The sequence below is a fragment of the Euprymna scolopes genome, chromosome 9, assembly GCF_053919585.1.
Source record: "Euprymna scolopes isolate OS-2025 chromosome 9, ASM5391958v1, whole genome shotgun sequence".
NCBI lineage: Eukaryota > Metazoa > Mollusca > Cephalopoda > Sepiida > Sepiolidae > Euprymna > Euprymna scolopes.
This window is the reverse complement of record NC_136490.1, coordinates 86,238,978-86,449,258: the sequence shown is the minus strand read 5'-3', so window position 1 is coordinate 86,449,258 and position 210,281 is coordinate 86,238,978. Positions and strand designations below refer to the sequence as shown.

The window sequence follows — 210,281 nt, the reverse complement described above, 5'->3', positions numbered from 1 at the left end:
AAAATGATATAATAAAAATATGCAAAGGTATTTCATGTTTGTACATACGTTACCAGCTTTCAGTTTCTTAAATTTATTTTCCAAATCAAAAATAAAAATCCTATAAAATATTATTTATAGGAAATTTTTACTTTGTAGTCAACAATTAAACTTAAATATTAACTCATTTTATATCTATTAAATTTTAAGAATCTATATTTTATTGAAAGATTTGTTTTTTTTTTATTTTTAAATAATAAAAACAAAAACTGAAAATTTAAAGTGGAAGTATTCTTAAAAGTTTAAAAAAAAAAGCATAAATTACTTGCATGTTTGTCTTTAAAAAAAAGGTTCACTTTGTTTTCAGACTCTAATTCAAACAATAACAGAAAATCCCAAATCAACTTGTTAAATTGAATGGTAATAAGTAAAAGGCATTTAAGCTATTAAGAGAATTCAGTCTGAAAAGAAAAAGAGTAAAGTTTGATTGGCAGAAGAAGACTCCCAAAAGCAAGAGAGAATAACAGCTATGCAAGGGAATGATCCCACTGGGCAATACTGAAATCCAGATACTTTCTGTAAAACTAACTCTAAACCTCAGATATGATCCAATTATGGCTTACAACTATGACCTGGTGGTTCATTGCAGCTATTGTGAACAAAAAGAAGTTTGATGGAAAGATGATGTCATGCATGACTTAAAAGGGCAAAGTTGAATCAACACCATTATCCCCACCACAGCAATTAATAGACCTTAAGATATAAATCAGAAGTTTTTAGACAACATTCAACTCAATAATTTGATTCTAATGAAATTGTATCAAAGATAATGTCATTATAGTTACAAAAAGTAATATGTTGAATGGGAAAAACCTGCTATTTTATTATACAGAATACTTGATTCTTTTTAGAATGTTGCATAAAAATGTGGGACAAATCATCAAATTATTTTTCTAAATTTATACGCATAAGAGATAAATGTGAACCGTGACGCCATATTTCCAATTGGTGCTTTAATTTCAGGTTAAGGATTACAGTAGAAACTTTCTGAATGATGTTACTCTTTTCTCTAACACATCTAAAAAAAATTGATTTGTAAGGCTGGTTTTGAAATGAACAATAAATTGATCAAGAACTTAACAGAATTTTATTAAAAACTAGCAGGTAGACCCAACATTGGGGGGGAAAGAACAAATGGAATCAAATCTCAACTGTTATGTATTAATATTAAATATTAGATTTTTTAAATTAACTGTTTGCTCCACTTTCAAATATCTTTTATTCTATAAAAGACTGAAATCTTATCTGAAGTCTTAATTATGACCCCCCCCCACATCTTTTTTTAGCTAAGCAAAAGAATGAGTAAATTAAACCCACTCCCAATCATTTTCTATCATCACTATGTAAAATCCTAAGTCACTTTTCTCATTTTCAAATTTAGATTCATCAAGTTATAAGCCTTAATTGACATGGAATCAAAACTACATTTCAGTCGTTTATGTGTTTGTATCATGTCAGCAAGGTGCAAAATGTTTTTCAAGTGGCTGGCAACAATGTCTGAAACATCAAAGAAAGTTTACGACTACAGTTTGATAATTGTACCCAAAAGCAGGTGGAGTAAGGAATATGAAATTAAAAGAATTATGTGATCCATGTCAATTACATTCACTGAGAACTTTTTTTGTACCTTTTCTCCACATTAAAAAACGACCCTGGTGTCTAACTCTGTCCCGTGGGGAGGCATAATAAATAGGTACATTCACTGAGAACAGATATATTGTGGGAGCTGATCTTTTCCTATGAATCGACATACAGGTACAAATCAGTTTTTCATTTCACCATCAAAGAGTAAACACTGGTTATTTGTGTAACCCTCAAAATTGTTGGTAATGAGATATTGTAGTTGACCAGGGATTAAACTTACAAAATTATGTTTCTAAATTCTATTGGAAAATCTGATTTTTACTAGTGGGAAAGCATTTGTTCCTTTACTTCTGAAGACAATATGATTTTTGAATATAAACTTTATAAACTATTGTTCAATTGACTTCAAACTCTGCCAATGTAATCTCAAATCTCATAATCAAACATTCACCTTTTTGACTATCTTGACTATAGAAATATTGTTTTCTCGGTGACCAGCAACTTTCTTCCCCAAAAGATAAATCCTTTTTCACTCCAAAAGATGGGGTTTTTTTAATACTAAGCCAATTAGTTCTTTTATGTCTTGAATTTGTTTCATTCCTAAAAACTTTACTCCAAACCGGAACATTTTCCACTTTCCGTGCCAAATATCTTATTTATTTTGTCTTTTTCTTTTCGTGCCTATTTTATTAATATCCTTGTTAATAAAATATATCTTTACTGTAGAATATCACTTAAACATCTTTATCCACTTGGCTGTGTTAAATCGCTGGTGGAGGAACTTTAGAAAAAAATAACTGCTACAAGATATCTAAATGGTATGATTTAAAAATAATAAATATTTGTCCAAACTCCTTGGCAACTCCAAACATCAACTTTAATCTTGACCAACCTTTCTCTTTCTCTCTCTCTCTCTCTCTCTCTCTCTCTCTCTCTCTCTCTCTCTCTCTCTCAGCGGGCCCAAAATAAAGACTGCTCTGTGCTTTCCCCTTCCTTCTTTTTATTGTCCTCATGTGTAAGTTAATGCCATATGTATATTAAAAAACTTTCATCTATAAACTAAAGTTTTTCTTTTTGTTCCTTTCTTGATTCCGTCACCTGATAGGATAGCCAGAGGTGTCGTCACTTGTGTAAGTTACATTTTGCCAGGCTGACTTTGAAATTCTCTGATGATTGCTGTGAGAACAAGTTTGAGTACAATAGTCAAAGAATTGTAAAACCAAAAGAAATGAACAATTTTCTTTAATTTTTTTTTTTCTTTTTTTTTTTTTTTTCTTTTTTTGGATCAATTTTTTTTTTTTTTTCAATTTCAAGTGTGCAAATTAACTGATGAGTTTTTGTAGTTTTAGATTTGTATAATTCAATTCAGAACCAATTTTTATTCTGTCATCTACACTTTGAAACTAAAAAAAATATATTAGTTTTCGTTAGAAATAAAATCCAATGACATTCAATCTAAGCAAAATCGTCTCTTGTGTTTCAGGTTACAAATAAAATTTACACAACATATGAGATTGCTGTAGCCTCTCTTATTTGTACCAGCTCCAGATTTTCATGTCGATTACAATATTTCATGATTTCTGAAACTCGTTTCATTATCAAACATGTCTTCACTTAAAAGAATACAAAAATCTTAAAGATAAATTAGATTTTCTCCAAGTTAAATTTTTACACAAAAAAATTACAAGTGGATAACTATTTGCAATTTGTGTCTAAAACGTGATGATTCATTTTTTTTTTTTTTGTGTGGAGCTTGCAATCCTAGAAATGCCCTTTTCTAAACAATATAAAATCAAAAATAGCATATCTTTTTATTTTATCTTGAGTAAACATCAGTAATGAATAATTTTGTCAAAAAGTTATTTGCAGACAATTATCCTCATCTTCATAGTTATTTTGGCCAACTATTCCTGTGGCCTTCATCAGGTGATAAACGCGATGGGATAGGAATGGAGTCTCTTAACTGTATCCTAACTTAACTCACCTGGAACCGTAGAGATTCAACGCCTCTATCCACTGCATCATGGGCCCCGAAGGGTGATCATGGTTGGATCTTTTGGTCTTATAAATTCAATTTTTTTGTTTCTTATCTGGTCTTCCATCGTCAGAAATGTGAAACAACAACTACGACAAATAAATTAATATATAAATTACTCATCTCAAAAGGATTCCAGTAATCAAAATAAGTTTATATTAGTCTTTAGTTTTGATTGTTAATATTTTTATGTCCAGGCTGACTAGCCTGGGGAGTGGAGGAAATTGATAAAATTGTTCATTACTTTTCCTTTTGGTTTTAATAAAATTTTGCTGGTCAAATTTTTAGTTCTATTCTCACCCAAGTACACAAAATTCTTAATCATGTAAAAGAAATTTTTTCTGTGTTAAACAGGAAAAGATCTTTATTAAAAATTTTAACAATTTATGGCTTTCTAACTTTTTGTTTCATCTTACTTCAATCGAAGTTCTCAGAAATCAAGATGGCCCCCTTTCCTGGAGCTAACACTTAATGTCTATATAAGAGACATAGATATTCGAATATTCCTTTCCTTTATCTCTCAAATGTTGACTTAGTAAAGAAGTTCAGAACAATTCACCATTTAAATGTTATCTGCTTCCCAACACCCTGGAAAATCTCTTCAGTCCGCCCCGTATTTAAAAACTCAGGCGATCTGGCATCTCCCTTTCAGTACAAACCAATGAGTCTCCTGTGCATCATGAGTAAACTATTGGAATCTGTATTAAACAGAGAAGTGATCAACCACCTCAACAGAAACAACCTCCTCAGTGACATACAACATGGTTTTCGTTTGTTTAGATCTACTGCTGATGTGATAACAGTAATATCTCACAGGATTAATGAATCTCTCGATGCGGGCTTTGTTTCTAGGGCAATTGCTCTTGACGTTTTCGATGGGATGTGATAAGAAGGCCTGCTACACAAGATCTCCAGCTGAAAATGTCTTCTCAATTATTAAATCATTCCTCTCTGGTAAGTTTATAAGCGTAGTGGTTGATGGGCAGAAATCAGAAACTCATAGTATTAATGCCGCCATTCCTCAGGGTTTCATCCTGGGTCCAACTCTTTTCTTGATTTTTATCAATGATCTCCCAAATTACATTCTTAGATCATTCGGAGACATTTATGCAGACGACAATATCATCTATGGCAACACTTCTAAGACAAGAACCGGGCAAGATCTCTCTGATTCTCTCTCCTCTGATCTTGAGCATGTGGTGCAATGGGGAAAAAGTTGGCTTGTTAATTTGAATGCATCTAAAACAAAACTTCTATATTTCCATCATCAACACTCTGAGCCTATTGAAAATGAATGGCTCTCACCTTGAGGACGTCCAATGTTTAGACAAACTTTTTTGTCTGACTTTTACTCCTGATCTAAAATGGAGCACATACATCAAATCCATAGCCAAGGTTGCTGGTAAAATGGTTGGAGCATTATACCGCTCCAGTAAATATCTCACTGCTGAAGCAATTCTCTACCTGTATAAGAGCCAAGTATGCTCTAGGATTGAATATTGGTGCCACATCTGGGCAGGAGCTGCTTGAAGCAACCTATCCTGTCTTGACAGAGTTCAAAACAGACTTTGCAATCTAGTAGGCGATACCCTTTTCTCTTTTCTGCAGCCTTGTTCCCGCAGAAGAGATGTTGCAAGCCTGTCTCTGTTTTATTGCTATTTTCATGGCAAGTGTTCGACTGAGCTCCAATCTATGGTCCCCCCTTGCCAATCCTTCACAAAAAACACTTGTCTAGCCAAAATCACTATCAATAAATTTCTCCACTCTATCATTGCCTAAATCTAAACATAGATTCCATGAGCAAAGCTTCTTCCCAAGAACTGCCCGCTTGTGCAACTTGTTTCTGCTGGTTTACTTTCCAGCTGACTACAATATCATTATCTTCAAGTTTAACATAAACAAGTCCTTGTTCAGCCGTCCTCGTAAATGATCTAATTATACCAAATGACTATAATGCACACATTTTAGTGATTCATACATCATATTTTTCTGATTATACACGTCAGTCTGATTAGCTCAAATCAGCCACCTTGTATGAAAAAGGACTCAAAAAGTATTTACACAGTTTTAATCTAACGATTGGTCAGTTTCTATAAAAACGACAATACAGTTTGTATGAAATAAAACCACATTTCAGGCAACTTTTATTCAGATTCACTCTTCTATCAGACTCATTGCTCTGATAACTAAGGCTATGAGTTCAAGAGATCATTTTTTTTGTGACACGGATTCTAATTTCCAAGATAGAAAATCTGCTAATATAGGAACTGGACCCAAACTAGAATGGATTTTGAGTGGGATTGGAACTAAGTTAATCCCTTAGTCTTTTTACCAGTATCTCCATGTAAATTTCATTAAGTTTTCTCACAAATGGTGGACTCATGAAGGATCCTCCCATTCAATCTTATTAGTCAACTCTTTCGATCTTGGTTTCTTTTCATTGTGGAGTGGTCATGTACTAGGGTCTCTACTTCTTCACCATTAATCTATTTTTCATGCGATTCCTGTTCAATTTGATAATCTCTTTTTCTTTTCTTTTTTTTCGTGTGACCTTTGGTTGAGAGGAAAGTTCTTGCGGAAATTTTAATTTTGATTTCAAATGATGTGTTTTAAAATAAGTTTTCGTCATAATACCTTTACTTCATATATCATTTTAAAGAGCGTTTTTCACTCTCTTATCGTTTAAATTACAATCATTTAAAACAATTGCAATTCAAGCTAGTCCGAAAAGCTGCTAAAACAGTTTGTGATATCAACAAAATGTTTGGTTCAGGAACCACTACTGAACGCACACTACAATGGTGGTTTAAGAAATTTTGTAGCGGTGACGAGAATCTTGAAGATGATGGGCATAGTGGTTGGCCATCAGATGTTGACAACGATCAATTAAGAGCCTTAGTCGAAGCCAATCCATGCACAACTGTTCGAGAACTTGCTTCTGAATTAGATGTAACATATACAATGATTTTCAAAAGAACTTGATAAATGGCTGCTTCAAAAATTGAACGATAACTAAAAGAAACGCCATTATGAAGTGTTATCTTCCCTTCTTTTATGCAACAAGAACGACCCGTTTCTCAATCAGATTATGACTTGTGATGAAAAGTGGGTTCTTTACGACAACCAGCAATGTTCAACTCAGTGATTAGACGCCGACGAAGCTCCACTACACTTCCTGAAGCCAGAGTTGCACCAAAAGAAGTTGTTAAACCGACCCTGCAGAAGTTGAACGAATTGGGCTATGAAACTCTGCATCATCCATCATACTCTCCAGCCCTCTCACCTACCGACCACCATTTTTTAAAGTATCTCAACAACATGAGAAATGCTTCAAAAACCTAAGGAATATCAAAAACGCTTTCAGTGACTTTATCGCCACCAAAATGCAAGATTTTTATGTTACTGCATAAGTAAACTTGTTTTGCATTGGTGAAAGTGTGTTGATTCTTCGGTCAATAAATTTTTGTTTGGGCTGGGATGTGTTCATCTGAATTTAAAAGTTAAAAACCACATATAAAAAGATAAAACCTGATAAAAGAAACTAGGAAAACTCTTAATAGATTTCTCTATTCATTGTACAAGGACTTGCAATATAAGTATTAAAAAAACGATCAATTTAAAACTGATATATGGTCACCTGCTGATGATCCTGGAATGACCTTAGTATATAATTAGACTTAAAAAATACAATCCTATTTTGATATTATTGAAGACCTGCCCCTATGCACCTAACAAAAAAGACCTTCTACACTTTGTAGATGATTACATTTAAATAGCCTGAAAAGTTTGTCAGTAAATCTATATCTATATAAAGTTGAGTTTTTCATCACACTTACATATATATTAAAAGACTAGGTTTTCTATTTAAAAATTATTTAAACAAACTTTTTAATATACTCAGTCATGGATACGCGAACGACTAAATAATGGTTAACTAATTTACATATTCTTTGAAAAATGAACTTTCATTACTTAATTATTCATTTTTTATGATTTCTTGCTGGATAATTGGTTTCATTTAATTATTATGCTGAGTTCAATTTATGCATATTTTCTACATTGTACATAATTGCATAGAATTTAGGACGAAAACGTTCTAGCACATGAACATATATTTTTTATATCTATCTATCTAAGTGATCTTGTCTGTATGTGTATGAACGGTCTCTACGAAACTCCTCTCTAAATTTTTGGTCTGCAAACTTGAAACTTGATATATAGAAAATTTGGACCCGTGGAACAAATTTGGTTTGGTTTTTAGCCTGTAAAAATAGCTACTAATGGGTTGAAATAAAAAAAACATTGACCTTGGCAGGAGTAAGGCAACTAAACCTGTTACTTCTGCGCATGTGCAAATATACAGCAGTTACAGGTTATACAACGTTATTTTTTGCAGTTTTGTGCATGTATGGATTTAGATTATATGGTAATGAATAAAGCTACAAAACTATATGATTTGGTTTCGATTCTAGCTGATGGCACTCAAGTCATATTCTTTTTTACTTTTGAAATCACTACTACATCGTGAGTACAATATAATAATCAATAGAAATTTGCCTCTACAATAAATACGAAATAATACGAAAATATCGCATTTAAGCATATTTTATGACCAGTCAATGCCGGGTGGCATGCTAGTATTAAATAAAACAAATAAAAAAACACACATACAAAAAACATAACATTTTAGTGAGATCACTTAAACATATATCATTGGCAAAATATATTTGTGATATTTTGATTAAGCAAACACTTCATCAAAGACGAATATATATTTTGTTGAATATTTAAAAAAACTCAGGTTAGCTTTCCACAGATTTCAGTCTCTCGGAGCATTAAGCACCACAATTATTTTTTGCAATAATCACATAGACATTCCTAACTTTGGGGTCTTTAAGTAAAATGTTCATGCTTGTGCACTGTATGTGATAGCAGAAATAATAATTGTCACACTTAACACAGATAATGCCATTCTCTCTACCTTCAATGCTAACAATGGGTTTCTTGATCATGGTGGTAATGATGTCTTTTATCTTAGCGTTCTTTTACTCCTATATTATCTAAGGTGATCATAATTCCTACACAATTTTTTTTAAACTGCTGTAAAAACTATGGATGCAAACCATCAAGACACACTTTTCAGCTTTCAAAATTGAAAATCTGAATTAAAAAAGTGTAAAAATGTTTTGGTACTTACCTTTGATATATTTTAATTCTTCAGCAGCAAAACAACAGTTTGCATGCTCAGTAATTTAATAGAGAAACAAAGTTTTGTGCAGTTACCCTTCCGGAATAAAACGTTCTGAAGTCAGTTTTCAAATGGCTGCAGATCTAGAAGAAAAACAGCTTATCAGCCATGGCCAAAAGGACTATGTTTGATTGACTCGGTAAAAAAGCCTTTGATTATGCAGTGACAAGCTCAGTGCTTCTTGCCTCACCAGTGTTATAGTAATGCTATAGAGAAGCTTTATAAAGTATACCTAGTTGATGGTGCCTGATGTCCTGTGGTGCTTAATACGCTAGTTTATCCTAAACTTAACATACAATGATCACCATCACAGGAAGAAAATGAAGGATATATATATATATATATATATATATATATATATATATATATATATACTAGCCTTCCCGTGACCCATTGGGTCAGTATATTATATTAGCTATGGAATTAATGTATGAGCGTGACACTTGTGACATAAAGAAAATGTTTTTTTTTACATAACAGAAACATTTATATGAAAATATATTAAAATAAAAAAAAAATATAGATAGATTTCTATGAGTCGTTCTGTTTATAATTGTTTATTGAAAAAAAAAAACTTACAGCCATTGAATTATAAATGGTTTGCCATACTTATAGGTAAATGTGCACTGAACAGATACCATAATACTTAAAGTTAAATTCAAATTTTGATATATCTTTTAATTTAAATGCAAAAAATAAAAACAATTGGGGCGCTGAAAACGTACACAGTAAAACAATATGTTTTATTGTCGCGTTGATTATTTATTTGTAACGCAATTTTAAAAAAACATTTTCGGGGTTATTTATGTTGGTAGTGTAGAAGAAAATGTATGAATGTTTTTTAAGAAAAGTGTATTACAAAATGGAGAATAAATTTTAAAAAAAAGAGGAAGGTGGTGGGTAAATCGCCGTTGTAAAATGCTCTTATGGTTGTCAACAGCTTAAAGTAGATTTATTTGTAAGAAAATTGCATTAAAATAACTTAAACGTAATACAGAAATGAACGATGTAACAAAAAAAGTAGAAAGTATTAACAATTGTTTATTTGGATAATTTAAATGCGGAAAAAAAATTGGGATGCTGAAAACGTACACAGTAAAACAATACGTTTTATTGTCATGTTGATTATTTAGTATAATATATATCGTATATATGAAACAGGTCAGTGATTACGTAATCACATTTTGCATTTGTTTCCCATATCTTAAAGTTTTTTATTCAATAAATTTAAGATATTCGCTTTTTTAAGGACGTCCGTTTGTTCGAACGAAACTGGTCCAGCGATTTGTGTTTATTTGTTTGCGCTGTTATGGGTTTATGTTTATGTACGCATGCGCAACCAGAAGTCGCAAACCGGGTGTTGGGTTACAACACCCGTTACAAGGTCATTTGAGTTTTATAATTATATATATATTACAGATGCACATGCATAATAAAATGAAAATAAATGAAACATTGAAAGAATAAAAAGGTCAACAATCAGCAAGTGTTAACCAAAACATAAACAGAGTTCTATAATTAAAAAATTAAGGAGAGCGAAATTTTATAACAAAACATTTTTATACAAGAGATAAGAATACAAAAGTTATTTTCAATCAATAAATGTACATAAGTGCAAACTCATGTTTGGTAAAATGTTGAGTAAAAGTCCAAATATTCAAAGTGTGAATAATATGCATATGTAAGTAATGTATGTAGGTGAGTATGTAGTAGCGTGTATGTGTTAGTTTACCTTGTTCTTGCATGCATAGATGTGAATAGCAGTTTGTTTCTGTTTGCCTGATTGTTGCTAATGTGTAAAAATGTGTGCTGGTATGTGAGTCATTGTTTTTTTCATGTTGCCTCCCCAGCTAAAGGGGTATAGAGAGTAAGGTCTTGTTCAATGCAGCTAGTTGGTGAAATTTGGTTTTGAGTTGTTTATTTCCTTGTTTGTAAACGATTTTCTGAATTCAAGTCACTTTACTATTTTGAGATAGACTTGTTATTTTTCGAGGTTTGAGAAGACTTTCATTGGTTGAAAATATTTTGAATTAACAAATTGTTGTGAAAACATTTACTTGCTTTTGGAAGTGCTGAAGAGAGTGGATTGAAACAAAATGGAGAAAAAAGAGGGTAGCAGTTAGACCCATTTGCTTTTTAGTGTTCATCTTACTAAGTATACAACTGAATATTTTTTATTTTTAAAGGGATATAAATTTTGAATTTGCAGGTATATGGCCGCCCTAATCAAGAAATTATCTTATAAAAATAAAATGTTATGGTCTGTAAAAGTTTGCACAGAAGGGTGGGAGGTGATTTTTCTAATAAATAGATGAGTCAATGCATGCGAATTTGGGTTGTATGAGCAATAATTCTGGCACAGTGACGGCCATAGGGTGAGGATTAAGGATAGAGGGATGGCCAATATTCATTCATAATGTATATCAGTCAGACAAACGCAAAAGAAAGTTGTTCTTTTATTTTTATTCATAATATGTTTACCCCAGATCTACACACACTTAACCCCCTCTTACCAATGAACAACAACAACAACAACAACAACAATAATAATAATGATAATAATAATAATAATAATAACTAGCAATACTTGTGAAAATTCCACACAATGAGAAATATATTGAATCAACAAATATGTATTGTAAAAGCTGATATTTTTCTGGATAGTGAAAGAAATAGTTTTTTTGACAGAAAACACAATAACATGCAACAAATATGAGTTTATTAACATTTCTATGAATATAGTGTCCATTGTATAAAAAAAATAGAACTGCCCCAAATGAGATGAATTAATAACTATTAATAAATAATCACAAAGAAATATTGTTCTACATAGTTCAATACAAACAATAAAATTACATTGTAAGAGACAATTTAAAAAGTGCTCCTTTAGTCCAGCACTTCCTGGCAGACAATGTTCTGTTTTGCCTTGTTTATTTCTAATGTTCCCTTTTTTACGTAACATTTTGCTGATTTCTTTTGTTGGCAAGGTGCACGCTTAAATTATGAATTCCATCCTTGCACCATTAATATAATGATCATAATTACTTTTCTATTGATTCATTTTCAATCATATTTGGAATTTATACTAATTTCGACATAACATGTAAGTAGGTAATAACACCAGAGATGTCGCAAATTTTCTATTTCTATGTCTATCCTTGTAGCCATGTCACTAGTAAGGGTGCTGGAGTTAAACGTTTTATCTGGGCTGACGTTATCCGCCTGATAGTCAGGGACCCCAACCTTGGATTAACCACTAAAGAGGCTGTCCTATCAGCAGGTGCAAAGTACTGGGGTTGCTGTATTGCCATTTGGTGAATGGATTCTGGGCCATGCAGTAGCTTCTGGTGGAGCCTCTCGATGCCATATTAGTGGGTAATTGTTACGGCTTTACCTTTTCATGTGCTACAAAAAAAATATTTCTTTATTTCTATTTCTTTCTTACTTTCCCTCTCTATCCTGCTCCAAGCAAGTCTGTCGACCTTGTCCACAAATGCCAAAACTTCATTATGAAAAGTTTCAATAAAAAATACACGATTAAACCCGGATCTCCAACTTCTAACATAGACCTCTACTACCATGTCTCCTTCTCGAACATCAGGGGTCCCGTTCTAACCTTCCAGAGGTTGAAACCCAATTACAGGAGACTAAACCAGACATATTATTTCTAAGCAAAACTAGCATTGGACAGACTATTTCCCTAGATGAGTTCGTAACTAAAGGATACTCTAATTTAACTTCCAAATCTGACCCCCAAGATCGCCATGGCCATGGAATATATGCCTATATAAAAAATCGCTTTTCATGTTTTGTTTTTTTAATTTTTTTTTATTACATTTTCACCCCAAACAAGGCAAATTGCCACTTTGGTGTAAGGGGCTACTATCAGGGGCAACAACTACTGGAGTACTATGTAGGGATTTGGGCAGCAAGATGTCAGTTCACGTTACACTTGAACTTCTGCACGTCAGTACTGTTGGGGAAGCAGGGACATGGAATGGAATTGCAGAGTCTAGCGGTTCTGGGGAAGAAACTATTGGAGTAAAAAGATCTTTTACATCTAGGGATCTCTACAGTGTGGCGGTGGGATTTAGCAGCCTGTCGGGTTTGTCGAGGGTGCTAACGTCGTGGGGGCACAAGTGATTGCAGTTCGTCAGAGCATTCACCACTAAAATACTTGTAGAAAAGGCAGAGGGATGCAACATTTCGTCGATGGGACAGAGGCTGAAGCTTAGATGCCAGTTCAGGGCCTATCAGGTTTGCGACTCTCTTTTGAACCTTGTCAAGGAGCGAGAGACTAGTAGCAGATGCACCAGCCCAGATGTGACAGCAATACTCCATACATGGGCGAATGGTGGCCTTATAGAGGTACAGGATACTTTCGGGTGTTAGTAGTTGTCTAGCACAGTAGAGAGAGCCCACCTTTCTTGCAGCGGCCCTGGCAATGCCTTCAATGTAATTGTTCCAACTCATGTTTCCTGTGAACGTTAGGTCAAGGAGTTTGAAAGATGTACTCTCAGATAAAGAGTCGTTGGCCATTGCTATAGGTGGTAGAGAGGGTTTCTTGTAATTATTGAATGAAACTAGTTTAGTCTTGGCGGCATTGAACGCGACCAACCACTTTTGTCCCCATTCCGCCACAGATTGGAGGTCTTCTACTAGTGTTCTGCCATTTCTTTAGAAATGTGTTCATTCGTCTTCCTGTCGTGCCTGCCATAGAGTGTAGTGTCATCAGCATATATACCCATCTCAGAGGCAATTTTGTCGGGGAGGTCATTTATGAATATCAGAAACGATAGAAGTCCAAGGATAGACCCCTGAGGCACTCCCGCATTTATATCATATTGTTTAGATGTATGACCGTCGAGGACAACCTGGATTTTTCTCTTATCTAAGAAGGATTTAATTATGTTAAGTATTCTACCAGTGATACCGTATGATCTAATCTTCCTGAGGAGACCCTCATGCCATACCCTGTCAAAAGCCTTAGATATATCTAGAGCTACCGCTCTGCCCTCCCCCGCTTTGTCCAGTGAATGGTATATACGTTCAGAGATTACAGTTAGGATGTCTGCTGTGGAACGGGCTTGTCTAAATCCATATTGTTTGTCAGTCAGAAGTTTAGCATCTGTAAGGTGTCGGACTAGAGCATGGTTAATTAAGGTCTCAAATATTTTGGCAAAAAGTGGGAGGAGGCTAATGGGGCGATAATTTGATGGGTCAGTCCTTTCGCCAGAATTCTTGAATACTGGTACAACAGAAGCAGTTTTCTAGCAGGCACCTGAGCAGGGGTGATTTTCAGATCGTCTAGCGTGGCGTCTGTCCGCATAGGAAAGTCAGGTAGGGGGTGGTTGGAAGGGTTCAGTGTGGAGTTGGAGGCAAACCGACTGGCAAGCATGTTAGCCTTGTTGGTTGCTGAGGAGACAACCTCGTGATTGTTGGTTAGTGGGAGAATTGTTGATTGCCCATTATTTAGATTTTCCAGAAGTCTTGTGTTTTAGATTTTCCAGAAGTCTCGAGTTCCTAGTTTTTGTGCTTTTATGCGCTTTTTATTGGTTTCCGTAAATTCTCTCTTAGCTGTTGCTATTTCTTTCTTAACGTCATTTCTAGCTTCTATATACTTCAGTTTGTTTGAACTGGACTTATGTCAGTTAAACCTACGGTATGCGTGCTGCTTAGATTTTCCAGAAGTCTTGTGTTTTAGATTTTCCAGAAGTCTCGAGTTCCTAGTTTTTGTGCTTTTATGCGCTTTTTATTGGTTTCCGTAAATTCTCTCTTAGCTGTCGCTATTTCTTTCTTAACGTCATTTCTAGCTTCTATATACTTCAGTCTGTTTGAACTGGACTTATGTCAGTTAAACCTACGGTATGCGTGCTGCTTTTGAGCAATGGCAGTTGTGCAAGTCGATGTAAACCATTGGGGAGAGTGGGGCTTACTATAAAATTTCCGCATGGGAAGATGCGCTTCGATTGCAGTTTTGAACCAGTCAGTGGTCTCGTTTGCACACTGTTCAGCAGGGAGAGAAAAAATATTTCTCCATGGGGCATCTCTGATTAGTTCCCTGATGGCTTCCCAGTCAGCTTTTTTTATAATATCTCGTTGTTTTGAGCACTGGCTCTTCAGTTTTGGCTCTCGAGTTTAGGGCGATTTCAACCATTATCACTGCATGATCAGCGTTCCCGTGTGAGCCTTTGTTATGCAGTCATCGGGAACTGTGGTCAAAAACAGATCTAGAAGTGATGCGTGTTGTTCTTCCTGGTCAGGGAAACGGGTTGGAAACGTAACAATTTGTGATAGGGAGTGAGATATAGTGAAGCTATGAGTTGTGCTGCCCGCTGCATCTGTGAAGATCCTAACTTACCCTATATGTGCTTCCGGGTTGCACTTGCTCAAACTACTGCATTTATATTTGCTCCCTATCGCCTCTACAACAGCGGAGTTACTATCGTGAAAAGCAAATCTGAGAAAATTGATCACTTCCTATCTGCTTATCCTTCAGCTAATATTCATGTCTGTGGAGACTTCAATGTTCACAATGTGGAATGGTTAACTCACTCAAACAAGACCGATGATGAGATGAGGTTCTGTCATGATTTCTCCATTGCTTATAGCCTCACTTATATTGTTCACGAACCCACTCATGTGCCCGATACTGACGGCCAGTATGCAAGTCTCCTAGACCTTTTTCTCACAACTTGCCCTGAACTGTGTTCAGCTTCCGTTCTGTCCACTTGGATCTTCTGACCACTCTGTTGTATAAGTTAAGATAAAAATGAAATGTAATAAGTCCTCAGATGTACCTCTCCATCGTACAGTATATCGATACTCTATGACTGACTGGGATAGCTTCCATACATTTATATCAGATCTACCTCTGTGTTCCATGTTTAAAAAGGATGTGTCCTCTATAGTATCAGACCTGACGGAATGGTGAATTGTAGGTATAGACCATTTCATACCCTCGAAAAAAATTCCAGCAAAAATCTAACAGCCAGCCGTGGTTCTCTCCAGAGTGCGCTGCTGCCATTACACACAGAAATCACTTTTCCATTGCTTCCAACGTAATAGCTGTGCTGAGACTAAAGCCACTTTCAGAACTGCCAGCAACCATTGTAAAAAAGTAATAAAGAACGCAAAAGTTTTGTATGCTCAGTCCATCAAGTCCAAATTAGGTGAGCAGCGGCTCACCAGTTTTGGCAAATAGCAAACAGAATCCTGAACAGAAGCGTGTGTTCTATCCCAACTATCATAAATGGACCTGAGGTAATCTCGTCAGCATCAGACAAAGCCAAACTCTTTGCCAAGAACTTTGCAGCTAATTCTACCCTTTGCGACCAAGGCCGCCAACCTCCAATATTTCCTCTTGTATCAGAAAACATGCTATGTGATATACAAATATCTGTATGTGATGTTGCCAAGCTAATCAAAAACCTTGATTCCAGTAAAGCAACTGGCCCTGACGGTATTCCAGTTATAGTACTCAAAAAACTTCAACCAGAACTAGCGCCCATCCTTACAAAACTGTTTAAACATTGTCTTAAGGAGAATTGCTTCTCGTCACCCTGGAAAATCTCATCAGTATGTCCCATATTTAAGAATTCAGGTGATCGGTCATCTCCCTCTCAGTACAGGCCAATAAGTCTCCAGTGCATCATAAAATGTCTTCTCAATTATTAAATCATTTCTCTCTGATAGGTTCATATGAGTAGTGGTTGATGGGCAGAAATCAGAAGCTCACAGTATTAATGCTGGAGTCTCTCAGGGGGTTCATCCTGGGCCCAACTCTCTTCTTGATCTACATTTATGATCCCATCCTTACATCATTCAGAGATATTTATGCTGATGACACTACTATCTATGGTAGCAGATCTAAGACCGTAAACGACCAAGTTCTCTCCGATTCTCTCTCCTCTGATCTTGAGCAAGTGGTACAATGGGGAAGAGATGGCTTGCTACTTTTAATGTATCTAAAACCAAGCTTTTATCTTTACATCATCAACGCTCTGATCCCTAACTGGCATCAATTGAAATGAATGGCTCTCATCTTGGGGAGGCCTCATGTTTTGACAAGCTTCTGGGCTTGACCTTTACTCCTGATCTTAAATTGAACACATACATTAAATCTATTGCCAAGGCCGCTGGAAAAATGGTGGAATCCTTCTATCCATCCAGTAGATATCTCATTGCTGATGCAATTCTCTATCTATATAAGAGCCAGGTACGTCCAAGGATGGAGTACTGTTGCCACATCTGGGCAGGAGCTGCTAGAAAGGACTAATCCTGCCTTGATAGAGTTCAAAATAGACTTCGTAGCCTCATAGGGGATGTCCTTTTCTCTTTCCTGCAACCTCTATATCACAGAAGAGATGTAGCATATTTGTCTTTGCTTTATTGTTATTTTCATGGCAAGTGCTCGGTTGAGCTTCAATCTATGGTTCTCCTCGCCAAACTTTCACAAGAAACACCCGTCCAGCAGAAAACACTAATTTCTCCCACTTTTTATCTGTGCCTAAACCTAAACGTAGATTCCATGAGAAAAGCTTCTATCTTAGAACTGCATGCCCGTGGAATTGTCTTTCGTTTTCCTGCTTTCCAGCTGACTACAATATGGTTGTCTTCAAGTCTAACATAAACAAGTTTTTGATGAGCTGTTCCACATATAGTTAACAAATTTACCGTATTTCCATTACCAACGATTACTATATTGTGTAATTTCTACTGCACACTCTTTAACCCTTATCCTCGAGTGGCCTCTTGGCCTTGATAAGTGGTGATGCCTATGTAAAAAGAAAAAAAAGTTTTCAGCGTAAATGCGTTGTTTTAAAAGATCTTTAATCTACACAAGCACCTTATGGTTTTCTTGAAATTATTTTTCTATAGATTCATTTTCCATAATCTTTGGAATTTATACTGATTTCAACGAATGATCATTTTATGTTAGATTTATAGCGAAACTTATATTCCATTAAAAAAAATTCAGACGGTTTATATATAATCGCCTAAAAATAGAATTTTCATTTTTGTTAATTATTGCAGGGCATCAATAATAATATATTAAGTAAATTTATTTGGCTTAACTTTTTTTTTTAAATTGGCTTTTAAATTGTTTTCTTGTCTAAACTGCATTCGCAAGGGAGATCACTCTGATTTAACTGTAAAAATAGTGAATCACTCGAGATTCTTGTGTTTGCCTTTTACAGTTTTCTTGCAAAACCAACTGCATCAATGTAAGTTTATAATTTTTTAGCCATTTAAAACCACAGTAAGAAATCAAGTGATCTTTTCAAGAGATTCAAATGCTACAAATATTTTTATTTTGTAATTTCTTCTTGTTTTAAACAACTGACCAAGGAATGTTTTGTAGCAAATTAAATGTTATTGTTTTACCCATGTTTTTAAATTTATATAAATTACATGATTTTGAAGAAAAATGCTATTTTTTAAGCTTACTTTATTTATTTTAAAACGAATGTAAAGTTTACTGAATCGTGTTTTACAAGCTTCTGTCATTCAATGATCTTTGAAAAATAATTATGAATGAAGGTAATTCAGTAAAACTTGCGGAGAATGCCCTGTTTTAAAAATGGAACGGAAATAAAGTTTCGTTCCGTTTAAAAAAATTTTTAAATTGCGTATGCGCCCAAAAAATCGAAAGTAATTGATAAACTAATAAAAATTAAGTTACAAAAATGTAATCTCGTAAAGTCGATGTAAACCATTGGGGAGAGTGGGGCTTACTATAAATATTCCATTGTTAAAATGGATAGCACGAAAAGAGCGTTCTCCGCAAGTATTTCTTGTTTATAATTTGTGAAGACGTACAGAAAACGCAATATTACGGAAAGACTTCAACTAAACAGCACTTTAGTCTTCATTTATCGCGGTGTTTTTCTATCGAGTACACACAGTATATTTCAGATTTTTTCATATCGCCACTCTAGCAAAACTTTATTTTCTTAAGATTCCCCCTTTAAAAGAAGCGTAAAAAAGAAAAGAAAAAAGAACTCGTCCACCCATCGGGAGTGGGGTCACTATATAAATGGGCTATTCAGAAATATAGGCGATCCTAAGTGCAACCGGTGTCAGGTGAAAACCTAGCTTCGATGTGAAAAAGTTCCGATTGTCAAACCGGACTTCCTGTTTTAGTTTAAAATAAATCTGTAAATTTATTTATGTATAAAAAAATAAAAACGCATTAAAAAAATTTCCACATATTTTCTTGCGTGTCAATTTACTCATTTATTTTAAACTAAAATAGGAAGTCCGGTTTGGTATCGGAACATTTTTCACATACTAGGTTTTCCCCGGGCTACACAAAGGGTCGCCTGTGCATCTGAATTGTCTATAAATCTATTTGGGGATTTAGTTCTCTCCTACCGCAAGGACTGTGACACCAGGGTTGGAAAGTGGGATTGAAACAGTCAGTGTTCCAGAGGAGAAGCACTCTGACCCTGCAAAAGATGCCTGTGCAGTGCAGCACTGCAGCACTCAGCAGTCAGTGCAGTCGGCATTCACGGCAGGTGATTATTAGCAATTATCTAAATGCAAAACCTAGGAGGAGGGACCTTCTAGAACTGTACAGGACCAGAACCATTGCAATCAATAGGGGCCAAGTCATTATAGGAATGGTCTAGGGTACGAGGAAAAAAAACATGGGTCGAAGCGTGATTTATGTACCCCCCCTCCACCTCCTCAAGTGGTAAAAACAATATGGAACTTTAAATGACTTCTGTCTTTCAGTGGGTGACAATCACCATCGGTTGCTATGACGACGTGACGATCCTTCTTTGTTATTTTATTAAAATAACAAGGAAGAATAACCACGTAGGCGTAGTAACCGTCTGATGAATCATTTAAACTGATTCAGGAAATAAAGTTATTTAAATAAGTGTTGTTTTTGGTACTACTACAATTTATCGCCGAAAATAGAAACGTCATTGTTTTTCGGGCACCTGTCGTCAGAATCAGAAGGAGAAATCGGTATTTTAAACTATGACTGAAGTAAATAAATAATAAAAAAATATAAAACTACTTGATCTTTTATATTTTCATCTAAGTTTTTCATGTTAGGTTAATAAAGTCTGTTTTTGAAAAAATAAAACATGTTTTCGACATTCTTTTATGAAAAGAAGTCGTTACGTTAATAATTTATTATTTTGTATTAAAAAAAACATGTTTTCAACATTCTATTAAAAAAAAAAAAGGTTTTGTATTACTGTACACATAGATTCGAAAAAGTTGTCAAAAAACAAATATATAACAAATAAATGTTATCAAAGGCAAGATAAGTTACTTTTCTACCAAACTGGATATATTTTTTGTGTTTTTATTTAATGTAACATGTTTATTCAGCTCGAAAACCATACAGTGTTTACCGATGTATTGGAACATTCAAGATGGCGTCTTATTCTCTCTTTAACACGGTAAGTGTGGGAAAAGGTGTTATAAATAAAAAACCATACAAAATACTATTAAAAACCCGCCGAATATATGTCAACCTATGTCACGGTAACATATATTGAGCGAGTTTTTAACAGTATTTTATCCGGTTTTTTATTTATAACATCTTTTCCCACACTTACCGTGTTAAAGAGAGAATAAGACGCCATCTTGAATGTTCCAATACATCGGTAAACACTGTATGGTTTTCGAGCTGAATAAACATGTTACATTGAATAAAAACACAAAAAATATATCCAGTTTGGTAGAAAAGTAACTTATCTTGCCTTTGATAACATTTATTTGTTATATATTTGTTTTTTGACAACTTTTTCGAATCTATGTGTACAGTAATACAAACCCCCCAAAAAATGTTGATTTAGCGTTTCAACATTTGAACAATGCTCGGCTTAATCTGATGATTGCCAGCCAAGCCCGAGCCATAATTGCCGTATCCGGGTCAAATTCTGCAAGAGTACCAAAAAAGAAAAACTGTTTTAATAATTTCATATCTTTTATAGGGGTATCTCTTTTGCAGCTATAATTTAATGGCATATTCAATACTTGTATTATATATATATTATATCATATATTCAATAATATTTAATACGGCATATTCACTCATTGTAATCATTACTAAATGCCGGAAGTAGACGGCTAGAGCCAATTTTGCGTCTCCTGATGGAGAAAGTTCTGAGTTAGGGTTTGTTTTTTTTAAGTATTGACTTTAAATATAATAAATAAGAATATCCATATAGTTTATTTTTTATATATAAACTAGCAGGCTATCCGGCATTGCCTGGTCGTAAAAGTATACTTAAATATTATATTTTAATCATGTAGATTTGTATTATAGAGCAAATTCGCTATATACATGTAGATATTAATAAGTCCCTCTTACCTTTTTTTTTTCTTTTCTACACCACAAATATCTGTGCATGAGGTCGCCAAGCTAATCAAAAACCTTAATTCCAGTAAAGCAACTGGCCCTGACGGCATTCCAATTATATTGTTGAAAAAGCTTCAACCAGAACTTGCCCCCATACTTACAAAACTGTTTAAGTGTTGCCTTAAGGAGAAGTGCTTCCAAACACCCTGGAAAACCTCATCAGTATGCCCTGTATTTAAGAATTCAGGTGATAAGTCATCTTCCTCTCAGTACAGACCAATAAGTTTCCTATGTGTCATGAGTAAGTTGCTGGAATCCATATTAAATAAAGAAGTAGTCAACCACTTTAGCAGAAATAACCTTCTTAGTGACATGCAATATGGTTTCCGTTCTGCTAGATCTACAGCAGATGTGCTAACGGTTATATCTCATAGAATTAGTGAATCTCTCGGCAAAGGCTTCTTTTCTAGGGCAATTGTTCTGGACATATCAAAGGCCTTCGATAAGGTTTGGCATAAAGGCCTACTTCACAAGATTTCCAGCTACAGTCTAACTGAAAATGTTTTCTCAATTATTAAATCGTTTCTCTCTGATAGACTCATAAGAGTAGTGGTTGATGGGCAGAAATCAGAGGCCCACGATATTAATACTGGAGTCCCTCAGGGGTCCAACCTGGGCCTAACTCTCCTCCTGATCTATATCAATGATCTCCCAAAACACATACTTAAATCATTTGTTGACATCTATGCTGATGACACGACCATCTTTGGCAACACAGCAAAGGCCGTAAATGACAAAGTTCTCTCTGATTCTCTCTCCTCTGATCTTGAGCGCATGGTACAGTGGGGGAAGAGGTGGCTGGTTACTTTTAATGCATCTAAAACCAAGCTCCTATCTTTACATCATCAACGCTCTGATCCCCATCTAGCATCAATTGAAATGGATGGCTCTTGTCTTGGAGAGGCTCCATGTTTTGATAAGATTCTGGGATTGACCTTTACTCCTGATCTGAAATGGAACACGTACATCAAGTCTTTTGCCAAGGCCGCTGGAAAAATGGTAGGATCCTTCTACTGCTTGAGAAGATATCTCACTGCTGATGCAATTCTATATCTATATAAAAGCCAAGTACGTCCAAGGATGGAGTACTGTTGCCACATCTGGGCAGGAGCTGCTAAAAACAGTCTATCCTGCCTTGACAAAGTACAAAATAGACTTTGTGGCTTGAGGGATGCCCTTTTCTCTTCCCTGCAACCTCTCTCCCACAGAAGGGACGTTGCGAGCCTGTCTTTGTTTTATCGTTATTTCCATGGCAAGTGTCTGTCTGAGCTCCAATCTCTGGCCTCCCCTTGCTAATATTTCATGAAAAACACCCGTCTAGCTGAAACCTTGTCAGTAATTTTCCCCACTCCTTATCTGTGCCTAAATCAAAATGTAGATTCCATGAACAAAGCTTCTTTCTTAGAAGTGCACGCCTGTGGAACTCTGTTCCGTTTGCCTGTTTCCCACCTGACTACAACTTGGATGTTTTCAAGTCCAACATAAACAAATTCCTGATAAACCGCCTCCTTAAGTAAGACACTTTATCAAATCTCCATTACTAACGATTACTATGATATTATCCCATTGATTACTGTACACGCAATGACCCTTATCCCCAAGTGGCTTCCGGACCTTGATACCATGTAAAAAGAAAGCAAAAAAAACATGGTAATGATTTCAAAAGTTAAAAAAAAAAATGATTTTGGTGTTATCAGCTAAAATTGAAATCAAAACATTCAGCCTTCGTTCGTTACCATCTGAGTTATCATCAGAGAGATAAAAAAGGCCAAAAATTAAGCAACTTCAAGCTAAAAATGTATATGTAAAAATGTAAGCATGTTCAGAAGTTGATTTACTCCTGCCAAGATCAACTATTTTCTTTTTCAATTGTGACTCCTTAGTAGCTATTTTTACAGGCTGAAAAACCAAATCGAAAGTGTTCTTGAGGTTCAAATGCCTTATATATCAAGTTCCAAGTCTGTAGATTAAGTATTCAGAGAGGAGTTTAGTAAAGACGTTTTGCACACACAGAGATTTAATGTCACTTATATATGCATATATTTATTTACTTATTTAAATATATCTATCCATCCATCTATATATATATATATATATATATATATATCATATATAGAGAGATATATATATAAATATATATATATATATAGAGAGAGAGAGATCTAAAATAAATACACTGAACAAAAGCAAAAAAACCCAGTTGTGTTACATTAATCAGCTGAAGGAGTATCCCAGATTATTTTTTGATGGGCCAAGGAAGACACTCTTAACTGGAACTGAATGTACAAAAAATCTCCGAAACAGCACCAGTGAGGGGAGGAGGTAATGCTTTCATTCTTTTTCTTTCTTTTTTTGAAGAGTAGAGTGTAATGTTCCTCTCCTGGGTGACACTAAGTAACCTGAATGATCCAGTCGGAGACATCATGAAAATTAATGACGAGCCTTTCGTCATGTAAGTCTAAACTATTTTTAGAATTTCAGCATGGCAACAAGAAACCATCTAGTCAGAATAACCCTTTCATGTTCAAAAGAGAGTCGCCAACCTGATAGGTCCTGAACTGTCATCTAGGCTTCAGCCTCTGTCCCTTCGACGAGATGTTGCATCCCTCTGCCTGTTCTACAAATACTTTAATGGTGAATGCTCTGACGAAATGCAAACACTTGTACCTCCCCGATGTAACTACCCCTGACAAACCCGACAAGCTACTAAGTCTCATCCCTTTACAGTAGAGATCTCTAGGTGCAAGAAAGCCTTTTACTCCAATAGTTTCTTCCCCAGAACTGCGGGTCTTTGGAACTCCCTTCCGGGATTCTGCTTTCCCAACTGCAATGATATGCAGAAGTTCAAGTGTAATGTTAACAAACATCTTTCTACTCATCTCCCTTCATAATGACCCCGCTAATTAAGTCCCTGATAGTAGCCCCCTGCCTTGTTTGGGGTGAAAATTGAATAAAAAAAAAAATTTTTGTAAATGTTAAATGTGAGGGCAACATGCTTTGGCTGGGGTACATGCAAGAGATTGAAGAAATTAAAAATCAGTGAAGTCAAGCCTGAGGATGTGAACTTCAACCTGAGTCGACTGCTTGTAAAATCAAGATGGTAAGCGAACAAAGATTTCGCTTAAAAAAAGTAAGTTTGCGAACCTGTGAAAAACAGCACAAAGATGAGAATGTTTTGCTTTGTGGGAAGCAAAAACTTACAAAAATATAATTTGAACTTTTAATGACTTTAAAATTGGTGCATTTCGGCATACTTGGTGACTTCCACTTTAACAGCTATTGGGATTATTATTTTTCTTTTCATAGGTTTTTAATAGGGAGAGAGCTGGGTAGCGCATTTTTGCTAGTAGACTACTCACTTTTGTCATGGCCACCGAGACATAGAAGGCCTGTTAACTGAAACATGTCTGCAGGCAATGTAGGTAAGATTTGTCAAACTGTTTCTGTCGATACTATATGAGGGCATTTTTAAAACGAGCATTAAAACATGTTAAAAAAGAAAAGAAAGGAATCCAATTCGATTAATAATGAAACTGAACTTTATTCAATATAAAATATAAATATTATCTATGTAAAATTATGTAATTTTAATGCAATATAAATCTTTTTTTTAAAAAGCATCGACCTGATAAAACTGAATTATGAATTTAGGGAACAAACAATTAAACAAACATAAAACACAATAAATTCTTGGCCTTCGGGATAAGATCACAGTGTAATATCTGTTCTGATTCTACAATTCACCTTTTCTGTCGTCGGCCGGTGTAGGAGAAATCCTTCATGACAGAGACAATTTTTATTTTTGTTCCTATCCAGAGTGCCTCTTATTGGGGAGCTGGATTTTCCCCACAAGATTATATGTTGAACTATTTAAATAATTATTACTTTTAATACAGAATTTATATTTAAAGTTTTGGTTTTCTGTTCTATGTCTATTTGTTCCCATGGTTTCATCCAAATGTGTTGTGTATTTTCATCAGTTATATGGTTAGGAATCCTAAAAAATCCTAAAAACTAAGAAAATATAGTAAACCTCTATGATATTAAATCAGGGTGGTGGTGAATTTGGGAGGGGACATTATTATTATTATTTCACTCACTTGTGCAGATGATCGTACATTATCGCAACAGCCGTTTGTCATTGATTTCTCGTTGGCATTGGCCATTGGTGTTTCCTGGGGTTTGGGTGACAAAATGCCTCCCCAAGGTACCAGATTTGAACTGCACACTTCCAGTGGAGATCTGGTTAGTACTCTCCCACCTCGGATTTTTCATACTCTCTGACCCTTCAGAACTAGTTGGTGTGGCGCCAGTCGAGGTCATCTATAAAGTTTTTTGACACTTCACGGGGAATACGAACCCTGTGTAAACAGGTTTTAATTTAATGGCTTCTCCCTGAGGTTTTCTTTCACTTCGCATATATCTCATACACTTTTTTTGTAATCGAGCATGTATTTTATTTTTTGAATTTTTAAAATTTCTTTAATTAAATTTGATTCATGCTTTTATTTCGTGCTTGTTTTTATTTTATTTTCATTTCATTTTAATTTATTTTTATTATTATATATTTTCCACACTAATATTTTTATTTTTTGTTATATTTATTTTTTCATACATATTCAAATAATGCCTTTGGCCGTTTTTTCCCCTCAAATAGTACCTTCAAAAAAGTTTTTGTGATTAAATAAACCAATGAAAACCTTTTGCGTATGCACTTTTTAGGGAGAAACCATTAAATTAAAACCCGTTTACGCAGAGTCCATGTTCCCTGTGAAGCACCTTTTTTTATTATTGTTGTTGTTGTAATAATAATAATGGTATTTGTGCAGTATACGCACCATACTATATTTTAGATAGGATTTTCAAATTAAATTTTATGGTATCTTTTTTTTTTCATTAAATTGTTAAGTGAAAGTGTAGAATAGTTAGAAAGCCCCCCCCCCCCAGATAAAATGCTATAAAACAAACAAACAAACAAACAAATAAAAACTTTTAAGAAATAAATTACGCCCGGTGCTAAAATATTGAATTCATTGATCATTTTTAGTTAAAAAAAAAAAAAACTGTCATGAAAAATGCTTCTAACTTTAAAATATTTTGAAATACTCCATGAAAAGTTTTATCTATTATTAAAAGAACGACTGAAAAATATTCTCACATAAAAATTGTTTGTTTTGCAGTTTTAAAAAAAAAAAAAAATGAAATATTCGACTTTCTTCGATAGGTATAAAATTAAAAAAACAATCCACTTACTGTTATATTTTGTTAGATTAAAATTATCACAATGTGCGATTATCATAATTGCAATTATATGATTATCCAAATGGAGAATTGTTTTTTCTCTTTAGGAGAATAAAAAGCATGCACAATCTAAGGCAATGAAAAATATTTTTTATAGCTATGTGGTTGAACACCGGAAATTTTCTTTATCTACATATTGATCTGGTAATGACATCATGCTGTCATGTTCATTGGCCTACTCTCTCGGTAGCCGTGCTTTTGTTCAGGTTTCTGAGTGAAAAAGGAAGCCATAGCCACAGTATCAGACACAGACTTTCTGTATATACTATTTCTATATTTCTGCATTGTCTTAATTATTATTAGTCCCCCAAGGTCACACTATTTTAATGGAGATGTTGATGCAAGGTTAGGGTTGTCCTCATAATGATTAGTTTTGCAATTAAGAAAGTAGATAAAAGCAAAAATAAGGCTATGACAAAGAAAAGAGAACAAACTATAACAAAAAGGAAATAGTTGATCAGCAGAACAAACATAGGAAGCGAGGTTAGTAGAAAGATAATGGGGGAGTGGTTCACCAAGATACACAAAGGCTATCTGAAATAGATTGTTAATCAAGGTGTGGCAGTAACTGGGACAAAGGACCGAACATAGAGGTCAAGATATTTAGAGTATAAAAGTGTGAGTGAGTTTTGCAACAGTTGACAACAGTTTACAGATTATGGAGAATCTTGAGTGGATAACAATTTGCAGTTGGGGACAGTTAAGGAAATTGCAGCTCAAACCAGATCAGGAAAACTTTGACCAACCCAAGATAAGTTGACTTCAGCCGATTGACAGTATTGGCCTTGACAAACAACTAAGATGTGGATGTTAGTGTTTGAGGGGTCATTTTCTGCGATGGTGTCACACACACACACACACACACACACACACACACACACACACACAAAGTGCGACAAATATTTGTAGAATGCGTCGGAGTCATTTGTTTCTTTTGTGTTAATTTTTTAAACTGGTGAGCCATTGCATGCCCCCAATGTGAAAGATGATAACACAGCCAGAAGAGAAGATGAGGGTGAAGAAAACTATGCAAACAACGTAGGGGCAATGGTTGTTGATAAACGGGAGCACATTGTTTCACAAACAATCACTTAAAGTTATGAGAATACTTTGGATATATAGATTTTTTTTATACCAATGCAAGAGGACATTTCAGGCATAAGAGGTCGTAATCTTGTTCTACCCATGTGGCTAATTCAGAACATGATTTTTTATGAGCACAGCCTTTTGTTTAATAATTTCTGTGTGTGAACATGACTTAAAAAAACACAATTGGTGTTGTTAGTTAGACATTGTAGCAGCAGAAATAATAACTGCAAAATAACGATATCTAAAATCATCTCATAATTGCTGACTTAAATGCTTAGATAGTGTTTGCTGACTCCATAAAAACTGCCTGAGCAACCCTGTTAGTATTTAGATGAATAGTGCTAAATTAATCCTTCCTCAAAGAGAGAAGGTAAAGCCTGGGAGAATGCACCTAGTAGGATTGCACAGAAGTATACCTACGCTTGATAGCAGAGCAGCTGGTGCCATAACAGTTCACCTCCTTGGATTGATTATTAATATATCCTTGACTCGTATGCAGTTTAAAAAAATTGATAAACAATGTTATCTACTCAAAAGGAATATCACATGATTAAATTGATGGTTAGCATTTCTGTGGCATCATCATCATCACCTATGGTTTTCATTACAGATGGCAACAACTATTGTCCAATCAACATTCGATGATATTGTATGTGAGAACATCAAAGAATTTGAAATGAACGTTAGTGAAGCAATGGAAGATGCTTTTCAACAGCTTGAATCCCAGGTAAGAAGAAAAATAATGTGTGATATATTCTTGTGTCAGCTGTTATCTACAAATAAGTAATGATTAAGGTATGAGCTTAGTTTGCACATTAATTTGCAGTTTGTTTACTTATTGTAATATTTTAATATTTTTATTAAATTTATCTTTTAATATTCTTGATTGTTAAATCTCCTTTTCCTTTAAAGTGTTAACTTGTTGAATAGCAACATTTATGAATAAGAAAAATATTTACTTTTAATTTTCTTTTGGAGTTTTTGTACAATAACGAATGGAGAAAACGTGTCTGTAATGATTTGCTGATAATGAGTAGTTATATTTTCATCTAAAAACAAAAATATTTGGCATTAAATTCCTTATAAAATCTATAGATGATGTTGGACAAAAGCAACAAAAATAATGATGTTTAATTACACCAGAAATTAAAATTAAAATTTATTTTAAAACTTTATTTAGTGGAAGCTTAAAAAAAAATATTTATATAAGAAAAACAAAAAAAAAAAAAAATATATCAATGAACTAGCATTGTTCAATTTTAACATTATCTGTTGTGGTCAGTAGCTATCAATTTTGCATGAAAAATCTTTATTTGTTTAAATTTGTTTAAATTTATCAAAACTTATATAAAAAAGATAAATTAACCAAAATTTCTCATTCCAAAAACTGATAAAAATCCATTCAACTCCCTTTTACCATTCTAGTTGACAAGAGTTCAGAATATGAACAGTTACATATTTCTCAAAATGAATGAAATCATAAATTCAATATCAGTTTTTTATCAGTTTTACCAATGACTAACGGGTGGGGGAGGGGAGCTTGCCGGTTGTAAAATATGCTTAAATATATTTTAATTCATGAAGATTTTGTATTTATTATTACAGAGCTAATTCTCTATTGAATATTATATTGTACCTAATATGTAGTACTTATTTCAAAAGTAAAAAAAAATGACTTCGGTGCCATCAGCTAGAATCGAAACCAAAACATTTAGCACATTCCCTACCATTTGATCTGACCCAACAGACAGATAAGAAAGTTTTAAAATTAGACTACTTTTAGCTATGATTAGTTTTACATATGTGAAAACTAATACAAATATGTCAGCAAGTTGAAATGAATATTTTGCATTGTAACTTGATGATTTCTTGATGCATTATCGAAACAAATATTTTACTCATTATAAACCAAACTTTGGTGTATGATTACTATTTACTGTTAATTTCAGTGTTATGCGACCAGTAGTTTAAGAGTTTATTGGTTAAATATTTACACACAGACATACATGCATACATCTACTGTTTTATTGATATTGATGAATTTAGTAAAAACTGAAAAATAGTTTTAAATAATACTCTATAGTTATTTTTTATTTTATACACATTGAATTTTATTTTTTATATATTTTATATATTTTTTCAAAGATTCATAGAATGTATTTAATCTGTAAAATTCTTGTTCTGTTATTTTTTTTTCAGTTTGCGCCATATTTTATTAAAAGAAATCACATGATTTTATGACTGGCTGACAAAATAATGGAAAATTTTCAATACCATATTTATGAATTAATTTGAAACACTGCTTCAAAATTGAAATTAAGTCTTTTATTTGTGAACATTATCCCCTCACTCTATAATAAAGACCAGTGTGTATTTATTTAATCAATGTCCCAGTGATGCTTGGAAAAATAGATTAACTCAAGAAATTATGTAACCAATTTAAAAAAAATTTTTTATTACATTTTCACCCCAAACAACTCACGTTGCCACTTAGGGGGCTACTATCAAGGACATAAGCTACAGGGGTACTATGTAAGGAGTTGGGCAGCAAGATGTCGGTTCACGTTACACTTGAACTTCTGCATGTCAGTACAGTTGGGGAAGCAGGGACCCGGAAGGGAATTCCAAAGTCTAGCAGTTCTGGGGAAGAAACTACTGGAGTAGAAGGCTCTCTTATATCTAGAGATCTCTACTGTGAAGGGGTAGAATTTAGCTGCTTGTCAGGGGTACAAGTGCTTGCAGTTTGTCAGAGCATTCACTGTTAAAGTACTTGTAGAACAGGCAGAGAGATGCAACATTTCGTTGATGGGACAGAAGCTGAAGCTTAGATGACAGTTCAGGACCTATCAGGTTGGAAACTCTCTTTTGAACCTTGTCCAGGAGTGAGAGACTAGTAGCAGATGCACTAGCTCAAATATGACAACAGTACTCCATACATGGGCGAATGGTGGCCTTATAGAGATACAGGATACTTTCGGGCGTTAGTAGCTTTCTAGCATGATAGAGAGAACCTACCTTCTTCGCAGTGGTCCTGGCAGTACTCTCAATGTAATTGTTCCAACTCAAGTTTCCTGTGAATATTAGGCCAAGGAGTTTAAAAGATGTACTTTCAGATGAAGAGTCTTTGGCCATTGCTATTGGTGGTAGAGAAGGTTTCTTGTAATTATTGAAGGAAACAAGTTTAGTCTTGGCAGCATTGAATGTGACTATCCATTTTTGTGGTCATTAAAACTCTATGAACCTCTTTCATATTGTAAAAGCAATCTTGAACAAGGAAATAAAAGGTATCCATATTTTTTACTATTACACCCATTATAAGCTTATCCCCACCCCCTAAAAATCAGATTCTGCATTTTTTTTTAGTGATTACATGTAAACAGCCTGAAAAGAATACCTTAATGAAGAAATATGAAAAAAAGTAAAGATTTTAGAGTGAAGATCTATATAAAAAATGAAACTCACTTTTTGAACAGTAAATGATGACATGTAACCAAGGTATTTTAAAAAAGATTTATCTTTGGAAAATATTTTTTTAAACAAGTTTCTGAATTGTACCCAGTTTAATAAAAATAACAAAAACAAAATAATCTTCACTTTCGAGTACAGGTTAGTTTTAGTTTAGTATTAGGGTTAAGTCAGATATACCTACAGTATATCTATGATCTCCCCCCCCCCTAAAAAAAAAAAAAGAAATATGTGGGTTTTTTTTTCATCACTTAAGAGAAAGTTCACCTTCAGTTTGTATTTATTTGTATGTTTTAATTTATTTTTAAAGCATGCCTTCCCCTCAATATTTTCTTGTATGGAAAAACCTAAATCATTTACAGTACCTTATTTTATTGTTTTTTTTTTATATTGAAAATATGGTTTTAATAATGTATCCATAGCAGAATTTTACTATATAAATTCTTTTATTTCAGCTGAGAAGAAATCCTTGTAAACTGAAGCAGTATTTTGTGTTGATAAATGTTTTCTCATTTGTTTGAAAGTACATGTTAAATAGTTTATATTGAGAGTTTTGTTTCAATAATGCAGAAGATATTATTTTTATTTCACCTAAGAATAAATCTTTCAATATTTATTTTGTTTGGAGAGACAAATTTTCACACATAACAACCTGACGCTATGTTTATCAATGAAATACTATCTTTTAAGAGACTAAAGTATTTATATTTGCTTCATAGTACTATAGATACACCTGAAAACAATTTAAAACACCAGTGAAAAAATGCAACAGTTTTTACATGCCAAAATGTACTTAAGCAGATGTGATCATTTTTGAATCCTGGGGTGATTTGTTTGTTAAAACATAACTCGTTAACCTAAATGTTTACTGATGCTATAAGTGTTAAGCTTTCTGAATGGCCAAATGATTATTCCCTAAATATGGAATATTTACGTGATTTAATTAAAATTCCCTTCGATTAATAAAGGACCTTTTGGGTAGCAATTATAATAATTATTTAGAAATGAGTAAAAATCGAAGCTATTTTCTGTATAGAAGATTTTTGTGAGAGTCAAATAATCGAATTATTTGGATTCATCATATTACTGTCCTTATCTTGAGTGTGATTTTCACAATGTTTCAGTCGATGTAACTTCTAACCTTTTTCATGTGTATTTTGTCGAACTCAAGAATGTTTCTGTCAAACTCGGGAATTTGGACAGAATTTCAAACGGAACTTTATTTAGTTTATGGGGGTAGCATTCTCTCATTCCATCATATATAACTGGATAAAGCTCCTCAGTAATTTGCAATGGTATTTTTTGGTATCCCACAGTGAGAATTGAACCTTCAACCATCAGAAGAGTATCACTTTTTTACAATTGATTTTTCCAATTACTCTAAACACTGCACCACAGGTCTTTGCGATAAATTGGAAAAAATATAGAAAATATTGAAAGAACAAATGAATGCATAATTTCTGAAAGATGCATGAGATGTTTGACTGATTAGATTGCAGAAGAGCTTAGCATACAAAGGTTTTATTTTCCTATGTTGTTTCAGTGTGCATGGGAAAAACAACTACTTTATTATAGAGGTAAATAAATATAAACTCTCTATCACACAAAAGTTAGCAAGTAAAAAATGTGCCTGATAAGGAGAAACAAGAAAGCAAATAGCAAGTCAAAAAATCTCCACCAACTGAAATAAATTTGAAAAGAAATCTTGCACTTTAAATGCAGTTGGTGTTTTTTTTTTTTTAGGTCATTAGAGATTATAATATTGATTTATATATGAAAAATAAAATTAGTGGCATAATTCTATGATTTTATATGAATATCAGAGAGAACATTAGCAAAGTATAATTTATTTTCTTATCGTAGTTGATGGAGATTGTTCATTGGTATTAAAAAAAAAAAGAAACAAAGTGGGTTTGTTGCCTTCACAATCTTGTGTTGTATATGCAACAACTAAGTTGCTCTCATCATTACAGAGACTTTACGAGATTAAAAATTATGTTTTTGCCACTGACTGTTCTCCTTGTATGTGTGTTCCTTCATGATTCTCCCAGCATATGTTGTTGGAAAGAAATGTAGATTTTTTTGTTAGCTATTTTATTTTTTGAACTTTACTGAATGCTATTAGAAAAGAGTGAATCCAATAATTGTCTTCATTATAGAATCTGAAGATTTCTTGTGTTTCAGTCTCATTGAATTATTTTATTTTTAATCACTTGAATTTTTCAGGGTGTCGACTTGACGGACATCGTTCAAGATGAAAAAGCATATGCCAATGCAAACGATGGTCCAATCATACATACAGTTGTATCACTGATAGAACAACTAAAAGGGACACTGGATGATGCCACTTATAATAATGCAGAAGCACAAACTATTCTTGATAAATTTGTAGCTGAATGTCTTGAAGCAAATGCTAAGAATTATCTTGCAGGAAAGTATGGCGCTTATGATGTTTTACTTGATTATTTAATCAGGTGCAAAGATTCTGAAGAACTTGAACTTATGGAAAAAGTCTTAGATTCTCTCCGAGTTCTTTTAACTGGTCAATCAAAACTCCTAAAATCAAGTGATACTCCTTTTTTCTTGGAGCTGGCTGAAGTCTACCAGAACCAAATAAATATTTTCATCTTAATTCTCAAAGTTATTTCTGTCTCGTGTATTACAAATGAAGCGAACAGGCAAGCATATGTAAATCACAAAATCGTAAGCAAATTGATCGATTTAATGCTCGTGTATAAAGGCGAAACCAATGTGGTGAAGGAAATCTGTTCTGTTTGGTGTGTGTTAACTGTTGATGATGATGCCACTGTCCCATTTGGTCAAAGCCATGAAAATTCTAAGTTGATTGCAACAGAAAGAAATGGACTAAAGCTGATACTTGAACTCTGTAAAGGTGAGTAATAAACCGCGTTTTTTTTTCATCCAAAGGAAAAACATGAAATCGTTAGAATTTTGATAATGTACCATGTTTGGCATCATGATAAGAATGTTCACCATGAGATCAGTGTTCAATCCAGTGTTCAATCAATCATATCAAAGACTTAAAAGATAGTACTTGCTTCCTTGCTAAACACTCAGCTTTATAAGGATAGAATCAAGAGCAAGTGGAGTAATTCTGGGAATGAAGTGGCGCCCTCCTTTACACCTCAATGTAGCAGCTAATGAAAAGGGAACCTTTGAATCACCCTCAACTATAGTCAGCCACTTAGCTTATCACTTTGATATCTTATTGATTATACAATTTGTATCTTGGACCTTCTCACAATATTTAATTATATCAAATCTGAACAAGAAAACGTTTGGTCCTTGTCCAGAATTCCCCCGAAATTAAAAAACAAAAATAAAGAAAAGTGTGTATGATTGTGTTGAAACGAAAATATCATATTCCAAAAATTGCGTAAATCAATCAAGTAGTTTTATTTTTAAATAAAAAAATCAAATATTATGAGTAACCAAAGAGCAGCTGCTTTGTCAGCTATTTTGAAAACAAATTAAAAAAAAACAAAAAAAGGGGGAGATACTCAACAATAATTCAAACTTACAAGATTGATGTTATAATTAGCATTATAAGTTGATTTTTTCTTATTAGATAATTGTTATTTTATCAAATTGCATGAAAAGAGCTATGTAAAAGATGCTTAAAACCGTTTGAATTATGCAAATACCATCAGTAGTTCAAAAGTTATGAGAATTTTAAGTGCCAAAATTTAGGCTTTTCTGTGGACATTTTTCTTTAGAAAAAGTGGGCTAAATTACGGACCTCAACATTTCAAGGAATTCAGTAATTTCGCCACCATTTATTTATTTTTCAAGCTATTTTCATGAAACTTGGCACTATATGTAAAATTGTGTGCTCTTTCTGATTATGCAGTCAAATCTGATGCATCTCTTTACCATAAGCCATGAATTATAAATCATAAATTTAATTTATTTTAAACTGGCACATGGTATCATACAGTGTGTGTCTATTTATGAACAAAACTAAGTATTATAGTAGTATTTAAATATAGCTTTCTTGAGAATAGACATTTTCCTGCCTCCTCATCAAAGGAGAGCTTAATCTTGGGTGTAGCCATTGAATGCCTAAAGAGCATTCATGGCCGGTATTTACTACTTCCCTAAAAAAAAAAAATTGGGTAGATATGAATTAATCTCAGAAATAAATCGAAAAAATTTTTCATATAGATTTTGGATTTCTGTAAAAGATGGAAATTCCCATAGTCGACCAGAACTTATGCATTTTGGAACCAGTCCAATTTTCCATTTTATAAATCCTCTCTATCTGGCCCAAAATATACCCCTATTTTCTGAGATGCAACCATAAATCGTACTCTACATGAATCCTCGATGTAACTTTCACAGTACCAGGATACCAGGAATCCTGATAAGCAACAATTATATATTCACCAGGTGATGGTAATTTTTGTCATTTCTATTGTTGTTTTACTGAAAATTCAAGTATGTAAACAAAGAAATAAAACGGTAATTTTGTACCTTGTTTCCACCTTAACATTTAAAATGATTACTTCTATAGGTTTTAGGGTATGCTGAAAACGAATATCGCATTTAAATTTTCTGCAAATAAGTAGTTTTCCAGATATTAAGCAATGTCATTTCTTATGTTATTGCTGGTGGCCATCTTCGTACACGCAAGCGCAACCCCAAGAAACTACGCACAAACGCGCATACCAAGATGGCCACCAGCAATAATGTAAGAAATGACATTGCTTAATATCTGGAAAGCTACTTATTTACAGAAAATTTAAATGTGATATTCGTTTTCAGCATACTCAAAAACCTTTAAAGGTAGTCATTTTAAAGAAAAATGTTAAGGTGGAAACAAGGTAAAAATTTACAAAATGCATCACAATGAAATTCTTTATCGAACCGCTTAATTATTATTATTATTATTATTATTTAGATATCCTCAGTAAAAAAAAAAAACGGGTTTGTTTTACAGATTCCAAAAAATGGTCTTGACAATGAGTTAAAAATAAATTCAAATTTCACAATATTTTTTTTATTTAATTGTTAGGTGAAAGTACAGAATAATTAACAAAAAACACCCCCCCTTCCCCATGTTAAGAATGGCTTTCTAAATAATAACGTTATTATTTCAGCATGATAGCATAAGTGCACAAGTACCTTTTATTTGTTATGTATTTTTTTTTTTACCACTAAAAACACAATTCTACCTTAAGTACAAATAAGAAGTTAAACGCATGTACTTTGTACATTTTGTTGTTTTTTAATGTTTTTAGTGCATGTGTACTAAAAGCGTTAAAAATAACAAAATAGTATTGTTTGGAAATCAAATTTGAAAAACTCAAAAATAATTTTTTAAATTGACAAACTCAGAATAAAAAAATGACTCGTCTAGTAAGACGAAAGCAGAAACACAGTTTTCTATTTTTAAGAGAATGCTTTAGTCAGCTCAGCGCATTAGCACTTAGCGACTGTTTTTCTGTAAGCGGATTTGATTTCTATAAAAGATAACATTTTCAAGAAAATTCCGCGCAATTAATAATTATCAAATATTTATATATTCTACATGAAAATAATTCTGAAACTATTATCTATATGAAAATGGATGATATATGCCGATTTATCTTATCAATTTTGAAATATTCTTCGTCAACTTTGCTCGGTCGTAACTTTGCTTACTGTGGTCGTAAAAATAAAAATCAAACACCCGTAGAGATGGACTTCTTTGTTTATATAGCATGTAAAATTTCAGCCATATCCAATCAAATTTAACCCCGTGCATATGTCTTCAAACGTAATGTATAAAATGAAAACATAGAAAAGTGTTTCCTTTTTTGTTGTCTTGTCATTTTTTACCGTTTTTTCATTTTTAACTTGGAGCATAAAATCATTGAACGCATAAAAAAAAAATAAATTAACATCATTGGAAAGCTTATTATATTCTCTTTTCATCAATGTAATTTTTTTAAAAATTGACTTGTTGAAGCACATCAGGTATGTAATATTGCCGATGTTCACGAAAATACAGCATATTCTTGTAATGCTATTGTAATGCCTTTGAATCCCCATTAATTGCTTAAAAATTTTTCTTTTTTTAAAAAGTAAAACTACTTGACAATTTACAACAAACACCAAATGTTTTTTTTTTTCACCATTTTTCACTTTTTGTTGATTATATCACAATTTGCATTTTAATAAAATTCTTACTTTTTGCATAATTCTTCTGATTATTGCATGTTTCTTGAGATATCTTTCAAACATTTACAAATTCCTGATGAGTTACAATCATGATAGCAGCTTACTTAAGTGTAGTATCTGTGGTGATACAATTAACGTCCCCCTCCCCCCAAAGTGTTAGGAATTAAAAACAACAGAGAGGAAAAAAAAAATAACAAAAATAGGAAATAAGTTTAATAAAAGGTATAGGAAGTGAAGTTAGTAAAAAGATAATGCAGAGGAAGTTTATTGAGGCACAGAAAGGCAGCTAAAATCTAGAGTGCCTATTTTTTGAGAGAGCTAGATTTTCCTCACATTACACCTGATCTTGTGCCTAACTCTGCCTTTATGGGTAGGCAAGTAAATGTGAAGAAATACAATTGTTGAAACATTATTTACATAACAACCATAATCTAGATAACAGTACAAATTACACTTCATCACAAAAATGTTGTCATGTTCGAAATTGTTAATTTTTTTCTTGTAGATTACAATAAAGATGCATCGATACTGAAGGACCTGTTTGTTACACTCAGTCGGTTGTTAGTGCGGACAGAATTCTGCCAACAAATTTTGGATTTGGGTGGAATTCCATTTTTATTATCTGCCTTCAGAGAAAACTTAGACAATGCAGTAAGTATTTTGGTTATGAAATAATTTCCTTTTACACACAAAGTGTTTGTTTTTATTTCATTGAATTTAATCAAATATTTTTCTAAATTTTGAAAGCTAAGTTCTAAATATTCAAAGTCGATTTTAAGTCCATCATATTAAAAATTGCATTCCAAATATTTGTAATTTCATAAAATGTTTTCCTTTATTTTAATCTGTTTGTATTTCTTCAGTAGTTTTGATTTTAATATAATTTTCAACCAATCATAATCACGGAAAACAAATTTTGAGGAATTTTGTGTTTTTGTTTCATTAACATTTTCACGCTCATGTCTCATCATGTTCAGTTTAAATGGATACATTCAAGATTTGCAATATTTTAGCCCACAGGCAAGTATATTTTGGACGTTGATCTTTTCAATTTATATATTTCTTTTACAATTATTTCAGACAACATATTTTCTTATAGATTTCTCTTCAAATAAAACCAACATCTCAAATTTACTTACACAGTTATGCTCTCACACTAAAAGAAGTGCGATACCTTCATAGAACAAATATTTTCTTTGGAAATATTTTGTATTGTATCTTACGTTAATAAAAAAAAAACAATAATATAATCATTGCAATAAATAAGAAAACTAAATATCATGACTAAACATAAATGTTTATTTGCAATCAGAGAATAAAATATTACTAATTATTTGCTTTTCATTTATTATATTGTAGAAAATATCTTGGTCTACAAGTATTTCTTACGAGAATAAGTATAAAATATCTTCAAGATTATTTACAATTCTATTTTTCAAACGGTTGGCATCATATGTTTTATTTATATGCACATACTGGGACCTACAGAGAAACACTTTTTTCGATTCAGTTTTCTCTTATTTTGGGGGAAGTGATTATCAAGTTTTTTACTGTAATTTCTGATTAGCATTTTTTATTATGAGGAAACTCACACTCTCCAAAAATTTTAAAAAAATCACTAGATTGAAACAAAATTAAAATTGCCTCAGTCTTGAAGGATTTCTCATTCATGGATCCAGGATCAATCCTTGTTAGAGTTACGTCAAGGACTCAAAAATTGTATTCAGTACCTCCTTGCTAAACAGTTAAAATTATAAGGCAAGAGTCACTAGTAAGTGGAGCAAGCCAAAAGAGTGACACCCTCCTCTACATCTTGGTGGAAAAAAGCCATGGAGTTGTCTTTGACTAGAGATGGTACTTTATATAATTTTATGTTCTTGAATTTTTGAGATGAGGATTGATAATTCGCTGTATTTGTATTCTTCGGACTACTGTTCTCATCTTTCTTGTTTCAATCTATCTAGTCATGGCTGACGGAACAAGAGTATGCTACCCCCATGGATTAAATGAAGGGTTCCATTCAAAATTTTGTGCAGATTACCAATTCTGACAATATATACCTGAAGGTCGAAGGTTACATTGACCGGAATATTGTGAAAATAACACTAAAAATGAGAACAGTAGTTTGAAGAATCCAAATATGATTGTATACTTGTTTTCTACTTATTTAAATCTGATAAACCTTTGATTTTAAAAATAACAGATGAGTCTAACAAACAATTGTGTCAAGCATGGCACAAAAATTCTTGTAAATCATTTATCGTTTGGTTTTAAATTTTTAATCAAGTTCCATATTGAATTAATATCTACACAAAATTGACTCATGTTTGACCAACCTGGACATTCTAATGGATATTGTCTTTGATTCCTCACATTGTACACCAAGGGTCGTGTGTAAAAATGATCTCTCCAAGCTCATGGCTAAATCTGACCAATTTTCTTTATTTGTTTCAGGCTATTTGTCAACAGGTCATGGTTGTACTTAAACATTTGGCAGGCAACGATATTGTAAAAGAAGCAATTATTACTGATGGCGCAATGGATATTATTGTTGCTGCCATGACTAAATACGGCCGAAATGCATATTTATGTGCAGCTGGTTGTGCATTGCTAGCTGCACTCGCTCTACGTTGTCCACCTAATGCTGAAGTCATCATGGCTGCTAATGGAGCAGAACTTATCGTTCAGACAATGAAACTTCATCCCGATTCACCTAATGTTCAGGTAGCATTTTTTTCTTTTGCATTTAATTTTACCAATTTACTGGAGTGTCAAAGTTATTAGAACTTTACAAAACTTCACTCAAATATTTCATTTATTTTTTAATTGGAAAGACATTTTTATACAACAGTATTTCTTTTATTCAATCAGATGTATGCCAAGAAAATTGCATGCCAATAAAAAATTATTAGATAAAAAATATTTAATAACACATTACTATTCATTTTGAAATAAATTTTCAGGTTTTGCAATATGTCTATTAAGACAAGAATATGCTTTATTTTACTTACAAAATATCCTTTTATTAATCAAGCAGTCATTGATATGTTTCAACCCTTATTGTTAAAATAAGATTATTTTCATTTTTACTAAAGATAATGTCAGTTATGTTTCAACATAATGTAAGGATTTATTATGAATGCATAGTTTACAATCATAAAGATGTTTTGTTATTGTCAATTCAGTTAAAATTATAATCAATGTAGAGAAAGTGAAGTTTAGAAAATGGCTTTAAAAACACAAAAAAATCTGTAGCAGTTAACAAACTATTTACTATAAGCGAATCAATGCCCGGTGCCAAATGCCAATCGGTTGGCAGGACGCATTGATTTGAGCTGTCCCCTTAAAGACTATTTTTAGCCCTTTGGGATCTCAGTTGCGATCGCCAGAGACGCCAGCAAGCGACCTATATAGACCTCTCTCACTCACCCCTCCCACTGCTACTTGTTGACGAATGCAGTCTGATGGCAGACGACACCTTCAAACAGACATTTACACTTTCTTTCTTTCTCTCCAGTTAGAATACAATCTCGCCTTTTTTAAATAAACCCTTTATTATTGTTTTGTTAAAAGCAATGTCGTTTGGCCTTGTGTTAATTTAAGTAATTATTAGGAGAGAAATGCACAACATTTCCCTCCTATATATCCTCACTTTCAAAAATGCCAAACGCACAAATTTCGATAATTAAATCTATTTTCAGCTTATTGTAGAAACATAGTAGTACACACTGTCAGTGTTATCTTGTCTAAAACATTCTAAGTTCATTGTTGTCTGAGGCATCCCTATTGAGGAATGCCAATGGAGCTGACCACGCATAATGTAAAGGGCAGAGGGCACTTCCTCTAATGTGCTGACTTTTCAAATTCCTACTTGACAAGGAGGTAAATAAGATGCCACATGAATAAAAAGTGATTTTTAAAGACAGAAAAATGACCCCCCCCCTAAAAAACAAACGATTTCTAAAGATGAGAATACATTGTTACAAGTGATGTACAAATTTTATGCCATCTATGGTTATTGTATGGTTTCAAATCATTTCAACAAACATATAAGCCATGCTTAGTAATTGTTATGAAATTAAAGTGTTTCACATGGATTATGGACACTTGAAGATTGGAGTCAATTTCATTTTTAAAATTAATCTGCTTTGTAATCATTTGCAGTGCATAAAACATTGGAAAATTTCCTGATCTGATGAATTCTGAATTTACCAGAATATAGAGCTTTGATATTCATATATGAAAAACGTATTGAACATCAATTCGTTGTACACAGAAACCGGAAATATCAGAGTTCCATTTTCATGCTAAAAAAGTTGTGGAGAACTTTTGTATCCTTCACCTATTAAAATAAATAAATACAGCCTAAATATTGATGCAATAGGCAATTGATGGGAAATAATAGTTAAGAATCTTATAGAAAAGCCATTAAAGAATTGATGAAAAATCTGATTCTTTGAGAGAAAGCCATCCAAATATTGACATGTTTACTCATTAACAAAACGGAGTAAAAATAAACTTATTGTCTTTATATTATTCTGACTACTGTTCTGATCTTGAATGTTATTCTCATGTTGTGGCTGATGTAACCTAATTTTCTTCTAGTGCATCTTGTCAAACTCAGGAATCTTTATGTCAACAAATTGAATATGTACAAAATTTCAAACTAAACTCTTTATTTAATCCACGAGAATAGATTGTTTTGTTCTGTCAACCATGACTGAGTTTGACAAGGCTGAAGGTCAGTAGCTACATTGGCCGAGATGAGAACAGTAGTTCAAATTTAAATTATCAATCCTTAGCTAAAATATTTCTCGGTTATATTTTAGCTTTCATAGTAACATTATAAACCGGTCTTAAAATTTTGTCATTAGTCTTTAAGTCATACTTCATAAAAGTTTGTTTGAAATCTTTTTCACAAGAAATAAAACTGTTTTATGTCAGTATATTTGATGATGCTTTAAACATTAAACAATTGACTACTTTCTTTTTCATTTCAGAAACTGGCTTGTATGGCAGTTCGTAATTTAGTGGCGCGCTCCCCAAATAACTGTTTACCATTTCTTGAATTAGGTATTGAAGCTTTGGCTAATAAAGCTTTAAAAAAATATAGCAGTGATGAAGTGAAATCAGCTCTGCGAGATCTTGGCTGTAAAGTGGATCTGAAGGAAATCTGGAAAGGTGAGAAAGGGAGCATTCCACAGTAGGACACAAATAAGCAGTGGCTTTTAAATTTGTACAGGTTTACAGTGGACATTATTGGAAACATTTGGATCAATTTTCTGATCTATCCAGGGTTTAATTTTAACATTACAAACCTTCCATTCATTATGAGACAAAAACATCTATAACTGCAAAAAAAAAAACTACTCTGCTGAAAGAATGTAGTCATAAAAATGACAATTAAGCGTATCTAAATCTGAACAGCTTGTTTCAAACAATACTGAAACAGTTCCTATTGGACCAAACTCATAGCTTTTTTTGTGGCTAAAAGCTTTTAGGATACATTCACAATGTGCTTGACTTTAAAAAAAAAAAAAAAAAAAAAAGATACAAGATTTTATGAAAATCTTGTTGAGAAATGAATAAAAAAAATAAAAAAATGTTTGGGTAAATTTTGTTTATAAATAGCATGTTTACCATTTCTTGAATGTGAATATGAATAATTGTTTTAGGCTGCTCAAACCAACCATGGTTCCAATATTTCATAAAAAAATATCACTTGATCATAGGGAAAACATTAATTTAAAGTTAATTTTAAAACCAAAATCAAAAGTATATTTGCTGATTTTAAGTAGTTTACAAGAAGCCATGTATCTGTCATTGTATTTCCATAGAGGTATACAAGTAGAATAAATTGAAAGCTTTTTATTTTTAATTCTGACTCGGATTTTATAATTTAAAGGAATGCCCTTCTTATAATTTAAATTAAAATACGGAGCAGTTTTATCTTAATCTAATATATGAAATTATGTTATTTTATCAGATTTTAAAAGTTGGACCCAAATAGCATTTAAACTGACAAATTAAACTGATTCTAAATGGCCACTTAACATTTTTTATTGTTGTATAATGTTATTTTTGAGAAACTAACATACTTTGCTACAATTTATATAAAAAAAATACTTATTGGGTCAGGGAATTGGTAATGAGGTACATTTTAAAAACACCTAAAATTAAATAACGAAGGGGAATAACTCATTATTTTAGTTCTCATATGTTCTCATTATTTTCTTTATAAACAATTGCAAAAATTAATTTGTCATTTAAATACAGTTGAATTATTGAGCTATTGAATATTTTTTTTATTATTTTTTATGTCTCGTTTTTTTTTTATTAAATTAAAAACAGATTCACCTTTAGTTTAGATACTGAAACTCAAAAAACGCTTGGTTTTTAGACATATTCACAGGTTGGTAGTGATGAAGTATTAGAAGACTCGCAGTAAAGAATATTTCTTACTGGATCCACTCCCCTCCCCCAATAAAATAAAAAAATAACTATCAAAACCATATCATAATATTTAGAAAAAGAAACACTGTTGTAAATTTAATATGCAAACCTTATTAATTTTTTTCTTACATAGTAAGAGTTAAAAAAGTTTCTTTACAAATATTAACAAAAATCAAACTTTTTGAAATACAGAAAGTTCTACAATTTTTAAATGCTCACCCAATCTAATAACATATCAATAGTAACAAATTTTATATACATTGTTAAATCCTAGTCTTTTGCAATAATCTCTTTTCAGTTTTTATTTTTGCTCCTTCTGCTGGCTTCACTCATTTCTACACATGTAGCAATATTTAGATGCTAGTGTGTAAAAATAAAGTTCGAATTGAAAACTTCCATATAGGGGTAAAAATTAAAAGAGAGAAATTTTCTATTAGAAGTTGAATTGGCGCTACTTTTTAGGCGGTTACATCACATGCAGGAGACTGAGATGTGACTCGTAAGTAGATCAGATCTTTCTCACAGTTTCCTCTCGCATTGATCGAGAATATTATGTGTATGCATACTGTAAAGAAAAAAAAATGAAACTCAAATAATTTTGTACAATTGTTTATCTCTTCTTCTATCTTCTCTTCTAATAATAATATAATAAAAAGATAACGATTTCTCCCTTTCTGCAAGTTTTCCAGATATTACACTTCCTTGTATCATATCTTCCTATATAAATTCCAGCAACATTCACTCTGCCAGACGTCACACATATAGGTGGGGTGGGGTGGGGGATAACAATACTCACCCCCTCAAGACTTTTTCCTCTCACATTCCCATCATCCATCATTTCACATTACCAACGGCAGATTTTTTCAATTTTTTTGTTTAATGTTTTCTCTTTTTACCACACCTCATTTTCAACAAAAATAACAAACGTCCCCTTTTCAATCATCTGACTTTTCCAGTGATTTCATTGGTTGTTTTTCATTCCATTATTCTCCCGATGTTCTACTATTTGCAAATGATTAGATAGCATATAACTGAATTAAAATATGGCGTTTCTAAAAACGTTACACGCATTTTTTTTGTCTAATCGCTGAACGATTTGCCCACAAAGTTTTATACCAATGGTCACGCGTCAACAACAACAGTATACGTGTTCTTCCCATTACAGTGCCGTCACGCCTTTTTTTTTTTCCTAGCGTTACATTCATTCATCGGATTTCAATAGTCATCAATTAGCCAGTTCTTGCATTTTGTTCTAAAATAAACGTCATTATACTGTGCAATTTCAGCAATAAATATTTACATTTTGATATATGTAATTCACATCATCTAAACAATAAAGTCATTTAAACAAAACTAAACAATTATATACCAATGAGGTTTGCATTTGTTTTTTTATTCGGTCTTGTCCCACAACAAAAACAATGTTTTTTTCGATAAATTGTTTTACGAATAGTGTATAATGCAGTATACACACAAAACACAGGAATATTTTTGCTTCACTTATGTTCTGAATCATTTGGCTAGGACCAAAGTGTAATATCTATTCTTACACTCAGCTTGATTTTTCCTTTCCCTGGTCGTTACAAAAATCGCATCATACATTGCAAAATAAACATTTTATATATGTTTCTAGACTGAGGTAATTTACATATTGGTACCCATCCAGAGTGCATTTTTCTTGGGAGACCAAAATTTTTATTCTTATTTGTCAGAGGACCAAAAGCTCACCCTTAAAAGTTGATATTTAAGGATGTTTGAGTCTGGTATGAACGAATTTCACAGTTACATTTGTTGCTGACAAGTAGTTCCTATATTAAAACCTTCATTATCCAGTGTACTCTTTGTTTTCATTCTTAATCTGGGGAGGGGGGATTGTATTGCTTGGAGCTTTCGTCAGTTGTCTTATATAACAAGAAAAACAAACAAAAACAGAGGACACTTTAAAATATGGGGACATGAAGATCTTAATATCATAAAAATTACTTGCTGGCGACATATTTAACTGATATTCATTCTTACTAAAAATCAACTTTTTAAAGATAATTCTTTCTTTGATCCTCTACGTCACATTAATTTTTTTTCATACATGTACTCATTTATATATTACCACAGCTTAGATTACAAATTAAATAGTCAACTGTTTTTTTTAAATACCCTAAAGAAAAAACTATATTGAATAAGCGTAGAGAATGAATTCATTTTAAAACAAGATCTTAATAGACAATATCTCATCAGCAGTCATTTCTTAAAATGTTTTCTTAAACAAAAAATACCCAGGAAACAACACACCCTTCATAATAAAATACAGTTCCTCCAATATCTTTACAATATCTTTTTTATTAAAGTGTTAGATGAAAATACAGAATAATGTTGTAAAAAATGGGTTCCTATTTTGCAAAAATAACTTTTAAAATGAATAAAACTTCATTTTTTTTTAGTATAAATAAAAATCTAAGTACAAACCTTGGTAGTCAAAAAAATGTATGCTTTTGGCATCCCAAATTTTTGTTTTCTAATTACTTTATTGTCTGTGATTATTCTATGTAGACAATGACAAAATATCTTGAAATATGTAATTGAATTACCTGTATATGGGTAAATAGTGTAGTAGTCAGGCTTTTGTTTTAGTCTGTGTGATCTAAAAATATGATGTGGTTAGTATTAGAAAAGGATGCAATGTTGGAAGAACTATAATCGTTTAGTCAGCACATTTGCTGACTAAACAACAATCTATAATATTAATCTCACCTCTCTGTTTAAATGTTTGTATGTCTGCCTAAAACTTTCAATCGAGGCGACGGATTTTCACAAAATTGGTATCATTTTGAAGCTCAACCCTTCGGATGACAAATACCGAAGAATTGGCTAAAAACAATTCCTTCGCCCTCAACTGGGCACTTTTCTACAGGACGCTTTTTTCACTGATATTTTTGAAAGTCCTCTCCTCTTTTTGATTGTGTAGCCTTAATTTAAACCTACGTCACTTCCGGTTTGGCGATGGAGGCAACAGCAAACATGTCACATTTTTTTCACATTCTTTTCCTCCTTCGCGGTATGGGTTCAAGCCTGCCTGTCTACGACCACTTTTTTTTTTTTTGCTCAACACACACCTCCAACCAGGCTAGTAGAATAATAGAAGCAATAATAGAATAGCGGAATGGAAGCAAACAGCCAATGAAATCATTAGAAAAGTAAGGAGTTAAAGAGGAAAGGATCGGTTATTTCCGTAGAGCATGAGGTGGAGGGAGAAGATAAAATGAAAATGAAATAATAGCAGTTATTGTAGATAAGTTAATACTATGAAATATTTGGACTGGTGAATTATAAGAGATTGAGGAGAAAATAAGGAGTGTAACCTGTAAATATGACTTGTTTTGGAAATATTATAGGAATTTACGATATTGAATAAAATAGACTGATAGTATGCAGAAAACATACATCAAGTATTAGCAGGTAGTGTGACCATGTTGAATTTATATGTGGTGCCTGTGTTTGTATTGCTATAATGTTTTATTCTAGACAGGAAAAATGGTCTCTGTTTTATTAATTATATATATCAGAAGATAGATAGAAGAGATGTCTATATTCTCATTATTACTAGTTTAGTATTATTATTGACTGGGTTAGCATTCAAAAGTGATGAAAAAAAAAATTAAAGGTTATCTGGGTCATCGGTAACCATAAAAGTTTGATTGACAATTGCATTTAGAGACACATTTGCATTTCAGTCATTTATTGATAAAAAGAAAAGCAATAGTTTGACATTTACAAAAAAATCTATGAATGTTAGTCTGTATTTGAAAACACTGCACATAAAATTCAGACTTGATTGTTGATTCTAACAGAGTTGAATCATTAAACCTAAGATTAATAAGAACAACATAAAAACAAACATTTGTAAGATTTTATTTTAGTAACTTTCAAATATCCTCGTTTGACAAAAAAAAATGTACTTTTAGATAAACTATATTGATTAAATAATGTATTCACACAATCATCGAAAGACACGAAGCAAAAATGGAATTCTATTCAAAAAAGTTGAAAACTTCCAAGATAAAATTCATTAATGAATGGTTTTATATTAAAATGTCATTGTTTTTAATGAACAAATTTTCTTTGCAATATTTAAATAAAAATACATAAATAAATTCTTTTCAATATTTAAACAAAAATACATTTTTCTCAATTGTTTCAAGAGAAATTTAATAATAATAAAAAAAGGGCAGATTAAAAATCCTACTGAAAAGAAAAATAAATAGAAAAAAAAAAACTTAAAGTTTATCATTTTTAACAATAGTAAAAAATATATTCTAGGGAAAAATAAAATGATTTAGTGCATCTCTTTAAGAGCAACTATTTTCAAAATCTATTCATATAAAGAAGATCTGGAGGCTTCATCATTTTTGTTTGAAGCAAATATGCTTATCCTGCAAACTAAAAACAAAAATGGGATAAGTTACTTAATATATAATAACTACTGTGTCACCTTCCTTACAGCTTTTCAAGGTAACCATCTTTGTTTGCTGGTCATGTAATTCCTGTGTTTAGTTTTTCTCATGAAAAATTATATACATATGCTTCTACCAAGTGTTTCAAATGGTTTTCTTTTCACACAAATCAATAGAATATCTAAAGTAGTGACTCATTAGTAAAAAATTTTTTTTAAATACATAAGGCACAAAGTTGTGCAACAATTCAATGTTGTCATAGTAACATTGGATTTACTTATAAGAGATGGTGTTTTGTGAATGAACCACTCATTATTGTTAGAGACAAGTCACTACTTTTCCACAATGGCAGAGTAAGTTGGTTTTTAATGTGGGGAAAATCCAGCAACAAAAAAACATTCTGGATTTCAACAAAAAAATAAAAAATAAAATTACTTCAGTCCAGAAGAATTTCTCCATAACTGACTGAGAACAGAAAAGATGGATTGTGGTATCAAAACAGATACTACATTTTGCTCCAAGCATTTTCTCTTGTTAGAAAGTCATCTCGTTAGCAAACAGATTAATATTATTTAATCAGAGACAGAAGGTTCCAAATAAATCATGAGGTTACTTAATGTAGGGACCAGGGTTATGAATTTAACAAAACTGTAGGAAAGAAGTTGAATAAGCATCTTCAATGTATTCATCACAGAATGATTTAAAGAAAAAAAATCTGAATATAGAGAAATGCTACCTTCATTCCTTAACTGGTAGAGCAGCAGAATAATTACAGAAAAATAACTTTACAAACAGTTACTACTTTCAAGAATTACTCAATTTTATTTTTATGGTTTTGTAGAATAATCTTAATACAGAGATCATTTTTATTTTACTCTAGATAAAAGATAATTTGAATTTAAAAAATACATTTTAGAGTTTTTAAGCTATTATTATAGCCATTTAAAATAATTATGAAAGATTTAAAAGGATATGTTTCTATTTACTGTAATAATAATTATATAATTACAAGTCCAAATTTTTATTGCACATGTGAAAATAATGCAGAATGAAAAGATTTTTATTTAATGAGAAAAAAAAATTTCAGCATGCATATCATTAGATATTAATATTAAAAATGTTATTTTCGATTTATTTTAAAATTCAAAATACAAATAAGACAAAAAAATTGTTTTAATATTTTTAATAAGTTAAATAATAATCAATTCTTCAAAGGCTACAAAAAATAAAAAAGGGAATAAAAACAAATAATTTCACCCCAACTCTGCTTTCGAAATTTTCACTATTCAGAAAAATTTCCCTAAAATTACTTTAGACACAATTCATGGATCATATTGTTAAATAATTTGAGCCGATTTCTTAGCAATAGAGCTTTATGGTTTAACAGATCAAATGCTGATTGTGGAGTAAAATTTAAATTTAGACTGATCGAAAGCATTTAAGAGCATGCAAAAATTTATTTTAAAAAGTTGAAAAACAATATGTACAGTAAAAAAAAGTTATTTGTAAAAGGCAGATTCGTTTAAGTGAAACTTGTGAGCAACTGATTTTATCTTTTAAATAACCAAGTTATTATCTTCAAGTATTTGTGAAACCAAGAAAGAAAATATCAAAATTGATTGACATGTTATAATGAATTGGGATAATGTCAATTAGAAAAAGGTTTTGTAGCCCAGCAAATGATACTTTTAATGGCATAAGTTATTTGAAAAATATCATTTGAAATCTTTGACACAAAAGTAACAGATTTTTTTAAATATAGATTTTTTTTTACATGAATTTGTATTCAATAAATTGGCATTAATTAAAACGTATACCATTATGAATTTTAAAATATCAAACTAGTATAAAAAATAAATGATAAAGTCCTCCCTTATACTTTAATAGTGCTAAACAGAAAAATCTCCACCTACAAAAAATGTTCTTAATAGATTTTTGTAGCATCTCCTCCTCCCACAAAATACTCCAAATAATTCCTTTTTGCAACCAGTTTAGAATTTAAAAAGTCCCAAGATCTGTTATCACATAACAGCACATATTTCCCAAGTATTACATGCAACTCAATTTTTGAAGCTGTATTCTGTTTGTTAGAAGTGTAAGGCATAGAATACACGAGTAAATGAGTTGTGTGCGGACATTACCATCTTGCCAGTTGGAGATGATGAGATTTACTTTTTTTTACAGTCAACATCATTTTGTTTCAACTATTTTCAGCAGTTCAGGACTTGAAAATACGTCGCATACTTTGTTTAAATTGCTTGGAGTTTGACAAACCAATTGTTACTAACAAGAGAACGTAGATGGTCATTAGAAGTGCAAACTTGTGTTGTCCAAACCAAGAGATCCGATTGGGTAAGCTGCTAAATTAAAAAAAAAATGATAAAATGAGACAGAAGATAAAAATCAAGGACTGGAAGAATGGAAAGAATAATTCATCAAAATAGATGAAAAAATAAATCTTTGTGCAAGTAATTAAACAAGTTAAAACATTATTCCAAATCTATTTTCCTTTATGTTGTTTTGAGGGCTTTTAAAAAAGAAAAATATTAATATAGTAAAAATAACAGATTGGATTGATCAATGATCAATGAATGGATCTTTTTATAGCAATAAATAATGAGAGGATTCCAGTATTTTTAACCATTCCAATAAAGTTACCGATTCCGTTCCAAATTACTGATTCCTATGCTTTTTAAATCTCTAAATATTTAGTTATAAACTTTTTATTTTAATTTTTGAATTACCGTAAAAATCTAATGTAAGTTGGATATTTTTGCGGATGTAAAAATACACATGCAGAGGACGATTCATAGATTTTAGTTTTATTGTTAGTTTAACATAAATATTTGAATTTTATCATTAGTGCTGTCAATGGAAAATTGTTTTAAATAAACAAAAAAATTAAAAAGTTGATTTTGGTATCAAAAAACAGGCATAGATTTTTTTCTAATTCTGATACTTCAAAAAATTCTGATTTTTCTTTAATCCTCCCAACACTAATAATAAACAAATATATAGTAACCGAGTCAATTAACTATGTATAACATTTTTCTGGGATATATTAAATAAAACATTTTTTTCCATATAGCAATATGCTACCATAACAATCTAATTTGATATCGAAATACTTGCTGAAAGCATCTTTGGGGCTATAGCTTTACAGGAAGGTTTTGCCATCCTCTTACATATAGCACCTGACATTCCCAAATGGTCACCTATCTGGTAGTGACCATGCTAATGATAACCAATGTGTCAACATGATTATGCTTTATAGCAGCAGCATAATATACATATAATCTTATATATAAAGTTATCTTGTTGAATTTTTAAGGTTTGTTATAACAATTTACTTGGAAAATTATTTGATTCTAAATAGCTAAATTTTCCTTTTTTTTCCATGGCCATATATTTTAACATTTTTTTTTTTTTACATGGAGTTCACCACTTATCAAGGCCCAAGGGCCACTCGGGGATAAGGGTTATTGTCTGTACAGTAATCAATGGGATAGTGTAGTAATAGTATTGGAGAATTGATAAAGTATCTTACTTAAGGGGGCGGTTCATCAGGAATTTGTTTGTGTTGGACTTGAAGACATCCAGGTTGAAGTCAGGAGGGAAACAGGCAAGCGGAATAGAGTTCCACAGGTGTGCAGTTCTAAGAAAGAAGCTTTGTTCATGGAATCTAGTTTTGATTTAGGCACAGATAAGGAGTGGGGAAAATTATTGACGGTGGTTTCAGCTAGTCGGGTGTTTTTTGAAAAAGATTGACGAGGTGGGATCAGAGAATAGAGCTCAGACGAGCACTTGCCATGGAAATAACGATAGAACAAAGATAGGCTCGCTACATCTCTTCTGTGGGAAAAAGGTTGCAGGGAAGAGAAAAGGGCATCCGCCACTAAGCCACAAAGTCTATTTTGAACTCTGTCAAGGCAGGATAAGCTGTTTTTAGAAGCTCCTGCCCAGATGTGGCAGCAGTACTCCATCCTTGGACGTACTTGGCTTTTATATAGGTAGAGAATTGCATCATTAGTGAGATATCTTCTGAAGCGGTAGAAGGATCCCACCATTTTCCCAGCGACCTTAGCCACAGACTTGATGTACGTGTTCCATTTAAGATCAGGAGTAAAGGTCAAGCCCAGAAGCTTATCAAAACATGGGGCCTCCCCTAGACGAGAGCCATCCATTTCAATTGATGCCAGATGGGAATCAGAGCGTTTATGATGTAGAGATAGGAGCTTGGTCTTAGATGCATTAAAGGTAACCAGCCATCTCTTCTCCCACTGTACCACGCGCTCAAGATCAGAGGAGAGAGAATCAGAGAGAACATCATCATTTACGGCCTTTGATGTGTTGCCATAGATAGTCGTGTCATCAGCATAGATGTCAACGAAAGATTTTAGTATGTGTTTTGGGAGATCATTGATGTAGATCAGGAAGAGAGTTGGGCCCAGTATGGACCCCAGAGGGACTCCAGCATTAATACTATGGGCCTCTGATTTCTGCCCATCAAATGCTACTCTTATGAGCCTATCAGAGAGAAATGATTTAATGATCGAGAAAACATTTCCAGTTAGATGGAAATTTTGTGTAGTAGGCCTTTATGCCAAACCTTATCGAAGGCCTTTGATATGTCAAGAGCAATTGCCCTAGAAATGAAGCCTTTGTCGTGAGATTCGTTAATCCTATGAGATATAACCGTTAGCACATCTGCTGTAGACCTAGCAGAACAGAAACCATATTGCATGTCGCTAAGAAGGTTATTTCTGCTGAGGTGGTTGACTCCTTCTCTATTTATTGTGGATTCCAGCAACTTACTCATGACACACAGGAGACTTATTGGTCTGTACTGAGAGGGAGATGACTTATCACCTGAATTCTTAAATACAGGGCATACTGATGAGGTTTTCCAGGGTGTTGGGAAGCACTTCTCCTTAAGGCAACGCTTAAACAGTTTGTTAAGTATGGTGGCAAGTTCTGGTTGTAATTTTTTTAACACTATAACTGGAATACCGTCAGGACCAGTTGCTTTACTGGAGTCAAGGTTCTTGATTAGCTTGGCAACCTCACGCACAGATATTTGTATGTTGCATAGTGTGTTGTCTGTTATAGGAGGGAATACGGGGAGTTGATGGCCTTCATCGCACAGGGTAGAATTTGCCGCAAAGTTCTTGGCAAATAGTTTGGCCTTGTCGGATGCTGTCGAGATGACCTCTGGTCCATTGATAATGGTTGGGATAGAACACACGTTTCTGTTCAGGATCCTATTTGCTATTTAACAGAACTGGTGGGAACCAAGCCGCTGCTCAGCTACTTTGGATTTAACGGATTAAGCATATAGTTCTCTTGCATTTTTTATTACTCTTTTACAGTGGCTGCTGGCGGTCCTGAAAGCAGCTTTAGTTTCAGTGCATCTATTACGTTGGTAACTATGGAAAAAGTGATTTCTGTGCGCGATGGCAACAGCACATTCAGGGGAGGTGAATGGTTTTATGGCATATCAACCTTAGTGATCATTTAATGCTGACGTCTTTTTTTTTATTTTTAAAACAATTTTTGTTATATAACTATAAAGACCAAACCTTTATATTCAAACTAGCGAGGGTGCCCAGCATTGCCCAGGTGTTTGGAGGTATGTGTTGAGAAAAAAAAAATTTTAGTAGGCAAGCAGGCTTGACATGAAGGCGAAAAAGAAAGTGAAAGAAAACATGACATTTTACCGCTCCGTCACAACGGGACAGGAAATGAAAAGCGTTTTAATTTAGCAATCAGAAAATTGACATGCAGAAAGTGGAACTGAATGAATTCGCGCAGGCGAAGAAATGAAATCACTCACTTAAGTTTGGCTGTAAGCCAGTTAAGCTTTCAGCTTTCCGTCGTCGTGAGGGAAATCAGCTCCCCCCAAGAGGGGGGAGATCTGGGAGTGTCTTAATGAATAGCAATTGTCTGATATGAAGGATATTCCTCACAGTGAACAAAGCTGATTGCCTTTCAAGACGTGCTGGCCACAAAGGCCAGCGACTCACTTTTATTCCAATTCAGTTTCGCTTTTATACGAAAAACACCAACAAACACGCGACAGAACGGAATAGCGCGAATTTTATAAAAGTCGATCCAAATAAATCTACAGCCGACGTCCCTTCCCAAATCGTAGATATTATGATCTAGGGGGTATATAAAAAGTTCTAAAACATAGTACCCCCCCCCCCCGAAAAAGCCTTTACTGGACATACAAAAACGCATGTGCCTGTTTTGTCTTTTATAAATTAAACTTAAAATTACAAAATTTCAACTCAATACTATATAAAAATGACCCCCACCTAAAAATAATTTTATTTAGGTTTTCTTTTATTCAATAATCATGATAGTCAACATTTGCATATATTTTGGAAATCATAAATTTTTTTAAAAAAAGAAAAGTTAACCGAAAAAGGTAAAATTATTAATATTTGAATATAGAGTCATCATGTTATTTAGATAAGAAATTAGGAACTTTAAATGCATTTTAGACACTTAATTTTCACTTAGCAAATTTTATTAATTCTAATCACATATAATTTTTTCTCTCAGTATGAATCAGAAGTATTTTGAATCAGATTATATAACTTATATTAATCTTTTTAATTCTAATATTGATAAAGTTATATCAGATTTTGAAAGATAATTTTTTCAACAAGAAATATTAGCACGCTACTTAGAAAACATTTCTTCCATAAAAATAAACTAGGCACAAATCTGAGACAAAACTTTCTGTTTTCAATGAACATTCATCAAAAATTAATGAAAATAATTTATTTTAGTTAATATTTATTTTTTTAATATTTAAAATGGCCAACAAAAATAACTTCTCTTAGATAGAATATTTACCAGCAGTGGATATTTGTGTTTAGTTTATTTTTTATAGATTAAAAATAAAGATTTTTTTTTTTGTCTTGTGGCAAATTTTCATTCAAACTCTGCAAATTTTGAAAAAATTAAGTTCATTTTGTGACGTTAACCATTTTCCAGTAAATATGTATATTTTTTTCTTAATAACCATTCGTTTTAAGTTTGTTTTATATTCTTTCCTCTCTATCTCTCTCTTAATTATTTACATCATTCATTTCTCTTCTCATCATATTAAACTTATTAAAAAGTGTGCAGTGACAAGCAACTGAGTTAAGAATAGATGTATCTCTTTAAAATTTAGAATTAAAGATAGATGAAACATTTATTCTTTCTGAGACTAAACCAAATGTTCTTACGTGTTGTTCGATATTTTGTCAGCATAAATAAGCAAATATTTCACTTTGACTACGTCATTATTTCTGATGACATAGTATTTCTCGGGTACTTCTCCAGCCATACTGTTTGGTACCAAAGCTCGTGATCTCTTAGCTCCAGCTTCACCTACAGTGAAAAAACACAAGACAATTGGTTTAGTTTGGATTAAAACTGAAAAATATCTTTCAGTTGCTGATTTATCAGCTCTCTGATGATTTCAAAACAAATTTTATTACAATTGTCATTCCATACTTGTCTTTTCAATTCTTGGAAGTTAAATTTGAAAAGGGTACTTGTACAGTTTAATCAAGACATTAAAAAATGAAAATATTGAAAAAAAAAAAAAAGAAAAAAAAAAAGTTATATTGTACATATCCGTTTTGGAATGAAGTTCTCCAAAAAAGAATTTTCACTTAATCTGATTGAGTAGTTTTTTTTTTTTTTTTTATAGCGGAAAAACACATTTTTATGATGGCACGCTGAAGGTAGCCATTTTTCAATTTTTAGAACAAGCCATGGGGTGATAACTCAGTCTAAAGCGCTGACCCCCCCCCTACCCATCTTAATAGCTTTTCTTCTTGAAAATCAAAACATAGCTACCTTTTGATCGGTATCATAAATTGTTTTTTCGCTGTAAAAAAAAAAATAAATAAAAAAAAAAACTACTTGATCAAATTAAGTGAATTTGGGGGGGGGGGGAACTTCATTCCATAACAAATACGTACAATATAACTTTTTTTTTCTTTTTCTTTTTTTTGATAATTCCATTTTTTAATGTCTTGATTAAACTGTACAAGTATCTTGAAAAGTAACAAAGAAACAAATACAACTATATCAAAAATAAGTATTTCTTTATTAGCGATTTATACACATTTATAATGTCCATTTAAGTCTATTTAACAATTTTGTAACCAGATATCTTCAATTTAAGGTAAAAAGGATGAGGAGGAATATAATAGGCTGGATTGTAGACAACACTGGATTTATTCTGTGTTGTATCCATTTTTTATTTTTATAAACAAGGCATACCTAGCAGGATTTAGGACGTCTACTGATATGTCAATATCCCAAATCAGATGCTTTACTCACCTTAGAATCAGCTGTTCCTTTCTCAACTCGCTCAATTTAAAGTTTTACAAAGCTCGTACACAGCACTATGCAGCAAATAAAATGTACAATGATTACTGTTTAAGGGGTTTAAAAATAATATTTCAGCCATATTCAGAGCTTTTATATTTAAAAAAAAAAAAAAGAAAAGAAAAAAGAATTTGTCAATATTTTTTTAAGATTTGATCAAATTGATATCCAATCTATAAATATGAAAAATGCTTAGCTTCAAAAGAAACTTAGAAAGGTAGAGGTATGCACCACTTAAGTCTTTCCTCTTAACCATAACCAACTGGGCATACTTCCTTTGCCTCTGGATCACCTGAAGATCCTTCGGCATCTTCTGTTCTCACTTTTCTGGAACAGAAGGACTGAGTATGCAAACAGGTCTTTATTTAATATTTGTATAAGGAAGGCTTGGAGATGCCCGACTGGCCTTCTTGAATTAAACTTTGCCAGAGTAATCTGTGTGGAACCCTGTGATTGATATCACCTTTCAGGACCTCATTTTCAACCATTTAGTCTAGGGCCATTGTAGGCTGTGGGGTGAATCGCAATTTTTCAGCAAGTGCCAAGCCATGATAAAAATTTTCCTTGGTCCAGTAACTTTTCTCAGTCTTCTAAAAAAGAATTCTAGAGAGGATTAGTAAAGAGGTCTGCTATCGATCCATTTGTCTAGCAGTTAGATGGTTGAAGGAGAGAATCCACTCCAAATGTAGTTGGGCTCCAAGTCATCTCAACAATTCTCACTGACATTGTCTTTGAATTCTCTCTGACATTGTGATTGATTGGTTTTATGGCATATTAACCTTAGTGGTCATTTAATGCCGAAGTCTTTATTTTTTACATTTTTTTTCAATTTTAGTTATATAACTATATACATTATAAATTAAAAGGTTTACATATGTATCTGGTGTTAAGTGTCCATGTTTATATAGTTAAATAAGGTACTTTTTTTTTTTTTAAATTTTGCTGAGTAACTGTTATCTTCAAATATTTGAGGAGGGTAGCTGGTTCTACATGAGTGTATATGTGCTTTAGTTTTTTCATTATATAGATTTAGGCGGTTTATTTTCAGGTCTTCACAGCTTGTTAGTATATGATTGACTGTGTATGGCTCCTGGCAGGGTATGCAGAATGGGGCTTCTTTTTTGAGTAGGTAAGAGTGTGTTATAGAGGTACAACCTATTCAGAGTCTTGTTATTATAACTTCCTCCTTTCTGGTCATTCTTTTGTTTGGTTTCTGTTTTCCTATGGTTTCCTTGATTTGGTACAAAAGCTCCACAGCTGTTGCTATGTATTTCTAATATATTTATTAATAGTTTTTTTAAATCAGTATGAGGGATCTTATCTTTGGTTGGGATCAATCTTAATGCTGCTTTTGCTGCTCTGTGAGATCTATCGTTACCCTTTATGTTGGTATGACTGGGTATCCAACAAAAAAGGATGTTTTTATTCTTGGAAATATCATCAATTCTATTTAAGATTGAATTTCTAATTTAGTTTGTTATTTGAGCGCTTGGGGTTTAATTGTTTTGTTTAAGTTCACATCTCTCTCCATTATTTTGGAAGTAGAGAGTCTGTGTTGTGTGTCTCAGCTGAGAAATCTTGCTGAGTTTTTTTTGTGTTTTGGTTTGGGGTTTTTGATTTACTCTATCTTACACATCTTTCCCAATTTTTATTCAAATTTATTTTCATTTAATAATATTTCTGTTTTTGGTTTATTATGGTTTTAAGAAGGAGGTTTTGTGCTTTCCTGTTCTGCTTCCATCTTTCCTGATATTGTGTGTTTAATGTCTGCTTTTGTCCTTGTTCGTGACTTGGATGTTTCATGTTGGTTTATTTGAAGTATTTGTTGATCAGATTCTTTTTTGCTCTTTGGGACTTGTTTTTGGTCGCTTGACTGAGTTTTTGAGGATGCCGATATTTGTTTATTGTTAGTTTCATTTTGGTTTGTTTTTAAAGTTTCAATTGGATTCTTGAGTTCAGAAATTAATTTATTGAGTGTTTTGGTAGTTGATTTGGTTAGTTTGGTTTTAATTTTTTGTGATGTCTGCATAAGTGTTTACTTTTTGGTGGAGTTTACTATTTTCCTTGCTTCAGGGAAGGATATATTTTCTTTGTCTTTTACTTCCACAATTTATTTTTCCTTTGTGAAGGTTTTGCATATTTTTTAATATTTTGGGTGATTTTCCAAGCAATTCGGACATTTAATTTCATTGGGGCATCTGTTTTCAGTGTCGTTGAGTTCTTTTAGACCACATTTTCTACATATTTTGTGCCCTCTTCAAATTTCTCTATGGTGGCCATATTTATGGCACTTAAAGCATCTTAGAGGAGCTGGTATATATGGTTCCACTTTTTTGATTGTGTATTCAATTTTAATTTCTTTTGGAGTTTTAAGAGTATTAAATGTTAATATATAAGTTGTCATAGGTATGGATTGCCCATTCCTTTTTATGTTGATTTGGACGTGATTAATTACTCCCTGTTTTTGTTTTTTTTAGAGCATTTTTAATTTCTTCTGTCATAGCTAGAGTTAGTTCATGGCTTCCTATGACATCTTTTGAAGTGTTTAACCTTTTGTGGGCGAAAGTCTTGCATTTATAAGTATGGAATTATTCCATCCCTGAGAGTTTTTTTTTGCATCTTTGTCTACTGTAACAAGTTACAGTTTTTCATTTTTTTTTTTTAAACTGTTTTTGGGTTGCTATTTTCGGTCAATACCTTTTCAATTAGAAATGGGAACAGATCACTGGTCTTTGTCCTTCCAAGGTTTCAATAACTATGAATCTTGTAAAGTTTTTCTTATCTATATATTCAAGATTGAATTCTTTTTCACGGTCTGAGTTGGTGATATCTGGAACATCAGAGTGTGTTCTTTTGGTTTTTCCATTGTTCTTCCCTCAGTTTCATCTTCTCAGTTTTAAGGAAACGTTAGAATTATGTGGTTCCCATTTCAATAATTGATTGACCCTGGCCACCGCCTTCTAGCGCTTACTTGATTTGCCTATTTTAATAGTGAGAATAGAAAGATGTTGAAGTACCTTTGGATTTTATTCTTAGATAGAGTTGTCATTTTTTAATGTGGAGCGTTACGGTTTGGCGTGACTGACCGATTGGTCAGATCAAGCCTCTCTGACCATATATATATATATAAAAGCATTAGTTTGATGTGATTGAATAAATTCACAAAAAGTTTTACCTTCTTTTAGTTGGCATTTGACTGATGGATCATCAATAATTTCACAAACAGCAACACAACTGAGTTGACCACCAAGTTGACTTTTAGCCCATCCAAGGCCAGACGGACTATAATGTAATGATACCGATAATTCACTAGACAGGTAGGTGCCTTCACCAAATATTCCATTCTACACAGTTGATACAAAAAAATAAAGAAAAAATATGGATAAAATTAACGTCATTTTTATAAAATTTAGCATTAAAAAGAAAAAAGGCTAAACATGTTAAGCAGAATTAAATAAATGGAAAAACTATATAAGTAACTAGCCTGGGTGCCCGGCATTGCCCAGGTGTTTGGAGGTGTGTGTTGAGCAAAAAAAAAAAAAAAAAAAAAAAGTGGTAGTAGGCAGGCAGGCTCGAACCCCTACCGCGAAGGAAGAAAAAAAAAATAAATAAAATAAGCGTGATGTCTTTGCTATTGCGTCCATCGCAAAACTGGAAGTGATGAACATCAAAATTAAGGCTACTCAATCGAAAAGAGTGGATGACTCTCGAAAATATCTGTGAAAAAATGCAACCCCCTCCTAGTAAAAAATTGCCCCGTTGAGGGTGAAGGAATTAATGTTTTTGGCCAATTTTTCGATATTTGTCGTCCAAAAGTTCAAGGTTTAAAATGAGGCTGATTTCGTCATGTTCAGATGCAGTTGTCAAAAGTTTTAGGCATACATACATTTTAACACACAGGTGAGATTTATATTATAGATGATATAGCATTTTTAAATCTTTAAAATGTTAAATTTATGTAATTATTCATTGATATGATTTAAACAAAAAGCTGACGCAATAAAAATCTTTTATGTAAAAAATATGAAGTTTATTAATGTGTGTATATTTGTACAATAAAATGAAGTTGATATGCGTACATATATGTGTATGTTCATGTTTTGAATGAATAGAAAAACACTGAATTAATTTAGTGCTAGCAGGAAAACTGAATGTGTGAGAAGAGAGACATTTAGGGAGAAGATCAAAAAATTATGGATAAACAAAAATGGCAATATATTGGAAGTGGATTCAGTGTAGTATAGAGAATTTTTTGATTTTCGTTGATATTGACCAAGGTTGCATAATCAAAAGGTATAAAGGTCTGACTGATCAGACTCCCAGGATCCCAAAAATTTTTACTCCTCATTTTAAGGTCTTCCAATATTCAGATTGTCTATTGATTCTTTAGAGATAAAAAATCTGATGCCGACTCTTGAGCATTCTTATGAGGGATTCTTAAAATTTTGAACTATCTGGCTTTGCAATCCTTGTATAAACTAGACGTTGTGACTGTTGGAGGAAGGAAAAAAGATCATAAGCAATGAAGGGATAAAAGAAAGTGAAAAAAAAACTAAAATGATTGCAAGAATTGAATGCAAGAACAAAAAAAAAAAAATATCAAAATAGTTTTATATAGTCATCCCCTCCTCTTCTGTCTTTCCTTTTTCTGTTACAGGAATTAATGGATACAGTTGTTTATGTTCTATCCATTTAAACAATAACTGAATCTATTTCAAGGATCCATAAGTAGAAGGATTTTGGATATGCTGAGGAGGATGAGATAATGCAAGTGAATATCTAAATATATGAAAGGCAAAATGAGTGCGCGCATTTGTGTATGTTCACAAAAAGCTTTTTGTGTCGAGATTCTCACGTCAGTTAAATTCTGGGAGAAGGTTTTGCAGACCGTAATATCTCAGATTCGCAAACGGATATGGTTTCTTTCATTTTTTGATAGAGTTTCCAAAAATTACCACCATCCCATTGTGTCAGCTGTTCATTTGTCTTTTTCGTATAAATAAAGCAAAACTATTCAAATGCAACCACCAGCGCCTGGCCTTCGCCGGGGTAGTATCTGTTCTGTAATTCATACTTGGTCAATGTAAGGGAAACCCTTCATACTGAGACAATTACTATTTATTTGGATACTTTATGGGGAGCTACTTTTCTCCCACATTGAAAACAACCTTCGTGGGAGGTTTAAAAGCAACGCCATTTCTGCAAGTCATCTTTTTGATCGACATCGCTAAATTTGAACGCTTTTCACTTCCTATGGCTTTATAGCATAGCGGTAAGATGTCAGGTTTTCTTTCACTTTCTTTTCCACCTTTGCAGCACGGGTTCGAGCCTGCCTACCTACTACCAGTTTTTATTTATTTTTACACCTCCAAACATCTGGGCACCCAGGCTAGTCTTTTATAAATAAAATTTAATAGAATTCAGGTTAGAGATACACATTTCTTGAACTTCAGAGAGAATTTAATTGTTGACATAAAAATATCTAACGTAGAGAAAAAAGCGGCTAAAATGAAATAAAAAAATTCAGAAACATAAATAAAAATGTTAAATAGATAATGTGCTCAAAGTGAAACATGTTTTAACTGACCTTGTTCATGTGTGAGGCAAGACCGTTGTGTAAAATTGAATGGAAATTTTCAATTCGGCTTCCATGATAAGCATAAAAAACTTTTCGACCTTGCTGTAGCTGATTGAATTTTAACTGGTTTGTTTTGTTGGGCAAAACTTCAAATATGTAGTTTGGCTCCACAGAAGTTGGTTCCCGGCTGCCTGTCAAAGTTAGGATGTCATAATACTAAAAGAAAGAAAATGATTAAGCTGTTTGAAAAGGCAAGTTGAAAAACAGATCCTAGCTGTTAAAAGAATAAGAAAATATTAATTTAAAGAAAAGAAAAATACAAAGTTCCATTTAAAAATAAGCGTAAACTGCAAATATTATATGGAAGGGAGATTTTTGATATTTTATGGAAACAAATTTATTCCAATACAAAAATGTAATTTTCTCATTGCATAAGTATAGAAAAACAGATTATTTTAGTTTGAAGATCTATATATATAAAAATGTAACTCTTAGTTCTTCGTAATTAATAGTCTAAATAACTAAATAAATGATTGCTTCGACATTTTGGTATGATATCTTTACTGTACCCATGCGTGTTTTTATATATCTCTTTTTAATTATAACATTATACTTAATTTTTCTATAATAAATAGGTGGTTTTCTTTGTACCGATAGGTCATTTTTTTTATTTATGGACTATTATTTATCACTGCTTGTCGTCACGTGACCAGTGTTTCCAATTTAGCAGTTTTCCTGCTAGATCTGGAGATTTCGTTTCCAATCTCGCGGAGAATTCTAGAAAATCTGGAGATATTTCACACCCACACACCTGCAATTTTAGATTAAAAAATAAAGAAAAGCGCTTGAAAATACTTTAAAACATAAAATAAACTCATTCATGTAAGTAAAAAAAGTAACTTTTATTGCCTTTGGTAACAATTATTTATTGATTATTTGTTTTGTTTTTCACCTTTCTTTTTGGCTAACCATTCTTAAATCTCACTATAAAATCGATTTTTCCAAGTACATTTTAGGGGGGGGGATTCCAACCTCCGTAGTTTAGTTTAAAATACGATCTAAGCAACCCCCCTTAGTCAATAATTCTAAAAAGCAAGAAACAACAGCAAAAAAAAAAAAAACAAAAAACTTACACCAAACACAGTAGAATTTAATTATCTACCAACCTAAATACTTTTAACATGCTAAGACAAAGTTTTTTGGTATTTTTATTTTTCTAATTTCCAAATATGTTGTTCAAAGTGGATTTTACACACTAAATAAAAAAAAAAATAATAAACAAATATCCGCTTATCGCTTAAGGAGTAAGGAGGCTTAATTTCTCAAAAGGTGTATCAGAATTTTTGTATAAATGTTTTTGACTGGTAATAGAGGTATGAGACGAATGGATTTGCCAATCATTTTTATAACAAACGGCTGTGCTAAACAACCAATGAAAACGTCCCAAAATTATTATAAAAACTGTCGAATTTTGGATTCAATCAGTTCGCCGTTTACTACGTCACAGACCGCATTTGATTCTTGGTCGCCATCTTGGTTACTGATCTGAACTACGCTGCCATCTTTGTTCAACACAATGTTTAAAAATTTAACAGGTTATGCGCCCAGCCACCGTCTTTTCTTTGACGGATCGGAATCTAAATTCGAATTGTGGCAGGTAAAATTTCTGGGATATCTAAGGATTTGAAAACTACACAAAGTCATACAATCTACAACAAAGAATCCAAACGACCCTGAATTTCTCGAAAAAAATGCAACTGTTTTTGCAGAAGTGATTCAATGTTTAGATGATAGAAGTCTGTCTCTGATTATAAGAGACACATTGGATGATGGGAGGAAAGCATTGAACATATTAAGAGAACATTATTTATCAAAAGGGAAACCGAAAATAATATACCTATATACAGAATTAACGTCTTTGAAATGTAACGAGGATGAAAGCCTTAAAACTCTCATGTGAAATAATAAGCGATAGCTTGTTGATATCAATGACTCTCGAGGGACTTCCAGCCGATTTTAAACAATTTAAAACTGTTATAACTCAGAAAGACAAACCCATAAATTTCAGCGAATTTAAAGTGGCATTGCGCAGTTACGAAGAGACTAATCGTATGCTCGTGGACAATTATAACTCCAGCAATATTATGAAGTTCAAAAATGCTTCTCGAAAGCAGACACCACCAAATTACACACCTCACCACAACATATTCTCCAAAAGTAATTTTTCCAAGAAAAAGAATAAAATTATCTGCTATAATTGTGGACGACCCAACCACAAAAGTTTCCAATGTCGATATAAACTCTCTACAATGGATTCTGTAAAAAACGTTGAGAACTTTGAGGAAGAACATACATTTCTATTCACATGTAACTTTGACAATACCACAAACGGTAAAAATCTCCTTGTCGACTGTGGTGCTACAGCGCACGTTATCACCAAGGAATCTGATTTTATTAATTTTGATTCAAACTTTAATCCTCAAAGTCATTTTGTCAAACTTGCCGACGGTAGTCAAATAAATGATATAGTCTTGAAAAGAGGCGATGCTAAAATATACCTAAAAAATAATAAAGGCGAAATCTGTAACTACTCTAAAAAATGCTCTGTTCATACCTACATTTAAGCAAGACATATTTTCCATGCAGGCTGCAATTAAACAAGGCGCGAATATACAATTTGGCCAAAATACATCAAAATTGACATACCCCAATGGAACTGTATTTGCCATTAAAAAAAAAAAATGCCCGACTATATTATTTAAAAAGTATGGTTCCCTCAAAAACTGCCTGTCACGACTTGGAAACCTGGCATAAAATTCTAGGACACTGCAATACAGCTGATATTAAAAAAATTACCAAATGTAGTCGAAGGCATGAAAATAATACCTTCAGACGATCTCCCTAATTGTGATGTGTGTGCACAGGGGGAAATGACAAAAGATATAAGCCAAATGCCAGACAAAAAAGCTACGAAAATTCTCTCACTTGTGCATTGTGACTTAGCAGGTCCGATCAGCCCGATGGGGAGAAACAATCTAAGGTACGTTTTGAAGTTTATTGATGATTTTTCCGGTTTAATTATGGTTTATTTTCTAAAAAAACAAATCCGACACTATCCTCGCCACTAAGAAATATTTAGCTAATGTTGCCCCGTACGGTTCAGTAAAATGTATTCGCTCAGACAATGGGACTGAATTTACTAGTAAAGACTTTGAACTTCTATTAATTAACCACCATATTAAAACACGAGAAATCGGCGCCGTACTCCCCCTTCCAAAATGGCATAGCTGAAAGGGCCTGGCGAACCCTTTTTGAGATGACTACTTATCGAATCGAAATTAGCGTATAGTTTATGGACATATGCTTTAATGGCAGCAGCATATATCAGAAATAGATTCTTCAATAAGAGGCTAGGAAAAATGCCGTATGAAGCGTTTTGGGGTGTAAAACCTAAAATAAACAGAATGCATCTATTTGGTTCTAATTGTTTTGCATTTATAGAAAACACCAGTAAACTAAATACTAAAAGCGAAAACGGTAGTAGGTTACGATAAAAATAGCCCGGCATACTTAATCTATTTCACAGCTCAAAATGGCATAAAAAGAGTTAGATGTGTAAAATTCAATGATACATTAAATTTAAAAAATGGCGATCCAGTGAATGAAAAACGTGAAATATTGCCTAGCATCTTAATCAATCACAATGAAAATATTAATAACGACGACAATTACAGTACTTCTGACGAAAATAGTAACCAGACACGTCGATACCCAATAAGGGAGCGAAAAGGCCAGAGTTCTTACAAATTGAAAAGATACAAGATTACGCTGTCGATTACTGTTATTCGTTGAACAGCGCACCGGAAAGTTATAATGAGGCAATTAATTCAGAAAATCACCAAGAATAGGAACAAGCTATGGTATCCGAATTGAAAGCATTATCTGAAAATAACACATACGAAATAGTGGCAAAACCAACAGATAAAAATAGAATTTCTTCACGCTGGGTTTTTTCCAAAAAAAAAAAATCAGTTTCTGGCAGTGAAACTTTTAAAGCAAGATTTGTGGCAAAAGGTTTCTCACAAATTCCTGGAGTGGAATATTGTGCAACATTTTCACCAACGACAAATTTAACGACAATTAGAATTTTATTACAACTTGCCACTCAATACAATTTAAAAATACATTAAATGGATGTAAAAAATGCTTATTTAAATGTTCCAATTGACTGTGAAATCTACATTTACCCTCCAGAGGGATTCAAAATGAAAAATAAAAATTGGGTGTGGAAATTAAATAAATCGTTATATGGAGCACACAAGTGCAACAATTGGAATTTAACACTCCATAATTATTTAATAGAACAGGAATTCAAACAATGTCCCGTAGACGTGTGCATGTATACCAAAAATGTAGGTAATAAATTGTTGATTTTGGTTTTTTGGGTTGACGATATATTACTCGCCTCAAACTGTGACAACACTTTAAGAGATGTTAAAAATGAATTAAATAAAAAATTTTAAATGGCCGATCTTGGACGACTGTCATGGTTCCTCGGTATAAAATTTACCTGTGAAAATGAAACTATAACTATGAACCAATCACGATACATTGAAAAAATTCTGCTCAAGTTCGGAATGCAAGATTGTAAGCCGCGTTCAACTCCCGTCGAAATGGACATAAATAAAAATATAGGGACCGAAATAGATAACGGAATATACAGGGAAATGGTAGGGAGCCTCATCTACTTGATGACCGCAACAAGGCCTGACGTATGTTACACTGTAACAAAGCTATCTCAAAACTTATCAAAACCGACAATTAAAGACCTTAATCGTGCAAAACAAATCCTTTGTTACCTAAAAGGAACCAAGGGACAATCTTTAAGATTTAAAAAATCTACATATCCTCTAAATCTAGAAGGCTTTTCGGATTCAGATTGGGCTAACTCTGAGGATAGAAAGAGTATAGCGGGGTATTGTTTTAGACTGTCAAAGACTGGACCTATGATCTCTTGGAAAACTAAAAAGCAACAAATTGTTGCCCTTTCTACTTGTGCAGCAGTATATATGGCACTTACTCATTCCGCGCAGGAGGCAATTTTTCTGAACACTCTTCTAAAATCTATTTTAAAACCAGATCTAAGTAAAAAACCTATAGTAATTCATTGTGATAATCAGAGCAGTATCTTATTAGCAAATAATTCTATGATTCATCAAAGGTCGAAGCATATTGATATCAGATATCATTTTATAAGGGATGAAATAAGAAAAAAATCTATTACTCTTACTTATGTGACGTCTGAGAATAATATAGCCGACATTTTCACTAAACTTATAAAAAGAATAAAATTAAGACATTTTATAAGAAACCCAAAAGGAGAAGCATGAACAGTTAAAATCACACAAAAAAAAAAAAAAAAAAATTGTAAAATTGTCCCGGGCACGACGTTAAACTGTGACCATTTCTACCTTACTAACCAAATTAACCAATTAATACCTAACATGTTTCCAGTTTTTGTTACACAAAAAAAAGAAAAGAAAAAAAGCCACTTGTTAAAACCCTTTTGTAAACTTCCTATTTGTCAAATAGTTCTTTTTGTATCTCTTTTTTTTTGGCAAACATTTGTTAAAACAAAAAAAATATATATTTGTGAATTTTTGTGCATATGTTTATATGTATTTGAAAAGTATTCTATTTGTATGTTTATATATATTTAAAAAGTGTTTATTTTTATATGTATCAAAAAAAAAAAAAAAAATGGCTTCTTTTTGCACACATTATACCAATATATTAATTCTTTTTGACCAATGAGAATAAAGACAAATTCCCCCAAAACCAGAAGAAAAAGAAAAAAAAAAAAAAAAAAAAAACAATTATTTTATTGGTTTATTTTTCTTTGTTCATTTATTTTTATTTATTTATTTATTTTTCTTTCCTTTTCTCAAGTGAAACCAAAATTGAATCCAAAAGGATTTTTCCATTATATAAAAAAAGGGGGTGTGTAAAATGTTTTTGACTTGTAATGGGGGTCTGAGACGAATGGATTCGCCAATCATTTTTGTAACCAACGGCTGTGCTAAAACAACCAATGAAAATGCCCCAAAATTATAAAAATTGTCGAATTTTGGATTCAATCAGTTTACCGTTTACTACGTCATGGACCGCATTTAATTCTTGGCCGCCATCTTGGTTACTGATCTGAACTACACCGCCATCTTGGTTACTGATCTGAACTACGCCGCCATCTTTGTTCAACACAATATCTCAGAACTGAAGAGGTTAACTACGCCACGGACCGCATTTGATTCTTGGTCGCCATCTTGGTTACTGATCTGAACTACGCCGCCATCTTTGTTTAACACAATGTCTCAAAACTTAACAATTTACCTGTAAAGTCCAAAGTTTTTGAAAAAACACGTTTTTTGGGTTTTTTTTAAAAATGAAACCTTGGTCCTTGCTCCTTTAATTGAAAAAAAAAACAAATAAGGGTTTGAATTATATTTTTCGAGTAGTTATAAGCTTGGAAAGACAGGGGTCCGAATTAATTCACGCATCCCATTTTGAAATGTCTATTAAAAAGTAAATAATTAATTTACTCACCAAAGTTTTATATATCATAAATTGAAGATAAAAGATCAATAAATAATATATTCAAATTTAAAACAAAAAAAAAAGTAGAGTCTTTTTAGAAATTTACCTGTAAAGTCCGAAGTTTAAAACCTTTTTTAAAAAAAAAAAAAAACGTTTTTTTTTTTTTTTAATGAAACCATGGTCCTTGCTCCTTTAATTGAAAAAAAATTAGGGCTTGAATTACATTTTTCGAGGAGTATAAGCTTGGAAAACAGGGTGGAATTATTCAATATTTTTCACAAAATTTCTGACACACCTAACAAATGACTTATCTACCACTAACCCTAAGTTTGAGTTGCACTCCCAAATTTAGAGTTAAGTGATAGGCATAGACTTTTATACAATTTTCCAAGAGTGAAGTCCCCAATGGTTAAACGACATGCAACCAGTTAATTGTTGGAAAGACAACTTTTAATAAAAGAAATGAAATAAAAATAACTTAAACGCAGTTTAAGTACGTATAAAAGATACTTGAATTTTACTGCATTTGGTATCAGGTATTTTTGTAATAACACAATTTACATTTTGTAATAACACAATTTACAATTTCTCGAATCAACTTACTTGTCCCCCCCCCCAACTCAAGAGCCGTCATTCATGATTTTACTTATTTTTACTAATTTTTAGACATTTATTTTATTTAATTGCCAGCATGAACCAACTTTTTAAGATGCAGCATATGTTAACACTTCAGCGAAGTTTACTGTATTTTTTTTTAGCAAACATTAACAGAAAGTTTTCCACTTTATTTTTTTGCATAATTAATGATGGAAGTATGTGTTCTGTTTTTCTTAACATCTGTTGAAAAAAAAAAATTTGTAGTTTCTTGAAAAAAAAACAAAAAAACAACCTTTTCTCTACTTTCACCTAACTATTTACAATGTTCATATAAAGCATTCATCTGTTCTTTTTATAATAAAAATTCGTTTTCAAAAATTTACGTTTACTGCCAAATTTCTTTAAAAAAAAAAAGAAAAAAGTGCAAGTTTTCCTGAAAAAAAAAAAACAAAAAAAACAGAAAAACTTTCACCTAACAATTTATGGCAAAAAATTATTTTTTTTGCGGGAAAAAAAAAACAGCAACTTTCATTGATAAAAAAAATTGCAAAAAATAATAAAAGTAAATAAACAAACAAAATGCAATTTTTCTTGAGGAATGTGTTCCATTTTAACAAACTGAGCCACAGCAATGCGTGGCCGGGTACAGCTAGTTATTATATAAAATAATCATGACGAGATATGTGTATGCCTATGCATCTTTCTATCTGATCATAAGAAATTGTATTCAAAAATAAATTTCACTAAGAAACTTCTAATGTAAATAATTCATTGTTTGAAAGTATATACATTTTATTCTGATTATAAAGATTTTTTAATGCTTGATTGATTTCTTGGAAAAATATAACATTTCTATAATTTTTGATAAAACAGAAGATGGCTTCAAGTTAAAATGAACAACACCTTGTCAACAGCAGCTACAAATAGGTAAAAAACAAAAAACAATACAAAAAGCAATAAAATTTCTCAGGTTTTATTAATAGTTTTAATATTAAAATTATTGATGTCAGTAAATTATTTACAACCAGCGTTTTATGAGAGACAGGAAGGGAAACATGTAACTAACAGTACACAATATTTAGAAGAGAATCTTTCTTTTACCATATAATTGCCAGCCATTTTAGAAAAGAGAAACAATCCAACAATTGGAGTATGAATCTAATGTCTAAATAAAGCATTTTAGTTCATGCCTGATCTCCTGGAACTGAATGAAATTAAGAACTATAAAAGACTAGCGAGGGTACCCGGTGTTGCCCAGGTGTTTGTAGGTGTGTGTGTGTTGGGGGAGGGGAGAGGAAAGCAGAACAAAAAGGAAACTTAACCCTGTTTAAATAAATAAAAAAAAAAAAAAAAAAAAAAAAAAAAAAAAAAAACGATGTTAAACTTCTTAAAAAAATAAGACAAAAAAAAAAGCGATTTTTAAAAATGGAAAAAAAATCTTTTGTAGGTGTAAAAGAAAAAAAAAGGGAGGCAGGTAGGCTCGAACCCGGAGCCTTGAGACCAATAGGCTGACGGCATATACCTGCGCTACGGCGGCGGAAACAATGTAAGATGTTAAATTTAGCGATTAAAGAGTGAAGAAGTTCAAATTGAGGTCAAACATCATGCTATTCCGCAGTTAAATATTTCTGCAAAATAGTTTTTAATGCACGTTTAATGAGGTCAAATCCACACTTAATTTTACTGCGAGATAGTTGTTTTCAGTTTGTTTTTTTACCCAACTTTGGTTTTGTTTCTGCCTCTTTTTTTTTTTTTTTAATTACATTTTCACCCCAAACAAGGCACATTGCCACTTTGGTGTAGGGGGCTACTATCAGGGGCAACAACTACTGGAGCACTATGTTGGGATTTGGGCAGCAAGATGTCGGTTCACGTTACACTTGAACTTCTGCATGTCAGTACAGTTAGGGAAGCAGGGACCTGGAATGGAATTCCAGAGTCTAGCGGTTCTGGGGAAGAAACTACTGGAGTAGAAAGATCTTTTACATCTAGGGATCTCTACTGTGTGGGGGTGGGATTTAGCTGCCTGTCGGGTTTGTCGAGGGTGTCTACGTCGTGGGGGGGGCACAAGTGTCTGCAGTTCGTCAGAGCATTCACCATTAAAATACTTGTAGAACAACGTTTCGTCGATGGGACAGAGGCTGAAGCTTAGATGCCAGTTCAGGGCCTATCAGATTGGCGACTCTCTTTTAAACCTTGTCTAGGATTGAGAGCCTAGCAGCAGATGCACCAGCCCAAATGTGACAACAATACTCCATACATGGGCGAATGGTGGCCTTATAGAGGTACAGGATACTTTCAGGTGTCAGTAGTTTTCTAGCACGGTAAAGAGAGCCTACCTTTTTCGCAGCGGCCCTGGCAATGTTTTCAATATAATTGTTCCAACTCATGTTTCCTGTGAACGTTAGGCCAAGCAGTTTGAAAGATGTACTCTCAGATAAAGAGTCGTTGGCCATTGCTATTGGTGGTAGAGAGGGTTTCTTGTAATTATTGAAGGAAACCAGTTTAGTCTTGGCAGCATTGAATGTGACCATCCATTTTTGTCCCCATTTCACTACAGATTGGAGGTCATCCTTAGTGTTTTTGCCATTTCTTTAGTTATCTGTTCATTTGTTTTACTGTCATGCCTGTTATAGAGTGTGGTGTCATCAGCATATATACCCATCTCAGAGGCAGTTTTGTCAGGGAGGTCATTAATAAATATTAGGAACAATAGAGGTCCAAGGATAATCCCCTGAGGCACTCCCGCATTTATATCATACTGTTTAGATGTACGACCGTCGAGGACAACCTGGATTTTTCTCTTATCTAAGAAGGATTTAATTATGTTAAGTATTCTACCAGTGATAACGTATGATTTACTTTTCCTGAGGAGACCCTCATGCCATACCCTGTCAAAGGCCTTAGATATATCTAGAGCTACTGTTCTGCCCTCCCCCACTTTGTCCAGTGAATGGTATATATGTTCAGAGATTACAGTGAGGATGTCAGCTGTGGAACGGGCTTGTCTAAATCCATATTGTTTGTAAGTCAGAAGTTTAGCATCTGTAAGGTGCCGGACTAGAGCATGGTTAATTATGGTCTCAAATATTTTGGTGAAAAGTGGGAGGAGGCTAATGGGGCGATAATTTGATGGGTCAGTTCTTTTGCCAGAATTCTTGAATACTGGTACCACAGAAGCAGTTTTCCAACAGCCTGAAAAGCATGATTCATTAAGGCATTTGTTGTAGAGTTTGGAGAGAACTGGAGCTACTTTGGCTGGGCACTTTTTTAATAGCACAGCTGGGATGAGATCAGGTCCACATGCTTTTGAAGTGTCAAGGTTTTTTATGATAGCGTGTACCTGAGCAGGGGTGATTTTTAGATTGTCTAGCGTGGCGTCTGTCCGCAAAGGAAAGTCGGGCAGAGGGTGGTTGGAAGGGTCCAGTGTGGAGTTCGAGGCAAACCGGCTGCCAAGCAAATTAGCCTTGTCGGTTGCTGAGCAAACAACCTCGTGATTGTTGGTTACTGGGGGAATTCTTGATTGCCCATTATTTACTACATTGTTGTAGATTTTCCAGAAGTCACGAGTTCCTAATTTTTGTGCTCCGATGCGTTTTTTAGTGGTTTCAGTAAATTCTCTCTTAACGTTACTTCTAGCTTCTATATACTTCTGTTTGTTTGAATTGGACTTATGTCGATTAAATCTGCAGTTTTAGGGGAGTGTCCAAATGAAAGCAATTGGCTGATATGACAGTGAAAACCAACATTGACCAAACATCTATTGCTTACTAGACGCTACTGGCCCGTAGGCCGAGAACCGCACCTTAATTTCACCAGTTTCGCTTTTATACGAAAAAGTTGAATCAACACAAGAGGGGTCGAAATAGCAAGAATTATGTAAAAATCGATGTAAATAAATCTAGCTGTGACGCGTGTTTGTAATTCGTACATATTATGATCTACAGGGTATATAAGAAGTTCTAAGCGATAGTAACCCCTGAAAAAAAAAAAAAAAAGCCTTTCTTGGACATAAAACTCTTGCGCACGTTTTGCCTTTTATATATATATATATATATATATATATATATATATATATATATATATATATATATATATATATATATGACTAGTCCTTTTGCGTTACATATTCCACCTAGCAAAGAAAATGGTAAGAATCTGATGATTGCTTTAGATACTTACATCAGCTTTATTTCTTGATTTGAGCGTAAAACTTTTTTGGCTAAAATGCCAGTTGAGAAGATCCAATGTTGAGTGAGGTAGAGTTTCAAGTAACTTGTCAAATTGGACAATCGTAGGCAACTCACTAATTGCCCGTTCCTGTAGAGAGAAACAAATGTTCAATCAAAAGATGAAATTGTCTTGCCAAAGACAAAATATATAGGAATTTCACTTCACAAAAGTATAACAAAATAAATGTGCAAATGTGATCAAAACGAACAGAAACATCACAGCAGTTGAAAGGAACATGTTTAGCAAAACAATTTATCTGATCTCAATCAAGTTCTGGTGTCTTTCCAAATGTAAATGCATACTTTTTTCTTATAAATGAATTCTTATTTGCTTTCTTTAAAAAAAAAAAAAAAAAAAAAAATGTTTCAATTTGACAAAATTTTTATTTATGAGTCACCACTTAAGGTTAAAAGCCACTCAAGAATAAAGTTTAATAAGATGAATAGATTTAAATGATGAAATATATTGAGAGGATTTCTGAGACTATTCACAGTATGATGCACGAGCCCCTTGCTGCAAGAAGTAATTTTTTAGGTCTTAGGGAGATTTTTCTGTAATATACAAGGTGTTTGGAATAACTTTGATATTCATTCATTTCATAATGATTTTAAGTAATTCAATATTTAATAGATAGTTACTACTATATATTATTAGAAGGTTTCAGAGTTGCAGACTGGATGACTGGAAAGCACAGCAAAATTAGAAGAGAGTGACTTACATTGTGATAATTTATGCAAGATTCAAGAATTAAAACATCTGAACTGCAGCTCAGTGTTCCTTGAATATCTTGAAGGCCATAAAGATGTGGAAACAACAGCTAGAAAAAATTCTCATGTCTGCACAATGAAATTCACCAAGAAACTGCAAAAAAGGTGCAGTAATTAAATCGGTTATAGTCAGCTAACTTACTTTTTAACTTCTGGAAGCGGTAACAGTTGCTTTACTTTTATTGTTCTTCAATATTTCTATTGTGAAGCGATTTATTGAAATAAAATATAAGAAAAATACATTGGAAAATATAATAAAAATTAATAAAATTATACAGATAAAAACAACAATCTTTATTTGCAGTTTTAATAACAAAATTTAAAAAATAAGTTTTTATTTTATTTGAAGTGGTATAGGAAATATATGTCTAGGAAATTATAAAAATAAAATTATTGAAATCAAAATAACAAAATTTCAAACATAAAAAATGTATCCCATCTCTATATATAAAAGCGAAAATGTATGTATGTGTGTGTGTATGTTTGGATGTCTGCTAAAAACTTTCGACAGACGCGACGAAAATTCACAAACGGTATCACATTGAAGCTCCATCCTTTGCACGAAAAATTGGCCAATAACGTTAATTTTTTCACTCCCGAAATCAACAATTTTCGACAGGGGGGGGGGTCAACAAAAACGGTCCTCTCGTGACAATGACCGATTCTACGCATGCGTCAGATGACGTTGTGACCCGATTTACTTTAAATAGTTGAAAAACCGAACAAATTTCATGTACGTCGAGTTAGCTCAGTTGGTTAAGGCCTTGGTTCATTATCTAAAGTTTTTGGGTTTGAATCATGGTGTGAGATGGGGTTTTTTTTTTTCGATTTTTCAAATTTTCGTTTATCTGCTTTTTTTTTTTTTTTTTTTTTTTTTTTTTTTTACATCGCTTATTCTTAGCGACACCCAAAAACACCCGGGTACCCACTGATTTTTTAAATTTTAATATCGAAACAGGCTTATTTAAGCCATTTTTCACGTGTTCGTTTTCTGTTTTCATCGTTCGTTTGCCTTACGTTAGGTTTTTTGTGTTTTTTTTTATTGTTCGATCGTCGTGTAGCAGGGAAAACAGAAACTGGCTTCCGCAACTTGACGTTATCACATCTGCTAATTTCGGTTTATAAACGTCAAGTTAACACACTTATCAATTCATCTGTTCTTGTGGTCAAGATGGTTAGGTCGCAGGGTTTTTTTTTTTCCATTTCCTTTCCACCTTTGCGTCAAACGTTCGGGGTTCAAGCCTACCTTTATACTAAAAACTACACCTCCAAACAACTGGCCAACGTTTTTTTTTTTTAACAGGGTTGTTTTAATCTACCCCCCCCCACCACCACCAACACACACCTCCAACCAACCGGGCAATGCCGGGTACCCCCGCTAGTCTATAATAGAAAAGCGAAAATGTGTGTATGTATGTTCGCTTTTTGTGTATGCCCAAGAAAGGCTTTTTTCAGAGAAACGGTCTGTCGGCTCGCAACTTCTTAAAACTTTTTATATCACATATAAATCATAATATCTCCGAGTTAACAACGGAGCTCGCCTGTCTATTTAATTTGCTCGACTTCGGGAAGATAAATATTCAACATTTGTTGTTCGCCGCATGTGGATTATGCTTTTTCGTATAATAAAAGCGACACTTATTCTGGCGGTATTTTTCCGGTAGCGATCGCCGGAAATGTCCGAAAGCAATCAGCTCTGTTCAATGTGGAAATATTTTCCTTATATCAAACAATTGCTATTCAATTTGGACAAGGGGAGCTGGTCCGGCCCCCCCCCCCTCCACCAACATCTTGGGAAAATAAAAATAAAAAAAAAGGCGTTCCCACAGTAAATGAAATACTATCCCGCAGTTAAAGTTAACCTCATTAAGTCATTAAAACGTGCACCACCTGCCAAATCTAAGTAATTAAATAAATTCAAACGTGTTTCGCGGTGGAGTAATGGTTAACGTCGCACTCTTTTTTTCACACTTTAATTTCCAACTTTGCCTCAAGGGTTCAGGTTCGATCCTCATACTTACCTACCAAAACATTTTTTTTATTTTAACCCCCCCCCCCCCGCTAGTCTATATATATAAAAGCGAAAATGTGTGTTTGTATGTCTCGCAAAAACTTTCCACACGGGTCACGGATTTTCGCCAGATTGGTATCATTTTAAACTTCCAACCTTCACCCAACAAATATCGAAAAATTGGCCAAAAACATTAATTTTTTCATCCTGAAATCATCACTTTTCTACAGGGGGCGGGGTCAGCAAAAACCTCCTCTCATGATTAATTCGCTTCTACGCATGCGTCATACGACATCGTAACCTGATTTACTTTAAATATTTGAAAACGCAACACAATTTTGGCGACGTCATCTTAGCTCAGTTGCTTAGAGCGCTGCCTCATTATCTAAATGCTTTGGGTTCGAATCGTGGTGCGAGATGTCTTTTTTTTTTTATTTTTAAAATCTTAATATTGAAGCAGGGTTATTTAAGCCAATTTTCACGTGTTTTTCAGATTTTTTAATGTTCGTATTTCTGTTTTAGGTTTTCATTAACAGTCCCTACCCCCGCCCGACCACACACACCCAAAAACACCCGGGCTATGCCGGGTACCCCCTGAAGCAGGGTTATTTAAGCTATTTTTTACGTGTTTTTTTCTTTAACGTTCGTTTTTCTGTTTCACGTTTTCTTTATCGTTCGTTTGCCTTATGTTAGTTTTTTTTACTTTGCTTATTCTTATGTTTTGATTAACATCCCACCCCACCCCCGCCCGAGCACACACACCTCCAAACACCCGGGCAACGCCAGGTACCCCTCGCTAGTACATAATATTTCCAAAATAGTTTAAAAAGATTTTTAAGTGTTTTCAATAATTCCTAAAAAAAAAAAAAAGGGGGGAGGGAGTCAACAAAAACGGTCCTCTTGTGACGACGACCGGTTCTACGCATGCGTCAGATGACGTCATGACCTGATTTAGTTTAAATAGTTGAAGAACTGACTAAATTTCTTGTACTTCGCGTTAGCTCAGTTGGTTAGCATGTTGGTTCATTATCTAAACGTTTTGGGTTCGAATCGTGGTGTGAGATGTCATTTTTTTTTCACGATTTTTTAAATTTAAATATTGAACCAGTGTTATTTAAGCCATTTTTCACGCAACGTTCGTTTTTCTGTTTTTTTTTTTCACTTCGCTTATCCACCCCCAACCACACACCCAAAAAACACCAGGGTACCCACCGATTTTTTAAATTTTAATATCGAAACAGGCTTATTTAAGCCATGTTTTAATGTTCGTTTTTATGTTTTCTTTTTTTACTTCACTTATAACAAACAAACCTGGTCATTGACCTCATTTGCTGAATAGCTATTGCTAACGTCGTCGTCGTCGTAACGCTCTACGACTTCCGTGCGGGCACCTGTCAATTTGGTTCTTACTTAAATAAATTCAAACATCTTTCAGTAACTCATTCTGGCTGGCCGACCGGTTCATGTTTTTTTCACATTTTATTTTCAAACTTCGCCTCAGGGCTTCGGATTCAATCCTACTCCCCCCCCCCCCCCGGTTTCTTTTTTATTTAAGAGCACACACACCTCCAAACACCCACCCAGGCAACGCCGGGTACCCCCGCTAGTTATTAAATAAAAAAGGACCGATTGGAAAAATATTTAAAAAAAAAAAAAAAAAAAAAAAAGAGTACAAGGAAGACATAGATGCGAGAGAAAAAAAAGCAAAGGAACTGATTTCATTGCCATTGCTTCCAGGAACACTATGCTGGAAGTTAGGAAGTACGTATGTCGACCATTACATCTTGGCGAAAGAGATAGGTATCACAGTGGCGACTATGAAAAAAAAAAGCTACCTCTTATATAAAAGTCACAAGAAAAAATTATTCACTATCAAGGCCGAAGAAAACTACCTTATTAAAGCCAAGACACTTAGCATAGCCAGGGATGCTCGAATTCTTCTCAGATAAAACTTCTGCCAGAATCAGTTGCACAACACGTAGAACACCAAGTCCTGTGTATCATAAAGTCCGAATTCTCTAAACTTAATATTCTTCCAGTGTGTTTCTGGCTAAGGCCATCTCATGAAATCCCACATGATTGAAAAGGGATTCAGCATTGGGTGGAGAGGATGGATACGGGAAGACCATAAGTATGTAACATCATGGACGATCTGATTGTCAGCATCATAATGTTCAGGAAAGTTTCATGCTATGAAAGTTTCATACTGCAAGTTTAGGTCATGACTCGAGACCGTAGTGGAGGCTCAAGACAGCTCTTTTGATTGAGCTATATTTCGTACAAGATCCTCTAGACGATGCATTTTCAACTTAAATTTTTTTTATTTATATTCATCCCAAACAAGGCATATCACCACTGAGATGCAAGAGACTAATTAAGATTATGGTTAGATTTATAGGTTGCATCCTAAATAAGGAATTGTACAATGAAATGTTTGTTCACATTACATTTAAGTTTCTTTATATTAATACAGTCAGGAAAACAGGGAGCAAAGATAGAATTCCAAAGTCAAGTGGTACAGGAAAGAAGCTATCAGAGTATCAATCTTTTTGGCATTTAGGGACCTCTATATTGAAGGACTGGGATTTTTCTGAATGTCAGGTTAGTCGAGAGTATTTACATTGGGAAGGAACAAGTGCAGCAAGTTTGGAGCACTAACCCGACTGAAGTACTTCTAAAATAAGCAGTGATGCAACATTGTTGGGATGGGACTGACTAGTGGTTGATGCATTAGCTCAGATATGGCAAGAATACTCCATGCATGCACGAATGGTGGCTTTGCAGAGGTATAGGATATTGGCAGGTGTGAGAAGTTTTCTAGTCTGGTCGAGGGAGTTCACGTTATATTTGTTTCAATTTATATTAACTGCAAATGTTAGGCAGAGGAGTTTGAATGTTGGACTCTCAGGTAAGGTGCCATGGCAATCAATTGTTAGAAAGTTTCTTATAATTGTTAAAGGACTAGATCTTTTAGCTCACTAAAAATAGGTACCGGCAGAAGCCTTAAAATTGAGTGGAATTCATAAAAATGGCCAAATTTCAGTTATGTTTATGTATCTCATTTGTTTGAATTTGTATTTGGATAAAAAATATATTGCATAAAACAGTCTTACTCTTTTGTATTCATTTTGCATTTGTTGAATAAAATTTTTATTTTACTCATTTATTTTCATGACACCAACAAATGTGATAAAATTGTGAGCTTGTAATTTTTATGTTGTCAAAAAAATCATACATCTTATTTAAAACTCTCGTGCATTTCTGGCATTCAAGCAATAAAAAAACTAAAAATAGCACCAAATTAAGCAAATTTATTTTCACATAAAAATTGTCACAAATATACAAAAAGAAATGTGATAACTCGTTTTCAAATTTTTTTTTTTTAATTTACTACTAGTGAATTAACTATTCATAATAACCATGACAAACGTGATATCAAATTAAAGTTCATTCAATTTCCCATTAAATGATGCCAAAAAATCGTATCTAGCTTTATTTGCATGAATGCACCAAGCAAAAGAAAATACCCATACCCACAGCGTTTTGAACAAAACTGCGTAAAACATGAATACAGAGAAGATTAGCAAGCCAATGGATGAAAGTTGTTCGACCTTGGTCTTCAGCCATATAGGTAACTATAATGTTTCAATTTTAATGTAAGTGATAAGAAACCATTTTTGTACATTAATTTGTAAAAGTTATGTTTGAATATTTTAAATATTCAGAGATATTGTGTAACATGTGGTTAGCACGTGTTCAGCATGTAATGTAAATAATGTTCTAAATTTTTTTTTTTTTTGTTATAAAGTGAAAAAAAATTCCTAAGATTTTATAAATCAAACCATTTATTTATAAGATTTCAAAGCACTGAAAATTTAATTAAAATTAAATAATTCCTGATAATATTTAAAATTAACAGCCAAGAAAAAAAAATGTCAAGCGGCTATGTGTTAAAATAAAAACAGAATGTAAACAAAACTAAATAAACGAGTTTTACAAACAAAACTTAACATTGGAAATAGAGGGTGTTTTTTTTGTTTTTTTTAATTATTCTAAACATTAATCTAACAATTTAATGAACAATACAAAAATAAAATAAATATGTTAGAACAATAAAAAAATAATAGTACATATGCAGCGAACTCTTGTATTTAGAAACCCATTTATAACATGCGGAGGAGAGAGGGTTTTTTTTTTTTTTTTTTTTTTTAACTAATCTGTACTTTCACCTAACAATATAATAAATAAATGTTAGCACAATAAAAAAAAACAATAGTACTTATGTAGCAAAAGTTAGTACATTCTTAAGAGGTTTCTTTTTTTTTTTTTTGTAAACTAGTCTATACATTCACCTAACAATAAACAAAAGTAAAATAATTAACTTCCACTCATTTTAAACAGTTTGTCAATCAGATATTATAATTTGAGAAATATTGACATCTTATACTGTTATTGATTTTTTTTTTAATTTATGTATGAAATTTTCATTGAGGATATTTTTATTTCAGAAGATTATAATTTCAAGAAATTAAAGGATATTTTTAATTTCACTGGAAGAGGCAGAAGACCATTACTTTCCAAAGTTGACATCTACAATATTTCTATCTGATGAAAAAAAAACCTGGGATGATGTCAAATTTGCATCCAATTTTATCACCATCCATCAGTTGAGAATAAAGCACTTAATTGAGAAAACTTATACTGATGCCTATTTAAATTTAAATAACTGGCAGATTCCAGACATTTTTATTTGAAAACTCAAAATTTGTTGGAGAGCATTTGTCATGTGCTGGTATTACAAGAGATGAATTGATTGGTATTACAAGAGATGAACTGTTTGGTATTACGAACTGTGCTGGTATTACAAGAGGTGAAAAGTTTGTCAAGGCAACCGGAAGTAATTGCGCTTACAAATGGCATCATTCTGGACTTACAGAAGATCATTCTGGATATGTCAGGCTGCAAAGTATCTATCTGGATGTTCCCTTGATAAGCAGTCATTTGGGAAATAAGTAAAGAAAATTCAGACGAAATCTCTGAAATCTTGGCATCGTAATTAAAATTAAAATCTAGTCCAATTACATTCAAGGCAGTTATGCCAGCTTGTAGAAAGAGACTGAGTATTCAACAAAATCCAGTTAATGATGATGAAAGCAATTTAGAAAATAAAAAAATTAAGGGGATAAATGGAAGACATGCAAAACAAACCCCCCAAAAAACTGAAAGAAGGAAAAATAAAGTCCACACTATGAGAAACATACAGAAAAGATACAGACATTTAATGATCATTTCAAGCAGAAAAATAAAGAGCTGAGAAAGAATAAAGATTGTTGTTACAACAACAATATGAGGAAAATAAAATTAAACTTGAAAGTCCCTTGTCTACCCTGCAGCAGCAGAGAAATCAGAAGCTTTTAAAAATTAGTTAGCATTTCACAAACGTTTGAAAAGATGTGAAAAAAGACTGAATAAGAAAGAAAAGATGGAAAGAGTGGCCAATCAAATAATATTGTCAAAACAAATTTTGAAGTTGAATCTGCAACTGAAAAAAAAGCCCAAACCCTCTTTTCCAAATCAAGAAATCTTCACAAGAAAAGCAAAGAAGAGAAAAAGAAGAATGAGTTGAAAATCAAACAGATGAAAGTTGATTTTCTTAATCAGGAGAAGAATGTTGCTATGAAGAAACATAATAGCAACCGGTATACCGAAGATGTTATCAAGTGCGTCATTATCTGGCAAGAATTGTGGAAAGGTAATCGACATTGTAGCAAGAATGATATTTCACACAGCTATCATACAGCTATCACACAGCTATACAGTTGATCTGTACACAAACAAGCCACGCATGTGTGGTCCCCCTCTAGTGCTGCATGTGAGATGATGCCACAAGAAAGCAGCGAAGGATGCAACTGGAATTTTTGCAAAAAAACTTTTTTACTGTGCACATCTATTTGATGAAATACAATTTGTGGCCAAATTTCAGGAAAAACTAATGGACGGTTATCTGGCAATTGTCCGGACTAACGGACACATGGACAGACGCCGCTGAAAACATAGGTCCCTCTCCAATAAATCAGGGGACTAATAATGAAGTGAATGTTGTATTTTGGTCAATGTTACAGAATCTGACTGGTCTTATTAGCAATACCAAACATAATGTTCAGCATTGGACAAGGCGCACACTGCTACTTAATTTGACACTCATAGTTTTTAAATCAGTAATAAGTACATTTCTCCTACGTCCATCAAAATAAAACTTATATAACTGGATTCACAATAAAATTTACTTCAAAATGGTATTTTAATATTTTTCTTCTGATTTGTATATTTGAAGAAACCACTATTTAAATTCAACTATTAGTGACAAAACATGCCAGCATAGTATGCCAGTTGGTGGTAAATCACTTTTTGCAAATAAGCGGTCGGGGTATGTTCACATAAATACTTGAAGCAGAAGTTGTACCCGTCGACGACATTTCTAGTTATTAGAGAAAAGAATTGTCTTTGCTACGGAATTTGAACACAACATGTATGTCTTTCCAGTAAAAAGTTAGAACCTCTCAAAGTTGACACTTTGTAGTACAAAGTAAAGATAGAAACCGTGTTCAAACGCTATTTAATAGCGAATATATTAATTTCTTTTGTCCTAAAATTTGAAAAGAATTGGATAAAAACTTTTTATGCACGAATTGATAGAAGTAGTGACAACCGCATATAAAACACATAAATTTTTGTGTGTCGAGACATGCACAAAAAAATTTGTAAACAAGTGTTCATCAACTTACGAACATAAAGTATTCATTTTACTTTTGTTATTATTTAGGAAACATAAGTTTTAATTATGGAAAGGAAAAGAATATTTTTAAAAAAATTCTTTGAAAAAGAATGACAAACAATGACCACGCTTTTAAATGAGTTAAAACAAACTATTTATCCAGTTAAGTAAAAGAATAACTTTTATTGGGTTTGTTTTACAATCCACAGAGGTATGAAAAAGTGGTAAAAAAACAAAAAACAAATATATAACAAATAAATATTACCAAAGGCAAGTTAGTCTTCTACCTACCTTGATAATTTTTTTGGGTTGTAAATGTTTATTCTGTTCAAAAAACAAGTAGTGTTGAGCCTTACATGAGAACAAGAAAAAAATAGCTGTGGTGTCTCTTGAAGTCTTGACAATGACTTAAAATAAAAAAATTATACAAAATAATGATAGAAACTCACCTGATAATTGTCAGGGATAACTTGAAGCTGTTAAAATGAAATTCAATTATCCTAATTAGTTTAATGTATTTGAAAACATAATTGTAATCTGTACAAAGTTTCCTTTCATTTGATATGCTACAAGCGATATTTTGTTAATTTCTTTGAATTGTAGCCATCTTGTGTTTCCTCATTGCCATCTTGGATTTTTCATGGTGTAATGATGACAGAATAATATTTTGTATTTTTTAAACTGTTTTTATAATGTTTCTACTTAAAGCCATTAAAATGAAACTTAATTATGCTAATTAGTTTAATGTATTTGAAAACATAATTCTGATCTGTACAAAACTTCCTTTAATTTGATATGCCACAAGCCTTATTTTGTTAGTAATTTCTTTGAATCATGTCGTGGTGGCCATTTTGGATTTTTCATGATGTTATAATGACAACTGATCTAGTGTCTATCAGAATAATACTTCCTATGATGATAAAGCATTACTTACCATTTTTCTTAGCTGTTTTTATGGTGTTTCTACTTAAAGTTGTTAAAATAGCAATACACATGAAAAAATTGAAATAGCTTGAAATATTTCAATATTGGTATGCATAGAAAGAGCTTGATGAGCTAAGAAAGAATCTTTTTAAATTTTTAAAATCTGATTAAAATTAAGGAAGTTATGGCTATTTTTGTGCCTCACACATTTGGATATTTTTCCCTCTTTAAGACCATATGCGTTTCGTCACATTTTTTACACTACTTTTTCAGTAAAAATGTCATATCTTTGTTAAAACACAAGACTAAGAAATGAAATTTACCATATAAGTGTATTTTTGTACAAGGAATCAGAATATGCAACTGAAAATCTCCCAAAGTTTATGGTTTCCAAATAATCTGCAGTAAATGTGCATAAATATGCAGCAATTCCTTAAAAATGCCATGTATCCATAAACAGAAAAGAAGTTGGAGAACTCAAAGTTGAATTGTAATGTGCTTTATGTACAAAAAACTTAAATCTAAACATAAGACCATTTAAAAATGAATATATTGCAATATTTCTTTGGTATTATTGTAGATTAACACCTTCTGTTTAACCCCACTCAAATCCTTCTGACCACCCCTCCAAAATGGGATTCTACCTTTTTAGGAAATTATGTATAAAATGCCATGAAAAACTTTAATGAAAGATAAACAAATTATTTTAGAATTGAATGTAAAATAATTTCCTAATATAGGTCATTCTAGCATTTTAGGGCAGTTAACTGTTTTTTTTTTTTTTTTAAGATGATTATGTGTAGTTTTAAGAGGGTTTCTATGCAATGAGAATATGGGGAGGGTTGCCATTCGGAATTTGAATTAATTGTAGGGGCTAAGGAAAATTATGTGTGAACATACTGAAAACTTGACAGAGACAAAGCTAACAAAAACAATATTAGAGGGGGGAGCGGTTAATTTCACAAAAATTTAATGTAAAATAATTCACCATTTCCTGGCCATTCTAGCATTTTAGGACAGTTAGCCAATTTATTTTCATGTGTATTTTTCTTTAAGGAAGGATCTATTTTTTGTTTGTTTGTTTTAGATGCTTGTATGTGGCTTACAAAGGTATTTTATTTGGGGGGGGGGGGCTTGCCACTCGAACTTAGTGTTATTGTTAGGGTTAAAGAGTGTTTTAGGAATACGAACCGTTACTTCATTTTTGTTTTGTTGTCCTAACTGCAAAATGCCGTTTCCATTTCAAATAAATATTTTACAGAAAGATATATATATATATATATATATATATATATATATATGTGTGTGTGTGTGTATTCGACAGGTAAATAAGTCAGAAAATGTTATATTTAGTTTTAATTTAATAAGAAACTGCGTTGCGAAATTTCAAAGAAAATTCCATAAATTTGTTGATTTCTATTTTCGAGGTTGAAGGTGTTAATTCCATAGGCCGTTGATACTACGCTGGAGCAGGTTGTAAAAATATCTTTCGCTTAATAAGTAGAAAAAAAAATAACGAAATAAAAAGCTTCCTAATTGTAGTTTGATGTGTTTTCTTTTAAAATTTCAAGAATATTGATATAGATTTTGAGGGTTTGTATTACTATACACATAGATTCGAAAAAGTTGTCAAAAAACAAATATATAACAAATAAATGTTATCAAAAGCAAGTTACTTTTCTACATAACTGGATAATTTTTTAGTGTTTTTATTTAATGTAAAATGTTTATTCAGCTTGAAAACAGTGTTTACCGATGTTTTGGAAAATTTAAAATGGCGCCCGACTCTTGAAACGGTAAGTTTGTAGAAAAGAGTTAAAAATAAAAAAGTAGACAAAATACTGCTCGAAACTCGCTCAATATATGTTACCGTGACATGTGACATAGGCTGACATATATTCGGTGAGTTTTTAACAGTATTTTGTATAGTTTTTTTTATTTTTAACTCCTTTTCTCAAACTTACCGTGTCAAAGAGAGTCGGGCCGGGCGTCATTTTTAATTTTCCAATACATCGGTAAACACTGTACGTTTTTCGAGCTGAATAAACATGCTACATTAAATAAAAACACTAGAAAATATCTAGTTAGGTAGAAAAGTAACTTATCTTGCCTTTGATAACATTTATTTGTTATATATTTGTTTTTTGACAACTTTTTCGAATCTATGTATAAACAAGATTTTGATACTTATTTTGATTTTGAAAAAAAACATTTGTGGCTGTTCGCAGTAAAACATTGTTTTAATTCGCTGTTCAAAACTAATTTAAAGAATAAAAGTGCATGCAATCTACAAAAGTTTATTTTGTTTTTTTAACCATGTTTTTAAATTTGACGAGAAATTGCAACAGATTCAATGAATGTCCGCATATTCAATCAACGCGAGCGGATATTTTGTCAACACGGTTTTTTAACAAATAAGAAATGATATTTTTATTATGTTTGAAACAACTTTAATAGTTTATTTTGGAAGTATATTCCATAAATAAAATAAAAAACCCACTTTAAAAACAGAAATTACGATTTTTTTATATTTTATTCGCAGTTTTGTCTTAGGGGTGTCAAATTTGCAATGGCGATTTTCCCAAAGATTCTGACACTGCTACAGATTCATAATGCCGAATTGGTTGGGATTGTTGTTATTATACATTCTGAAAACCGAATAGTTCTAAACTAATGTTATTCTGATAAAAAAATAGCTCTAATTAAACATATAAGAACATTTATATTCATATTTTCATGTTTTTCTTAATTCGTTCTTGAATAAAAATTAAAGAACGCGTGTTGTTTACACACTGTGCTGTGCTATGGCTGATTCTACAGGCTGGAGCTGCTGCTGCTGCTAGTACTTCATTTGACCAAATTCGAGAAATAGAAAAAATTTTTTTTTCGGGTAGGTCCTTTTAAATTATCAATTACCGCGGTCCTACTGAACATAAAATAATACTTTTAATTGATAAAGATAGTAAAAAGATTGATTTACTTACTACTGGGTGTCCGAAGAATTTTTTTTTCAAAATATTCGATACTAGTCATATTAAAGTCTTATTTTTAACACAACAAAAAAAGAAATGGTCAAAAATATTTCGGACACTTGACAGTATTAAGATTAACACCTCTACTGATTGGTTCCCAAATTTCATGACGAAACTCTTCATACAATCACGGTACGGACCTTTAGAAAACAGGGGGGGTCATTACAAAACCTTACCGAAAACGCCATTTTATGACGTTCACATTTTTATCACTTTATTTGCTTAAAACTCTTAAAATATATAATGTACATTCATATTTATTAATTCATTTGAAAGTATATTCATTTCCGAACAACACAGTAGTAATTTGAAGACTTGAAGTGCTTTGGTTTAAAAAATATGGCTATTTTAGTAGAACTACCTTGAAATCTGTGATTATCCAAAGCGTTTTTTCGTCCGTGTGTATTACTAGTTAAAATAAAACTGGAATATGCTAATTAGTCCATAAGTTAACAAGTGAGATGGTCGTAAAAAACACCAACTGAACTTTCATGGTATTATGATAATATGTTCAAAATTTCATCATAATATCTTAAACAAATCTGAGGATACAACTTTTTAAAGATGAGTTAGTCTGTAAATTGTGCAAATTTCCTACCATTTTCAGTCACAAGTTCATATGCATTTGAATAGGACTGACTTAAGGCAAAATGTCCAGTGAACCACGCATTTTTTGATACTTTGAATGATTATAACTCCAGTTCTAATGAGCTGATTTTAAAAACTTAAGATATTATTTCTTTTATTTTTATGCTCTTTTCAATAATGCTTGATTTGAGTTTAATCAATCTAAAGAAAAAAATGGTGTAGTATTGCTAGTCTTATGAGTGACAGAGCAAGTGTCATGAAGTCATTTGACAAAACTTTTAACTTACGCTTGGCACTGATGAAAATATGGAGTTTTTGCATTGTAATGCTCACCGTCTTCTTGGCCTCAGTTCTGAATCTTATAAAGTTTTGAGAAAATGGGAATAACATCTGAATGAGAAAATGGGTAGAGATGGTCAGAACTGCTTGTGAAGTCTTGGGACCAAGAGGGGATAAAAAAAATAGATGCAGAGCCTTCAGTCACAAAATTCTAGCATAACAAGTTTTAGAGGGAATAGGTTTAAACAACTTTTTTCAGGCTGCTGATTCACTCCACTATCATCGATATGATATTGTGAAGTTTTTGCAAGATTTCATGGCATCATTGAATTTGAAACAAGAAAGTGTACTTCATGACACGAGAAGTGATTCAATTGACTGTGCCATGGTTGCACTTGGACTGTTATACCACAAAGTTACTGGATTTAACTCAGCAGACAACCAAAGTACTTGAACTTCTTTTGCTATGTTGTAGAAATGAATGCAGCTTTGGGAAGATGGGAACAAGATGCTGAAGAATTCACAGATGTCAACTTTCCACAACTATTTGGCATTGATTTAAACAGCCCTGTCTTTTCTGCCCTCTATGAAATGGATTCACAAAAGAATATTATGGTTCAATGTTTACTGTATAAACTTTGTTCAGCATACAAAGATGTTCTTCAACATCAGCTAACAAACTTTCTGTCAGGACATTAAAGATGAAAAGAAACATCAGCAAATGCAACACAGCCAAATAACTACTATGATAAGAGAAGAATGTCTTGGTGACTTACATTTTAGCATTTTCAAAAGACGACATGCATCTTTACACCACCATAGCACTATCAATATGCTGAAGAAAAACAAGACTTCAATTTGGCTTGATAGTAAATCTGAAAAGGAACAAGTTGCTTGGATTGTGTGGATCCAAATCCAAAGAAATGAGAATAAAATACCAGCCATTACAGAAGATGGTACTTTACAAAAGAAAGCAACAATTGGAGGAAATAAAACAAGAAAAATGCAAGGAAACTAGTCAAGAGAAATTCTCATTATTGAGAGGATGAAGAGACATAGCGGGCCATGTTTCAGTGAAGAGAATGTCACACAGATGCTGTATGTGCTAGGAAGCAAGAATAGAAAACTTGAAGCCTTGAAAGATGAAATTAGGTTTCAGAAAATAGTTCTTGGCAATAAGTCTGAACATTTAAAGCTTGACTGACCTTTAGAGTTACTAGCAAACCACTTGAAAGCATTTTTGAATCGCACAGACCTAATAAATGATCATGAAACACTGCCAGACAATGAAAAATCAGAAAGCGAAACAGATGAAGTGCTTTAGTTGATCAGGCAGAGTTTGGAAACTACAACCAGTAAACAAGGACAGTTTGTGGCAGTATATTATGATGACTTATTTAGGCAAGTGATTTGTGCCACAAGCAATGAAGAAGGACAAGTGAAATTTCTTGATAAAAGTAAATGTCTTTAGATGGGCTAGGTCAGAAGTAGAAAAAGTTTCTTCTCTGTTTGACTGGGGCTTTGAGCTAACCACTTCAAATGAACGAATTTGGTCAGTTCTCGGTGAAGAATTTAACGGAATCACAAAGAAATATCAATGATTGTATCTTGATTGGGGGTGAAATATCAGTAAAAAAGAAAAAAATATATGAAAAGCATGTTGAGTCAGTGAGCATGCATACACTCGAAACATGGGTGGAGTCTAGGTCACACATCTAGCATTCACCAAGTCTTGGCTTTTGGACAGACATTCAAATGAAACAGGCAGACAGCTAACACTTATTGCTACTCATTTCATTTTCTCCATATTTTATGTTGATTTAAAATGGCTTATGGCAAACAAAATTATATACAAGAAAAAAAAAGAAATAACTTTTTCCTTACTAAAAGAAAAGTAAGGTATTCTTATTTATGTTGTCTTACGAGTTCAAATGAAAAAAACAAGGCATCACCTCTAGGACTCTCAGACTGAACTCTTTATGTGGAAATGGAGGGTATCGTTCTGATCTTTCTAATAGAAAGAAGAATGAAATTGAGAGTAAAAAAAACAAAACTTTATGACTCAACTTGTTCTGTATATTTTCACCTTATTTTTATTCCATCAATAACAGGTTTTACTATTTCAATAAAAATTGACAGTAAATTTAAATGCTGGCATTAGGATAGTATCGCAATATAGTTGCTGTTTTGTCTTCACTCAGAGAATGAGAAATCTTCCTTGATTGGAGCAATTTTCTTTTGTTCCATCTGAAGTGCCCTTTTTTGGAGAGCTGAATATCCTCCATATACAAAATCTATCTTGTGTCTAACTTTTGCCTTTGTAAGGGGGGAGGGGCAAGTAAATAAACACATGAAAGTAAATATTAAGATTAACTGAACAGTCCAATAGACATTTCTTCAATGCAATTCAGTGTTTCTTGTAGAACATCTATTCAGTGAGAAAACGGATTTTATCCTGCAAGATCAGCTGATGTGCTGACTCACACAAGATCAGTGATTCTATCGATAGATACTTAATTTCTAAAGCAATAGCTCTGGATATATCAAAGGCCATTGATAGGGTTTGACACAAAGGTTTGCTTCACAAGCTTGCTAGTTATGGAATATCTGGAAATGTCTTCTCAACCCTCAAGACCTTTCTCCCTGATAAGTTTATTAAAGTAGTTCATGATGTTCAGAAGTCTGGAGCAATGCTGGTGTGCCTCAATCCATTCTGGGCCCAATCCTTTTCCTGATATTCCTTAATGATCTCACAAATCACATTCTAAGATCATTCTATGCAGATGAAGCACATTAAATGATAAAGATCTGATTCTCCTCCAACCTGGAACATGTGGTGCAATAAGATTAAAAAAAAGTAGCCGGTTACTTTTAATACGTTTAAAACCAAGCTTCTCTCATTTCATCACGAACAATTAAAACGTCACTTGACCCCAGTTGAAATGGATGAAACTTCCCTTGAGGAGACCCCCTGTTTTGATAAGCTTCTAGGACCAACTCTTTTCCTGATCTACATTAATGCTCTTCCAAATCACATCCTTACATCATTTGTAGACATTTATGCTGACGACACTACCATTTATGGTAGCACATCTAAGACAGTAAACGACCAAGTTCTCTCCAATTCTCTCTCCTCTGATCTTGAGCACGTAGTACAATGGGGAAAGGAGTGGCTGGTTACTTTTAATGCATCTAAAACCAAGCTTCTCTCTTTACATCATCAACATTCTGATCCACATCTGGCATCAATTGAAATGAATGGTTCTCGTCTTCAGGAGGCCTCAAGTTTTGACAAGCTTCTGGGCTTGACCTTTACTCCTGATCTTAAATGGAACACGTACATCAAATCTGTTGCCAAGGCCGCTGGAAAAATGGTTGGATATTTCTATCGATCCGGTAAATATCTCACTGCTGATGCTATTCTCTATCTATATAAGAGCCAGGTACGTCCAAGGATGGAATATTGTTGCCACATCTGGGCAGGAGCTGCTAGAAAGGACTTGTCCTGCCTTGATAGAGTTCAAAATAGACTTTGTAGTCTCGTAGGAGATGTCCTTTTCTCTTCCTTGCAACCTCTATCTCACAGAAGAGATGCTGCGAGTTTGTCTCTGATGTATCGTTATTTTCATGGAAGGTGTTCAACTGAGCTTCAATCTATGGTCCCCCTTGCCAAACTTTCACAAGAAACACTCATCTAGCTGTACACACTATCAATAATTCCCCCGACTCTTTATCTGTGCCTAAACCTAAACGTAGATTCCATGAACAAAGCTTCTTTCTTAGAACTACACGCCTGTGGAATTGTCTTCCGTTTTCCTGCTTTCCGGCTGACTACAATATGGTTGTCTTCAAGTCTAACGTAAATAAGTTCTTGATGAGCCGTTCTATATAAGTTATCAAATTTACCAAATTTTCATTACTAATGATTACTATATTGTCCAATGTCTACTGTACACTCTTTAACCCTTATCCTTGAGTGGCCTCTTAGCCTTGATAAGTACCTGATGCCTATGTAAAAAAAAACATTCACCTGAAACCTAAAGTAGAAGACTTACATCAGATTTCTTGCTAAGGTAATAAAAAAATAGTTGGATCATTCTATTGCTCTAGAAAGTATCTCACTCCTCTACCTGTATAAGAGCCTGATATGGTTTAAGATGGAGTACTGTGGTTACTGTGGGATGTGCGGCTCAGAGCACTTTTTCCTATCTTAAAAGAGTACAAGATCGAATTCCGAATCTAGTGAAAGATGTTCTCTTCTCTGCAGCCTTTTTCTCACAAAAGAGACGTTGCTCAAATGAGTCCCAATTTCTAGTGCTCCCCCCCCCCCGCCCCAGTAAAACATTCACAGCAAAAACTACAACCACAAATAATTATACTTTCTTCTTCAGTGTTCCTAAAACTTTATACAGAGTTTACTTCCAAAAACTATCTGGCCTCTTTCTATTAACTACAGCATGGGTCTTTTCAAGTAACATATTATTCTTGTTATCCTGTCCCATTAAGTAATCAATTTCATTCTAGATCCAACTATGGTTTGCAATCATCAAGGTGTTTCACAACACAAGCATCTGAATAAGCATTGACTTGTTAGTAAAAGGAAAGACAAGACATCCTCAAATAAAATTGCTTTTAAAAATGTTCAATGCTTTATGAGTACGCATTTTTAAAATGGCATTAAACACTGTTCATTCCCTACATCATCCTATACACAACACATGCACGTTTTTTTGAGGAATTGCTATGCACTACACACAATATTATAACATTTCAAAAGATCTTGATAAACTTGTGTGACATTTCGTTCATGTAACCTGGACTATCCATACTCCAAATTGGTTAAGGAACAAATCTTGTGACTTATTAAAAAATAAATCTCACAAGAAAAACACAAAAAAGTAGATCAAGTTGAAGTACTATTATCAGAATGGAATAATAAAAAAGAACATGTTGAAAGTTAAGATATGCTATTCACAAAATGTTATCAAAGAAAAAATTCAATACATTAAAAACCATGTTCAAACAGCACAAATGAAAAATGTCCTTTTATCTAGATAAAAAAAAAACATTTGCCTGAGTAATACTTATATAGACAAATTCAAAAACGTTTAAGAGTAGAAAGTGATAAGTATGTTAAAACAATTATCAGTGGAGGCAGGTAAAAATTTAGATTATACATTGTTTACCAACGATTGAATCGACATTAAGAAAAAATACAGAAGTAGGAAGATGTTTATTCTGCCAATTTAATGGTATGCACTGTTTTATTGTTTAAAAATCTTTGAAAGAGATGTTGGCTGCATTCAGAATCACACTGGCATACAAATTTGTAAATTAAAGAGACTTTATTTATTTTTTGTGATTGGTTAAATAATTTCAAATGAGACCGAGTTCACTAAAAAAAAAAAAAGAAGAAATTAGAATAGTGGTTTGAGCTATTTCAGGCCAAGATCAAAGTGTAGTATCTGTTCTTCAGATGCTACACTCCAATTTCTTGTTCTCTGTCAGTGGAGAAAAAATCCTTCATGACCGAGATAATTTTTATTTTTGTTCCTTTTCTCCACGTTAAAAAACAACTCTGGTGTCTAACTGCCTCATGGGGAGGCATTGTAAATAGGAACTCCATGGATGCATATAATCTCATTGTCATTGGATCCTTGTATTATTTGGAGTTGGATGTACATCACTAGAACAGTATCGGATACATGAAGTCAAGTCTTCGGCCATTGTTCCATGTTGCTGCAACTAATGACAAGTGTAAAGCACCAGGCGAAGACGGTATACAGATGTTTATAAGATCATGCCAGAGGTTTTTGCCCTGTGGGGACATCATGTTTTTTTATATGATACAGTGTTTTGAAACTGTCCCACTGACTGGAGAGAGACGATCATTCTTCCTTTCTTCAAAAAAAAAAGTGATAGGAAACTTTGCTAAACCAACAGAAGAATCAGCCTCATCAATGAATGTTCTCTTGTGCCAATTTCAAGGTGCTCATGATTCTCAAATGTGCTTGTCTCAGGTTGGTTTACATCCATGGAGCAGTACTTGTATTTGTAACAGCCATCACCCTGGTCTGGTTGAAACAGCCTTATCCAAAGTGTTGCCAAGTAGAGGTTGTACCATTCAGACCTTCAACCTATGGCACACCCTCATACAGCATTGGGTATATCAACAAACCATGATCATTTGCTTTGTCAATTTTGTAACTAATTTTAACTCCATTAATAGGAGCTCACTTTGACATACAATGCAAACTGATGTCATACCAAAAAAAAAAACTTCTTAGGCTCATCAAGGGCTACAACTAGTCAATACAGACCAGTGTGTATACTATGGTGAGGAGTTAGAGTTTTTAAGGTGAGCACTGGTATTCGACGAGGGTGGCTTTTTTCCTCAGCCTCTTCATCTATGCAATTGACTAAAGAGAATCTTTAGGACTATATGAGAGTTTCAGTGAGAAAGAATATCTGATCTTATGCAAACGACATTGTTCAGGTTGAGTCGACTGATGATGAAGTACAAGCTGCATCCTATTGACTAAAAGTTGCTGCTCGTGTTATTGGAATAAGCATCAACTCCTAAAACACCATGGTCATGTCATTGCTGATTAATCCAGACACCTGGCAGCTCCTTACGTTAGATGGGACTTACCTGAAAAGAAGACATATCTTTGAATCCCCCTACCCTGCACACACACACACACATTGCCTAAAGTTTTGACAAATAATCGTTTAATTCTGATTGAATGCTTCAAGAGAGAAAAAAAAAAAAACTTAAAAAATATGAAACGATTTTGTGAGTTAAGTCAACAAATGTCAATAATAATGGATTATTTATCTGATAACGTTTTACAAATGGAGGAACATGCAATTTTCAGCAGAAAATTACTTTTATTCATGCGTTCCTATTTACTTATTTACTTGCCTCCCATGAGAACAGAATTAGGCACAAGGTCGGTTTTTAATGTAGGGAAAATCCAGGTCCTAAAAAAAAAAAGAGGCAACCTGGATTAGGACAAAAATTAAAAATTGCCTCAGTCTGGAAGGACATCTCTTCTAGAAAAGATGGCGTGCAGCACCAAAATAGACACGTTCATGGATTGTTGATGTTATTTTAAAAATTATGTTTTACGTATTGTTTGGATACTTGGACATTCTCATCGTGAGTATTATTTTCATAATGTTTTGATTGATGTAACCTCCAACCTCCTTCAGGTATATGTAGTCAAACTCGGGAATCTGCATGAAATTACGAAGTGAACAGGGTTAGCATTCTCTCATTCCATCAGCCATGACTGGGTAGAAGTTTTAAGTAATTCACAATTGTATTTTATCAAGTCCTTTATCCTCTACACAAAAACAAAAAACAGAAACGTCCTTGTGTTCAACTCTGTGAGGAAACAAATAAGTAAGGATTGCTGTATCTATACACGCACACATTGAAGCATAGGTGTATCAAAATTTTTGTAGGAATTTTTGACACCCCTAACACGAAACTGCGGATAAAATATAAAAAACTCATAATTTCTTTTAAAAGTGGGTTGTTTATTTCTTCTATTTTGTTTATTTCTTTTAAAAGTAGGTTGTTTATTTTCTTTATTTCTTCCAAAATAAACTATTAAAGTTGTATAAAAAGTAATAGAAATATTTTTTTATTTAAAAAAAAGAAACAGTAATGAAATTAATTGAATTTTACGAGTTCAGTATTTTTCAATTTTTAAACTTTAAAATTTTTCTATTGATTCTATTTTTACGATATTTTCAGGATCAATGTGAAATTTTATGCTCTTTCCAATAAACCGAACATACTATTTTAGACAAACGTTTTTTTTAAAATTCATACCACCTATTTTGAAATGTCTATTAAAAAGTAAATAATTAATTTATGTACCAAAGTTTTATATATCACAAATTGAAGATAAAAGTTCAATAAATAATATATCCAAATTTAAAATAAAAAAGAATAGTTTTTTTTAGAAATTTACCTGTAAAGTCCGAAGTTTAAAACCTTTTTTTTTTTTTTTTTTTTAAAATCACGTTTTTTTTTTTTTTTTTTTTTTTTTTTTAAATAAAACCTTGGTGCTTGCTCCTTTAATTGAAAAAAAAAATTAGGGTTTGAATTACGTTTTTCGAGTAGTTATAAGCTTGGAAAGACAGGGGGTCGAATTATTCAATATTTTTCACGAAGTTTCTGGCACACCTACTGAAGCAATCTTAGGGAAAGTTAATGTCCCTCCAATGATGCTATATTCGGTTTATTGGAAAGAGCATAAAATTTCACATTGACCCTGAAAATATCGTAAAAATAGAATCTATAGAAAAATTTTGATAGATTTTTAAAGTTTAAAAATTGAAAAATACTGTATGTTTTTTGAAACACTGTATGTTTTTCGAGCAGAATAAACATTTTACATTAAATATAAACACTAAAAACAAATCCAGTTGGGTAGAAAAGTAACTTATCTTGTCTTTGATAACATTTATTTGTTCTATATTTGTTTTGTGACAACTTTTTCGAATCTATGTGTAACTGTACAGTAATATAAACCCTGCAATTAATTTCATTACTGTTTTTTAAAAAATAAAAAAATAATATTTCTATTACTTTTTATACAACTTTAATAGTTTATTTTGGAAGTATAATCCATAAAGAGAATAAACAACCCACTTTTAAAAGAGAAATTACGAGTTTTTTTTATATATTATTCGCAGTTTCGTGTTAGGGGTGTCAAAAATTCCTATAAAAATTGGTAAAACTATACAAACACCGTGACAGCGAATTAACCCTACCCCTAACCATAACCCTAACGCTGTCACGGTGTTTGTATAATAATACCTAAAAATTCTGATACACCTAGAGCAAACTAGACTCATGAAAAAGAATTTCAAAAACTACCTGGCAAATATACCCAATGAACCAAATGCAAGAGAGATTCAAACAGTTGCACTAAAAGGGACGGTTAGAATCTGAAAAAGATCTCTCAGTTGGAATATGAGATGGTGAGTGAGTGAATGTTTGGCTCTGGTAGGATACCTCATCCCAGCTTGAACAAACTGATTAGAAAATTGGAAAAAAATAAAAAAATAAAACAGAACGTGACTGTCAAAATGCGCTAGGAAAAGAAATTGGTGTTTTGAGTAAAAACACAATGTATTATACATTGTAAAATAATTTTTTTTATTGCATAACGATAAAAAATTATTAAATAATACTTTACTTGATTTTAAGAATTAATTGCTCGGTATTATTTATTTTTATTCTTTTATTTTAAGCAACAGGTCATAGGTCATAGATTTTTTATATAAAAAAGGAAGTTGAAATGTATTTTCTATTTTGTGCATTCTTATGTGTTTTTTTTTTTTGCGTCTGGAAGGCGCTCATATTTATTTTATTAGAGGAAATAACGACATTTGCTAATGAAACCTTGGATTTTTAGGCAGTTAAACCAATAAGTTGTTCAATAACATTGATTTTTAAATGATAAATTTGTCTTCGAGAAAAATTGTATTATACGAAGGCAGTTTGGACTCCTAAATTCCATTGAATGGTAACACTTAAACAAGGAGAAACAATAAATGACACTTGTCATTCATTGTTCAGCTGAAACAATAATAGGCATTTATTGGGGTAGAAAAGAAAAGATTCACAATCAACACAGAATGTGGATCGATTGAAGACACATCATCAAATGAATCTATATGACATTTTGATAACATTTAACTTTTAGGTTTCCAGGGTTAGTCTTTGGAAAGTGCAAAAAAAAACAAAAAAACTTCCCAGTTAATAAATGAAAAACAAAAAAACATATGATTCTGTTGATGTTCATATTGTTGACAAGTTTAATATTAGTTCTTCTTTTTCTTACCAGTGCCTTTCGATCCTTTTCGGATCCTCCTTTGATGAAAGCGGGTGGGAAAGGCCGGACGACGGAATCATGTCGGTAGCTGTGGACGGCGGCGGCAAAAAGACTGAGCGTCAGATCAGCCGCTAACGGATCGCTTTCTATTCGTTCCAAAACACAGTTTGACATATTTGATAGTTCACTGGACAATGACATGGCTCGAAGATTATTAAGTTTTCATAGAAACCAATCATACGTTTTATTCAGTAGTTACTGCGGCCAAGTCCAAAGAAACTAACGTTATGTGGTTAGGATTCAGGAAGCAACACTACATGTTGACATATTTTTTGATTAGGTTTAACTGACGCAAACATTTTTCAGGGATTCCCGGATTCTCTGCGAACAACATCGATTCATTATTATGAAAAGTTAGATTATTTCTGTTCAAATTTTACGATTAAAAATATTTTTAATTAAAATAACTTTCTGAAAAACATTAAAAAAACAAACAAACAAACAGACATTATTTAAAATTATTTTATTGCGACCAAAATATATTTTAAATATAACTGAGTTTCTCACAAAAAGTGTTTTATCCCCCTCCCTTAAAAAGAAAGATGCTACTTGTTTTGGTCGATTACATGTGAACAAAAATATGGGCGGAAAACAACATATTTGAGAATTTAGACTGGGTGATAAAACGATCTTCTCTTTCCGATCGATTCTAATTTTTTGAACTGTTACGTTACCTTATCCTAAATCCGATCGAAAAGTTCATAAAAAGTAAAGTAAAATAGTCATGAAAAAGATACATAATTATTCTTCCACAGCAAAAAAAAAAAAAAAAAAAAAAAAAAAATCATTTAACTGTTCTAGAATATCTCGAAAAGAAAGAGTCATTTTACGTTAAATTTATCTGCGGAATTGATCCCCAGCTCTAAATTCTAACATTTTGTTTTATTTTTTTTTAGGATTGTTCACGCATAGTCGACTAAAAAAAGTAGAATTTATTTTTATGGGGAGGGGTAATTTAACTGAGGGTAGAGAAAATTCTAAAATAAGTTTAAATGGTTTTGGAATTTCTCATAAAATGTTATGCGCATCCATTTTCGTCCAAATATCTCACCCACCATATATAGACCCCCCCCTCATCGTCAATAGCATATAATTTTAAAACTTTCCAAATTGATTGCAGTTATTTTAATTACACGTATTTTCTAAGGGTAGTTTCATAATAATGATAATAATAAAATGTGTACTAATTCAAAATTATTTTATTTAGGTGCTTCCACAGAATTTGAATCGAACTAAATCGACTTTTGCCGAACTAAACTTAAGGGTCAGTTTAGGGTTAGGTTAACCCGCCCCCCCCCCAAAAAAAAACATCGACATTTTATTATTATTTAATTATACTTATATCCACTTGAGAAGATATGCTCAAGAAATAATTTAAGAAATAATTATTTTTTGATTATTTAAAAATATTAATAATTTAGAACAAACGGAAAGGTCTGTTCTAAAATGATTTTAAAAATCTACCCGTAGTTTTTCAAAATAATGAACCAAAAGTTTGTTCATGTTGTTCATGTGAAAACCTTTTTATATTTTGGTGCAGTTTTCTACTCGCGTATAATATGATCTAAGAAATATGGCTCTCACAACACGTGGACCAAATATTTTGATAACTGGTGAGTATTAAATAGATTAATTAATCACATTTGCAACCATTTGAATTTTTTTACAAGCTGAAATGTTCCTAATAATCGATAAAATGGGAGTTCAAATAAATGTGTTGTATGGAGCCTCAAATCAAATGAGATTTTATTTTCTTATTCACTGTTGAAAGTGTGAGAAAAAACATTGAAAAATTTTGCAGTTTTAATTTTGAGCGTGCTTGATTTGTAGCAATATTCTTTAAATTTAGACATTTGGGAATATTTTAATTCCAATGTATCGATAGGAAATTTATTAGTGAACAACATTTTATTGACCGGAAAAGCATTTTTCGGGAATTTTGCGGATTCTTCTTGAGATCAACCTCGCTAACTAGTAAATACTTTCATGACTTGTTATTGTGTACAAAAGAATTGATTTTGAAAAAAAAAAAAAAACTTTTTAAATCTAAAAATTAAATTTTAAAAATACTTCAGTTCTTTCATAGTCGCGCGTGAAAAAAAAAGTGGCACTTATACAGTTTAATCAAGAGATTAAAAAAATGAAAATATCGAAAAAAGTTTAAATTGTACGTATCCGTTATGGAATGAAGTTCTCCGAAAAAAAAAAAAATTTACTTAATTTCATCAAGTAGTTTTTGTTTTACAGCGAAAAAACAATTTGTTATGATACCGAGCAAAAGGTTTGATTTTTTTTTTTAGGAAGAAAAGCTAGTATTAAAGATGGGGAGGGAGTGTCGGCGCTTTAACTGGAGTTATCTCCCGTGACGTTTCTAAACTCCAAACAAAAATCAAGAAAAAATGCAAGATGTCTGCCTTCAATGCGTTCTCATAAAAACGTGTTTTTCCGCTGTAAAAAAAAAAAAAACAAAAAAAAAACTACTCGATCAAAGTAAGTGAAATTTTTTTCGTGAATCTTCACTGAAGATCATCTTCAGTTCAAAACGGATACGTACAATATAACTTTTTTTTTCGATATTTTCATTTTTTTTAATGTCTTGATTAAACTGTACAAATACCAAAAAAATAATGATCAATTTTTAGTTTCTTTCCAATTCCCCCCTCCCCTTAAAATGACAACTTAGGTTTTCGAGACTGCTGAAAATGAATATCTTTACTATTATAAAAGGGACTTTGTGTGTATGAACTCGTTCCCTAGGGTATCGAAAACGGCTGGGCCGATTCTTTTGAAATTTCACACAAAGGTACTTGATGTACCTGGGAGTGTGTTGTACCTTTTTTGTAATATTATTAGTATGAATGTGTAATATTAAGGAAGCGAAACGAAGCGTGTTAGCTCACGGAGGACATCTTTATTTCTTAACGGAAGTAACTCGTAGAGCACGAATTATAAACAAGGAAAGATAATCCATATGTATACATCCCTCTTTCACAAGAGAATTGTTTGTTTAACCAAAGGTTGCTAGATGAGTTTTTACAAGTGAACTTATCTACAGATCATATCTTTTAGGGGGGTTTATGACACGACCCGATCTTGTGATTGTTACAGATGGTTTGTTTGTACTGGACTGTGTGATATGTGCAGGACTATGTTTCGGCAGATGGCGTGCAGATGCTTGCATGTGTATTGGGAGTTTCTGCAGGATGTGAGCCTGGCACATTGGGTGGTGTGACTTGAGTATGACGCGAGGGTGTATTATGGTAATTGATTGTGTCATATTGGATGTGTGGGCAACTTTCTTGAGATCTCTGCAGTTTCTGTGAAGAATCTGTCCTGATGACGTCTCTACTATGTAGGAACATCATTCAGTGCGGGCTTGTCTAACGGTCGCTGGAGTCCATCTTCTCGTCTCTTAGTCTTGTACTCGTACTCGCTGTCCTGCGTTGAGATTGGGGAGGTCCTTAGCATGTTTGTCATGTTGTCTTTTCTGCGACAACCGTCTCTGTAACAGACGATTCTGGATTTCCTCCCTATGGACATTTTGGTTTGTACATTTTGTGGGGCTGACTAGTATGCAATTAAAAAGCAATTCACCCGGGGATGGGATAGTATGATCCATTGGTGTTGATCGCAGACACAAGAGGCCCATGTTTATGTCCCGATTGCTCAACATGGCTTTCTTCATGACTGCTTTGACAGTCTGAATTCAGTGTTCTGCCATGCTGTTAGATTGGGGGTATCTGGGAGAGCTGGTAATATGCTCAAAGTCCCAGGCTTTAGCAAATTCTTTGAAGTGCTGGAAGCTAAAATGTGAGCCATTATCGCTTATAAGTCTTTTAGGGACTCCCTGCTCAGCAAATATTTGCTTGAGACAGCTAATGACCTCCTTGCTGGAGAATTCCCTGAGACTGCGGATGAAAGGGTACTTTGAGTAATAATCCACCACAAGGAGATAGTTGATTCCGTTAAGAGGTCGGTGGCTAAGATTTGCCATGGTCGTACCGGAATCTCATGCGACATGAGGGTTTCAGTGGGGTGGGATTTCTGGAGCTCTTGACATACGGCACATTGTTGTTATGGTGTCAATGTCATTGTTGATTCCACTCCAGAACACAAGTTTTTGCTCTTAATTTACACTTGTCAATTCCTTGGTGTCCATAGTGTATCTTCTCGAGTACCTCTGCGTGCATTGCTTGAGGTATCAGAATTCTGTTGCCTTTGAGCAGAATCACATTTTCAATGGAGAGCTCGTCCCAATAAGACTAGTATGGTTGAAGGTCTTTGTATAGTTTCCTGCGAGAGTCTGGCCAACCATTTAGGATCCGCATCTTTAGCTCACTCAAAATGGGGTCGTCATCCATTACTTGACGAATCAATGTGAGTTATCAGTAGAAAACTGCACAAAGTCCAGTTTGATGTCTAGGTTTATGACCTCTTTGTTCCTTTCGTTGGGTAGCTTGGATAATCCATCAGCTAGTAGCATTTCGTTGCCCTGTCAATATTTTATGATCATGTCATATTCCTGGAGTCTCAGGAGCATCCGTTGAAGTCGAGGGGGTGCTGCTGTTAGGTTCTTGAGGCAGATCATCCCCAAGGGCTTGTGGTCACTCTCAACTTCAAAGGAGCAGCCGTAGATGTATGTTCGAAAGCATTCACAGCCAAATACGACAGCCAGGAGTTTGTGATCGATATTGGCATAACGCTGCTCAGTTTCAGTGAGTGATTTTGAGGCAAAAGCTATAGGTTTTGCCTTCTTCTATTAGTGCGGCTTCCAACCCTCTGGATGATTCATCAACTTGTATGGTAGATATTTTTGATGGGTCATAGTATCGGAGTAGCATCTCTTTGCACCTTGCATATTATGTTCTTTATTTCCTGCAGTGACTTCTGGTGGCTATTGTTCCATTGGTAGTCAGCATCTTTTTTTAAGAGCTCCCTGAGGCTTGCTGTGAGGTCTGAAAGCCTTGGAATGAAAGGTGCCATGTAGGTAATGATCCCTAGTACCTTCTGCAGATCGGTAACATTAGTTGGGATCGGGAGTGATTTTATTTCCTCCACTTTTTGGGGATATGGGTGTATCCCATCCTCATCAAAGATAGCACCAAAGAATCTGACTTGTTTTTGATTTATGGCACATTTGCTGCTGTTGAATGTGAGGCCAGCAGTCTTTGAAGTCTCCATTAATTTTCTCAGGTTGCAGTCATGCTCCTCTTTGGTTTTTCCATGGATGATCACGTCATCAATTAACGATAATGCTCCAGGGTATTTTTCTATGATCATATCCATTTTTTGCTGAAAAACATCCTGAGACATGACCAACCCAAAAGGGCATCCACTTAAAGCAATGTCTTCCAAAAGGAGAGTTAAATGTCATGAGTAACTGTGAGTCCTTGTCAAGTTTGATTGACCAATAGTCATTTTTGGCGTCCAGCTTTGAGAAGAATTTGGCACCAGACAGTTTGTGTGAGAGCTCCTCCATGGTTGGCGTTTTGTAATGGCATCGCATTATGTTTTCGTTTAAATCTTTAGGGTCTAAACAGATTTGCAGTTTGCTGTTGCTCTTCCGCACATAAACGATGCTGCTTACCCAGTGAGTTGGTTCATCAATTTTTTTTATTATTCCCAGAGACACCATTAGGTCTAGTTCCGCCTTTATCTCGTCCCTCATATTACTGGGACATTTCCTCGGTGCATGGACTATGGGTAAGTTGTTAGGGCAAAGTACGATGTGTTACTCTCCTGGAAATTTTCCAATCCGGTCGAATTGGTCTGGATAGGCTTCCATAAGATCTCTCGTAGAATTTATGGTGGAGTTTGACAGAGGATCAACTGGGGTACATGCTGTTCTCTGTATGGAACAGTGTAGCGTTGCCAATTTCAAATCTTGGATGGAGGGTAATCTTAATATGGTAGGTCCACTTGATGTGACCACATAAAATTTTATTGCTTTCCATAGACTCTTGTACCCACATTTCATATCGATGGATCCGTGTTGCGGAATATCAGAGCCGTTGTATGCTGTAAGGATTGCAGTTTCTTTGTTGGTTGTGCCTGGATGTAGATGTCCACTCTGGTCCACATGTTTGGGAAATATCTGTCAGAATGTGCATAAGGGAAGTGTATTCCCTTCCGCGCCTGTGTCCACTTAATGCTTTTTCTGTTTGGGAGGACGATATCCAGGTTGGCAAATGCTTCTGTTCGGGAGGTGTTGTCTCCTTTCTGATTTACTGGATATAAAAACATTCTTTCACCATCACCTGCCATTTCATTTTGCTGTACGTTTATACAGTTCTGCTGGTTTTTAAACGTATCCTGTTGCAGTCCAGAATTTCTCTGCTTGGTTAGCTTGTTTGCTTGTGGCTGCCTGTTGGTGTTTTTAATTTTTCGGGTCTGGCACCTTTTGGCCCATTGGTTCTTAAGACCACATGCTGAGCACGTACTGCCGCGAGCAGGATAATTTCCTGGTTTATGATGGAGTCCACATCTTCCACAGACGTCTGCGCTCTCAATTTTGCGTTTGATATTTTGCTTATCTGGCTTTCACATTCACCCTTTATTTCGCCCATTTTTTTCATGTGATCCACTGAAGCTTCGTAGCTTCTGCATATGTTTAGAACTTCAGGCATCGCCAGTTTTTCATTTTTACATAGTAGCTGCTTTTGCGGCTCTGGGAATCTAGTCCCCGCAATTATCTGGTCTATGATGCGTTCTTCTGTTTCAGTTTCGTCCCTGAGCTTGCATTTTTGTGCCTGCAGCCTGCATCTCACGAGAAAGTCATCGATATTTTCTGTATCGGTCTGCGAGTATTTCTGTAAAAAGAAGCGTGCAATTCTGAAGTTGATTTGAGGCTCTATTTGTATTTGGAATTTGTTCCAAATCAATACACGGTTGCGCTTGTCACCCTCATTTTCAAATGACCGTGAGTTAAATCTTCTTAATCTTCTTTCCCCGATAATAATAAAATCTAGTCCACTTGTTTGGTTACGTTAATGTTCCTGATGGAGAAGTATAACACACTGTTGTTTAAAGAATTTAAAAGACTCCACTAAGTTGTCGGTATCCATTGAATGATTGGCCATTTTCTTATAAACAATACACGGGAATGCAAAGAAGATAATTAGGGAAAAGAGGAAAAAAAACAACTCACAGTTTTACGAGTACGAATTCAATATGGCGCCTTAGTGACGCACGTGTTCTCAAAAGTCCGGTAAGAAGACTGAATTGTTGTTGGGCTGTTTTCAAAGTTCTCTTTTAGTTTCTTCTTTTTTGCTGCCACCACGTTGTACCTTTTTTTTTTTTTTCTTTTTTTTTTGTAATATTATTAGTATGAATGTGTAATATTAAGGAGGCGAAACGAAGCGTGTTAGCTCACGGGAGACATCTTTATTTCCTAACGGAAGTAACTCATACAGCACGAATTATAAACAACAAAGAAAGATAATCCATATGTTGACAGAGTGTTCCAGGTTTTGTATCGAAATGCGGTTACGGTACACAGATGGGAGTCCAAAAAAGCCTCATTCTGAGTTTGGGGAAAGGTGGGTTACGTACTACTCTGTCACCGGTGTCGAGGCAGAACCTAGCCTTTTTGAATAAAGTGCCGAGTTGTTAATTTCAAAAAACGGAAAAAGTCTAATACACAACAAATAAATGCTACCAAAGGCAAGAAGAAAAACATAGTTGAAAAATGAAAAATTCACCAAAAATCAGGAAATTAACAAATTTTAATGAAATTTTCAGTATTTATTAAATAATGATCACGCAATATAATGAACCCATTATTTTTATTTGGATTTTAGTGGAAATGTATTTTGTTTAAACAAAATATACCTTTACTAAAGTTATGGTTTTCAGTAGAGAGCAGAGCCATAAATAAAAATCTCAAGAAGAAAAGGGACACGCCTGCAATTGAAAGACAATAGCTGAATCTAAACAAGATTAAATGAAAGAAGCCATTTCTTTGAACATCACTAAAGAGGTCCATTCTCCCCCCCCCCACTTCCTGGTTTTAATCTGTTTGTGTTTCTGCACATGTTGCCAGTAAATGAACAAGCCAACTGTTGACCAACCTCTCAAAAACTAGACTAACAAGATGATATTTTGTTGGATCAGACTGGTCACCAGCATTTATTAAGATATGGACAACAGAGGACTCCTTCCAACAAGAAGTGAAACAGGACTGAGACAAACAGATTGAATAATTTTGACAGGATAGGAGAAAGGTGGTGCAAGCGAAAACAAAGAAAAATGACTTCAGTTAGTGGATCTGGGATTGATAATAATATTTAATAATAATATTGTTTTGTGAAGGAAACCATTGATTTAGGGAGAATAGTATTAAAGTTTTATTTTGGCTAAACTTGGGAAACAGTATTTGACCCAAGGGTCAATTCCTAAGAACAGTCGACGTGGGAACAAATTTGATGGAAATTTACTTTGATATGCAAGTATGCATGGAGCCAAACAGAAGAGAAGTAAATGTGTCATAGCAACCAGGGTTGCAGAGTCGGAAGGAGTCGGAGGTTTTAGTCGGAGTCGGATTTCTAAGAGTACTAGGAGTTGGAGTGGGAGTCGGAATTTTTTATCCGACTTTGACTCCTTAAGTCCAATAAATTTATTTTTTTACATGGTTTTCCTGTTTGGTTTTACCAGTTTATTTGATTACATTTTCACACCAAACAAGGCACATTGCCACTTTGATGTAGGGGGCTACTATCAGGGACCTAAGTTGCATGGGGGACTATGTAGGAAATTTAGCAGCAAACTGCCTGTTTACATTACACTTGAACTTCTGCATATCAGTACAGTTGGAGAAGCAGGAACCCGGCAGGGAAGTCTAGCAGTTCTGGGGAAGAAGCTATTAGAGTAGATCATCTATTGTGTAGGGTTGGGACTTCGCTGCTTCTCGGGTTTGTTGAGAGTATTTTCATCGAGGAGGAACAAAAACTTGTAGTTCGCCAGAGCATCCACCATTAAAATACTTGTAAAACAAGCAGAGGGATGCAACATTTCCTCGATGGGATAGGAGTTGAAGCTTAGATGACAGTTCAGGACCTATCAGGTTGGCAACTCTCTTTTGAACCCTGTCCAGGAGCGAGAGACTAGTAGCAGATACACCAGCCCAAATGTGACAGTAGTACTCCATACATGAGCGAATGGTGGCTTTGTAGAGGTACAGAATACTTTCGGGCATAAGTAACTTTCTAGCATGGTAGAGAGAGCCTACCTTCTTCGCAACAGCTTTGGCAATGATCTCGATGTATATATTCCAACTCATGTTCCCTGTGAACGTTAAGCCGAGGAGTTTGAACGAAGTACTTTCGGGTTATGTATCTTTAGCTCTTTGTGGTTGGTAAGGTTTCATGTAATTATTAAAGGAAATGAACTTTGTCTTGGAACTTTGAATATTACCATCCATTTTTGGCCTCATTCCATTACAGACTGAAGGTCTTCCTCTAGGGTTTCCGCCATTGCCATAGATATGTGCTCATTAGTTTTCCCCATGTGCCTGCTATGGAGCGTGGTGTCGTTGGCAAATATACCCATGTTAGAAACAATTTTATAAGGTAAGTCATTTACGAATATCAGAAATAATAAAAGTCCAAGGATCGATCCCTGAGGTACACCCATATTTATATCATTGTTCGGGCAGAAGTTTCGCAACTGTAAGGTGGTGGACTAGAGCTTGATTAATTAAAGACTCAAATATTTTGTCGAAAAGCGGGAGGAGACTGATTGGGCAATAATTTAATGGGTCAGTTCTTTCGCCAGAGATTTTGTAAACTGGTACCACAGAAGCAGTTTTCCACCTGTCAGGAAAGCAAGATTCGTTAAGATATTTGTTAAAGAGTTTAGAGAGAACTAGAGCAACTTCAGTGGAGCATTTTCTTAATAGCACAGCTGGGATGAGATCAGGTTCACATGCTTTTGAGGTGTCTAGGTTTTTTATGATATCATGTACTTGAGAAGGGATGGTTTTCAGATCATCTAGTGTGGTTTCTGTCTGCAAAGGAAAATTAAGGAGGGAATGGTTTGCTAGGTTCAAGGTAGAGTTTTAGGCAAAATAACGGGCCAGCATGTTAGCTTTCTCAGTTTCTGTGCAAACGACCCCATGATTGTTGGATAGTGGGGGAATTGTTGATTGCCCATTATTTACTACACTATTGTAGATTTTCCAGAAATCATGAGTTCCTAATTTCTGCATTTCAATGCGTTTCCTGCTAGTTTCAGTATATTTACTCTTAGCTGTCGCTACTTCTTTCTTACAATTACTTCTAGCTTCTATATACTTTGTCTGTACAGGACTTATGCTGGAAAACTCTACAGTATGCATATTGCCTCTGAGCAATGGCAGCTGTGCAAGTAGAAGTAAATCATTGAGGAGAGTGGGGTTTGCTATAGAACTTCTGTGTAGGAACATGTGTTTCAACTGCTGCTTTGAATCATTCAGTAGTCTCATTTGCACACTATTCTGCAGGAAGAGAAAAGATATTTCTCCATGGGGCATCTCTGATGTGATCTCTAATTGCATTCCAGTCAGCCTTATTTTAGTACCTTGTCATTTTGATCAATGGTTCTTCAACTTGGCGCTGAGAGTTTAGAGTGATGTCTATCATTATCACAGCATGATCAGCATTCCCGAGTGGGCATTTGTTACATAATTCTCAGGAACTGTTGTCAAAAATAGATCCAGAAGTGAGGCTTACTAGTCTTGACGATCTGGGAGACGGGTCAGGAATGTTACTGTCTGTCTCAAAGAATGGTATATAGCAAAGTTCTGGATGACGCTACCAGCTGTGTCAGTGTAGTTAGAGAAGCCAAGCCAATTTCTGTGGTAGGCATTAGTCACCAAATACATGTATTTGAGCGCTAGTGTCAAGGGAGAGTGCTACATCCATGCTTTCAGAGACATGATTGATTATAGTACAACCCTGGGTTGATGAAGAGCAATAAAGAAAATACTGGTAGCTAACGCTATGTTGTAAATTTCGTTTAAAGCACATGAAGGCGTGGTCACCTGATTCTAGTTTAGATTCCCTAGACATGGGGAGGATGTTACGAATATAGTTGGTGCCTGTCAGAGTTCTTACGACAAAGTGGAAGATAACCAAACATATTAAAGATGTTAGAGGGATGGAGGAGTGCAAGTTAGTTTCACTAAGTGCTTAAATATCCTGGAAGTTTGCGAAGAGAAATGATTCTGTATCATCTAAGTTAGTTCTAAGTCCTCGGATAATTGTAAATGCAAGCCTCAAGGGAGAAGGTGAATTATTTGAGTGTGTGTCTGGTTTTAACGTTTTTTTGGATTGAGCTGTCATTTCATTTTATTTTAAAGTTTCAGATCTAGGTTGAGATGCTAGGCAAAATGAATGTGTATAGCTACTATCATGCAACATGAGTAGACTATCAGCCGGCTCCTCATCCACAGGAATTTGGCATCGGGAATGCCCACCAGAGATGAGTGCAGGGTCCTTGTCCATGCGCGACATAGCACTACAAACATCCCGATATTATACAACTGATGATAGAACAGCCGCTCTAAGCAATACCAAAGAGTTAGGGCTCCTGAACTGTAAGTCGGAAACAGCAACCAACAACTGTCAAACTAGTACCCTCAAACCTGTCTGACAAGGCAAATGTTGGGGACAGCATTCATTGCCTTAGTCATAAAACAAAGCTAAGCAGTGGGTGTCTCTAATGAGTCCCTTGGCCACACCTCTGCTTCTGGCAAATAGGCAAAGGAATAAAGAAGCCAGGCGATAGGCAGAGCCTATCTACTTAAGCAGTTCATGTTTGCAAACTGGTGATTTGATCAAGTCACCAGCTCTAGAGAGGTTGTCATCCAGGAATGAGGAGGCCTTCCTTCCCCGTTTCGTGCCAAGACGTATAAGGTCAGTGGCACAGTTTACAAATCGGAGTTGATGACCTGACCAAATGACCTGACCAAATCTACTAGTCTATCAGCATCGAGAGGGTTTTCCCTACAACTGGTTTCAAAGCCAGATATTTCTATGCTCCCACATGGCTAGTTAGAATTAATAGATTTAGTATCAAAGAATTAGTATCTGTTTTGAAGTTACACTCCTCAGAATAGAATTAAGATTGGAAGATGTGGTTACGTTTTTAAAAGAGATATGTATGAGTATAGGGTGTAGATTAAAGGTTAATATCTACTAGGGTTAAGAAAAGATCAAATATGGTTTATTGATTAGTGACTAATTGGAAAATTATAGTATAAGGGCTCGGGTGCATTTCGAAATATGCTTTAAGTGTTAGCTTTCATGTAAAGATAATCACCAGTACTTTATCCCATCCAAGTGAAAGAAAGATATAGTTGCTAGTTAACATAGATCACTTATAATTTGGGCACAAACTGTAGCTAATAGTTATCTATTTTATAGATTTTCTATAGAGTATAAATATAGGTTAAGCTAATGCATCCCTTAGCAATAGAAATCTATAGATATTTAGTATTTATCGATTTTTAAAAGGTTAGCCTAATAAAGTTTAGAACCGAAAGCTAAACCCTCCTCCCAAGGTATGTGCAAAGTATGTGATTTTATATCAGCTTGGGGAGAAGAGCAATTGATTTTTTTGTCCAGTTGGAACAGGAGAGATGATGTAACTTGCAAGAATACAGCATTAATATACAATATAAATATACAGAGATTTGGCGAGGATTTAAGAGTATAAGGATTTTTAATGTTTATCATGCAAAACAGGCAGGCAGGCGTCTTGGAGGCAAAGCATTAACCATTTAAATCAGACATTTGTGGCAGTTATTTTAGTAACATACATCAGTAACAATGTACATGTGGCCAGTATAGACCTTATATTTAAACATTACACTTAGTCATGGAATGATAAATTATGATTTCCAAAAAAAGAGGGAAGCAGTTTAAGTAATTAAATGAAGGAAAACAGGTTTAGTGAATAAGCAATAACTTAATTGCTTCCTAATCAGTGGTTTGCACAATTTAGCAGTTTTTGTATGGTTTTGCTTTTATTTTTGGAGATATATCATATTTTGTACTGTACTGCAATGCTTCTACTTCATCAAGATATTTCGGTCCATTGGATCACTGCAAATCCTGTCTGGACAACTGTTTTCATTTTGGTTGTGATGTCACACAAGATCAATGAAAGTTCTGTCTTTGAGTGGGATCACTGTGGATTACATTGGATAACAATCGGATTGTAATCTGAAAGTTATCCAATTCCTGAATAAAATGGAATTTGGCAATTCGATTAGTCTGAGATTCATCTGGAATTACCATCTTATTCCCTCCCCCCCAATATATAAATCAATAAAAAGCAACCCATGGCACTATACCCCTTTATGTTATGTAATAGGTGTTATTATAGATGACAACTTATATTTGTTGTTGCGTTTCGTCTTAGATTGTTCATGTTAGTGTGAGATAGACAGATCGGTATATATAAAGAGAGACAGGATACATTTTAATAGACGATGAGAGGAGATAGATATATATAGAGAGAGATTGATAAAGACATTGACATTTATACAGTTTGACAGTTCTGGGAGTGTTTCTATAAACATTTTTCTTTCTTTAACACACATATTTTTGAGATGAGGATTTTCAGTCTTTTATCATAATGAAGGAACATTCATTATTTCTTGATACTGAGAGGGAGGCAAATTCTTAAATGAGTTTATACACAAAGTTCTTATAATACAAATTCACAATACTTTTTTTGTTGAATGACATAACACGAAGACGACAGTTACAAAAATATGATGTTCGTTTATTCCTTCGACTGGTCAATGGCTTCGCATCAAGGAATTCAAAGTCTCTACATTATTTCAACTTCTACCTTCACTTCGAAGGTCGATGTCAGCTCTGTCTGTCTGACCTTGTCCCGGCCCAACTTCTCTCTTCTCGCCTGACTGACTGACTCCCCTCTGACTTCTAAAGCTCTAACTATATCGAGAACTCATGATGTCATTGCATGACCAAACACGTGCATATCGATCCCGTGGCCTGACATGCCTCACGTGTCTAAGCATCCATTGTTCCTCACATGTTTACAAAGACCGATTTCTCTAACCTAATTTTCGATTAACCCACTTTACAAATATGTTTAACATTTTCTGTTGTTTGGATTTAGATAACCTCAATTTTAATTTCATTTCATTAACAGAAACAAAATTGCATCATCACATTCCTTTTTTTTTCAATAACATTCTGTATTATTTATTTTAACTTATGATTCAAATTCTCAATTCCAAATCTAGCTTCCCAGGTTCGAATTCTCGACTATCCTATCTCATATTTACTCACTTACAAGAACAGGCGACTGTTCCTTAACATTTATAGCTTTTCCTTTTTTTTTCTTTTACATAGGAGTCACAACTTATTAAGGTCAAAAGGTCACTCGAGGATAAGGGTTAATGAATGTACAGAAATCAATGAGGCAATATCGTAGTAATTGTTAGTAGTGGAAATTTAGTAAATTGAATTACTTAAGGAGATGGCTCCTCAAGAATTTGTTTATGTTGGACTTGAATATGACCAAATTGTAGTCAGCTGGAAATCAGGAAAATGGAAGAGAGTTCCACAGGCGTGCAGTTCTAAGAAAGCAGCTTTGTTCATTGATTTTACGTTTAGGTTTAGGTACAGATAAAGAGTGGGGAAAAATTATTGATAGTAGTTTCAGCTAGAAGTGGTTTCATGAAAGTTTGGCGAGGGGGGAAACATAGATTGGAACCCAGACACGCACCTGCCATGAAAATAGAGATAAACCAGAGACAAGCTCATAACGTCTCTTCTATGGGAAAGAGGTTGCAGAGAAGAGAAAAGGGCACTCCCACTAGGTTATAAAGTCTATTTTGAACTTTGTTGAGGCAGAATAAGAGTTTTCTAGCAACTCCTGCCCAGATGTGGCAACAGTACTCCATCTTTGGATGTACCTGGCTTTTACTTAAGTAGAGAATTGCATCAGCAGTGAGATATCTACTGGATCACTAGAAGGATCCCACCATTTTTCCAGCTGAGAAGCTTGTCAAAACATGGAGTCTCCCTAAGATGAGAGCCATTCATTTCAATCGATACCAGATAGGAGATCAGAGTGTTCGTGATATAAAAATAGAAGCTTGGTTTTAGATGCATTAAAATTAATCAATCACTCTTTCTCCATTGCACCACATGCTCCAGATCAAAGACCAGAGAATCAGATAGAACTTGGTCATTTACGGCCTTTGATGTGTTGCCATAGATGATAATGTCATCAGCATAAATGTCTACGAATGATCTTAGGATGCGATTTGGAAGATTATTGATGTAGATCAGGATAGAATTGAGCCCAAGATGGACTCCTGAGGGACTCCAACATTAATACTATGAGCTTCTGATTTCTGCCCATCAACCACTACTCTTATGAACATATCAGAGGAAAATGGTTTAATAATTGAGAAAACATTTCCAGCTATACCGTAGCTGGAGATCTTGTGAAGTAAACCTTTATGCCATACCCTAACAAAGGCCTTAGATATGTCAAGAGCAATTGCCCTAGAAAGGAAGCCTCCATTGAGAGATTCGCTAATCCTATGAGATATATCTGTAGATCTAGCAGAACGGAAACCATATTGCATGTCACTAAGAAGGTTATTTTTGCTGAGGTGGTTAACTACTTCTCCATTTAACACGGATTCTAGCAACTTACTCATGATGCACAGGTATTGGTCTGTACTGAGAGGAAGATTATCGATTACCTGAATTTTTAAATACAGGGCATATTGGTGAGTTTTTGCAGAGTGTTGGGAAGCAATTCTCTTTAAGACAACACTTAAACAGCTTTTTAAGTATGGGAACTAGTTCTGGTTGAAGTTTTTTCAGCACTATAATTAGAATGCCATCTGGGCCAATTGCTTCACTGGAATCAAGTTTTTTGATTAGTTTGGCAACATCACGCACAGATATTTATGTCGCATGGCATGTTTTCTGATAGGAAATATGGGGGGGGGGTTAACGGCCTAGGTTGCATAGGGTATAATTAGTTCCAAAGTTTTTGGCAAAGAGTTTGGCTTTGTCTGATGCTGACGAGATTACCTCAGGTCCATTGATGATGGTTGAGATAGAGCACATGATTCTGTTCAGGATCCTGTTTGCTGTTTGCCAAAACTGGTGGGAACCAAGCCGGAGCTTAGTTACTTTGGACTTAACGGACAGAGCATACAACTCTCTCGCATTCTTTATTACTCTTTTATAGTAATTGCTGGCAGTCCTGGAATCAGCTTTAGTCTCAGTACAGCTTCATGTTTTTCTTTTGATTCTCTTTCCATAAAGGCAATATTATCTTTTTAAAAATTTCCTCCCTATATAGTATGTCTTTACTCCCCTCTTCTGATGAGAAGCGTTTAGCTTCGAAATACCATGGCCTAAAGAGGTTTCCTTATCCCAAAATATTGTAGTCCCTTTTGAACTGATAGCTTCATAAAATTTGTTATTTTAACTTATTCTATAAATGTAGTTTTGTTTTTAAATGTATTTGTAGTGCATTTTAAACCACATTTCCAAACTTCCATTCTTATCTGAATTTATTTTAACTGGCGAGTCTACTCCCCATGTTATACAATAAAATATGATATTGAAATTTTGTAAGGGGGACTTGCATTTAAAAAAAAAAAAAATTTAAATCTATTTAAAATAACAACCATCCCTAAATCCGCCTTTAAAATATATATTACTTAAAAAAAAATTAATTTATTTTATTGTATTATTTTATTCCATTTCTATATTCCATGCTATCTACCTGCTTGAAACTATTTTCCTAGATTTTTCTCGCATGTCATTTGTTTGTAATATATTAGTAATAGTTAGCAACATATGTATAGACACAATAGAAAAAGTGGAAATATGCATCTCTTTTCTAGCATTCATCACCTTTGGTAAATGAGTTTGTATGTTTTAAATTATTAATACAAAAATCGAAAATTATACTGTTTCCAATTAAATAAAAGAAGGAAGTATTTAAATCAAAACACACATTTGGCTCTTAAGGCAGATCCTCCCTCCCTCCCACTTACTCCTCTCAAATAAATGCTAATCTTTGCACCCCAATTCATTCCACATGGTGAAACTGGTCTTTTAGCTAGACCAACATGGGTCGCTCAAAGAACACCAAGTTAAGTGCATCTATATATTCATATTGTGTGGAACCTCCTTATGTAGATCTAGTTCCAGCATTTCTTTTGTTTTCTTTGCTTTATATTCTCTTACATATTCAAATAATTATTAATATCCTATTCATTTATTTTAAAACAAGTTAGTTGCTAGAGCAGATTGGTTCTTGAAAGATACAATTTCTTGTAAATGTTGGAGGGGAATCTGTCTCCAATCCTGCGCTTATTTATGTAGAATAGAGAAAAACTATAAGTAAGATACTCAATATCTTCATCCATGCGGGGGCGCAGAAATACATGGTGTAGAAACCAGGCGCACGGTTACTCCTCTCAGTGTGATGGACCCGTAGATCTTGTCAGATCATCCATCTAAGAGAAAGAAAACTCTGATAATAAAACTGGGAGAGGCAGGCCTCCTCAGTCATGGTCGACATCCTTCCTGGAGCTGGTGGCTCAAACAAATTCCTGGTTTGCAAACCTAACTTGCTTAAGGAGTAGATAGACTCTTCTTATCGCCAGCTTTCACACTTCTTTGTCTATTAGCCAGGCCAGAGGTACAATACCAGGGACTCACCAGAGCCACCTTGTGCTTGGCCTTGTTTTCTGACTAGGACATTCAATGCCGTTCCCTATTTTAAATTTCTCTTTTTCTCTAAGAAACTGAGAAAATTGGGTTTGCTTGCATGCCACTTGTGCTCACTAGACTTGTCTGGACCAATCTTGTCTGAGAGGTTGAGGTTAACTGATTGACAGTTTGTCTTGCTGCTGTTTCCGATTGACAGTTTGTCTTGCTGCTGTTTCCGATTGACAGTACAGGAGCTCTAACTCTTTGGTAATGCTTAGACCGGCTGCTCTGTCATCAGTTCTATAATATCAGGATAGTTGTAGTGCCATGTCGCGCATGGAAAGGGACCCTGCTGCTATATCTGGTTGGCTTTCATGAGACCACACATTCTAGACTGGACTCGGCTAGTGGACCACTGTGTGTGTATACTTGGCATCAAAACAGACCCACTTTGCCCAACATTCTTCCCTTAACCTGACATACACACAGACGATAAAATGCTTTGGATAATTATGGATTTCAAGAGGGTTCTGCTAAAATCATCATATTTTAAAAACCAAAGCATCTTAAGTTCTCAAAATACAACCACTTTGTTTGAAAATGAATATACTTTCAAATAAATTAATAAATAACAATGTACATTATATATTTTAAGAGTTTTAAGCAAATAAAGTGCTAAAAATGTTAACAGTGTTTTTGGTAAGATTTTGTAATGGCCCCCACCCCCTCCCCGATTTGTAAACGGTCGTACCACGTTTCTCTTAAGAATTTAGTCATGAAATTTGGAAATTAATTAGAAGAGATATTACTTTTAATAGATTCGGTTGTCCAAAATTCTTTTGACAGCTCATTTTTTTGTTGTGTTAAGAAAAAGACTTCAACATGACGAGTTTGGAAAATTAAAAAAAAAATTTCTTTGGACACCCACTGTTAAATAAATCAATCTTTTTATTACATTTATCCATTAAAAATAAAAATGTAACCGGCTTTATCTTGTGGTACCGAGCAATTTAAAATCATGATACCTGGAAAAAATTGTTCTATTTTTAAAAAGTATCTAAAAACGATCTGTGAAAGCAGCAGCAGCTTTAATATTGCTGATATTACTTTATTGTAAACAAACTTTTTTTTGTTTTGTTTGTTTATTCCAGAACGAATTAAAAATTTAAAAAATTGAAAATAAAAAAATGTTCTTACATATTTAGTTGGAGCTCATATTATTAGAACATAATTAGCTTAACCAGAGCTATTCGGTTATCAGAATATATAATTTTAAAGCAATCCAGTGTTATTTTTGGTCAAATTTTAAAAATATAGTTGAAAAACAAATATTTAATGTGTGCACTTTTATCCATTACATTAGTTTTTAACGGTGAATTAAAGTGTTTTGTTTAAAAAAAAAAAAAAAAAAAAAAAATGTGAAATATGATTTTTTTGCTTCACGTGTGCGAGTAGTACCCCCCTCCCAATATATTTATTTATTTTTTTTTGTCTTTTTCTGTCTGATTATAATCAAATGGATAGTAATCTACCCAATTATATATATGAAAAAAAAAACTACAAATCAATATTTAAATATTTGTAGGCGGTGCTCAGTTTCTAGTTAAGTTCCTATTTACTTGCCTCCCCAAAAGGTCACTTTTTAATGCGAGGAAAATCCAGCTTCACAAAAAGGGTCAATCTGGATAGAAACAAACATAAAAATTGTCTCCGACATGAAGGATTTCTCCTTCACTGACAGAGGACAGAAAAGGCGAAGTGTAGCATCAGAATACTACACTGTGATCTTGACCCAAAGTCCAGGTAGAGAAATAAAAAAAAATTTAAAAAAACGTTTTAAACTGAAAAGTTTAATGAAATAACATGTCACTCGGACAAGAAATATAATTGAAAATAAAAAACAAATTTATTAAAAATTTGTGAACAATTTGTTAGCTTTAGCAAAAAAAGTTTTTTTGATATTTAAATTAGTGGGAAAAAATACTTAATAAGTTTTCCAAACGTCACGTTTTCTGTTAGTGACGTCACTTGTTTTAAATGAAATTTATTTTTGTCTATTTGTCGTAATTCTTCTAAAGTAAACAAAAATAAATTTCATATTCAAAAGTAATTTGATGTCCAAAATCTAAGGCATAACATTTTCAAAGGCCAATAATTATGACCCATTAACTGTAAATATGGGGTTCAAACACCTTAAAAAAACTCCCTTAATCCTACTTCTAACCCTAGGTATGAGTGGCAAGCCTCCTCCTCTTAAAACCTTCTTTAGCCCTAACAATAATGCTAAGTCTAAGTGGCAAGCTCCTCACCAAACAAAGTTCTTTGATAAGCTACATATAAGTGTCTAAAAAAAAAAGAATCTTTCCTGAAAGAAAAGTGCACCATTTATCACCCATAAAAAAACAAGTCAACTGTCCTAAAACACTACAATGGTCTCGAAATGGTGAATTATTTTACATTAAATTTATGTGAAACTAACCCCAACTCTTAATTCTAAAATTGTTTTTGTTTTGTTTCTATCAAGTCTTCAGGGTGTTCACACATAATTTTCCTTAGCTCTATCATTAACCCAAAGTCAGAGTGGCAACCTCCCCACCCTCTCATAATTGCACAAAGACCCTTTTAAAACCACATAATCGTCTTTAGAAAAAAAGAAAAAAAAAAGGCGCACAGGATTTATCTCTGATAAAAAAAAAAAAAAGAAAGATGGTTAACTGCCCTAAAACGTTAGAATGGCTCAAAATGGGGAATCATTTTACATTAAATTCTAAAATAATACTTGTTTGTCTTTCATTAAAGTTTTTTTTAAGGTATTCACACATAATTGCCTACAAAGGTAAAATCACATATTTTGGAGAGGTGGTCAGAGGGGTGGAGGCTTAACGGAAGATATTAATCTACAATAATACCAAAGAAATATTGCAATATATTCATTTTTAAACAGTCCTAGATTTCGATTTCAGTTATTTATACATATAATGCATTACAATTCAACTTTGAGTTCTTTAACTTCTTTCCTTTTCATGAATACATGGCATTTTTAAGGAATTGCAGCATATTTATGTGAATTTACTACAGATTATTTGGAAACCATGAATTTCTTTGAGATTTTCAGTAGAATATTCTAATTCCTAGCACAAAAATACACTTATATGGTAAATTTCATTGCTTAGTCTTGTGTTTAACAAAGATATGACATTTTTACTGAAAAAGTAGTGTAAAAAAATGTGACAAAATGCATTATAGTCTTAAAGATGGGAAAATATCCAAACGTGTGAGGTACAAAAATAGCCATAACTTCCTTAATTTTAATTGGATTTAAAAAATTTAAAAAGATTCTTTCTAAGCTCATCAAGCTCTTTCTATAGACACCAATATTGAAATATTTTAAGCTATTTCAATTTTTTCATGTGTATTTCTACTGACATTAAACAAAAATGTAATTAAATGACAACCCAAACAAAGCCACTTCAGGCTCACCTTCATAAATATCCAGGGGCTTAAAGGAAATATAGATGATGTAGAGTCTTAGTATTTAGTAAACTCCCTGGATATCTTAGCATTAAGTGAAACAAACTTACACTCTCCACAGTCCCCTCTAACTACTTTAACATGACAGGATGCCTCCTTCTTTGCCATAAGGACTCGGATAGATGTATGTACGAGCTTAGAGTCCGTATTCATAGCACTCTCCCTTAAACTAGAGAGAAAAATCTTGAATAGGATGACTAGGCTTTTATGTGCTTTCGACTAACTTCTCACCGCTGCGTTAATTACTTATATTTTCTCTACCGTTTTTCCTCAAGTCAGGATTGTACCCTAATTGGTCATGTCTCTGATAGTATAGATGCAGCACTTTCCTTGGATAGTAACGCCCAAATACATGCGTTTGGTGACTTTAATGTCCACCATAAAAATTAGCTTGGTTTCTCAGATTACACAGATACAGCTGGACACTCTACTTATAGCTTCTCTATAGCCCATTCACTCACACAGACAGTAATGTTTCCAACTGGCCTACCAGATACTGAACTTCAGCAAGCTTCACTTCTAGACATATTCCTCACCACAGTACCTGAGGATTGTGTGACTAATGCCCATAGTCCGATTGGAAACACAGACCACCTAGTGGTATCAGTTGACATCATATTTAAATCCCAACCTCAAGGTGAAGAATCATTGCTCAAAACAATGAGATACTACAACAGGGCTGATTGGGAAACCATTAGAGAACACATCCGAGATGCCCCATGGACCGATATCTTCTCTCTTCCTGCTGAACAGTGTGCCAATGAGAAAACTGATTAGTGCAGAGCGGGAATTGAAGCACATGTTCGCGCACGGAAGTATTATAGCAATCCCCACTCACCCCCATGCTTCACTACAGATTGTGCTGCACAAAGACAGCATGCATTCCACCAGTTTGTACGTCATAAGTCAAATACAAATAGGCAAAAATTCGTAGATGCTAGAAATCATTGTAAGAGAGAAATAGGGACAACCAAAAGAAAGCTTGCTTAAATAATCAGGGAAGCATAAAATCGCAAAAGATAGGAACTCGTGATTTCTGAAAAATCCATACTAGTGTAGTGAATAAAGGACAGTCAGTAATTCCTCCACTGAACAACAACCAAAAGGTTGCATGTACGATAACGGAGGAGGTGGAACTGTTGTCCTGGCGATTCGCCTCCAACTCCACCTTATAGTTAACAAACAACTCCCTCCCAAATTTCCCTATGTGGAATGAAGCCCCATTAGATGATATAAAAATCACTCCTTCTCATGTCCACAATATCATAAAAAACTTGGACACCTCAAAGGAGTGTGGGCCTGATCTCATTTCTGCTATACTAATTAGGAAATGTTTAACTGAGCTAGCCCCCATACTTTCCAAGTCTACAATAAATGCCTTGCTGAATCTTGCTTCCCTAATAGCTGGAAGATAGCCTCTGTGGTATGAGTGTACAGGAATTCTGGTGAAAGAACAGATCCTCTCAATTATCGCCCTATTAATCTCTTCCCCCTCTTCACTAAAATCTTTGAAATCTTAATTAATCAAGCACTGGTTCACCACCTAGCAAAAGCAAATCTCTCTGACAAACTGTACAATGTCGTTCTATTACATATATTGTAATATTCATCTGCGAACGCATTTACCATAAATACTGGATAAAGTGGGTGAAGCCACAGCTGTAGCTCTTGATATATCCAAGGCCTTTGACAAAGTCTAGCATAAAGGGTTGCTAATTAAAATTAAATCGTACGTTATAATTGGACGTATACTAAATATAATTAGATCCATCTTAGCCAATAGAAGCATACAGGTTGTTATTGACAGACATACATCCAAGCAGCATAACATTGATGCGGAAGTACCTCAGGGGTCAATCCTTGAGCCATTATTATTCCTGATATTCAAAAACGACCTCCCTGGTAATATTGTATTCGAGATGAGTATATTTACTGATGATACAATGCTCTATAACATGCATGAGGGAAGAACGGATGTACATAAATCTAAGACAATGGCAGAATTGTTAGAAAATAACCTCCAGACCATCATGGAATGGGGACGCAAATGGATGGTAACATTTAATGCTACCAAAACTAAGCTGCTCTCTTTTAACAATTACAAGATGCCTCTTGAATCAGCTATATTGATGAAAAATAACACCCTACCTGAGAATTCTACCTTCAAATTCCTCGGCCTAACATTTGCGGTCAATATGAACTGGAACAAATACATAGAGGACATTGCAAAGACTGCTGCAAAGATGGTGGATTCCCTCACTGTACACATCCCGACAAACTCGCTTAGCAATAAGATCTCACCCCTTCACTGTTGAGGTCCCTAGATGCCAGAAAGCTTTCTATTCTAATAGTTTCTTCTCTCGAACAGCTAGACTTTGGAATTCCCTTCCTGCTACCTGCTTTCCTGGTCGTACTGATATGCAGAAGTTTAAATGTAACATAAACCGATATCTTGCTTATCTTTCCTAGACATGGTCTCAAAAAGTAACCTTTTACGTCCAAGTGGTGATATGCCTTGTTAGGTGTTAACATGAGTAAAATAAATAAAAACTGGTAGAGTGTATATGTGAATATATTTATCATACAAGTGAATGTCAAATATAAAAAATGATATACAAGAAAAGTAATTAAAAAATGCATGTTGAATAGGTGTGGGAGGCTGGTATATGGATCTGCAAAATAGATTTCCACATAGGAGTCAAGGAGTCGGAGTCGGAGTTTAAGATATCAAAGGAGTCGGAGTCGGAATTTTAGGAGTTGGAGTCGGACTTTTACCATCTGACTCCGCAACCCTGGTAGTGACCCCTTATTGGCTGGTTAGGATTTGGGGGACACTTCACTCTCCCACCCACCTACCAATATATGTGCTTATGCAAGAGTGGGTTTTAGAAGAAAGACAGAAAGGAGAAGTCAAGTCAGTTGAGGTACAATGAGGCCAGCTCCCAAAACGCTACGTCTAAATCGAGTTTCTGCTGTTAGTATTTCTTGCTCGTAAGCTGCAAAACAGTTTCACCACATATTGTATTTGAATCGACTAACTGATAAGATTATTGCAACCAAACTTCCCCATTTCAACCCCACATCCATCGTTGCTGACTGTTCACATCTATAAAAGGCAAATGCACACGCATTTTTTGTATGTCTCGAAAAGGCTTTTTTTGCCGACGGTCCCAGGGGGGTTACTATCGCTTAGAACTGTTTATATAGCCCCTAGATAATAATATCTACGATTTGGGAACGCGTGTCGGGTTTAGATTTATTTACATTGACTTTTATAAAAATTGCGCTATTTCGCTGTGTCGACTGTTTGTCCTGCTTTTTAGTATAAATAAAGTAAAACTAAATTCAAACAGTGTGTTCTCGGCTTTTGCGCCGGAACGTTCAGAAAGCAATCAGCCTTTGATCAATGCGGTAGAAACCTTATATCAGATAATTGCTTTCATATGGACACCCCTATTTTTTATGGAGAGCTGGTTGTTGGGAAACTAAACCAAAACAAACTTGACTGCGGAATTGATATTTGACCTAATTCACTTTTTAGTTAATTCATCATTTTTTTTTTTTCGCTTTCGCCTCAAGTATTCGAGTTCAAACCTCCCCTCCCTCAGACTTTCCTTGGTTTTTCAAACACCCGGGCACCGCCGGACCCTTTTTTTTTTTTGTAAATTTTTAGATTAGGTCCACCTCCACAATTTTCTTGTAAATGACGACTCTCTTAGGTTTTCGACTATGCTGAATATGGAAATCGCATTGAAATTTTGCAGAAATAAGTAGTTATCGAGATATAAAAAGTTGTATTATGCATTGTATTCTTTGGCGGCCATCTGTATTACGCGCATGCGCGCGCCATAAACAAATCTACACGCATAACAAAGATGGCCGCTAAAGGATACAATGCATAAAACAACATTTTATATCTCGATAACTACTTTTTTCTTCAAAATTTCCATGCGATTTCCATATTCAGCATAGTCAAACCTATAAAAGTCGTCATTTAAAAGAAAATTGTGGAGGTGGACCTAATTTAAAAAAATACCTAATATTTAAACAGGGTTATTACTTCGCTTTGTTATCATTTTACCCCCACACACGCCTCTAAAAACCCGGGCAATGCCGGGTACCCCCGCTAGTGATACATAAAATAGAATAAAGAGAAGAAAAACAGATTCATGTAATTGTGTCGACATTATCTATCTATATATCTATTGTTATAGATGGCCACCTCAATGTTATATATTTTCTCCCTATTCGCTATCAATAGGTTAAATATTAATACTTGTTTTGAACTGAGTGAGAGTCCACTAATTCATTATTCTTTTAAAACCTAATAATAACGTCAGTCGGGGGGAACATGAACGTACAACCACATTTACTTGCCTCCCCGCGAGGGCAGTGTTGGACAAAAGATCGAGCTTTGATGTGGAGAGATCCAGCTCCCTAGAGAGGGCCACTCTGGACGTAGATAGAGGTAGAAATTGTCTCAGTCGCGAAGGAATTCTCTTCCACTGACCGAGGACAGAAAAAGTGAAGTATAGCAGCAGAACAGATACTACACTATCATCCAGTCTTGAAAGCCAAGAATTCAACCAGCAGATATCTCATCAGCCAAGAGGTGAAGAAAGAGATTTTGTCAATTCGGTTTTTAGATCGGAATGTGAAGCGGAAGGCAGGAAGTGAAACTCCCTCCTTTTCTCCCATTTCTTTTAGGACCTGGATTCCGGCCTCATTCATTCCTTTTTGCTTCGACCGTCGACCCGGAGTGATGCCATGGAAGAGCAGACGACTGAAATAAAATAAAAAAAAGGAAAAAGGAAAACCAAAAACGAATGACAGACATGGTGTTGGAACTTTTTTTTTGTACCAATAATAGTGCATCCCCCCCTGTTTACATTTATTATTTTTTCATCTGGTTCTTATATATGATTTTCTGTATTTCGTATCCTTTATGATTTTTAGTTTTGTATATTTTGGATTTGTACGAAACTCCCTTTAATTTGAGCCCAGCGCGTATTTCCCCCTCTTTTGAAATTCCGCTGACATGGAGATTGGACGTTTGTTTCATTGCTCGGCGCTGAAAATGGAATTTTGACGAGCCTCCTTCAAAGAAGAAAACCCGGCAAGAATACCTGGGTATGTGAGGAGACATACTTCTGAAAACTATCTCCGTGACTACGGTTTTGCACATATTTTAGAAGGAGTGAAATTATTTAAAAAGAAAATACCTTATTTTATGTGGCAAGGAATTTTGGAACCTCCTACAAAGAAGAAAACCTGGTAAAGAAAAACCCGGACAAGCGACGCGGTCTTGCTTCTGAAATCCATCTGTGTGTCTACATTTTGCATGCAAACATGGAGGGAGAGAAAATTGTAAAAGTACTTTAAACAAAAAAAAGAAAAAGACACGTGCCTGACTGGCTTTCAATTTGTGAGTACGCTCCTAAAATTTATTTCATATGCGAGTGTGATTAGGAGATACTATTTTGAATCTTATTATTGTATTCGTTAATGGATGCAACATCTTCATTATAAGAACCAGTGTTATTTTTTTCATAATATGTTACTTTGGCGTTTCATAAGTTTAATGCCCGCAAAGGGAAAAATTTGCAACTTATTATTGTGAGTAAAATCTCTTCTTCGTTTCAAAGCAAAACCTTTATATTTTATTCTTTACCCCCTCCCCTTTTTTTTATTCCATGCTGTCATTTTTTTTTCAGGTTAGTTATTTTAGCGTCGAATTTATCTGGAAGCAAGATAAAATTCCGACATTGGTACAGAAAAGCAGATAATAAGAGAAGAAAAAAATGGAATAATTGTGAATTTATTATTTGAACTTTCTTTCCCCACAAAATGATTCTCTCGGAATAAACACGCCACTAACAAATTGTGAAAAGAAAAACAACAAAACAAAAAAACATACTGTGAGTGTATATTTTGTTTCTCCTATCAGACAGAAGCTTAATTCTTCCTTGTTACGCGGTTAATCTCTCTCCAGGACTTTCGCTCAGTTTATATGTTTAGCAATATCCCAAACCCCATAATTTTGAATATATTCTTTTCATTGAGTCTTTTTTTCTATCTTTAATAAATTGTTATATTATTTGGAAGTGTTTTGTTGTGTTCTTTCTCGCATTCTGTTGTGTTCAATCGTTGTGTCCCTTTTCTTTTACCCTTGTCACACGTGCGCCTGCCGTAATTCCCAAACGTGCGGATGTATGTGTGGCACTATATATATAAAAGACAAAGCGGCCACACGCATTTTTGTATGTCCAGCAAAGGCTTTTTTCACCAGGGTTCTCGGGGGGGGGGGTTACTATGTTTTCGAACATTTTATATATTCCCTAGATCATAATATCTACAATTTGCGCAGGGACGTCGTCTCCAGATTTATTTTGATTGACTTTTATAAAATTCACGTTATTTCTTCCCCTTGCGTGTTTGTTTATGTTTTTCGTATAAAAGTGAAACTAAATCGAAAGCGAAGGCAGCTTCCCAGCCTATCGTGCCGGGATGTCCAGAAAGCAATTAGCTTTGATCAATGTCGGGGAAAACCCCTCATATCAGACAATTGCTATTCAATTGGACACTCCCTTTTTGTGGGGAGCTGATTCTCTGCAACATCATGGGGAAGAAACGACAGAAAACTGAATTGTTTGTTTCTGCGAGTCAATTTTTGGATTGGCATCTTTAAATTTCAACACTTTTCACTTTCTATGGCCTCGTAGCATCACGGTAAGATCTCATGTTTTCTTTCACTTTCTTTTCTGCCTTAGCATTTGTCACAGGTTCGAAACACTTTATTTTCTTTTACATCTACAAACACTCGAGCGACACTGGGTACCCCTGCTAGTCTATCTGTATATGTACGAAGGGTGTGCAATAAGTAATGCCCCTGACCCACTTCCAGTTGTCTGATCTGGCTGAAATTTTGCATGTGCAATGATTTATATCTCTACAGGTGGCAAATTACAGCTCTGAACTAATTGTGGTTTCTGTTTTACAGGTGTTTGAACTGAGTCAGGTGTGAAATGGAGCCTTTTGAATGTCGAGCAGTGATCCGGTTTTTGTATTTGAAAGGACGCACACCACAGGAGACTTTTGATGAAATGAAAGAAACTTATGGTGATAATGCCCTTGTAAAATGCTGGCATCGTGAATTCAAAGATGGCTAGAAGTCTGTGGTAACAGCTTCCAGACCTGGTCACCCCCTTCTGCCATTGATGAGGCATCTGTTCGTCAAGTTGAGGTTGCCATTTTGGAAGATCGGCGCATTACTATTCGCCAAATAGCCCAAGATGTCAAGATTAGTACAGCGTCTGTGGAAACTATCATTCATGACCATTTGCATATGCATAAGGTGTCTGCCAGATGGATTCCCAGGTTGCTTACACCATTCCAGAAGCGAGAACGCGTCGAGTGCTCGAGGATGAATTTGGAGATGTGCCAAGAAGAGTCAAAGTTTTTCAAAAGACTGATTACACAGGATGAAACCTGGAACCATCACTATGATCCAGAGACCAAAGCCCAGTCAATGCAGTGGAAGCACTTGGACTCACCACCTCCAAAGAAGGCAAGGATGCAGCCCTCCGCTGCAAGGTCATGCAGCAAGGTCTTCTGGGACCAGGATGGAGTAGTGATGACAGATTTCCTGGCAAAGGGTACCACAATTACAGGAGCCTATTATGCTTCACTTTTGAGGAAATTAAGGGAAGCTATCAAAATCAAGAGGCGGGGCAAGATCAGCAAAGGTACCCTCCTCCTGCAAGACCACGCTCCGGTCCACAACTCGCATGTTGCCAGATCAGAAGCACGGGCGTGTGTTTATGAAATCCTTCCCCATCCTCCCTACTCTCCTCACCTTGCACCCTCTGACTTTCACCTCTTCCCAGCCATAAAGTTTTGTTTGAAAGGAAAGTGTTTCCCAGATGATGCAGCCTTGATTTCTGAAGTCACGTCGTGGTTGGAGGACCAACCTGGGATGTTCTACAAAAACAGTCTTCAGAGCTGCATCAAACGATAGGAGAAATGCATAACTCTGGGTGGTTCCTATGTAGAGAAAGACTAATAACTGTGCCAAGTTTCGTTGCTCTACTGCTATGGGAAGTGGGTCAGGGGCATTACTTATTGCACACCCCTCGTGTATATATATATATATATATATATATATATATATATATATATATATATAAGGCAAAATGTGTGTTACTATTTCTTAGAACCTTTTATATGCTACTTAGATTATAATATCAAAGATTTACGAAAGGGCGTGGTGTGCATCTTTTATTTGGGCGATATTTATACGCTATTTTAGCAGTATTTCTTAGTCTCTGCGTGTTTATTTGGCTTTTCCGTATATAAGCGAAACTGAACCCGTCCCAAATTGAGCCTCCGAGGTTTGATCAATGCGGGTGAAACCCCTTATATCAGACAATTGCTATTCCCCCCTCCAATATTTTGGGGAAACAAAACCAGCTAAAGTCGGTTAAAAACTGCCTGGCAGTAAATGTTAACTGCAGTATTTCATTTGACCTCATTAAAATCATGCACCTGTCAATTCAATTCAGTTTTTAATACTTATTTAAATTCAAACTCTTACTCTTCCTTGCGGGCTGAGAGGGTAACGTGTCAGGTGTTTTTCACACTTTATTTTCCACTTTCGCCTCCAAGCTTTGGGTTCGATTTTACCTACGTACCTACCTACTAAAACTTTTTTTTACCCCCCCCCCCCCAACATACATACCTACAAACACACGGGCAACGATTTTTTTTAAGAAGTTTTAACATTGTTTCTTTTTTTATAATATTTAAACAGGGTTATTACTTCACTTATTCTTTAGTTTTGATTCCCCTCTCCCCCAACACCCACACCTCTAAACACCCGAGCTATGCCGGATACCCCTGCTAGTCTAATATATAAAAGGTAAAATGTGTGTGTGTGTTTGTATGTCTCGCAAAAACTTCCAACAGGCATATTGGAACATGACAAAATTGGTATTGTTTCAAAGATCAATGTCTCGGACGACAAATATCAAAAAATTGCCAAAAACATTTATTCTTTCAACATCAACTGGGCTGTATTTTACAAGGAAGGGTCACTTTTTTCATTGACATTTTTGCAAGTCATTCAAGCCTCACGTGAACGATGTCACATAAAACAGGTTATTTCGAACGCCCATGGCATCACAATCGCAGTGGACACATTGATAGACAGTTTGCTTTTTTTTCTTCCTCTTGTGCGTCACGGATTCGGGCCTGCATACTACTTCTATTTTTATTTTTTTTTATTTTTTTGCTCAACCAACCCCCTTACACACATGCTGACACACCCAGGCAACGCTGGGCACTCAGGCTAGTCTATTATATAAATCTTAACTGTCTGTTTGTGTGTTTTTCTGCTAAAAACTTTTGACACACGCGACCAACACTGACAAAGTTGGTATCGTTTGTAAGCTCAGTCTCTCTGCCAACAAATATCCAAAAATTGCAAAAAAAATTAATTTTTTTACTGTCAACTGGGCTATTTTTCACAAGGAGGGGTCACTTCTTTTCGTTGATATTTTTACAAAGTCATCATACGTCTTGCAATGACTAACCTTATTTCGAACGCCGCTGACATCATTTGTCGTGGTGGGCTTGGGAGCTAAGCATTTGGCTTTTTTTTTCACCTTCTTTTCCTCCTTCGAGTTAAAGATTTGTCTGTCTGCTACTTTAAAAAATTTTTTTTTGTGCTTGCACAGGTACTTGCTTCTATTTTCAATTTTCTTTAGTGGGTTGATTAATTTCTTTTTAAAATTTTTTTTAGGGCTCCGTTTGCTCATTACCTCTCCACACCTAGGCAATGCTGGGTACCCTTGCTAGTCATATATGAAAATTGAATCTGGAATTATAACCGTTACCCAGGTAAAAGCGCTCTCGAACGCAGGTGAGACGACACTTGTTAAAATGTGAACCCAGAAGTGATTAATTTTGAGTATCTATAATTTTATTCTTGTATGGTTTTAGAACTTTGTAGTTATATGTTTCTGTTAATATAATTTGTTATAAAAAAGAAAACCCACAACTGGAATTTTTACTTATTGCTTCTGCAAAGAACTTTGCAGTGCAACCAGACTGGAAGCTTAACTTGAGTTATTTTTTCAGGAACTATCTACCTTGGCACCAGAGAGAAGGCTGTGCCCCACAGATCAACAACAACAATTACAATGTGGTATGAACCACACTTGTCTCCCTGGATTGGCAGACTTTTCTTATTGAAACAGAGTAACAAGAAACCCTCGCCAACCCCTGTCTCCATGTAGACGATCAGGCCAAACTGTCATATTGTGAAAGTTGTTCTGGGTGAACTTGTTTTTAGGCATTCCATGATCGGAAAGACCTAACACAAACTCATATATTGGCGAACACCCCCGTTAGGATCTTTGTCATGTTATATCTTTTACAACTTTCAATTGCCTTCTCACTCTACACTGATCGACAAAAGAAAACCAAAGTCAAAGAACTTAAACTCACCTGTCGCCGAATCTCAATTGAAGGGTTGCCAGGGTCTAATCCTGAGTTCAACGGCACCAAATATAACACGACAGGTGTTATATGCCTACTATTAACTGAAGTTAGCTCAGTATATGAGTTCCCAAGAGTCACATCCTGGTCAAACGACACCAGATATAAATGAACGAAAACCCCAAGGGTGTGTTCACTGGTATATTAGTTCGTGTTAGGCCTCTCCAATCACAGAACGCCTTAAAACAAAAATCCAGCAGTTATTTTGGTTATCCAGAACAATTCTCACAGTTCAACAGTTTGACTTGATCGTCTACACAGAGACAGGGGTTGATGAGAGTTTCTGGTTACTATGTTTTAATTTAGCATAAGAAAAGTTTGCCAATCCAAGGAGACGGGTGCGGTCCACCCCACGTTGTAATTGTTGTTGATGATCCACGGGCCACTGCCCTCTCTCTAGCGCCAAGGTAGGCACTCCTCATGGATGGTTCCTGAAAAATAACTAGACAGCCTCAAAAATTGCTCTCTTGCAGGCATTGCTGTCATTTCTGTAGGATTGTAGATGTCTCAGAACCATGCTGACAATACTGATTGAAGGACTGATTATGATGGGTAATGGCAGAAGCATGAAGGATGAGAACAAAGTTTAGTTTGAAATTGACGATGAAGAATGAATGTGTCAATTCCAACAAAAACCTAGTCAGTAATCTCCTTAGCAGCAGCATTTGGAGATATACTAAAGATAGAACCATACTGAATGTCAGATAGGAAGCTGTAAAGTCCATCCCAATCAGCTCCCCTGTAGTTAAACATGTTCCTATAGAAGGGACAATCAATTGAAGACTTAACAGAAAAATCATTCTTAACAATAGTATGACCGGTGACTTTCTTTGTCAAACGGCACCCAATATAACAGGTGCTTTTTCCGATCGTACGTTGTCCTGACATAAGATGGCCTATGATCATCTTCACATGTTGTGTCCCAATGGTGGGGCGCTTCGTTTTCCGATCCAATCGTCTCTTGTCCTGTGTGGTCTCCAGGTTCATTAATCCCTCTGCTGGTCCGGTCAGCTTGCTGCAAATGAAGAGTCCTCATCACAAACAAACAGAACTCTGGTATATAACAAACTATTTATTAATTTCATCATTTCACAACCGACACTGTCTAATTTAAGGTGACTGATTACAAGCAGAGAACCAGACCAAGTAAAAGTCACAAACTCTGTTAACACAGTCCTGGCAGAAAAGGTGGTGGCTCACACTGATGTGGCAGTTTTTCTGGATTTATTCATTTAGCAATACTTCTCCCAAATCAAAACATCTCTGACATCTCAAGTAGATAACCTTAATTCTGTGTCCGTTTTTGAGATGGCTTGTTGTGGCAAACTAATAATGACAGCATGGTGGCTGGTGCTTTATCGCTAGCCCAGTCTGCACTCCCGACCCCATCTCATCTGGTCAAACAGCATCCCCACTGCAGTATGCACCTCGCTGAATGCAATGAAGACACCATCGTGTCACAAACAGCATGATCAGAAGAACACAATGGAGAAAAGAAAACAGAACATGATTGAGGAGCAGAAGTGAACAAAAGTATCAAGTAAATATGGTCATTATCATAAAAACGTGTAGGGAAGGTAACCCTGACAATTTGCGACAAGTCAGAAAAGTGAAGGCATATTTAACCAGCAAGATCTGTGCGATTAGAGTGGGGAAGCCAGTCAGAATGGTGAGCATTAACCCCACCAACAATTTTTCTTTTCTCCATTTCATTCCATCTAGAGGGCATCCCCACTTAGAGACTGTCCCACAGTGGGGAAGCCAGTCAGAATGGTGAGCATTAAAGTCACCGAAGACAAAGAGCTTGACGAATGAAGTTGTAATGCATTATCAATACTGTTGGATATAGCATCAATAATAGAACAGTCATTTTCAGAAGGGGAGCAGTATAAAAAGAACAAATAGGAAGTGGACGGCAACAAAGACAACCTCAAACAGATAAAAGGACATTCATGAGATTCAAGACTGGGGACACATAGAATGGGGGGGTCCTTGCAAATAAAAATAGCAAGACTGTACAAATGCGTGGAAGAGTTTAAATGGATTATTTGCCACATGTAAATCATTGCGTTTAATAGAAAAATCTAAATTAGTCTTACAAAGAGCAAGAATGTGAGGATATTTCTAAAAAAAAAACCCCAAAAAACTGAACATAAAATTTGACCCAAGAATTCTGATGTTACTATAAGAAATAGTAAAGTGCTTATTGTTGTGTGGATTTGTAGAAGACATAATAAATAAATAAAAAGGAGATGAAGGTAGAATCACTTCAAGACAAAGCCTGAAAGAGACCCAATCAATCTTCTGGACTCCAAACAGATCAACCAAAAAAGATAAGTCCTTAAATCAATAGAGAGTATTGCTTTTAAATAACTGTAATTTGCAAACTATTAATCTGATTGGAATCCAATTTTGATTCTTGGAGATCTAAAAGGTAATTCCTAGATCTTTGTCTAACTCCACCCTTAAAGTGACCTGATCAAAAGCCCCAGATTTCAAAACTCCCAAGACAAGTCTTATGTACCCAGTTTGTCTGTGAGGAAGAAACAAACACAACATGATTTTCTTTATTGTAGTTGTACCGACATGATCTAAGGATTTTGTGTATTTAGTGACTTTGTTGTAAGATCTTTTCAAATCAAGGTTGGATAAAGATGAAGTTAATGTCACAAGTTGGAATTGGCCAGCCTGTGAATCACACCAGAATCATATTACATCACATATGTTTTCTTCCATGCCATCTTACATGTCCTTATAACACTGAGACGTAATCTGGCACAAGGCCATTCAATATTTTACTAAAGTTTAAAAATGACATAATTTTATAGTTTTGGCAATTTTTCTTTTTGTTTAGGGACTCCAGGAACTGGAAAGTCGACACTTGGTAGTGAGTTGGCTGAACGATGTGACCTAAACTACATTAGTGTTGGAGAAATGGCAAAGGCAAATTGTTTATATGACGGCTGGGATGATGATTATAACTGTCCAATTTTAGATGAAGATAAGGTAATTCTATATTTTTAATATTTAATTTTTTTTAAGAAAATCTGCAATTTCAGATCCAAACAAAATATATTTTATTTTGTGATTGTATTTGTGTCTTTATCTGAATTTCTTTGTGTCATTTTGCCACCATGGTTTTCATTCTTTATAAGAGCTGGAAAATCTGGATTTTTATCAATGATGTTGAATACTAGCTGTACGTGCTTGTCATTGCTCCGAATTTAATTTAATTTTCAATTTTTATTTTTTTTTGTTCATAAATAACAATGAGAGAAAAAAAAAAATGAAAGAATTACTTTCTAACTCTTTGACATGAGGAAACATAACTGTCTAATTGATAGGCTTACAAAAAACTCCATGAAATTTAACATAAAAAGTAAAAAAAAAAAAGAGAGAAAAATTGATGAGAGTTATCAAAAACAATCAAATATCAGTTGACAAAAAATTTGTAAGTCAATAATGAACATATTTATAAACCAAATTATAAACTGTGTTTGTGTAATCAGAATTTGCGATGAGAAGGGGTTCGAAGCAGATTAAAAAATTTTAGGCATTTAATGAGATGTGGAAGCAGTGGCTAGCAGGAAGGATCATGACATTATGATTGTTCACATGAAATTCGTCACAATGCTGTAAAAAAAAAAAAAAAGAAATGTGCAGCTGGATAATGCAGATCTTGGTAAGAATGGCAACTATGAAGAAAGTGATAAACTATAATTTCACTATTCCGTATACATTGGCCAACTACTCGCCTCATAAGCTGCAAAAGCTAAGATGCTCCGATAAGGTCAAACAGACCAGTTAATTCTGGCATACTCTGGTTCTGAGAAGAATCATTTACACAATATACAGAACAACAGGTAGCTAGCCAACAGTTCACATAAAGTCTCGCATGTAATGAAGATGAAGTTCCCTTAAACTGTGATGGTCTTTGGGCTATATCATGCGGCCTCACATTCTTGAAAAGGAACTCCGACTCAATTCGGATAACTATATAGAATTGCTGTTTACTGTTGTTGAGTAAAAAGGTTGGCTGCAAAAAGATCAAATGTGTGGCAGGACTTAGCTCTATATTAAACCTCCAGACTTAGCTCTATATTAAACCTCCAGACTTAGCTCTATATTAAACCTCCAGAAAAATCCAGAAATGCTTTTTGACTGAGAACTTTTGGCTTCAACATTTGAATGCATAACTCACGTGATTGCACAAAAAAACAGTATCATACTGCTAGCAACTTCAAGAACGAGCTGATTGCCAGAGTCAAATTAGTATTCACACATCATGGAGGACACTGTGAAGGTTGCATGTTCTAGGCTTAAGGTGGAAGCTCTGGACCATTTCTTCTAGTGAACTGTATGCAAAAAATTCTCTAAGAGATGTACCTTGAATTTTGAGTATATATCAATTATTGACCAAGTTATAATATTTTTTATTTCCATCCCAAAACCTGTAAAATTTGTCTCAAGCACCCTGTATATATTCTGTATACTAGTAAATCTGTGGATCTTGTTTGTCTCCGTGCACATTAGATGACATCACAAAGTAATGACATCATCCACTAAAATAGGTGGACAGCACCAAAATCCCTATTTTAACTAATGAAATAAAGTACTGATGATTACATTAGAATGAAATATGTGGATAATTATTAAAAAATATTAAAATTATGTATGTATATATATGATAACCTACAGACACATGTGTTTCGAACTTACACTCTCATCAGTGTAGGAAATGACAATTACTGCCAGTCAAGGGATTTGATCCCAATCACAAAGTCATCTTTGACTCTGTAGGCTGGTAGTTAAACTCCAGGCTATCAATAATTTGTATAGGAAGTGAGAAAATTAAATTCTATTAATATTGATGAACAGTCAGATAGTATTCAACAACTTCTGATGGAATATTACATTATGATATATATATATATATATATATATATATATATATATATACACACACTAGATAAAATGTTTTCACTTATAAAAATAGCAATACCATACCATTTTCTTCTTTAGATCGAATAAACTCAAATCAAGTATTATTGAAAAGAGCATAAAAAAACAAAGAAATAATATCTTTAGATTTTTAAAATTAGACCATTAGAACTGGAGTTATGACCATTCAAAGTATCAAAAAATGCATGGTTCACTGGACATTTTATCTTAAGTCAGTCCTATTCAAATGCATATAAGCTTGTGACTGAAAATGGTAGGAAATTTGCACAATTTACAGACTCATCTTTAAAAAGTTGTATCTTCAGATCTTTTTATGATGAAATTTTGAACATATAATACCATGAAGGTTCAGTTGGCGTTATTTACAACCATCTCACTTAACTTACAGACTAATTAGCATACTAATTAACATATTTCAGCTTCATTTTAACAGCTTTAAGTAGAAACATCATAAAAACAGCTAAGAAAAGTGGTAAGTTAGGCTTTATCATCATAGGAAGTATTATTCTGATAGACATTATCATTTTCTATTATCACATCATGAAAAATCCAAGATGGCAACCAGGAAATACAAGATGGCGACTGGGAAATATAAGATGCTACCATGACATGATTCAAAGAAATTATTAACAAAATATAGCTTGTAGCATATCAAATTAAAGGAAATTTTGTACAGATCAGAATTACGTTTTCAAGTACATTAAACTAATTAGCATATTAATTAGCATAATTAAGTTTCATTTTAATGGCTTCCAGTAGAAGCATCATAAAAAAAGTTTAAAAAATGAAAGGTAAGATTTTATCATCATGCGAAATGTTATTCTGATGGACTTTATCATTTGTCATCGTTACACCATGAAAAATCCAAGATGCTACGAGGAAATCCAAGATGGCAACCACGACACGATTCAAAGAAATTATTAACAAAATATGGCTTGTAGCATATGAAATGGAAGTAAATTTTGTACAGATTACAATCATTAATTAGGATAATTAAATTTCATTTTTAACGTCTTCAAATTACGATGACAATTATCAGGTGAATTTCTACCATTATTTTGTATGATTTTTTATTTTTAAGTCAGTCTCGAAACTTCAAGAGACATCGCGGCCATTTTTTTCTTGTTCTCATGTAACGCTCGACACTACTTGTTTTTTGAACAGAATAAACATTTACAACATCAAAAATTTATCAAGATAGGTAGAAGAGTAATTTGCCTTTGGTAACATTTATTTGTTATATATTTGTTTTTTGGCCACTTTTTCATACCTCTGGATTGTAAAACAAACCCAATAAAAGTTATTCTTTTACTTAAGTGGTTTGTGTGTTTTAACTCATTTAAAAGCATGGCCATTGTCAGTTAATCTTTTTCAAAGAATTTATTTTTTTTAAATATTCTTTTGCTTTCCATAATTAAAAGTTATGTTTTCTAAATAATAAAAATAAAATGAATATGTTAGTTGACAAACGTGTGTTTATAGATTTTTTTGTGTGCGCAACGACACACAAAAATTCTCATGTTTATAAGCGTTTGTCAGTATTTCTAACGACTCGAGCATAAAAACTTTTTATACAATTCTTTCAAATTTTAGGACAAAAGAAATTAATATTTCTGCTATTAAATATCGTTTGAACACAGTTTCTATCTTTACTTATCTTTGTACTACAAAGCGTCAACTTTGAGATATTCTAACTTTTGACTGGAAAGTTGTACATATGTTCAAATTCCGTAGCAAAGACAATTCTTTTCTCTAATTAGCTAAAACAACTAGAAACGTCATCGACAAGTACAACTTCCGCTTCAAGTATTTATGTGAACACCCCCTGACTGCTTATTTGCAAAACGTGATCTACCGTTAATAGTCGGATTTAAATAGCGGTTTCTTCAAATATACAAATCACAAAAATATTAAAATAAAAAGTAAATTTTATTGTGAATCCAGTTATATAAGTTTTATTTAGATGGAGGTAGGAGAAATGTACTTATTACTGATTTAAAAACTATGATTGTAAAATTAAGTAAGAGTGTGTGCCTTATCCAGCGCTGAACGTTATGGTGTTCGGTGTTGCTAATAAAAAGCATTACAAATGAATAAGTAAAAACAAAAAGAAAATGAAGAAAGCCAAGCCATGTTAGTGTGAAATTGATTTCCTCTGGTTCATTAGTCAAATATACTTTTACCGCATTTTTTTCATGTGGGAGGTTGGTTAATGCAATCAGGTCATTTGTATGTTAAGGTTGTTACAAAGGAAACTTGAAGAAGTTAGATATATTAGGTTGGTGCAAAAAATAATGTTGTTTGACATGAAGTTGAATGTCAAAAAACATTATTTTTGTACCAACCTAATACTAGCTAGAAAAAGGGAGAATTAAATTAATTAATAAAGTGAGACCGCATGAAATTTTGGAGTTGATATTTAGAAAAAAATCTGAATTTGGGAAATTATGCATCATATAAATGAAATTATTTTATTATCTATATTATAAAGATAAGCGTCTGTGAGTTCATACCTTTATAGGAAAGCAAATGATTGAACAACTTTTTTAATGAAATTTGAAACATATATCAGGAATTTGAGGGGGGGGGGGTTTAAACCAAAATTACTTTTCTGTCAAATTTTACTTTTTTTTTTTTAAATAAGGAAAAGCTGATTTCTACCAAATTTTATTTTTGTCTATTTCTCTTTCTCCCTTACCTCTTCTCTCATTTTATCTTTGTTTTTTTTTGTTTTGTTTTTTTTTCCCCCTGTTTTTAGTCTCTTCCTATCTTGCCTTTCTTTTTCCTCTTATGACAATTATGAAAACTAAAAAAGTTTTCTGTGAAAGCCAAGATAGGTGTAGAAAAATAAAATTACTTTTATTAAATAGTTTTTCTATTATTACCAATCAAATTTTTCACTTTTGTTTTGCCTCCACTCCCGTGAAATCTTTGTATATAAATATATTAGCTGGCCGCCCTGTGTTACCTGGGTGTAAAATACATATGGATATATTTGCATAAAATTATATTAGATAAAATTATAAGAGATCCATTTCTCTATTATCTATTATTCTATTCGACCCAATAATATAGTAGTGGCTGCCTGGCATGGACCAGTAATAAAATACGCTTAATTTTAATTCATGCAGATTACTCTATTGATGATTATATTTTACCTCATATGTAGTAGTTACGAGGTACCTTCAATAAGTTTCCAGACTTTTTTCATATGGGAACTTTTATTGATAGTACACGCATGAAACTCTAGTTTCCTCCGAAGTAATCTCCTCCGGCTGCAATACACTTGTACCATTCCAACAACTTCTGGAAGACCCCATGGAAGTCCTCTTACGTGAACGTGTCAGTGATCCTCATCACAGCCTCTTTCATCTCAATTGTCTCATGACGACAGCCTCTAAGTTTTCCTTGAGCTAAGAGAATAATCAAAAGTCACAGGGAACAAGGTCTGAACTATAGGGAGGGTAAGGAACTGTTTTGATGTCCATCTTGGTCAAATATTCTGTGACAAGGATGGAGTTATGACCTGAGCTTCTCTGAGCACCCTTGGGACAAACTTTGCACAAATTTTTGGCATCTTCAGTTTCTCACGAATAATTGTGTGTACAGTTCCCACATTGACATTGAACTGTGCATTTTATGTTTCTATAGACACATGACGGTTCTTATCCATGAAATTCTCTGTTTGGCCAATCAACTCTGGTTTTCTTCCTTACTTCTCCCACACCTCTCATCATTCCTCACAGACTCCCTACCTTCCTTGAATCTCTTATGCCACTCAAAAGCTGATGCTCCATTCATGCAAAATAGCCCAAAAGCAGTCTGACGCATTCTATACATTTCTGTGGCATTTTTTCCAAGTTTAAAACAGAATTTTATTACATATCGTTCTTCTAAAGTGTCCTCACATCCAGATTGCATTTTTGAAATTGTGACAGTCAGGCTTTAATAGGGTATTAGTTGTGGGACGATTAATTGCAATCGTTAATCATAAGAATCGTGTATTTTGGGGGGAATCAGAATCGGAATCGCATCGTTAAAATATACCTTAGATTTACAATTCTTTCATTACGATTCTCTTATATTTTTAAGTTGAACTGTTTGTTTGGAGTGAGATTAATGTTGTAAAAAATTTATGATAAAAACGTTGGTACTTCTACACTTTATCACCAAAACTGGAGACGCCATTTTATTTCACGCACCTGTCATTGAAATCCAAGGGAGAAATCAGTATTTTAAGCTATGACCGAAGTTAGAAATAAATAACAAAAAAAATTAAACTAGATATTAATTACTTCCGGAAAGAACTATGAAAAAAGTAAATAAAGTGAAAGAGAACATATATCCGTAATTGTTTAATTGGAAATTTTTCGATTTAATCAATGAAAACGGAAAGATTTTCATGAAATGTGTGTGTGCATATATATATATATATATATATATATATATATATATTTATTTATTAAAAAACATAAAATGAAAAGGACATATTCATAATTGTCTAAACTAGGCGAGCTCCATTTGAAAACCAAAACATTTACTGTGTAAAAATTTATCAAAATATAATTGTAAAACATTTATTGAAAAGTTTGCATAAGAAAATATAATTTTAATAAAACAGTTTTGTAATGAAAGCAACATTGGATTTTTATAAAATAGGTTGTTTTTTTGTTTTGTTTTTTGGAACAAATAAATAATTTTAGTGAAACATTTTTTGAATTAAAGCAACTTTGAAGGGTCAACAACAAATTAATTTAAATGAAACCGAAAAATCATTATCTAGTTTAATTTTGTTATTTATTTTATGCTTCGGTCATAGTTTAAAATACTGATTTCTCCTTTGGATTTCAATGACAGGTGCGTGAAATAAAATCGGCAATAAAGTGTAGAAATACCAAAACGTCATAAAACTTTTCATAACATATTTAATATGATGTACAAGAATTTTATTAACTACTTTAAAGGTAATCTTTATTTATCTTAATGAGTTTTTTTATTCCGTCACATACATGGGTGCTGTCTGTTTCGAAATTTCAAGGCCCATGAGTAGTTATCTTGCACTGAAACTTTAGGGGCCACGAGGTAACATTGTTTTCATTTGTGAGCAAAGTTTATTTATGTATAAAACAGCCTAACTATGTTTAAGTCCATGAAAAAGTTGATCAATACTTAACCTTTAGAGAAAAAAGATTTTACAATGCTCTCATTGCGAGTAAATCATGTTAAAAATCAGTGGTTTTTCAAACTGGTGACTAAAAAAACAAAAATAAATTGAAAAAAAAGGGGCACTTATCTTTTGGCAAGTTTTTTTTTTTTTTTACCAACACTCTTAAATGAATGAAAAATCTCATGTCAACCTTTATATTTAAAAAAACAAACAAAAAAACAAGCAAAGTCAAATTGGTGTAGCTGAGATACGTAGGTCCAGCAGATGAGCCTCATTCTGAAAAATTTGAACAGTTAGGTCACGTGACATGTGACACCGGTGCTTATTGACCCTTTGAATGATGGATATAGAAAGTAAATTAACCTTTCCGAACCGTTTTATTTACAAAAATATTTCTTTATTTAAAAAAAAAAAATTGTTGAACTGCTTTATGCAAACAAACATTTGAACTTGGCTGTTTAAAAAAATATGTTTTCCTTTTTACGTTGATTTATCTTGCCTTTGTTTTCACTTGTTCTTCATGTTTATAGTAATAAATGTTCGAAATTTCTTTGGATTTTTTTTTTTCTTTAATTCTTGGAATTTAAAATAATTTCTTTTTTTTTTTTTTACAAAAGTAACTTAACTTGCTTTTATATTTCACCATTTCGTTTTTTAGTAATAAATGCTTAACTGACCTTGTGTCTAACTCTACCTTCGTGGGGAGGCAAGTAATATGGCAGCTGAAAAACGTTTTTCGACCCCAATAAAAGCATTACAATACATTTGAACCCTGAAGAATTTCCGCCCTTGTTGTTGTAAGTTAACTAGCCACTATTTGTGTTTCAAACTTAAAAAAAAAAAAAAAAAAAAAAAAAGCGCTTTAAAATAGTAAAAACACTAAAGCTTTTTTTGTTTTGGAAGAGATGTTTCAGGCGCCCCTATTATCCCAAAGAACCAGCTATGTAAACACTGCAATATTTTCCAATAATTATTTTTAAAAAATTCTTTACAATCAATTTTTATTTAAAATTAAGAAATTATTTTCTAAAATATTTTGTTTTTAAGTAAAATGAAGAAATTTTTAAAATATTGTTTATATCCATCTTCATTCAAACGGATTACTTTTCGGTAGCTTCACTGGTTGTTAACCTAAATTTTCCGAATATCAGAACGAGGCTCATCTGCGAGACTTAATTATTTCAACTTCACCCAATTACCAAAAATTTACTTTTGGGTTTGTTTTACTGTACACATAGTTTCAAAAAAGTTGTCACAAAACAAATATAGAACAAATAAATGTTATCAAAGGCAAGATAAGTTACTTTTCTATCTAACTGGATAATTTTTAAGTGTTTTTATTTAATGTAACATGTTTATTCAGCTCAAAAAACATAATGTTTACCGATGTATTGGAAAATTAATAATGGCATCCGACTCTCTCTTTGACATTGTAAGTTTGGGAAAAGGAATTAAAAATAAAAAACTATGCAAAATACTGTTAGAAACTCACTCAATATATGTTACCGTGACATAGGCTGACATATTCGGCGGCTTTTTAACAGTATGTTGTCTAGTTTTTTATTTATTTGTTCTATATTTGTTTTGTGACAACTTTTTCAAATCTGTGTACAGTAAAACAAACCCTTACTTTTTTCTATAGAAATAAAGAGGTAAATTAAGACATTAAATAAGAATAAACATTAAAGGACGATAAGTATAAAATTATATAATAAAAATAAATATAGAAATAAACCAATTTATTTAGATTTAAAAAATAACATTATTATTGTTAAAAATATTTTTAAAAAGTCAAATAAATAAATAGGAATAATTTGAGACGATTGAATATAAAAGGCTAAAAATTTAATCGAAGATTTAGTTATTTTTAAATTTCATTTAGAAATAGGAATATTTTAGAAAGTAGAATAAAAATCAGTTAGTGATTGAAGTTGCAAAGAAAAATGTACAATTTTTATGGGTTATCGAAGGTAAAGAGAAAATAAAAAAAAAAATTGAATATAAAAAGATAAACAAAAGATGTTATTCCCTTGAAATTTGATGTTATTGTATTTTTGTTGAATTAATCATGACTTACTTTTTCTTTATATTTTTTAATATATAAATAACTCCTGAAATTGATTGTTATTAATTTTATGGTGCATGTTTAATTCATGGTTAAAATATTTATTTTAACTTTTATCTTCAATGGAAGAAATTTTACAAAAAAAATCAAATCGTTTTCAAAATTCCCTTAATTGAATTTCCACTTTTTCGCTGTACCAATTTTTTTTTTCAACACAAAAACTTTTGATTATATAATGGTATATTTCAAAACAACAATTCCACGGGAATCGGAATCGTACTTGGTATCGAAATCATTAATCAACATTTTCCTGGAATCGGAAAAAATTTAGGAATCGTCCCAACACTATAGAGTATATTCCAATTCTTGCTGTAGCTGTTCATTTGAACCTGAAATCATAAAAAGTGGTCAGCCATCTCATAAAATGTATAGCAATAACATACTGAATTTTCAAAAGTCTGCAACAATTTTAAATGCCTGTACAAAAAAGTCTGGAAGCTCATTGAAGGCACCTCATATTTCAAAAGTTAAAAAAAAAAAAAAAGTAAAAATATGACTTGGGTGCTATCAGTTAGAATCGAAATCAATTTCAGTATTATTTGTTACCATCTGAGCTAAGTTCATACGCATATAAATACTTAAAAAGTAACATTGTTAAAGGTATAAATGTACACAGACATGACAGAAAAGAATAGACACTCATAGAAACAGTTTATTTCAATAATCATAATTTATCGAACAAAATCAAAAATAAATGATCACAAATTTAATAACTAATACTTGGTTGATATTCTACATTTGTTTCTCTAGTTAAGGGGAGGGTGTTTCGAATCTAGACTCCAAGTCCATGCATATTTCTGTCTGAGTCCTTACAGCAAAGTGGGAGATAGCCAGGCATGCTAAAGTGATTAGAGGGGATGGATGAGCGTAGGTTAGTTTCACTTAGCGCCAAGATATCTGGGGAATTTGTTAGGAGAAATGATTCAACATCGTCTAAATTAGTTCTAAGCTTGCAGATATTTGTGAATGCAAGCCTCAATTTAGTTTTGTTTAAGGTTGTGCCTGGTTTAATTGCAATTTTTTATTGAATTGTCTAACTCTGCAGAGGATTGGCAAATAAATAGGGATTAAAAATAAAACTAAATTGCAATAACAAAGTGAAGGTTTCTACTTCTTAATTTTTGAGGGAATCTGCACAGAATTTCAAATCATTTAATCCACATGTTCTTGTTTTGTCAGCCATGACTAGGTAGAAGTCCTAAGTAATTTCTAATTATATTTTAAATGTTGACTGCACTGAGGATTGAACCATCAACCGCCAGAAGAATGTAACTTACAACTGAATTTTACCAAGTACTTTATCCAAGGGTCCTGTTTCTATTCATCAATCAAACCTTTTCCAAATTATTATAAACAATTCTATTTTATTAATATATAGATAAATGCATTTTTACTACTTGTCATTAGCACATCATCGCCCAAGATGTGTTTTTTGTGCTGCCTCTCTTTTCACACGCACACAGCATTTTTTTGTCATTGGCTATCCATGTCTTTGATATGTTTGATTTTCTTTTTTTAATCTATTTTACATTTTATTAATTTCAGCAAGACTATTTAAATTTAGTGTTCTACAATCAACAAATAAATATCTTTATTTATTCAGAACAAAATATAAAAACAAACACAGCTATATACTTGGAAAACAGAGCTATTAAATCTGATATAGCAACCTTAGAAGTTAATGTCCCCAATGATGCTGGGTCAAACAGAGCTGAAAGGGAGAAGATAACAAAATACAAAAGTCTTATGTATGACATGAAAAGAAACTGGAATCTTAAGATCTCTGTAATTGCAGTAAAGGAACAACTGGACTCATGATAAAGAATTTAAAAAACTACCTGGCAAATATACCCCGTGAACCAAGTGCAAGAGAAATTTAAACAATTGCTCTTAAAAGGACATTAAGAATCTTAAAAAAGATCTCTCAGTTGGAATATATTAGATAGCAGGTGGATGTTTGGTGTCTGGTAGAATGCATCATCTCCAGTTTGAACAAACTGATAAAATAATTGAGAAAAAAAAATTACTAGTTCTTCCGATATATGTAATCCCAAATGTGTTAATGTTATCATTACGTTATATTTTACTGGTTTACTATTTAACATTTTGTTTGTAAATTAGTGTCTGCACGAGAGCACGCTTTGCAATTTGTGTGAATCTTTTTATCAGAATAAAATCAAGTTGACATATTGTCTTGAGATTAACTTCTTTTTTTTTTTCTTTTTTTTACATAGGCATCACCACTTATCAAGGCCCAGGGGCCACTCAAGGATAAGGGTTAAAGAATGTGCAGTAGTCACTTGGACAATATAGTAATTGTCAGTAATGGAAATTCAGTAAATTTGTTAACTTAAGGGGAACGGCTTATCAAGAACTTGTTTACATTGGACTTGAAGACAGCCATATTGTAGTCAGCTGGAAAGCAGAAAAACGGAAGAGAGTTCCACAGGCGTGCAGTTCTAAGAAAGAAGCTTTGTTCATGGAATCTACGTTTAGGTTTAGGCACAGATAAAGAGTGGGGGAATTATTGATAGTGTTTTTAGCTAGACAAGTGTTTCTTGTGAAAGTTTGGCAAGGAGGACCATAGATTGAAGCTCAGTCGAGCACTTGCCATGAAAATAACAATAAAGCAAAGACAAATACGCTACATCTCTTCTGTGAGACAGAGGTTGTAGGGAAGAAAAAAGGATATCTCTTATGAGGCTACAAAGTCTATTTTGAACTCTGTCAAGGCAGCATAAGTCCTTTCTAGCAGCTCCTGCCCAGATGTGGCAACGGTACTCCATCCTTGGACGAATTTGGCTCTTATATAGATAGAGAATTGCATCAGCAGTGAGATATCTACTGGATCGATAGAAGGATCCCACCATTTTTCCAGCGGCTTTGGCAACAAATTTGAAGTACGTGTTCCATTTCAGATCAAGAGTAAAGGTCAAGCCCAGAAGCTTGTCAAAACACAAGGCCTCCCCAAGACGAGAGCCATTCATTTCAATTGATGTCAGATGGGGATTAGAGCGTTGATGATGTAAAGATAAAAGCTTGGTTTTAGATGCATTAAAAGTAACCAGCCACTCCTTTCCCCATTGTACCACATGCTCAAGATCAGAGGAGAGAGAATCGGAGAGAAATTGGTCATTTGCGGCCATAGATGGTAGTGTCATCAGCATAAATGTCTACAAATGATGTAAGGATGTGATTTGGAAGATTATTAATGTAGATCAGGAAGAGAGTTGGAACCCTGAGGGACACCGGCATTAATACAGTGAGCTTCTGATTTTTGCCCATCAACTAATACTCTTATGAACCTATCAGAAAGAAATGATTTAATAATTGAGAAGACATTTCCAGCTATACCATAGCTGGAGATCTTGTGAAGTAAACCTTTATGCCATACCCTATCAAAGGCTTTTGATATTTCAAGAGCAATTGCCCTAAGAAGTTTGACTCCGTAGAGAGATTCACTACTCCTATGAGATATAACTGTAAGCACATCTGCTGTAGATCTAGCAGAACAGAAACCATATTGTGTATCACTAAGAAGATTATTTTTGCTAAAAGGGTTGATTACTTCTCTATTTAACACAGATTCCAGCAACTCACTCATGACGCACAGGAGACCTATTGACCTGTACTGAGAGGGAGATGACCGATCACCTAAATTCTTAAATACAAGGCAAACTGATAAGATTTTCCATGGTTATGGGAAGCAATTCTACTTAAAACAAAATAGTTTTGTAAGTATGGGTGCTAGTTCTGGTTGAAGTTTTTTGAGTACTATAATTGGAATACCGTCAGGGCCGATTGCTTTACTGGAATCAAAGTTTTTGATTAGCTTGGCAACATCACATACAGATATTTGTATATCACATAGCGTGTTTTCTGATACAGGAGGAAATATTGGGAGTTGGTGGCATTTTTAGAAAAGTGGAAGCTTTAAATTTCTATTGACTGGAATACATTTTGTTAAACATTCCATTGAGAATATCAGCCACTGCAATATTTTATAAAAAAATATTTTATAATAAAATATTTTTTCAAGTTTGAAAAAATGTAAGTTTTTTGTTACATTTTTAGCAGATTGTAAAAATGCCACATTATTTTTAGAAGAAAAAAATAGAATTGCATTTTTGAGTGAAATGTTATTTTCCTTTTATTTTATTTTATTTTTTTTTAGGTTGTCGATGAACTTGAAGAACAAATGCAAAAAGGTGGAAACGTTGTTGACTATCACAGTTGTGAATTTTTTCCTGAACGATGGTTTCAAGCCATTTTTGTTTTACGTACAGATAATACTCGCCTCTACGACAGATTAGAAAAGAGGTTAGTAATATATCTATAAAAGTGAGAAGGTGTTTGTGAGGACACTTCTTAACCTATATAGTCAACGGATTTTTGATCTACAGACTTGAAATTTGATATATAGGATATTCAGAAATGTGTAAAATTTTAAAATCTGTTTTCATCTGGAAAAAAGGACTGCTAAAGGGTAAAAATTGAAAAATTGGTATGTGGGGGGGGGGGTCATCAAATTTTTATCTGTTTGCTGTTTCACTAATGTGCATGTTCACATGACAAATTCATTATGTTAAAAATAGGTTTTAAAATACTTTTAAAGACCGTCAAGCTAGTCTAATAGTTATGGTACTTGACTCACTGTGTTTAGGTTTTGGTTTTGATCTCAGCACGAGTGTTTTTTTATTTTAGTTTTTTTTTTTTACAAAGGCATCACCACATTATCAAGGCCAAGAGGCCACTCAAGGATAAGGGTTAAAGAGTGTACAGTAGAAATTGGTCAATATAGTAATCATTAGTAATGAAAATTTGGTAAATTTGATAACTTATATGGAACGGCTCATCAAGAACTTATTTACTTTAGACTTGAACACAACCATATTGTAGTCAGCCGGAAAGCAGGAAAACGGAAGACAATTCCACAGGCGTGCAGTTCTAATAAAAAAGCTTTGTTCATGGAATCTACGTTTAGGTTTAGACACAGATAAAGAGTGGGGGAAATTATTGATAGTGTTTACAGCTAGACGAGTGTTTCTTGTGAAAGTTTGGCGAGGGGGGACCATAGATTGAAGCTCAGTTGAACACTTTCCATGAAAATAACGATACATCAGAGACAAACTCGCAACATCTCTTCTGTGAGATAGAGGTTGCAAGGAGGAGAAAAGGACATCTCCTATGAGGCTACGAAGTCTATTTTGAACTCTATCAAGGCAGCATAAGTCCTTTTTAGCAGCTCCTGCCCAGATGTGGCAACAGTACTCCATCCTTGGACGTACCCGGCTCTTATATAGATAGAGAATAGCATCAGCAGTGAGATATCTACCGGATCGATAGAAAGATCCCATCATTTTTCCAGCGGCCTTGGCAACAGATTTGATATACGTGTTCCATTTAAGATCAGGAGTAATGGTCAAGCCCAGAAGCTTGTCAAAACTTGAGGCCTCCTGAAGACGAGAGCCATTCATTTCAATTGATGACAAATGTGGATTAGAATGTTGATGATGTAAAGATAAAAGCTTGGTTGTAGATGCATTAAAAGTAACCAGCCACTCCTTTCCCCATTATACTACGTGCTCAACATCAGAGGAGAGAGAATTGGAGAGAACTTGGTCGTTTACTGTCTTAGATGTGGTACCATAAATGGTAGTGTCTTCAGCATAAATGTCTACAAATGATGTAAGGATATGATTTGGAAGATCATTAATGTAGATCAGGAAAAGAGTTGGGCCCAGGATGGATCCCTGAGGGACACCGGCATTAATATTGTGAGCTTCTGATTTTTGCCCCTCAACTTCTTATGAACCTATCAGAAAGAAATGATTTAATAATTGAGAAGACTTTTCCAGCTATACCATAGCTAGCGATCTTATGAAGTAAACCTTTATGCCATACCCTATCAAAGGCTTTAGATATGTCAAGAGCAATTGCCCTAGAAAGATTGCCACCGTCGAGAGATTTGCTAATCCTATGCGATATAACTGTAAGGATATCTGCTGTAGATCTAGCAGAACGGAAACCATATTGAGTGTCACTAAGAAGGTTATTTTAGTTTTTTCACTTTCAAGGAGTGAACTGTTTAGAAAAAAAAAACTGATACTTGCATGCATGTCTCAATGTCTGTATGAATTGAAATATAATATTTATGCATATTTGACGACCATACAAAACCGGGCAGTCTGAAAAGTGAGAATGTGTGTGTGTGAGGACACTTCTCAACCTATATACTCAATGAATTTTTGATCTACAGATTTGGAATTTGGTATTCAGACATGTGGAAAACTTTTTAATTGGTTTCATCCTAAAAAAAAAACGACTGCAAAAATTTGTGTGTGGGGGGGGGTTATTGGATTTTTATCTTTTTAACTGTTTCATGAATGCGCATGTGTGAATGGTTCACATGATAGATTCCTTATGTTAAGAATAAGTAAGTTTGAAAAAACTTTTTAAAAATTATGTCAAGCTGGCCTAATGGCTATTGTACTTGACATATTATCTTTAGGTTTTGGTTCTGATCTCCCTCAAGTATTTATTTTTAGAAAAAACATTATACTCGCATAATATCTCAGTTTCTTTCTGTTTTTTTTACAAATTTAACGTTATGTTTAATACCAGGCAACGGCAGTTACATCTTCTAGTTATAAACGTTTTTTTTTTTTTGTGTTGTTTTTTTGTTGAACCATTTTGTCTTTTTCATTTATTAGAATGATATGATAGGTGAACACTTACGGAATTGGAAATGCCTGTTATGTCTTGCATGTTGAGGGACTCGGTTGTGAGTTTTTGTAGGTGTTAGTAATTTATATGCATGGATACCAAGTTTTAAAACGAGAAGATATGATGGTGCTGGAGGGAAAGAAAGTGGATGCAGACAGATGAGAAAGAATTTTTCTCAAGTTGTTCCAGTGGTGTACAAACAAGAGTTCCTGTCATTAGCACTTTGTCGCAACAGCATTTTCAGTTTGGTAACTGAATGAATATATTTTGAGATCTTTTTAAAAATATAAGAATCAAATTTAAAAAAAAATTATTTTACAAAAATTATTTTGCGAACAGAATTTCCTATATATTAATTAAAACAGTGAGTAAAGAGATTATTAAATTTGCATGACGGTCCAGTCATGGAAACAGAGAGCAGGGAGGGAATTCTAAAGAGCAGCAGTCTCTTATATCCGGGTTATCCTGCGCGCGCGTGTGTGTGTGTGTGTGTGTGTAGAGAGAGAGGAAGAGACTGTGTTATTTGTTTAAAAACATAATTGTAATTCTGTCACAATTCCAATATTGTTTTAATTTGAAAAATTTAATGATTTGTACAACCAATAGTATATTTTGCCATTTTCTGTAGAAAAATACTGGAAGCATAACTTTGTAATGAAAAAATAAACTTGGCTTGTGTAAGATTACAAAAAAACTGAAAATGATTTATTCTTTAGCTTTTTCCAATCATCAGTTTAATTCTTTCTAAATTTGTTTTCTATTCATATAATTTTCTTTTTGTTTTCTTGCTAGAGGTTACAGTGGGAAAAAACTAGAAGACAACATTCAGTGTGAAATATTTCAGACTATTTTGGAAGAGGCACAAGATTCTTACAAGACAGAAATGGTTCATGAATTATCGAGTAATACACCAGATGATTTGGAAAATAACCTCAATCAAATTGCAGCGTGGGTGCAACAATGGACACTTGCAAATTGAAAGCTTTTTTGTTGTTTTTTATAAAATAAAAAAAGAAAAAATCTATTTTTGAAATGTTTTTTCACTCACGATCTTGTTGCTGATACTGAAATGCCATTTTGGTTTTTGTTATGAGAAACATTTCAGCAAGTACATCGTTACATGAGAGATGTGAAAGATATTTTGGTCAGATGTATCATCACATAAGTCAACATGTAAAGAAAAAAATGGTTTATTATGAAACCTGATTTCTAAAATAATTTTGAATTTCACCAAAATAATTTAGATTTTTGTTTTACTAAGCCAATAAATTACAGAATATATCTTTCCTTTTATTTTTACTCCAAAGAAGGCACAATACCACTTTGATACAGGGATACTATGTAGGGAGTTGAGCAGCGAGATGTCTGTTCACATTACACTTGTACTTCTGCATGTCAGTACAGCTGAGGAAGCAGGAACTCGAAAGGGAGTTCCAAAGTCTAGCAGTTCTGGGGAAAAAACTATTAGTGTAGAAGGCTTTCTTACATCTAGGGAGTTCTACTGTGTAAGGGTGAGATTTTGCTGTTTGTCGGGGGTATTTATGTCGAGGTGGTACAAGGGCTTGTAGTTGGTTGAAGCATTCACCATTAAAATACTTGTAGATCAGGCAGAGGGATGCAACATTATGTCGATGGAACAGAAGTTTTTCTTTGTATTTTTTTTTTACGCAGGAATCAGCACTAATGAAGGTCCGGAAGCCACTCGAGGATAAGAGTTAATGGGTATACATTAGTCAATGTGATTATAGCGTAGTAAAAAGTAGTGGAAATTTTGTAAATTGGATTGCTTAGGGGGACGGTTTATCAAGAACTTATTTACGTTGGACTTGAAGACAATCAGATTGTAGTCAGCTGGAAAACAGGCAAACAGAAGAGAGTTCAACAGATGTGAAGTTCTAAGAAAGAAGCTTTGTTCATGGAACCTACATTTAGATTTAGGCACAGATAAAGACTGTGGGAAATTATTGATAGTGGTTTTCGTGAAAGTTTGGTGAGGTGGGGACCATAGATTGAAGCTCAGACATGCTCTTTCCCAATTGTACCACATGCTCAAGATCAGAGGAGGGAGAACTTTGTTGTTTATGGTCTTTGACGTGCTACCATAGATGGTACTGTCATCAGCATAAATGTCTACAAATAATGTAAGGATGTGATTTGGAAGACCATTAATATAGATCAGGAAGAGAGTTGGACCCTTGAGGGACTCCAGCATTAATACTGAAAGCTTCTGATTTCTGCCCATCAACCACTACTCTTATGAACCTATCAGAGAGAAATGATTTGATAATTGAGAAGATACTTCCAGCTGGAGATCTTGTGGAGTAGACCTTTATGCCATACCCTATCAAAGGCCTTTGATATGTCAAAAGCAATTGCCCTAGAGAGGAAGCCTCCATCGAGAGATTCGCTAATCCTATGAGATATAACTGTAAACACGTATGCTGTAAATCTAGCAGAACAGAAACCATATTGCTTGTCACTAAGAAGGTTATTCTTGTTGAGAAGTTGACTACTTCTCTATCTAACGCAGATTCCAGCAACTTACTCATGACACACAGGAGATTTATTGACCTTTACTGAGAGGAAGGTGAACGAACACCTGAATTCTTAAATATAGGCCATACTGATGAGATTTTCCAATGTGTTGGGCGCTAGTTCTGGTTGAAGCTTTTTGAGCACTATAATTGGAATGCTGTCAAGGCCAGTTGCTTTACCGGAATCAAGGTTTTTGATTAGCTTGGCAACATCACATACAGATATTTGTATGTCACATAGCATGTTTTCAGATAAGCCTAGATGACAGTTTAAGACCTATCAGGTTGGCAACTCTCTTTTAAACCCTGTCCAGGAGCGAGAAACTAGTAGCAGATGCACCAGCCCAAATGTGACAACAGTATTCCATACATGGGTGAATAGTGGCCTTGTAGAGGTACAGGATACATTCAGGTGTAAGTAGCTTTCTAGCACACTAGACAGAGGCCACCTTTTTCGCAGCAGCCTTGGCAATGCTCTCAATGTATCTGTTCCAGTTCATGTTCCCTGTGAACGTTAAGCCGAGGAGTTTGAAAGAAGTACTTTCATGTAATGTATCTTTAGCCATTGCTATTGGTGGTTGAGAAGATTTCTTGTGATTATTGAAGGAAACAAGCTTAGTCTTGGCAGCATTGAACGTGACCATCCATTCTTGTCCCCAATCCACTACAGATTGGAGGCCTTCCTCTAATGTTTTTGCCATTTCCTTAGATATGTGTTCACCCCTCATGCCTATTATAGAGCGTGGTGTCATCAGCAAATATACCCATCTCAGACACAATTTTATCAGGGAGGTCATTTATGAATATTAGGAATAATAAAGGTCCAAGAACAGACCCCTGATTTACAACTGTCAAAGACATCCTGGATTCTTCTCTTATTTATGAATGATTTAATTATGTATTCGTTCACTGATACCATAAGATCTGATTTTCCTGAGAAGACCATCATGCCAAACTCTGTGAAAAGCTTTATATATATCTAGAGCTACCGCTCTATCTTCCCCTGCTTTGTCCAGTGAATGGTATATATGTTCAGAGATTCAGTAAGGATATCTGCTGTAGAACGACCTTGCTTATTTAGTCAGTCAGAAGTTTAGCAATTGTAAGGTGATGAACTAGAACTTGATTAATTATGGACTCAAATATTTTGGCGAAAAGCGGGAGGAGGCTAATGGGGCAATAATTTAATAGGTCTGTTCTTTTGCCAGAATTATATCTGATATCACAGAAGCAGTTTTCCAGCAGGCAGGAAAGCAAGATTTGTTAAGGCATTTGTTGTATAGTTTGGAGAGGATTGGAGCACCTTCAGTGGAGCATTTTTTTTTTAATGGCACAGCCGGGATGAGATCGGGTTCACATGCTTTTGAGGTGTCTAAGGTTTTTATGATACCATGTACTTGAGGGGGAGTGATTTTCAGATCATCTATCCGTGGCAAAATAAAAACATTTCTAATTGCATTTCAGATATGTCAATAAGTTTTTATACTAGTAGCATCTTTGCATGCTAATTAAGAAAATGTTTTTTAATATAAAAGAAAAATATTATAATTAAATATTAGAAAATATTTAGAACGTAAAAATTGAATATGGATTTATTACATTTCAATATAAGAGTTGGAAAGTTAATTTTATCAATTATTTTGCCAATAATCGATTATTAACAAATTACCTGAGTTTTTTTTATTCAAGATTTATGCAGTAGATTATTATCATTACAATTATTGATGGGTTTATTTTACAATAGACAAAGATAAAAAAAAGTGGTCAAAAACAAATATATAACAACAAATTCAGTTAAGTTACTCTGCTACTTCACTGGACAAGTTTTAAGTGTTTTTACTTGATTTAAAGCATTTTTTCAGTTTGAAAAACATGTGTCTAGCATTATATGAGAACAAGAAAAAAATAGACACATTTTGACTCATATCTTTGAAGTCTTGATAATGGGTTAAAAATAGAAATGAAACAAAATACTATTAGAAACTCACCAAATAAATGTTATTGTGATATTTATTGGGTGAGTTTCTACTAATATTTTGTTTTACTTTTTATCTTTGAGTCATTATCGAGACTCCAAAGATTTTTTTTTAGTTGTCGATGTTCTCCTACAGTACCTGGTATTTCCAAGTAGTCACCCATTTGGTACTGACCAAGCTCAATGTTGCTTAACTTTGGTGATATAGCAACAATCGGTGTATCAATGTGAATGTGCCATAGGAACTGGAAAGCAATCTCATGATCATTCATTTTGCATCAGTTTAAATAAAACAAATTAATTTTTCTTTCATTTAAAACAAATATGACAAAATATATACATGGAATTCTAGAGAATTTTTCTATTTGAAGATACAGTTGGATTCCATTTAGAAATTTCAAAATGTATTTCTATAAATATCATTTTTTACAATTGAAACTCAAAATATTTTTCAGTTTAATTGATATCAGATCTTTATTGTCTTCATTTTGTTGTTACCCCCCCCCTTACCATTGTGATAGCAAAAGTTGAAATAAGTTGTCACTTGTTCAATACAGAAAAATAAGTTTTAAAGACACCAAAACATGTTGCCCCATCGATGCTTGAACAACTATTTTTTTTAGATTAGCTAATATAACTATTAGTAAAGATAGAAAAAAAAAATTATTAAAAATCCCTTACTAAATTAAAATACTCTTTAGCCAGAAAAATATTAATTTGTGGAAATTAAAAACATTTCTTCTTATAAAAATGCCTTTAATTTTTTATGGGAATGAAAATTTCCTGACTAAAATATTTCTGAAGCAGGATGTTCTATTTTTAGTTTTTTCTTCTTACTGTCCCTTTCTTCCTGACTTCGATTCGCGATACTGAGTATTTTCCTTCTTCACCCTCTTTCTGAAACGAACAACACAAAATCTCTCACCGACCGAAGCAAATGAAAAAATACTGCCCACACAAAAATGACGTCTTTTATATCGTGAGGGCACAAACTAATGCAAATGAGTACAAACCAGATTTCCTGTACCATCTTGTGCATTAGACGTAATAGCGTTTGGTTCATCATACATTGTCTACACTCGTCCCTGATCCCTGGTCACAGCATGTGCAAGGTCGCGCTGGTAATCTTCGGCGTGTACTTCGCCGCAAGGGTGGTTCTGGGATCTCTATTCTGTGTTTTCTGTGGGCCAGGCAGTGTCATACCCTCAATATCATCTGAAGTCTCCTCTGCTCTGCCAGGTGGAATGGCATCTGGTCGGTGTTCCGAGGATTCTCCATTTTGGGTTGGTTGTCGGCCAAGCAGTGTACATGCAGTGTCATCTGAAATCTCATCATCTGCATTACGAGAGGGGATGTTATATGTCCAGAGTCGTACATCCTTCACATGGCGCAGGACACCATCAACACCAATGGCTTACAGGCTGATCATTTCCGTTACTATTCCTTCTTGGAACTTGGATGTGCATCGATAATCTGGCGGTTTTACCCATACAGGATCATCCAGATGATATTGGGTTTGTGCAGAGGCTGATAACTTGGGCACTGTGTTGATGTTCTTCACCCTAACTTCATATCTATAGATCCTGTTGGCAGGTGGAGTCAATACACTGCTTCCTGAACAGTGTATCTCTTTCTGGCTGCAATCCGCTTAATACTGCGGTGACATCGTTCTGCAATGCCATTGCCTGCTGGCATGTATGCACACCGAAACTGCAGTCGTACTCCCCAACCAGCGGAAAACTACTTGAATTCCTTATTGGTAAATGCAGTGTCGTCAGTAAGCAGTTCCTGTGGTGGGCCACGCTCACAAAATATCGACTCAAGATGCTGAATGATGTGTCTGGAGTCCTGCTGTGACAACATCCGCCAAATGATAAAACCCGCTGGACCGCAATCGGTGAACATCAGGAAATGTTTGTCGTTAAAGTGTGTTATATCTATCCCCATCCTTTGCCAATTAGCTTGTACCGCCAATTTCCCTGGTGTCTAATTAACTGGGGACGGATCAATCATCCGACATTCCTCACATACTCCGATAGCTGACCTCACACCAGCTTTCGTAATTGTGAATGAAATATGCTGTGCATCAGATGCTTGGATGTCCACTACTCTTATGATCTGACTACTAGTCACTGTGTTACTCTTTGCAGCACAGGTCAGAGGTACAGGCTAAGTCGCGTATTTCATCCTATTGAGCCACCTTTGTGGAACACATGTCATGGGGTTTGCCAAATTCTGACTCGATGGGACCAGAGCAACGTCTATTTAAAGTCCATACCAGTGATTTTATCGTGTCCAACCGTTGTCGGAGTAACATTTCACTGGTAGACTTTGTGCGTAGTCTAGTTTTTCCAGTGAGCCTGTCTACTAACCAGTGATGCACACTTACCGAGTCCGTTTTTAAGTGTATAAATTTGCACTTCCAGTGTAACGCAAGGTTGATGCCCTTCAACGCTGCATCAAGTTCAGTAAAGTTAATATGCTGCACATCGCTCGTGGATCGCAGCCAACATGCATTTTCGAAGACAATAGTGTCATGTTCCAGGAGCACGCCAGTCGCCAGGGAACTTGCGTCCACCCATACATTGACATCTTGTCCATTTACACACCATAGACCCTGTGAGGGATCACTCTGCTTCACCCTGGCTATTGTTTCCTGGAGCATTTGTTGAAGTGGAACATCGTCTGTGGTGTCGTCCCATCCTTGGGTTATGGTGTTGGCCCATCGCTTTATGATTTCTATTGCTGCTCGTAGCCACCCACACACTGATCAGTTTCCAGCACAGGGAGAAAATGGCTTGACATGTCACAATCTCTGGAACATCTGGAATCATACTACCACACTTCCATTGCAGAGTGTCATGCTCCCCCCAAACATTAACCACTCGCATGCCATCTTTAAGCTGCACTGGTTCCTTGCTTTCCAGTCCAAATCGAAGGAAATGCTGCTTCACTCATTCCGCAGACGCACGCTGTTGTCGATGTATCAATCATCTATATATGCTGATGTTGTTTCTTGAACAGTTACATCTTTGGACAAAACAGTCTCGACAATTGCCTGCATAATAGATGGGGCTACGTTAAGCCCAAATCCCATCCTTGACAGGCAGTCTCTCTCCCCCTTCACAACCACGGTTTGGAATGGCCATAAAGAACGGTGCACATGTACCTGAAGGTAGGCCTTTCTCAAGTCCAACACTGACACATCGAACCCCTTCCCCCGCCAATCTCTCAGCTTTTGTGAACACATATCCGCATGTGCCACGTATGCGTCCATATGGTCGTTTAGTTCGCAGTAGGCCGCACTTTTCCCTTGTTATGCTGAACAATCGCCATTAGTGGGATTAAGCTCTTTCTCTGGGTATCAGCCATCCATTGCGCATCCAAGTTTGCAATTCACAGTCATAGTCCTTCGGAATGTGTTTGGGCACGGTGTATTCAGGTGTCTGATTGATCAGCTGTTGTGGCGGCTGTTTACTCGACTTCCAGGGTGCCGTCCAATGTTTCTTAGTCGGATCGAATACGACATTAAAGTCAGGTCGTTCTATTTTCACTGCAACAGCAGTACTGACACTGTAAATTTCTTTCGGGAAATTGGCCTCACCGTGTTCATTTATATGAACGCCGCCCAACAGGCGGATGATATCAATTCCTAGCAAGAGATTGAATCCCAATAGATCTCCATCTATAGCCATCATCTCCACCACCACAGGGATCCTTTTATCCACCTGCAAACTGACCTTGGTTGCTCCTTTACTGGTCATACTCTTTCCATCAACAGTCAGTACCTCTATCTTGTGTCCATTCCGTCAACCACAAATCGTACTCCTTACTAGAGATCAGGTGCACCCAGAGTCAATCAATGCATCTCGAATCACTCCGTTGACACATACGCATTTCACTGGAAGGTCGATTCCCATCCTACTCAGGGCGAGAGTGGCTCTCATATCTCGTCCATTTCTGTTTTCCAGACATTTTGATGCGATGTGTTCCTCTTTCTGGTATTGGTAGCATCGAATGCATGGTGTACGTCGCTGCCTCAATCGTTCGAGCTGGCAGTGCTTAGCAAGAAAGATGGTTGGCTCCAGAGCAATTGAAACACTGCAATGAGTTCTCAGAGGGCTTGTTTAGAGGCACTTTTCCCGTGTCTGACCTGTCGACAGCGGCTGCAACCTGTTCGTTATTCACCACGAACCTTGCTCGGCTGAGCATACTTTCTGTTGGGATCTGGTTGATATCGGCAGATGCACGCAGCAACTCCTGGGTATGGGCAAGCAGTCCAGCCATGAATGCATACTTCAGCGTCTGGCTCGAGACTCCTCTGAACAGGCTGGAGAGGTTTGTTAACGCAGCGTAGAACTCATCTACCGACTGAGTGTAAGGTGCGTCTTGAAAACTGCTTGTATTCCTCACATTGCTCAAGCGCAAAGGCCCTGTGTAGTGCATCTTTCACCCTTGTCACATTATTCTTCTTTGCACCTGGCAGCCGTTGGTAGACGTCGAAAGCTCCTCCAGTTAGTTGCAAGAGGATGACCTGTTCAACTCTGTCAACTCGCGAGAGCTTGTAGATAAGGCCCACGCTCTCTAACCAGTCTACAATAGATGTTGTGCCGTCATATTCTGGTACTAATTTTAGATCGAACCTTCCTTCAGCCATAACGCCAAGATAGCTTGAAGCAAAATGTTCTATTTTCAGTTTTTTCTTCTTACTGTTCCTTTCTTCCTGACCTCGATTCGCGATACTGAGTATTTTCCTTCTTCACCCTCTTTCTGAAACGAACAACACAAAATCTCTCTCACCGACCGAAGCAAATGAAAAAATACTGGCTACACAAAAAATCTGACGTCTTTTATATCTGCGGGGCGCAAACTAATGCAAATGAGTACAAACCAGATTTCCTGTCGCATCACGCAGTCGCAGTGTCATTTGTGCATTAGACGTGATAGCTCATCATACATTGTCTACAAATAAATTCTGTAAAGAACAATAAAAAAGTCCTTTACTTATTTCAAATTTTCAGTACTCAGAAAATTTTTCTTTAAATTGGTTTCTGACGCATTAATGATTATCAAGATTTCTACAAATCTTGGTTGTAGAAATTGTTGATCTCTCTCTTGAAAGGGAAGCACTTCAGAACCAGATTTGCTTAAGTCCAAGAAGATTGAACCAATGTTGAGAAAAATAGAAAGTGACTGGTTTTATTTTGGAATATTTCTTCCAGACTAGTTGTTCTACCAAAGCTGCAGAGTTCAGATTGCAAGGAAGAGGATTGATAGCTTTCCCATGTCTATTAAAGATAGTGACTTTATAGTAACTTTCAAACATGTAACACCTGGTATTTTGAAATGGTCACCCATCCTTGTATTGGCCAGGCCGAACATTTTCTAACTTAAGTGAGCGAACGAGGATGTGTTTCAACAAATAAAGGATTACTTGGAAAATTGATACGTTACCTAATTTCATAATGCAATTTAAAAAATTAGAAATCCTTTTAAGAAGTTTTGATAATAGATTAATAATTGGAACAGATACATAGAAGACATTAAGACTGCTGCAACTGCACTAGAAAACTTCTTACACCTATCCTGTCCATGCATGGAGTATTGTTACCATATCTGAGCTGAAACATCAACCACTAGTCTTTTTCTATTAGACAGGGTTCAAACAAAAAATTAAAAAAAAAAAAATATAGGTCCCTCACTGTCAAACAAAGTCCAACATTCGTTTCATTGCATCCCTATACATGTTTTACAAGTACTTCAATGGAATTTGCTCAAATGAACTTGCGACACTTGAGAGATCTAACAAGCAGCAAAACTTCCTTCTCATTAAAGGTTCTGGAAAGCTTTCTGCTCAAATAGTTTCTTTCCTCAGACTTTTTTTTTTTTTAAATATTTTACAAGGGAATGACTATTTATCAAGACCTAAAGGTCACTCAAGGATAAGCGTTTATGAATATAAGGTGGTAGTATAGTAATTATTAATGGTGTAAATTGGGTAGAATTTGGATATTATAAGGGAACTGCTCAACAAAAAAATTGTTTACATTGGACTTGAAGGCTATCATATTATAATCGACCAGAAAGCAGGTCAGTGGAATAGTGTTCCACAGATGGACAGTTCTAGGAAAGAAGCTTTGTTCATGGAATTTGTGTTTAGATTTAGGCACAGATAAATAGTGGAGGAAATTGATAGTGGTTGTAGCTAGTCAAGTGTTTTGTGTAAAAGTTTGGAAAGGGAGAACCATAGATTCGAGCTCAAACAAACACTTGTCATGAAAATAACGATAGACCAAAGACAGGCTCGCAACATCTCTTTTGTAGGAAAAGTTACAAAGAAAAGAAAAAGGCATCATCTACTAGATTTTGAAGCCAGTTTTGAACAAGGCAAAATAGGGCACACCAAACAGCTCCTACTCAGATGTGGCAACAGTACTCCATCCTCGGACAGACTTGGCTCTTATGCAGATGGAGGATTGCATTCGCAGTGAGATACCTACAGGAGCAATAGAATGAGCCAACCATTTTTTCAGTGATCCTGGCAACAGATTTGATGTATGTGTTACATTTCATATCAGGAGTGAAGGTCAGTCTCAGAACCTTGTCAAGACATGGTGCTTCCTCAAAACGAGAACCATTCATTTCATTTGATTAGATGGATGTCAGAGCGATTATGATGAGGGAGGAGCTTGGTTTTAGATGAATTAAAATTAACCAGCCACCTTTTTCCCTATTGCACCAAATGGAATAGAAAGAGACCCAGAAAGATCTTGGTCATTGTTGGCCTTTGAAGTGTTGCCATAAATTGTAGTTCTGCATAAATGTCTGCGAATGATCTAAGAATGTGATTTGGAAGAATTGATGAAGAGCGAGAAGACAGTTGGAATCCTGAGGGATACTAGCATTGATACTATGATTTCTGCCCATCAACGACTACTCTTATAAGATTGTCAGAGAGAAAGAATTTAATAAGACATTTCCAGCTATTCTATCGCTGTAAATCTTGTAAAGCAGACCTTTATGCCATACTCTATCAAAAGCCTCCGATATGTCAAGAGCTATTGCTCTAATAACAAAGCCCTTGCTGAGAGATTCACTAATCCTATGTGATATTACAGTTAGCACATCAGTTGTAGATCTAGTAGAATGGAAACCATATTGCATGTTATTGAGTAAATTATTTCTGCAGAGATGGTTGACCACTGTTCTATTTATCATTTATGACCGATCTTTGGAATTTTTAAATATGGGACAGACTGATGAAGTTTTCCAGGGTGTTTTTAAGGCAATGTTTAACAGCTTTGTAACGTTTAACAGCTTTGTAACGTTTGGAAGCTTTTTGAGCACTACGATTGGAATTACTGGAATCATGGTTTTGATAAGTTTGAAAACATCACATAGTGTTTTCAGTCACAGGAGGAAATATGGGTTGTAGGCAGCCATGATCACAAAGGGTAGAATTTGCTGCAAAGTTATTGGCAAAGAGTTTTGCTTTGTCAGATGCTGAAAGTATTACCTCAGGTCTATTGATGATGGTACGAATAAAAGACATATTTGTGTTCAGGACTCGTTATTCACCAAAACTGATGGGAACCAAGTGCTGATCAGGTACTTTAAACTTAATGTATTGAGTATACGAATCTCTCACTTTACTACTCGTTTAGTATACGAATCTCTCACTTTACTACTCGTTTAGTATACGAATCTCTCACTTTACTACCTGTTTAGTATACGAATCTCTCACTTTACTACTCGTTTAGTATACGAATCTCTCACTTTACTACTCGTTTAGTATACGAATCTCTCACTTTACTACTCGTTTAGTATATGAATCTCTCACTTTATTACTCTTTTAGTCGTTGCTAGCAGCCCTAAAATTGGCTTTAGTTTCATAACGTCTACTTCGTTGAAAGCAATGGAAATAGTGATTTCTGTGCACAATGGCAGCAGCACATCCTGGAGTGAACCACGACTAGCTATTTTGCTGAAATTTCTTGGAGGGTATGAAGCAGTCTATATTAACAATTAACCATTTCCTCAGGTCAGATGATATAGAGGACATTTTAAACATGGAATGCAGAGGTATATCTGATATAAATGTTCGAAAGTTATCCCAGTTGACCTTAGAGTATCAATAAACAGTCTGATGGAGAGGTATATCATGGCAACCGAGAAGGTTAACATGTTTGCCAGTCAGTTTGCCTCTAACTCCACATTGGACCCAGCAAACTACTCCCTCTCTGACTTCGCTTTGTGGACTGACACCACACTAGATGATCTGAAAATATCTGCATGATATCATAAAAAACTTAGATATCTCAAAAGCATATGGTCTCGACTTCATCCCGGTTGTGCTATTAAAACAATGCTCTGTTGAGGTTGCTCTAGTCCTCTTGAAATACCTTAACGAATCTTGCTTTTCTGACTGCTGGAAAACTGCATCTGTGGTACCAGTTTACAAGAATTTGGGCGAAAGAACTGACCCATTAAATTATCGCCTCCTCCCACTTTTCACCAAAATATTTTACCAAGCTCTAGTCCATCACCTTACAGCTGCTAAACTTCTGACCTACGAACAATATGGATTTAGGCAAGCCCGTTCAACAGCAGATATCTGAACTAATTTCTAAACGTATATACAATACACTGGACAAAGCAGGGGAGGGTAGAGCCTTTTGACAGGGTTTGGCATGATGGTCTTCTCAGGAAAATCAGATCATACACTATCACTGGACGAATACTTAACATAATTAAATCCTTCTTAAATAAGAGAAGAATCCAGGTTGTCCACGATGATTGTACATCTAAAAAATATGATATAAATGCGGGTGTACCTCAGGGGTCTATCCTTGGACCTTTATTATTTCTAATATTCATAAATGACTTCCCTGATAAAATTGTCTCCAAGATGGGTATATTTGCAGAATTTGGTATAGAGACAAGAATGGGTAATCACATTTAATGCTGCCAAGGCTAAGCTTATTTCCTTCCATAATTACAAGAAACCTTCGCAACCACCAATAGCTATGGCTAAACATACATTACCTGAAAGTACTTCTTTCAAACTCCTCGGTTTAACGTTCACAGGGAACAGGAGTTGGAGAAAATATATTGAGAGCATTGCCAGGGCCGTTGCAAGGAAGGTGGGCTCTCTCTACCATGCTAGAAAGTTATTTACACCTGAAAGTATCTTGTACCTCTACAAGGCCACCATTCGCCAATGTATGGAGTATTGTTACCACATTTGGGCTGGTGCATCTGCTACTAGTCTTTCGCTCCTGGACAGGGTTCAAAAGAGAGTCGCCAACCTGATAGGTTCTGAACTGTCATCTAGGCTACAACCTGTCCTATCGACGAAATGTTGCATCCATCTGCTTGTTTCACAAGTATTTTAATGGTGGATGCTCCAATGAACTACAAGCCTTGATATAAATAAGCCGAAAACGTAACAAGTAGCAAAATCCCACCCTTACCCAGTAGAGATCCTTAGATGTAAGAAGGCCTTCTAATAATAATTTCTTCTAATAATAATTTCTTTACCAGAATTGCCAGACTTTGGAACTCCCTTCCGGTTCCTGTTTTTCCAACTGTACTGATATGTAGAAGTTCAAGTGTAATGTGAACAGATATTTTACTGCTCAACTCCCTAAATAGTATCCCTGCAACTTATGTTCCTGATAGTAGCCATCTACATCAAAGTGGCAATGTGCCTTGTTTGGGGTGAAAATGGAATTAAAAAAAAGTATCTGAAGACTTATTACATTTTGTTTTTATCTTAGCTAAGACAACCGAGTGAGCAGAAGATCCCAATGGAGACAGAACGGAGGATGAGCACAATTCTGGGCAAGTTGTAAGAAAAAGGTCAAGAAGACTGGCATACTGTCTGGCAGTGTCAGTGATTCATGAACAATTTGTATTAATTCATAAGCAATGGAGAAATCATAGAAGAACCTTCCCTTGTCATTAATCTTGTTTGAGTGGGCCAGCCATTCAACATTGTGAATATTGAATTTTCCACAGATGTGAGGGATGAGCAAGTCAATTTTCTCAGAGATACTCCACAGTTATGGGGACGAGAGAAGGCAGATATTAATGTGGTGCTGTGAGCCAGTGTTACTCTGAAGCACATATAAGGTACTTTAGGATCTTCTCTGGAGATGGCCCTACTACATAGAAAGCCATCTCTAATGTAGTCATATATTCCATGCCCATGACAATTTTGGGGGGTCAGATTTTAAAATCAAGTTTGAGTATCTTTTAATTGTGAATTCTTCTAGAGAAACAGTCAGACCAATGTCAGTTTTTTGCACAGGAACAATAGGCCAGATTTGGTTTCCTGTAATTGAATTCCTGCTAGACTTGAGAATTCTCTCCCTATTCTCCTGATTGTATTAACAAGCAGAAATTTGAATATAATATAAACAAACATCTTGTTCAACTTCACACTTAAAATGTTCCTGTAGGCATGGCCTTTAAGTTAGAGTAGTTACTTTTTAGTAGCAATACTCTTTGTTTGGGAAGAATAAAAATACAGTAACACCCCGGCATATGGTTGCCCTAATATACGTTTTTTTCAGGTTACAATGTGGAATACAATGTTTTTCCAGCCCCTGGTTAGGGTATTACAGTATATGGTGTTATTTATAATGTTATTTTGATTATATACATGTGTATTATATACTGTACTGTATTTTGTTACTAATTTTTAATGCTGCATCCCGGGGTTCTAGTGTATTTAAAAAAAAAAAGTGAATTTAGATTGGAAATTGTTTTCTCCACAAAATCTATTTATCCATATTCCTACATATCAATTATCTTTAAAAGTTTTCAAAACAGAACATATTTATGAATTGTAATTCAAGAAAACTAGTTCCTATTTACTTGCTTCCCTAAAAAAACAGTTAGACACAAGATTGATTTTTAATGCAAAGAAAAATTCAGCTCCCCCAAAAAGAACACTCTGGATTGGCACAAAAATAAAAGTTGCCCGGTCATCAAATATGCTTGAATATGAGATTTTAATTTGTCCAGATTTCATATATATTATTATAGAGTTGTGATTTCAAAAGTAAAAAAAAAAAAAGAAAAAAAAAAGTATTTGAGTGCCATCAGCTGGAATTGAAACCGAAAGCAAAACTGTAGCATTCAAAGCTGGTGATGTTACCACTATACCAACGTGACATGCATATAAACTTATTAAAAATAAACTAAGATGAATGTACAAAATGTATAACGATTTTTTAAATTTTGAACCCTTAAAAACTATTTCAACCGGCTAGACCCATAAAAAAAAAACTATTTCAACCGGCTAGACCCATAAAAAAAAAAAAAACTATTTCAACCGGCTAGACCCATAAAAAAAAAAAAACTATTTCAACCGGCTAGACCCATAAAAAAAAAAAAAACTATTTCAACCGGCTAGACCCATAAAAAAAAAAAAAACTATTTCAACCGGCTAGACCCATAAAAAAAAAAAAACTATTTCAACCGGCTAGACCCATAAAAAAAAAACTATTTCAACCGGCTAGACCCATAAAAAAAAAAAAACTATTTCAACCGGCTAGACCCATAAAAAAAAAAAACTATTTCAACCGGCTAGACCCATAAAAAAAAAAAAAAAAACTATTTCAACCGGCTAGACCCATAAAAAAAAAAAACTATTTCTACCGGCTAGACCCATAAAAAAAAAAAAACTATTTCAACCGGCTAGACCCATAAAAAAAAAAAACTATTTCAACCGGCTAGACCCATAAAAAAAAACTATTTCAACCGGCTAGACCCATAAAAAGAAAAAAAACTATTTCAACCGGCTAGACCCATAAAAAAAAAAAAAACTATTTCAACCGGCTAGACCCATAAAAAAAAAAAACTATTTCAACCGGCTAGACCCATAAAAAAAAAAAAAACTATTTCAACCGGCTAGACCCATAAAAAAAAAAAACTATTTCAACCGGCTAGACCCATAAAAAAAAAAAAAAACTATTTCAACCGGCTAAACCCATAAAAAAAAAAAAAAAACTATTTCAATCGGCTAAACCCATAAAAGAATGGTCCATAAAAAATCCAAACATTTGAGGCCCCCTAGCACCGCTCTACAACTTTTAGTTTCGGAAGAGATAGAGTTTGAAAATATGGAGGCAGACATAGTGAGTTTTATGAATTAGATTTTTAACATGGATAATTTTTATCATAATTCAAGATTTTCTGCTATGAAATATCTGGACATGTTTTCTCAACCATTGAATCCTTTGTCTTCGATAAAAAGTAGTGATTGAGGGACAAAGCGCAAAGTATCAACACTGAGGTGCCCCAACACTCTTCCTTATTTCTTCGACAATGATCTCTCAAATCACATTATAAGTTCATTCGCCAGACGACACTTGAAAGGCCACCAACGACCAAGATCTCTTTGAGTTTCTCTCCCATGGTGCATGGTGCAATGGAGTAAAAAGGTGGTTGGTTAATTTTAATGCATCTAAAACAAAGCTTCTATCTTTTCACCATCAATGTTCTAATCCCCACTTGTCCCAACTGGAAAAATGCTTGCAATATTCTACTGCTCCAAAAGGTATCTCATTCACGACACAATCCTCTACCTGTATAAGAGCCAAATATATCTTAAAATGGAGTACTGTTACCACATATTGCTTGAAGCACTATCCTGCTACGACAAAGTTTAGAACCGGTTTTGAAGCCTGGTACAAGAACTTATTTACATTAGACTTCTCTTTCCTGTAACCACTTTCCCACAGAAGAGACGCTGCAAGCCTATCTCTGCTCTATCATTTTCATGGCAAGTGCTTATCTGAGCTTCAATCTATGGTTCCCCCTACTAGATTTTCAAAACAAACATTCATCTAACTACAACCACTGTCAACAATTTCCTCCACTTTATCTGTGCCTAAATTTAAATGCAAACTCCATAAATAAAGCTTCTTTCCTAGAACTGTCTGCTTGTCTGTTTTTTAGCTGATTACAATATGGCCATCTTCAAGTCCAATGTGAACAAATTCTTGTTGAGCTATCCCCTTGAATAATCAAAGTATATTCGATTTCCACCACTAACAATCACTATGCTATTGTCTTACTGACCTTGAGTGATGGTGAATCCCTTGTACAAAAGAAAAAAAAAACAAAAAAAACTTGTAAATCCCTCCCTTCATTTGCTAATGTGAAATGAAAAAGTGAAAGAAGTTTTAGTTTTTGAATGGTCTTCAGTTTTAGAATTGTTTCCACTTGAAATTAATTTAATTATTTCTTTGAAGATAAAAAATTAGATTTAAATAATTTTAAACTTAAATTACAATAAAATTTAATTTCAGAAACCTAAATCAAATTTGTTTAGAAATTGGATTTTCTAAAAATCTTAATGTTTGCATTTTTTTGTTTAGGAAGACTTTAGATGCGTTATTTATATTATTTTTCGATGCTTAAATATTTTAACGAAGCAAGTTAAAAGAATAATATCTAACCCCGCACCACATTTGATGTGATTTTCTGTCAACCTCATATAAGTGACCATAGATATGTTCAATGGTTAAATATTTTAGTTTTGCAATAATTTGTTTAAATTTAAAAGCAAAACTTACCTTCTGTGCATTCAGATTAAAAGAAAATTTGTTTTTAAACTTGAAATAAGGAAAATATTTAAAAGAAAAAAGAAAAACAATTCTTTCAGTTTAAAAAAGTTTATTATAAAGCTTTGATTTCAGAGAATGAAATAGCTTTGCATGATGACCGATAACTCCCAACATTCGTTTTGTATTGTTTTATAAAGTGCTCAATATTTAAAAATTTTAATTTTTAAAATAGAGCAAAAATATCATAAACGACAACAAATGAATGTTGTCCGCAACGTTATATCTTGGGCAGAAAACATGTAACATAAGTCATTTATCATATACCAATCATAAATTGAATTCACTTAATAAAAAAAAAGGGCGGGGGGGGGGTGGCATTGTACTATATAATTTTAATTCTAACCAACCGATAGAATTAAATTTGACATAAAACTCAGCTACAAAGAAATATTTCACAATACGTTTTCCTTTTAAGTTCAATATTGTAAAAAATATTTTATCTTTGCTGAACTTCTTTCAATTCAAATATGCACTTTCTTTTAAAATTGAATCAAAATTAAGAAATGAAAAAGTTTGTTTACTTTAATAAAAATTAACCTTTTCTTTAGTTAAAACTTTTAATTATAAGCTTCTTTTGTTTACAATATCAGTTTATACACTTTTCATTGGCACAAGAATCGTAGGCAAAATACTTATTGAATTCATGAATTGATATTTTTAACTGCTGATAATGTATTTGTAATACCTTTTTTGTTTTTGAAATTATTTAAAATTCATAATGCATTGTTTCCTTTATCAACAGCTAGCACATTTGGTTTATATTTATATATGCAAATAAATCAAATTAATATTGATCTGTCAGAACAAAATAGCTTAACTGAAATTAAATAAAAATGGTTGATATAAAACTTAAAGTACCTTTATTTTCTCATAATAGAAATTCAAACTTGGATTTAGTTTTATTTTCAGTGCATTCACAGATCTTTCATTAAAAGGGCAGAAGGGAGTTTATCCAAATCAATTAAGTCGTCTCATTGTTGGAATTGTGCACGCACGCACACACACACACACACACACACACACACACACACACACACACACACACACAATGCAGAATTATTTAAATTTATTTTTCATTTCAAAAACATTAATAAACTTTTACAAAATATTAAAAGATATCCAAATGCAAACAAAGCCATCAGCCGACAGGTTTTCTGCATTTATCAAGGATTGCACCATTCAAATTTATGCAAAGAATTAACTGAATTCTGTCTGTGTTGGTTTTTAATTACAAAACTTTAAACCAAAATTCTTATAACTCTTATAATTTTTATAACTCAAATTGCCAGAAAGTATTTTAAAATGAGTTACATTTGTAAGACTTAGAAAAAGAAAAGTAATATTAAAAAGAGAATTGAATGAGTTTGTATGAAATGTTTGTATTAATTCACAATGGCCACAGAATTCTTATATAATTGTTTGGCATCTATTACGGCTTCATGAAATCTGTTCAGAGGTTCTCTTAAGATTGAGAATATGAATAATTCTTACCAAAATATAGATGGTTTTAATAGAAATTTTACTTGTATAATAAAAGAAATATACATAAGAACAATCTAAAAAGTTTGAAGAATTGGTTTGTTTGTTTAATAGCATAAGTTGATTGTAAAAGATTAAGTGCCTACAATTAAATGAATCCATGTTGCTATTTTATCTATAAATGAGCTGGGCAGTAAATTTCAGATTCACGTCTTTTCCACCAGTATTAGGGCTCTAATGACCTCAATAGCGATTTATGACCCAATAGGGTTTAAACTTTGAGAGGTAATTCTATAATCTATACTTAATTACTCACTCCACACAATTAGCAAGTGAATAACATGAAGATCTGATTCACATTGAGTTTCCAAAGTCATGTTTTAGATTACAGACAACAACATAAGATGAAGAAAAATATATTTGTTCCATGACAAATTAAAGATTAAATAAAAGTGATTATGAAAATCATGGGACTTTTACATTTTCGCATTGAACAAAGTCTTTCACTTCATCGGATATTCTTTCTTAATTGATGAAAACCTGCAGATCAATAGCAACATAGAACCAACAATGCTGAGTTGTTTCTGAACCAGATTCCTGCCTCAAATGAGGTTTTTGAAGAAAACTCAAGTTGGATTTTCTACAAAGACATTGATTTAAATACTTGAAGAAAGAAAACATTTTTAACTATAAATAATCCAATCTACAGAATCCTCCATTTTCTTTATTCCAATGTAAAGCAAAAATTAATTCTAAAAATGTTAATTAGCTAGAAATAAGAAAATTATCAAAAGTCAGGAGAACTGAAATGTTCAATGATTTTCATCTAGAATGAAATATTTAAGAGACATTTCAGCAATGTTCTCATAGACACAAAAGTTAATACACATTCTCTAATAGGCTACTTGTTTGTTCAGATGCACAATAAAGGCATCAAGAGAAAATAAAAATTTCAACTGGTTTCCTTGAAATCATGGAACTACTTGGAAAAAATACAGTATTCTGGGGAAGGAAATCTTTAAGCAAAATGATAGAAAAAGTCAAGATGCAAAATTAGCGTTGAAACTTTTAGGGAATTCCAGAGTAAAAAAGAAAAAAAAAGGAGCTTGCATAATTTTGCAATGATAATCAAAACAATTTTAAAGGCAATATCTTTATAAGTATGTAAGACAAAGATTGGTGTGAGAGAAAAAGATTACCACTGACAATGCCTTAATCTGAGATATCAAAGCAGTCGTAGATTATCAGATGGACATAAAATATTTTATTGAGAACAAGCTTCATCTTTTGTTAGTAGCACCCCCCCCCACTTCACCCCTCCTTTAATTTTTATTTTATTAAATCTAATTGGATGTCACTGCCGAACACATTAGAATTTACTCTTTCAGCTTTTGTAGTTTTTATTGCTATTCTTTTTCACAACAAACATGCAGAATAAAAAAAAAATATCATAAGTTGAATATCTACCACAAAAAATATTTTATTTTTTTAAATTTTAATATTTCTTTATTTTTTAAAAAGTTGGAATACAAACAATGAATTGACAAAACTGTCTGTTTCCATTTAGACATTTTAGTCTGCAAAATGACTATTTAGTTTTTAAAAGATACATTTGGTTTGCTTAACTCGCAGTATTTTAAACAACGAAACAAGAAAAAATGATGAAATGCAAAGGGAGAAGCAAACAATGGTGATTTGTGAAAAATGATTTACTTAACCAAAATTGTATTTTGAAATTAGATTCTAAATGATACAGTAAAATTATGAATACTCAGTTTTGAATTTTTGGTTCTTGTTCAGAATTTCCCCTATATTAAGAAAACAAAAACATGTACTCATGATGAAATGAAAATATCATATTTAAAAAAAATATGTAAATTGATCAAATAATTTTATTTTTTATATTTTTAAGTAATTACTGGGACTTTGTAGAGATTGCAGCATAAATTTTGCAAAATTGAATTAACGAATTGTTTCTTTTTCTCTTTAAATTATTTTCAAAAGTGTAAAAACAGCCACTCTACTGTTACATATTTGATTTTCTTATTTAAAAAAATGATTGGATTGATTCACACAATTTTTGGAATATATTTTCGTTTCATTGTGTATTTCACCAAATAATTCAGATTTTTCTTTATTTTTGTTTTTTAATATGGGGGAATTCTGGATAACCGAATTTTCATTTATTCCTATAAAATTTAGTTTATGAGAATATCAATAATTAAGAATAAAAAGACTTTTTTAATTTGGTTACTAAGTCAATTTATGCTAAATCTATTCATACATCAAATAGTATTTAACTTGTTTGATTTTTTTTCATATTTGTATAAAAATGATTTTTTAAATTTAAATTTTAACAAATGTATATGTTTTTTTGTTTGCATATTCTCCATCAATCTGGTTTATTTTAAAAATCAATTATTCAGGTAACTAGACCAGTCATTTGATTGAAAATATAATTTTAAACATGCATTGAGGAAATTTGTAGAAGGGAGAGTGGATTAAAATAAAATATTTTCTTCTCTGCATTTATTTTCCTTTCTGTTCTGCTATTAAAAGGCACAGTTTGGCTCTCAGTTTTCTGCATTCTTGTAATGAAAGTCCTTGTCTAAAACTTCACTTTTGTTTTAATATTTTACACAAGTAAACATTTTTCAAATAATAAAAATGAAGAAAGTGAAATTTCAGGATGAAGAATCTTAATGATTTTTGCAATCTCTATTTAAAATCAGAAATTGTTATCCTTCAGCAGTCGTCGTCATCATAATAGTTGGACGTCAAAAAATAATTAAAAAAAAAAAAAAAGGTTTGTCGAGTTTTTTTCAACATCTGCACCATAAAGACAAAAAAACTTGGGTAAATGCATAGGTTTTACATTTCACAAGTGATAAACAATGTCACTGAAAAAAAGTTTTTCTTTTATCTCTTCTTCTTAGTTAAAAATATAATAAAAACAGAAAAGGTTGGAGATATAATGCATTGAGAATGAAGAAAGAGAGAGATGCAGAGTTCAGTTTGATTCAGTTTTTATCCAGAATGATCCTTCATAGGTAAAATCTCACATCTTTCCTTGTCCTTTGTATATTTTATCATCTTTCAGCTTCACAGCTGATGAATGCAGTATTAGGATTTTTGATTTAGAGGGTCAAGGTCATCCAGTGAGAAATCTTCAGGACCAAAAGAGAGACCTCGACTGAAACCGGTCTGAAGAAAGAGATGGAAAAAAAAAAAAAAAAAAAAAAAAGCATTGAATATTGAGAAAAAAAATCAAAACAATCAGGTAAAAGTAAATTACTAAATACAAAAACAATTTTAAGTCTAGATGAAAATGTACTTCAAACTTCTATCTGTCAAACAATTCTCAAGTAGCAACCCAAAACCTTAAGTTTGTATAAAAAGCATTGAATGCTTAAGTTCATACTAGGTAATTGCTTTTAATATATTACATTTTCATACTAGGTGATTGCTTTTAATATATTACATTTTCATACTAGGTAATTGCTTTTAATATATTACATTTTCATACTAGGTAATTGCTTTTAATATATTACATTTTCATACTAGGTGATTGCTTTTAATATATTACATTTTCATACTAGGTAATTGCTTTTAATATATTACATTTTCATACTAGGTGATTGCTTTTAATATATTACATTTTCATACTAGGTAATTGCTTTTAATATATTACATTTTCATACTAGGTAATTGCTTTTAATATATTACATTTTCATACTAGGTGATTGCTTTTAATATATTACATTTTCATACTAGGTAATTGCTTTTAATATATTACATTTTCATACTAGGTGATTGCTTTTAATATATTACATTTTCATACTAGGTAATTGCTTTTAATATATTACATTTTCATACTAGGTGATTGCTTTTAATATATTACATTTTCATACTAGGTAATTGCTTTTAATATATTACATTTTCATACTAGGTGATTGCTTTTAATATATTACATTTTCATACTAGGTAATTGCTTTTAATATATTACATTTTCATACTAGGTGATTCCTTTTAATATATTACATTTTATAATGTGAGCATTTAAATTATGTTGATTCAATGTAATTTGAGCCCATTAAAAAATAAACACATTTTTAGTGATAATTTTCAGAGTTTGTAAATCTGTGTTAAAATATTTTTTTTATGTAAATAATGTGATTGTGAAAAATACAAGGGAAGTAACCAAGTGTTTTACCTGTAGATCCAAAAGTTCTTTGTCAGCTTTGTTGATAGCCAAGTCAAGGTCTTGGTTGGATCTAGTTCCCAAAGCAGTGAAGGGATTAAAATCACCCATTCCAAATGGGTCTTTATTAGAACTGGTAGCACTTTCTCCACTGTTAGAAGAAAACAGATCCACCCCAGCAGGAGAAACTGGATTGAGTGGTGAAAAAAAAGAAAAAAGATCATATCAATAAATTGATTATTTTATGCTATTTCTTATTATGTTAAATGATTTTAGATTCTGATGAATTTCATTTGAAAGAAGAAATGTTTACATTTCTCTTCATTATTAGGAAACTATCTTTTGCGATATTGAATCAAAACAATGCTGCTGTTCAATTTATTGGAGTATATGCTGTACTCTACATTTCTTTGTGCTTCATAGTAAATTCTCATTGATGATAGCTGTATAAGATATTGTCACTCATTAGAATGAGAAAATATGGCTTTCATAGAAAACTGGCATTTTGATTACAGCTGTGTAAAAGACAATGCAACTGCATGCATAATTCACAAAAGTAGATTTTCATTTTTTTTTCAAGTGAACCCATCTTATACTACAGAAAGGTGTCACAGTAGTTGAACCATTAGAGAAATGTCCCATTGTTGATACTTTAGTTTGAAAAGAATAAGGAATCAAGTCTTCTTTTATTGGAATAGAATAAAGAAAATAAACGAAAATTACCAAGACAGAAAAAAGTGAAAAATTTCAAATTAATAAATTTTTAAAATTGAATATGTGAAAAAAAGATTAATCAATTCCCACAACTTTTAAAAAATATAAACTCAATATTCTATTCAACTCGATCCATGTTTTTAATGGAAATAATCTTATCACAAAAATCATAAAATCACATAAGCATTCACAAAACAAACTTGTTTTTGTTGCATAGAATTTCTGGATTTGCAGATATGCTTTTTCTAGATCATACCTGGAGTTTGAGGCATAGACTTTGATATAGGAGTTGTTCGAGATTTACTTGGTGGTGGTTGCACTGAAATAGACAAAGATCTTTATAGAATATTTCCTCAAACATTTAAAAAATTATTAATAAATGTGAATTAGAAATTAGGAAAACAGGATAGAAATTTTGTATAGCTAATTCTTATGTGGAGTTGGTAAAATACTTTTTTACTAAAAACAAACATGTAAATATCTGCTTTTTTCTATTAATTTTGATGTCAAATGTCCTTCACATATTTTTATGATAATGGATCATATATTCATACTAGAATGCACATTTATTCCTTAAAATATCAATAAAATAAATGAAGAATGTGATTTGAGAGTTTGTTTTAATGATCCATTCAAAGTTAATAGTTATATTTTGTATTGAGGATAAATGAAATGATTGAATGGATGATAGAAATATTATTTCCATACAGTTAAAACATTGAATGTTCATAATTATAAAAACAATTTAGGTTTATGATTTTTTTCAGCTGTAATAGAGCATACCTTAATCACAATATATTTTAGAAAGAAGTAAAGGAACATAATGTTTTAGATAAAATGTCAATACTTACAGAGAGGTTTTGGAGGTGTCATGTTATGTGGAGTAGTTGAACCATTAGAGAAAGTCCCATTGAAAGATAAACTGCTGTTTGAAGTTTTCTTGCCACCCATTGTTGTGGCAGTCTGCTGTTGATAAAAATTGATGAAAAGAATAGAAAAACATAAAAACAAAGTTATTGAAAAACACTGTTATCATTATCTTTTTTATTTTGTATTCTTTTTAATTTTATTATTCTTATTAAAATGTATTGTTTACAATCAACAAAATCATCTTTTCCGAAACCAAATTTAGAGTTGCCAACCATTTTATTTCAGTATTTAATTTATGTAACTTTCGGAAGACCCCCCCCCCCCTCATACGCTTTTCTTTTTTATCGTTAATTTCTTATAACATGACTAGCTAAAGTTCAGAATAAAATCACGCTTTCTTTTAACGGTTAATTTAAAAAAAAAAAAAAAAAAATCTTTTTGAACGCTGTTAACTTAAATTTCCTCATTTCAGTTTACATTTTGGAATCGGCCGTGTTTTTGTTGAGATAAGTGTTTTCAATTTTAATCATACTTTTTATTTTTAGATTCAAATATTAATAACTCCATTTTATTTCAGTATTTAATTTATGTATTTCTGTTTTATTAAATACTAGCTCTTTTTCTCGTCCATAAATGTTTATCTACCAAGTTGATTGCAAAAATAGATTACGAATTTGTACTCATTCTTAGTTCGTGAGAGGGGAATCTATCACCATACTTTCCATTAAACACGTCCGTTGGACTTTTATTAAGTAGAATACTTAATAATTTTTTTTTTTTTTAATGGAGAGTAGAAAACGCATTGTGGATGCGTTATCGGCAGCTCCTGTTACTCTCGCTTCTTCTTATTTGTCCCTCAGTCCTCATTTTTTAATGAGTGATTTTTCTGACAAAGGGAGAAGAAAAAGCTGTTTTCTAGGTTGGCAGTATTTTGCGCGAACAGTTGGCAGAGATGGCGGAAATTTTCTGTTTCTATGTCTATCCTTGTAGCCATGTCACTAGTAAGGGTGCTGGAGGTAAACGTTTTGTCTGGACGGACGTTATCCGCCTGATAGTCAGGGACCCGAACCTTGGATTAACCACCAAGGAGGCTGTCCTATCAGCAGGTGCAAAGTACTGGAGCTGCTGTATTGCCATTTGGTGAATGGATTCTGGACCATGCAGTAGCTTCTGGTGGGGCCTCTCGATGCCATACTAGTGGGTAATTGTTACGGCTTTACCTTATCATTAGCTACAAATAAAAAAAAAAATTCTTTGTTTCTTTTTCTCTCTTAGTTTCCCCTCTCTGTCCTGCTCTAAGTAAATCTGACGACCTAGTCCACAAATTCCAAAAATTCATCATGACAAGTTTCAAGAAAAAATACACGATTAAACCCGGTTCTCCAACTTCCAATGTAGACCCCTACTACCATGTCTCCTTCTCCAACATCAGGGGTCTACGTTCTAACCTTCCAGAGGTTGAAACCCAATTACAGGAGACTAAACCAGACCTTTTATTTTTAAGTGAAACTGGCATTGGACAGGCTATTTCCCTAGAAGAGTTCGCAATTAAAGGATACTCTAACTTAACTTCTAAATCTGACCCCCAAGATCGCCATGGGCATGGAATATGTGCCTATATTAGGGATAACTTTCCATGTGGTAGGGACATCTCCCGGGAAGATCCTAACTTACCCTATATGTGCTTCCGGGTTGCTTTAGCTCACACTACGGCATTTATATTTACTCTCTATCGCCCCCATAACAGCGGAGTTACTATCTTTCAAAGCATATCTAAGAAAATTGACCAAGTCTTATCTGCTTATCCTTCAGCTAACATTCACGTATGTGGTGACTTCAATGTTCACAACGTCGAATGGTTGACCCACTCTAACAAGACCGATGATGAGGGAAGGTTCTGTCATGATTTCTCAATTGCCTATGACCTCACTCAGATTGTTCAGGAACCCACCCGTGTGCCCGACAATGATGGCCAGTATGCGAGCCTACTAGACCTTTTTCTCACAACTTGCCCTGAACTATGTTCAGTTTCTGTTCTGTCGCCTCTTGGCTCTTCCGACCACTCTGTTGTATCAATTAAGATAAAAATGAAATGTAATAAGTCCCCAGACATACCTCTCCATCGTACAGTATATCGATACACTAAGGCTGACTGAGATAGCTTCCGTACATTTATATCTGATCTACCTCTGCATTCCATGTTTAAAAAGGATGTGTCCTCTATAGTATTAGACCTGACGGAATGGTTAATTGTAGGTATTGACCGTTTCATACCCTCGAAAAAGTTTCAGCAAAAACCTAACAGCCAGCCATGGTTCTCTCCAGAATGTGCTGCTGCCATTGCGCACAGAAATCACTTTTTCCACTGTTTCCAACGTAATAGATGTATGAAAACTAAAGCCGCTTTCAGGACTGCCAGCAACCATTGTAAGAAAGTAATAAAGAATGCAAGAGAGTTGTATGCTCAATCTGTTAAGTCCAAAGTAGCTGAGCAGCGGCTTGGTTCCCACAAGTTTTGGCAAATAGCAAACAGAATCATGAACAGAAGCGTGTGCTCCATCCCAACTATTATCAATGGACCTGAGGTAATCTCGTCAGCATCAGACAAAGCCAAACTCTTTGTCAAGAACTTTGCAGCTAATTCTACCCTTTGCGATCAAGGCTGCCAACCCCCAATATTTCCTCCTGTATCAGTAAACACGCTATGTGATATATGTATATCTGTACGTGATGTTGCCAAGCTAATCAAAAACCTTGATTCCAGTAAAGCAACTGGCCCTGACGGTATTCCAATTATAGTTCTCAAAAAACTTCAACCTGAACTAGCGCCCATACTTACAAAACTGTTTAAACGTTGTCTTAAGGAGAATAGTTTCCCATCTCCCTGGAAAATTTCATCAGTATGCCCTGTATTTAAGAATTCAGGTGATCGCTCATCCCCCTCTCAGTACAGGCCAATAAGTCTCCTGTGCGTCATGAGTAAGTTGCTGGAATCTGTGTTAAATACAGAAGTAATCAACCATCTCAACAAAAATAACCTTCTTAGTGACACTCAATATGGTTTCCGTTCTGCTAGATCTACAGCAGATGTGCTTACAGTTATATCTCATAGGATTAGCAAATCTCTCGACGGAGGCAACTTTTCTAGGGCAATTGCTCTTGACATATCTAAGGCCTTTGATAGGGTATGGCATAAAGGTTTACTTCATAAGATCTCTAGCTATGGTATTGCTGGAAATGTCTTCTCAATTATTAAATCATTTCTTTCTGATAGGTTCATAAGAGTAGTAGTTGAGGGGCAAAAATCAGAAGCTCACAGTATTAATGCCGGTGTCCCTCAGGGGTCCATCCTGGGCCCAACTCTTTTCCTGATCTACATTAATGATCTTCCAAATCACATCCTTACATCATTTGTAGACATCTATGCTGACGACACTACCATTTATGGTAGCACATCTAAGACAGTAAACGACCAAGTTCTCTCCAATTCTCTCTCCTCTGATCTTGAGCACGTAGTACAATGGGGTAAAGAATGGCTGGTTACTTTTAATGCATCTAAAACCAAGCTTCTCTCTTTACATCATCAACATTCTGATCCACATCTGACATCAATTGAAATGAATGGCTCTCGTCTTCAGGAGGCCTCAAGTTTTGACAAACTTCTTGGCTTGACCATTACTCCTGATCTTAAATGGAACACGTACATCAAATCTGTTGCCAAGGCCGCTGGAAAAATGGTGGGATCTTTCTATCGATCCGGTAGATATCTCACTGCTGATGCTATTCTCTATCTATATAAGAGCCAGGTACGTCCAAGGATGGAATACTGTTGCCACATCTGGGCAGGAGCTGCTAGAAAGGACTTGGCCTGCCTTGATAGAGTTCAAAATAGACTTCGTAGCCTCGTAGGAGATGTCCTTTTCTCTTCCTTGCAACCTTTATCTCACAGAAGAGATGTTGCGAGTTTGTCTCTGATGTATCGTTATTTTCATGGAAAGTGTTCGAATGAGCTTCAATCTATGGTCCCCTCTCGCCAAACTTTCACAAGAAACACTCGTCTAGCTGTAAACACTATCAATAATTCCCCCCACTCTTTATCTGTGTCTTAGAACTGCACGCCTGTGGAATTGTCTTCCGTTTTCCTGCTTTCCGGCTGACTACAATATGGTTGTGTTCAAGTCTAAAGTAAATAAGTTCTTGATGAGCCGTTCCATATAAGTTATTAAATTTACCAAATTTTCATTACTAATGATTACTATAATGTCCAATTTCTACTGTACACTCTTTAACCCTTATCCTTGAGTGGCCTCTTGGCCTTGATAATGTGGTGATGCCTATGTAAAAAAAAAAAAAAAGATGCCAACATTCTTGACCATAATCTCAAAATTAGAATTAAGGTAATGAAGGACAGGTTTTCATCATTAACATCCAGTAACATTTCTATTTGTACTGGGTGACCTTATTTTGAATGGATTGTTAAGTAAAAGAGAAGCATGTTTTATTGACAGAACAAATGCATTCAAACAGAACCTTCTTTTCAAACCTGCATATGTAAAAATGTAAACTTCTTTATTATTTCTCATTTTCTTAATTATTTTTTAGGTTTCCAAGTATATAAGCGTTTGCGGTCACCTCAGCCGCATGTACAACAACAATGCTTTCTGGTTCAACCTATCTAAAATTCAAAGTGAACATTTTTTAAAATCAAATTACAACAGTTATTTTGGGGAAGAATGAAATAGTAGGAATTTTTCTAGCCTAATTAGTTAAAAAAAAAAGTAGACTTTCATTTTTTTTTTCTCAAGTGAACCATCTTATTGGATTCTAATACTAAGGAAAAAAATATTTATATAAAATAATTTTATAAATATCTATACTAGAATAAAACTTTTCCCAGTAAAAATGTAAATTATTTTGCCAAGTCAAAGTTTCTGTAAAAAAGACAAAGACAATAATTCCATGAACTTTTTGAAAAGAAAAACCCTAAAAAACTTAAATCATTATTTTAACAAAGACTTGGACCAAAATAATAAACAAATAATTAATAATTTGTTTTTGCTTTTATATATTTACACAAACAAAAATGTTTAAAAATAAAGAAACTGAAAATTCATAATGCAATAAAATGCTATGATAAATCAATAAAAACATTTAAATTTATGGTTTATGTATTACATAAAAATACTTAGCGCTATTTTTGAACTGATAAAATATTTTGGTGGAGCTGCAGAATAGAAACCAGAGTTTTTTTTTTGATTTCAACAAAGATGTTTCCAAAAATCTGCAGATTATTGTTGTCATTTTTAGAGAAAAATTATCAAAAACAAGAAACATTTTATTTTATGGAAACTTGAGGAAGATTCCTGATTATACTGTCATTGTAAAATAGAAAATTATTTCATAGGCAGTGTAACTGAAATCTCAATTTTTTTTATTTAAGTATGTGTCTATTTTAAAATGAAGGTATGAATAGTGTGAAGACCCCCAAACACACTCTTTCTTTGGTACTTTTGAAAAAATTTTAGATTTTTTTTGATAATCATGTTCTAAACATGGTAATCACAGTTTTTATAAAAACATTTTTTCATTGCTAAAAAACGATGTGACCTATATTTCTGCCAAATTATTACTTTTTGTTTTAATAAATTATTGTTCAGTTAGAAAATACTTTTTTTTTTAAAATAATCTCTACAATAAATAAAATAAGTATTTTTCAATGAAGGAATCTTCTGTTCATTTAATCTCTTCTTCTTCTATTCTTCTTCTATCTATCTCTATATAAATAAAATGAACTCATTTTTTCCTCTACGACTTTGACATTAATAGGATTGATAATCTAGACATTTTACGCAGATGTACTGTGCACCAACTGCATCACGATATCTGAGGTGTTATAGGCATATTACCTATCCACTACCTCGCTGATGGGAGCTTCCTATATTTTATCTGGTGAGAGTTCACTGCCAAAACCGGTTACGATCAATGGAAGTAGTAAAGTCTTCTCTCTCTAATAAATTCATACTTCCACCGCCACCCATTTACACAGTCTGTGACTGTTCACAGGAGACAATTACAGACGAACACCAGGTTAACTTTTCATAAAACCTGGACTGCAATTTAGATGAAACGCACCACACTTACTTTTATGTCGGTTAAAAATAAAAACAAAACCTACACAAAAAATCTTTACATTTACTTTCATTAAAATAAAAATTATAATACTTCAATTCCGTTTTATTTCCCATTCTTTGACAATTATAACAGCGTTTCTTTTGATTTTTTTATTGTATTTTTTTTGGTTTTTCATGCATCTTTTCTCGGTTTTTCGTTTTCCCGATCAAAATTTCTCAAATTTATTTATTCTCTCTTTCCGTGTTTCCTTTTTTTCCAGCAAGTTTAACATCGTTTCTTTTTATTTTTATTTATTTATTTACTTTCTTTTTTTTTTTTTTTTTTTTTACTTTCCTCTGTTTCTGTTTTCACGATCTTTCCATTTTGTTGATTTATTTCTTCTCTCTTTCCGTTTTTCATCACCCTTCGGCAAGTTTAACACCGTTTCTTTTTTTCTTCTTTTTCCAGTATTTTCCTACGAACCCATTCTTTTTTTTTTTTCATTCATTCTTCTTCATTTTTCTTCTTCTTTTCTTTGGGTTGGAAACGTCTGTCTCACGTTTGGATATAACAAAATATTTTTTTTGTAGATTTCGGAGTGTTACAACCGCGGTGATGGGAATTCTTCCATTACACCAAATCGAGTCACAGCAACATGTGCCAGGGTACAGCTAGTTAGTTGAATAAAATTGTTTGAAATTAAAACCTTATTACAGAGTTAAAAAATGTTTTGTTTACTTCATGTAGAAAATGATTCAGATGACTTCAAGGTTACAAATGACATTTTAAAAACAATTGTCTTCTAAAATTTATTTTGACTAGAGTTTTGGTATATTTCTTTGATTTTGATATTTTATTTTAAAAAGAATCGTCTGTTTCATCTTTTATATTAATCGAAATTCCTACCAGTCCAGCCATGGAAGGAGTTGTTAACATGCTATTTAAACAGTTTATCAATGGCAGAATACTGTACATGCTTTAATTTATTAAATAAGCATACATGAAATAATGTTTCCAAATTAAATATTTTTTGAAATTATGATGGCAACATGAATTTATTATGTTGGTATAAACAGTAATAACATAAAATAATATCTTATCTATTGAAAACTATGTATGTATAGACATATGTATATAAAGAAAAGTTCAACTTGATAAACTAAAACAGTTCATGAATTACCATGAGTGAGATTAATCCAGATATACTTTTAGTAAAAAAAGTATATATTACTTACCAAGGAGATATTTCAATACTGTTGTTAAACATAAGTTCAATAATAGGTTACATCAATCAGGTTTTATTCCCAAAATTCAAGACATTTATTATAGTTTCAAATATTAGATTAAAAATTTTAATTCTACTAATAAAAATGATTTTCAGAAACGGGCATACATAAATAAATGCATTGAAAATTAATTTCCAGAACTGAATTCAAATGTTTGCAAATATAATTATTATTTTAAATTAAAAAATAATTGTTAATATTTATTTGAAAAGTATTATAGTTATAAGACTCTTTAAGAAATTAAAGTTGAACCATCTTTCGGGAATTAAGAAAAAAGTGGATGCAACATTCCAATTCTTGATGGCTGAATAATCTCTGACTGCTTACTGTGAATTACCGCAGACATAGCATTTCATTTCCTTCAATTCTTGTGTTAATTGCTGGTGGCCCTGAGGTAAGATGCTAGCCTACAAATCAAGAGTGGCTTTATAACTGAGTTCGAATCTCACACCTAGCACACCTGATGATTGTGTTTCTAGGTAAAAAAAAAAATAAGTGTTAATATTTATTTACAATATATCTATAACTAGCATGAAAATATATCTATAGCAAATAAACTACACAGGAATGTTCATGTTTTATGCAATATATATATTTCATGTAGCTACAGAAAATTTTATGCATCTATTTTTTAGTATTTACTTCAACAGTACTAAATATGTAAGTATTGAGCTAGGTAGTAAGTTTGGAATATATATATTATAAAAAATAAAAACATCTCCATCGTGTCACAAATGACGTAGCAAAATTTGAAGATTTTTGTAAAAATGCTGCACATTTTGTACTTTGGAAAATTTAAATCGATTCAGATGAGAAAAATGAAACAAAATTAAAATTGTATACATTAAAAAAATGTCATAATTGCATTTGTAAATTCAAATCTTGTTAGCTAATCAGTGTTTTCATGTTCAAAGTTTGCAGGAAATGAGATTTCAACCAGGTTAACATTTTTATTTGATTTTCTCTTCTTTAAGGATATTAATTAGTTGTCTTACACTTAATTTTACATTTTAATATTAATGAAAATTTTATAAGTATAAGACACATTACAGTGAAATGGAAAAAAAAAAAGATTTAACAAGTCATAATTGGACACATTTTGATTGTGGAATAATTGTTGAGCATGTATTAAAGAGGCAGCACGAAAGAAGCAAGAAGAATTCTCAGATTTTCTCAGGTATCATTAGCAAAATAGCAATAACAAATTAAACGCTAATGTTAATCACAATGTATAAATCAATGCTTTTGAATTTCTCTAACCATTAACCAAAATGTAGCATTTACATCACAATGTTAGTTGAGGCTAAAGAAAATTTGCCATTGAAAGTCTAGGGTTCAATGTTATTTTAGGGCAGACAGTTTAGTGTGCAGTTGAAGGAGAGCATGTGCAAAATGATGTTGAGTAATGTTCTGCCAAAGAGTGTAAAGATTAAAATGTTTGGCCAGGAATGAAGGTTTTTTTTAGGTAACATATCTAAGAAAAACAATACAGATTTTTTGTTTACACAGAAATTTTTTTCTGCTGCAATAAAGTGATGGCACAACCTAGTGACTTTCCAAACAATTAGGTATCACTATATTAAAGTAGTATGTAATAATGCATAGTACGATTAAAGAACACAGTGTAAAACTGAAGGCACATGGGTTATAATGAAAGTTTGTAAAGTATGTGCGACGACAAAACAGAAAAAAATCATGTATGTGTCATGATGACAAAAGGAGTTTATCTGATTTTATGTTGTCAAACAGCAAAAGTTCATTTTGTGTTTAGTTTTTATAACAGTTCAGAAATGGCTTGTTCTGTAATGAAAAGTGGTTGAAACTTGTTGAGAGAGGGATTGTTATTTCAAGTGTATTTAAAGTAGCAAAAATAAACATGTTAGTAAAAGCTAAACATGGACAATGCTATTGATTTCTGTGACCAATCTAGAATAGTTCCCAGTTTTGTTGAGGAGAGGAAGAGGAGTGAAAATCGTGCTATCACTGGTAAATATGTTTTATTGTGTAATGTGACTCTCCTAAGAAATAATATAAGATTTTATAATAACAGATAAAAGCGACTGGTAATATGCGCAAAATCTATATCAGAAATTGGCTAGTAGTCTTCCCATTTCGAATTTATATGTCTATTTAATTTGCTCGACTTTGAAAAGATAAATATTCAACATTTTTCGCTCGCCGCATGTGGATTAGGCTTTTTTGTATAATAAAAGCGACACTAATTCTGACGGTATTTTTCCGGTTGCGATTGCCGGAAATGTCCGAAAGCGATCAGATTTGATCAATGTGGAAATATTTTCCTTATATCAGACAATTGCTATTCAATTTGGACAATCCCCTTGTTATAGGGAGCTGCCACCCCCAACATCTTGCGAAAATAAAAATAAAAAAAGCGTTCCCGCAGTAAATAAAATACTACCCTGCAGTCAAAGTTGACCTCATAAATGATTAAAACGTGCACCTGCAAATTCTAAGTAACTAAATAAATTCAAACGTGTTTCCGTTAGTATTTCGCCGAGGCCCAGTGGTTAACGTCGCACTTTTTTTTTTTACACTTTAATTTCCAACTTTGCCTCAAGGGTTCGGGTTCGATCCTCATACTTACCTACCAAAATTTTTTATTTATTTAACCCCCCCCCCCTCCCGAGTTTGGATTTACTCAAAACCACACACACCTCCAAACACCTGGGCAACACTGGGTACCCCCGCTAGTACTTTCATAAATCAGAGTCCATTTTCTGTAGGCTGTTTTTGAACCCAGTCAGCGACGGGTACTTTTGCTAGTTCACTGTAAATGTAAAATGTATTAAAACTGAAATGGAAAAGAATGCATTACCTCTTGATTTGGTGATGGGAGCAATGGTATAGAGAGGAGTTCACTAACTGCTGTTGTAGATGCAGAAGAATAAGAGGAAAGTGTAGCATTGCTCAGACTGGGTGTTGGTGTGGCACCGTCGGCTGCTGTAGCCACTGCTCCTCCCGCAGAAGCAGTGGTGGCCACAGAAGTCACTGTGGTCAAATCACAGATCTGTAGGTGAGAGAATGCGTGATGAGTGCATCAGCAAATGGAGCGATGAGTGCAATAGCAAGTGAAGGGTTAGCACAAAGGCAAATGTTGGATAAAAAGAGGAAAAGAAAATGGCAAAAATGTTTTTCTTACCCCCAACAATTTTTAAAAAGATGTTTTTGTTATAAACCTTTAAAAAATAACTTTTAATGGCATGGACATTTCATTAGTCACTGATGAAATGGACAAACTTTCACTCATTAGGTCATTACTCATAATCCTTCCAACTTATGAGTTGGCTATGGTCTTAGTTTTAATGATAAATAGCTGTATAAGTATTTAAGTGAATGACATCATTCCGTATGCATACAGACAAACAAAAAAGTAGATAACTAAACAATCGTATATTAAATTTAAATGATCAAGTCCTTATTTTTATTCTTACTTTTCAAAAAAAAAAATCAATGTAACTTTTGGTAATTGTTTTGCACAGAAATAAACAATCAGGAATGAAAAACAGGATCTTTTGTTCATGCAGTTTATCAGAAAATTATCAGATCACTTCTGGAAAAATATCCCAAAGCAATAAAAATCTAAGAGACCTTTTCTATAAATTTACCACAAAACTGTTACCCCCCAAAAAAAAAATCCATTTTGTATCTTTAGAGATAAAAAATTTTCTTCTTATAGTTGTGTTTCTCTGAATATGAGACCAATTTACTGGCTGTTAAATATAAAGTGGCTCACAATCTTGGAACCTTGTCTTCAAGATGCAATTCCTTTTGTTCAAAATGGCATTTCATTTTTTTTGTGGTCAAATTTTTTTGTTGTCTGCATGTATCCTTGTGCATGTTTACTTAGTACAAAACTCATTTTCATATTTAAGTGCAAAAAGTATAAAAAATGAGCTTCATGAAGTGGTCAAATATAAGCATTTTGTAATCTCATACTTTATGCAAGATGGTGGCACCCATGATTGAAAATAATAAATTTCAATTCAAAAATAATACTTATTTGTTCCAAAATATCCAGAAATTTTAAAAAAACATTTGACTATTTAGAAAATAATTGGAAAATTTTATTTTTTGTAGCAATGTGATTGTAAAGAAACAACAAAACTTAAAATTTGCTTACATTGTTAGAATTTTTATAAGTTTCCACTTCGGTTTTATCCTTCATCTTTTCTAAACTGACAATTCTTTTCTTTAAAACTTCATTTTCTTGCTGTAAAGTATTCACCTAAAATATAAATGACAAGAAATGGTTTTGATGTTAGGACATAAAAAAACAAAAGAAAAGCAATTTTTGCACTTGTTATTTTAATTTCAACTTTTTTTTACCATTTGTTTTAAATGAAATCAGTCATTTCAATAAGAAATTGAGATTATCAGGTGCAATGATTTATGTGACATAACTGAAGAAAAATGTTCTTTTGGTCAATTAACTCTATTGGAAATATTTGTTTAGTTAGCTTAGTCATGTGACCTAGGAAAGATTTGAAGTTGGATTTTAGTTGCTGCTAGAATGTTTGAGTAGCCAATGGCAAAAAAACTGAAATTATGATGAATTTAGAGATATCCCATGTAGTTTGTGCAGAGGGGATCACCATTACCATTAGAAATGAAAACCTTTAAACAATCCCATCTAAATTTGCTATTTACAACTGCATCAGTTTGCCACATATTGGCTTCGTTTATAGTCAAATCAATTATTTTCAACATTTTCTAAAAAAAAAAAAAAAAAAAAAAAAAAAAAAGAAAAGAGAAAAAGCAACAAACTCATTTAACAAACACACTTAACAATTAAAATGTGGAAATTCACTTCTTTTGAATAATAAAAAAAAAAGGGTTGAATTCTATTAAAAAGCAAAGAACTCACATTTCTGCATAATATAAGTCTTGGGGAGATGGAAGTGCTTAGATCTCACCCCCACTCCTTTTGAAAATAATTCAAGCATAAACAACTCCTAGATAAGAGAACTGATACTCATTAGTTAAGCAGAGTTTAATACTAAACATGTTATTTTATTTAATCTTTCACATTCTTACATTCTTTTGAATTCAACTGTAAATCAATGTATTTTTTTTTTGGTGATGCATGAGTGTGAAAGATTTGATGCACACACACACACACATACACACACACACACACACACACACACACACACACAGTAAATAATAAAGCACAGCATCAACTATCTTTTTTTTAATTCTTACATTTTTTTAAAATTCTGAAATGAAACAAGTATTTTAATGCATGATCAAATCTGACCTAGTTAACATGATATCAAATATATTTTCTCAATATGAAATTACGTGAGAAGGGTGAGATTTTTTATGACAAAAGTGAGAAGAGAATCAATATTTTCAAACAATACAACAATTTTGGAAGAGGAAAAACAAAAAATTCCAATAATATTGCACCGCCATTGAATGTTTTTTTTTTTCAAACATCGAATTTTCAATGAATTATATTCACAAGTTTAAGGTGCAAGAAGAATAACAAATGCTATGATTGGTTGCACACACACACACACAAAGAATTATCACATTATGTTATATAACGAACTAAAAACATTAAATTGAAACCTTTGTGTAATAAATAATAAGTGATATTTCAAAAAGTCATTGTGATTTTACTCAGTACAATTTAATGAAGGAAAAATGCCCAATGAGAAACAAATTGAATGTGATAAAATATTTAGAGAATAATTAGAGATGGCAAATAGAATTTTGATCCTAAACAAGTTATTTATGTAGTTTTGATTTAAAGCTGTTTAGCTTTTGTAGGATTTGGGAAAATTCCAAAGGTCTGCAATCCTAGCAAAGATGCTTCTTGAATTGGTAACATCTTTTTAACATCTTGTTACATTTAGTTATGCCATTACAGTGTCGTTTTCTACTTTTTTAAGTGAAAATAAAAGATGATACAAAGTTATAATTTATTTTGTGTTGATATCAATGTTCTTACTGATCCAGCATAATACATTGTTTGATTGGCGCTTGCTTTGCTGTCATCTCAAAAAGTTATTTTTTTATAAAGGGGAATGGATTGATGATTCTAGGTCATCTGTTCTACATTTCAACCAAACATAAATAGAGTTGTTTTTAGCATTCAAGTACTTTTCCTGTTCTAGATCAGGTTTTGCCATCACACTTGTTGAGCGTTTTCAATTTTTCAGTAGCCATTGAATAGAGTTTTAATTCCTATTTAAAATCATTCCAATTTTTGGGATGTTGAGAAGTCAGGGCTAAACATGATCATATTGAAACGCCATAATTATTCATTTAAGTTAACGGTAAATTAAAGTTAGAGTAAAACTATAATTCTGACACCATGTTAGATTTGCAACATGAAAGGTAAATTCTTACTGATGGCTCAGATGCATTAGGAATCTGAAATAAGATAGTTCCAAAGAATTCAAGAAAAGAGAAAGAAGGAATGCTAACTTGAGTTAAGTTTCATGTGTGGTTTATATAGTTATATAATTATAGCGCGATTTTCTACTCTCTTACTACTGAGAGTGAATTTCAAGAGATAACAATATAAACAAATATATACTACCTCAGAGCATTCTCCAACATTTTTGTAGGTTAGGCCAACAAATGAAACAATCAAATAATCAGAGAAGCAAAATTCACTCAAAAAAAAACTGAGTAGTTTCAGCTTGCATCAAAACAAATACAGATATGCACGCCGACACAGTTGTTTTAGCTAAGTGTAGATATAACTTTCATAATGGTCATTTTCAACTAACAATCTTATTGAATTTGATTGGTTTGAAAGTGATAGAGGGAACTTTGAATTCAGCATCATCCAGAGTGAATTGCAGACTGATTTTATTAAATGGCAAAACTTTGGGTTCTGCTGGACTCATAGTTGATTTTGTGTTCTTCAACATATTCTTTTCTATTTCTAATATTTCTAAAGATTATTGTATCTTTAAGTGTATGAAGATAATCTGACAATTTCTATAATCAAATATTAAATGGATCAAACAAGAAGCATGATCTGAACACTTCCTTCCTTTTCATTGACCACTACACTGAGATGTAGGGAAGAGCGCCACTTCTTTCTTTGGATTACTCCACTTACCTTTAATCCTAATCTTAAAATGCTGAGGAATATCAAGAATTATTTTTCAAGTTTTTGGTATGATTTGGTCTCTCAGCCCTAATGTAAATACTCTAACCATTATGTTAAATGAACTTCATATTTGTAACTACCAAACTTGGAAAACAAAATAGTTCTTAACTTATTATTTTTGCCGGTACCAATGGAATTATAAACATGGAATATAAATTTAAATAAATGACACTAAGACAAACATCTGCAAGTGTTTGATAAAATTAGTGAAAAAAAGTTAGTCTCAAGAAGCTATCTAAAAAAACAAACAACAACAACAAAAAAAAATAAATAAATAGAAAAAGTGCAAAAGTAAAATTTTATGTTAATCATGGGTGGGTGACATGCAATGTAAAAAAAAACAAAAAAACAAGGACAACCAACATATTTACTGAAAGGTATCAAAGAAAGCAAAGTTAGCAAAAATATCGTTACATCAGATTTAGTGTACACATATCTGAATCCTGCAGACAAAAAAAAAAAGAAAAAAAAAGTGACATCTGTGAAACTAACGTTTGGTTTGGAATTGCTGTATTCAATCAAGAGAATTGCTTTTAAACATTCATCATTTTCAAACCATAAATCTTTTTAGAAAAATCGAATTTAACATCTCCAGCAATTATAGCGCAAAACTCTGAATGTGAAAACAAGTTTTCTTTCAGTTGTGTTTCAAACAACAACTTTCTGAAATTCTTTTGATATTTCTGTAGAGATCACAGACGAAATTATCTTCCTGAAGTTTCTGGAGTAGTAGTTTTGTGAATCAGTAAAAAAAACAAAAAAAATTCATTTCAGAGTTTGTAAAACAAAACAGGACTTTACTGCAGCTGTGACAAGTCCCAAAAATGAGAATTAATTTTTTTCAAGAACTGATTGTTTTCATAAATGAAGTTTGCAGCAGAAATGACTGACTTTGGTATACAAGAAATATTAAATTATTTTCAGTGCAGTGTATGAACAGAATACCCAGAATTTGCAAAATCTTCAGAGTCCTGACCTGCCCAACCAGAGACTTTCTTACTCCAACATTTTTCCTCCATCAACTGTAACACTTCGAAGCCAAACAAGTTTGACATATCACGAGATTCCCATATGTTTGAACATCTAGTATTATAATCACATTTAAATTGTATCATATCTAGTATTTCATACTTTTTATCAAAAATGCAAGTACCATGTGAGCCTGATAAACTGACATCGAAGGCCTGATCATATGAGTGGGTCATAATCTGATACTTCTCTGATCTAGTGTAACAAGATTGAAGGAATTCCTACAACTGAAGCACTACAAAAGCTAGATCATGTATTATATTTGAATGCTTCCACTGATATGACCTCTTCTATCATTAGCATTGTGGACTGGAATGATTTCATTACTGAAAATTTTTTTTAAAAAACAAAAAAAAACCCAAAAAAAACATCCAATTAAAATGGAAAATTTATTAAAAGATGCTTCCTCACTCTCCTCAAAAAATAGATTCTGTTACTATCCATAAGCAACAGATTTTGCATTCAAAGAGGCAAGACAACAAATAACGCAATAAGGCAACTTCCTTTGAGAACTGCAGAGCATTAAAAAAAAAAAAAAAAAAAAAAAAATCATGTCTAATATTCTATATGTGTGTGATTATTCTCAAAGCATTTGAAAAACAGCAAGTTGGTAAAGATAACATCTTGTGAAAAATAACATTCACTGAAATGTTTATTAATTTGCATTAAAGCAAAAAATCTTTTCATACAAACCTTCTTCTGTAGCAATAAAAATTGTTTGCGCACATCTATGTCTCTCCCAGTCGTTTCTACAAATCTCCGGTAGGCAAGATCAAATGCTTGACCCACAGTCAAAGTGATTTCTTCAGCCTGAAAATATTAAAACCACCAGCCACAGTTTTCTTTATCTTGTCAACGAAAATCACAAAAAAAAAACCTTTTTTTAAATAAGAGACTTATTTTTAGCTTTTCTTCTCTATGTCATTAAATTTTGTAAAATTTTTTCAAGCAAATTATTCTGGTAATATAAAAAGTTATTTTGATTTGTGAAATAAATAAAACATCACTGTACTGCTACAGCATCAAGTATACCATTATTGTGTTTACTTTTAATCTAAAGAGAATTGCTGGCAAAATTGGTTGGAATGATTCAGAAATAAAGAGTGTACAGTTTCAAAATAATCAAATTTGATGGCATCAAAATATAAAATCCAAAATATGTCTTTTTAGGGGAAAATAAAGTGAATAACTCTTAATGCAAACTAATCATTCAGAGTTAAGATGCAGATTTCTAACCGATCCAAATCGTGAGTGATAATTACAATTTAAGTCACACATTAGCTTGATATTCATTCAATCTGTCTCATGTCTGTTGATTCAGATGCATTTATTTTTCTAACAGATTTATGAAAACTTAACTTCACAGTTGAAAATTTTATTTCTTGCAAAGGCAGTGAAGGGATAGGTAAGGAATGGAATCAGACTTTGGTGAGATTTGAATCAGACAAATGATTTTCAATAACAAAAACATAAATATAAGAAATGAATTTTCTTCTTCAAAGTTCTCAAAATCAATTTTTTGTATAGAGTTGAAAAAATATAGAAAATATAGAACTGAACATGATGGACAGAAAACAGCAAAGATTCAGGTTGTATGACGCAAACTATGTTATGAACAACCAAATGTGTCTAGAGCTATTAAATTTGGAAAGTCTTGTACATTCATAGAATCATGTTATTGACATAAGAATGAAAAGCAAAAAATAGTTGCTACACACTCAAAGATTGGGAATATCTATTATTTATAATGTATCAAAAAACAAGTGACAAATGATGGATGTAGACATTTGTTCATACAAATTTTCACACAGGTGAAGGAGTTCAATTTAAGATGACCTTATTCTGTATGAAACAGAGAGGATCACAGAGTGTGTTTTGGAGTGATATGATTCCAGGATGAGATTTCATAGCTGCGGTCAGAAGGGGCCAAGGCTGGAAATGATATGTGGGCAGGACCCACAAATGTGTCATCACACGGAATAAAAGTGTGAAAGAATGGTCAGTATTTGAGAAGACAAGAGTTTGGACACTGATGCAGACGGTTACTGACAAGATGTAAAAAAAATACACGTAGGAAGGAGGCGTAGATTACATGAGTAAATATCTGTCTAAATAAAATAAAATGCGCATCAAGTGTGCTTGAAACCAAATCACAACATAATATTAGGAAAATAAACAAATATTTTACTTATTTGAAATTTATCAAAATATATTTCAGAGGTAGACTCCATCTTCAGTGTGTTATTTTGTTTCTTTTTTTTTTTTCTTTTCTTCTTCCTTGCCATGTTGTAAATTTGAAGAAAGAAGCCTGTATAGAGCCGCGCATTGTATCTGGCGGTTGTATTTTGAAATGTTTGAACTGTGCATAGGTAAATATATTAATTTATTTTATTTCGGACTATTATTCTCATCTTTATTAGTTGTTGTTTATCATCTTTTATTGGTTTGTTTATTCACAACGTTTCGGCCAACTATTCCTCTGGCCTTCGTCAGGTGGTAACCGCGGCGGATAGGGGATAGGAACTTCGAATCTCCTAACTGCATTCTCAGCCATCACTGCCATCCGTAGTTGTTGTCGTCTCACCAACTTTTTGGCCAAGTAAACCTCTGGCACGCTTTGGGTGGGATTGAAACCGCTATCTTCAGACAATGTTCATCTGGAACTGTAGAGATTCAACGTCTCTATCAACTGTGCCACGGGCCTCAAAGGGCGATCAAGGTTGGATTCTTTGATCTTATAAATCCACGTTTATTTATTATCTGATCTTCCATAGTCGAGTCTGTACCGATTCGTATATACATTATTCCTTAATTGGAATTCAGTTGATAGAGACGTTGAATCTCTACAGTTCCAGATGAACATTGTCTGAAGATAGCGGTTTCAATCCCACCCAAAGTGTGCCAGAGGTTTACTTGGCCAAAAATGTGGTGAGACAACAACAACTACGAATGGCAGTGATGGCTGAGAATGCAGTTAGGAGATTCGAAGTTCCTATCTGCCGCGGTTACCACCTGACGAAGGCCAGAGGAATAGTTGGCCGAAATGTTGTGAATAAACAAACCAATAAAAGATGAAAAACAACAACTAATAAAGATGAGAATAATAGTCTGAAATAAAAATAAATTAATATATATAATGCTCATCTCAAAAATGAATTCCAATTAAGGAATAATATATGTGCATAGGTAACATGAGAATAATGTCTGATTGGCAAGGTTTGCAAAATCAAGTATTCTCACTTAAAAAAAAATTAATGTACAGAATTCTCCTAGAGAAAAATATTAATTTTTTTAGTTCCACGCAGAAGTACAATAGCAAATCCAACTATCCCCAATGGTTTACTTTTACTTGTGTAGATGCCATTGTTCAAAAGCAGCATGTATACAACAGATCTATCTGGCATAAGTCTAATACAAACAGACAAAAGTTTATTGGAGCTAGAAGTAATTGTAAGAAAGAAATAGCGACAGCTAAGAGAGAATAAACCAAAACCACCAGAAAATGCACAGAAATTAGGAACTTGTGATTTCTGGAAAATCTACAGCAGTGTTGTAAATAATGGGCAATAAACAATTCCCTCACAATCAAACAATCATGAGGCTGTTTGCATGGCAACCGAGAAGGCTAATATGCTTGCCAGTCGGTTTGCTTCAAATCTCTACATTGGACCCAGCAAACCACTCCATTCCTAATTTTCCTTTGCGACTGACACTACACTAGATGATCTGAAAATCACCACTTCTCAGGTGCAGGATATCATAAAAAACCTAAACATCTCAAAAGCATGTGAAGCCGATCTCATCCTGACTGTACTATTAAAAAAAAATGCTCTCCTGAGATTGTTCCAGTCCTCTCCAAACTTTTCAACAAATGCCTTAACAAATCTTGTTTTTCTGACTGCTGGAAAACTGCTTCTGTGGTAGCAGTTTACAAGAATTCTGGCAAAAGAATTGATCCATTAAATTATTACTCCATTAGCCTCCTCCCTCTCTTTGCCAAAAAATTTGAGTCCATAATTAATCAAGCTCTAGTAGTTGCTAAACTTCTGACCAACCCATAATATAGATTTAGGCAAGCCCGTTCTACAGCAGATATCATAACTGTAATCCCTGAACATATAAACCATGCACTAGGCAAAGCAGGAGAGGGGAGGGTAGTAGCCCTAGATATATCTAAGGCTTTTGGCAGAGTATGGAATGATGGTCTTCTCAGGAAAATCAGATCATATGATATCACTGGACGAATACGTAATTAAATCCCTAAATAAGAGACGAATTCAGGTTGTCCTCTATGGTCATACATCATGTGTGTGTGTGTGTATATATATATATATATATATATATACACACACACACACGATATAAATTCGGGTGTACTTCAGGGGTTGATCTTTTGATCTTTATTATTCCAATTATTCATAAATGATCTCCCTAATAAAATTGTCTCTGAGATAGGTATATTTTCTGATGACACTATGCTCTATAAGAGGCACGAGGGGAAAACGAATGAACAAACGAATGAATATCTAAGGCAATGGCGGAACCCCAGAGGAAGACCCCCAATTTGTAGTGGAATGAGGAAAAAAATGGATGGTCACATTCAATACTGCCAAGACTAAGCTTGTTTTCTTCAATAATTACAAGAAACCTTCGCAACTACCAATAGTTATGGCTAAACATACATTACCTGAAAGTACTTTGTTCAAACTCCTAGGCTTAACGTTCACAGGGAACAGGAGTTGGAGCAAATACATTGAGAGCATTGCCAAGACTGCTGCGAAGAAGGTGGGCTCTCTCTACCATGCTAGAAAGTTACTTACGCCTGAAAGTATCCTGTACCTCTATAAGGTCACCATTTGCCTATGTATGGAGTATTGTTGTCACATTTGGGCTGGTGCATCTGCTACTAGTCTCTCACTCCTGGACAGAGTTCAAAAGAGAGTCACCAACCTGATAGGTCCTGAGCTGTCATCTAAGCTTAAACCTCTTTCCCATCGACAAAATGTTGCATCCCTCTGCTTGTTTTACAAGTATTTTAATAGTAGATGCTCTGACAAATTACAAACCCTCATACCCCTTGACATAAATACCCTCGTCAAACCTGACAAGCATCAAAGTTCCACCCATACACAGAGATCTCTAGATGTAAGAAAACTTCTACTCTAATAGTTTCTTCCCCAAAACTGCTAAAGTCTGGAATTCCCTTCTGGGTTCCTGCTTCCCCAACTGTACTGACATGCAGAAGTTCTAGTGTAATCTGAACAGACATCTTACTGCTTAACTACCTACAACTGCAACTTATGTCCTTGATAGTAGCTTCCTACATCAAAGTGGCATTGTGCCTTGTTTGGGGTGAAAATGTAATTTAAAATAAAATAAATAAATAAAATAAATAAAAATAACTTCTCTAAAACACTAGAAAGTGTCAAAAATATGAGCTCATTTTATATTAAATTTATGTGTGGAACTGCTGATCCTTCACTTCAAATTCTTAAATAATTGCTGGGTTTTTTTCACAAAAACAAAAAGGAATAACATTTTTATTTGGGTGAGGGGTAATTTTAGATGTCTACTCGATGGGAACACAATAACAGGTGCCTCAGTCTAGAAGGATTTCACTATCACTGACTGCAGAAAGCTTCACAAATATATTTAGGTCACATTTACTTTTTTTATTTTTTGGTGCAGTGATCTTTATTTTTAGGAATAAGCCAATACTTAAAACAATGGGGGGGATCACCCAAGACAATCTATTTTGTTTGATTTAAAACAAATACTTATTTAACAAATCCTATTTTAATTAACTAATTTATTTACAGTATAATGGCTTCCATTATGAATTTTGTAATTTATTTACCCTCTAACATTTATATTTATTAAATTAAACCATTATTTTATCTTTTTCAAATTATTTTACATTTCCCCCCAAGCAATGCCAGGACACGGGTCTTTCTAGTTCTTAATAAATTAGCATCTATAAATGAATAAGGGAGAGAGGAAGTGGAAACTGAACATCAAAACATCAGTGATGATGATGATTCACAAGAGGCTACAGGATCATCAAAGATTAGTAAAGCTCCAGATGAATATGATAAATGGATCTACATGGTTCACAGATGAATATGACGAATGGATCTACATGGTTCACAGATTAAATGATGAATGGATCTACATGGTTCACAGATTAATATGATCTACATGGTTCACAGATTAATATGATGAATGGATCTACATGGTTCACAGATTAAATGACGAATGGATCTACATGGTTCACAGATTAAATGATGAATGGATCTACATGGTTCACAGATTAAATGACGAATGGATCTACATGGTTCACAGATTAAATGATGAATGGATCTACATGGTTCACAGATTAAATGATGAATGGATCTACATGGTTCACAGATTAAATGACGAATGGATCTACATGGTTCACAGATTAAATGATGAATGGATCTACATGGTTCACAGATTAAATGACGAATGGATCTACATGGTTCACAGATTAAATGATGAATGGATCTACATGGTTCACAGATTAAATGATGAATGGATCTACATGGTTCACAGATTAAATGACGAATGGATCTACATGGTTCACAGATTAAATGATGAATGGATCTACATGGTTCACAGATTAAATGACGAATGGATCTACATGGTTCACAGATTAAATGACGAATGGATCTACATGGTTCACAGATTAAATGATGAATGGATCTACATGGTTCACAGATTAAATGACGAATGGATCTACATGGTTCACAGATTAAATGATGAATGGATCTACATGGTTCACAGATTAAATGATGAATGGATCTACATGGTTCACAGATTAAATGATGAATGGATCTACATGGTTCACAGATTAAATGATGAATGGATCTACATGGTTCACAGATTAAATGATGAATGGATCTACATGGTTCACAGATTAAATGATGAATGGATCTACATGGTTCACAGATTAAATGATGAATGGATCTACATGGTTCACAGATTAAATGATGAATGGATCTACATGGTTCACAGATTAAATGATGAATGGATCTACATGGTTCACAGATTAAATGATGAATGGATCTACATGGTTCACAGATTAAATGATGAATGGATCTACATGGTTCACAGATTAAATGATGAATGGATCTACATGGTTCACAGATTAATATGATGAATGGATCTACATGGTTCACAGATTAAATGACTCGTTAACAGTGAAAGTAGCACTTTCTAACCCTGAGAAAAACGAATCGATGAAAACAATGGAAAGTGACATTGATTTTTTACATACTAATAGAATATAAAACTTTTATGAATTACCCAATGAATAGAAAGCAAAATGGATGTACAAAATGAAATATGATGCTGAAAGAAATATGGAGATTAACTAGTGATTCAATAATTTCTTCAGAAACAAAGTTGACTATGGAGGAGACCTTTTGTCCCTAGTAAGTTTTGAATCAGAGAAAACTTATTACATTGGAAACAAAACACGAACTGAAAGCTATATGAATTGGACTGCATTCCTAAATGGTGTGCTGAAAGATATTTCTATTGAACAACCAGAAGGAGGTTTCTGAATTTTGAGATGAGGATTGGTTATTCGAATTATTTGGATTCATCGGACTACTGTCCTCATCTTGAGTGTGATTTTCACAATGTTTCAGTCGATGTTAAAAAAAACAAAAAAAAAACAAACATTAATATAGATATATAGTAATAATTAGTAATAAATAGTGATATTTACTAGAAATAAAAATAGGTTTAAGGCTCCTAAAATTCGTACTAGAATTGTTCGCAAGGACCCGTGGTGCAGTGGTTAGAGTACTTGGAAAAAAAATCAATAAAAAGTGATATTCTCCTGAAGGTTGAAGGCTCAATTCTCAGTGCGTGCGACCGAAAAATACTATCGCAAATTACTTAGGACCTCTATCTAGTCATGACTGACGGAACAAGATCACGCTACCCCCGTGAAATAAATAAAGGGTTCTGCTCAAAAGTCCAAATTCAACAGAAACATTCCAGAGTTTGACAATTTGATAAAGAAGGTCAGAGGCTACTTTGAAACAATAGTCCGATGAATCCAAATAACCAAAAAGATGAAAGATAAAGACACTTTGTAAATTTAAGGGAAATAGTGATAGCTTGAAATGATGATCAAGATGATGAAATAAAGCCTCTATTTCAAGCAATCATCTACATACAATCATCGGGAAGAGAGATGTTTATATTTACGATATAATTCTAAAATAATGAAAAAAATCTTAACAAGTTTCAACATTAAAGAGATAAAAGAAATCTCATTATTTTGTGGTGTTATACTCGTTTATCAAACATCAAGAAGGCAATCTGCATACACTACATAAATTTTAATAAGGTTTTAAAAGAGTATTTAAAATTTACAGTAACTAAACATTTATGAAGCTATTCAACCATGAATTGTATCAATTATAAAACTCAATATTGCCTATTTTATATAATAGAACATATCATGCATGATTTAAATGGTAGACAAAAAAGAAATTAACTAATCGCATGAAATGAAAACAGAGTGATTTAAATAAAGTGGATTGGATGACTGTAGAAAAACTTGTGTTGCATTATCTACAGTTGAAGCAGAAGTGTTGGAAGGTGTAGCATCTTCAAAGTGAATATGTCTCAGTTCGATCAACACTCACCTATGAGGTTAAGCAATCCAGAATAAACCTTGTGTGTTAAACTGAGTAACAGGTTTGCGTCACTGAGTTGAATTATAATGCCTGCACATCTACATTTACCAAAGATTAAAAGGTTTATCTTTATTTCATGTGAACCTAGGTTTATAAATTCGCAACAGTAACAAAACATGAATAATAATAATGTCATCAAGTTAAATTGTGACCAACTACAAATCTTTCATCAATAAACTAGAAAAATGTTGAGTGGCTAATGTCTGCATAAATATAGCAAATCTTATTTTGAAAATTTTCATTTCAAATTTGAAAACAAAAAAAAAAATACCAAAAAGTAACAAAAACAGATTACATACAATCTTTCAAATTGTTCATAACTAAGTAACAAAGAAAACATTTGCACAACTTTATAAAAACTTTCAAGCGACATATGAAACTCAAGGATTTGTAAGAGAGCAAAAATAGAAAAAAAAAACTTACACATTTTTCGCTGTCAAAAACATAACAAAAGTGTTTATTGGAATCTGCTGCTTTTGCAATGAATGTGAACATGCGTTTATCAGATTTGTCGTCTGCACAATATGAGATGCGATGCAATGGATTCTGGTGCAGAATAATCTGAAGGAAAAACAATAAAGACGGAAATGAAGGAGAAAATGTTATGGTTGCAAAAAAACAGTTCTTTTCCATAACAAAATATTCTTGAATTAGTAAAAAAAAAAAAAAAAAAAAAAAAAAAAAAAACTAAAGTTTTAACTTTTGCAAATATGAAATATCAATAAGAAACCATCAGTATACAAAAAAAACATGTTTTACAATAAAACAAAATTGTTTCAATTAAAAATCTGAAAGTAAAATGAAGGAGGAAAAGAAATGTTTTTACTTTTGTTTTTGGATCTTGTATGGTCACGCCATCAGCAGATATGGTTAATTCAACTTTTGGTGGTTTTTGACCCTCAGCTTTCTTTATGTGCTTGTTAAACTGAAAAGTAAACAAACATAAGATCAGCAATTAAATCTTAGCAATAATAAAAACAATACATATTGAAACAGAAAAAGAGGAGAGAGGGAAAATAAGAATTTTTGCTTTTAATAAATCACCAGAAAAATGTTATAATATGCAAATAGTGTTTGTAATAATCTGAACTTGGCTGTAACAACTTTACAATAATCAATAAAAAGTTAAAACTTATTGAGAATATGTTTCCAAATGTGTGTGCTGTGGTGATTTTATTGGTCAAACATGGACTTCCAAGTTCAACTTATTGAATGAACTTCAGCTGTGAAGAATTTAAAAATATTTCAAATTTTTGGCAAACATTCCTCAGGCAAACAGGATTTTAATTCAAGCAACCATCTTTCCCTTCCCATCCAAGCACAATGACAAAAATTATGACATTTTTTTAGAACAGCTACATGCATGATCCACCATCTTTGTTGTAATGGATGTACTTTATTCTTTTTATGGAACAATGTGTGAATTCACTTGCTATATCATTGAGGCTCTGAGGTAAATTAACTTTTGATATGGGACATCTCATATTCATTTTATGAGGTGCCTTCAATAAGTTTCTAGACTTTTTTGTACAGGCTTTAAAAAATTGTCATAGACTCTTGAAAATGTTATTGCTATAAGATGACTGACCAATTTTTATGATTTCAAGTTCAAAAGGAATTGGAATGCACTCTACTAAAGCCCGATTGTTACAGTTGGTGAATTTAAAAAATGCAATATAGACATGAGGGCATTTTAGAAGAACAAGATGCAATAAAATTCTGTTTTAACCTTAGAAAAAATGTCATAGAAACATATGGAATGCTTCAGACTGCTTTTGGACTATCTTGCATGAATTGAGTATCAGTTTTTGAGTGGCATAAGAGATTCAAGAAAATCAGGGAGTCTGTGAGGGATGATGAGAGGTGTGAGAGAAGTAAGGAAATCGGAACACCAGAGTAAATTGACCAAATAAAGAATTTCATGCATCGGAACCGTCATGTGGCTAAAGAGACAATAAGTGCACAGTTTGATATCAGTGTGGGAACTGTACACACAATTATTCGCAAGGAACTGAAGATGTGGTAGACTTGCATGAATGTTCACCACTTCATCCTTGTCACAGACTATTTAACCAACAGGGGCATCAAGACAGTTCCTCACCCTCCATATAGTCCAGATTTTGCTCCCTGTGATTTTTGGTTATTCTCTAAGCTCAAAGAAAACCTGAGAGGCTGTCATTATGAAACAATTGAGATGAAAGAGGCTGTGACGAGGGTCATTGACACACTCACACAGAAGTTGTTGGAATGGTACAAGTGCATTGCAACCAAAGGAGATTACTTTGAAGGAGACTATAGTTTCATGTGTGTACTATCAATAAAAGTGTCTGGAAACTTATTGAAGGCACCTTATAATTTGCATTTGTTTTTAACTCAATGCAAAGTTAGATAGTTCGTTGACCTAAACATTCAGACCTATTAAAAACAGCTATTTCATTTCTTGTAATACATTTCTTGATAGACGCAAAGTCTAATTTCAAGGTTTTATAATCAATTAACTTTATCACACTTTTGCTGCAAACATAAGCTTCAACAGACCAGCATGTTTTTCTTTTTGATTCAGGAATTCAGTAATTAACATTATCTCATAATAAAGTAGTGTTTTTTGCCTATTTCATTGATAAATATAGCGCTCTATCCAAAAGTTGCATATGAACATTTGCTTAAGCATCGATTTAGGTTAATTGCTGATGGGAGTTTGAGGAATTTTCACTCCTAAATCTACTACCATTGCAGGTTCACTGGAAAATCCTCATAGCACATGTATCTTTGTAGAACTATTATTTCATATTTCCAATATTGCTATCGTTTGTTACTTTACGTTTACAATCTAAATACCAGGATGCTTCCTTCACTTACACTTTTCCTTTGGTGAGTGGGGGTAGTGGCATTTTGAATGACAATTCCAAAAACTTTCTTTTACATTCTCGATTGATGGAACAGTGAACACAGAGCAGTCTTTGGAGCCAATAAAACAATTGGTTGATAAGAGTCACATTATTCATATTTTTTTATTCTTTCTTTCTTTTCATTAGATTTATTATTATAGTTTTTTATATATATTTTTTTTTATATAAAAAAAAAATTTCCCAGGTCATGCTGTGTGAATTAAAGATGCTTATTTAATATTCCATTTTTCCTATAAAAATATCGATTTTCATGGACATACTGCAGTGAAATGTTCTATTTTAGATATATCAAGTTAATAAGTCAGGAGAATAGCAAAATTCACCATTTCAAACACTATGTGCTCTTTGACATTATTGACAGAAGCATTTATGAATACTCGTTTAAATTAGTCTTATATAAACAATCGTATTTTCTTTCTTCATCAACTTCAATCACATTTAACAACTCATTTTGCTTTTCACAGGATTAACATCATGATGATTAATGTGTAAGTTTCCATCAAAAACAACAGTTTTTACATTCTAGGAATAATAGAATGCATTCCAATCAATCCATGTTCATTTCTTGTAGCAATTTCCAAACAAATTAGCAGAGTAAATGTTCCTTATAAAACTTTCATATAAAAAATGTCATAAAATAAGACATGTTCTTCTATAAACATACCACTTCTGTGTGGTAAAAAAAAATAAACAAATAATAAAATAGTGACATGGGATAGTAATTTAATAATTTAAAGGAAAAAGAAAAGTTATGACTCCACAATTTATGCAATTTATATATAACATGTTTTAACGTTTATTTTCAGTAGAATACCTCCCAATGGTCAATATTTAAAAATAAATTTGTTATAAGTCCTAAAATCTATCTGCTCTGGAAATTTATTTTGTGTTATATTCATTTTTAAATCGTCCAAGCTCATTACTAAAAAAATGTATATTTTAATTTTTGTGTAAATTAGCATTGTTTCTCTTTGTTCTAGTATTTGTATCTAGGCACAATTATTTAAACCTTACTCTAAACAAAAAATTGTTTAATGAGGTTCAGAGATAGGAGCAAGACTTCCTGGGGTCTTAATTTTTATGAGCAATGCCTGTGAATTGGACAGCTAGTCTATATATATAAAAGGCAAATGCAGCGTGCGCATTTTTGTATGTCCAAAAAAGGCTTTTTTCGCTGACGGTCTCGGGGTCGTTACTATCGCTTAGAAGTTTTTATATACCCCCTAGATAATAATATCTAGGATTTGGGAACGCGCATTGCGTCTTGATTTATTTACGTCAATTTTTACAAAATTCTTGCTATTTCAGCCTGTCTTGTGTTCGTTCAGCTTTTTTGTATAAAACCGAAGCTACTTCAAAGATAGAGTACTGTTCCTGGTAATCGCACTGGGGAACATCCAGAAGCAATCAGCTTTGATCAATGTAAGGGGAACTCTTTATATCAGACAATTGTTATTCAATTTGGACAATCCCCTTTTTATAGGGAGCTGCTTCCCCCCGCCCCCATCATTTTGGGGAAGCAAAAACTGCCCCGCATTGAAACAAAGTAAACAAACCCCAAAAAGCTGCCCGCAGTAAATAAAATACTGCCACGTCATCGTAACACTCCTGCGATGACCTCATTAAGCGGCTACCTGTCAATCAAATCTATTTGGCTCACTTTATAACCCTTAAGTTAACATGCCAACCAATTTCTCTCACTCGTGGCCGAGATGGTTAAGTGGTTGGCTTTTGTTTCCACCTCTGTGTCAAGGCTTCGGGGGTTCAATCCTACCTTCGTACTAAAACTTTTTTTTTTTAACACATACACCTCTAAACACTCGGGCAATGCTGGGTACCTCCCGCTAGTTAGATATAAAACATCTTCAACATTCTTCTGAACACTTAATACATCAGAAGATAGTATTGATCTTAACACTCTTGAATCTTTTTAGCACACCAACTCAATAAGGTTAATCTTTCAGTTTGCATTGCTTAAAAAAAGCTGAATTCTCACACTCTCAGATTGATATTATCATTGTTGTTAATAATAATAATAATCTGGTGAAAAGTCTATTAATTCCTAATGCCTATCTTGAAATTTTAGCCATCCACAACTGCTGTGAAAATAATCGCAAGAGTCAAAAGTTAGCAGAATTAGATTAATTATGAAGCTTAAAGTAATCCTTTTGATCCTGGTATCAAGAAACTAATCAGCATATCTTAACTATTAAATGTATTAACTCATTACAGTAAAATAGATTTCAATGACACAATTGATTTTGTTTAACTAAAATGTTAAAAACAAAGTGAATATTTACTTTTATTTATAAATGTAACCTAATTCTGAAACATTGTTGCAATGTAAATTAGCAATACCAGAAACCATAACTTTCTGCGCTGGACAAGGTGCACACTGCTACTTAATTTGACACTCATAGTTTTTAAATCAGTAATAAGTATATTTCTCCTACCTCCATCCAAATAAAACTTATATAACTGGATTTACGATAAAATTTACTTTAAAATGATATTTTAATATTTTTGAGATTTGTATAGTCGAAGAAATTCCTATTTAAATCCAACTATAAATGACGAAACATGCCAACATAGCATGCCCGCTAGCGGTAGATCACTTTTTGCAAATAAGCGGTCGGAGTGTGTTCACATAAATACTCGTAGTGGAAGTTGTACCCATCATGACGTTTCTAGTTGTTTTAGCTAATTAGGAAAAAGAATTGTCTTTGCTACAGAATTTGAACACATGTTCGTCTTTCCAGTCAAAAATTAGAATATCTCAAAGTTGACGCTTCATAATACAAAGATAAATAAAGATAGAAACTGTGTTCAAACGCTATTTAATAACGAAAATATTAATTTCTTCTGTCCTAAAATTTGAAAAGAATTGGATAAAAACGTTTTATGCTAGAGTCGTTAGAAATACTGACAAGCGATTATAAACATGAAAATTTTTGTGCATCATGGCGCAGACAAAAAAATCTGTAAACAAGTGTTCGTCAACTAATTTTCATGGAACCTTTGGCTGCCATATTTTTTTGTAAAAGTGTAAAAAATGCCAAATTTGGCCTTGAAAAGGCCAATCTGTCAAACCTTAGAAAAGCCACATTTTAAAATCAATATGACGACCTCAAATGTTGTACATTTAGTCTAATAAAAATTATGAAAAAATAATAAAAATGAAATTTTTTCTGGTTTTATTTAAGCCTTTGGATTTAATAATGTTTTATATAAAAATAAATAGTTGTTATAATTTTTGTCTGTCAAATAATTTATGCTGCTAAACTACACATTTATCATATATTTTTTTTTAAAATAAATTCTTTGAAAAAGATTAACCAACAATGACTATGCTTTTAAATGAGTTAAAACACACAAACCACTTATCCAGTTAAGTAAAAGAATAACTTTTATTGGGTTTGTTTTACAATCCACAGAGGTATGAAAAAGTGGTAAAAAAACAAATATTTAACAAATAAATGTTGCCAAAGGCAAGATACTCTTCTACCTACCTCGATAAATTTTTGGTGTTGTAAATGTTTATTCTGTTCACAAAATAAGTAGTGTCGAGCGTTACATGAGAAGAAGAAAAAATGGCCACAATGTCTCTTGAAGTCTCAATAATAATTTAAAAATAATAAATTATACAAAATAGTGATAGAAACTCACCTGATAATTTTCACAGTAACTTTAAGCTGTTAAAATGAAATTTAATTATCCTAATTAGTTACTTGAAAATATCATTTTAATCTGTACAAAATTTCCTTTCATTTGATATGCTACAAGCCATATTTTGTTAATAATTTCTTTGAATTGTGTCATGGTGGCCATCTTGGATTTCCTGGTTGCCATTTTGGATTTTTCACACTGTAATGACAAATCCATCAGAATAATATTTCGCATGATGATAAAGCCTGACCTCCCATTTTTTAAACTTTTTATGATGCTCCTACTTAAAGCCATTAAAATGAAACTTAATTATGCTAATTAGTTTAATGTACTTGAAAACATAATTATGATCTGTACAAAACTTCCTTTAATTAAATTGCTACAAGCCTTATTTTGTTAATAATTTCTTTGAACCATGTCGTGGTGGCCATTTTAGATTTCCCGGTCGCCATCTTGAATTTTTCATGATGTGATAATAACAAATAATACTTCCTATGATGATAAAGCATTACTTACCATTTTTCTTAGCTGTTTTTATGATGTTTCTACTTAAAGCCGTTAAAATGAAACTGAAATATGCTAATTAGTCCATAAGTTACCAAGTGAGATGGTCATAAATGAAGCTAACTGAACCTTCATGGTATTACGATAACATGTTCAAAATTTCATCATAACATCTTAAAAAGATCTGAAGATGCAACTTTTTAAAGATGGGTTAGTCTGTAAATTGTGCAAATTTCCATCCATTTTCAGTCATGCATTTGAATAGGACTGACTTAAAGCAAAATGTCCAGTGAACCACACATTTTTTGATACTTTGAATGGTCATAAGTCCAATTCTAATAGGCCAATTTTAAAAAACTAAAAAACTATTTCTTTGTTTTTTATGCTCTTTGCAATAATGCTGGATTTGAGTTTATTTGATCTAAAAGAAAAAAATGGTGTAATATTGCTAGTGTAAAGAAAAACTGAATGAGAAAGAACACTGAATGAATAAGTCCAACTGATGTCTTTTAAATTTCCACCACAAACGTTCTTGTTCATCATCAATACTGTGTAGAGCCAATGATAGTGATAGAGTGCAAACAATTTTTCTTTTTTATTGTGTAACTGAATATTCTTTTATCTAATAGTGTTATTACGATTCCAATATCTGTTGTAGCTTATAAGGAAGGAAATAACAGCCTCCATTTCAGAGAATAGGTTCTATCAACCCCCATGCCTCAATCTTGTAGCAATCAGTGCTAGCACATTCACTTGCATCATATAAACGTGCATCAAATGACATACAATGATCTCCTCTCCTGTTGGAGGATGTCCATTTTGGCAAACATCTAATTATAATTCCCTTGATTCCCTTGTCATACAGCAAGGGTCAGTCAGAGACTAGTGTTACTTTGCAGTATTCAAAATTATGCTTACTCTTCCTAGAATCTTGCATTCATTTTTTGTAAAATTCAGGCCTTAAATTTTTTCATAATGAATACAATTCATGAAGCTTCCAAAACTCTGATTTCTGCAACTGCAATGATTTAAATATTTTAGAAGAAACAAAAATTACCTTCATTTTTCGAATAGCATCTTTAACAATGTCGATTCCCTTAGGCTGTTCTACTTCACATTCTCCAAGAAACTGGGAAAAAATGAAATTTGAAAAATTGATTAAATACAACAAAAAAATAAGCATAAAAAGATTGCAAGTTTATGCTAAAAGTTTCTTTTTTAATGTTTTATGTAGTTTTCTTAAAAAACAAAAACTATTTTTAGTTTTAGACATCTAACAATGATATTTCTACTTATATGTTTTGGGCAGTGCCATTTAATTTTCTTTATTAAAATATATCACTATAAATGAATGGTGCATCAAAAAAAGGGCTGCAAATAAATTGTCAGAAATATAGCAGAAATAACATTTATTAGGACAGTAGCCTGAAGAGAAAGAATATAAATAATGGGGTCACATATATAAACTAAAAATCCATAGGTTGTTAAAAAAAAAAAAAAGGTAACATTTTTCAGTATTAAAATGTTTTCATTTGAAATAATGAACATGTAAGCTTGAGTGTAAGTATTGACTGGCAGTTTAACATATAAGAAAGTAGGAAAATATTGTAGGAATGAATGTACGAGAATAACATCTGCCAGAACAGATGCAATCATAGAAATGCTTAGACTTTCTGCTATGACGCAGGTGCGGGAGTATGAGCACTTTAATTCTGGGAACAGTGCCATGTAAAGAAAAGAACGCCGAGACATGGCTAAGAAGAGCCACTTGAAAATTAATGATACATACTCGAGATACAAAAGAAAAAAGAAAAAATACTTAACAAATGGGTTTCATTCTTATTGTGGAAAGTTCAAAGAAAAGAATGAACCTAATGAACACGCATTTTTTAAAGATTTTTAAGTAGATTTCACCTTTTTCCTTCTTTTACATTTTTAGAGGATCAAAAATTAGCCAAAAAAAAAAAGAAAAAGGCATCAAGTAGTTATGAGTTGATATTTTCATTAAGCTATGGCATAATGATATGAGAAAAATTCTTAAATGTACATTCCTCACAAATTATTGCATATGCACATATATATATATAAAACAATAATAAAGTATAAAAAGCATATATTAGGTATTTTTTTTTTTTTTAGAGGCGGAAAACTTTGAATTGACAATTTATTTTCATTCATTACAGATTTGGAAACTATTGGTTATATTGCAAATCATATGATCAATTTACTGATAGAAACATTTGATAAATGAATAATTTCACGAAATGGACCTGTTAACTATCCACCTCGTTCATATGATTTAACCTCATCAGATTATTTTCTTTGGGAAATGTAAAATCCTATGTTTACACTTATAAACCAGACAATAAACCACTTGGAAGACAACATTTGACGCGTTATTGTCAAAATTGTGTATAGTTTGTGAAAATTGAACCTTTACATTATACCATATATACACGCAAGTTGTATATGGCTGAAATTGTATTTAAATTATAAATGACAAAACTTAATCTTTGGAATAAACCACATATTTGTATAATAAAAAATAATTTTTGTGATATTATTTTAAAGTTCGCCGCCTTTAAAAAAAAGAAGAAAAAAAGAAAAACAAAGAGCACCATGTGAATTTAATATTCCTTTGACACTTTCTCCTTTAGAGGAAGCAGGTTCAACTTGCCTAGGGTGAATGCCGTATAACACCAACAACCCTTTTTTTTCACACACACACACACACACACACACACACACACACACACACACACACACACACACAGGTATAAGCAATAAATATGACATTAGTTTTAATTTTAATGTCTTGTCTTTTTTTTTTTTTTTTTTTTCCTTTCTTTGGTGGTATGTGCTAAGTTTTAAAATATGTGATTAAATTGCATCCTGTCCTGTTGCCTAGAATATATATTCCATAAGTTCAATAGTTTAAGATGTTACATTCACTTGTGCATGCAAATCCTTTTTTAAAAAAATGTAGGATTCGATTTCACTCAAAATTTGATGTAGGACAATTCTTTTATCTCCAGTATATTTAAGTTTTTTGAGGTTGTGTGCAAAGTTAAAGGGAGGACATCCTCAAATGGTAAAGTTTAGAAAAAAATGTGCCCATTTGTCAAGAATAAACAAAACAGTATTTCATGGTAAACAACCGATGATCCCTTTAAGAACATTGGTACTATTGTTTGTTTGGGTAAGTAAAACTATTCAGTGATGCAAGAAATTGATTGATTTACTGACAAGATACTTTTCTAACAAAGGACATCTTTTTTTAGTAGTTGTAAAGGTTTTAAACTTCCAAGACTATATATATGTTTACATCATATGTAAAAATCAAAGATGGCATAACTATCATAAAACACAAAGAAACTACTTTTCAGATTTACGTAATCCGGCCAGAATTCTTTTCTTCTTAAAGTTAAAGAGTTCTTATTCTTTTGATGAGTCAGCGCGGAAAATATGAAATTGATATAATTATATGATCGTTTCTGTGTTATGAAACCAGTACTGTCAAGAATCAAACATTTTAACATGCTGAAAGGAATAAATGGTAAGACGAACAACATCTTGAAATTTAGAATATGGACGTTTGTCATATATATATATATATATATATATATATATATATATACCTCCACCAATGTTAACATTTACAAAAAATAATGTGTTCATGGTCTTTAATATATATTGCAAAATTCATTCATAATGATCTGTTCATTAGTTTAAGAGATTACTCTGTACACACACATATATATATATATATATATAAGAGAATTTAATGCCTACTAAACACTGTACTCGAGTGTCTAAGGTCTCTCTGTATAAGTATTTGTCAGGACAACCTGGCATGAGGATACTTTGCTGTACAAGTAAACCCTGACTAAATATTCAAAATCGCCTCAGTATGGCTACTCTACACTGGTTTATACAAGGTGCACCTTCTCTAAGTGTTGTTACCTCAGGTAACAACACTAAGCTGAATACTTAGGCTAAATGAATTGTGTTGAAATTTAGTAAGACCAAGAGACCAAAAGAAATATATACTATAACGTAGTTAACCTGTCACTAAGTGAGAGGAAAATTAATATTACTAACTTCTTTAATAACTCAACGTTTGAAAGATAAACTAAAACTGTAATATTCGAAAATCTACGTATCTCATATAGAGATCAAATGTTATCTCCTAGGAAAGGGCCCCTTGATTTTTGAGAATTTCGACTAAAGTAAAATGAAACAAAAAAGATAAAATCTTATTTTCATATTTTATTATTATTTTTATATTGTAAGGAAATGGGAATACAATCTTTTTGAACCTCAGAAATTCATCCATTTTAATGTTAAACCCACTCATGTGAAGATACAAAACTCCTTTCTTTTCTCCTTTGTAAACACTATTGTTTACTGTGAACCCACCCCAATCCAGCTATTTGATGATCATCCTCTTAGGAGAAAGGGAGGAGCAAAGGTAAGTGCGAAGTAACTAATTCTTCAGTTTTATTTGATTTGATTTTCTTTTTTTTTACTTTTAAAAGTCAATCTTAAACCTGGGAATGGGGTTCCTGCTTTCGTAAGCCTTAATTTGATAGTGAAAATAAACAATCTTCTAATAAATACATACATGTGTTCGTTTCATTTTTATTGTCAAGAAAAAAAATTAATATAATCGTTTTTGGAATTGGAAATGAGGCTCAAACTTTGCTGATTCCGAGACCCCCAAAGTTCCATTTCCTGATTCTATGTCCCAACACTAATATTGTAAAGAACTGGT

The 210,281-nt window shown here is 33.5% G+C and overlaps 4 protein-coding genes across 20 annotated transcripts in view; 2 read left to right on the top strand and 2 right to left on the bottom strand.

Moving 5' to 3' along the window:
* Positions 1–18,033: 18,033 nt before the first annotated feature.
* Positions 18,034–42,888, top strand: LOC145284748 (armadillo repeat-containing protein 6-like). 5 transcript variants are annotated; one of them, XM_080133703.1, is made up of 6 exons: positions 18,034–18,133; positions 28,295–28,411; positions 33,376–34,042; positions 37,838–37,983; positions 39,787–40,056; positions 42,333–42,888. In XM_080133703.1, exons 2-6 carry the CDS (start codon positions 28,295–28,297, stop codon positions 42,537–42,539), a joined length of 1,407 nt encoding a protein of 468 aa, XP_079989829.1. In that variant the 5' UTR covers positions 18,034–18,133; the 3' UTR covers positions 42,540–42,888. The 5 variants fall into 5 exon arrangements, with proteins under 5 accessions (XP_079989829.1, XP_079989828.1, XP_079989831.1 ...); XM_080133702.1 differs by lacking the exon at positions 18,034–18,133 and adding an exon at positions 19,737–19,907; XM_080133705.1 differs by lacking the exon at positions 18,034–18,133 and adding an exon at positions 19,868–19,886.
* Positions 42,889–49,399: 6,511 nt separating this feature from the next.
* LOC145284749 (protein mono-ADP-ribosyltransferase PARP16-like) lies at positions 49,400–98,209 on the bottom strand. 2 transcript variants are annotated; one of them, XM_080133707.1, is made up of 6 exons: positions 97,875–98,209; positions 73,582–73,719; positions 62,218–62,424; positions 59,806–59,974; positions 55,475–55,619; positions 49,400–50,590 (listed from the first exon to the last, which is right to left on the bottom strand). In XM_080133707.1, exons 1-6 carry the CDS (start codon positions 98,064–98,066, stop codon positions 50,452–50,454), a joined length of 990 nt encoding a protein of 329 aa, XP_079989833.1. In that variant the 5' UTR covers positions 98,067–98,209; the 3' UTR covers positions 49,400–50,451. The 2 variants fall into 2 exon arrangements, with proteins under 2 accessions (XP_079989833.1, XP_079989832.1); XM_080133706.1 differs by having other exon boundaries at positions 49,664–50,593.
* Positions 79,841–149,725, top strand: LOC145284751 (adenylate kinase isoenzyme 6-like). Of its 3 annotated transcripts, none has more exons than XM_080133708.1 (4): positions 79,841–80,041; positions 132,576–132,727; positions 146,150–146,295; positions 149,494–149,725. In XM_080133708.1, exons 1-4 carry the CDS (start codon positions 79,975–79,977, stop codon positions 149,678–149,680), a joined length of 552 nt encoding a protein of 183 aa, XP_079989834.1. In that variant the 5' UTR covers positions 79,841–79,974; the 3' UTR covers positions 149,681–149,725. The 3 variants fall into 3 exon arrangements, with proteins under 3 accessions (XP_079989834.1, XP_079989836.1, XP_079989835.1); XM_080133710.1 differs by lacking the exon at positions 79,841–80,041 and adding an exon at positions 99,466–99,538; XM_080133709.1 differs by lacking the exon at positions 79,841–80,041 and adding an exon at positions 128,971–129,083.
* A 20,494-nt stretch (positions 149,726–170,219) lies between these two features.
* The window catches only part of LOC145284754 (PTB domain-containing engulfment adapter protein 1-like), a 361,348-nt gene continuing 321,286 nt past the window's right edge, over positions 170,220–210,281 (bottom strand). For 5 of the 10 annotated variants that reach the window (XM_080133714.1, XM_080133716.1, XM_080133719.1 and 2 more), the window contains 10 exons: positions 206,565–206,636; positions 199,255–199,353; positions 198,852–198,989; positions 190,387–190,503; positions 185,653–185,757; positions 184,348–184,539; positions 174,096–174,210; positions 173,501–173,563; positions 172,543–172,718; positions 170,220–171,533 (listed from right to left, as the gene is read on the bottom strand). In XM_080133714.1, coding sequence (XP_079989840.1) covers positions 171,453–171,533; positions 172,543–172,718; positions 173,501–173,563; positions 174,096–174,210; positions 184,348–184,539; positions 185,653–185,757; positions 190,387–190,503; positions 198,852–198,989; positions 199,255–199,353; positions 206,565–206,636 — 1,158 coding nt within the window. In that variant the 3' untranslated portion in view covers positions 170,220–171,452. The remainder of the gene's footprint in view (positions 171,534–172,542; positions 172,719–173,500; positions 173,564–174,095; positions 174,211–184,347; positions 184,540–185,652; positions 185,758–190,386; positions 190,504–198,851; positions 198,990–199,254; positions 199,354–206,564; positions 206,637–210,281) is intronic. The other 5 variants (XM_080133717.1, XM_080133715.1, XM_080133713.1 and 2 more) reach the window with 2 other exon arrangements.

Coding starts and splice junctions, on each gene's coding strand:
- LOC145284751 (XM_080133708.1), top strand. CDS start 79,975: ATGAATACAGAGAAGATTAGCAAGCCAATGGATGAAAGTTGTTCGACC. Junction 80,042..132,575: donor CTTGGTCTTCAGCCATATAG/GTAACTATAATG, acceptor CTTTTTGTTTAG/GGACTCCAGGAACTGGAAAG. Junction 146,296..149,493: donor TACGACAGATTAGAAAAGAG/GTTAGTAATATA, acceptor TTTTCTTGCTAG/AGGTTACAGTGGGAAAAAAC.
- LOC145284749 (XM_080133706.1), bottom strand. CDS start 98,066: ATGTCATTGTCCAGTGAACTATCAAATATGTCAAACTGTGTTTTGGAA. Junction 59,975..62,217: donor TTGCCTCACACATGAACAAG/GTCAGTTAAAAC, acceptor TCAACTGTGTAG/AATGGAATATTTGGTGAAGG. Junction 55,620..59,805: donor CAAATGCCAACTAAAAGAAG/GTAAAACTTTTT, acceptor TTTTCACTGTAG/GTGAAGCTGGAGCTAAGAGA.
- LOC145284748 (XM_080133701.1), top strand. CDS start 25,489: ATGCCTCCCCAAGGTACCAGATTTGAACTGCACACTTCCAGTGGAGAT. Junction 25,540..28,294: donor ACACTTCCAGTGGAGATCTG/GTTAGTACTCTC, acceptor TTTTCATTACAG/ATGGCAACAACTATTGTCCA. Junction 37,984..39,786: donor GAGAAAACTTAGACAATGCA/GTAAGTATTTTG, acceptor TATTTGTTTCAG/GCTATTTGTCAACAGGTCAT.